Raw genomic sequence first — 288,358 nt, forward strand, 5'->3', positions numbered from 1 at the left:
TTGATTTACTTCCATTTGGAAACTAACGCTTCCCAGAAGGAGACGCTTTATCTTCAGATCAAAAACAAAAGACTGACGAAATTGCAGACGAAGCACTTCGGAAGCGTTCGGGTCACGCCTTTTCTGGTATGGTGCGCGAAGTGTTTCAGGCTGTTCGTCACTACGGATTAGGCAGTCGAGAAGAACAGACATGTTGTCAGTCGTAGGATGTGTTTCCAATTTTTATTTAAGTTGTGTTCGTCACTCTGGATTAGGCAGTCGAGATGTACAGTCATGTTGTCTGTGGCAGGATGTGTTTTCCAGTATTCAGTATTAAAAGATTCACTCCGGTAGTCATGAGGCACCGACACGGGCCACAAATAGCGTGAAGATACATTCTCGTAAACATTGTGTTTGATCATCATAACAGAACCTTCGTATTCCACAAACTGCAGTCGAAACAACTAGGCGCCTCACGTGTGCTGCATGCACAGAACAAATGTGCTCAGTGACGCTGAGCAGTAATACAGTAATGCAGAGGGCGTAAAGGAAGATGGTCGTTATTAACACCAACAATCAATCCATTCTGCCTTTCTTGCCGTACGGTGACTGCCGGTGCTGCTAAAAGGAAAACTGAAGACAGAATAATGAACGTAAATTGCATCGGGAACGGAAAGCTGATGCTTGAGCCCGCAGTGCGCTGCAACTTGTAACCTTATGTGATTGTCTTATCATTTTAAATCATTCACTAATCGAGCAATCGCTCGGCAACAGCTACAGTTAGCAAATAATGTTGCGAGAATGTAAAAGGTGAACGACCTGTGACGTAACTTGTTTATTGTCGAAGCGCCGTCAGAGATGCAGTGAGTTCTTGAATTTGAAAACCACGGCGCGAAAAACGGACAGAAGAAGAACACTTTTACACTTTTTTTTTTTTTTTTTTTTTGAGGTACGAGTGTAACTTGTGTCGGACGCGCATGTCTTGCCGCCGTATTATTATTGTTAAAATTAATATTGTTCTAGTGTAAAGTAAACGTGTAATACTAAAAGTGCCTAGCAGTAGATTTATTGTGCGACGTGTATGTGAAAACGTCAAAGGAATTGTTTTCATTAAGAGGAGTGCCAGTCAAAACGCCATCCATGTTAAATCCTTCATTGCAGTGTAAGTTCGTCTATTAATTGCCATAAATTCAGAGTTAAATGGAACTGGTGTATGGACTATTCATTTACTATAGAATCTATGTCTCACTTCTTCATGAAATTATTTAATTTTCTATATGTTTTTGCCAAATAGAGAGTTCACAGTCACGAATTCTTTCGTCGAGTTCGGACGGAAGTTGCATGCGGCGAAATATTTTCTCCGCGCCATATTCTACTGGTAAATGCATGATAAACTACGGTCCCTTAGGAAATTCATGTTGAGCTATCCAAAATAATTATATTTTGAATAGGCATTTACTCTCCTCTGCAATGCAACTTCCGACTGATCAGACGATCCAACAAGAAACAGCCGCACACAGTCGGCGTTCGCAAATATGTTTCCACCGCTGATTATAGCTATATGTTACAGCACAAAAGTAACATATTGTTATAATTAGCGACTACGAACGGGGACATTTATAACTGTATGTTTATGTATACACATTACGTAAACATATCGTTATAAACTACACGCCAAACAGTTCACGGAAATCAGCTGTAGTGCTACAGTAGACCTCTAATAATGCCCCGCATAAAGCTGAGGTGGCTCATGCTCTGACAATAAACCCGACCTGCCGGCAACCTCCGCACTCCTGTCCGGTAATAACGCAGCTCGGTCGGCTGTTTATAGAGGGAGGACCGGACGCGGTCCTGTGACGGGTTACGCAAGTGCAATCAAAGACGCGCGGCCCCCGTGCGCCGCGCGGCCGCGTATTACGTTTCGCGGGCAGCGGCCGATCGGCTGGCCGGCCCCGGGCGAAACCTCCCCACCGCCGCATCCAGCGCGCTGGAGCGGCGGCGGCGGCGGCGGCGGCGGCAGCGGCCAACGCCCACCGCGCTACCTGGAGAGAGCCGCCACCTCCGGCCACCGTTCGCCAGACTCCGCCGGCCGCAGTATCGCCGCACGCTCCACGCCGACCAGCAGCCGCGCCATGCCTCCGGACTCCAAGGTGAGTCACCACGTGTTTGCCAACTCCCTGAGCTTCCGCGGACCCTCCAGTGCCGGCCGCTGCGGAGTGCGCGGCAGAGGGCACTTGCCGTTGGACCACATACTATTGTTATTTGCCATTCCATTCACTTATGCAGTGCCGAAAGAATAACTGTTTAAATGTCTCTGTCATGCCGTAATTAGCCTACACATCTCTTTCTTGTCCGTACGGAAGGCATACTTGAGAGGAGCTAGTATATTCATTCACTTCATACTGGCCCTTGAAGCTATGAAAGTAGGCTCAAACCGTCTACCAGTTCATCATTTACATAACGCTCTGCCGTGGCTCAAAAAAAAAAAAAAAATTGCTGATTCGTGCCGTTCTTCTTTGTATTTCTTCAAAACACTTTGTCGAACTTACTTAACACGGCCACGAAGACGGGATGTCGTCCAACTTACTTGTCTTCGCATAGGCCACAGCCATCTGAAACATGGCTTCTTGCTCCGGCGACAGGACCCTCCAATGTATGGTGCTTGCACAGCACAGGTAGCTCTGCGCAGCTTTTTACTAGACTGCGTTTTATTTTCGCACCAGAGTGCAGCAGCAGGTTTGTCAAAATGGTTCAAATGGCTCTGAGCACTATGGAACTTAACATCTCAGGTCATCAGTCCCCTAGAACTTAGAACTACTTAAACCTAACTAACCTACGGACATCACACACACACCCATGCCCGAGGCAGGATTCGACCCTGCGACCGTAGCAGTCGTGCGGTTCCGGACTGAAGCGCCTAGAACCGCTTGGCCAACGCGGTCGGCGCAGGTTTGTCGGCGGATCTGCACTGTATTTTAAATTTTATGATTTTGTTATCGGTACAACTTGTTTCCAAATATTTTAGGCAGACGTTCTTAAATTAGTAACAAAGTGACTGGCTCATCAATGTTTCTCCTTTTTTTGAAAGTGGTCAGCCAGTCACATATCCTTACGACTTTGTTTCAGTTCCTCTGCATTCATCCCTGCTGTAGCATGTTTCACTATTTCCCCTTTGTTTTACGTGATTGTGTGGCTCATCGCGAATGAGGTGAGGGTGAGGTTTGTTGGTTGACTCGGGAGAGGGGACCAAACAGCGAAGTCATCGGTCCCATCGGATTAGGAAAGGATGGGGAAGGAAGTCGGCTGTGTCCTTTCAAGGAAATAAGCCGAGCATGTGCCCGAAGCGATCACGGGAAACCCAAATCAGGATGGTCGGACGCGGATTTGAAACGTCGGCCTTCCGAATGTGAGTCCAGTGTGTTAACCACTACGCCAGGCAGTCCATACAAAGGTGATAAACACTTGTGAAAGTAGGCTTTCTCGGTAAATTTCACTCACGAATTCTTCTCCAGATATCAGCTGAGTAAGCTGGTCAATGTGCAGTAACGCTTCACTATGTTTCTTACTAGCTATCTTCTGGCGAACATAGGAAGACTCTGCAAGATAATGTGAAGTAAGAAACATGCCTAAAGGTCACTGCACATCGACGATTATACTCGACTGATATCTCGAGAAGAATTCATCGGTAATAAAGAGATTGCCGTCAAATATAAATTGCAATCGTTCTAAGAACTGTGCACTTCTTTTCAGTAAAATAATTTTGGGTATACTTCAAGCGACAGTACTTCATCTTATCATCTTCAACTCAAGTTCAGCATAATAAACTCAAAACTAAATGAACAGAGGTTATAGAATGAAAGCAACTATGGAGCCTTCACGCAGCGAATAATACATTGCCGAGTATATCAGCGGATGATTGTATAAATACAGTCGCTGTCATTTGTGCAGAAACTTATATTAACGAGGGAAGATACCCAAGTCTTGGATTTACGTACTTCGAACAATTCGTAAATCATGTGACTAGTTCCCAATGAAGCAATCAACAGCTACAGCTGTTGATTACTCATTAACGGTAAGAAACTGTTGTACAGTAGCTCCCAGATTCTTCAGGCACCACAGTAGAGACACGGAAAATCTAATAAGTGTTGGCGGTCGCCCCGGTCGGTGCCGTTGCTCCGAATGATTTTCGTCTTGTTTTGACTGCTACGCGATTCTTCCATACGGCCGACAGTAAACGGTATCTGGAAAATAATAGTAAATTACTGTTCAGAATGTTGATACCAGAAGGCTAACTGTTATCTTTAACAAACAAAACTTTTCATTCCACTAATATAGATAAGACTCAGACCAGCAAAGTTAACCACTATCGGGCTTGGCTATCATTTGGATGGGTGACCATCCGCGTCTGCCCAACGCTGTTAGCAAGTGGGGTGTACTCAGCCCATGTGATGAGGTACTTGATTAAGAAGTACCGCCTCCGGTCAAGAAAAACTGACAACTGTCGGGCGAGCGGTGTGCTGATCACGTGAGCCTCCATATCCGCATACATTGATGCGTATCGGCGGAAGATGACACGGTGGTCGGTCGGTACCGACAGGCCTTCCAAGGCCTGTTCAGAAGGAGTTCAGATTTTTAGTTTAATATCGATCAGAAATACTGCGGAACCAACCAGTCTGAGCTTCGCACGTTTTGTCCGCAAGCAACTGACCAATTCCGACATGCGAAAGAGTCGAGGTTGTAATAATGTCTGATTCTAGTGATTTAAATTTTCTAAAGATCCCAGATGGATGCTGGAATGACTTTCTCAATTGCATCACGATTATTTCAACAGTGATCACCTTCCTCTGAAAGAGTCTTGCGTGCACCTGCAGATGTAAGAAAACTGAGCTGTGAAAGTAATTATCCTACCATTCTGTCAACACGTACAACCGTTACGAATTTCCTCACATGGAATTCCATATCACAACCGTGACGTGGAAGAGTACAGGAATGAACGTGGAGCCGATGCAGTGTATAATTCTACCTTGCTATTAACCAAGTAAAGGGTTTAAAATAAGAGATGAAGAGTGTCCTAACAAAATCCCTTTTCTCTGTTACGTCTGCAAAGAAGCTTCCGTTTAACCGGTTAATTAATTTACCATTGAATTAATCCTTCCAGCATTACCTGAAAGCCAACAGAGGTATTTCGTTTCTACTTCACCGTTTTTAGGTTTTGAACTATTACTTCAATTTTATAGGTCGATAGAAACAATACTCCGAAAGCACTTTAGTCGGAACGGTACAGTATTCTGAATTACCTAAACTTAGCAAAACAAAGGAGCTATACTGCATTAGCGAGGTCACACCATCGCTAAATCATACTTTGTAGCTTTTCTGTTCATGTTTAATAATTATAAATGAGGACACTACGGTCTCCCTGCTTCGGAATGATAAAGACATCGAAATCGAAGAATATCGGAAATGGAGGTACTCTGCACCTAACATTTATTCAGTGTACGTCTCTGGCGCTAAACGGTTGTTACGACTACTGATATTTGAAACACTGATATGGAATTTTTATTGTTCGCATTTCCAGACAACTGAACAGCGTTCAGACTGCTAAATGTCAGGGGAGAATTACTGACACTAAAAAGAGCATCTACTTAAACAGTGTGCTGTTTATGGTTACATAGCCGCGCGGGATTAGCCGAGCGGTCTGAGGTGTTGCAGTCATGGACTGTGCGGCTGGTCCCGGCGGAGGTTCGAGTCCTCCCTCGGGCATGGGTGTGTGTGTTTGTCCTTAGGATAATTTAAGTTAAGTAGTGTGTACACTTAGGGACTGATGACCTTAGCAGTTAAGTCCCATAAGATTTCACACACATTTGAACATTTTTTTCATGGCTACATAATTTATTTACTCATTTGGTGTACCATCTTTGTAACAGATGCTAACTGTATATGTACATAGAATCCTCATTAAAATGAAAGAAAGGCTATCGGAGAAACTGTACCTGTTGAGGCGCTAGCATTACCTAAGTTTTAGAAATGTTATTCGTTGCTGTTGCAAATTACTATCATTTTTTTTATTCGTACTTTTGATCGATTTTAACGGGTATCATAAAGAATATTTTCAATACAATAATACCTGTCTGCGTAGTAGTTGCAGAGAAGACTTATTAAACCGACTGTGGTTACTACTGACTCTTAAGACCCGTGGCTCCATAATGAGACATTTCTATTAATCCAGCGAGAGGCACTAAAATCAGATCAAAAGAAAGTAAGTACATGCAGTTACGCCAAGAATTACAACTTAAATTTCACTCTTTTGTCGTATATCTTTCGGCTATTGTGAATCCAGAAATATTCCTATACTGTTCTCGTACTTTTATCTCTTGGTATTTACAACAACGGTGCTACTCAGTAACCTGGTTCAGATGTTCTGGTATCACACTATTCTTTTTTTTTCTTCTTCTTCTTCTTCCCTTTTCCCGTAGCGCTCCTTTTCAGCGGCAGTCCAATATGATACGGTCATTTTTGAAAAGGCATACTTCCAAAACCTAAATTTTTCAGGAACGAAGGGAAACCGTCTGCGGGTGAGTATATGGAATACAAGATGGACTTTCAGATAATTAAAGAACAGAACGAAATGGATATTTTGCCATTACTGCAGTTGCTAAATTTCGCAGTGCCTTTGAAAAAAAAGTCCAAATTATCGGAAGAAGATCCTTTTCTTGCAGAAATAATCATATGTATGGTCAAGCTGGTTTCTCATTGGTGTTTTAAGTATTTTTTTTTAAACAAACGTTCAGGTCATACAAAGTGTTTTCATTGATGATGATGGTAACCATTGAATGTCTTGCATTTTGATCCTCTTAATAGGCACTGGTCCAGTTGAAGCCTTTTCTAAATTAAAGATAACAGACATTTCCGGAAATAAAAGATAGAATGTATGCTTCTGTATCCCTCCCTTGTATTCAGAGGCCACAAGACATGTCTGCAACTTCTTTAAAAATGCTTGAAGAAACAAAACTAAAAACTTGACTTTCTAGCTTTTTGGAACGTGTCTATCTTGTGAATCGCTCGACAGATCCCCCTTTCCTGTAGTAAGTTAGCCATCACTAAGAGAAGTTGTAGATAGCTTCAGTTTTATTAGCTTAATGGAGGATTTAAGATTTTTGAAAACAGTGGCAACCATTTCATAATAATCTTCAACCGTATAAACTCCATAAGCTCATCTGGATACCCGTTTCACCTTGAAAAATTTTCTGTTACGTACATTATGCGAATGGCCACGAACGGAAAAAACAGTTCCACTTAATCAAAACATTTGTTACCCACCGAAGATACGCACATTCGAATCAAACAATGATTCTTAGTTTCCCCAACGCAACAGTCGGAAAACGTAGCTCTTTGGCATTATCTGGCACATACACTTTTTTTATAATCAAATACGAAGAAGCACACTTCATTTGCTCCTTTCTTAAGAATTGCGTCATGGTATTCATGTATTACAGACTTTTTATTTGTCAAATTATGGATACAAAATACATTTACCCATAGCTGCCGAAGTTAAATACATCCCGCGTAGACAGTTTTGCTAGCGGTAAGTTTTGCATGAAGTCCAAACAAATACCAACAGGTGACTCGCCTTGTTTGCATTCTTCCTCAGTAATTTTCATGCTCTTGGTGGACTTACTGCTCGACATATGAGTACAACAAACTCCGCAGCATCTACTCCTCTAGAAGTATCGTTCAACAAAGGGTTTTTCAGCTTTAATTCGACTTTTTCGCATTTCATGCGAGTGTGAGCTAGTGGTGGGTGGAATGACAAACTGAAATGTACCCTGAAATATTTTGTACAGTATTTGTTTGGAGCGCCAGAACTGGAATGTTTTGTTTGAAACAAGTCGTACAATACATGAGTTGTGAGCCTGGTATCCAAATATCTAAATATACATGAGGAGTGAATTTTACAGGAAATTAGATGATTATCTGTGAGTTTCCTACTTGCAGGTGCCAGAGCACGGTTCTCATTAAAAATCCCCCTCATATCTTGTTGATTCGCTTTCTGAATCATTAATGACTGAAGTCTACTCTTTTCACTGCTACACCAAAGCTAGAAACGGAAACTGTACGGCACACTTTACGTCGTTCAGTGTTTCATCACACAAAAAGCTCACAGGAATACATCTGTGAGTATTTCCTAGTAGACTCATCCCTCGTGGCTGTTCCTCTTCCACAATATTGGTTTTGCAACAAGAAAATAAAAAATGCGTCTTTTCATTCTTTCAGTTAAATTCTTGGAGCTTTTCAAAGCAGTTGTTACAGGGACTGGAAGGAAACAAAACTTATAAAACATTACTCTGTCACCATATTTTCAGGTACAATATGCATCAAAAAAATTAGTAATATATATTGATACAGCTATGAATGTATTATAATGACCTGCATCGCTCACAACTCATTTTCAGAAACAACAACAGTTGAACTACGAAAAGCATAGGTGCATTAAGTATTCGATAAATGGCGTGTGAAAGTGATCACCGTTGGAATGACTAAAGCCCTTTCAAAAATAACGGAGTTCGAACAAAGTCGCAAAACAATATTTACTATTTGTGAAATAAAGCCCTTTTCAGCAGAAAGAAATATGTGCATGTATAGAAGCTGGTACCGTTCTTAACTCATTTTGAAAATTTGGTGCAATGATAATAACAATAATAATTAATAATAATAATAATAACGGCCATGTGTACCAACTTAACCCTGTATATAGACTATTATCCATTCTCGGAATCGAGGATCTCGACTATTTCTGTGTGTTATCGACATTGACACTGGATGGATGTAGATCCTAGGGATTCCAAAACTATCGAAATGTTGTAACTTCGAGTTTGAAGGTCGGCCGGTGTGACCGAGCGGTTCTAGGCGCTTCAGTCTGGAACCGCGCAACTGCTACGATTGCAGGTTCTAATCCTGCCTCGGGCATGGATGTGTGTGATGTCCTTAGGTTTGTTAGGTTTAAGTAGTTCTAAGTTCTAGGAGACTGATGACCTCAGATTTTAAGTCCAATAGTGCTCAGAGCCATTTTAATCATTCGAGTTTTAAGTCGGGCAACAAACAAAAAAATGGCTCTGAGCATCTATGGTCATCAGTCCCCTAGAATTTAGAACTACTTAAACCAAACTAACCTAAGGACGTCACACAACACCCAGTCATCACGAGGCAGAGAAAATCCCTGACCCCGCCGGTAGGGCAACAAACATTTTTTTTTCGTATGATATAATAACAAATCAATAATTTCCTGACTCTTTTCATCTCCTTGCACTGTGAAATCTTTCTACCTGCCAAATTTCATGATTCTACGTCAAGGGGAAGTACCACATATGTTTTGACGAGTGAGTTTACGAGTATCAAAATATGTTACATAAATTGCGGTATCTCCAGACTGCACTGACTTCAAAGCTTCACATTTTTACATCGTCAAGGGACCGTAGACCTTAATACGTGACATAAAAAGGGTTTTTGACAGTCAGACAGACAGACGGATCGACAACAAAACGGACGTTTAGGGATCCGTTTACACCCAATTAGGGACGGAATGCTAAGGAGTGCGGAATATACCACTAATCCGTCCACTCTTCTGATAAGGCAATCAAATATACTTTCTTCTACTACGTATTATCAAGTACTTAATTGCGCCACTTCTTTTAAACACCCTGTGCTTAATGAGTCGTCTGTATTTCATAGTGCGATGTGGCGCAGTGGCAAGACATTTCATTCGTATTCGGCGGCTGGGCGGTCCGTCCATGCGAATTTAGCTTGATCGAAATTTCCCTAAATCGAATTACATTGCTCTCAAAGGGCACAGTCCAGTCCTTTTCCTGCCTACCCTAATCCGAGCTAGGCGGCAGAGTGGCCGTGCGGTTCTAGGCGCTACAGTCTGGAGTCGAACGACCGCTACGGTCGCAGGTTCGAATCCTGCCTCGGGCATGGATGTGTGTGATGTCCTTAGGTTAGTTGGGTTTAATTAGTTCTAAGTTCTAGGCGACTGATGACCTCAGAAGTTAAGTCGCATAGTGCTCAGAGCCAAATCCGAGCTTGTGATCCATTTCTAATGATGTAGTATTCAACGGGACGTTAAACGACAACCTTCCTTCAGCTCTTAATTTACCGCGGTAATCGCTCCACTTCCGTACAAAGGAAGACGTAAGCTTCCAGGAACTTTTATTTTATTTATTTTTTTTTTGTCATCAGTCTACTGACTGGTTTGATGCGGCCCGCAACGAATTCCTTTCCTGTGCTAACCTCTTCATCTCAGAGTAGCACTTGCAACCTACGTCCTCAATTATTTGCTTGACGTATTCCACTCTGTCTTCCTCTACAGTTTTCGCCCTCTACAGCTCCCTCTAGTACCATGGAAGTCATTCCCTCATGTCTTAGCAGATGTCCTATTACCCTGTCCCTTCAGCTTATCAGTGTTTTCCACATATTCCTTTCCTCTCCGATTCTGCGTAGAACCTCCTCATTCCTTACTTTATCAGTCCACCCAATTTTCAACATTCGTCTATACCACCACATCTCAAATGCTTCGATTCTCTTCTGTTCCGGTTTTCCCACAGTCCATGTTTCACTACCATACAATGCTGTACTCCAGACGTACATCCTCAGAAATTTCTTCCTCAAATTTTAATATGAAGTAAATATTTGACGGTAGATCCCTGTTCTTCGAGGAAACTTTTTTTTCCTCGTTTCCCCACGCCATTCCACTTATGATATAGGCAATCACTGGAGGATTTATTACCGAATTTAATTAGGACAGCGAACTGAGTAGAGGGAGGCTGCAGGCGACTAGAAAGTGAGATTCCCAGGACGGCCTAAGTGGATTCCCGGTTCGTAGGACCGAGGCGCGTCCACGGCCGTGGTGAGCGCGCGGCCAAGGACAAGTCGGCTGCTGGAGCGCGCTACTGCCGCTGCCGCCGCCACTGCCAATGCCAGCCGGCGGGTCCGCGCGCAGAGCAGTGCAGTAGGTCAGGTGCGCTCGCCAAATACAGCCGTGCGGTCGCTGCGCCGATCGCCGGCGCACACCACGACGACGTCTGGCGCAGCTTAAAACCGTCTCTTCTAGTTGTAACAGTGGTAAATGGCACAGTAAGGCCAGAATCTAGTTACTCAATAACTTGGCTCACCAGTTTAGAAATTAGTATTCAGTGTTGCTCTGTCAGCCGCACCACGCGGAATATACACACGTCAAAACAAGTTTTGCATCATCCTGGTTCCCAGAACTCCTGAAGGCAGACGTTGACTGTGGTTATTGTATCACAGATAAAGTCCCATTCACTGTTCAGGGATGTCACTAAACCCGCCCAAGGATGTTAACAACCACGCATGAGCAGCGTCTATTAGACGAAGGGGTCCGACAGCCGATCAGTTCCAGTCATTCCACAAGGAAGGAGGTACACGGCTCGTGTTGTCGGTAGTTCAACCATGCCTAGACGGTCAATACCGCGGTTCGATCGCGTCCGCGTTGTTGCTTTGTGCCAGGAAGGGTTTTCAACAAGGGAAGTGTTTAGCAGTGAACCAAAGCGATGTTGTTCATACATGTAGGAGATACAGAGAGACATGAAGTGTCGATGACACGCCTCGCTCTGGCCGTCCAAGGGCTTCTGCTGCAACGGATGACGGCTACCTATGGATTATGGCTCGGAGGAGCACTGACAGCAACGCCACCACGTTGAATAATGCTTTTCGTGCAGCCACAGGACGTCGTGTTACGACTCAAACTGTACGCAATAGGCTGCATGATAAGCAACTTCACTCCCAACGAGCATGGTCAGGTACATCTTTGCAACCAGGTCACCATGCAGCACAGTACAAATAGGCCCGACAACATGCCGAATGCACCGCTCAGGACTGGTGTCACGTTCTCTTCACCTATGAGTGTCGCATATGCCTTCAACCAGACAATCGTCGGAGACGTGTTTCGTGGCAACCCGGTCAGTCTGAGCGCCTTATACACACTGTACAGTGAGTGCAGAAAGGTTCAGGTTCCCTGCGGTTTTGAGATGGCATTTTGTGGGGCCGACGTACGCCGCTGGTGGTCGTGGAAGGCGCCGTAACGGCCGTACGATACGTGAATGCCATCCTCCCACCGGTAGTGCAACTATATCAGCAGCGTATTGGCGAGGCATTCGTCTTCATGGACGACAATTCGCGTGCCCATCGTGCCACATTTTGTACATGACTTCCTTCAGAGTAACGACATCGCTCGACTAGAGTTGCCAGCATGTTCTCCAGACATAAACCCTATCGAACATCCTGAGACAAATTGAAAATGGCTGTTTATGGACGACGTGACCCACCAACCACTCTGAGGGATCCACGCTGAATCGCCGTTGAGGAATGGGACAATCTGGACCAACAGTGCCTTGATGAACTTGTGGATAGTATGCCACGATGAATACAGGCATGCATTAATGCAAAAGGACGTGCTACTGGGTATTAGAGGTACCAGTGTGTACAGCAGTCTGGACCACCACCTCTGAAGGTCTCGCTGTATGCTGGTACAACATTCAATGTGTGGCTTTCATGAGCAAATACAAGGGCAGAAATGATGTTTATGTTGATCTCTATTCCAATGTTCTGTAAAGGTTCCGGAACTCTCGGAACCGAGGTTATGTAAAACTGTTTTCGATGTGTGTAAAATGGAGCGAGCATATGAGAACTGTGATAGATAAGGCGAATGGTTGACTTCGATTTATTGGGAAAATTTTAGGAAAGAATTAATCACCTGGGAGGGAGACCCTAGTGCGACCTATTCTTGAGTACTGCTCCAGTGTTTGGGATCCGCACCAGATAAGACTGAAGGGAGATAGCGAAGCATTTCAGAGGCAGGCTGCTAGATTTGTTACCGGTAGGTTCGAACAGGACATAAGTGTTACGGAGATGCTTCGGGAACTCAAATGGGAATCCCTGGAGAGAAGGTGAGGTTCTTTTCGGCAAACACAATTCAGAAAATTTAAAGAATCGGCATTTGAAGCTGATTGTCGAACGTTTCTACTGCCATCAACATACATTGTGCGTGAGGACCACGAACATAGGATGCAAGAAATTGGTGCACATACGGAGGCATATAGACAGTCGTTTTTCCCTCGCTCTATTTGCGAGTGGAACAGAGAAGGAAGTGACAAGTAGCGGTACAGGGTAACCTCCGCCACGCACCGGACGGTGGCTGCGGAGTACCTAGGTAGAAGAATATGTAGATGCCGAAGACGTGCCTTGTTGCTGCACTACGATTTTCTCCATTTTGGATGTGTCGCGTATCTCCCGTAGCTATGGCAAAGACAAAATTAGACTAACTGCTCCACGCACATTTAAGCAGTCATTATTTCCCTTTCCGGTACGAAATTGGAGCGGGAAGTAACTCCAATACGAGCTGTGTTTTTTAAGTAAGAACGGTTTTGAAATAAAAACTGAACATGTAGACTATTGTTAGCAATTTTATTTTTACGATAAATACTGAATTTTAATCTACTTTTCTACATAATAACCACCAATATTAAGGCACTTATCGTATGGTACAACCATCCTTGAATGCTATTCCCAAGAAATCTGACGCCTGAGCGTAACTTTCGATAATTTAAACGTTATGTAGCTATTTCATAAAGAATACTTCTTGACACTTGCAGAAACTCGTCACATAACGTCTAAATCGTAAAGTGTCCTCTCTCACTTTTTCAACAACTTGCTGCACCATATCATCACCACTCAGTGAAGGTCACCCATTTAGTTCCACATCAAGCATTTAGAAACTCTCACCCTTTTCCGTATCATCCGATCGTACACAAGTGTTAAAAAGAGTGATTTATGCAATTGTTACAGAACGTTTAACTTGTCGAAATTATTATCAGGCGGCAGATTTCTACGAGGGTGGTGTTTATAGCTGGTTGTACGATACGGTAAGTGCCTTAATACTGGTGGCAACTGTGTTGATAAGCAGATTAAAGTATAGGCTTGCATCCAAAAATAAACTTGCTAAGAAAAGTCTATTGTTTCATTTTTATTCTAAAAAAGATTTATTATAAAAGAAAGTTTCGTATTTGGTGTCATGCTAAGTATCCTCTGGCATGCAGTTCACACTGGTTTGCAGAGTAAGTAGGTACATCTAGTGTAGTTGACACATTTCATCAGTATCAGCTCAAAATCAGTCTCATTGCTTACAGAACCTTCCTTTCCGGTGGTCTCTGCTCTGCCTGTAGCTGGGTCCATTATTCGTGGGCAGTCAGACAGCTACAATTGTAATTTAATTCTTAGTCGTTTCTATCTTCCTTCTCCAAGAAAGAAACGTCGTGTGCTCTATCTGTCTTTGAATGACTTTCTTCTCTCTCTCTCTCTCTCTCTCTCTCTCTCTGTGTGTGTGTGTGTGTGTGTGTGTGTGTGTGTGTGTGTAAGTCCGTTCTTATTATAGTGAATTATTTACTGGATTTCTGAATGAAAAGGGAAAACAGTCGGGTATTGGTTAAGAAGGAAGCGAAAAAGAACGTAAAATAACTGTCAGTTTGGCTAGTGCGGCACAAAGGCAACTGTCTTTCAACGCGTGTATTCGAAGCGAGTTTCACATTCAAATCTTAAAAGTTCTTGCTCTATTGAAAAGCTGCAAAAACAGATGTACTATTTCTATAAACGTTAACAGCGTCAGGAACGAAACGACGAGAACTTCATTACTATCGCGGTTAATTTATCGTCGTATTTGGATTGCCCCTTCAATTATTGAAACCTGCACTTTTTTCGTCGTTCAGTACTTTTATTTTCCACTCTGCTACACGTGAAATCAGTATGCCTCAGAAACAGGAATTTAGCTGCCACCAACTCGCCACGACAGAAGATTTAAAATGTTAAAGAAATAGATCGTACAAAGAAACGGCAAGGAACTTAAATGGACTACTCAGTAATTTATATTGAGTATTGTTGATATCGAAGACACGTCCTACGTCGGGTGGAGGGATGTTTTTCTCAGTCACTGTTTCTACACAGTTTCAACTTGTATAGTACATGAGTTAGCTGCCACAATTTGGGTGCACCATCTTCATAGCTTCAGTTTTTATTGCTCGTACCACGAAGTCAGATGTTCGATTAGAAGCGTGAAACCACAACGTGCGGATACGCCAAACGAGATGCGAGCCACGGTGTAAGCAGTGCTATATAAACTCACTCGTACTCGCTGGTGCTACTGGTGATGTCAGGGGAGACAAAAATCTTAAGCAGTCGTATTATTTTAGTTCGTAGTCTTCTCGGAAAATTCTCACTCATACCACCTCGTTAGTGAGAAATTCTTCAGTTACAGTTTCATGATGTCAACCACCGACAGTTCAGGGCTTATATTATTATAACTAACGAGTAACAAAACTTATCGAAATTTTAAGTAAAGATGTTTCTGAGCAAAGCCATACCTATTCATATTGCACTGCAGCATACGACTTCAGTATTCAGTTGTATTTACGACTCTTTGGTTCGCACTATGGAAACAACATTTCGAGATGTATCACTTCAAAGGGTTGTAACAAGAAAACCAGCCCTCTCCCGTACCCTCTTAAACAATGATTGATGGTCGCAATGAATGAACCACAGTAAATACAGCGCTTAAAACCACTTTATGCAGTTTTCCTAAATAGACTGAGAAGGAAGACAGTCCATGATGGTACCAAATTCCCCGCGCTACACACCGTGAACTGGGTTTCATAGTGAACTGGGTTTCATAGTCTAAATATGGATGCTAATGCACATGCGCGCGCTATGCTAACTGTACGAAATTAAGACAACGGTACCAGATTTACATACCTGTACATCATTTATTGCAGAAAACCAACCAGAAGAGCAATGCAGCAACTGAGAAAGAAGTGTTGTTCCCTAAATTTCATATGTTGCTACTGTTCTTTTGTCACAGAAGAATAAATATTTCGTTCTAGCGAGGTAGGTTAGGTCTGTTACAGCAATTTAAGTCCGGAAATCTAGGAAAGTTCGTCAGTTGGCAAACATTTCAAGAGGGGTTGCATGCTAAATAATTCTGAAAGTGATCTCGTCTACTCTAGGTGCAAAACACCTAAAAATGTTGCTACGTATGGTTAACGTCCGCTTCGCAATTTATTACTTTAGGTAGTCATGCCTTTTCATTTTTTTCTTGAGCCGTTTATCGTCTTATTTCAAGTTTGGTCTAAAAAGCAAGCGAACTAAGGAAATCTCTTTAGCTACAGTTGATGTACTCTTTAAAAAAAAATCAGCAAGACCGCGACATTCCTCCACATGTAAAAGTCTTTATCACCACGGTTAAATTAATCTCTTCTGCAGCTAAAATTTGAATTTCTATGAAGCACGCCACATTTACGAGAATTTCTTCAGTGGAAGGCGGAAATATTCACCTGTCGTCGACGCTAAGGTCATTAGAGATGTAGCATAATCTTTGACTGGAGAAGGATGAGGAAGTGCAGCTGTTCCAAAGAAACCGTGTGAACTGTCGCTTTAATGCCAGTAGGGAAGCATTAATGCCAGTAGGGAAGCATTAGATTGCTAAAACGGGTGTGGCTTGTGGTGGAGTGCACACGTAGTTATAGCCCCTCCCCTACCCTCTGCGCCATTTCCCCCAACTCATACGAACACAAGTATATGCACAAAAAATAGTCCTACTTCAACAGCAATAAATATCATCATATGAAGATAAGAAAATATAGACGTAATTTCCCGTACCTCAAATGGAGAAATATCAAATTTGGCGAAAACAATAAAAATGAAATATTCCACACGATCTATTTTATAACCTGACATTTCTTTGTTAAAAAAGAAAGATTAGAGTTCAGCTTCTCGTCGACAACGAGGACTTAGTGATAGAACACAAGATCGGATTAGGGAAGGATGGAGAAGGATATCGGCAGTGCCCTTTCAAAGAAAACATTACTGCATTTGCCTGGAGCGGTTTAGGGAAATAGCAGAAAAGACGAAATTTCCGGACGAGGATTTGAACCATCGTTGCTGAAGCAAAAATATAAATGTTATCGATAACCGGTTAACAGTTACCTGGATGTAGGACTGGAACAACAATTATGCCTATTAATTGAAATTTAGCCAGCACAGAAAATAGGATATAAATAACTCACTTTCAAAAGTGTCGAAAATACATCCTGCTTCTAGCCTCGAAAAAATAAGAAAACATGGTACAAAGACTACTAAACACATTAGACCAGGATAGAGTAAAACTAGCTAAATAACAAAAAAGTAGCATGAAATTTGCTTTACATCTTTAGTTAACGGTGATCCGTAATTGGTTTCAGATCTGTATCATCCATGTAAAGACGGACTTACGCACTTGCTGGTTTAAGGGGAGTTGAAACGCCCTATCCCGACAATGTTAAATTTAGCTACTTGACTTCCTTGTATTTCAGGAACCACTGTAGCCATTGACATGAAACTTTTACAGGACATTAAACTGTATGTTATGAATCTACTGAATTACACTAATTGTATTTCAACCATTGCTTTCGGAAATACAGTTCTTTAATTGCACTGTTAAAATTTGTGTACTTTTCATTGTACGTTATCCCAAATAATTTTAATTACACATAACATTAGGTTCTTTTTTTAGTTCAGTAGACTCAGGATATGTATGTTACTACTCCCTGAAAATTTGAATACTCTACTAGAAGTGGTTCAAAATCAAATGGCTCTCAGCACTACAGGACTTAACATCTGAGGTCATCAACCCCTAGAGCTTAGAACTACTTAACTACTTAACTAACCTAAGGACATCACACACATCTATGTCCTAGGCAGGATTCGAACCTGCGACCGTAGCAGTCGCGCGGTTCCGGACTAAAGCCCCTAGAACCGCTTGGCCACCGCGGCCGGCACTAGAAGTGGTTTCTGTGGTTTAGGGAAAATGCAACAGAAAATGTAAATTTTGAGGAACGGCTTCTTAAGTTTCAAAAGACTGTAATTCACTTAATGTATGCTTAATTTTTTATTTTTAGTCACTCAGAAGCACCCTGCACCATACTCTATATCATCCTCTTGATCCTTTTCCAAGTTTTTTCTTCTTTTCCTCTTTCTGGATCCCTTAGTTAGGAACTGTGCTGCATACTCTGCTTTATCAATGTGAACTTTGTCCATCAGTTCAAGTTCTCTGAGGCAGTTTGCTCCAGGATTAATTCCCATGTGCTGTAGCACTTTCACCCTACCAATGTCGCCATCATTAAAAGCAATAACAGCATCACTGCCCCCCCCCCCCACTTTAGTGTCTTCAGTCCAACAAAACCATTTTTTGTAAGCGAGTCCATAACAGGATTATTGAACGACTCACTGAGATTTTGAGTCTGACCATGCAGACACTTCTTCAGTAATTCAGGATTTGCCAGGTCTCTGTAAATAGCTTTTATTATATCCACGACTGCTGCTGGGATGGAATCTTTATGGCTGTATGAACTGTTTGAGCACTGGGCATTGCGGTAATTGCACCATGAATAAGGTCCAGGAGGGCAAAGGTGGCGTACTGGTTTCATCAGTCTGTGGAAGAAGGTAGCCCACACTGCCTGCTTCATTTTCAACAAATCCTCAGTATTATTTGTAATGGCCATCCCATAATACTGATGTAGTTCATAAATGATTTTATCTATCAGTCTGCCTCTTATGGTTTTACCATCAGAAAGTTTCTTGTGTCTCAAACTTTGTTTCACCTTCCTCAACCTGATGCCCATCCTCTTCTGGACATGACCAACACATTCCAGTTTTGTGATAATCTTCTCCCCATAAGGCTGAGCGGATACTACACTGTTATACGCTTCTGAGTCTCCATCAACTATGAACTTAGTGTAACACACTCCGCTTTCGTTCACAGATCGACTAAAAGTTTCAGTAGCTGCAGAAGCCTACATACCACCACTTGGTCCTTCATAATTTCTGTCGCAGATACGCCCTTCTTCATTCCCTGATTTACACTTATAACAATGTTTCGTTAAAATCTGGAAAACCTTTCCAGTATCTACACTGGTCACTATACCGGTAGCAACAGAATTCTTAGCCGCGCTTCTGCCAAGTGCCATCAAAAGCTACTGGTATGTCAGTTATACCATCATTTATTTCAACAGCTTCGCTTGCAGCACCCACATGCAACTGATTCCACAGCAGCTCCAATAAATCCTGCGTACTTGTGCTGCAGTGTGTCCTTTGGCAATAGCTCTCAATCCATAAAACCACCTAACATTTACTTCAAAATAATTATCTTTACACTCATCAGAATTCGAAAATAAATGAATATATTTACAACTGGCACAATTAATGATAAGTTTCTTGGCTAGTTCATTGCATACGTCAATGTCTTCATGTAAACTAACTGGCCCCCATATATTTTATAACACACACATTCATCTTAATTCACTTGCTAGGATGTCTAAATCTATCAGAACATAACTGTGTATCACGTTTTATTTTAATCTTCGAAGCACTAAAGAGTGTTTCTCTAGACACTGACGAGTTTGCCTGTATTTCATAGTCGGTTACTTCACACGCCACATGTTGAACACAATGTTTCCCTTTATTCGAAAATCTATTATCATGAAACCCACGTTTCTTAAAAGCACTTCGTTTTTGACGTCACACATCACTTTTGGAGAGATTTACGTTAGCACTTCGACATACATCTCGTGTTTATACTATCAAACGATACGATACTGTTTTTAGCAGTGCTACCAATACAAACACGTATTTTAACCTTTATAACACAGCAATTCACAGCGTTATATACAAAAAATTACCGATTTTATTAGATCTTGAAGTAATGCATGTGAAAATTTTAACATTTTCAACCGGTGTAGATCACATTTTTTTTAAATATAATAAAATACTTCCCATGTGATTCGGAAAATTGTAAATTTTATAACGAGATAAAAATCCGAAAATGTGCAAAAAACTTTTCTCCATTGTAATTCCCCTTAAGCATAGTTTTACTTACTGTCAGTGACATGTTGGCCTAACGAAGACAAACATAAATTGTAATGGTGAAAAAACATATCAAAAAGATAGTTTATGTCTACTTATGCATGAATTTCGTGGTACATGTTTCTGAACGTTGAAACCGTTGTGTGTGTCTCGTGATATCACTGGCGTATAACCCACTCCTTAAAAAAACTTAATCAGCAGTATTATCACTTGCCTGTTTCCGCACATTATAAAAACTCGCAACACGTCCTTCAATTCCAGACACGGCAAATACAGCACTTTCAAAAATACCGCTGCGCAGAAACATTGGAATGTAAGTATTGTGCAAATAACACGAGTAGGTTTCCATGACTTTTTACGTAGGTGATAAACACGTAACGCTGGAAGCATGGAAAGATATACATTCAATACAGATAAACTAAACACAATTAATGCTGTTAAATGATTTAATGAAGACGTGCACAGTGGCATTAGTGTGTACAATTTGTTATAGGAGACAGTACTGGTCAAAACTAGAAAAAAGTGCCATAAACATTCTTCCAGACACAAATACTTGTTGAAATATGTGCATTTTACTTTTGTACAGAACGTTCAGTTTTCAGCGGTGTAGCTTGTCTACCTCTTCACGTTCATTATTCATTTATTATTGTTTGAGTAATGAACGTCAAGAGGAAAACAATCCACCGACCGAGCACTGACTCTTCAAAATTAAAATGTCTCATATGTCAATACGTGTCTGGACAGTCGTTTATGGCATTGTTTTTCTAGTTTTGGTCAGCGCTGTTTCCCTTAAGAGCATGGGACTTCTTTTAACACTCCGTAAAAAATTGAGCATTAAGTCAGTAATGTCAATATAAAAGGAAAGGCCATCGAAATTTCAAGATGTTCGCCTTCACTGGTTTGACATCAATGACCACGGTGTTCGCAATAAACGCCGAACGCGTCTAGAGTACAAATGTGTCGGTACTTGAAGTTTCACGCTACACAGAGTCGGATAAAAGAAGAGAGAGAAAATAGAGCAGTCGCTTGTGCAGACGAAAGCATTAGACGTTTTACTGAGGGTCGCCGACGTGTAACTGCCGGCGCTGCGCGGAATCTGTTTGCAGCTGTTGCCGCGCTATTAGGTCGCAACGCCGTTCCCCTCCGCCAGTGTTTACGTCAGCCAGCTTATCCGGCGCAGTAAAGCGAGTCGTTTACAGCGCAGTTTGGAAGCAAACGCCGACCCCGGGCAGTCGCGAGCGGCAATCCCGCAGCCGACAGCCCTTCGCACTCGAGAGCGAGCTCTCTTTGCGTGGCCGACTCTGGGCGTAATGTGTATCCGCCGCGGGAGAAAGGGCGCAGAAGTGTGTCAGGGATAGGGTCGCTCCGGAACTTTCACACCCCGCCTTTCGGACGCCCAGCGATTGCCGTCACGGCTTTAGCTGTGGAGTATGGGTGAATCTGGTTTTCGGTGCCGCGATAATCTCAACAGTCTCTGACATCCAGCAACGGTCTGTTTCCTTCCCTAAATTTCTTTAGAGTACTATCGAGTGTTATGGGTCTCCATTTTAAAGGAACTTCAGTGCCTGAAAAAAAAAAAGAAGGACCCAAAAGACACGGTCGTATGCCAGCGTGACTTCGTATGCATACGCACCATCGGCTTGTATGGAAATTACTCTGATTGCAGTTCTCTGTGGCAAGTAGAATGGTCACGAGCGTGCTTCAGTGTTGTTTGTGTTTGGTATTGTTATCAAACCCCTTAAGGGGCTCCGGAACGCCCTATACTTGCAATGTTAAAATAACGCTTATAAATTACATCTTTCCTCACAAAGTGTTTGAGGTAGGAAGTTGAACATTTTACAGATTATTTATTGGAATATGGGCTACAACTTAACACAGGGATTTTACAAAATTTTAGTTCAGTTATTAAAGATGATTTTTTTTCAATTGTAATGAAAATTCACAACATTTTCTTCGCAATTTTTTATTTATATATTCAAAAATATACAGTTCTTTGGGAAAAGGCTGTGTTAAATTATGCAGAAGGTACTGTGTAACATTTACTGAAAGTTTGAAACAAATATGTTTGGAAGATCCTTAGAAAACATGTAATTAGTATGAGAAAATAAAAGTTATGGGAACCGAGCGACAAAGATTGGATTAACTTTTTAGTGCATTCCAGGTCCATAGGATGGATTACCTTCATCCTCTGCAAACTCCTCCTCCAGCTTCCTCTTGTTCCTCCTCCTGTTTACTCTTGCTTGTATTTCTAGACTCTTCACAGCCCTGGCTGCAGCCCGAAGGCGTTCCTTGTCTAAAGCAAGCATCGCTCGTACCATGTTAGAATGTTATTATTTACAGTAATAACACATACCTTTGGCTTTCCAACATTTCTCCTTTTCTTAAAAGCCTTCAGAGGATTTCTAATAACTTTACTTTTACTCATTATTATACTTCAACAAAACAGAGACTCAAGAAACAGAATTAATTACCAATGTTTTCGAGATAATGACAGAGTAAATAAACATGAAACAATCGACAATCAGACCAGCGATATATATTGAACCATCACAGGTTAGCCACAACATATACTTTATCTCACATCACTAAAATGTACCTGATGAACACGGACGTTAATAATAACACCATTTGACAGCAGTTCAACAGCGCCACAGTGGGTCACGCCCATGTAGAACACATTTCAAAAAAAAAAAAAAAAAAAAATTGTTGTAGTCTTCGGAATTGAATAAATTATATATCTATTAAAAGGTAATAGTCTGCAGATTCAGAAAACGCAAAAAAGTAAAAATTGAACTTTTCATGATTTTGAGCCTTTCCGGAGCCCCTTAACTGAGTCGCCAGCGCGTGTGACTGCCATGCAGCAGGCCCGGGTTCGATTCCCGGGCGCGTCAGAGATTTTCTCCGCTGGGGGCTAGGAGTTGTGTTGCCCTCATCAACACCGACACGCAAGTCGCCCTGTGTGACGCCAACTGGACTCGCAACTCGGCGGCCGAACTTCCCCTGGTGCAGACTCCCGGTCATCAATGCCATACGACCATTTCATTTCAGGGTATACTTGGGGCGTGAACAGCGCTGTTGACTGGTCACTGTGAAGGAGGCGGATATTCCGCGTAATCGTATGAGACAGCTTTATTAGCACCTGGCAGAGTTAGTTCTCACTGCGGGTATCTAATTGGCCGGCTCGTCGAATCAAGAAATATCCAGATTTGGGGGGGGGGGGGGCATTCGGATGTGACAATGGTCCGATGATATATTGCATGGCAACGTTAGGTCACGCGTGAAGTGTGTTTACTGAGTACGGCTGAAGATGGACTGACCGAATAAGGAATTAGGACGTCTTGCAAAATCCAACGAGAAAAATAGCTAAAGTAGAACAGGCAGATTGACTGGGTATATATTTAGATGTGTGTGTACCTGAAAAATATTTTTTAATGAATGGTAGAAGGAGTGATTCGCAGGGACAGGCCTATATATGAAAATGTAAGAGAGATCGTCAATCAATAGGGACGCAGTTGTTATGTTTAAAAGAAGAGGATAGCTGTGGGAGAAAATTAAGAACTGCATCAAATCATACAAAGGCTGATGACCCGCACTACTTAAAAGATACGGTAATTTTTTTTACCGTCGAATATCAGTTTAGCGATTGGTCTAAAAGATAAATTGATAAGATTATCTGATAGTTCATGCACTGTCTGTTTTTGGATAGTCCGGAACCACGCGACAGGTTCGAATCCTGCCTCGGGCATGGATGTCTGTGATGTCCTTAGGTTAGTTAGGTTTAAGTAGTTCTAAGTTCTAGGGGACTGATGACCACAGATGTTAAGTCCCATAGTGCTCAGAGCCATTTTAACCATTTTTTGTTTTTCGATATATGAAAAATAAATCTATGGCAACAGTATGGCAATGATGGTTCACTGTTCACTGTTAACACTGAATTCTGTACAATACAGCATCCTTATTCTTTGTGTTGTTGGATGCAAGAACAATGCCAACGCATTGAATAACTACAGCTGCTCGAGAAACATATTTTTACATGCTCATCTTAACTCGTAGCACCCACCAGAAGCAAAGAAATAACTTAAACAACAAATCGGGAATCTGACTATTCTTCTAGTGCTGCAAGAACTCCAACACGAAGAACACAAGTAAAGGAGCAAAAGTTCCTAGCTTTCTGATGAAGTTCCTAATTGAGAAGTGCTACAAGAAAATGTATTTTACACTAACTGCAAAAGAATCTCGCACATACATTTTCAGATGCATATTGACGCGAACTCTTAAACACGGTGTATGATATCCTATTCGTCATAATCACATTCTATGTTTTAATATTTGCAGATACAGTTAATTTATCAGATTTCATGTTCTAGAATTTCAAAAACTTTCTGAGATAGATCTGTATAGACGCCAATAAAACAAATACACACATCAAAAAAAGTTTTGCATCTCCTCGGTTAGGCGAGTTCCGGAACCTGTACAGATAATTGGAATAGAGATCAACATAAACATCATTTTCATGCTTTTTATTGCTCATGAAAACCACACATTGCATGGTGTACCAACCAGACTGCTGACACGTGGGTACCATTAATACCCAGTAGCACGTCCTCTTGCATTGATGTATGCCTGTGTTCGTCGTGGCATACTACCACAACTCCATCAAGCTGAGCTGGCCGCGGTGGCCGAGCGGTTCTAGGCGCTTCAGTCCGGAACCGCGCAACTGCTACGGTCGCAAGTTCGAATCCTGCCTCGGGCATGGATGTGTGTGATGTCCTTAGGTTAGTTAGGTTTAAGTAGTTCTAAGTTCTAGGGGACTGATGACCTCAGATGTTATGTCCCATAGTGCTCAGAGCCATTTGAACTAACCATCAAGCTCTTTTCAGTCGATCCCAGGCACATTCGATAGTGTTCATGTCTGGAGAACATAGTGGCCACTCTAGTCGAGAGAAGTCGTTACCCTGAAAGATGTGCACGATGGGGGCGCGAATGTCGTCCATCAAGACGAATTCCTCGCGAATATGCTGCCGATATGGTTGCACTATCGGCCGGAGGATGGCACTCACGTATCATACAGCCGTTACGGAGCCTTCCATGACCACCAGCGGCATACGTCGGCCCCACATAATGCCCCCCCCCCCTCTCCCAAGACAGCAGGGAACCTCCACCTTGCTGCACTCGCTGGACAGTGTCTAAGGCGCTCAGCCCGACCGGCTTGCCTCCAAACACGTCTTTGACTATTGTCTGGTTGTAGGCTTGTGCGACACTCATCGATGAAGAGAACGTGATGCCAATCCTGAGCGGTGCATTCGGCATGTTGTTGGGCCCATTTGTACCGCGCTGTATGGTGTCGTGCTTGCAAAGATGGACCTCGCCATGGACGTTTGGAATGAAGTTGCGCATCATGTAGCCTATTGCGCACAGTTTGTGTCGTAACACGACGTCCTGTGGCTGTACGTAAAGCATTATTCAACATGGTGGCGTTGCTGTCACAGTTCCTTTGAACCATAATTGGTAGGTAGTGGTCATCCACTGCAGTAGTATCCCTTGGGCGGGCTGAGCGAAGCATGCCATCGACAGTTCCTGTCTCTCTGTATCTTCTCCATGTCCGAACAACATCGCTTTGGTTCACTCCGAGACGCCAGGACACTTCCCTTGTTGAAATCCCTACGCGGCACAAAGTAACAATGCGGATGCGAACAAACTGCGGTACTGACCGTCCAGGCATGGTTGAACTACAGACAACAAGAGCTGTGTATCTCCTTCCTGGTGGAATGACGAACTGATAGGCTGTCGGACCCCTCCGGCTAATAGGCGCTGCTCATGCATGGTTGTTGCATCTTTGAGTGGGTTGGTGACATCATCGAACAGTCAAAGGGACTGTGTCTGTGATACAATATCCATAGTCATCCTCTATCTTCAAGAGTTCTGGGATCCGGGGTGATGCAAAGTTTTTTTGATGTGTGTATGTTCGTATTTCATATATTGCAAGGTTTGCGCGTACAGACAGACAGAAAGACAGAAAGCGGGAGCGGTAGTCTGGGCGGTTAGTCTTTCATGAAGGCAGACGTAGCTTTAATTTTGCAGCAAAAAACTACTGTACTTGCTGTGTGACAGTTGCTTAGATGGTAGCGTTAGTTGCAATTTCACGTTTTTTTTATTAGTGACAAGGTCGCCTCTGTATAAGCTATATCATATAAACTCTATAAGATCAAGAGATGTCTCTCTCTACACTGCTCAACATTATACCATATGGGATACATTCGTTGAACTAAACATCCTATTAAAAACACTTTGGCGACCACCTGTACATCGCAAAGCAAATATTCTCCTTAGCGAAACGTCGTTTCATGCTGAGCGTAAGAGCTTAATGACAGCGTTACCAGCGACGTGTACTGTCGATTTACTTGACATTGCATTTGATGTGGTAGCCACCCAAATCATATGACATAGTTTTTGCCTAAAAAAACTTTATTCTTTATTTAAGCATGTGTTCACACCTTTGACCATGGACTGAAAGGCACATTTACAGTCGCTGTTTGAAATAACGATGAACAGAAGTAACTACAGTGGACAATATGGTACATCTTTGAGTGCTCCCCAAGAAAGAAATCAAGAGGAGTCAAATCTGGGACCTGGCGAGCCATATGACAACAGAGTTTCGTCCTCTCATTCACTATTTGCGCTGCAACACGGGAGGAGTGAGCTGGACAACCGTCGTGTTGCAGCCACATACACTGTCGAATATCCAGTGGTACCTCTTCTAGAAAAACCGGCAGTGTGTTCGTCAGAAAGTGTGCGTACGAACGTCCATTTACAACACCTGCGATAAAGTAATGCCCCACATAGTAATTTCCTATGATGCCGCACTATACGTTTACGCTACACGTACGACTTTCGAAATTACGGTCGTTGAGTGCCTTGTGTAGCAAGAGAGGATAGGGATGGAAATGCCGATTCCGGCCACCTTGCTCTCAAATTCTAGGACATTTCTTTGAATTTTTACGACAGGTTTCAAAGTCAGCATTAACAAACGTTATATCACTGTAATTGTCTTCTCAAGAGCTATCAAATGCTGTTAAAAACCGTATAAGGTTCCATTTAATAAAAAATGTACTTATTTAAATATCTCTGTTGATACGAGTGCTAAAACCATAAGCCAAATAAAGACATACGTGACTCTCGACGCTCTAATATTTGCCGATAACCGCGTTTCGATATTAATGTGTAACCGTTCACGAAATAAAAGGGGTTTTACGTCTTACGTGACACACCTATGAAAACTGATTGGGTTTTGTTCATTATCTTGTGATTATTTATCGTGTTAATCTTCATAACTCGTCCTCATAGATACAGATATGACACTTCCATGGCAAGAAGTTTCGTTCCTATTGCAATGAATCGCTTCTTAAACACGATTTAAAGATTTTTATTTGACAGTAAATTCATGTGAATAAATTAGCAAAAATAACGACTTCTTACTAGTAATATTAACTTCTGATTTGAATGTTGCAACTAACACAGTACAAATGAAAAATATCCTTTTTATGAGCTCTAATAAAGGCCGCTGTATCTTGCATATAGTTTGCTCATGCTAATACCACGTCGTGTTGTGCCGACCCCACTGTAGCTTGAATGGATTTTTAGTTTGTTTTATATGTCCGACTTCTAATTTTACCACACAAATGCCCAGGATTGAGCAGTTATTGCCCTATGACGACACGCAATACAGTTTGTTAAAGCGGAGTTCGCCGTTATTAATTATGTTTTTAGATTTAATTTTATTACTCGTACAGAGACTCAATGTTCCTTTGTTTAACAGCGCGTCGTCAAAATAAGTATGAAATGTTAATGTCTTTGCAATACATAGTGTCGACTATTGAGTTAAAAGTTCGTACCTATTTTGCCATTTTAGAGAAGAGAGACCTTAAGCGCTTCTGCTTCTATAGTCTCAGTATCAAATGTTCACTAATTTTAATTTACTTCCTATCTGCCTGCCGGGGTGGCCGAGCGGTTCTAGGCGCTACAGTCTGGAACCGCGCGACCGCTACGGTCGCAGGTTCCAATCCTGCCTCGAGCATGGCTGTGTGTGATGTCCTTAGGTTAGTTAGGTTTCAGTAGTTCTAAGTTCTAGGGAACTGATGACCTCAGAAGTCAAGTCCCATAATGCTCAGAGCCATTTGAATCATTTGAACCACTTCCTATCTCTGTTCAGTATTTAACACAAATTATACATCAATGTCATTTCAGAGATAGTACGTCGGTTCCACACCAACGGAATAACACGTAATTGTCATTCAACATCACTTTTATTAATAATCCTTTTTCTTATGACGTAAATGTTAATGAATGATCACTATCTAGGAGGACAAGGAATTGATCCTAATCATGAGATAATAGCTTTTAATGAGCCCGCAATCGTTAATTAAATTAAAAAGTCACGTTCAAGGATGATATGCGAACAAATTTCGTTACGTCCGTTTTCACGTATCTGTCCAAACTAATCCTGTCGCCCACAGTTCATTAACACTGACGTTAACCCCTTTTGTCGGAACAACTATTGTGTGAAAGTTTATTATAGTCCCCGAATTAATTCCTTTCAGATACGTGCACGAGCGAACAGCAGAACGGAACACAAACGACTTGCTTTAACAACAGAACAACGCAATGACGTTACATTACGACAATGTCCGCCCAATGAACATCTCTTTGCTTTATCTTTTCTACTCTGCTTAATTAAATTATTCCTAATTACAATTTACTCAGGTATTTAACAAATACATCTAACAAAAAATAAAATAAATCTATCCCAACGTAAAAGATCCGTTATAAGCCTCGTACTTCAGTCATTTCTTGTATTTGTCTTACTGTACACGTGCTATTAATATCATTTAAAATACATATTTATGTAACTTAGAAATCAATCACAATTATGTGTAAAGCAGAGTGCTAGGGAATAGCAGAATCATGATTAAACAGAGTTTTATGCCGCGCTAGTAAATCAGTTGATTTTGTAATCCAAATAGATCTAGAAATTATATTCCTTCCCAACACTCCTAAAAGATTAATATACTCAGGCCTACCTCCAAGCGTTATGTATTTAATACTGCACAGTTTTCAATGCTTGCAGAAATTTTCGAATAAACTACAGATTCATCTTGTGACCACTTCTTCGCCGTTGAATGATACAAATCCAGTCCACCTGTTCTACAATGAAATGTTGCACAGATGGCTTTCTCGTCCAAAATTTATGAATTTCTTCATTGCGTTGAAGCTGTACTCAACGCAGCTCTTTTTTTTTTTTTTTGAAAGCTATTGTCGTCTCCTTATTTATACTTTTCCTTCATTCATCACTATTTACCCAAAACACTGTTCTTTTCTCTAGGACAAACCGCGCTCACAAATAATATACTAGTAGGAGGTAATCTGATTGCAGTATTGTAATACGAAAAAATTTTCAAATGCCGCTACGAGACACAAAATTTGTTGACTATTAAGTTATTTATTTAGCGACATGTTTCGATGTGATATATCATCATGGGGCTATAATGGCATTACAAAAACATCTGACATAAGAGTATACAGATATTAACGCTTTACATGACTGCTGTGATCGTCCTGTGCAGAGACAGGGTAACGTGGTAAGAGGAGATGTCACTTTGTATATCCTTCTCTCTCTCTCTCTCTCTCACACACACATACACACACACACACGCTCTCCACAGTATGATTATAGCATTCATATAAAGAAACTTTAATATCTGTATACACATATGTTAAATGTTTTTGCAGTGGCACTATAGACTCATAATGAGACATCACCTCGAAATATGCCGCTAAATGAACAATTTTGTAGTCAACAAATTTTGTGACTGATAATTATGTTTGAAAACTTTTCCACCTTTCTGAAACAGTCACGTTCTGTTAATGATCAATAGGGTTGCAAACTATCTGATATGATATCCCAAAGACGCAGAGTAGCAAGAATTGCAATCTCTAACAAAATCATTATCATGAGACGTACATTTTGTCATTCTTTCCACCACCCAGGATTCTTAACTATATTTTACACTTTCCTTGAGGAGTAAGTATAATATAGTTATGGACATGATACTGTACCAATTGCCTACAAAGTGTCAAGCGAAGTCTCTTTAATCACCACATTGTGCACGAGGTCATCCCATCTGAAAATGAAGGAAGAAAATGCTCCTTCCATGGGTCAACGAAGATAAAAATAAAACGCTATAGAAGTTTGACAATGCCTACACGCCACTGCGGCCGTGCCTCTCACAAACAGGCTGGGCAAATGCCTGACAGATTTGGGAGACAGCGCCGCGTCCAACTCCGAAATCACCTGTCAGCCGTCAGCCAAAAGCGCCCGGAAATGGGCCCAGTTTCAAAGGGGAGTGGCGGCCATTAGCGGTGAATCCTTCTCTTTTAAAGCTCCGGAACGCAGGTAGAGGTCCAAAATATTGACAGGCAAGGGTTCGGCCGACGAACAGCGTCGCCACAAAGAGACTCAAGCCTATCGGCGATCTCCTTTGTCCGACGCTTTGACGGCCGCCTGTTATGTATTATCAGTCTAGAGAGAGAAAAGAAGGCGTTCATTGTGTTTATTGTGTCACGGCTTAGTGCAGCTTCTGCATGTAACTCACGTCATCACTGCGCAAGTTACTATGAAATCCGAGTTCGGCGTGACGCGGATGCCGCCCAGTGAAAGCTACATAACTGTAAAAGCTCCCCAATGTCCTTTAGATTCTTGACGGTCTTGGCCCATATTCGTCACAAGTTAGTTCTTCAAAGTTACGTGGAATGTAACAAAGTAATCCGCTGTCCTCACACAAGTTATTATTAACACGAAGCATTACGCAAGATCCTGTTTACATGGTACAGTTACAACTATCTATACCAGATCAGGTAGCATATGACTGTTATCCGTTGTCTGAAGATATATCAGATGTTTCTCAGGGTAACACAGCTCTACAGAAGGACTTCACTGAGTTGGGACAATCGTATTCGCATTGAGTGGGGTCCCAATTTCTGTCCTATTATAAAGATTTACTAATGTAGGTTTCCCGTGGCATTCCTACGACACATAAGGCTAGAGCCGAGGTGGTTCCTTCCACAATTATTACTAACCCAGCCTGTGTTATTTCTCTGACTCTGATAAACTCGATGTCGCCGGGAAAATACATCCAGGGTTTCCAGACTTTCCTTTCGTTTCTTTACAACTCAAACGATTTTTTGTGTGGTAACACGGTTAACATAGTTTTCATATGCGGAAATTCTTTGTGCAGAAAGAAGCAATGTTGCATAAGGATTAGGAGTACTCTGAAAACTAGAGATCCTCAGAATATTACTGATTGAGTGATCCTGCATAATGGCTGGAAAAGACACACGTCACCATCCAAACCAGCATGCCTAGTAAATTAATCTTTTGTTAAACGACTTCTTCATTCCAAGGTTACCAACCAGATGTTATTATTTCCACACTCTCAATGACCACAATGATTCAAATAAAAGGATCACTTTCAGCACAAATGTTGAAGAACTACAGAACTTATTCCAGAATGTATCTTTCCCTCTCTAGCGGATTGTGCGCTAATTTGGAACTTCCTGGTAGATTAAACATGTTTGCTGGATCAGGACTTAAACACGGAATCTTGCCTATTGCGGTAAACGTTCTTACCTTCTGAGCTATGCAGGCAAGATACAAATCTTCCATCTAGCTGTATCTCTCCCCTTATTCCAAGGTTCGGGTATCGAGTCCCGGTCCGGCAAACAGTTCAGTCTTCCGGGAAGACACACACAGTTTTTTAAAATCTGTAGAGGTAAGCTAAAACGACTGTGTACACATTTAAAAGTAGTGCGAGCGTTGTAAATAGATAAATGCACTGTGCGGCAAAAATAATAGTGAAGAAATTGAAAACGGATAGTTCTATGGAATTGCATTTTCTGTTTACATTTGCGCGTCTAACAGCTGCTAGTCTGATGAGTATTGGAAACACCTTGGTGAGGGAACAGCCCGAGAAGGAGACGAAAATAAATAAAAAAATAAATAATGGTCGACAAACTGAGCAATTTTATCAGATTTGTGAATGTCTGAGTTATATTCACTTGAGTAAACGAGAAGGCAGAAGATTCTCTGATAACGCAACAAATATTCTAAGCAGAGTAGTAATGAGACTCTCTTAACATCCTGTAGCTGTACAGCAAAAAATCACTTTCCGTGAAACATTTCAGCTAATTCTAAAATAACGAAAAAAATCACCATTAATGTGAAGTATACAACTATTAGATACGTTCGGCTATTAATATCTGACGGGGATGAAGAATGCGGCTGTGTTGCCTCGTTTGGGCCGATTACGGTTCAGAATTTCCCTTTAGGCACGGGTTTTTGTTTTACATACGTCTTTCCTGTGGTGCAGTGTGTGTTCAAATAGAGAGAACTGCTAATAAAGATAGGGGGTGGCTAAATACCTGAACAACGACAAAACAAAAACAAAAGAAAATTAAAATTGATGCATTCTTTTTATAACGTGGCCTTTTTTTTTTTTTTTTTTTTTTTAGAGGAAGCCTAGTTTTATGACAAAATTCGTATCGACAGCACAAAACGGCTGAAACTGACGACAATATTCACGACGATGCGCATTAAGAAAACACAACTGTATTCAAATGTCGTAACACTCCGTAAGCATACATTTCTCAAACAATTTAATAGTTTCGAAGAAGAGCAATGACGAAGCACACATTTTTTGAACATTCCTTCTGATCGACTTACAGAGTCAAAAATGATGTAAAAGCTAACGTTTTTCTAACACACCACTGTGATGAAAGCTACTTGGAACAGTGGTTGAATTGTTGTACCAAGCTCTTTAATGATGAGACCATAATTACGGATGGACATGAATGAATATACGAAAATGATTATAAATTCGTCTTAACATGACCACACTACGTGACACCGTAAAACAGCAATGACAACCTGCATGTCAAGTTAAGAGTTTATGATTACGCTTTTCAGTGTGCTAAACTCAATATGAAGCATCATCTCATTAGACCATATAGTCTATTGTTAACCCACTGGTTATTATGGTGGTGGTTTGGTCATTACACCAGCGAAAGCACGAAACAGTAAAATGGAAGCGTTGTTTGTGTGAGCTAAAATCTTTAGTACTGAAATACAACGTGCTAAATTCTTACGATAAGCTGAGACTGAATTCTGTTTATTGCACTTTTTGTAGTATTAGTCTGCGACTTCATGAACTGTAATGATCTATTAAACTTTTCAAAGAATGCTCACAGAATTCAGTTTGTTTCTGGTTCGTTTGCGATGGAAACCCGCTGTATGAATAAATACTTTAGTATGTTATGTATCGTTACTTTATTCAGACCTTCGTGACGCTAAGCTTGGAATTTCTACCTTTCCTTTCCTCCAAATTTCGAAGCAATCGGATTTTTTGAAGGGAGACAGCTTACAAAAAGATCACGTCGGAAAAATGGCAAAACTATATGCATGTGTCTACAATGTGCCTGCAGCTAACTGTTACACAAAATTTCTAACCTCTGATGACAAGGATACACGGTACAAAAAAAAAGTCTATACAATGCAATCTCTTCATGTTTCTGCAGAATAAATTGAAAGCGGTGTATTTGTCTAACAGCAAAAACACAGTCTTCTGCAGTTCACATGTCTATCATGGTTACAAACTACATCTACATTTCCATCTACGTACATACTCCGCAGTCCATCGAATGGTGTATGGTGGAACATACTATGTATCACTGCTGGTCGTTACCTTTCCTATTCCACTTGCAAATGGAGCGAGGGAGAAACGACTGCCTAAATGCTTCCAGGATTCCCCATTAAGTTCACGAAGCATCTCCGTAACACTCGCGTGTTGACCGAACTCACAGGTAACAAATCAAGCAGCCTCTGAATTGCTTCGATGTCTCCCGTTAATGCGACCTAGTGTGGATCCCAAACAATCGAACAGTACTCAAGAATAGGTAGCACAAGAGTTCTACACGCGGTCTCCTTTGCAGATCAGCTACAGTTTCCCAAAATTCTCCCAATAAACCGAACTCGAATCGTCGCCCCTGCCACCATTCTTACGTGATCGTTACGTTTCATATCGCTTTGCAACGTTACGCCTAGCTATTTAATCGATGTGACTGTCTCAAGCAACACACCTCTACTACGGTATTCGAATATTAAAGGATTGTTTTTCCAACTCACCTGCGTTATGTTACACGTTTCTACAGTTAGAGGAAGCTGCCATTCATCTCATGAAATTTCTGTCTGTCATCTTCTGTCCTTCTACAGTCACTCAGCCGGCCGCGGTGGCCGTGCGGTTCTAGGCGCTCCAGTCCGGAGCCGCGCTGATGCTACGGTCGCAGGTTCGAATCCTGCTTCGGGCTTGGGTGTGTGTGATGTCCTTAGGTTAGTTAGGTTTAAGTAGTTCTAAGTTCTAGGGGACTGATGACCACAGCAGTTGAGTCCCATAGTGCTAAGAGCCATTTGAACCATTTTGAACAGTCACTCAACGACGATTCCTTCCTTCCTGTATATTAAAGCGTCATCAGCAAACAGTAGCAAATTGTAACTCACCCTGTCCGTCACATCAGTTAAGCATACAGGGTGAATCACTTAAAACATGCGCCGCAAATATTGCGGAAATGGAAAGTACTATTTATTGTTGTTTACACAGAATGAATTGGTGGTCTGGGTCCGCAGCTCGTGGTCGTGCGGTAGCGTTCTCGCTTCCCGCGCCCGGGTTCCCGGGTTCGATTCCCGGCTGGGTCAGAGATTTTCTCTGCCTCGTGATGACTGGGTGTTGTGTGATGTCCTTAGGTTAGTTAGGTTGAAGTAGTTCTAAGTTCTAGGGGACTGATGACCATTGCTGTTACGTCCGATAGTGCTCAGAGCCATTTTTTGAATTGGTGGTCTGGGACTCGTATTGTTAGCCAATCAACAGATTGCAATAATACGTAGAAAGTGTATTTTTTGTGCAAACATACATTTTTAATGGAACAATTGCTACTGGCATTAGCAAACTAAAATTAGGGAAAATTAGACTGTCAGTGGCATTTGTTGCAGGATTCTAGAGAGAGCCTTTTGCGAGTAATCGTATTTTGAAAATTTCCCACATAGACACCATACACTAGATATGTGGATTCTGACCAGTGACGAGACAACTGACCGTCCCAAGCTGAGTTCAAAATGAGCACCGGCAGCGGCAATACACGCTTGCAGTCTGGTTGGCAACGATTGCTGCACACGTTCTTACATTTTTAATGGTGTATTTGGCATATCCTTGTAGACAGCGACTTTCAGCTTTTCTCACAGGAGAAAGTCCAGAGTCGTCAAATACAGTGAACGGGCCGGCCAAGGTACAGGTCTTCTGCATCTGATCCAGCAACTTGGAAACAATTCGCGAAGACATGCTGCAGTACTTCGTTCACTGTGGACTGGAAAGCCATCATCTTGGTATCACATGTTCCTTCTAGTTTCCAGAGGAAAGTCTTCTGGCATCCGTGGAAGACGGTCTGCTAAGATTCCGCGATACCTGCGCCCGTTCAGTGTTCCGTCTGTATATAAAACGGGCCTATGAGGTGATGCTTTATTATACCGCACCACAGGTTTACAGCCCAAGGACGCTGATGTCTATATGACGAAGAGGACTGTCAACAGACGTGCATCGCATGTTTTGGCGTTTTACCTGGCCATGATTGGTAAATGTGGCTTCATCACTAAACAAGATACATTATATATCTGGGATATCTTCTGTTAATGTCCTTGTATAGGTGTTATCACGATTCTCATAATCATATCCATGCAGCTCTTGGGGGAGAGGGATGTGATAGAGATGGAACCTATGTCGATGGAGACGCCTGACTCGTGCTACTTCATCTTGCGACTGTGCGGACGCCAATATACGGAGGTACTCCAACAGCAGCAAGGACCATGATTTCCGCCTTTTCTGCCGTCACTTGTTTCCTTCTGTTACGCTGTGTAGGTGTTACAGAATCACTCTTACGAAACTGCTCGAGGATGTTGTTAAAAAATAATTCGCGAGATTGAGATATCTTGCCGCATCTTGTTCAGGCAGTAATGAAGTGCATTCTTCCTACACCCTCCATACACTATGAACGTGTCCGGCTTTTCTGCACTGGTAAATCCAATCGTCCACTCACGACCTACTGCTTGGACTGTCACGCTCTAACTGACTACCAAGTCGCAATGCACACAAGGAACACACAAGTACATTGTAAGCATACATAATAACATCGTACCTAACAATTACGCAGTTGATTGGCACAAACAAGTGCCGGTATGGAAACTTTTCAAGATACGATATCTCGCAAATTACTCGCACTGGAATCCTGCCGCAAACCCCACTGGAATTCTAATTTAGCACACTTTTAGTCTCTCAATGTGAATAGGCATTGTTCCATTTAAAAAAGTGTATTTTTGCAACAAAAACACTTCCTAAATATTATTACAACCCGTTTTTTGGTTAAAAATACGAGCCCTTGGCCGGCCGCGGTGGTCTCGCTGTTCTAGGCGCGCAGTCCGGAACCGCGCGCCTGCTACGGCCGCAGGTTCGAATCCTGCCTCGGGCATGGATGTGTGTGATGTTCTTAGGTTAGTTAGGTTTAAGTAGTTCTAAGTTCTAGGGGACTGATGACCACAGCTGTTAAGTCCCATAGTGCTCAGAGCCATTTGAACGAGCCCTTGATTACCAATCTATTCTGCGAAAACCGCACGTCAAAAGCGCTTTCCTTTTCCGCAATATATACGGTGAAAGTGTTGTGTGATTCGCCCAGTATGCAGAGAACAAGAGTGGTCAAATCAAGCGTCTCTAGGCATTGTGTCCGATCAACAATTGCCTTCAAGGACAACGCACTTGGTTCTATTATTTAAGAACCTTCTGAGCCACTCACATATTTGGGAACCTATTCCGTACACAGCGGACCAACGTGTGAAACGTTTGCCGAAAATCTACGGATACAGAACGTGCCTTTTGTCCTTAATCCCCGGCTCGCAGGATACCGTGCGCGGGAAAAGGGCAAGCTGAGATTCGCACGGACGATGCTTTCTAAATCCGAGGTGATTTGTGGGCAGAAGCTTTCCTGTCACAAGGAAATTTATTATATTCGAACTTAGAATACATTCAAGAATCCTGCAGCATACCGATGTTAAAGATATGCGTCTGTAATTTTGCAGGTCCGTTCTTTTGCCCTCCTAATACGCGGGTGTCAGTTGCGCTTTCTTCCATTTGCGCAGGACTTTTCGCTGGGAGAGAGATTCGCGATAAATGCAAGCTACGTAAGAGGTCAATACCGTAGAGTACTCTATTACAGAGTAGAGTAATCTGTTACAGAGATTCGAACTGGGATTCCATTCGGACCTGGCCACATATTTCTTTTCAGCTCTTTCAGTTACTTCTCTACGCCTGGGATGCTTGTTACTGTGTCCTTCATACGGGTCTCAGTACGACAGTGTGTTTGTACGATCTGCCGGCCGCGGTGGTCTAGGCGCGCAGTCCGGAACCGCAGGTTCGAATCCTGCCTCGGGCATGGATGTGTGTGGTGTCCTTCGGTTAGTTAGGTTTCAGTAGTTCTAAGTTCTAGGGGACTGATGACCACAGAAGTTAAGTCCCATAGTGCTCAGAGCCATTTTGAACCATTGTTTGTACGGTCATTCTGCGTGAATAATTTCTTAAACGCGAGATTTAAAACTTCGGCTTTCCTTTTGCTATCTTCTACTGCCGCACAGGGCTAGCCAGCGACTGACTGAAAAGAAGCCTTTGACTCGCTTATCGGTTTAACGCCGGAGCGGCCGTGCGGTTCTAGACGCTGCAGTCTGGAAACGAGTGACCGCTACGGTCGCAGGTTCGAATCCTGCCTCGGGCATGGATGTGTGTGATGTCCTTAGGTTAGTTAGGTTTAATTAGTTCTAAGTTCTAGGCGACTGATGACCTCAGAAGTTAAGTCGCATAGTGGTCAGAGCCATCGGTTTAACGTAGTATCGGAATTTTTTTAGGTTGGCGGCAAGATCTTTAGCTAAGCTATCACGGCGGTAGTCGTAGGCTTCGCGCATTCATTTTTTATACACTGATTATTGTCTACTAAAACTTTTATCTGTGACATTTAAATTTCTTTTTTTTTTTCTTAGAGTGCAGAAATTATTCGAACAGTGTTATTAGATATTTTCAGCTCTTAATCCACTTACTTGACACATACTTCTCTAGAGCGCGATTTATAGTCAGTTTAAACTTTGCCCATAATTCTTCTATGTCCATCGGACTGGAAATAAATGATGTCCATTCATTGCCTAAATAAAATGCTAACAACTGTTTATTTGCTCTTTCGAGCACAAATACTATTCTAGTCTTGTAGATACGTTTATTAACTTCGGTAATCATCGTCGTTACGAAGAGTTCATGATCACCAATCTCTGTCTCTATACTGTTACTGTCGACTATGTCAATCCCGTTAGAAGCTGCAAGACCTACTATGCAGTTGTTTTACCTTTGTTTAGGTTTTCGTCTCTTGATATTATCGCCCTACCGGTTTGGTTCGTCACAGAAAATCGTGTTTCAGTGCCTCTCTAAAGATTTTTTAATAAATCGTAGTACAAATTCTTATCTTTGGTGTTCTATCGTATTACGTCCATGCAGTTCCCACATCAGTCCACACATCAGCTACGTTAACAACACAGAAGAACAGATCTGCGTGAGCAAACACTTTTGTTTCCCGCAGATTAAACACGCCGGTCTGTCACAGGGTGACTGGACTGTAATCAAAATAAATATTCTAGAACCACACAAAATTTTTGTCTCGTTTGTGGTTAATGGAACGATTCGTGAAGCGGCGACAGAATATTTTAATATCGTATTCGAATTAAAATAATTAAAAGCGGGTAATTTATAAAAACAGAGAAATTAATTCCGCACGTATCAGAAGCACAAATGAAATTCTGTTTCAGAGCCGTTGGCGGAACACTGCATTAAGCGATGTTTTTAGACTGGCCTTTTTTTTTTTTGCCCAAACGAGTTCCATTTACATGAACCTTCCGTTGCTTTTTTAGTAATCCACTCAGCAGAAGCTTGTACTTACTGTGTGCTACAGTGGTTGTCAAAACCACATCAGTTTCGCCATTTACTGTTTGTGTTATACATTGATTCCACTGTAGATTTTATAGAGGTGCAAAACGTAATCGACGCACTTAACACTCTTCATTCTCCGAAAGTGAATTTGCTACGTACTCCACACGTACCACTGCCAAGCAGCATTTACCATCCTGTTTCACCCTCATGATGGAAGCGAGGAGCATGATTAAAATTAAAGATTGGAGAGGACTGTATAACTCCATCTAAGTAAGAGTCGGCTACAGATTAAATTCAACAGATACGGAGTATCGCACACCACAACTGCCTAAAGTGTAGGAATGCCGTCCTTATCCATGACCACTCAACCGCCGTCAACAATTCTCGGGGGTGTCCCAGACGTGTTCGACTGGATAGAAGAAGCGCCACACGAGAAACTTCAAATCCCAGGTGTACTAAAACAATACTGGAGATAATGAGCGGCACTAGGTCTTCCTGGAAATTTACGCCACCTTAGGACTGAACAAACGCACGCACTTGATCGGACTGTATCGCTTGTCGTTGAGGAATATATTGTGCAAACGTGCCGTTTATCCACTGCCTTGTCTTAAAACGAGCACCTCTACTATCCTAATTCACTTACCTGACCGTTGCTAAATAATCAGGTTTTGTGCTTACTGCCTCACTTTTAATCACAGCGACGATCAACCAAGCATGATTAAGATCGAGGACAGGAGGAGGCAGTGTAACTCTAGTCACATAATAGTCGATTACAGGCTCAAAAACATCTGTATAAAAACATCTGTCAGAAACTTAAGTTATCCATTCTCGACATCAAAACATTAGAAAAAGTTCATATCAACATGGGTCCAAAAATCCTTTGTTTGGAAGTTATGAAAGGATCTAGTATTCATGGCTCACAAATAAAATTTTCACTTAACACATTAACACGTGCATGAGAGATTTACATTTACAAAAACTGCTCGAAGTGACCGCCCCCTGCTTCCATGCATTTCTTGAACCTGCGTTCCAATTTTTGCCGTACGTTGTGGAAAACTCCTGGTGTGTTCCATAATTGGTCCAGTTCACGTTGGATACGCTCCCACAAAACAACGTCATTGGGTACAGGAGTTAAATACCAAGGACTTTAAATGCACCCAAAAAATCCATTGGATTCAAATCTGGCAATCAAGCAGACAATGCAGTGAATAAGCCACATTCGTTGTATGACGTCTCGATGTTCAGTACTAAAGTGAAACAAGCGACTCGTGCCTGAGAAACTGTAGATACGTTTGTCACATACAACCCCTCGCTCGACGAAAGATGCGTAGCCAAAGATTGGTAAGTTGCACAAGTCACACCAATATGCAAGAAAAGCAATAGGGGGAATCCACTAAATTACAGGCCCGTATAATTAACGTCGATATGCAGCAGGGTTTTGGATTGGAACATACAGTGTGTTCGAACATTACGAATTACTTCGAAGAGAACGGTCTGTTGACACACAGTCAACAAGGATTTAGAAAACATCATTCTCGTGGAATTCAACTAGCTCTTTATTCACCCGATGTGTTGAGTGCTGTTGGCAAGAGATTTCAAATTGATTGCGAATTTCTACATTTCCAGAAGGCTTCTGACACCGTAGCTTATAAGCAGCTTGTAATCAGATTGTGTTCTAATGGAATATCGTCTCAGTTACGTGACTGGGTTCGTGATTTCCTATCAGGGAGATCACAGTTAGTAGAAACTGAGGAAAAGTCTTGTAATAAAACAGAAGAGATTTCTGGTTTTCCCCAGCGTAGTATTGCAAGCCGTTACTGTTCTCGTATCAACGATTTAGGAGATAATCTGAGTAGCTGTCTTGGACTGTTTGCAGATGATGCTCTCTTTTATCGTCTAGTAAAGTCATCAGAAGACCAAAACAAATTGCAAACAGATTTAAAAAAGATATTGTATGGTCAGCAAAATTGACAGTCGACCCGAAATAATTAAAAATGTGAGGTCATCCATGTGAGTGCTAAAAGGAATCCGTTGGACTTCGATTACACGACAAATCAAACAAATTTAGGGGCTGTAAATTCAACTAAATACGTAGGAATTACATTTACAAACGACTTAAATTGGGAAGGACACGTAGAAAATGTTGTGGGAAAGGCGAACCAAAGACTGCGTTTTATTGGCAGAACGCTTAGAAGATGCAACAGATCTACTAGAGAGACCGTCTACACTACGCTTGTCCGTCCTCTTCTGGAGTACTGCAGCACAGTACAGGATCCTCGCCAGATAGGTTTAACGTAGTACTTCGAGAAAGTTCAAAGAAGAGCAGAACATTTTGTATTATCGAGAAGTAGGGGAGAGAGTGTCACTGACATGATACAGGATTTGGAGTGGACATCATTAAAACACAAGCGTTTTACATTGCGGCGGAAACTTATGACGAAATTTCAGTCACTAACTTTCGCCTCTGAGTGCGAAAATATTTTGTTTACGCAGACTTACACAGAGAGAAACGATCGTTATAATAAAATAAGGAAAATCAGAGCTCGCATGGAAAGATATATGTGGTCGTTTCTTCCGCGCGCTGTTCGAGACTGGGTATTAGAATTACAGTGAAGGTTGTTCGATGAATCCTCTGCCAGGCACTTAAGTGTGATTTGCAGAGTATCCATGTAGTAGTAGAAGTAGATGTAGAAGAGGTTGCGAAGCAATTGGGACTCAGTGAGATGATCATTTATCATCCGGCCCACACTTTGAAGCTGAACCCCCGTTGATGTCTGTCTTGTCACACTTAATGAGGGATTTCACAAGCCCAGACATGACTGTTAAGATAGCTCAAGGTCCCACCAAGGATGAAACCAGCCTCATCAGTAAATAAGGTACATGCTAAAACTGCAGAATTAGAACACACTGCTCTAAGAAGCGATGACCAAAAATTATTCTTGGCTGAAAGTCTGCCTCATTTAACCCTTGCACCAGTTGAAGCTGATACAGCTACAGGAGCTTTACATCCGGAACGTTCCATACCGTTTTGTGATTAATGCTTTCCCATTTTGAAATTTTCCTTGTACTAGTTGATGGAGTTTCATCCACGGCACGATGAACTCAAACTCAGGCCTTCCTACATCATATGGCCTCCCACCACCTTCAAATATCTTCTCAAATGAGCCCCTCTCTCGCAAACGTTCGTACAGTCGTACAAAGGCACAACGTACAAAGGCATAAGTTTACTACCTGACAGGGTGACTCCCTGTACAAAGCTGACGTGCTGAGTCCGCATTCCTATATGGTAGGCCGCACATGTAACGCATACTCGTCATTTCAGACAGTGAATACATCTTTTGTTCTTTGGGGTCCGCAGTGCATGTAATATCGCTGACCAGCTGTCATCCAAGCTGTCAGAAAAGTAGCATATACAGGGTGTTTCAAATATTTGAAACGGTAATAAAAACTAAACGAGCAGCGATAGAAATACACCGTTTGTTGCAATATGCTTGGGACAACAGTACATTTTCAGGCAGACAAACTTTCGAAATTACAGTAGTTACAATTTTCAACAACGGTCTGGGAAACTCTATAGTACGATATTTTCCACATATCCACCATGCGTAGCAATAATATGGCGTAGTCTCTGAATGAAATTACCCGAAACCTTTGACAACGGGGGCTGGCGGAATGGCTTCACATGCAGATGAGATGTACTGCTTCAGCTGTTCAATTGTTTCTGGATTCTGGCGGTACACCTGGTCTTTCAAGTGTCCCCACAGAAGGAAGTCACAGGGGTTCATGTCTGGCGAATAGGGAGGCCAATCCACGCCGCCTCCTGTATGTTTCGGATAGCCCAAAGCAATCACACGATCATCGAAATATTCATTCAGGAAATTAAAGACGTCGGCCGTGCGATGTGGCCGGGCACCATCTTGCATAAACCACGAGGTGTTCGCAGTGTCGTCTAAGGCAGTTTGTACCGCCACAAATTCACGAAGAATGTCCAGATAGCGTGATGCAGTAATCGTTTCGGATCTGAAAAATGGGCCAATGATTCCTTCGGAAGAAATGGCGGCCCAGACCAGTACTTTTTGAGGATGCAGGGACGATGGGACTGCAACATGGGGCTTTTCGGTTCCCCATATGCGCCAGTTCTGTTTACTGACGAAGCCGTCCAGGTAAAAATAAGCTGCATCAGTAAACCAAATGCTGCCCACATGCATATCGCCGTCATCAATCCTGTGCACTATATCGTTAGCGAATGTCTCTCGTGCAGCAATGGTAGCGGCGCTGAGGGGTTGCCGCATTTGAATTTTGTGTGGATAGAGGTGTAAACTCTGGCGCATGAGACGATACGTGGACGTTGGCGTCATTTGGACCGCAGCTGCAACACGGCGAACGGAAACCCGAGGCCGCTGTCGGATACCTGCTGCACTAGCTGCGCGTTGCCCTCTGTGGTTGCCGTACGCGGTCGCCCTACCTTTCCAGCACGTTCATCCGTCATGTTCCCAGTCCGTTGAAAGTTTTCAAACAGATTCTTTATTGTATCGCTTTTCGGTCCTTTGGTTACATTAAACCTCCGTTGAAAACTTCGTCTTGTTGCAACAACACTGTGTTCTAGGCGGTGGAATTCCAACACCAGAAAAATCCTCTGTTCTAAGGAATAAACCATGTTGTCTACAGCACACTTGCACGTTGTGAACAGCATACGCTTACAGCAGAAACTCGACGTACAGAATGGCGCACCCACAGACTGCGTTGTCTTCTATATCTTTCACATCACTTGCAGCGCCATCTGTTGTTGAAAATTGTAACTACTGTAATTTCGAAAGTTTGTCCGCCTGAAAATGTACTGTTGTCCCAAGCATATTGCAACAAACGGTGTATTTCTATCGCTGCTCGTTTAGTTTTTATTGCCGTTTCAAATATACGGGTCATTTTTGAAACACCCTGTATGTAAAACAAGTAATATCCGACATACATATACCTGCGAGAAAGTAATAATTCTAAAACTGACAGGACATGACAGCAATGATGTTACATGTAACAGACCCTGACGATGGCAATTTGCCGAAATGAGCTCACTGTGAATGACATAAAATATAAACAATTTACCTATCAGTGTAGCTGGCTATTATTCATCATAAACTGAATACATCGTTGTGATGTTTTGTGATGGAGTTACTGAAAAACAGAACAAACGAGTCAGACTAAAGAAAACACCTGTAAACAAGAAAGTCCGTAAAAATGGACACTAGCAGGAAATTACACGACCAGGAGTCACTTTAGGGGAATTCCTTCCGCATCTTCCTAACGAAAGATTTCCAAACCCACGTGTGTATGAAATTTTGTAATGTTACGATGTCAAGAATTAACCCCTAAAGTTCCCCTCATATATTTCACACTCTTATACACACTTATACACTTACATACAGTTACAAGAAGGTCCACACGTTTAACAAATTAAAAATCACTTAACACGCTGGCAGAAGTTATGTTACTGTAGAAAACCACTGGTTAAAATACCAGCAGACAGCGCTCAGCCAATGAGGAAACACCACGTGCAAGAAATCATGGATCATAGAAATCAGACGTAAAAACCTGTAGGCGCTCGCGAGAGATTCTGCCTATTTATTTATTTATCAATGCATATAAATAAAAACGTAAACGTTCATTTGTTCAAAACCCTAAATCTCCGCCGGCCGCGGTGGTCTATCGGTTCTAGGCGCGCAGTCCGGAACCGCGCGACTGCTACGGTCGAATCCTGCCTCGGGCATGGATGTGTGTGATGTCCTTAAGTTAGTTAGGTTTAAGTAGTTCTAAGTTCTAGGGGTCTGATGACCACAGATGTTAAGTCCCATAGTGCTCAAAGCCATTTGAACATTCCTAAATCTCCGAAAGTTCTTCACTGATTGCTTCGAAATTTTGACACATAAATAAGCACGTGTTTTTATACACTTATTTTTTACAATATTCATAATATATAAATAGATAGGTAATTTATAAAGGGGAAACGTCACTACCAAAAACCTTCGAAAAGTTCTTGATCGATTTGCTTTATTATTTTATCCATTTTGGCTGGAGAAAACCACAATTGTTTTCGTAAATTTCACTGTAGATAGTAGTGCAACCAGCCACAAGTTTTCTTGAAATGATTTTACTATACCATTACTAGTTCGGAATGAGTCTATCGTCATATGTTAGCGTTGATTTCTTGCAAGTTTTACATTTGGGTCTTCCTGAAAAGCCCTCCTTTACACAAGTTTGATTTCCTTTTACAAGCGACAGTGATCAATACAGAGTTCAGTTTATTGATCAGTATAGATCATTAGTAGTGATTCATTACACAAAAATACATAGGTAACAAGTATAGAACTATAGCTACACACACACAAATGAGAACACGTCGGAACATGCTGGACGATGAGAAGCAGATCTAAGTGGCAAAATGGTGGAACGATGACTTCGATGAATTGTACCGCATGCCTGCTCTGCCGTTGTATCGCGAAATTCTCGTGATCGCCAAGCGAACAAAACGGCAAACGAGAATGAGAGACATTGCTAAGCTCGGTTCTAGGTAATGACCATTCAGCTGAACGATAGAAGGGCCGGTGAAAGCCTATAGCCAATACTCCGTCGCGAATGACGCGGCAGCTGCTGCTCGTTACACAAAGGTCTCACAGAATGGGGAACTGCGGCGGCTGCCAGGCCTTTTGAAAGCTGACCGACGCCACACTCTGGTATAGCTACGACTTCAACAAATAGTGCCGTTTTCAACCGGCTGTGCGTGCGAGCCACTAGAGTTTGCCTGCTGGGGACAGAAACTGGCCACGTCGTTCTTGCCGCAGAGGTTCTCCACTCTCACACTGCCACAGTCTCATCTGTCGAAACGGCAGGTTTTACCGTATTCCTAGGTGCCTCACGAACGAGAAATTGCTCCTTCCGAACTTGAGCGTTTTAAACGGTCAACGCGAATTTGAGCAAATTTATCAACTACTCTCAAAATACCGGCAGCCGAAATCTGTTTCCGAATTTCTGTTCCTCCGCCCGCCAGGAATTATTACTAGGGGGTGCTCAAAAAGTGTTTGTCAGTCGCGCGTGCCGTATGCCGCAGTAAATATACTGAAATGAAGCTCAGTGAAATACAACTTATTAATTTATTGAATATTCATTTTTTTCTTACAAATTTTTACATTAAATGTTGAAAGTGTCCCCTCAGTTGTTGAATACACAATTCAATTCGTCTAATCATGTTTCCAAACATAAGCTGTAAAATTTCTTCTGTTACAGAAGCAGTGAAAATGGATATTACAGTTTTAAATTCAACGATGCATTTTGGACGGTTTTTATAGACAGTTGGTTTCGCTACACCCCAGAAGAAAAAGTCAAGTTGTGTTAGGTCAGGCGATCGTCGAGGCCAAAGTCCCTGTGAAATTATGCTATCACCAAAAACATCAGCAAGCAGTGACATTGAAACGCGAGCTATATGCGCGGTTGCACCATCTTGTTGAAAATAACTGTTCAGTATTTCACTTAAAACAAGTTCCCCTTTGAATGGATGCAGAATATCACTGCGGTATCGTTGGGCGTTTGTTATTTCGTTGAAAAATATGGGACCCAAAATACGACGTCTAGAAATTGCAATCCAAACTCCTGTTTTCACAGAATGAAGTGGTTCCTCATGAATACACAATGGATTTGCAGTACTCCACATACGAGAATTTTGCGAGTTAATGTACCCGGATAAATGAAACCACGCCTCATCAGTGAAAAACGTTTCATTAAGAATTTCCCTTCCATTTTGTTGAAGGAAATTTTTGAACCATTGACAATAATGCAGTCTCTAGCCATGATCAGTATTTTTTAGTGCTCGCACGACTGTCAGTTTGTATAGGAAAAGTTCTAATTTTTTTCCTTACAGCTGTGTTGGCCGTTCCGAAACTAACATCGATTTCCTGGGCGAGTTTTCTTACTGACATTTTATGGGACAAAACGCTAGGACGACCACTTCTCGGTGCATCTGTCACTGAACCGGTGTAGTCTTAGAAAGATCAGCCAATAAAATATTTGTGGACATTAATCACTGGTTCCTAGCCAATTCTTTGTCACTAAACTTTGAAAAAACACACTACATGCAGTTCAGAACTTGTAAGGGGTGTCCCAAGAGTATATGTCTAACATACAATGACAAGAAGATAGAAGAAGTGGACAGTGTTAAATTCTTGGGATTACAGCTTGATAATAAATTCAACTGGGAGGAGCACACCACAGAACTGCTGAAGCGTCTTAACAAATCTCTGTTTGCAATGCGAATTTTGTCAGACATAGGGGATATAAAAATGAAAAAGCTGGCATACTATGCTTACTTTCATTCCATAATGTCATATGGGATTATTTTTTGGGGTAATTCATCAAGCCAAGCTAAAGTTTTCCGGGCACAAAAACGTGCAGTAAGAATTATATGTGGTGTGAACTCAAGAACATGCTGCAGAAGCCTGTTTAGGGAACTAGGGATACTAACTACAGCTTCCCATTATATTTATTCCTTAATGAAATTTGTCATTAAAAATATATCACTTTTTCAAACCAACAGCTCAATTCATGGAATCAATACTAGAAATAAGAATAATCTTCACAAGGATTTAAAGTCACTTAGTCTTGTGCAAAAAGGTGTGCATTATTCAGGAACACACATTTTCAATAACTTGCCAGCAGCCATAAAAAGCTTAACAACCAATGAAATTCAGTTTAAGAGAAGCCTAAAGGATTTATTGGTGGCCAACTCCTTCTACTCCATTGATGAATTTATTAGTAAAACCAACTGATTTGTATATAAGTACAACATAACTTCTGCACAATTTCAGTGCAGTAATGTGTTCCCTGAAAATTTGTGTGTGTGTGTGTGTGTGTGTGTGTGTGTGTGTGCGTGTGTCTGTGTGTGTGTGTGTGTGTGTGTGTGTGTGTGTGTAAGAATAATCTAACTTCTGCACCATTTCAGTGCAGTAATGTGTTCATTGTAAATAAGTATTACAGTAGTTGTATTACAGGTTTATTACCTTATAAATAAATAAAAAACTTTTTTATTTTAAATTCAGTGCATTAGTATTCGTAAAATGACACTTAGTGTTCATTAAAAAATGACGATCATTCCACTTGGGACCTGTGGAATGGTACATTAGCTTATTTGTTTTAGTTGTAAATATTTGTCATGTATTGTTGTTTTTCTGACATGTTCCACATCCTGGAGGACCTCCTCACTACGGATCAATTGGAATGAAAGTAAATCTAATCTAATCTAATTCGAAGTTTGTTAATCAAATCTCGCACTGTATCACAATGTGGGAGTGTTGTCTCCGGAAAAACTGAATTAAATGTTTGACAAACTGAAACTGTGTATTTACCGCCAGATTTGAATACTTGTTCGACTAAAATCACACGTTCTTCAATGGTTAGCATTTTAACAGTGACAAAAACGAAACAAACGAACAAAGGAACTAAACATAAACGTCCACGTCAACACGTAACGACACACACCAACGATACTATTGACGCTGGTTGAGATAAACCAAACAGTGAAGTGTTGGTACAGTCTACTTGAAGGGAAGGTAACCTAGGCAGGCGAACAGTCATACGGTACGCACGGCTAAGAATCATACGGCACTGCGCAGAGACTTTTTGAACACCCCTTATAAACCTTCTTTCTTCACTGAAATTTCTTACGTCTAGATTCGCGATAAGTACTTCGAAATGAAACAGGTGTGTAAGTTATGAATACACCAGCTGGTTTTTCATAATGAAATGGTCCTGAATCTGTCAGCTGATCTACTACCTATTGATTTCTATCCGAGTGATCGTTTGTTTTCGGCCTTTTACAGCCGCCCACGAGCGGGTCACAGCACGTGGCGTTCTTGGGATGGTTCGCAAGATGTCGTGATGCAGCTCGACTAGCGCACCGAAGATAAGATACCAGTCCTGCGGCACGCCAAACTGCACTATTTATCAATAAGGCCATTCTCTCCCCAACGCAGCAGACCGCTTTTATTCAAAGAAAGATACCATCTTCGCATGGCCATTTGCTTATAAAAAGTACTTTATATTCAGCACTACTGCTTAGCTACTGCTACATAAAGTACACTCCTGGCCATTTAAAATGGTCCGGAAACAAGGATAACAAACAATGAAGTTTTACTTTTGTGTGTATTTAGCACTGTAGTAACAATTGATGATTAAATTAGCGGGTGATGTGGGACGTACAAGGGTGCAAATCAGCTCTCAGAAGTGTCATCTCTCGCCGTAACAATGAGTCCAACCAGGATGGGCATCGAGTAGAACTGGACATACACAACAGAAAAGGATGTGACATTCCCTGCTGCTTCAGTTCTATGATCGAGTTAATCAACCGTAATGGCTGGTTAGTGGCGATGTGACAGTATTTTGGCAATCCAAGAGCAGTTATTTTGCAATTATGGTGGATCTGAAGAATGTGTTGACCACGCCTGAGTCCGTATGAGGATGCCGAATGCAGTCTCGTGACGTTCGTTCTTCTCGGGGCCTACGCTGACGGACACGTCCAGCCTTGAAGCTGTACGCAGAACTAGGACTCAACTGAAAATGCAAAGTCGCACCAGACCAGTGTCCAGGACTGTCGCTGAGTGCGCCATTGTTGGTGCGACTCTCTGCCTGCTGGCACATCAAGGAAAACAGCAAAAGCGGTCGTTGTACCGGCGTTTCGTTGTGGTGTCCGTGTGAATACCTGTCTCCCTGAAGAAAAGCTCACGTCGTGACTTTAAGATACATGGCGTAGCTGTACGATCCTCCACAGATTTGTAAACTACACTCAGTTCATGAAAAGCGCACCACCTTGAACGACTAGATATAGGACGCCCATAATCACAACACATATACACTCCTGGAAATGGAAAAAAGAACACATTGACACCGGTGTGTCAGACCCACCATACTTGCTCCGGACACTGCGAGAGGACTGTACAAGCAATGATCACACGCACGGCACAGCGGACACACCAGGAACCGCGGTGTTGGCCGTCGAATGGCGCTAGCTGCGCAGCATTTGTGCACCGCCGCCGTCAGTGTCAGCCAGTTTGCCGTGGCATACGGAGCTCCATCGCAGTCTTTAACACTGGTAGCATGCCGCGACAGCGTGGACGTGAACCGTATGTGCAGTTGACGGACGTTGAGCGAGGGCGTACAGTGGGCATGCGGGAGGCCGGGTGGACGTACCGCCGAATTGCTCAACACGTGGGGCGTGAGGTCTCCACAGTACATCAATGTTGTCGCCAGTGGTCGGCGGAAGGTGCACGTGCCCGTCGACCTGGGACCGGACCGCAGCGACGCACGGATGCACGCCAAGACCGTAGGATCCTACGCAGTGCCGTAGGGGACCGCACCGCCACTTCCCAGCAAATTAGGGACACTGTTGCTCCTGGGGTATCGGCGAGGACCATTCGCAACCGTCTCCATGAAGCTGGGCTACGGTCCCGCACACCGTTAGGCCGTCTTCCGCTCACGCCCCAACATCGTGCAGCCCGCCTCCAGTGGTGTCGCGACAGGCGTGAATGGAGGGACGAATGGAGACGTGTCGTCTTCAGCGATGAGTGTCGCTTCTGCCTTGGTGCCAATGATGGTCGTATGCGTGTTTGGCGCCGTGCAGGTGAGCGCCACGATCAGGACTGCATACGACCGAGGCACACAGGGCCAACACCCGGCATCATGGTGTGGGGAGCGATCTCCTACACTGGCCGTACACCACTGGTGATCGTCGAGGGGACACTGAATAGTGCACGGGACATCCAAACCGTCATCGAATCCATCGTTCTACCATTCCTAGACCGGCAAGGGAACTTTCTGTTCCAACAGGACAATGCACGTCCGCATGTATCCCGTGCCACCCAACGTGCTCTAGAAGGTGTAAGTCAACTACCCTGGCCAGCAAGATCTCCGGATCTGTCCCCCATTGAGCATGTTTGGACTGGATGAAGCGTCGTCTCACGCGGTCTGCACGTCCAGCACGAACGCTGGTCCAACTGAGGCGCCAGGTGGAAATGGCATGGCAAGCCGTTCCACAGGACTACATCCAGCATCTCTACGATCGTCTCCATGGGAGAATAGCAGCCTGCATTGCTGCGAAAGGTGGATATACACTGTACTAGTGCCGACATTGTGCATGCTCTGTTGCCTGTGTCTATGTGCCTGTGGTTCTGTCAGTGTGATCATGTGATGTATCTGACCCCAGGAATGTGTCAATAAAGTTTCCCCTTCCTGGGACAATGAATTCACGGTGTTCTTATTTCAATTTCCAGGAGTGTACATTACTGTCTTCTGCAGAAATTAGCATTCTAATCATGTCGGCCCGTGGATTCAAGGTCGACATCGATATCGTGACACAACACCAGCCGCCGGGATAAACCGAAGGTAACGATGAATCATTGTGACTTGAGCAAGCGTGCAGAATGCCTCGCAGACATGTGCGCGAACCGTACCGTGGAATCAGTGAGACTGAAAGAAGGGGCATTATTGGCAAGAGAGAATGTTATGCATCCATCCAGGAAATTGCTGATAGTGTGGGACGAAGTGTTTCGGTAGGTGTACGCACCTCTGGTTCCCACGTACATTTGTTGGGGATGCATAGATCCGAGGGACTATTATCTCCCCATCGTTTCCACTATCGCACAAATAAGTAGACGTAACAAGGTTGGATATTAAAAACACTTTATTGCGTCTCGGTAAACAGCACAATATCTCGCCAACTGCGAGTACTATGCTAAACAATCATCAATGAGGTGCCTACGAGCGGTAGCCCTCTGAGCCGTCCGACCAATGAGATGCCTAGCAGTGGCAGCCCTCTGAGCCGTCCGACCAATGAGATGCCTAGCAGTGCTAGCCCTCTGAGCCGTCCGACCAATGAGATACCTAGCAGAGGTAGCCCTCTGAGCCGTCCGACCAATGAGATGCCTAGCAGTTTTAGCCCTCTGAGCCGTCCGACCAATGAGATGCCTAGCAGTGGTAGCCCTCTGAGACGTCCGACATGTGACATCAGGCAGCGGCAGAATCTCGAACCAGTCTCAATAGCTTCCAGCACTGCGGCTGGGGCAATAGTGGAACAAAAAATAATGTTTACCTGCCGGCGGAAACTTGGCCAGCACAATGGTGGCCAGGCTACCCTTAGATTTCCAACATTTCACACAGGGGGCAGACCAGACCGGACAGCATCACTGTCCTGCTACAGACTGCCGCCAGATGGTCAATGTGAGCCCAAACAGTAGGGAAACGGGTGCGTGCAGAATAGTTCACGGAATGCCGTAGAACACGAAAAGATGGGTCAGGTAGCACCACCCAGACCACCCCCCGAGATATTAACGAAAGTGCAGAAACATGCTAGACGGTAATGGTGTATGGAACGAAGTCAGTGGGGACAGGAATAGAACCATATAGTGTTTTCGGACAAATCTAGGTCCTGTTTGTTTGAAAATGAATGTCGCATTTGGTTCGTCGCAGACAGGAGGAGCGGCATCACAGTGATTGCATTCAGAAGACATACAGCGCGAACTCGAGGCCATGTCGTGTGCGGTGCTATTGGGCACAACCGCATTTCACAGTTGGTGCCTGTCCAGGACACTATGACCAGTGCGATCTACCTGAATGACATCCTGCGACTCATAGCCACACTCTTTCTGCACAACACCCAGAAGCTATTTTTCAGCAAGATAATGAACGACCACATGTTGCTACACGAACACGTGTCTTCTTGGTGTCACAGGATGTCAGCGTTTTGCCCTGGCCCGCCAGATCACCAGACTTACCGCCAATGAAAAATATGTGCGATATGGTGAAACGACAGATGCAGAGATGTAACGCAATACCAACGAACACAGTTGAACATTGGAACCAGGTGAATGCAACATGGATGGCTATACCATAGGACGCCATTCGCGCCTTATACGCGTCGATGCTATCACGCATGGAACAAGTTATCAGGGCCCATGGCGGACACTGTGCCTACTAGGCAACAGCACACATGCTGAACCGAAGTGATTGAAATACTAATAATTTCTCCAGAACATTCTGATGTACATGTCATGTAAATATGAACGTCCTATCTCTAGTCTTTCTAGGAGTTCTGCTGTTTCTGAACATGAGTGTATATGCCTGTCATAGACCACCATCCTGCCACTGTCGAACTGCAACGTGGGGTAGCAGATATTTCTCGTCTTTATGAGAGACATAACATGATCGTCTCAACAACAACTAGCAATCAAATGCTAGTTCTGAGCAACAGACCTGCTGTGTACTCTTTCCTTATAAACAAAATATAGATGGCGTTACATCTATCAACTTCGTGCGATTGCGCTGAAATACTAATCATTTGAATACCAAAGCGTATTGCACTCTTAATGTCAGTTGATGTTTGTTGCATGCTGCTTTCACGACGTTACAGTTCTAGGAGTCAGGAGTGTACTTATTTTTACCAAACAGTTTGGTAGAATCTTTTTAATGTTACCGAGGCTGTGGTTCTAGATGCACGGTCCTTGAGTTACTTTCGCCATTTGTGCAAGAGTCTGTAGGATGTCAGTACATGTTAAATTGTTGCTAACATCATATCTTGTTGAGTGAGAGGATTTACACGGGGAGGGAAAATCACTGATTACCTCGTCAAAGAAGTGACTCTACCGGGTCACCTAGTCTTTAGGATTATGAATACAGGGCTGTTGTTGAGTGAGAGGATTTACACGTGGAGGGAATGTCACTGATTACCTCGTCAAAGAAGTGACTCTACCGGATCACCTAGTCATTAGGATTATGAATACAGGGCTGTTGTTGAGTGAAAGGATTTACACGGGGAGGGAAAATCACTGATTACCTCATCAAAGGAGTGACTCTACCGGATCACCTAGTCATTAGGATTATGAATACAGGGTTGTTGTTGAGTGAGAGGATTTACACGTGGAGGGAATGTCACTGATTACCTCGTCAAAGAAGTGACTCTACCGGATCACCGAGTCATTAGGATTATGAATACAGGGCTGTTGTTGAGTGACAGGATTTACACGCGGAGGGAATGTCACTGATTACCTCGTCAAAGAAGTGACTCTACCGGATCACCTAGTCATTAGGATTATGAATACAGGGCTGTTGTTGAGTGAAAGGATTTACACGGGGAGGGAAAATCACTGATTACCTCGTCAAAGAAGTGACTCTACCGGATCACCTAGTCTTTAGGATTATGAATATAGGGTTGTTGTTGAGTGAGAGGATTTACACGTGGAGGGAATGTCACTGATTACCTCGTCAAAGAAGTGACTCTACCGGATCACCTAGTCTTTAGGATTATGAATACAGGGCTGACGTCTCGTTTCTGTCTTTAGTACTAGTGGCTTCTGTTCTTGAGAGTTAGCAAACCTTCAGTATCTGAGTGATATGTTGAAAAAAATTTACCGTAAAATAGAGAATAACACACACAACGTGGAAATTCAAAAAAGCAAGTAACAAAGCAAGGTTTTTCGAGAAGTGATACTTAGTGCTTGGGCAAAAGTTAAGATGGATATGTAGAAGTTATCTAGTGATATTTAAATAGAAATAACTTATTTCAATAGAGTATGGATGTCTGTTACTGTTTTCAACGGAATTTTTCAAAACTGTATTGTGTCAAACACGTAAACTAGATACACCCGCAGGTGAGAGGTGAACCGCTTTTATTTTACAACAGTTCCTGTCTTGCAACCTATATTCAGGTACAAAAATCACCAGAGTATACACAGGCTTACAGTCTGATTTACAAACTTGATTATAAAATAAGTGGGAACTTTTGAGACAGACTCGCTTGATAAACATGTCTGTAGTCAAAATGTGAGCATGTGCACATTGTAATGATTTTTATGTGCCTTAAGATGGTCGCAAAGACCGATACTGGTGATAGAAAAAGGCATACACCTATCAACTGTTGATGTGTCTATCAAAAATGGTTCAAATGGCTCTGAGCACTATGGGACTTAACATCTGTGGTCGTCAGTCCCCTAGAACTTAGAAATACTTAAACCTAACTAACCTAAGGACATCACACACATCCATGCCAGAGGCAGGATTCGAACCTACGACCGTAGCGGTCACGCGGGTCCAGACTGAGGTGCCTAGAACTGCACGGCCACACCGGCCAGCGATGTGTCCATCGTAATGAGTTCCGTGCATTACTTATCACCTATGGATCACCACTCAGCAAAATACCCATAGAGGTGAACATTATTGTAACTGTATGTGGCGATCCTTCCTGTAGTTCCACTGCCACATGACCATCGTACAGAAAAACTCAGATCATGTGAAACTCGGCAAAACATAAGGACGAGCTAGATAAAGTAACATACACTGAAGCGCCAAAGAAACTGGTATACGCATGCGTATTCAAATACAGAGATATACAAACAGGCAGAATATGGCGCTGATGTCGGTAACGCTTATATAAGACAACAGTTGTTATATTGGTTAATGCTGCTAGAATGGCAGGTTTTCAAGATTTAAGTGAGTCTGAACGTGGTGTTAAAGTCGGCGCACAAGCGATGGGACACAGCATCTCTGAAATAGCGATGAAGCGGGGATTTTCCCGTACGACCATTTCACGGGTATACAGTGAATATCAGGAATCTGGTAAAACATCGCATCTGCGACATCGCTGCGGCAGGAAAAAGCACCTGCAGGAACGGGACCAACGACGACCGAAGAGAGTCGTTCAACGTGACAGAAGCGCAACCCTTCCGCAAACTGCTGCAGATACCAATGCTGGGCCATCAACAAGTGTAAGGGTGCGAACCATTCAACGAAACAACATCGATACGGGCTTTCGAAGCCGAAGACCCACTCGTGTACTCTTGATGACTACACGGCACAAAGTTTTACATTGGACTGATGATGGCTGAAAACACGTTGCCTGGTTGGATGAGTCTCGTTTCAAATTGTATCGAGCGGATGGACGTGTACGAGTATGCAAATAACATCGTGAGTCCATGGTCTCTGCATGTCAGCAGGGGACTGCTCAAGCTGGTAGAGGCTCTGTATTGCTGCTGGGTGCGTGCAGTTGGAGTGATATGGGACCCGTGATACCTCTAGATACGACTCTGACAGGTGACACGTACGTAAGCATCCTGTCTGACCATACGTATACATTCGTGTTCATTGTGTATTCCACCGGACTTGGGCAATTCCAGCAGGACAATGCGACACCCCACAACTCCAGAATTGCTACAGAGTGGGTCTAGGAACACTCTTCTGATTTTAAAGACTTCCGTTGGCCACCAAACTATCCAAACATGAACTTTATTGATCATATCTGGGACGCCTTGTAATATGCTGTTCAAAAGAGAACTCAACCCCCTACTCCACTTACGAATTTATGGACAGCCCTGCAGGATTCATGCTGTCAGTTCCCTCCAGCATTACTTCAGACATTAGTCGAGTCCATGCCACGTCCTGTTGCGGCACTTTTGCCCGCTCGCTAGTGCCCTACGCGATATTAGGCAGGTGTGCCAGCTTCTTTGTCTCTTCAGTGTATCATTTAATCCGTAGAAATGAACAAAAGTGCGAGAACATGTCGCCAGAGGTTTCTCAGTTAAAGTTGGACGTCACTGACTTGAGATCAACGTGACTGTAGGGTCAAATGGGCCTGGCCCCGCAACATTGGGAAAGTAAAGGCACGGGAAAACACTGCACATGTTAGCGAGCAGTTACCGTCACTGTAGCGGTGTTCCTCATTACATAGCCTGGAGACAACATTTAGGGATGAGTCATCAGGAAACTGGAAGAAGGACGAAGCGTGGCGAGGCTAACGAATGAGTTTAGTATTGCCTACAGCATTGTTTCACACGCAACGATAGCGTACCGAAGCAGAAGCGCTGCTGCCAGAAGGAGAGAAGGTGGTCGAACACGTTCAGTTACTGCAGCAGATCACCGCTACATTGTGTAATAGGCAAGGAGAAACCTACATCATACAGCGGTTGCAGTTGCAATCGCTTTTAACAGGACTGCAAGGCAGGCAAGCTCCTCAGTGCCACTATGAGTGCAGGGGTGTGGTCTCTCTGGCCGGCGACCATAGTGTTGTGGCGTATCAAGACAGCCACGCCACTCGGAAGTAGCCGAAATGCACGCGTTACATACGCCGGCTGGCGTGAGGTCTGAAACAGGATACGTAATGAATGCTACAAAGAAAAGTACGTAGCTGCTGGAATACTTAACTTTAATCCATCATTTGTATACAGCATTCTTGATGATACAAGGAGACTCTCTCTAGATATGGTTTATGGCGCCTTGCTAGGTCGTAGCCATGGACTTAGCTGAAGGCTATTCTAACTGTCTCTCGGCAAATGAGAGAAAGGCTTCGTCAGTGTAGTCGCTAGAAAAGTCGTCGTACAACTGGGCGAGTGCTAGTCAGTCTCTCCAGACCTGCCGTGTGGTGGCACTCGGTCTGCAATTACTGACAGTGGCGACACGCGTGTCCGACATGTACTAATGGACCGGGGCCGATTTAAAGCTACCACCTAGCAAGTGTGGTGTCTGGCGGTGACACCACACATAGCGTTGTATTGTGGTCACACCCGCGCATCGGCGGCTCTGTTTGTGATGGTGCCAAGAAGATAGGGACTGGTGCAACGAGAAATGGGATCGCGTGCTTTCTCGGATGAGAGAAGATTCAATCTGAGTAGTAATCCTGCACGTACGGCATGGGGTGGGAACACGTTATGTGCGCAGGAACAATATCGGACATTATCGTTTTAGCGGTCCATGTATAATAGTGGGGGAGGGACAACGTTGCATGGGCGTACTGACCTCCTAATCGTTTGAACGCTTTGTTGACGTTACTGAGACACTCTGTTCCTTAAGCATGTGTGTCTTTACAGTGTCGCATTCGGCAGTGATATCATTTTTATGGGCGACAATGCTCAACGTCACCGAGCTCTTAGAACGAAAAGATATTCCACGAATGGACTGGGCTACCCGCAATGCCTACTTAAATACCATCTTTCACGTTTGTGACGCGTTGGACATGCGTACTGCAGCGCGTACAGATTCGCCACCGACCGTCCAACAATTTTCAACTGCGCTCGTGGAGCCCACAACAAGATCTCTTTACCAACGCAGTATCCAGCACGGATGTACGTTGCAGAGCGCACACTGCTGCCCGTGGTGATCGGACACCCTGCCAAGAGCTATGCCCCGCACTGTTTAATGTCCAGCGAACTTTCATACATCTCGGTGACTTCACTACAATTATAGTCTTTGAATAAAAATGTGGCCTCACTGCGAATTTCCTTCAGTTAATTTCTGTGCTGCTGTGCTGTACTATAGCAGTTCTTTCTATGTATGGGCCAAGTTTCATCGAGCTATGTTAGATGGCAGTGACACATCACTGCGAATGCTACTTTCGTCCTTACGTTCTGCAACGCCCGTGTAGCTGTGGCGTCAGCCATGCTATCGATAGCTTCTTGAATGGAAAGAAATTTCTTCAGTAGCCAAGATCGCTAAATATTGATTATTTCACAATGCCTGGTTTCTACAGAAACTTTCTGTCACCATCAGTTCTTCGGAAATTTAAAGTACATACATATCAACCACAAAGCGGGAACGCAATCGACTCATAGTAGAGCGTAAGCACACTGGTGAGTGGATTGTGTTATCGCTATGTGATTGATACGTATGCCGCTCAGATTTCCGAATTTCAGATGATGACACCAAGACACCAAGCTTCCATCGAAGCCAGTCGCCGTGAAATAAATTTAGCGATCTCGGCTTCTGAAGAAATTTCTTTCCATTAAATCGACAGACCGGCACCATCACATAAACATGTGTAATAGATAGTTCTTTTTTTTTCAATTTTCTCTGTAATATTAGCTCTGCATTTGCATTCTGAAGAGCACCAAAATACAGTAAAAAGAACGTTTCATTGAAAAAATATTTCTTCAGGATCCAGAAACATAAATAAAGAGTTACGAGCGCTAACCATTCAAGAGAACACTCGCCCTTATATCAACTACCATACGCTGAAATCGTCATTTCGGCATCTGGAAGTACATAAGAACTATGCAGAATACGCACTTTTCTGGGAAAGGGAACATTATTATCGATGTGTCAAAAACAATTCAGCAATTCTCTCCGTCGAAAAGAACATCAACGTTTGTTCCTGAGACTAAAATGTCTCTTCGAAAAATGTTAGCGACTTGCATGAAGAAACGCCCGAGACATATTCTACTCATTATCCACCAGCAACCAAGAGAGTTTGGTCCACGGCTGACATGTTGGCTGTTTTACAAAGCACCATGGAAACCGGCAATTTATTATGTACACTGTGTGATCAAAAGTATATGGACACCGCAAAAACATATGTTTTTCATATTAAGCGCATTGTGCTGCGACCCACTGCCAGGTACTCCATATCAGCGACCTCAGTGCTCGTTAGACATCTTGAGAGAGCAGAATGGGGCGATCCGTGGAACGGGACTTTGAACGTGGTCACGTGGCTGGATGCCACTTGTGTCATACCTCTGCACGCGTGATTTCGACACCATAAACATCCCTGTGTCCACTGTTTCCAATGGAAACGTGAAGGGACACGTGCAGTACAAAATGTACAGATCAACCTCGTCTGCCAGAGACCGCCGACAGTTGAAGAGGGTCGTAATGTGTAATAGGCAGACATCTGTCCAGACTATCACACAGGAATTCCAAACTGCATCACGATCCACTGCAAGTACTGTGACAGTTACGCGGGAGGACAGAAAACTTGGATTTCGTGGTCGAGCAGCTGCTCATAAGCCACACATCATGTCAGTAAATGCCAAAGGACGACTCGCTTGGTTTAAGAAGCGTAAACGTTGGACAATTGAACGTGGCGATCCGATGGCAGCGTGTGGGTATGGCGAATGCCCGGTGAACGTCATCTGCCAGCGTGTGTAGTGCCAACAGTACGATTCGGAAGCGATGGTGTTATGGTGTGGTCGTGTTTTTCATGGAGGGGCCTTGCACCTCTTGTTGTTTTGCGTGGCACTATCACAGAACAGGCCGACATTGATGTTTTAAGCACCTTCTTGTTTCCCACTGCTGAAGTGCAATTCGGGAATGGCGATTGCATCTTTTAACACGATCGAGCACCTGTTCGTAACGCAGGAGCTGTAGCGGTTACACGACATTGACATGCCTGTAATGGAGTGGTATGCGCAGTGTCCTGACCAGAATCCTACAGAACTTCTTTGGGATGTTTAAGAACGCCGACTTTGTGCCAGGCCTCACCGACCGACATAGATACCTCTCCTCAGGAACCTTCCAGCACCTGATTGAACGTGTGCCTGCAAGAGTGGAAGCTATCATCAAGGCTATGGGTAGGCCAACACCATAGTGAATTCCAGCATTACCGATGGAGAGCGCCACGAACTTGTAAGTCATTTTCAGCCAGGTGTCCGGATACTTTTGATCTGACAGGGTATTAATGTGATAGATGACTGCCTTCTTTCAGGTAGTATCAAGGTAGTCCTACGGGTTAAAGGAACTATCGCGCGCCTAACTATTGTCGTCATTCACCGATGACGACAGTGATGCGAAACGATTTCGCCGTAACCGGGCGCCCCGGCCGCCTGGAGAGAAAGTTGTCCAGTAGGTGTCCGTTCCTCATCCCAGGATCACCTGCCGGAAGCCGGAGTCGCCAACACCTGCACCCAGCATCACTACACACCCACTATGCACCACTGCCTACACTTCACAGCCACGGCAGTAATGAAAGAGGTGCAAATCCCTTGAATGAAATGTGCAAGTGTTTTACGGAGAGAGTAGCAATACACACACCTGTTGCTACAGTTAGACTCATACTGTGCTGGCTGTCGAGACCGAACCGTGACAAATTTGCACATTGTATCAATGCCGTTGTTCTGGTACAATGAGCAATCTATGCACATACCAAACTCGTTACCAAAGACGTCTCAGGTACATACACAAATCAGCCATAAAATTATCACCATTGCTAGCTGCTGGTGGAGGAGGAGGAGGAGTAAAATAGTATTTAACGTCCCGTCGACAACGAGGTCACTAGCGACGGAGCACAAGCTCGGATTTCAAGGGAACCATCCCGGCATTTGCCTGAAACGATTTCGAAAATCATTAGAGGCATCATTTAGAACCATATAACTCCGCGCATGGATTTTATAGCCACCCGGATTCGGTTAGGAAGTAAGACCAGGTGAGTGCAGATACGTCGCATCCGGGTTAAGGCAGACGCTGAGGATTTGAACGCGCCATTCCACCAAATAGCGGAGACGCTGATTTTGGCGTTTTACTCGCTGTATATTTTCCAAGCAGTAAAGGAAACAAAAGAAAAATTCGGAGTAGGAATTACAATCTATGGAGAAGAAATAAAAACTCTAAGGTTTGCCGATCACACTGTAATTCTGTCAGAGGCAGCGAAGGACTTGGAAGAGCAGTTGAACTGAATGGACAGTGTCTTGAAAGGAGGATATAAGATGAACATCAACAAAAGCAAAACCAGGATAATGGAATACAGTCGAATTAAATCAAGTGACACTGAGGGAATTAGATTAGGAAACGAGACAAAGTACTACATGAGATTTTCTGTTTGGGGAGCAAAATAACTGATGATGATCGAAGTACAGAGGATATAAAATGTAGACTGGCAATAGCAAGGAAAGCGTTTCTGAAGAAGAGATTTAAGTGACAGGAAGTCCTTTCTGAAAGTACTAGTATGGAGTGTAGCCATGTATGGGAGTGAAACATTGACGATAAATAGTTCAGACTAGAAGAGAACAGAAGCTTTCGAAATGTGGCGCTACAGAAAAATGTTGAAAATTAGGTGGGTAGATCAAGTAACTAATGAGGCTCTGAGCACTATGGGACTCAACATCTTAGGTCATAAGTCCCCTAGAACTTAGAACTAATTAAACCTAACTAACCTAAGGACATCACACACACCCATGCCCGAGGCAGGATTCGAACCTGCAACCGTAGCAGTCCCGCGGTTCCGGACTGCAGCGCCAGAACCGCACGGCCACCGCGGCCGGCACGTAACTAATGAGGAGGTACTGAAAAGAACTGGGGAGAATAGGAATTCGTGGCACGACTTGACTATAATAAGGGATCGGTTGGTGGGACGCTTTCTGGGTTATCAAGGGATAACCAAATTAGTACTGGAGAGCAGCGTGGAGGGTAAAAATCGTAGAGGGAGACCAAGAGATGAATACACTAAACACATTCAGAACGATGCAGGTTGCAGTAGGTACTGTGAGATGAAGAAGCTTACACAGGATAGAGTAGCATGGAGAGCTGCATCAAACCAGTCTCCGGACTGAAGACCACAACAACAACCCGCTGTTCCACCACGCCTCAGAGATTATCTATAGCTTCTCAAGTCAGGTGAGTTTGCCGGCAAGTCGTCGTGTAACGCGGTGGGGGCGTGTTCAGTAAACCGGTACTATATTCTTCCAACCCGATGGACTTTGCTGTAGTCGTCTTGAAATGTAGCAGTATTCAAGGCCTTTTGCAAGATGAGCGACTCCAAATGTTCACAGCATGAAGTTTCCGTCGCAATGTTCTCTGACTCACAGGTTGCGATGTACCTTCTTTCACTGCCTACAAAATTGCTGTCGGGTTTGGAAACGATCTTCATCCATAATTTTTGCGCAATCATTTGGTGCCACGTACCTCCGCAAACTCATCAAGGACATCATGAATCTATGTCACGCAGAACCGTCGCTGGATTGTGTTCCAAACGTGGACCAACAGGCTCTTAAGGAGATGGTCATGTTCTGTTCATCAATATAAATACAAGGGACACATTCAGGGCACAGTTTACACATTTCACACCGATGACGCATACTAATACTCATGCTGAAGTTAACAAGCTCTTTTTCCATTTGCAGAACATATCATGACGAAAATGACATGGTAAAAGAGTAGCGGAGGCCGAGGTAGGTTGACAAGCGAGGTAAAACCACCAGTTAGTTAAGCAATGTTCATACTTCTAGAAAGCACCATCGCTCCTCACGATGAGAAACTAAAAACCCCAAGTCGAAACTTCTGCCGCCAGTACAGTTTGTTATTGGGAACAATTGACAGGAATGGGGAAAAGAAATACAGTTGAAGAAGAATGCATAGCTTTGAGAGATAAGGTAGTGAAGGCAGCAGAGGACCTAGTAGGTAAAAAGACGAGGGCTAGTAGAAATCCTTGGGTAACAGAAGAAATACTGAATTTAATTGATGAAAGGAAAAAATATAAAAATGCAGTAAATGAAGCCGGCAAAAAGGAATACAAACGTCTCAAAAACGAGATCGACAGGAAGTGCAAAATGGCTAAGCAGGGATGGCTAGAGGACAAATGTAAGGATGCAGAGGGTTATCTCACTAGGGGTAAGATAGATACTGCCTACAGGAAAATTAAACAGACCTTTGGTGAAAAAGAGAACCACTTATACGAATATCAAGAGCTCAGATGGAATCCCAGTTTTAAGCAAAGAAGGGAATGCAGAAAGGTGGAAGGAGTATATAGAGGGCCTATACAAGGGCAATGTACTTGAGGACAATATTATGGAAGTGGAAGAGGTTGTAGATGAAGATGAAATGGGAGATACGATATTGCGTGAAGAGTTTGATAGAGCACTGAAAGACCTGAGTCGAAACAAGGCCCCGGGAGTAGACAACATTCCAGTAGAACTACTGACGGCCTTGGGAGAGCCAGTCCTGACTAAACTCTACCATCTGGTGAGCAAGATGTATGAGACAGGCGAAATACTCTCAGACTTCAAGAAGAATATAATAATTCCAATCCCAAAGAAAACAGGTGTTGACAGATGTGAAAATTACCGAACTATCAGTTTAATAAGTCACAGCTGCAAAATACTAACGCGAATTCTGTACAGACGAATGGAAAAACTAGTAGAAGCCGACCTCGGGGAAGATCAGTTTGGATTCCGCAGAAATGATGGAACACGCGAGGCAATACTGACTCTACGACTTATCTTAGAAAATAGATTAAGGAAAGGCAAACCTACATTTCTAGCATTTGTAGACTTAGAGAAAGCTTTTGTCAATGTTGACCGGAGTAGTCTCTTTCAAATTCTAAAGGTGGCAGGGGTAAAATAGATGGAGCGAAAGGCTATTTACAATTTGTACAGAAACCAGATGGCAGTTATAAGAGTTGAGGAGCATGTAAGGGAATCAGTGGTTGGGAAGGGAGTAAGACAGGGTTGTAGCCTATCCCAGATGTTATTCAATCTGTATATTGAGCAAGCAGTGAAGAAACCAAAAGAAAAATTCGGAGTAGGTATTAAAATCCATGGAGAAGAAATAAAAACTTTGGGGTACACCGATGACTTTGTAATTCTCTCAGAGACAGCAAAGGACTTGAAAGAGCAGTTGAACGGAATAGACAGTGTCATGAAAGGAGGGTATAAGATGAACATCAACAAAAGCAAAACGAGGATAATGGAATGTAGTCGAATTAAGTCGGGTGATGCTGAGGGAATTAGATTAGGAAATGAGACACTTAAAGTAGTAAAGGAGTTTTGCTATTTGGGGAGCAAAGTAACTGATGATGGTCGAAGTAGAGAGGATATAAAATGTAGACTGGCAATAGCAAGGAAAGCGTTTCTGAAGAAGAGAAATTTGTTAACATCGAGTATTGATTTAAGTGACAGGAAGTCGTTTCTGAAAGTATTTGTATGGAGCGTAGCCATGTATGGAAGTGAAACATGTACGATAACTAGTTTGGACAAGAAGAGAATAGAAGCTTTCGAAATGTGGTGCTACAGACGAATGCTGAAGATTATATGGGTAGATCATATAACTAATGAGGAGGTATTGAATAGGATTGGGGAGAACAGAAGTTTGTGGCACAACTTAACTAGAAGAAGGGATCGGTTGGTAGCACATGTTCTGAGGCATCAAGGGATCACCAATTTAGTATTGGAGGGCAGCGTGGATGGTAAAAATCGTAGAGGGAGACCAAGAGATGAATACGCTAAACAGATTCAGAAGGATGTAGGTTGCAGTAGGTACTGGGAGATGAAGAAGCTTGCACAGGGTAGAGCAGCATGGAGAGCTGCATCAAACCAGTCTCAGGACTGAAGACCACAACAAACAAACAACAGTTATCATATATTCGAACATTATGAATCACCTTGAAGAAAATGACTTGTTGATACATAACCATCAGGGATTCAGAAAATATCGTTCTTGTGCATGAAGTAATGAGTGCTGTCGACAAGGGATCTCACATCGATTCCATATTCCTAGATTAACAGAAGGCTTTTGATACTGTTCCTCACAAGCGACTATTAATCAAATTGATTCCATATGGAGTATCGTCTCAGTTGTGTGACTGGATTCGTGATTTCCTCTCAGAAAGGTCACAGTTCATAGTGATAGACGGTAAATCATCGAGTAGAAGAGAAGTGGTAGTGTCATAGGCCCTTGCTATTTCTGATTTAAATAAATGAACTAGGTGATAATCTGAGCAGCTCCCTTAGATTGTTTGCAGATGATGCTGTAATTTACCTTCTAGTAAAATGATCAGACAATCATTTCCAATTACAAAATAATCTAGAGAGAATTTCTGTATGGTGCGGAGAGTGGCAATTGGCACTAAACAAAGAAAAGTGCGAAGTCATCCACATGGGTACTAAAAGAAATCCAACCGAGCGAGGTGGCGCAGTGGTTAAACACTGGACTCGCATTCGGGAGGACGACGGCTCAATCGCGCGTCCGGCCATCCTGATTTAGGTTTTCCGTGTTTTCCCTAAATCGCTCCAGGCAAATGCCGGGATGGTTCCTTTGAAAGGGCACGGCCGACTTCCTTCCCCGTCCTTCCCTAATCCGATGAGACCGATGACCTCGCTGTCTGGTCTCCTTCCCCAAAACAACCCAACCCACTAAAAAAAATCCGATAAATTTTGGGTATACGATAAATCGCACAAAACTAAGTGCTGTCAAATTGTACTAAATACGTAGAAATTACAATTACGAGCAACTTAAACTGGAAAGACCACATAGATAACACTGTGGGGAGGGCGCAAGAAACACTTCACTTTCTTGGCAGAACACTTAGAAGACGCGACGAACCCACTAAAGAGACAGCGTACATTACACTTGTCCGTCCTCTGCTGGAATATTTCTGCGCGGTGTGCGGTCCTTACCAGGTACGATTGACGGAGAACATCGAAAAAGTACAAAGAATGGCAGCCCGTTTCGTGTTATCGAGCAATAGGGGTGAGAGTGTTACTGATATGATGCGCGAGTTGGGGTGGCAGTCACTGAAACACAAGCGGTTTTCTTTGCGGCGAGACCTATTTACGAAATTTCATTCACAAACTTTCTCTTCCGAATGCGAAAATATTTTGTTGACACCTAGGGAGAAATGATCATCATTATAAAATAAGAGAAATCAGATGGTTCAAATGGCTCTGAGCACTATGCGACTTAACTTCTGAGGTCATCAGTCGCCTAGAACTTAGAACTAATTAAACCTAACTAACCTAAGGACATCACACACATTCATGCCCGAGGCAGGATTCGAAACTGCGACCGTAGTGGTCGCTCGGCTCCAGACTGTAGCGCCTAGAACCGCATGGCCACTCCGGCTGGCGAGAAATCAGAGCTCGAGCGGAAAGATTTAGGTGTTCCTTTTTCCCACGTGCCATTAGAGAGTGGAATGGTTCGATGAACCCTCTGCCAGGTACTTAAGTGTGAATTTCAGAGTAACCATGTAGATGTAGGTGTAGATGTAGATGTAGTTAACGCGTTATAATCTTCAAGACATTCTTCATAAGACCTTGTGCAATAACGGATGAGATATTTGGTTATTCTTGATCGATGCTTAAGTTGACCTTGTCTTTAGTGAACATCACTTTTCAACGGCAAAAACGACATATCGTTTTCTTGTTACTGGTAGTGCTTGCCGAAACTGAAAATGCTTCCGCTCAGGCTGCAGCGGCTAAAATACAACCAACATAAACTCTTGAAGAATCTTCCGATGTACTTCAGCCAGAGTAAAATGAAGGAGCAGGACCTAAGAAATGTTGCTTCTATTAAGTGAAAACGTTGCCGAAAATTTCGATTTTAAACCATAGCGTAAAGAAACGCAGTGAAAGATTTTTTTAATAATCTCACGTCTATAATCTGTGTTGGAGATTTAGGTTAGATTAGATTCAGTTTTCGTTCCATAGACTCAAAAACTGAGATGATTCTCGCGGGTGTTGAACAACTCAGGAAATATAACATAAAAAACATAAAACATTTGAATATATTACTCAATTCTCTGATCATTTGTCAGAAGATTGTCAAAGTGTGTGAATACGTTACAGTAAACTGGAGCTGCAAATATTTACAGAATTAATACACTGTCAGAATGAAACATAGTTATGCACTTTTAATAACTCCATCATACACGATATACCTGATCAAGTGTTGGCAAAACTGAAATGTAACAGACATTTTTATTTAAGCTCGCCTAGTAGTCCCTGTTAAGATTCATCTACAGAGTAGGCTCTCGGTGAATATCGTCTATCGCATACCGAATCCATTTTTGTGCGGACAGCAGATCGCAGATGATGATATCCGACGCATCCTTTACATCCTGTTTCTTCCTTCATTTCTAACCATGCGTTATATGCTTTCACTTTAGGTTTAAGGATATGATCAAATGCCCGAAGTCGGGCATGGGCAGATGTCCAAGCTTTGCGACGAGGTCCACGAAGCCGTTTGTTGGATGCGTTAGTGCGATGGAATCCAGTGAAACTTCACCATAGCTACATAACGTAGCGGCTAAACCAGTTTCTGCATTATACTCACAAGATGAACGTTGCTGTCCCTCTGCATTACTAGAGCGTTGCGATTACTTGCATAAATAATTTATGGCCTCTTAATGACGCCCAGTTCAGTTAAAACGTGAAAATGATTCTCTCTATAAAAATTAAAATGCTTTTGATGTGCCGTAACGGAGAATAAGCCGACTTAACAGTGGCGCTATTGAAATACGATGAAGTTCAAAATACATTCAAACACATGGCATAAATAAAATCTTAGCAAAAATGGCATAAAAATAATTACTTTAGTTTAAGAGCATTTATTTGGTAAGCAGTTTGTAACTCTACCTGCCTTTTCACTAAACCTCCAGAAGTGAAGTGTTTCACTTTAGTTAGTGAGTCCGTAGACGGGCGTAGAGGATGGCATAAGAGGCGTGCAGTGCGACAGGTCGTGCTTTTCCATCCGGGACTTACAGAGATGAAGACAAACCAACCTTAGGTTACTTTAGTGAGTCGTCACGTACCACGTACCATTTTCCAGCTACCTGCTCTCCCACAACGCTCTTGTAGTTGATGTCCCTCGTAAAAGCAGTTCCAGAACCATCGGAGTCTCTGCAAAGTGCAATTCTGTATGTTTTATTTTCCGAATGATGAAATCGGGAATAATGTTCCTTGATGACCTTATGATGTGTTTATTTTCGAAAACACCGTTATCTTACAATGTAACAATCCATCACTTTTTAACTCAAAAAAGAGAGCATGGTGTTACGACAAAACTAGATCGAAAACCATGCTACCGGCGACTGGCGACTGTAGTGTGCGGTCTAGATCTTGTACTTACAATCGTGAAAAATCGTATTTGTTCGTACAACTTCGTTTGCTTAAACATTGTTCATTTTTTTATTGAAAAGACTGCTTTCTTGCGTCGTAATACTGTTATAAGAAAGTGTTTATTACCAGTAGGCTTCTTCTAATATCTGTAGTGGATAAGTGACTTTTGTTAGTAAATATCTACTGCACAAAATTACTTGCTTCGAACAAGAGTGGCTGCGGTATCGTGCGCTGGTGTATCTGTCTCACAGCTAGCCTCCTTCAGCACCACACCCTACCTCCTTTCGGCGACGCCAGAAGGTCCAGCCGTTACTTCAGCTAGCGTGGGAACCGTATCTCACTCCCTGTTAGTCCTTCTGCATAATGCTGCTGATATCTGCATATTCGATATGGAATATAAATCTGGAAAATTATGGAATAATTTTGAAAATAATGTGGTACAAGTTGTCTAGCTTTTTGCAGATAATTTCAGCTAAAGTATGCTTAAAGCTTTGAATATATATATATATATATATATATATATATATATATATATATATATATATATATATATATATATACTCCTGGAAATGGAAAAAAGAACACATTGACACCGGTGTGTCAGACCCACCATACTTGCTCCGGAAACTGCGAGAGGGCTGTACAAGCAATGATCACACGCACGGCACAGCGGACACACCAGGAACCGCGGTGTTGGCCGTCGAATGGCGCTAGCTGCGCAGCATTTGTGCACCGCCGCCGTCAGTGTCAGCCAGTTTGCCGTGGCATACGGAGCTCCATCGCAGTCTTTAACACTGGTAGCATGCCGCGACAGCGTGGACGTGAACCGTATGTGCAGTTGACGAACTTTGAGCGAGGGCGTATAGTGGGCATGCGGGAGGCCGGGTGGACGTACCGCCGAATTGCTCAACACGTGGGGCGTGAGGTCTCCACAGTACATCGATGTTGTCGCCAGTGGTCGGCGGAAGGTGCACGTGCCCGTCGACCTGGGACCGGACCGCAGCGACGCACGGATGCACGCCAAGACCGTAGGATCCTACGCAGTGCCGTAGGGGACCGCACCGCCACTTCCCAGCAAATTAGGGACACTGTTGCTCCTGGGGTATCGGCGAGGACCATTCGCAACCGTCTCCATGATGCTGGGCTACGGTCCCGCACACCGTTAGGCCGTCTTCCACTCACGCCCCAACATCGTGCAGCCCGCCTCCAGTGGTGTCGCGACAGGCGTGAATGGAGGGACGAATGGAGACGTGTCGTCTTCAGCGATGAGAGTCGCTTCTGCCTTGGTGCCAATGATGGTCGTATGCGTGTTTGGCGCCGTGCAGGTGAGCGCCACAATCAGGACTGCATACGACCGAGGCACACAGGGCCAACACCCGGCATCATGGTGTGGGGAGCGATCTCCTACACTGGCCGTACACCACTGGTGATCGTCGAGGGGACACTGAATAGTGCACGGTACATCCAAACCGTCATCGAACCCATCGTTCTACCATTCCTAGACCGGCAAGGGAACTTGCTGTTCCAACAGGACAATGCACGTCCGCATGTATCCCGAGCCACCCAACGTGCTCTAGAAGGTGTAAGTCAACTACCCTTGGCAGCAAGATCTCCGGATCTGTCCCCCATTGAGCATGTTTGGGACTGGATGAAGCGTCGTCTCACGCGGTCTGCACGTCCAGCACGAACGCTGGTCCAACTGAGGCGCCAGGTGGAAATGGCATGGCAAGCCGTTCCACAGGACTACATCCAGCATCTCTACGATCGTCTCCATGGGAGAATAGCAGCCTGCATTGCTGCGAAAGGTGGATATGCACTGTACTAGTGCCGACATTGTGCATGCTCTGTTGCCTGTGTCTATGTGCCTGTGGTTCTGTCAGTGTGATCATGTGATGTATCTGACCCCAGGAATGTGTCAATAAAGTTTCCCCTTCCTGGGACAATGAATTCACGGTGTTCTTATTTCAATTTCCAGGAGTGTATATATAGTTTAGTGTACAGATCAACAAAAGGGAATCAAAGCTTCTTTCATGTGACTCATGTATCAATGAAGGCAGTTATTACTGTTGTCAACATGTGATTTAACTTTAGCAGCACCTTCATGTACTGACTTACTGCAGCACTGTATTCCATAAGATTATTCTCTTGTAAAGCTTACCTAGATGCTTCTGCAGTTCAACTCTCAGACAGTGGACAGGTCACGTAAATGAACACATTAACGCAAATATTTTTCGAAGCGGTTCCCTTCCTGCTCATTTAAAACGCTTGTGAAAATTCGTGAAAGCACAGGCTCACATAAATCGTAAGATCCTGAGGCTCCTCTGCTACTAGTAAACAACGTCTAGAAAGTCTAAATCCAAACGCCGATAACAGACGAGGTTGATGCTCTTGACGACTGTTCGTAGGCCTACGGTCACTCCATCGAAGTTCCTCAACAGCTCGCCCTGTTCTCACGAGTATGGAAGGTAGAATGAAAGCAAAAATTCTCTCTCTTCCCTCTCTCTCTCTCTCTCTCTCTCTCTCTCTCTCTCACACACACACACACACACACACACACACACACACACACATACATAAAAACACACAAACTTTTTATTAAAATTTAAAACTCGGAAAGTTTCCTATGGTGGTAAGGCAAATGCTAGTACTTTTAAACTGCGAACCTCTGCCCCAGTAAGAGTTCGTCTGGTAACTGGATGAAAAGAACCACTACTACATAATAGGTCAGGGACTTACCGCAGGCAATACCTTGGAACAGGAGTTGAACACCATATGGCCTTTGTCAGTTGTGTTCTTACGTAACGTGTCAGTAATACGCGTAATACTTTTAATCCTATTAAAGTACATAAATTTACGATGTAAACAATTAAATTTCGAATGTAAGAGAAACATTTTTATTGTAAAAACGATATCAAAGCTAAAAGTAGCAACCGGTGTATTGCAGCAACAAAACAAGTTACGCAAGTGGACACATAGCACAGTGAGACAAAAGGCAAAACCGTGATCTTTTATGCTACAATCACTGTCCCTGTCTTTCTGATATTTTGGCGCCATTTTTACCGTAGAATCACGCGATCCTTTCTCCTTCGTCCTGCTGTCAGCCTCGTGACGTTTAATCCATCTGCATTCCTACAAACTAAATAACCGGAAACAAATGGAACTTCGCAAAGGTCATGCGATGTCAGAATTTCTCCAGTTCTCTGCTAAAACACATTACCTGCATTCGCCTGATATATTCAGCTGCTTTCCGCTCTTTGTCCTGGTTCGTTTCCGTGTGAAAGCAGTAGGTAAAACAAATTTCTTTGCTTGCTTCCGTGCACGATGAATCTGTCTCTCTTTAGCGCCATGTTATATTGTTATTTTAAAAATATATATACAATTAATGGTTATTGCTTTCGTAATATTTCTGGTATCCACTAATCTCACTTTTACTACGTATTCTGAGAATGACGCGTGTTTGCAATTATTTTTCGGCAAATGTAGCATACATTTCAGAATTAAATCCAGTCGTCAGTTACAACTGACGACTGAATTCTATTCTCAAATTTCAATTTCAGAGCACATGTAGGACACAGAACAATCTGTGACTTTTGAATGGGCAACAATATTGTAGAATGTTAATACACCAATCAGAATGTAAGCATAAGAAACACGAGGAAAAAAGACAACAAAATAAGTTTATGTACGATGTAGAGGAAGAAAGACGTAAGTGTACTAGATATAACTTCTACAAAAATGAGTAGTTAGGAAACGAATGAGGAGGAAACAGTGACAATTGTTTCTGTGTGATGGGTGTAGTGAAAATTATTACTACCAATACCGCTGTGCTTTGGAATAATTATAGTAAATTGTGGGAAATGTTGAGGTTGGATGGCCGTAGAATAAGCTTACCTAGAATGGACCTGTGTACGTATTTATTGTATGCCAATTAACCTGCTGGCAACACTTAGGGGAGATGGTCCAAATACGGGCTACCACTGTCTTTAAACGGTATACTGCCAATGATGAACATTTCAAATAGAGTATACCTTAAAGGAATTCTAAGACACGTAAGCTTTCCAACAGTGAGGTTAAGGGAAGCAGAGTCGAAGTAAAGGTTGTTGGAAATAGCTTAATTAGTAAGGACTGCAATTTTGTCGTTTACCTTCGTAGGATATAAATATGGGCTACTTCGAAATTGCTATGAAACAGCTGTAAAAAGAACGTAAATGTGTCCGGAACCAACGTTACTTTTAAGACGGCGTTACTAGCAGTGGTAAAGCTAAACATACACACATAAGATAACATGAATTCAGAACAATATAAGTATTTATGGTTCAAAATACAGAAAATCACAAAACAATATTTAATGAAACAAAATAGTCTATTTGCCATATGACTGTATACCCACATATTATACTCAAAACACTTGACCCAAAGTTCTGCTCTTGAGTCCTCAGAAAAGAGACCTTCGCAAAAAATGTAACTTGCATACTCATCATCTGGGTATTCTCCTAGATGTATTTCCAGTTCACTGTCGTCAGACACAACTCGTTGTACGGCTGCACCATCGTCCTCAGAATCTGAGGACTTTTGTCGCACTTTTGAAGGTCTTCCGTTGTGTTTGCCAATGGAGTGTTGATTTTCTCTTCACAATCCCCACTGCTTCCTCTTACCCTTCCTGACAACAGACAGTTCCGAAGAAACAAACAATTCTTGACGCTGTGGTGTTCCAGTAACGGCACACAAAAGTGAGGGCTTACGACCACGATTTGTTGCCAATTTCCTGATCTCGAAAGGGCTCACTTGATCTGACGTTCCTGGAAGAGCCTAAGGAGTGTCGTGAGTGGAAGTCGAACGTTATGCTGAAGCAATTACGTTAGGCCCGATCTCGGGGGTTGTTGTAGAACTGCATGTCTTCTCTGATTCGGTTACGGAAACTAGAAAATCAGTATCAGAAAAAATGCCTTTGTTCAGAAGGAATATTCCAGTTGTTTTGAATTCGTTCACTGCAGTCTTCTAGTCTGGACTTAGAGATATGCATTTTCAAACAGCTCCATTGTGTCGTAAAGTGCGAAAGGACAATGGGAGGATCGAATCTCTGTCTAACTTGCTCTCTACAATAAACTTCCAGTGGGACAGTGTATATCTTATCCAGAGGCTGAACATTATGAGCGGAATGAGGAGGAAGAGAGATGATCGTCGCATGGTTTGTTCTAGAAATATAATAATACCAATGCTCCGTATGTGGGTATAATATCCATCTAAAATCAGTAGAACTGGTGACATTTCTTTCGTGCCGACTTCTGCAATGATATGAGCACGCTGACTCTAACCTGATTATGAAGGATCTAACCTGATTACTTTTCACGAACGATGGGTGAGACCTGCCTATCGAAACTGGGGGAGACCCTTTCATTAAGACGCTGGTCCCGTTCGTGCGTGGTAAAATGACCGTAGGAGGAGAAAACTGCCCAGCTGTACTCATGCAGGCAATAACTGTCACTGTAGAACCTCTCTCCGCGAAAGTCAAAGCAGCTCTTTGATTATTACCCTTTCTCCCGTTGACATATGGGTTTCTGCTCCGGAAAACTGAAAACCCTGTTCCGTCCATGTTGAATATTCTTTCTGCAGTGAAGCTGTGCTTTTGGCACGCTTCTTACAAATGATTAAGGAAGACTTGGCCATTTTCTTTCACGTGAGTCTAGTGCTGTTTGCAAACCATGTTCCACAAGGTTTGTGAAATGATAAACAATCTTTGTGTCGATTCAAAAAAAAAAAAAAAAAAAAAAAAAAAAAAAAAAAAAAAAAAAACTAGGCAGGCTCTGCCAGCGTCATTTGAAATGGAATGAGTTTGCAGACCATTTCTAATCGAAAGTAAAAATGCCACTCGTCTCAAATCTGCTCCAGTATGCCAGCGGAATTTTTGTTCCATGATAATTAGCCACTTAGCTAGATGTGCTTCTAATAATGCATTTCTCCTTAGTTTAGTACGAGACACTGCAGCTGGAGTTATTTCATGTTTTTTACTTAAGGTGTAGAGCATCGAGCAAGGTACATTATACGTCATTGCTGCTTTCAGGGTCCCCATTCTCTTACCTTTCTCCATATCCTCTTCATTCTAGAACGTTCTTTTATTCTTTCCAACATACTTTGGCTTTTCTCTAGGTTTCCTGAAACAACAGATGTCATAAATCCACCGTCTTGCAACCGGTGTACCACAATAAGATAAAAATATGATCTGGTCCATATTTAGACCATGTTTAGCCCATGTTTAGACTACCTGCGTAAGAACTCTTAGAGTGGTAGTAGGTCACTGCCAAATTGCCGCGCGGGGTAGCCGCGCGACCTAAGGCGCATTGTCACGGTTCGCACGGCTGTCATCGTCGGAGGTTCGAGTCCTCCCTCGAGCATGGCTGTGTGTGTTGTCCTTAGCGTAAGTTAGTTTAAGTTACATAAGTAGTGTGTAAGCTTAGGGACCGATGACCTCAATAATTTGTTCCCATAGAACTTGCCACAAATTTCCAATTACTGCCAAATTACGTTGTGCAATAAATAACAGATGCCAAACGAACTACGGAATATACATAACAAGATGCTCTTAGCAAAAAATGATTTGCTGTAACAGTCAATGGTAAATAAAATAAAATTAAATGAACATATTTATAAAATGTTTCAAGGCACTGGAAATAGCAATATAACGCATTCTGTATTCCTGCATCCAAATCCCTCGCTTGCAAGCGATCAGATGCTCATTTCGCTCGGTGCATACCTCTCTAACACTTTAACATTGCCGCCACTAGGCTGCAGAACCTGTATGCCCTTAGACAACAACTAGCCCATATTTAGTCCCTACTCACTATTTGGACCATTTCCTCCATATCCGTTCGATCTCTGTGACAATCAGCAGATTATATTTTTTGGAGAGCCAGAAAACTTTAAAGTTCATTTTACTGTCGCGTTAAAGTCCAAAATAATCTCAAGAGCAGATATGAATGAAGCCCTTTCCAACTTGACACTTTTATCTAAATAGAAATGAAATGGAATTAACTGAAAATTTTAGTCTGTTGACTCTGAATTATAATACAAACAAAAGGAACACATTTCGTAGAACCTGCACTATCATTGTGCGTTGGTTGGAAGCAAGTCAACAGGCTCATTTCAGTATGAAACATAACCGTAGCTGCACGATCGTGTGGTTTAGGGTGGAAAGGTACGTTACACCCGCCCAGTACCCTGGACCTTAATGCAACAGCGTGTCTTACGTGTCTCAGTGATATGGACACCCGAAACGTTGATGGGGGTCACGTCTGTGGACAATTCAGACTAACGGACGCTTCCTAAAGAGGGATAGGAACCTCTTCGGTGGTTGCAGGGACAACAGCCTGAGTGATTGACTGATCTTGCCTTGCAACATCAGCCAACACTGACTTTGTATGTTAGTGCAGCGGCTGAAATCAAAGGTAAACTACACCTGTCACATTTACCGAATAGATGCATCTTTACGGTGTGGTTTGATGACGATGGCATTTACCGGAGTGTGTAACAGTCCCCTACTGGGGGGAGGATAGAGCACTGAAAGATCTGAGTCGAAATAAGACGCCTGGAGTAAATGACATTCAACTAGAATTATTAAGATCATCACAGTACAGTTGCTAGGGTTTTTAGGATATATGAGACAAGCCAAGTACTGCCATATTTCAAGATGTGCGTAATAACTCGATTACCAAAGAAGACAGGACCCGGCATGTGTGAATCTTACGAAACATTCCCTTAAATAACTTGTATTAGTAAAATATTGAAAGAGATTATGTACTGAATGAAGAAACGACTCATATATCCACGCTTGAGAAAGATTAGTTTTAGTTCTGGAGAAATGCAGGAGTATACATCAACTTATCATATTAGATACGTTGAACCAACAGTTATAGCATTCTGTGTTCAGGAAAAAACTCACTGGAATATGCTCTCTGGAATTCTTCAGTTGTCAGGGATGAAATACAGCAACCAAAAGGTTATCTCAACTTGTATGTCGTGAAAAGGAGGCCACAATTCAGAAGAGAGTGTGTCTATGCCCTAATCTACCCCCATATTATTCAATCTATTTATGTAGCAAGCAATAAAGAAAAGTAAAGCGAAATTTGGAAATGGAGGTAGTGCTCTGGGAGAAGAAATAATAACTGTTTGCATAATTATGTCAGAGAAGGCAAACAACTTCGAAGATTAATTGAATGGAGTGAATAGTATCTTGAAAGGGATGATAAGATGAACATCAACAAAGTAAAACAAGGTAATACTGTGTAATCGAATTAGTTCAGTTTATACAGAGGATACCAGATTAGCAAAAGAGATGCAGGTAGACGAGTTCTACTAAGTGGGCAACAAAGTAACTGACAATGGCAGAAGCAAATAGGATATAAAATATAGACTGCCAATAGTAAGTAAAGCATTCATGAAGAAACAGAAATGTGTTAACACAGAATGCGCACTTGGATGAAGAAGACTTTTCTGAAAGTATTTGGTTAAACTGAAGTGAGACGTTGTCCATAATCTCTACAAGTAATAAGAGAACAGAATCTCCTGAAAAGATGTTTTACACAAGAAAACTGAGGATAAGACAACTACTGAAGAAGTACTGAAATGAATTCGTATATAATGAGCTGTATATGACAACTTGTTTAAAAGAAGAAAAAGAAGTATAGATTGATCGGACAGATCCTGCGGCCTCGAGGAATAATTAATTTGGTAATAAGGCATGTTCCAGGGTGCGATGTTAAAATTATAGAGGGGAACGCTGGCTTGAGTACAATAAGAAATTTGAAATTCATATCGTATGCAATAATTATTCAGAGATGAAGATGCTTGCACAGGATAAATTAGTGTGGAGAGCTGCATCAAACCAGTCTTCGGACTAAAGACCACAATTTCAACAAAGCAGATAGTTATCAAAGAATAGGGTGTATTACACTAGAATGAATAGGAATGGAGAACTGCTGATGACGTAACAACTAAAGAAATCAAGAAGTCTTCCAGAGAGTATCGTATCAGTTGAACACCAATCACTCAAGTGCTAAGGTTTTTATAAGTCATGAAGTATGTTAACATTTTCTTCCAGCTTGGATCGACAATAATGATCCTTTTAAAGAACTAATATTTTCTTCATAGGCTGTTGACTGCTAGGAACAACGAGACAACTTCGACCAGTTTGTCATTGCCATGTGTATCCACACGTACCAGCACACAAGCATACCACAATGACTGATTACACGTCGTGTCAGGGATGTGGATGCAGACACGTAAATAGTCACATTAGTATGGTAAATTATATACAATATTTACGGACTGTTCCTGCAACAAATGGGATTGCTGAGTGTGAGCCTTAATACAAGAGAAAAACTGAGAAATCCAAATGTAACCATCGGAATACGAATTTCAGTCAGTTTTCGTATTTTTGAACTGCATCAATTCATCGACTTCCAGTTTTTTTCCACTGACTACAAATTCGCTTTTTTTTTTCAAAGAAAAAAAGCAATTCTATAAAATCATTGGTGAAATAAACTGAAATTTTCTATAATACTTCTTATGTCCTTAACTGCAGTAATTTTTGGGCCACGGAAAGGCTTTTTTTCGTTTTAGCTTATCTTGGAATCCTTCATTATCTCTGTGAACATCATAATTCGCTACTTGGGTGCCACTGCCAATATTTCCCTTGCGCCCCTTGATTTCCCTTGTCTTCATGTCTCCAATATAACTCTGAATGTCAGTTCGTGAATATGCTTCTAGCTCTGCATCTGCGCTACAAGAGTGGTCTGAAAGATCCCTGTCATTGAGTTGTACAGAATCGCTCTATTTGCTTGTCACAAAATTTCACGATATCCAAGTGTGCAAAAAATTAATTTTTTTAATGAAATGAGCCATCTGAGATGTAAAAAATTTCAGTTGTTTGTTAAATACATTAGGAATAACTGACTTTCAAAGTCTAAATGTGATCAGGAAACAATATTAAATGTATTTTAACTGAAAATCGAAACTTACCTACACAGTACAACAAAACTCCTATCTCATTTTCGTCTACAGTTACGGCGGTGTCAAATGAGGATACACAGATTTGAAAAAATATATATGGATCGAAATGTAAGGAAAAGACGTCCTCCCTATTACCTTGGCTCACTATCTTCATCTTTCAAAATTCAGTTTAAGCTTCTAACTTGCGAATGTCATTAACAAGCGGAAATTGCAAGAGAAATTATATAGCAGCACGCCGACATTTTGCTACACACTGCACAGCGCGATACACATTACACTAATGCGCTGCTGCGTCATACTAGACAAAGCGCCCCACGTAGCTGACGGCAGCTAGGTTGCTGACGCCTACCACAAACGAGACGAAATGAAATCACTGTGTTTCTACCCCATAATCGATGAAACATGATGGTGTCTGCTACCGAAAGCCACACTGAGGTGTTGATTAATAAGTCACAGTTGGCGGGAAGTAGCTAACATTATTGTAAGTCAAACTTACGTTCCGTCGAGAAAGGCGAGTGAGCTGCACCAATTCCACACCCAGACAGCTTTCCTGTACCTCTTATCGCCCAAAGACCTGTCCACTCATTTGATTGCTGATTTACCCGGAAAATCAAGTTGCTCACTGCACTCTTTCTCAAATGTAAATTGAAATTTGGGCCATAAAGTGTACATGAAGCTACACACACTGAACGACACCCCTACAATGAATCTAATCATCACCTAAGAGAGAAAAGAGGTGTCATCAGAATCTTTGTAGACAAGGATAATAAAATTTGCGAGACCACTTATTTACAAGATGTGCTGAATAACATACGGTCAGCTTCCAAAAAAATGTTCACTCCAGTAAGGAGGTCCATCGACCATTCCATCCAAGATGGGAGACAGCCAGGGTTAATAACGAACAACGGCCGCCATCTGACAAAATTTTCCTGCCGTTTATTAACCAGATTACGGATCACACTGAGACAGTTTTGGTCAAGTACTGAAACCAAAAAAATACACCAAAAAAATAAAATATTGCTTAAGAATGGCAAAAGATGAACGACATCCAGTAGCGATACCTGAGGTATTCCAAATTCCCTTTAGTTATGGAGTACAAAGTAACTGTTAACACTCATGCAGACGAATACAAAAGGAACTCACGTCTGCAACATACTGACAAATCGGCCATAGCTGAACATGTCTCCAAGATGGAAAAGATGAAATCAACCTCAGTGAGCTGAGCGTTTTAGCAAAAATAACACATTATCATGTGGCACTTATAGACGCCGTAGTAACTTAAAGACTGAAATGATTTCAGTAGAAAACAAGAAGATATTAAGTTAGATAAAGTAAGGATAACGACCTTATGCCAAGAGACGGAATATGGCACCAGTCGCAGATAATCACACCAGACGAAAGGTGGTGCCCTCTATACAGTTACATAAATTCTTGGGCTCCACGACCCCACGATGCAGTTCAGTTGTCGTTTTGCGCTAGAAGATATCTCCTACATTCGGAGACGAAGTATCGGGGAATAATTTTCAATTTTAGCACAGTCTCTCAGCCTGTAACCTTCACCTGCAGTAAACACCGCCCGTAAAAGCCTCCTGTGAATGATTCCGAACTGATACGTCTGTCTGTTTGGTGAGGAAGAAAGACAGTTTACAGAGCTTTGTCTTTCTGCGAAAAGCAACAACTCGTTTCTGCCCCTGCTGGGGCATCACGATTCTTATTTTTGGATGTTTACAGCTTTTGTTTACAGAAAGCTCTTTTGTCATGCAGAATGTTTGTTACCACGTCTTCCTTGAATCTTTCTTCTTCACCTATTATTAACAGCAGTGCCGAAATCCCAACACGATCTATATGATTAATTTGCATGAAAAAGTGATCATATGTATTTAACCGAGTGGATTTGTTTCGATATGTTCCTTTCATTAATTTCCCTTAAAATGTGCACAGAATTGTAAGCAAATTTTCCAACTGAGTATGATGGTTTTAAAAAGTGTTAGGGACATTTATATGTTTTTATGTTCCTTTCGGACCTTTTGACATTTTATTTCATGTCCTATCACATACTTATTCGATGAAACCTGTGGTGCGCACCAAACATAAAGGTACCCCAGACCGTAGATGACACCCCCAGGAGCGGGTTTGGTGGGCGCGGACCGCAGAGGGAACACCTAGAACCGCAGCGGACGGAAAACGGAGTAGCAACGCTCCAGCAGGTCGCAGGGAATGGGCGCGGACCACAGAGGAAGCGCCTGCAGCCGTTGGTGGAGGGGGAAGGCCATAGGCATAAATACTGGACCAGGTCCACTCGAGGAGCAGTCTCAGGTCGCACCTGATGAAGATCACGAGCTACGTGACCGAAATATCGTGCAAGTACGACGCTGGTATCCGGCAGAACACCCAACAACCCAAGATGTCATAAAGGAAAGAGCTATATTTTCATAAACTTTGCATATGGCTCAGTTGGCGCAGGTTGTGGCTTCAGAACCACCTCACCCTGTGCTTTGTTCCTAAACGTCCTCTTATTCTTTTAACCTCTTTTTTTTCAGAAGATAGTTTCTATGATTGGTTGCGACAGTGCTGTATCTTCGGGAGCCTTCCTGTTCTAAGGCCACCAATGTCTATTGTATTGTTAGCCGTTGGCAGAAATGCGGTATTTATGTAGGCAGTCTTTCACTGGTTGCATTTCCGCATGTGGTTCAATCATTCACTTTGTCATATTTTCTTCAGAGTTATAGGTGATTGTCCATGCATGTATGCTAACCCTTCCTGTCACACTTAAAATTAAACTGGAAATTATTGCTTCCCAGTTTCGCTGTTTTCGTTTCTTCCTTACCAGTAATTACCTATTGATCATTTTCACATCGGTAGCTGCTTAAGTATTTGGTTTACTAAAACGTCCATCGAAAACTTCTATCGTTTAGCTTCAGCCTTGGTTCTTCTGAATGGCCCGACTGGGCAGCAGGCAGTTCCTATAGTGTAATAAACATGTACTACATGGTTTAACAACATCCACTATCTCAGAAAATGGATACACCGGTTAACTTGTACTGGAATACCATAAAGGACAATACTTTGTTTCGGGTACAGGTATTATGAGGTAATATAACTGGCATAGTATTCGTTGTGAAATTACTTTATATGTGGATCTTTTGCAGACATAGCAGTGTAAATAAAATAATTCGCAACAGTTCCATAATTGGAAAATATGAGTGATGAATTATAAATTGATAATACTGTTTCCTTCTTCATTGCTGATGATAATAATGTATTTTCTGTCTGTATTTTTGGTCTATATTTCAGGTACGTTTAACACGCAAGTATAGCTTCTCTCCTCCTTTATGTACTCTCTAAACCTCCGCTACCGTACTGTATGATTCGACTTATATCCAATACTCGTATTTCATATAGGTATTCCCTTAACTTCCATCTTTACACCATAAGCCGCATAGCTTAGTTCATGTATAATAGTTCATTCACAACAAACGTGACATCATTTGTGTTTCCCGTTCACATTGAACACTGGGCACTAGGAGCACGACAGATGGGGTGCTACTACCGAAACATTCCTTTAGCAACGAGTCGTGAACACCAGCTGCAGTTCTCGGTAGCAGCGGAATTCAATACTTGTGTTGAGTTCCGTTTATTTCATTAATTATATCTGCGTCCGTTCCAGCTCCCCATTTAATTACTGTTCCACTAACTTCACAAGAACTTTGCTAATGACCCAGAAGACGATATCGATGCAACTGAAGTTGCCGTTCTCGCCGACACACACCGGGCACGCAGGCGTAAATTCATTTGGAATAAAGGACTGCGCATTAGCGGAGTAGGTTGTCCTCTTTACACAATTTCCTTCCTTTCCGAGGCAAAATGAATCGCTCAGTAAATTATGCCACAGCTCTTCTTTTTAACAAATCTAATATCAGTTAATTCACTTTAGAGATGAAACGTTTCTAGGAAATTTGTCTGTGCCTTCGCAGTGATAGTGACATGGAGATACCATACACTCTCTGTTGTTCTAGAAACAACATGTAAGATACCTGAGACACATGCCTGACGAGGTGTATGTTGCAGCTACAGTATTATAGTTAGCGAGATAAGATAGGCATGTACCTTATGACGGCAGTTACACTGGCAAGACTTGTAGATGCGTTCTCCCAGGAAAGCGCCTAAAATAGCAGTTCAGAGTCAAGTTCTTTATTATTCGCGATCTTTCTTCTTTAAAAACCATTTTTCACTGTTCACTTCATTTTTAAATTAAATTATGTCATGAAAACTGAAGATGATCAGCGAGATTTTAATGCAAAAAGGTACACGAACTAAAGAACAGCTGTACACTGAGAAACTTTGGAAATATTATCACAAATGAAATATGACATACGTTAGTAAAATTTTCTGAAAGCATTTTTTCTCTTAATTTGTCGTTCTCGAAGAAAACAAATAATAAATCGACTTAACTACGCCCAAATGAGACTAAATATGAGGTTGACTACATTTATCAAACAACAAAGAATTTATGCAGGACGTGAAGGTTGTGAACCAGTTTCGAATTGCCAGTGATCATATTCTCGTATCGTGAATAGTAAAAGTACAATAGACAGAAAGCTTAGGTGAAAAAAATTCATCAGACAGGAGTTCAGACGCGCAACTTACGAGAATTAATACATAAAACAAAGAGCCTAAGAATGTAGTTATGTAACTAGCAGAAGACGTATGATAACAGAACGAAAACCTCAAGTCAAAAGAGGCAGTTATTAAATTAAAGAGAAAGATCTCAATTAAAAGTGATAGAACATGAGAGGATCAGATAGGACAGTAACTAACAAAAGAGAGGAAATTCTACAAACGTTTGCAAGATTTCTTGCAATGTTCGTATACGTAAGAAAACGAACGCACACAGATAATAATAAAAATAACTACAGGGTATCAATGATTCAATGCGACCATGACTGATATTATGAACATCATTGTTTCGCTCAGCGCTTAGTTCGTACTGGATCGTTCAGTTTTCATTCGGGATCGTACGACTTACTGCCTCTGGGTTCATTATCTTCCCTTAGAGTAGAGTGGCAAATTTGTCTACGTATCGTATAGTTGATTGTCATGAAGGCATTTCCAATTACCTTTTTAAGGTTTTCGTTATTATCGATGGTTGTGAAAATTAAGAGACGTCCAGACAGATCATTCTGCTGCGTCCATATTTGCGCGAGGTGGTACAGAACACAATAAATATTAATAAACGAATAAAATACTTTTATTTGCACTGTGTAAAGGATAAACAGTTAAATACATATCTTTTGATCACTTGATTCTCTGCTCCACACTGTCTCCAATACAAGCAGCTACTGGTCGTTAAATATACAAGCAGTTGCTAGGTGTTAAAATTTTAGTAGCGTCGTGCTATGTCCTTTATATTATCAGTGCGTTTTTTCCGAGATCTGGGGTGATGCTTCGTGTGTAGTGTCTTAAAAAGACGTGCGGACGGTTACATTTTCATGTTGTGAGTCGAATAGAAGACGCTGGCGTCCGTAGCGCCACACATAAGATCTAGAACAGGCTATAAAAATATCGGCTGAACATTGTAAATGTGTCGCCGGTCTTAGAGCCGTATATTTAAATACTGATCTGTTATTAGATATTCTGTACATCAAAAAGCTAGCAGCCCGTTTATCCCCCCTCAAATGAAAACAATGCACGTACACGCTTGGCGATAACCACTTAGCTGACAATGGTAACTGCATGTAAGTGGCACACGACTGCGTTTTATACCGTGATGCAAGGGCAGAAGCACAAGTTGATGGGGATCTGCCCTGTGTTTTAGCTAACGATGAGACGTGTGTGTCTAGGGTTTTTAAGTTTTGTGATGTGTCAGGACTCTGGCCTAAACTTTTAGGCTGGCGGTTTTAGTGTATTGCAGAGTGGCTGACTCCTCCCTTTTTTCCTTGCGGTCAGCCAGCCACTTACATCTGCTCCATTGTTTTAGTTCCCTCTACCTTTTTCTTCCTGTGTTGTCCATGTTTTACTGCTGACGCCCTGCTTCATCCCACGCTTCGGTGTGGGTGAGCACATATTTTTCCATGATTGTTCCCCGTGTTTTATGTTCCGTTTGATGTAAATGTTCTGAGTTTCTTTCTTGACCCCCGTCTCACTATGATACTGAACGGGCGCTGAAGACCTTGCTGTCGTGCGCCCACAAAACCCTTCTACTACTACTACTACTGTAAGTGGCACAATAAGAGATTCTGATGGGTCCGTCGTTGGTTTTCGTCACATATCGGATTTGTCCGGAACACTTCATGTCGACTTCGCGTTTTTTCATTTCTGCAAACGCCAGCTGTAGTGTCAAAATTTTGTGATGAAGTTCAACTCTGCAGTTTCTTTTGATAGCGCCGAGCGCCGATTATGTCCGCATATCCCCTCACATATCTCCGCCCACCACAAAGACCAATCTTGTCAGTTAGTACACACTCTTTTATTCAAATCTTGTCAGTTGGATTTTTGTTCATCATTTTCAGCAACTGTTTTCGTTTGCGGGGTGGCAGAATGACGAGAGATTTCCCAGGAAAATCGATGTCTTGTTTCAGGTGCAAATTCCTCGGAATTAAAATAGTAATACACTGAAGCGCAAAAAAACTGGTTTATGCATGCGTAAACAAATACAGAGATATGTAAACAGGCAGAATACTGCGCTACGGGCGGCAGTGCCTATATAAGACAACAAGTGTCTGGCGCATATATTAGATCGGTTACTGCTGCTGCAATGGCAGGTTATCAAGACTGAAGTGAGTTTGAATCTGGCGTTATGGTCGGTGCACGGGCGATGGGACATAGCGTTTCCAAAGTAGCGATGATTTTCCCCGTGCGACCATTTCACGAGTGCGGACGGAAAAAAATGTTGCAAGAACGGGACCAACGACGACTGAAGAGAATCGTTCAATGTGACACAAGTGCAACTTTTCCGCAGATTGCTGCAGATTTCAATGCTAGGCCATCAACAAGTGTCAGCGTGTGAACCATTGAACGAAACATCATCGATATTGGCTTTCGGAGCCTAAGGTTCGCTCGTGTATCCTTGATGACTGCACGACACAAAACTTTACGCCTCGCCTGCGGCCGACAACACCGACATTGGACTGTTTATGACTGGGAACATGTTGCCTGGTCGGACGAGTCTCGTTTCAAATTGGATCTAGCGGATGGATGAGTACGGGTATGGAGATAACCTCATGAATCCATGGACGCTGCATTTAAGCAGGGGACTGTTCAAGCTGGTGGAAACTCTTTAATAGTGTGGGGCGTGTGCAGTTGAAACGATATGAGACCTTGATACGTCTGGATACGTCGCTGACAGGTGACACATATGTAAGTATCCTGTCTGATCACAGGATCCATTCATGTCCATTGTCCATTCTGACTGATTGGACAACTCCAGCAGGACAATGCGACACCCCACACGTACAGAATTGCTACAGAGTGGCTCAAGGAACACTCTTTTGGGTTTAAACGCTTCCACAGGCCACCAAAATCCCCAGACATGAACATTATTGAACATATCTGTGATGCCTTGTAACGTGCTGTTCAAAAGAGATCTCCACCCCCGTCGTACTCTTACGAACTTACGGACAGTTCTGCAGGATCATAGTGTCAATGCACTCCAGCACTACTTCAGACATTAGTTCAGTCTATGCCACGTCGTGTTGCGGCACTTCTGCGTGCTCGCGGGGCCCCTGCACGATATTAGGCAGGCGTACCTGTTTCTTAGGCTCCTCAGGGTATAACCTTCGACAGACAAGCCTGGGAAAGTCGTTGAAGTATGGAATTTTCAAGCCTGTAACTGCCAACGATGTGTCTTTAAATGAAGATTTAAAATCATATTTAAGATTGTTGCATGTTTACTTGTCTGCTAGAATAACCTCAACATACATCTTTCAAGTACAGGGTGTTTCAAAAATGACCGGTATATTTGAAACGGCAATACAAACTAAACGAGCAGCGATAGAAATACACCGTTTGTTGCAATATGCTTGGGACAACAGTACATTTTCAGGCAGACAAACTTTCGAAATTACAGTAGTTACAATTTTCAACAACAGATGGCGCTGCAAGTGATGTGAAGGATATAGAAGACAACACAGTCTGTGGGTGCGCGATTCTGTACGTCGTCTTTCTGCTGTAAGCATGTGCTGTTCACAACGTGCAAGTGTGCTGTGGACAACATGGTTTATTCCTTAGAACAGAGGATTTTTCTGGTGTTGGAATTCCACCGCCTAGAACACAGTGTTGTTGCAAGAAGACGAAGTTTTCAACGGAGGTTTAATGTAACCAAAGGACCGAAAAGCGATACAATAAAGGATCTGTTTGAAAAATTTCAACGGACTGGGAACGTGACGGATGAACGTGCTGGAAACGTAGGGCGACCGCGTACGGCAACCACAGAGGGCAACGCGCAGCTCTAGTGCAGCAGGTGATCCAACAGCGGCCTCGGGTTCCCGTTCGCCGTGTTGCAGCTCGGTCCAAATGACGCCAACGTCCACGTATCGTCTCATGCGCCAGAGTTTACACCTCTATTCATACAAAATTCAAACGCAGTAACCCCTCAGCGCTGCTACCATTGCTGCACGAGAGACATTCGCTAACGATATAGTGCACAGGATTGATGACGGCGATATGCATGTGGGCAGCATTTGGTTTACTGACGAAGCTTATTTTTACCTGGACGGCTTCGTCAATAAACAGAACTGGCGCATATGGGGAACCGAATAGCCCCATGTTGCAGTCCCATCGTCCCTGCATCCTCAAAAAGTACTGGTCTGGGCCGCCATTTCTTCCAAAGGAATCATTGGCCCATTTTTCAGATCCGAAACGATTACTGCATCTCGCTATCTGGACATTCTTCGTGAATTTGTGGCGGTACAAACTGCCTTAGACGACACTGCGAACACCTCGTGGTTTATGCAAGATGGTGCCCGGCCACATCGAACGGCCGACGTCTTTAATTTCCTGAATGAATATTAAGATGATCGTGTGATTGCTTTGGGCTATCCGAAACATACAGGAGGCGGCGTGGATTGGCCTCCCTATTCGCCAGACATGAACCCCTGTGACTTCTTTCTGTGGGGACACGTGAAAGACCAGGTGTACCGCCAGAATCCAGAAACAATTGAACAGCTGAAGCAGTACATCTCATCTGCATGTGAAGCAATTCCGCCAGACACGTTGTCAAAGGTTTCGGGTAATTTCATTCAGAGACTACGCCATATTATTGCTACACATGGTGGATATGTGGAAAATATCGTACTATAGAGTTTCCCAGACCGCAGTGCCATCTGTTGTTGACAATTGTAACTACTGTAATTTCGAAAGTTTGTCTGCCTGAAAATGTACTGTTGTCCCAAGCATATTGCAACAAACGGTGTATTTCTATCGCTGCTCGTTTAGTTTGTATTGCCGTTTCAAATATACCGGTCATTTTCGAAACACCCTGTAGATAAAACTAAAACGAAACATTGCTGATGCTAGACTGAAACACTCTGTGCTATCGTTCGCTAATCGCGGCGTCACACGAAAGTCAGCAGTGCACATCGATACCACAGACCTTCGTGTGGTCTCGCTGAAATCCGCAACGATGAATAACAGAGGCTGATGAAGACACGCTTCTCTCTCGGCACTGCAGCGCACTCACACGGAGGTCAGTATAGAGCCGAACATCAAAGCACTTTGGCCCCAGTTCGTGACCTCTTCTGAAGCAGTCAGTGTCATCGAGTAGGACTGAAGAGTTATTCAAGTCTCTGATGAAAATGCACTTTGTTGCTTTAATAGTCAATTAAAGTTGTAAATTATCAGAACTCCTGTCGCAAAGGATTTTATCAAGTTTTTTATCGTTCATATAATGAAGTGAACTAATATTTCATAGTTGAAATAAGCCATCTCCTAGAGCAGTCAAACAACCCACAGTTATGGCCCGTGATTGAAGCTTCGTCTGGTCATGAAACACTGCATAAGAACCTGTCGAATACAGGTTGGAGTGGAACAATGGGGACACACTGCCGTGCTGTGTCGCAGATAACCTAGTCTGCCGCGCAGCGGAGGACAGCTTGCTTTCAGGAAGTGAGCTATGGCGCCTGGAGTGTACTAGGGGAACGCACGACACGGTAAGGGTTGACATAGCGGGCGCGCAGAACAATGGCCGCGCTCACGCATCACACGCGGCAGCCCGTTTGACGATGGGCGGTCTCGTGGCGTGCTGACAAATTAACTCGTCGTGACACGCCAGCCAGCTGGTGCACGGCGTCAATCACTCGTCACTGCCGCCGACAGCGCAGCGCTGACGCCAGAACTTCCTTTAATGCATCCGCCAGGCTATGTGGCGCAAGGAGATCACGTATCAGAAGCACTAAATGAAAATTAAATGTGGACACTTCTCAATGCGTGACGTAGAAACACTGTAACTGAATTGCAGCGCTCAAAGATTGAAAATATGTCTACTACCTAACTTCCAACAGTTAAGAGATGGGCAGCACAATTTAAACGTGGCCGTCATTTGGATGCAAAAGGTCAATGCAAAGGATGTACCAAAACTTCAAGCGCCCAAAAAAATTCGAAAAATGTTCTCTACTCTAGGAGATGATCGTGTGAAACCCAACTCGCTTTATTTGTTCATGAGACCCAGAAAATATTAGAGACAGGCTCCCAGGTAGATGCTATTTTTCTTGACTTCCGGAAGGCGTTCGATACAGTTCCGCACTGTCGCCTGATAAACAAAGTAAGAGCCTACGGAATATCAGACCAGCTGTGTGGCTGGATTGAAGAGTTTTTAGCAAACAGAACACAGCATGTTGTTATCAACGGAGAGACGTCTACAGACATTAAAGTAACCTCTGGCGTGCCACAGGGGAGTGTTATGGGACCATTGCTTTTCACAATATATATAAATGACCTAGTAGATAGTGTCGGAAGTTCCATGCGGCTTTTCGCGGATGATGCTGTAGTATACAGAGAAGTTGCAGCATTAGAAAATTGTAGCGAAATGCAGGAAGATCTGCAGCGGATAGGCACTTGGTGCAGGGAGTGGCAACTGACCCTTAACATAGACAAATGTAATGTATTGCGAATACATAGAAAGAAGGATCCTTTATTGTATGATTATATGACAGCGGAACAAACACTGGTAGCAGTTACTTCTGTAAAATATCTGGGAGTATGCGTGCGGAACGATTTGAAGTGGAATGATCATATAAAATTAATTGTTGGTAAGGCGGGTACCAGGTTGAGATACATTGGGAGAGTCCTTAGAAAATGTAGTCCATCAACAAAGGAGGTGGCTTACAAAACACTCGTTCGACCTATACTTGAGTATTGCTCATCAGTGTGGGATCCGTACCAGATCGGGTTGACGGAGGAGATAGAGAAGATCCAAAGAAGAGCGGCGCGTTTCGTCACTGGGTTATTTGCTAACCGTGATAGCGTTACGGAGATGTTTAACAAACTCGAGTGGCAGACTCTGCAAGAGAGGCGCTCTGCATCGCGGTGTAGCTTGCTCGCCAGGTTTCGAGAGGGTGCGTTTCTGGATGAGGTATCGAATATATTGCTTCCCCCTACTTATACCTCCCGAGGAGATCACGAATGTAAAATTAGAGAGATTAGAGCGCGCAAGGAGGCTTTCAGACAGTCGTTCTTCCCGCGAACCATACGCGACTGGAACAGGAAAGGGAGATAATGACAGTGGCACGTAAAGTGCCCTCCGCCACACACCGTTGGGTGGCTTGTGGAGTATAAATGTAGATGTAGAACTGTTTATGTATTTTGTAGATAACCTCATACAATATAAGTAAAAAAATACGGTACATTTTAGATGAACAATTTTGCCTTTGTGAATGACGGACGTCATATTTGTTTAGTGTTGACCAACGTAGTTCCCACTTGGGAGGCCATCATCAGTCTATAATAGTCCCCTGATGACCTTGTAAGCCGGCCGCAGTGGCAGAGCGGTTCTAGGCGCTACGGTCTGGCACCGCGCGACCGCTACGGTCGCAGGTTCGAATCCTGCCTCGGGCATGGATGTATGTGCAGTCCTTAGGTTAGTTAGGCTTAAGTAGTTCTAAGTTCTAGGGGACTGATGATCTCAGAAGTTAAGTGCCATAGTGTTTAGAGCCATTTGAACCATTTTTGACCTTGTAAAATTGACATTTCGTGTATAAATATGTTGTTTTACCAAGCAGCTAAATAGAAATCGTTTAATCAATTGGATTTCTTCATCCAAGCCATGGCCAGTGTTTTCTGAGATAGAAAAGGAATTTTCCTTCTCAGTTTCCTTGCAAAGTATAGAACTGAAAAATACCTCTGGTGCATCAACTAGATTGAAAAATAACAGAAAGAGGACTGGATTGGAAAAGAAACTTCTTTCTATCTTCAAAAGTAAACCCCGCCCGAACAGGCCACGACCCCCAACGGTAACGACCGGCCGCCGTGTCATCCTCAGCCCACAGGCGTCACTGGGTGTGGATATGGAGGGGCATGTAGTCAGCGCACCGCTACCCCGGCCGTATGTCAGTTTACGAGACGGGAGCCGCTACTTCTCAATCAAGTAGCTCCTCAGTTTGCCTCACAAGGGCTGAGTGCACCCCGCTTGCCAGCAGCGCTCGGCAGACCGGATGGTCACCCATCCAAGTGCTAGCCCAGTCCGACAGCGCTTAACTTCGGTGATCCGACGGAAATCGTGTTTTGCTGAAGAGCCAACACCGTGTTACTAGAGGAGACCGAAATGCACGCGTTTTAGCTCACGCAGGCTGGCGTGAGGAGGGAACTATACTGACGTGAGGTCTGGAACATGACAAGGAATGAGAGTTCAGAAAGCGGACGTAATTAGTTTGATACTTAACAATAATCCATTAATGAGGAACGTCGCTCTTGACGGTGCATGATTCACAATATTATCTGTTCAGTATAGTAACTGGATATGGCGCCTTGCTAGGTCGTAGCAAATGACGTAGCTGAAGGCTATGCTGAACTGTCGTCTCGGCAAATGAGAGCGTATGTAGACAGTGAACCATGGCTAGCAAAGCCGGCTGTACAGCTCGGCGAGTGCTAGGGAGTCTCTAGACTAGACCTGCCGTGTGGCGGCGCTCGGTCTGCAGTTCACTGATAGCGGCGACACGCGGGTCCGACGTATACTAACGGACCGCGGCCGATTTAAAGGCTACCACCTAGCAAGTGTGGTGTCTGGCTGTGACACCACAAATCGATGTTACCACTGCGGTAAGGACGTTGGCTATATCTCTCTTTAAGACAGTGCAACTACCCACCTGCTTCGGTAATCGGAAAACTTATGGATCTGAAGGGCCAAGGGATAGATCCACTTGCTCACCAGATTTGCAAGATTATCATCTTCCGTTTATTCTACTCTAGTTCCTTCCGCCGCGGAAGTCGAACACGCGGCAGAACAAATGGACGTGGTCAGCCCATAGAGGGCTCCGCCTCCGCGGCGGCTATTCCGCGCAGCGGCTCTCTCGCAGCGAGGGCGCCACCACTAAGCCACGTGAAGACAGCGGCCAATAGCCGCTCCCTCCGGTTTCGTATATAGGGACCCGCTTTGCCCTAGTCCAGAGTTGCCGCGCCTTTACCGTTGTGTCCCTCCCTCTCTCCATCTCCACACCCTCCATCTCCTTTCCCAACACAACTTCCACCATCTACCCCTCCAGGATCATGAGCTTCGCCCTGATATCTACCCTTCCTACCAACTCTAACCCCCTCTTCCTGCCTCCTCCTCAGGGCTCCCTCTCCTCCCCCTCCCTCCTTCTGAGCGGCTTTCCCCTCCTACTCCCCCTCCATCTCTTGTACCTCCTTTCAGTGTCTCTGCGCTCCCTCCTGCCCTGTCTTCCCTTTTCCTCTCCCGCCCCACGTATCTCCTGCCTCTTCGTGAACCCACGGTTGCCCCTCCTTTCTTCATCCCGCCGCTTCCTCAGCTGCCCCATGCTCTCCCCTCCTTTTCCATCCTCTCTGACCTTTCCCTCGGCAGGTCCCACCTGGTAGTCTTATTCTTCGTCGTGTGTGCTCCAAGTGGGTTTTAAGTGTGTTGTTTCGGAGTGTTTTTAATAGTGTGGCCAACTTTTAACCTGTGCGTGCGCATTCAGTGTCTTCTCTGTGTTTCAAGAATCGCCAACTGTGTTTTTTAACTTTCTGATGACTTTTTTAACTGTCACCCATGGACGTCTACATGTCCATGTCTTTTTACCTCCATTTTCTCCCCTTACTCTGTTTCCTGTTCCCCTTTTTTATCTCCTTATGTATGTATCATTTTATTCTTGTTTTAGTTGTCGTGTCTCTCGGGTGAAGAGCGGCGGATTGTGCCGCTAACAGCCCTCCCCTGCCCATATGGGGCAGGGGAATGAAATCACAATAAAGAAAAAAAATACCCTAGTCCAGTTAGTCTGGTACTGGCTTTCGTTTCTATCTCGGCGGTACTGCGTTCTGGTCGTTGCTCGTTGTTGACATTTGCCTGGCTCTGGTTCCGAGTGGATTTACGTTTGGTGTTTGGTGTTATGGTTCCCACAAGCCTCCGTTGTTTATCTCTTCCTTGTTGTGTCGCTCATAGTCGGTCGTGGTCGGTTGTTGTCAGTTGTCGTTGGTCTGTCGTCCGACTCGTCCTGTGTTTACCCGGTGGTGCGTGCTCCACCTCCGGCGGCTTCCCCGCCTGGCGGCTCCGGTCCGCAGCCCAAGGCGTTCCCGCTGTTGGTTGTGGTTACTACATCTACCGTTTTAGAAAATACTAAACCTTAAAATAGTAACGAGCCTATTGCATCCGTAGACGCGTATTTAGCGCGTCTTCCAGATTAGAGCTTCGGATATCGGATTTACGCAGTGTAAAACGTCGGAAGATGTGACGGACCTAGAGACTCTCCTGACAGTTTCTGACACGCTATTAGTCACACGTAAAACATATCCGGAATCTGCACAAGAGCAGAAACGTACATGAGCACTCTAGCTGAACGTAAGGAACTTTTCATTGGATTGTGTAATCGAGGGTCACTGTGTGGGTATTAGTTGTTGGTTGTTATAGATATGATTTAAAGAAACACCGTAACTCAACAAAATATTGCTGGGCTCCTTGCTGCATCGTTACGGAGTGCGTGCTCTCCACCCAGAACTTCGCCAAAACGCAGCGGAAGCACTGCGGACTAATTCGGGAGGAGCCCAACAATATTTATTGCTCTGGCATGTCGCGCGGATCATCAGCAAACACCACAAACTGTTGCAAGCTAACATGGCCAACATGTTGCCAACATAAAAAAACCTATGCAAATTATGTAAATGAGCTCAGAATACCAGCCCTGATATTTAAAGTTTTAAATGATGTCAACGGTAGAATGCCTGAACCTGAAAGACAATATCTTCGAAAAAGAAGAGTATTATTGACCTAACAACAGAGTCTCACTTCCAGGCACAGTTTGTCCGGACATGTTTCTATGAGTTTCTAAAGAGTTAATTGTTCGATCGTGAGCATGCACAGCGTTTTCGAACCATCAGTGTAATGAGACGTGACCGTAAAACACCGCCATGAAATATCTATAAAACAGTGGAACTGCTGTCGTAAGACAATGTGGGGCAAGCTCAGTTCGAGTTCCACATAATGATCGTACGAAGTTTCATGAAACGTAAGTCCTCATTTAAAGATTACTTAGATTTATAAAAAGTGTTTAACGATATTGGCCGTAATACACTCTTTGGAACTCCTAAGCAGACAGGGATGAAGCACAGGAAATGACAGATTACGTACAACTTGTACATTAATCAGGTTCCAGTTCTAATCGCCGGGGAGGTGGTAGTTGAGACGGACGTGTCTGTAGCGTGACCCTCATGGTATTAAACCTATACACTGACTTAGGTGAAATTGGGCAAAAGGATTACATCTCAGGGAAAACAGATAAAACCTTTTAGTTATGTCGATGGCGTTGCAATTCTCTCAGAGACAGTAAATGAGTTGGAAAGTGAGCTGGACGGAATTAAGTTTGAAAAGAGTTTATAAGATCAATACAAACAAAATTAGGGAAACGATTAAAGTCAAGTTATGCTGAGGGAATCAGATAAGGAAAGTAGTAGATAACTTTTACGATTTGGCCAGTGAGATCATTGGCGATGGAAAAAGTACAGGGAATATAAGTTATCGATTCGCAGTATCAAGAAAAGTTTTCCTGAAAAAGAGATGTTGTTAATCAATAAACACACGTTCAATGTTGCTGATGTTGTAACTCATGAACGTGATGTGTCGCTACGTCAAATCTGAGCAGGCGTAGATCCCGGGTGTGGTTCTGTGGCAAGTCAGATTTTCCTGCTACCTCTCCCCGCCCCTCCCCCAGGCATACGATCTTAAAATAATAAAATATATGAAAGTTTTCCTATAATAATAACAATAATAATATTTTTAGATGAATGCTTAGTACGTTACTTTAACATAACTGCCAAGAAACTGCAGTTCAGAGAATTACATAATTTGCATACCATTCGATCGAAAAACTGAAACCCACATATGCCATGCATTTGTTTTAAGAACTATGGTGTCACAAACGTTTAGAAATATGACAACTTCTTAACTTACAACACATAAAACCAGAGTGTGTATTTACCTTTACTAGTATTTCACGAAGTTCTACCATAGTGCACACAGGTGTACAGTCTACGACTAAGCAAATGTGCGAATTGGAGAAATACTGTTACTTGCAGTCGTTTCTATGTTGTCGTAGTGTAGGGTCTTTCCCTTTCTGTCATGCACAGTAATCTCTATACTATCAGCATGTTGAAATTCAGTTGTCTGGTTGTATCAGACATAAATGCTCATATTTCGGTTCTTGTCAAACTACAACATGGCTGTTAAGAAGTGCACTAGAAAACGAAAATTTTATTTTCGATCCTGCTCCCACGTCAGCCTATTACATTACATGTTGACATAAAGTTGAAATCAAGAAATCAGTCAGCAATTATTTGTCACGTACAGGCAGTGGAAATTTCTTTGTCAAACTACAACATGGCGGACGATGCAAAGCACATGAATCTTCAGACACGATCCAGTCCTATGCTCCAAGACTTCTACATCTAGGTTGTATAGAGATCACTGATCACACATTTCTGAATTCCTGTGTTTCACTGGCTCGTGGAGTGTATATATTTGTTGATGGCAGCAGGGAGTTCGCAACGGTTGTGCGGAGAGACACCTGTGCGGAGATGAAATGTGTTGACTTCAGGTAGTCTTCTGCTTTCACATTCGTTAGTTTCTCTAACCCAAATGTCACCCCAACTGTCACACGCCAACCTCACCTAAACCTCATACTAAGCTGCAGATCAGTCTGTCACTACAATCAGGTCTTTTGCTTTCATATTCGTTGAATTTTCTTGGATTCGCCAGCTTAGAAGCAGACCTCCTGCGAAAAGCCGGTTATCACAGCAAGAGCCCGAGGCTCCGCAAAACTCTCTGTAGAAGAGTCACACTGCACAGGTGTTCCAACCCCGGCAGCGGGTGCAGTCAGCCGCTGAAGGTGCATCTTCATCTGCTGCTGGAATATTTTCTGCGGCCAGTCATACTGCAGCCTGTGTTAATAAACATAGGTAATAATTTTCTAGTATCCATTACATTTTCAGGACAGGAATCAGCGGCACGTCGCAGCCACACACTCGTAATTATCTAGCAAATGGGTTGTTTGCGGAGTCCTTACTAGAACGTCGCGCAGTGGGAACCATTGGGAAAATCACAAACGTTTTGTTTGCAAACATTTAGCTACACCTTCCATGTACGTCTCTACATAGTCGGCACTATGACGTAGCGTGGAACCGGTTTACAAAACCATTGTCACTCCGGGCAGCAGCCTGTGATTTCTGCCCAATCCTTACACTGGTCTGAAGCTCGTTGTCTTTTTCAAAATCCTATCCTCATAGCCAGGAGTTCACGTGAGTCGGGAGTTGAAAATCAGGGGCTGATCAAACGGTTGCCATCGATAAGACTGCATTGCCCCTACAGTATCTGACCAAAAATTGTCGTGAAGAAGGACTCAAATGGCTCTAAGCACTGTGGGACTTAACAGCTGAGGTCATCAGTCCACTAAGAACTACTTAAACCTAATTAACCTAAGGACATCACACACATCCATGCTCGAGGCAGGATTCGAACCTGCTACCGTAGCGGTTGATAGAGGCCAACGCCTGAAGTGATGGAGCTTTTCTTTTGGGGCTGCTTCTTCAAAATTTAGGGTAAAAGTGGCGGTGGCTTTAGCTTCCCTTTTTGTAGTTTTAGGTAATTTCAGGAATGCGAGAAAAAAAGGACAGAGAAAAAATAGCAAAACAAAACAAGTGGTCACAGTGTTGGACAGTAATTGCCGTTCATTTTTATACTTTTTTTCACATTATGAACTGTCCGTACTGTCATTGAAATGTTTGTTCTTTTTCTGTAGTCTTCGCAGTTGTTATACTGTACACTGGTTATAGAATATGAGTTATGTGGTAGGAATACATTACCATCGCAAGTAAACAAGACGAATAGTGCGAGCAGGCGAGGTGCCACAAAGACGTCTCGTAGAAATAAAAACAACAAATAAACGCCTGTGAACTATGTTACAAAACAGTAATTCATGAATCAAGACTTCCAAAGCTGAACGCAACTTCAAAAACGTTAAAAGCGTATGTTTTGATAGGGAACAGGGAAACTGTGTTATTGTGAAACTGTTGCGCTCATTTGTTGCAGCTTAGAGACAAACTATTATGTTTTCTTCATTTCCTTGGGAGTGATCACATTTACGTTCATACGAACAACTAAATCTGGCAAGGAGGCATATCTCACTCATTTACCAGGCCAAAAAAGTAGGTTCAAAAAAATGGCTCTGAGCACTATGGGACTCAACTGCTGAGGTCATTAGTCCCCTAGAACTTAGAACTAGTTAAACCTAACTAACCTAAGGACATCACAAACATCCATGCCCGAGGCAGGATTCGAACCTGCGACCGTAGCGGCCCTGCGGTTCCAGACTGCAGCGCCTTTAACCGCACGGCCACTTCGGCCGACAAAAAAAAAAGTAGGTGCGTCGATAATAGAGTCTTATCATGTGACACACGTACTGTCACTAATGCCGTGTATGACACACCAGACGTGTTTTCCGGCGAAGGATTCGGTTGACTTGTTGCCTTGTCATCAAGCGTTTGCGGTTCCGATTCGAAAGCCGCTTCCTTTCGGCTTCTAATAGAGTAGTTGCGCAAAGTTAATCGTCATTATAGGCCCCTACGGTCTCTCCTACATTACCTACCTTACACCTCTCTGTTGCAAACGGACGTTACACCACGACGCATACACAAATTTAAATACAGCGAATAGCGGAAAAAATAAATTGACGCGACGGTAGTTTGAACACGGCTTACCCGTATTGTAGTCAAATACCTTACTTCCTTAGGCAAGACACCGTTTTATTTCGCTCTGCTCTATATTGCACAACTTGTCCTTAGACTGTTCATTGTTTCTGTTCTGCTTTTTTTCTTCACAGTTCAGTACACTTCTTCCTGTTTTCATGCCTGATCGGTGTTCAGTTTTTGACGGTCTGACCACTGGGCTCTCTTACTACTAAATTTGAGGAGGTTGCGATGGGGAGTTTCCCTTGTGAGCAACACACCTGCACAAAGCTTCACCAGATTTTCACTGCAGTTTTAATTTCGTGACAGATCCGATGTTGAAAAAACAATGGTTCTCGTATCGTCGCATACTTTCACTTGTGTGAGTTTTCGTTATTAATTATGATACTCTCTGTGTATGAAAAGACTTGCGCGGTGTAGAAGAGTATGGAAAGCTGCGTCAGACCTGTCTTGCGACCGTTGAGTTGAACAACGCAGGCGGACAGCTGCCGATGGAAGAGCCACGCAGCGGCTTTCTACCGGCGAGCGTCCACTCTGCGCCGGACCGAGTTGCAGTGCAGTGCGGCTGCGGGGTGGCGGCCTCTGGCGGTCCGCTATCCCAGCGCCCGCCGCCTGCTCGCTGCTCCGGTTTCACTCTCGGCGCCGGCAGCTGTGAGAGCGGTCGGTCAGATGGGGCCGGCAGCTGGCAGCTGGCTGGTCCACTCGGCGGTCCGACTGGGCACCCGGCGTCCCCAGGCCTTTGTGTTACGTCGCAGTGGCGAACCGCTTTCCTCGCCCGCGGCCGCCAAAGAAACTGCGAGTCGTCACAGGTCCGGTGCCATTCCTCAGTAATGGGAAAGTGATCCAGATGGACCACCTATACTTTACGGCGACGTGTGCGTAACGGAGACGTGTAATATCTCATTACGAGCGGCGTCGCTTTCACGGAGCTCTCATTTCTCTCTCACTCTGAAACTGCGTACGTAGCTGTGTGACAGAGGAGTAAAGCAGCGGAAGAGAGAAAGGTGACAGTTTCATGGCTCGTCGATACCGAGGTCATTAGACACGTACCACTTCCTCAGCAGTATAGGCTATTTAGCAAGGCGAAAAGAGAAGCAAGAGTCGTACCTGTCACAGTTGCCTGGAGGATCGACAGTGCAAGGAAAGTGTTTTGTTACACTGCGCACAATGAGCTCTTTCTTCGTGGTGCGTGAGAGTTCTGTCTTTAGCGTGCCTGGTGAGTGTGGACCACTGTAATGGATATGCAGTGTCATTCATAAGTACCCCTGGGGTTCCAGAAGGCGACTGCACGAAAACTACAACACATACAGAAAATAGACACGTATCAGTGGATGGACCATCGTTTTTAACGCACATTATTGATGGTCAACACGGAATCAGTTTGTTATGAGCCAAACGTCAATATGTTGCTGAAGTCGCCGACACGAATTTCTCTGGTACCTACTTGGAAATCTGTCCACTGTGTTGCCTATTTGCAGCTAATTCGATGCCACAGTATGGAGCAGATTATTTGACTACATGTGCCACCCTCGCTCCCAGTCTAATCACAATCACACCATAGCGTGTATTAGAATCGAAACATGGAGGGGCGATCTATCCACTGATATACGTGGTTTTTCTGAATGTCTTGTATTCGAGCAGACGTCGTCTGGAACCCTGGAGAATGTCCCACGAGAAACGTTCAATATTCAGGGTTAAGACACGACCATTCGAAGCAAAAATGTCTAGTTAGACATGGGCTGTCAAATCAACACCTTAAGAGCTATGAGCACTTTGTTCAGAAGAAGAAACTTCTCAGATCTCTTAAGGTATTCACTTCAGAGTCCAGGTTAACTGGACTTTTTTCTTCTTTTAGTCCGTACTTCTACCTCTCAAAATATGGAAAGCATAGAAGTTGCAAAAGAAGAGATTTGTATCACATTATTGAAGATGCACAAGCGCTGATAGCTCTTAAGGTATGCATTTTAGAGGCCATGTCACATAATCTACTACCTGATGGTTTCTGCACGGTCGTAAATGCACCACGAAATGCACTACCCTGTCAGTATAGACTAACCATTTTGCGTGCACACTAGAGATGGGCAAACTCGTTCATCCTTGGGAACTACTTCACTGGTGATCGCTCATTTTTGGAAACCGTTCATTTTTACTCTTCCACCGTTCATTTGTGCTTGGTATACGGTTCTTATGAAAAACTGAAAATTAAAGGCACAGGTGACTGAAGATGGAAGGGTCCAAGAGGGGGCACTTGCTCCGCCCTGGAGTACAGAGTTTTTATTCATAACAGAATTCTCACACAATTGTAATTTTCGTGATTGTGCAAAACCTCTCGTTTAGCCAACTATAGAGTTGTGTGGCTGATCGCAGTGAAATAATAGAAGGTGCAGCGCGAAAACCTGGCCCCGAGTACAGACTGCTCGCCAATTACGCACAATTTGTTGACCGCTACGAACAGAATGGATAAACATGTAATAATTAGGTAGTGAAGAAACAACAAATAAGCTAATGCAAACAACAACCTCGAAACAATAGATCACGATTGGTAGGCGACAATGAGCAGTCTAGTACTCGGGGCCGATTTTTCGTGCGCCAGCATGTACCACTGAAATAATATTGTAGAATATATTATTTACAAAATGTGACACCATGCAATCTTTTATTGAACGCGGACTTCATTCGGTTGTAAGTCGGTCTGCCTTCCATAACAATGAACATGCTCTTTTACCTCGGATCAAAAAAAGATGGAAAATTGCCACTCGTGTGTGCCGTGCCGACTTCCTTTGCATGCGTAATAAAAAAAATCTTGCCTTTTTTTACAAGTATTTCTTCTGCTGTTTATCGAAATAATGAAGTAAGCTGATATGCTGTTTTGGAACCTGAAAAGATGTTTGTATTAAATACAATGTAATTTTTATGTAATTTATATACTTATTAAATACATGTTTTACCGGTCGTAGACGCTGAATAGAATACGAAACGAACCTCTGAATTCAATTCCAGAGTTCAAGAAACGTCTGAAACAGATCTGGAATGGGCGCGGGCACGAACGAAACGAACAACTCGATACCGAACTAACTGGAAGCAGTGGGCAGTGGAACTGCGACGAGTGGCCACGCGTAGAAGGACGAGTCCGGCCGAGCGAGACCGAGACCGAGACAGGCGGGAACGGGACCGGTCGACGTGCCGTTCGGGAACCAGACCGACTGTTTCCCGTTCCCGGGAACTATAAGTAGAAAACCGCGACCGAGACCGACGCGAACGGGACCGAGGCTAGGACGAGAACGACCGTTTCTCGTTCCCGGGAACTATAAGTAGAAAACCACGACCGAAGTGAACTATGAAAGACTGTTCCTTAAAATTCGTTCATCGCTCGTTCCGTTCATCTTGATGAACCGTTCCTTTGGATCTGTTAGTTCGCGAACGACACATCTCTAGTGTACACATCCACAGCTCGACATCTGACTTGCTGCCCAGGAGAAAATAAGCACTGCCATATTTACTTGTAGGTACTACCCAACCTAAAAACATGCTAATCGTCATGGATATAATTATTAGTCTGCATATCAGGCAAATACTGAAACTGTGTTGTTAAGTACATCGTTCTCAGTCACGAACAGAAATACCGGCGTTTATAGCAAAATGGCTCTGAGCACTATGGGACTTAACTTCTGAGGTCATCAGTCCCCTAGAACGTAGAGCTACTTAAACCTAACTAACCTAAGGACATCACACACATCCATGCCCGAGGCAGGATTCGAACCTGCGACCATAGCAGTCGCGCGGTTCCAGGCTGTAGCGCCTAGAACCGCTCGGCCACTCTGGCCGGCCGTTTATAGCAGTTATACCCTTTAGGCCGGTATTACACTATCAAATTTCTTTGTCCAACATCTTTGTCCAATATCTTTGTCAAAGATATTTGATAGTGTAATAGGGACTTTGTCAAATGTCGTCCAATATTTGATCAAATCTAGGGCCTCGCTGTATATTTGATCAAAGAAACCGCTTGTCTTCTGTTCACTGCAATGTGACATGTTACCACATGGAGTGCTAGCATCGCTGCAGCGTACTGTCGTCTGTAGTGTTTTTATAACCATTGCCGGTAAATACAATTGGTGTGTGCCGACAACTACAAAATTAATAGAGATGTCTGAAGCTGATGAGGCGCTTTACAACGTGAGGCACCCTGAATACAAAAATAGATTAAGAAGATTGGAGACCTAACCTGATCTAACCTAACCTAACCTAACATAACCCTCTCCTGTAGCAAGGAATGTGAGTGTTATAGTGAGCCTGTCTTCTGAAGATGTAGCAGTTCTTAAGTGAATATTGAGCTTTGTGATATGAGGATACACTTCATTGAGCACATACAGAAATGTATGCTCATCCATTCTTAAGTAATTGATGTACGACTTTACGTCTTCCACTGTAAGCTCACGTAACAAGTTTTGTTGAATGCTTTTATCGTGTCGTCGTAAAACCCACGGCTTCACCCAGATTAGATTAGTTTTTCGTTCCATAGATCCGTGCTGAGGAGAGCCTCGTGGATGTGGAACATGTCGATTTTCTTAAGGTGAAATAACAATACTAATAGTATGAATAAATACAATACATCATTTGTTTCTATTAAAAATTTCGCCAATGGAGTAGAAGGAGTTGGCCAGTAGTAAGTCTTTCAGGCTCCTTTTAAACTGATCTTTATTTCTAACTAAATTTTTTATGTTTCCTGGCAAATTATTGAAGATGAGTGTTCCTGAGTAGTGGACCCCTTTTTGAACTAAAGTAAGTTGGTTGGTTTGTGGGATTAAAGGGACCAGACTGCGATGGTCATCGGTCCCTTTTCCCAAATACTAAAAACACCCACAGAGAATAAAAACGAGTAACAGAATAGATCACAGACGCTTTTAAGTCCTTGTGCAGATCATTTTTGTTCCTGGTATTGTATGTATGAACTGAGTTGTTCGTTGGAAAAAGAGATATATTATTTACGACAAATTTCATTAAGACGTAAATATACTGAGAGGCAGTAGTTAGTATACCCAGTTCTTTGAAGAGGTTTCTGCAGGAGGTCCGTGAATTTACTCCACAAATAATACGTATTACACGCTTTTGGACCTTGAAAACTTGTTGGACTTCAAGATTTACCCCAAAATATTATCCCATATGACATTATGGAATGAAAGTATGCAAGCTTTTTCATTTTTATGTTTCCTATGTCTGCTAACACTCGAATTGCAAATACAGATTTGTTAAGGCCTTTCTGCAGTTCTGTGGTGTGCTCCTCCCAACTAAATTTATTATCAAGTTGTAATCCCAGGACTTTTAAGACTGTCAACCTCGTATGTATGGTTCCATTTTTTCCCCCACTTCTTTTTCGCATGTACACACAATGCAATTGGAGTACGTAGAACTGCTGCGGTTAGTAACAAGTTGTTGTCAGCCATCTTGAACTTTGACGAAAAATTTGATGACAGTGTAATACCCCCTCTAGCGCTACGTCAAAGATCTTTGTCAAATATATTGGACGGAATATTGGACCACATTTTTGATCAAATCTTTGACAAAGAAATTTGATAGTGTAATACTGGCCTTACGTAAGGGGCGATGAAAAAGTTTCCTTTTGAGGGCGATGTTGCAGCGTGTATGCAACGCAGGTTCAGAAGTTACGCCAACTCTAGTGGTGGATCACCCGCCCTTTACTCCTGATCTCTGCCCATGCATATAATTCCTACAATGGGAGTGAAGCAAAGATGTGTTTAATGTGTGACTAGGACAACTTTGCCTCTCCGTAATCTCCGGTCAACTAGCTACGTTTACATATTCAAACAGTTTTCTCGCTATCTCTGAACCTTACACGCGTTTCTACATTTCGTTCTTCTTTTCTCTCATTCATCATATTACTATGACAATGTCGTAGCAGGCTGTACCAGCTCTAAAATTTTTAGTGTTATAGGAGGACAGTCCGCCCCCATAGCTGAGTGGTCAGCAGAGATTCACGGTACTGCCGAGGACTTTTATTTGGTGGGAGAACTGGTACGGGGTGAACTGAGCCTCGTGATACTGGCTGAGGGGCGGCTTCACTGAGGACCAGCGGTTCCGCGGTCTGATACGTTGACAAAACGGCCGGAAGAGTGGTGTGCTGACCACACGCCCATTCATACCGCATCCGCATGACGGCACGAAGCAGTGGATGACACGGCTGCTGGTAGACATCCGTTGGGCCTTCACGGCCTTTATGAGAGCTGGCTTGTAAGAGAACAATGCCACTTATTTTTATACGCAATTTTAACGAATTCTGGTGTACAATATCTAAAAGTTTAAGTACACTGATACGAGTTACCGTTTTTATGTTTCCACTATTTTGTTAAGAAGGCAACGGCCTTGCCGCAGTGGATACACCGGTTCCTGTGCGATCACCGATGTTAAGCGCTGTCGGGCGTGGCCGGCACTTGGATGGGTGACCATCCAGCCGCCATGTGCTGTTGCCATTTTTTGGGGTGCACTCAGCCTCGTGATGCCAATTGAGGAGCTACTCGACCGAATAGTAGCGGCTCCGGTCAAAGAAAACCATCATAACGACCGGGAGAGCGGTGTGCTGACCACACGCCCCTCCTATCCGCATCCTCAACTGAGGATGACACGGCGGTCGGATGGTCCCGATGGGCCACTTGTGGCCTGAAGACGGAGTGCTTATGTTGTTAAGAAGATTATATATCCACTACCGTGTAGACGTACTTGTTTGGACAACGAGTAGTGCTGTCTCCCAACGATCACAAACTGTTTTCGAATTCGTTTTTAAAAAAAAATGTATCATTTGATCCTGGTATATAACATCATTCTCAAATATCACTGCTCTAATCTCTTCGATTCACATGTAACATGAACGAAACGCGATGTAGTGGAACATCGGACAGAGAGCTTCTATAATACACTGAAGCGCCGAAGAAACTGGTATGGGCATGCGCGTTCAAATACAGAGATACGTAAACAGGCAGAATACGGCGCTGTGGTCGGCAACGCCTTTATAAGACAACTGTCTGGCGCGGAAGTTGGATCCGTTACTGCTGCTGCAATAGCAGGTTATCAAGATTTAACGTGGCGTTATAGTCGGCGCACGAGCGATGGGACACAGCATCTCCGAGGTAGCGATGAAACGGGGATTTTCCCGTAAGACCATTTCATGAGTGTACCGTGAATATCAGGAATCCGGTAATCAAATCTTCGACATGAAACTTCCTGGCAGATTAAAACTGTGTGCCCGACCGAGACTCGAACTCGGGACCTTTGCCTTTCGCGGGCAAGTGCTCTACGATCTGAGCTACCGAAGCACGACTCACGCCCGGTACTCACAGCTTTACTTCTGCCAGTACCTCGCCTCCTACCTTCCACAGCAGGACGCTGTGGCTAAGCCATGTCTCCGCAATATCCTTTCTTTCAGGAGTGCTAGTTCTGCAAGGTTCGCAGGAGAGCTTCTGTAAAGTTTGGAAGGTAGGAGACGAGGTACTGGCAGAAGTAAAGCTGTGAGTACCGGGCGTGAGTCGTGCTTCGGTAGCTCAGATGGTAGAGCACTTGCCCGCGAAAGGCAAAGGTCCCGAGTTCGAGTCTCGGTCGGGCACACAGTTTTAATCTGCCAGGAAGTTTCATATCAGCGCACACTCCGCTGCAGAGTGAAAATCTCATTCTGGAAATCTCCGACATTGCTGCATCCGGAAAAAGACCTCGCAAGAACTGGAGCAACGACTATCGAAGAGAATCGTTCAATGTGGCAGAAGAGCAACGCTCCGCAAATCGCTGCAGATTTCAGTGCTGGGCCATCAGCAAGTGACAGCGTGCGAATCATTCAACGACACCTCATCAACATTGCATTGTGCACTCCTGTACCCTTGATGACAGCACGACACAAAGCTTTACGCGTCGTCTGGGCCCGTCAACGTCGACATTGGACTGGAAACATGTTTCCTGGCCGGAAGAGCTTCGTTCCAAATTGTATCGAGCGGATGGACGTATACGGGTATGGAGACAACCTCATTAATCCATGGACATTGCATGTTGGCAGGGGACTGTTCAAGTTGGTGGAGGCTCTATAATGATGTGGGGCATGTGCAGTTGGAGTGATATGGGACCCCTGATAGTCTACATACGACTCTGACACGTAAGTAAGCATCATGTCTGATCACCTGCATCCATTCATGTCCATTGTGCATTCACACGGACTTAGGAATTCCAGCAGGATAATGCGACACCCCACACGTTCAGAATAGCTACAGAGTAGCTCCACGACGCTCTTCTCAGTTTAAACACTTCTGCTGGGCACCAAACTCCCCGTACATGAACATTATTGGGCATATCTGGGATTCCTTGCAACGTGCTGTTCAGAAGAGATCTCCACCCCCTCGTAGTCTTTTGGATTTATGGAAAGTCCTTCAGGATTTATGGTATCAGTTCCTTCCAGCACTACTTCAGACATTATTCGAGTCCATGCCACGTCGTGTTGTGGTACTACTGCATGCTCTCCGGGACCTACACGATATTAGGCTGGTGTACCAGTTTCTTTGGCTCTTTGGTATATATAACCACGGCTCACCGCGAAAATAAATGCCTCTTGGTTGGTTTTCAGTCACCTGACACGATAAGAAAAGTATATAGGCAGAGAAATAATGAATGGGAATTCATTATAGTGACTGCGGTCCAAAATTAGTAAATCCGTTAACGCATATGGCTTTGATGGATAGTAATGGCCCCGCGCATAGGAACGAACATCTCGAAAAAGGCGAAGCTGGTCGGCTGCCCGCGAGCTTCTGTCAAGGACATCTATGGAAAGTGGATGACGGACGGAGAGACGGCGAGCAGGCTACGAGCTGCTGGACGTCCACGCCTTATCGCGGGACGTGGAGGTGGGAGGCTTGCCCGCTGTGTAAAGCAGGATAGGAGGCCACTTGCGGCAGATCTGTCGAAAGCCGAAGATGCTAACATGGGGTTCAGCAGGAGACGACACCCATTGTTGTCCAGTTGGACTCAACCACATCGCCAGTTACGATTGCACTGGGCAAAGGATCATTTAGATTCGATCGTGTATCAATGAAAACGTGTCGCCATATGAGATGAATCGCGTTTCTTGTTACACCAGGTGGGTGGCCGTCATCTAGGCAAACGGCCAGGTGTGTGGAATATTATGGTATGGGGGACATTCACCTGGGTTCCCATAGGACCTGTGGTAGTAATCAACACCACCATGACAGCTGTGGACTACGCCTGCAGCTCTTCACGCCTGATGTCGCCCCGACGGCGATGGCATCTTCCAGCGCGCTATAGCGCTGTAGTGGTTTGATAGTGAACTCACGTTGATGTCTTGGCCACCAAATTCGCCTAATCTGAACCATATGGAATTCATCTGAGACTCTTTCGAGCACTTGCACCCCGCCATCAAACCGGTTGGTAAATTGCCGGTATTACGAGGTCTGTGAGGAGACATCTGGTGCTACGTAGTTCCAGAAACGTACCAAGGGTCGTCGAATCCGTGGCACAGATAACTGCTCTTGTACTAAATTCCAGAGGTAGATTAACACTGTATCAGGTAGTTGACAATACTGTTTTGGCTCCCCAAGAGACCGATATCTTGCTCTCCAGCTACTACTCCGTATTCTGTAGATGCGTGTGGGCACATCCACATTACAAAGCTTGTTGCAGAAACAACGCAAGAGACCGAGGTAAGGAACCAATGGGTGAAACTATGCATGCAGCATTTGTAATCCTCGGACAAGTGCCCCCAAATTACTGTAGGCTTTATACGTGAAAAACAATATCTGTATTCTGCGCCATGAAGGCTTCAACTGATTGTTTACTTATCGGGAGATGATAAAGTACAGAACTCAGAATAAATAAATCAGGTAAGGGAGACTCCGAATCATGTAAATAGGAAAGCAGTTAAGTACGGATTTACACGACATTTCTTGAAAGACGAGAGAAAAAGACTCCCGATAGAACTACACTCCTGGAAATGGAAAAAAGAACACATTGACACCGGTGTGTCAGATCCACCATACTTGCTCCGGACACTGCGAGAGGGCTGTACAAGCAATGATCACACGCACGGCACAGCGGACACACCAGGAACCGCGGTGTTGGCCGTCGAATGGCGCTAGCTGCGCAGCATTTGTGCACCGCCCCCGTCAGTGTCAGCCAGTTTGCCGTGGCATACGGAGCTCCATCGCAGTCTTTAACACTGGTAGCATGCCGCGACAGTGTGGACGTGAACCGTATGTGCAGTTGACGGACTTTGAGCGAGGGCGTATAGTGGGCATGCGGGAGGCCGGGTGGACGTACCGCCGAATTGCTCAACACGTGGGGCGTGAGATCTCCACAGTACATCGATGTTGTCGCCAGTGGTCGGCGGAAGGTGCACGTGCCCGTCGACCTGGGACCGGACCGCAGCGACGCACGGATGCACGCCAAGACCGTAGGATCCTACGCAGTGCCGTAGGGGACCGCACCGCCACTTCCCAGCAAATTAGGGACAATGTTGCTCCTGGGGTATCGGCGAGGACCATTCGCAACCGTCTCCATGAAGCTGGGCTACGGTCCCGCACACCGTTAGGCCGTCTTCCGCTCACGCCCCAACATCGTGCAGCCCGCCTCGAGTGGTGTCGCGACAGGCGTGAATGGTGGGACGAATGGAGACGTGTCGTCTTCAGCGATGAGAGTCGCTTCTGCCTTGGTGCCAATGATGGTCGTATGCGTGTTTGGCGCCGTGCAGGTGAGCGCCACAATCAGGACTGCATACGACCGAGGCACACAGGGCCAACACCCGGCATCATGGTGTGGGGAGCGATCTCCTACACTGGCCGTACACCACTGGTGACCGTCGAGGGGACACTGAATAGTGCACGGTACATCCAAACCGTCATCGAACCCATCGTTCTACCATTCCTAGACCGGCAAGGGAACTTGCTGTTCCAACAGGACAATGCACGTCCGCATGTATCCCGTGCCACCCAACGTGCTCTAGAAGGTGTAAGTCAACTACCCTGGCCAGTAAGATCTCCGGATCTGTCCCCCATTGAGCATGTTTGGGACTGGATGAAGCGTCGTCTCACGCGGTCTGCACGTCCAGCACGAACGCTGGTCCAACTGAGGCGCCAGGTGGAAATGGCATGGCAAGCCGTTCCACAGGACTACATCCAGCATCTCTACGATCGTCTCCATGGGAGAATAGCAGCGTGCATTGCTGCGAAAGGTGGATATACACTGTACTAGTGCCGACATTGTGCATGCTCCGTTGCCTGTGTCTATGTGCCTGTGGTTCTGTCAGTGTGATCATGTGATGTATCTGACCCCAGGAATGTGTCAATAAAGTTTCCCCTTCCTGGGACAATGAATTCACGGTGTTCTTATTTCAATTTCCAGGAGTGTATATAGCATTCAGAAAAGTTGATGGAAAAATGGATCTGAAGAAATATCCTGACTTACTTGGAAATTAAAGAGACTCAAATAGTAAGGAGAATTAGGTATCAGCCCGTAATATGTCATGGGCAGAACCGTTTTGGATGAATCAGATGTTTTCGACGTAAAATAGGACGTTTCCTTCGGTAATCACTGCACTAATGGAAAAGAACACACACACACACACGACTGTAAGAAGCAGAAAAAACCCATGCAACATGCGTAAAATACGAATTCGTTTCTTCAGGCTATGGAGATTTGCCATGAGATCCATAGCCTAAATCAGTTACATTTATAACACCCCTGATCGTTTGGAATTTTTACATAAATTCTTCACTACTCGCTTTCTTCTTTGAATAATCCCTTCGGCAACACCACTTTCTTAACAGTTTTAAATCATTTCGTTATTACCACAACCGCTTACACACAGTACAAGTGTAGTACATCATGTTCTTCCGCATTTTATCAGTAAAGGAGGACCACCTCTTCGCTGTCAGTGGCCGACACATAATAGGACGGCCTCTCTCTCTCTCTCTATCTCTCTCTTTCTCTTTCTCCCCCTCTCCCCCTCCCCCCCCCCCCCCCCCGGAGAAAGTTCCGTGTGACTTGAGCTCTAAGACAACGCCCCGAGCTACCTCCCTCTGCTCTCCAGACTTAATCTCGGCCCGCTCACTCCTATACAACAAGGTGGACCCTCGGGGTCACCCGCAGGAAATTAGGCCTCTGAAAGTATCGGTTTTCCACGAATGAAGCCCGTAAAAAATATTCCGGTTACTGTAAGAACCTACAGGGTTTCTCGGCCACAGATGCTCCAGTTGGTGGTATGACGACTGCCGTGTACTTCCACTGAACCTTTCTATATCATAAACCTATGCATGGGTTCATTTGCTGTTACAAAGACAGAAAAGTTATTATTGTTGAGATACGTATCTGAGGAACAGTACCTGCCAGTCTGATATGACACAACCGCAACATAACGTCAGCTTATTACAATTTTCGCTTATTACTTTTATATTTTATGAAAACAATCAAAAGAAAGAGAGTTACGTTAAAACTGAAATGTGGAAAGGAGCTCGTAATATGTTAATTTGAGAATGTCATGTTTGCAATGAGGAAGAAGAGTGGGCTCAGATATCTGTCCCTGCTGCCAGCTATTTGCAATCAGTCATATGATAGGCTTGGAAGAAGTGGAGAGGTTAACATGTGAGACACGCTTTTATTCTTGACCAAAAATGCATGGGAATTCTTGCGTTACTAAGGAGCTGCACTCTAAGAAAAAAAAGACGCACCACGAAGGAACTGTCCGAATGGAACGGAAATCGTTGTATGTTACGTACATGTGTAAACAATTTCAGAAAAATTGTATGATTTCTTCAAGAGCATGAGCTTCACAAATTGAGCATTTCAATAATGCGTTGGTCCACCTCTGGCCCTTATGCAAGCAGTTATTTGGCTTGGCGTTAATTGACACAGTTATTGGATGCCCTCTCGAGGGATGTCGTACCAGATTCTGTCCAATTGGTGCGTTAGATGGTCAAAATCCAGCGATGGTTGGAGGGCCTTGCCCATAATGCTCCGAACGTTCTGAGCTGGTGAGAGATTCAGTGATTTATTGGCCAAGGCAGAGTTTGGCAAGGATGAAGTCAATCAACAGAAAATCTTACCGTGTGAGGGCGGGCATTATCTTCCTGAAATTAAACCCACGGTAGCTTGCCATGAAGGGCAACAAATTGAGGCGTAGAACATCGTCGACGGACGGATATGTAGTAAGGATACTGCGAATTATAACCAAGGGGGGTCCTGCTGTGAAATAAAATGCCAGCCCAGACCATCACACCTGGCTGTCAGGCCGTGTCGCGGGCGACAGGTTGAAACGTCCCCTTTGAACAAATTATACAAGACTGTGCTTAAACTGACACACAATATTTTTAGCGCAACGCTATCTGACTTTCAAAAATCGCTACACACTAATGGCCCTGACTAACATTAACCTATACGTTTCACAAATCACTTGTATTTACCTTAATAACCATAATATACACTCCTGGAAATTGAAATAAGAACACCGTGAATTCATTGTCCCAGGAAGGGGAAACTTTATTGACACATTCCTGGGGTCAGATACATCACATGATCACACTGACAGAACCACAGGCACATAGACACAGGCAACAGAGCATGCACAATGTCGGCACTAGTACAGTGTATATCCACCTTTCGCAGCAATGCAGGCTGCTATCCTCCCATGGAGACGATCGTAGAGATGCTGGATGTAGTCCTGTGGAACGGCTTGCCATGCCATTTCCACCTGGCGCCTCAGTTGGACCAGCGTTCGTGCTGGACGTGCAGACCGCGTGAGACGACGCTTCATCCAGTCCCAAACATGCTCAATGGGGGACAGATCCGGAGATCTTGCTGGCCAGGGTAGTTGACTTACACCTTCTAGAGCACGTTGGGTGGCACGGGATACATGCGGACGTGCATTGTCCTGTTGGAACAGCAAGTTCCCTTGCCGGTCTAGGAATGGTAGAACGATGGGTTCGATGACGGTTTGAATGTACCGTGCACTATTCAGTGTCCCCTCGACGATCACCAGTGGTGTACGGCCAGTGTAGGAGATCGCTCCCCACACCATGATGCCGGGTGTTGGCCCTGTGTGCCTCGGTCGTATGCAGTCCTGATTGTGGCGCTCACCTGCACGGCGCCAAACACGCATACGACCATCATTGGCACCAAGGCAGAAGCGACTCTCATCGCTGAAGACGACACGTCTCCATTCGTCCCTCCATTCACGCCTGTCGCGACACCACTGGAGGCGGGCTGCACGATGTTGGGGCGTGAGCGGAAGACGGCCTAACGGTGTGCGGGACCGTAGCCCAGCTTCATGGAGACGGTTGCGAATGGTCCTCGCCGATACCCCAGGAGCAACAGTGTCCCTAATTTGCTGGGAAGTGGCGGTGCGGTCCCCTACGGCACTGCGTAGGATCCTACGGTCTTGGCGTGCACCCGTGCGTCGCTGCGGTCCGGTCCCAGGTCGACGGGCACGTGCACCTTCTGCCGACCACTGGCGACAACATCGATGTACTGTGGAGACCTCACGCCCCACGTGTTGAGCAATTCGGCGGTACGTCCACCCGGTCTCCCGCATGCCCACTATACGCCCTCGCTCAAAGTCCGTCAACTGCACATACGGTTCACGTCCACGCTGTCGCGGCATGCTACCAGTGTTAAAGACTGCGATGGAGCTCCGTATGCCACGGCAAACTGGCTGACACTGACGGGGGCGGTGCACAAATGCTGCGCAGCTAGCGCCATTCGACGGCCAACACCGCGGTTCCTGGTGTGTCCGCTGTGCCGTGCGTGTGATCATTGCTTGTACAGCCCTCTCGCAGTGTCCGGAGCAAGTATGGTGGGTCTGACACACCGGTGTCAATGTGTTCTTTTTTCCATTTCCAGGAGTGTATATGCCATCCAGTCTTACAAATTTCAAATCTCCGCCATTTCTCTCCCCACATCCACCACTGCTGGCGACTCACCTCCAACTGCGCAACGCTACGCGCTGTTCACATCCAGCTGCCGCTGCCCAACACTACAATGGCAGGCAACAATGCAAACTAGCCACAGACTGCACACAGCACAGCCAGTGATTTTCGTACAGAGCGCTACGTAACGTTATCAATAAGAAAATATAAACAGCCTACTTACAAGGTTGGTATCCCACTGCTGTCTTTCCAGACACGTCTTCGATGGTCATCGGGGCTCATTTCGAGGCGGGTCTTATCACTGAAGACAATTCTATGCTAGTCAATGAGACTCCAAGTCGAATGTGCCCAACACGACTGGAAACGGGCTTGTTGCTGTACAGAGGTCAAAGGTAGTCGGCACAAGGGGCGCCGTGAGCTCAGCTCCAGTTCAGTGAGCCACCTATTAGTGGTCCTGAAGCAACAGTTGCACGTCGGATCGACGACAGTGTTGAATCCGGGGCCCTGGGGGCCTCTCTGACGATTGCTCTGTCCTCTCGTTCTGCTCTCACTCTCGGTCGACCACTTCCTTCTTGACTCTGTGTTCGGCCGTGGTTAACCCATTCCTACCAAGATGGTCGAGTAGTGGCACCGCTCTTATTCATATGTCGAGCGATTCTCCGGTTACTCCAACCGGCTTCTTTGAGGGCAACTACGTGCTCTCTCTCAAATACTGACATCGGCATATATCGTTCACGCGCCTGTCTGCGGGGCACAGTTACTCTCCAACTGAATACAAGGAATGGAATTCGCAATGACTTTGTGTCCTGGTATCGACACGTCCCCTGTTTACTACACTTTCCAGCTGTTCGGTGAAATTGCGCTGCAGCGTGACACATTCGTCAAAGTTCACAGTTTCGCATTTTCCGTAGATAGCCGTTGAATATCAGTTTGCGAACAATTTGCATAACTCCTTCATGGCGCTCCTTTTTCTTCTTCTTCTTCTTTTTAGAGTGATTTCTCCTGGGGTATTACTTTCACACTGTCGCCTAATGAACAAAACACTAGCTTACGGAATATCACCATGTTTGTAACTGGTTCGAAGATTTCATACCAAACAAACGCAGCATGCCATTCTTAACAGAGAGGAGTATACAGACGTCAAAGTAACTTACGCAGTACCAACCATCATTTTTCACAATCTGTATAAGTGACTTAGTAGTTGACGTAGGAAGCTCCACAAGAATGTTCGTGGATGATGCTCACGTATAAAGAGAAATCGCAACGCTGGAAAACTGAAGTGAAATGCAAGGAAAAAATGTAGAGCATCGAGATTTGGTCCAGAGATTGGCGTTTGACCCCAAAAATAAATAAATGTCACGTATCGCTCCCAAACACTCGGAAACATCCATTAATATACGATTACATGATTTGCCACACAACCACTGGTAGCAGTCACATCCATTAATGATTTGAGAGTATGTTTATGGAGCGGTTTAGAGCGGAACGACCATGTAAAAGATGCCAGAGATTGACGGGAAGAGCCCTCAGCAAGCATACTCCATCTACGGAGCAGGTAGCTTATAGAACCCTTGTTCGACCGATACTTTAATATTCCACGCCAGTTCGGGACCCGTACCACATAGGATTGGTATAAGAGATAGAAAAGAACTAAAGAAGTGCAGCTCGTTTCATAGCAGCTTCATTCACTGAACGCGAATGGATCGCGGACACGTTCAGCCAGACTTTACACGAGAGGCGCTTCGCATCACGGTATCATTTACTGTTAAAATCTCCAAGAATTTACATTCCTAGAAAAGTCAACGTGCGAATATTTCGCGAAAAGGCTGTGAAAGTAAAATGAGAGAGACTGAAGCTCACGCGGTGACTTACCAACTATCTTTCTTCTCATGCACAATTCGCGACTTAACGGGTAAGGGTGAAAGCGACAGTGGTATACAAAATACCCTCCTGGTGGAGGGGGAGACGTAGATAGTCTCTATTTCCACTTTAAACATGTCCTTACTCTGGCGGTTGTTTCGGCAGTTGCGATCAACTCAGCGGCAGTGAAAGAGGAGTTTACTGCAAAGGCGTTCTGCTGCGCTCCTGGAAACTGTTTGAAGTCAGACAATAGAGAAGTGATACTGTTGCTGCAGAAGTGTGATCCTACCAAACAGGTTAAGGTAGTAGTGGTCATCTTTAAAGTATGACCCATCTGAGTTGGTATGTCTATGTTACTTTGTTCCTCCCACACCCCAAAAGGTTGCCGCTCGGATTTTCTGCGTGAGCTGCACATGAAGTCCGCTGTTTTTACTGCTTTTTGATTGGCGAGCAAAAACATGTCCGTAGTTACATGGTAATCTGCTACCAGTAAATGTATCCACTTCGATGAAACATGTGACACCGTAAGGCTATATTTCAAGGTCGAAAATGAGTTGAGCACTCATTAGCTACCACAAATAGGTTTTTAACAACGTGAGAATATCGTTTTTTGAGGCATTCCTTGTCTATCACAACATGCAAATAACAATAGATAATTTCGAGATGAATCTGAGATTCACTGATAAATCATTCTTCCCACTCCCTATTCGCAAATGGAGAACGTAAGATGGGCGTTGGCGGGAGGAGGGGAGGGGGGAAGTAGGGGAGGTGCAAAGGAAAGAAAGAAATTACTGTGACTGATGCACGTAATGTGTCTTCCGAAGTACAAATGCAGGAAAAGAATTTAGATGTAAGGCAACACCTACTTTTTAAATGCACATTGAAGGAAGGGGCATTTTTGCTTTTATAGGAGGCAAAGTATGCAATGTTACTGGCTGTCCCATTCTAAATGTCTGTAGAAGTGAAGGTTTGAAAACAATTATTTTCCCGGATTTACAAGGAAGGCTTGAAGCTTCCATAATCAAAAGTAAACTCTCTATGACGACAGGATACAGTGCGAATCCGAACTTCATCAATAAAATTTTGAAAGTTGTCAGAGGTGTTGTTTGAGTCGAAAGAAGACGATCGTTGTTGTTCAGTACAGATTGAAACTGTTTGGAGCCAAGTTTGCTTTAACATAATTTGTTTCAAGTTAGTAACATAGACAACATCCCTTGTCACAAGTAAATTCAAATGTTTGTAGACGATTATTCATTCAGCCTTCAAACTGTCCTGGTTTCAGCAGTTAACGACGTACGTCCTAATATTTTACCCTAAAATCATTTAATAATGCATCACGATATATGACATTTCACCCAGCTCGTATAGCAGAACATTTATATAATGTAAATCACTGTCACTCTGTAATGATTAATGTACGTCCCGGTTTCTCGCTTGTCACATTAACTGAAAATATTCATATCGTGGAGAATATTTATGTAAAATACAAACAACAAAACTGTTTTTCTCATTGTTTTCGTTTCCTGACATTGCCCTAAAACAGGGGCACCATTTTATCAATTTACAATGTTTGCGTCTTGACTGCGAAAGTCTAATTTTTCTGATAATGTTTCTGTGGAAATTTGACACATGTATGTCAGTCAATGCACAAATGACAAAATTACAACAAGAGATATATCAGATATTGTTTCACGAAATTAGTTCAAATGAACGAATGTAGACTGAAATTAATATTCTTCTATATTGACCAAAAACGCAAATCTTTTAAATATTCTCATTAATGGCAGGAAAACGGAGACACCAGGGCGATACGATAAGTATCACATAAAAATTAAAGTATAAGCTTCATTAACGAGCAGCCAGATTCCATGAACTGACCAGCACGGTTCCCACACTTGTTCACAGACTCTGCTGTTCTTCGCGGTCTGTTTGGTGACAGCAGTGGCCAAACCTCCACCTGGATACGTGAAGAAGCCGGACCAAGATGAGGTAAGTGATTCTCATCTGAGCCGCGAACGTTTTCAGAACGACTATAGATGATAAGATCCTAGCAGTGAGGAAAATGTTCCTAAATTTATTTTAGTAGTTCATTTCATATCCTGGAGAAGTGTGTTGATCACATGTGACATTGCGATTTTAGATGTACTCCCCTCAACATGGATCAGAACAGTACCTTACTAATTAAATGATCCTGTAACAAATCAGTTATCTGCTGATTGTAATGTCATTTACTTCTGGACGTTACTCATTCTGATAATTGACTTTATTTGAAGGCGGGCAAGTTTATGGTTCAAACCCATGAGCAAGTGGTGGTTGGTTAGTTGAATTCTGGCGTAATATAGCCTTGAAGTGTCCCAGCTTCTACAACATTTGTCGAAAGCCAGATTCCTAACTATGATTACGAAGTCAATGTTTCAAAATTTGGGCTAGATGCGATTCTTATCGCGTTCTGATCTACATCTACATCTACATCCATACTCCGCAAGCCACCTGACGGTGTGTGGCGGAGGGTACCTTGAGTACCTCTATCGGTTCTCCCTTCTATTCCCGTCTCGTATTGTTCGTGGAAAGATGGATTGTCGGTATGCTTCTGTGTGGGCTCTAATCTCACTGATTTTATCCTCACGGTCTCTTCGCGGGATATACGTAGGAGGGAGCAATATACTGCTTGACTCTTCGGTGAAGGTATGTTCTCGAAACCTTAACAAAAGCCCCTACCGAGCTACTGAGCGTCTCTCCTGCAGAGTCTTCCACTGGAGTTTATCTATCATCTCCGTAACGCTTTCGCGATTACTAAATGATCCTGTAACGAAGCGCGCTGCTCTCCGTTGGATCTTCTCTATCTATCTGATCTTTGATAATTGGTCCATCCCAAATTGTCCTTTGATTCACTGCGACCTCTTTTTCCTCACGGTGCTATAATGGTTTACGTGTTATTGTTCAGAGTGAAACTGAGTCATTTTTTGCAGTTTGTTTTTGACGTTAAAGTTTTCCAAGGCACAAGGAGAATTTGTTATGAGCAACAGATCTTTCAGGTCATGGCACCTCAATCTTTCTCGTCCGCGATCCATTTTGCACAGCCACAATTTTCGCGACTGTTGTAAATTAATTAACGTTAAAATGGCTCTGAGCACTATGGGACTTAACATCTATGGTCATCAGTCCCCTAGAACTTAGAACTACTTAAACCTAACTAACCTAAGGACAGCACACAACACCCAGTCATCACGAGGCAGAGAAAATCCCTGACCCCGCCGGGAATCTAACCCGGGCGTGGGAAGCGAGAACGCTACCGCACGACCACGAGCTGCGGACAATTAACGTTAAGAGTGTATACAAACATTCAGTGTTCTGGTTTCTAAGAGCTGTTTCCAACACGAACAGCACCCTAATGATTCTCTTTGCTGAAACCCTGTCCCAGTGTATCTTTTCGTGCGAACAATGTTTGAGAAGAAACGTTTAACCTAGGTAAATATGTCGTCAAACAACAAAGTTAAAACAGTAGTTTAAAACGCCAACAGGGATGCGAACAAAAAGAAGAAGGTAAATTGAAAAAGTATACAATTCATTAAATTATCAATTACAATTTGAATACTACAAAGGATATTTTACTGAATGGCGGAAAACTTGAAATTATTTTTAATGCGATGGATGTGACTGTTTATTGAAACACAATGGCAAAAGTGCTGTCACTGTAAATCCAACAGCACTCAAATTCTGCTTAACACAAAGTCGAAAACTGCTCAAGTTTTCGGTTGAGAATTTAAGATTGTGATTCGAATGACACGAGATTTTCGCAAATTTTTGCCAAGTTCTTAGGAGTAGATGTTCACATGTACCGTTCCAATGGCAAAATGATTCCAGTTTAGTGTTGGTTGGTTGGTTTGGGGAAGGAGACCAGACAGCGTGGTCATCGATCTCATCGGATCACGGAAGGATTGGGAAGGAAGTCGGCCGTGCCCTTTCAGAGGAACCATCTCGGCATTTGCCTGGAGTGATTTAGGGAAATCACGGAAAACTTAAATCAGAATGGTCGGACGCGGGATTGAACCGTCGTCCTCCCGAATGCGAGTCCAGTGTCTAACCACTGCGCCACCCCGCTCGGTCAGTTTAATGTAACTGATTATTCTTTAGAGTGGTAGAAATTATTTATGAAAAATATGGTGCTAACAGATCAAATGATCAATTATGTCGTATTTAACTAGACCAAAATTTAAGTTATTATCAGCAATAAAGAAAGTCGCCTGCGCCTGAAACTATTTCAAAAGTGCTGTTTGGCGTCTTTTGCTTCAAAATGTTTAAATTTCCAAGTATTATCAGAGTAAAGTAACTCGTATTCTGCAGTGGAGAGCTTCAGGGCTCACACAAAAACATAGACACAGCAAAAATCTAATACGTTACCATTACTAATACGGTGTAGGAAACCCGTTGGCATTCAAAACAGGTTCCAGTCCTCTCTGTAGGGTTTACAAGGAAACCTTATACCTTTCTTCCTGCAAAATAATGACAAATTATGGTAACGACTATGGAGATGGATAACGATCACGCACCCGTCTTTCAAAGGAAGACCACCGAAGGTGAACAACGTTGAGATCTGGGGAGATGCGGCAATTTAAACTCGTGCTCACAAAAACACTCCTAGACGATGCGAGCTGGGTGAAGAGGGCCCCTGTCGGCTTGGAAAACAGCATCACCAATGGGGAACAACCTCTGTACCATGGGATGGACCTGATCAGCCAAAGTGGTCACATAATCCCTGGCAGTAATGGCATCTTGCAGAGTACCCAAGGCGCCCACAAACAATATTCATCCGATCAAATGACAATCTTTCATTCCCAAATGTTCCACGTTTTATGGTTTCACCACATTTCCTTGCTATGGGCATTTGCATCACTGAAGAGTGATTTTGGAATTCCAGATTGCTGTGCTTATGGAGCTCCCTTAGTATTATTTAGGCGCTGACAGGATTCGCGATATTCTGCTCTGCCGTGGCTTTTGCAGCTGTCTTCGTCACAGTCCTCTTCAGTGACCGTCTGTCACGACCATTTAACACAGACATCCGTCCACTTTGTGACTTACGTTTCTCCGGTTTCCCTGTATGCGATATAAACCTTTGATATGATGCCTCTTGAAACACCAAACATTTCGGGTACCTTGATTACGGAAGTACCTACGATACGAGCACCAACAATTTTCCCTCTTCCGAATTCACTTAGCTACGACGTTCCGAACACGGCTGATACTTGCTAAATGTTGACGACCTTTCACAAGTTCAATTCGTGGTCAAATACAACATCGCAGCCTTCAGAGTAGGCATTTACGTTCAAGCATGCATGTCTCGCGGTGTCTTCGTAGTTTTGTCCAGCTCCTGTATGTATAGCTCTTGTTGTTGTGGTCTTCAGTCCTGAGACTGGTTTGATGCAGCTCTCCATGCTACTCTATCCTGTGCAAGCTTCTTCATCTCCCAGTACCTACTGCAACCTACATCCTTCTGAATCTGCTTAGTGAATTCATCCCTTGGTCTCCCTCTACGATTTTTACCCTCCACGCTGCCCTGCAGTACTAAATTGGTGATCCCTTGATGCCTCAGAACATGTCCTACCAACCGATCCCTTCTTTTGGTCAAGTTGTGCCATAAACTTCTCTTCTCCCCAATCCTATTCAATACTTCCTCATTAGTTATGTGATCTACCCATCTAATCTTCAGCATTCTTCTGTAGCACCACATTTCGAAAGCTTCTATTCTCTTCTTGTCTAAACTATTTATCGTCCACGTTTCACTTCCATACAAGGCTACACTCCATACAAATACTCTCAGAAACGACTTCCTGACACTTAAATCTATATTCGATGTTAACAAGTTTCTCTTCTTCAGAAACGCTTTCCTTGCCATTGCCCCTACATTTTATATCCTCTCTACTTCGACCATCATCAGTAGTTTTGCTCCCCAGATAACAAAACTCATTTACTACTTTAAGCGTCTCATTTCCTAATCTAATTCCCGCAGCATCACCCGACTTAATTCGACTACATTCCATTATCCTGGTTATGCTTTTGTTGATGTTAATCTTATATCTTCCTTTCAGGACACTGTCCATTACGTTCAGCTGCTCTTCCAGGTCCTTTGCTGTCTCTGACAGAATTACAATGTCATCGGCGAACCTCAAAGTTTTTATTTCTTCTCCCTGGATTTTAATTCCAACTCCGAATTTTTCTTTTGTTTCCTTCACTTCTTGCTCAATATACAGATTGAATAACATCGGGGAGAGGCTACAACCCTGTCTCACTCCCTTCCCAACCACTGGTTCCCTTACATGCCCCTGGACTCCTATAACTGCCATCTGGTTTCTGTACAAATTGTAAATAGCCTTTCGCTCCCTGTATTTTACCCCTGCCACCTTCAGAATTTGAAAGAGAGTATTCCAGTCAACATTGTCAAAAGCCTTCTCTAAGTCTACAAATGCTAGAAACGTAGGTTTGCCTTTCCTTAATCTTTCTTCTAAGATAAGTCGTAAGGTCAGTATTGCCTCACGTGTTCCTGTATTGCTACGGAATCCAAACTGGTCTTCGCCGAGGTCGGCTTCTACTAGCTTTTCCATTCGTCTGTAAAGAATTCGTGTTAGTATTTTGCAGCAGTGACTTATTAAACTGATAGTTCGGTAATTTTCACATCTGTCGACACCTGCTTTCTTTGGGATTGGAATTATTATATTCTTCTTGAAGTCTGAGGGTATTTCGCCTGTTTCATACATCTTGCTCACCAGATGGTAGAGTTTTGTCAGGACTGGCTCGCCCACGGCCTTCAGTAGTTCCAATGGAATGTTGTCTACACCGGGGGCCTTGTTTCGACTTAGGTCTTTCAGTGCTCTGTCAAACTCTTCACGCAGTATCGTATCTCCCATTTCATCTTCATCTACATCCTCTTCCATTTCGATAATATTGTCCTCAAGTACATCGCCCTTGTATAGACCCTCTATATACTCCTTCCACCTTTCTGCTTTCCCTTCTTTGCTTAGAACTGGGTTGCCATCTGAGCTCTTGATGTTCATACAAGTGGTTCTCTTATCTCCAAAGGTCTCTTTAATTTTCCTGTAGGCAGTACAGGCCCCCGCGAGCACGCAGAAGCTCCGCAACACGACGTGGCGTGGACTCGACTAATGTCTGAAGTAGTGCTGGAGGGAACTGACGGCATGAATCCTCCAGGGCTGTCCATAAATCAGTAAGAGTACGAGTGGGTGGAGATCGTTTCTGAAAATCACTCAGAAGAGTGTTCCTAGAGCCACTCTGCGGCAATTCTGGACCTGTGAGGTGTCGCATTGTCCTGCTGGAGTTTCCCAAGTCCGTCGGAAAGCTCCATGGACATGAATGGTTGCAGGTGATCAGACAGGATGCTTACGTACGTGTCACCTTCCAGAGTCATATCCAGACGTACCAGGTCTTAAATATCACTCCAACTGCACATACCGCACACCATTACAGAGCCTCCACCAGCCTGAACAGTCCCCTGCTGACATGCAAGGTCCATGGATTCGTAACGCTTTAGTCTTCGTTGGTCCTGTTCCTGCAAGATCTTTTTCCGGCCGCAGAGCTGTCCTAGATTTGATGATTTACCGGTTTCGGTCCACAGCTCGTGGTCGTGCGGTAGCGTTCTCCCTTCCCACGCCCGGGTTCCCGGGTTCGATTCCCGGCGGGGTCGGGGATTTTCTCTGCCTCGTGATGACTGGGTGTTGTGTGATGTCCTTAGTTAGGTTTAAGTAGTTCTAAGTTCTAGAGGACTGATGACCATAGATGTTAAGTCCCATAGTGCTCAGAGCCATTTACCGCATTCGTGATATTCAAGGTACACTCGTGAATCGGTCGTACGGGGAAATCCGCACTTTATCGCTACCTCTTAAATCTTGATAACATGTCATTGTAGCAGCAGTAACCGATCTAGGTACTACGCCGGACACTTGCTGTCTTATATAGGCGTTGCCGACCACGACGCCGTATTCTGCATGTTAACATACCTCTGTATTTGAATACGCATACCAGTTGCTTTGGCGCTTCCGTGTACTCGCATATCTTACAGATTGCGTATTTAATCAGAATTTTCGCTGTTGAAGAAATGGATACACTTATGATTATTATGAACGAAAAGTAGTATTATTCCATTTCATACCTGTAACGCCCGTTTCAGAGCTCGCCCGCTTTCCAGCCAATGAACTTGCTCCAATGTCATTACGTAAGTTTGTAAGGAGACGAGTTTCGGAAAGCAAATTTTAATTACATTGATAACTTCAATTGCATTTTTAATACAGCACTTACATTTGCAGAAATTTTCTTAAGTATTAAATGTCCTTAAAGAATCATGCAATGAGTGAAATTACTCATAGTAGGACCAGTGACTGAAGATTTAAGTTCAACCTGTGACCCAGCTTTTGTTTCCGGAATTGCTGCTGCATCATCGGCACATACGCCAACACATTTATTCCAACCCCATTTCACTGAATAATCCTTTCGTTTTTAAGAAAGACCCCATCGACCAAATCGTGCCCGATGGGCAAAAAACAGTAAATTTTCGAGTACAGTTACAGCATAACAATACCTGACACAGGACTGCGCTCTAGTCCGAGAAAACATGTCGCGCTTTACTTCGTATAGTACCCTTCCTCTAAGACTGCGGGCACTTCTGCAGCTTCTGTACTGGTGCTCGTGCTTTCTTGTATAGCGGTATCTGCGCATGCACTCACACCTATCGCTGTTGCGTCACCGGAAAGAGCAGCTGGGCAGTTAGCGTGCAGCAGGGATCAGGGATCGGGTGTCTCAGAGATTGCCTCTGGTCACGGCGTGGGAGGGCGATGGGTGGAGAAGGGGAGGGGGGGGGCGGTGTGGTTTACAGACACAACGGGGGACGGGGGTGCCGGTCCGCAGTTGAGGCGATACCCGATCGCAGCTACCGACACCCGACACGGCGAAACCTGCCACCGCCACCGAGTTGGCCGCCTGTAAACAATCCATCAGCACTGACAACAAGCACGCCCAATTTTCCTCTTGTCCGTCAATTTTTTTTTAACTCTCCCGGCTCCCTTTCCGACCGCTTGTTTCTCCTGTATATTTCGTCAGTGTTCACTGCTATGAATACTAATCACTCAAAGTCCAGTCGGATAGTTCAAATTTTCTGACCACCAGATCTCGAAAATATTTCATTTGGTAATAGATACTATTTTCAACATAGACACTTTTTTCTGCTCGGACATCTAGGGAAATAAGAAGGCTTTGATCAAAAGAATGCGATGAGCGGAGAAAGAATGATACAGCCTATGTATCTCGAGGGAAGTTTACTTGTCTCTCCGCCAGTACAGGTAAGCCGCGGATGCTCTCGCCTCGTAACGACCCACAGTCTTATATCGTAAGCAACACATGTAAGTGAAAAGGACTCACAAAAGCGAATCACAGAGACGTTCATGTTTAAACACACTATATACATTGCTTATTTCTCAACTGACTCACATAACACAACCACATTTCTCTATGCTTCGAAAGAGCAAGTACTAATAGATCGCGTTAAGTTGGTCGCAATAGAAAGCAGAGGAATTGAACAAAAAATATTCCGATTTGTTTAGTATACTTTCCGTTATCGTATTACTTACAACTATCTTCATTAAGGAATCAATAGACTGAGGAGCAGTAGTCAGAATATCCCATTTTTTGAATCGGCATCGGCGTGCTGTTCTTGAATTTACAGCAAAAATGAGTCTTACTACATTCTTTTGCACTGCAGAAACTTTTTCTGGGTCTGTGGAGTTACGCGAAAGAACGATACCGTATGACACAATAGAGTAAAAGAAAGCAATGTCAGCCAGTTCTTCTTTATATTCATATCTCCACCGTCACTCATTCAATATATATATATATATATATATATATATATATATAGTTGTGCAGTTGAAATTTATTGCGACTAAACCTCGCTTAAAACTCCAGTAAAATCATGGTTAGATGTTGGTCATTTCCCTTAAAACCATGATCAAATGTTGATCACCATAGCAAAAGTAGGCCTAATAATTAATAGGAAATGCAGCGTAGTGAAAGCAAACCAATGTCAATACCCCCCCCCCCCTTACGGTAGTACAAGTTTATATATCGATTGGCTCAGCAGGTAATGAGGAGACTGAAAGAATGTGTGATGAGATAAAAAAATTATTCCGATCGCTACAGGAGACGAGAATTTAATAGTAATGGGGAGCTAGTGTTCGCTAATACGAAAAGGATTAGAAGGAATAAAGGTAGGAAAACATTGACTGGGGGAGGGGGATGAAGGGGAAGGCGCCTGGTATAATTCAGCACACAGCACAATTTAATCATTCCTAATAGTTACAAATCATGAAAGAAGGTTGTGTCCGTGAAAAAGGCCGGGTGATACTGGATAGTTTTAAGATTCATTAAATAACATTATGACAGATATTTAGAAACCAGATTTCAAATTGCGAACCATTTCGAGCGGCAGATGTAGACTCTGGCCGTACTTCATTGGTTATGAATTGCAGATTAGAACTGGAGAAACCCTGCAGGAAGGTAGGAATTTAATGAGATCTGGATAAATTGAAACAATCAGTAGTTGCGAAAAGTTTTAAAAGGGAGCCAGTTCGACAAAAGGAGAAAATACAAAAATGCAGCAAATAAATCAAGCAAAACGGAATTAAAAAATCAGACTGAGAGTGTAAGTGCAAAGCGGCAGTAGAGGAGAAATGTAAACATATAAGAGCCTTACATGGCTAGTAGATGGAATGAAGAGGGGGAACAAAGCTTCAGCACAGTATGGAGGTGCAGATGGATGTAGAGTGCAGTAGCTGCGCAAAGATGAAGAAGCTAGCACGGGACAGGTTAGCATGGAGAGCTGCATCAAACCAGTCTTTGTACTGAACACACAACAACAGCAACATAACACTCACAATATTCAGAGCATTCGTAACAAGTGTCCCATAATCGTAGAGGAGACAGCCAGCACTGGTCAAAATAGAAAAAAAATTCCAGTAAATACCGGATGGATATAATTAAAGGTTCCCTATTTAACACGTTATAACACGGAAACTCATTATCACACAACTTGGTAGCATTAATGTCAAGGACACAGGGAAGAGAAATAATTCAGAATCAATTCAGTTGAAACACTTTTAATGTGCTGCTACGGTACATCATACCATTACATACCGGTACCATTACTGCTCCAAAAGGGGCTCAGTGTGGCGCCCATCTGTGTCCTGAAGAGTCTGAAAGCGCAGGATTGCGTTCTACACAGCAGAACGAAGCACGCCTGCAGGTACGCTGGCTACCTCCTTTGATATGCTGTGCTTCCAGATCAGCGCATGTGTGAATGTTCCCTTGGTAAACACTGTCCTTCAGGTAGATCCACAACCAGAAATCACAGGAAGCGAGACCATCTGATCGTCCCAGCGAAGCATTTGGAAACAATCGGCTGATAATTCGATTGTTTCCAAATGTGTTTCTGAGAAGAAGGTGAACTTCACGAGTGATGTGCTCTGTGGCCCCAATGCGTCTGTCTTCTCCAGGACAGGTATGTCATACTGGCGAAGCATATCGCAATAAGGCTGGCCAGTCACACTGCACTTCTTTGGTCCTTGAGCACCAACTTGTTAAAAAAACGGGCAAATGATAAACGTAGCCGTGAAGCCACACCGTACGGTGACACGTTCACCATACACAGGAACTTCATGTACAGTGACTAGAGTTCAAGATCCTAACACTCGGCATTTCTGTGTGTTCACCTCAACAGTCATAGAAAACTGAGCTTCGTCTGTGTTGTGGGTTGGCAGGAGAGCCAACCCGGTATACTAGAGGAAGCCGAAAGGCACGCGTTTTAGCTCACGCAGGCTGGCGTGAGGTCTGGAACAGGACAAGGAAATTAGACTGTAGAAAAAACTGACGTAGCTGGTGGAATACTTAACTTTAATCCATAAATGGTGAACATCGCTCTTGTAGGTACATTATTCATAATCTCAATAGTAACTGGGAATGGCGCCTTGCTAGGTCGTAGCAAATGACGTAGCTGAAGGCTATGCTAACTATCGTCTCGGCAAATGAGAGCGTATTTTGTCAGTGAACCATCGCTAGCAAAGTCGGTTGTCCAACTGGGGCGAGTGCTAGGAAGTCTCTCTAGACCTGCCGTGTGGCGGCGCTCGGTCTGCAATCACTGATAGTGGCGACACGCGGGTCCGACGTATACTAACGGACCGCGGCCGATTTAAAGGCTACCACCTAGTAAGTGTGGTGTCTGGCGGTGACACCACAGTCTGTCCATAGAATGATCCAGGACCAGCCCTCGTCAACTTAAACCCTTGCGAGAAAGTGGAGAGCGAAGTCAACGCGTCGTTGTTCGTCCTGTGGTGCAAGCTGCTGTGCGATATGGATCTTGTACGGAAACCATTTGAGAATGGTTCGAAGCACCTTCCGTACAGTGGACCACGAGATGTTCAACTGTCGTGACAGCACGCACACTGCCTGACAATCGGGAACTGCGCGCAGCGTCGTCCGCCATAGCAACATCGATTTCATGAACCACCTGTGGTAGAACCGCTCTTCAGCCTCTTCCTGGAGCGACGACCAGTTCTCCAGGTGATTCGAAATTCTTCATCATTCTCCGCACAGGAGGTGGAGAAAGAGGACTCTCCCGTAATCCTTTCAGCCGGCAGTATTCTCGAAGAGCAGCTGCAGCATTACTGTTGTTTTGATAATAGACCTTCTGCTCCTTTTGTCCAAGCTCATGTTGACGGGTCAACAAGTGGACTACGACTGTTCAGGTGAGAGTATGAATCACGATGACCGATCACGCCACCTGGTGGCCGCGGTTGTTACTGGACGGTGGCGCTGTGTCTCATGGAAATCATGCACCCCTTACTAAATGCTACCAAGATTGAAACTCGTACGGTAATTAGTTTCCGTGTTATAACGTATTAAATAGGGAAAGTTTAATTAAAACCACCCAGTACATGTTCGAAAATGAAAACGTGTTAAGATATGGGCCATTTTACTTGTGTGTGTGTGTGTGTGTGTGTGTGTGTGTGTGTGTGTGTGTGTGGTTTGAGGTTTTCGGGCGCTAAACAGCGTGGTCATCAGCGCCCAAACGCATAGAAACAGGAACACATGCAGTGAAGGGACGAAGACGGACACCGAACAAGGAGAACGGCTAAAAGACACAGACCTGACGCAGTTCCAAATCCTCACATACAGAGGCAAAACAAGAGGAGAAGAAACGCACTAAAAGAGGAAAGGAAACACAAGGAAAAGAGAACAGAAATCGAAGTGAAACAAATAGGTAATCGTGACTGGCGGACCACTTACCTAAAGCCTGAGCCAGTCACCCAGCAGCACATTAAAATCCTCTCCCTAAAACCCGAGGCAACAAATTGGACAGGACACAAAACCGTAAGACCTTAACCACAGTCGTTGCGTCGTCTTGCAAAATAGAGGGCAAATCCGGTGGCAAGGAAACCACCGCCCTCTGGTCAGAGAATAAAGGACAGTCAAGTAAAATGTGGCGGACCGTAATCTGGACGCCACAAGCACTGCAGATTGGGGGGGGGGGGGGGGTCCTCCAGCCGGAGTAAAAAATCGTGCGTTAAGGGACTGTGCCCGATGCGGAGGCGAGTGAGGAGAACCTCATCCCGCCTGCATGACTGGTAGGACGTACGCCATGGCCGCGTGGTGGCCTTGGCCAGGGTTTTACTTGTCTTGAGAACAGTCAGTACTGAGTGCTGTAGGCTGTCATGCTGTTTGTGTTCATTGTTCATTTCTTATTGGTTGTGTTTCTCTCTGTAATTAGTCCTCTGACCGTGACCCTGTTGATAGAGACAGCTTTTACAACTATATCCTACTTTAGCTTTTCCCGACATATCGTTTGCAGTCGGAACAACGTTAGTGATTTCGTGGCATATGAACACTGAAATGATGTTCTTTAGATTTCTAGTATGGTATTCTGCTACGGTTTAAGGGGCTGCGTAAATCGATATGCATCTCTCATACACTCTGAAAGATAGGAGGCTGCTCCAGCCGTACTACTTGTCTGTAATTTATATCTATTTAAAAATCCTCAACATTTCGTGGCCCTGTCAGCAACTGTATAAATATTAATTTTAATAATCAACAGCCTCAGTTGCACCGAATACCTAGAATTTACCTAGGTTTCAGTCGGGATAAGTCAATCCTCTTCAGAATAACAGTAACTACCGTTTGTCCATAGTGGACATAGTTTTAGCTTGACGATGTCCACTATGGACAAACGGTAGTTACTGTTATTCAGAAGAAGTTTGGGTTATTCCGACTGAAACCTAGGTAAATTCTAGGTAAACGGTGCAACTCAGGCTGTTGATTATTAATATTAGAATTAAGGTTATATGTATTCTGCAGCTAAGCTAATATGAACAATTAACAGGAAAATTAAACCCTTTTGTTGATGCTGTGACTATTCCGAAAGATCTGTCACAGAAAACACGACTTTTAATCGTCGTCGTGTAAATTCGGATTTTCGAAAGCAAAGTTATGAGAAGAAATCCGAAACACAAAACAGTCAAATTACAGATGAGTACGAGTTCATACAGTTTAAGCGGAGGAGTGCAACAAGCAATGGCTTGTAAAATTACGATCGTCAATCCAAGATAGACATGAGCTATTTTGAAAACTATAATTACTGTATAAATGCAGACTTTGAATAAACTACAAATTTTTCAGTTGTAAACCTCTTTTTTTACACTGTTTAAGTTTTTGTCTTCGGTGTAGCAATGAAAAGAAACTATCATCGACGCGTAATAATTGGCACTGTCTGAATCTGAGGACTGATTTTGGAATAACTACTTTAATCATTCAAGCGCAATTTAAAAATAATTTAAGTGAACAGAGCTTGTATCTAATACTCAGTAATATAACACTTAATCTCAATGAAGGATTCGGAACAGGACCCGTTTTCAGACGTATTCACCAGATAATTCACTGCCAACAAAACATGTAAGATTATTGTATCAATGATATGGATTTAAGGACTAGCCCATGCATTACAATACTAATCCACTACCTTGTCTAGAGGCGGTTAATTGAAGAGGTGGTCCGTCGTTGTCATCGGCTGAACCATGTACGTACTTCCAGTACTTAAATAGCTGACACATAGCTTTTCCGAGTATCTGCAATACGTCATGTAGCCCATCGGCTGAACCATGTGCGTACTTCCATTACTCAAATAGCTGACACATAGCTTTTCCGAGTATCTGCAATACGTCATGTAGCTCATCCATTATCCGAGGCCTTTTCCACAATTTGAAGCACCTATTATGCTTCACTTTCCCGATAAGCTGTTAGGCTCGACGGTTCCTGTATCACTTCGCGGATGTACCAGACTCGACTACCGGGGACCCTTCTCATGCGCTCTCTACCTTTTCCTCTCAGATTCTTCTGCCTCCGTACCGCAGAGGGACTCCTCTTCATCTTCTCCTTCTCTATACAAAGGTTTCTGCTTATAAATGAACTAGTAATACACTGATGAGCAAAACATTATAACCACTCCCGCCGCGAGGTTTTATGCTCCTTGGTGTCGCTGAGAGCACGTGACGCAGTAAGAGAAGTATATGGGCGGAGAGGAGGGGAATGGAAAATCATTTTAGCGACGGTAGGTGGAGCAAGTGCCGAAATCCGCCGACTTAAGCGACTCTGACAAAGCCAGATTGTTATGGCCCAGTGCCAGAGAGCGAGCATCTCAGAACAGGCGAAGCCGAACGGCTGTTCGCGTGCTACTGTCGTATGCATCAATGGAAAGTGGTTGAAGAATGTTGAAACCACGAGCAGGCGACAAGACGTTGGACGTCCATACCTCATCACGGAACATAGGGATCGGAGACTTGCCCACTCTCTAAAGTAGAATAGGCGGGGATGTGATGACAGCGTACAGTGCTGGCGAAGGCATGAGTGTTTTGAAGCACTCCGTTCATCTCACGGTGTTGAACATGGTGTTATGCAGCAGACGATCCCCACGTGTTCCGCTGTTGACCCAGCATCACTGTCAATTATGATTACTGTGGGTACGAGTTCATCGAGATTGGACCGCGGATCAATGGAATCGTGCCCTCTGGTCATATGAATCCCGTTTATTTTTAAACCAGTGCGATGGTCGTGTTCCAGGTGGACGGCTGCTCGAAACATGCAACGCTCCACGGACGCAGGCTGGTGGGAGCAGAATTATCTTATGGAGGACATTCACCTGGGCTTCCATGGGATATGCTATAGTAATCGAAGGTACCATGACAGCCGTCGACTACGTGAACGTTAGTAGGGACCAGCTGTAAACCCTTATGCTTCATATATTCCCCAACAGCGATGGCATCTTCCAGCAGGATAACTGTCCGTGTCAGAGCGCCAGAATCTTGTTGAAATAGTTTCAGGAGCGTGATATCGAACTCGCATTGATGTCTTGGCGATCAAAGTTGGCTTATCTCAATCCGATGAAACCCAACAGGGACGCTGTCGGGCACCAGCTCCGCGCCCACGAACGAATCGCCCGCAAACTAGGGGAAGTGTGTGACCTTGCGTAAGCATCTGGAATCCTATCAAGTACTTGTCGAATCCACGGCGTGCAGAATCATTGCTGAATTGCGTTCCATAGGTCGACCAACACGCTTTTAAGTACACTACTGGCCATTAAAATTGCTACACCACGAAGATGACGTGCTACACACGCGAAATTTAACCGACAGGAAGAGGATGCTGTGATATGCAAATGATTAGCTTTTCAGAGCATTCACACAAGGTTGGCGCCGGTGGCGACACCTGCAACGTGCTGACGTGACGAAAGTTTCAACCGATTTCTCATACACAATCAGCAGTTGACCGGCGTTGCCTGGTGAAACGTTGTTGTGATCCCTCGTGTAAGGAGGAGAAATGCGTACCATCACGTTTCCGACTTTAATAAAGGTCAGATTGTAGCCTGTCGCGGTTGCGGTTTATCGTATCGCGACATTGCTGCTCCCGCTGGTCGAGATCTAATGACTGTTAGCAGAATATGGAATCGGTGGGTTCAGGAGGATAATACGAACGGCCTCGTATCACTAGCAGTCGAGATGACAGGCATCTTATCCGCATGGCTGTAACAGATCGTGCTGTTTTATCACCGTGAGTCAGCGTTTCCAGACTGTTTTCGTAATTCCCCCATAGCAGGCAAAAAAAAAAATCCTCAAAATGCCATCATTTCGGTAACTTTTCTCCAGACTCAACAGATGGGGACGTTTGCAAGACAGCAACCATCTGCACGAACAGTTCGACGACGTTTGCGGTAGCATGGACTATCGGGTCGGAGACCATGGCTGCGGTTACCCTTCACGGTGGATCACAGACAGGAGCACCTGTGATGGAGTACTCTACGGTGAACCTGGGTGCACGAACAGTAAAACGTAATTTTTTCGGATGAATCCAGGTTCTGTTTACAGCATCATGATGGTTGCATCCATGATTGGCGATATCGCGGTGAACGCACATTGGAAGCGTGAATTCTTCATCGCCATACTAACGTATAACCCGGCGCGATGGTATGGGGTGCCATTGGTTACACGTCTCGGTCACCTCTTGTACGCATTGACGGCACTTTGGACAGTGGACGTTACATTTCAGATATGTTACGACCCGTGGCTCTACCCTTCATTCGATCCCTGCAAAACCCTACATTTCAGCAGGATAATGCACGACCGGATGTTGCAGGTCCTTAACGGGCCTTTCTGGATACAGAAAATGTTCGACTGCAGCCCTGGCCAGCATATTCTCCAGATATCTCACCAATTGAAAACGTCTCGTCAATGGTGGCCGGGCAACAGGCTCGTCACAATACGCCAGTCACTACTCTTGATGAACTGTGGTATCGTGTTAAAGCTGCATGGCCAGCTGTACCTGTACACGCCATACAAACTATGTTTGATTCAATGCCCAGGCGTATCAAGGCCGTTATTACGGCCAGAGGTGGTTGTTCTGGGTACTAATCTCTCCAAATTGCATCCAAATTGCGTGAAAATGTAATCTCATGTCAGTTCTAGTATAATATATTTATCCAATGAATACCCGTTTATCATCTGCATTTCTTCTTGGTGTAGCAATTTTAATGGCCAGTAATGTAGATGCTCATAACGTTTTGGCTCAATAGTGTATTCCTATTTACAACACATTTCACAACACCCATAAATAAATTCAAGAAGCTACTGAATAGAAAAATTCTCTGTCAAAATAGCACTAATCCGTGATCTGTAAAGAGTAACTAAGTTAACAGATAGAAGAATTTGTTGTTAACGACGTTTGAAGACAGCAGTTATTCATATTGTTCGGCTTGCCACTGCGCAGCTGTGAGTCGGTGGAATGCGTCATAAGGAGGAATGGCTCTTCGACCAGCTGAAACGACTCGATGCGTGTCTATGACGGCCAAGCCCGCCTCCACTACGTCGGAGAGTCTTCGTGTTTCTTTGGAGAGACGCCGTTCTCCAGAGAGCCCTGCAAAACCGCCACCGCGCAAGCGTTATCGGCCGTCGCTTTACTTTTACGAGACAAAGCTCTCAGACACCGCAAAGAGAAGCCTCTCGGCCCGATCCGCGAGCAGCCCGCCAGTATCGCTCTTTTGCAAAAGTTACTAGGAACGTTTTGCGGCGTGGGACTACAGGCGGAAGAGGCACAGCTTGCAGAGGCAGTTAAACCCGAAAGTGACAGTAGTTTACCCAAAGAAATCGTCTCTTCTCTTTACAACTTTTGTCGAACGTTTTCGTGTTAGAAATGAAATGTCACAATGTCAGAGAGGAAACCGGTTGTCGATTCACTGGGTCAGCGGAAAAAAGTACCGCGCCACAACAGCGTCCTTTGAGTTATTGCGTGTTATACATTTGGTTAAAATCAAAGACAATAATATATTTACTATAGGCCAGAGCAATTTATAGAGTGAATACCGCTCTGTAGTGGTACGCACGGAGCTATTTATTACCGGCACATGTTGAACTCGCAAAACACGACAGATTACATGTCCAGAATGTTCCTTCCTATACTGAGGGTTAGCACTTTCTTCCGCCGCCCCCTTCAACTTTGTCGTTACGAATTTGGTCCAGCGCTGACAGTAAACCACTGTTCTGAAAGGGAAGTAACTAGAGAAGATTGTTCTTTTTTCGTATTTGGATGATTGGGAGAAATGCTGTGACGTAGATATAGCATCAAGGATACGGGCCGCTCACGGTAACATACACGAACGTACGTTAATGGAAAAAGTAATTGACAAACTGTACCAATCAAAAATTTTTGTTGACAGAATTTAAGTTGGGATGGCTATAAAAAAAATGTTGCTAGAAAAAAACTGCTTGTCATTGTATTGCATATTAAGCTTTCTTCTAGTTCCATTCTCATTGCACTGCCTGAAGGATTAGAGTTTAAATGCCTCTTTGCCCACCGTATTTAACGTAACAACTCTTCTGGAGAAATTTTTAGTGGATTGTAGTCCATTTCTAGATTCTTCACTTAATACCGTTTCTTGAAAGATTATACGTTGGCTTTCGAGAGATAGTTGGCATCCATCGTCAGAGTTTGCCAGATCATGTTTTTCAGAAGCTCAGTGAAGCAGTCCCGTGAATGAGTCGACCCTGTGGCCATTCATGCTGCTCTTGTTCCCATATGTTCAGTCTTTCCCGTTACTCGCATTTGGTATGTGTCTCTCACACTTTAGCCGTATTCTGCGGCGTGTTATATGAGCGTTATGTATCCGATCTCCTTTGTAGACAGACTGCATTTTCTCACTACCTTAGCAATGAACCGAACTCTACCACTTACATCACCTACAACTGAGCCTGTGACCATTCCATTTTTATAGCCCTACAAACTGTTACTCCTGATGTCTGTACGATTTCACTGGTACCAGTTGTCAATCATTCCTACCGTAATGGCCCGACCTATTCCGGGCCGCTGCGCATCAGGTTGGGCGAGAGAAATGGTGAGGGGAGTGCAGCTAAACAGTGGTAGTACTGACAGGTGTTTATTCCAGCAGCTCTATACAGCACTCTTGACCCAGGAACATTACGTTCTCTGTAAGTCAAATGCCACTCATTCTCTCCGGTTCAAAACGCAGAGAGAATGGAGGCAGGAGTGAATGCTTTGAGCCCCTAAGCTCGATTACTTATACCCTCATAGCTACGCTTCTGATGTAGTTTACTGGGGGTGGCGAGGGGGTAGGGTGGACGCGTAGGTTTGGTATATACTTGTTCTGTCAACTTTTCCTAGGTCACTCTGCACGAGTTGTTAGGTCCAGTTAGATTTCCAATATGAGAGTTTCTCGATAGCATGGAAATGCTCCGAGTTGCAAAATGTTACTTCACTTTAGGTCACACAGGGTTGCAGAGTTACGGTTCTATGTGCATTGGCCATGACCTGTCTTGCAAATCCTGTCTCTCCGGAGTGTTTTGCCGCAATATCAATAATACTGCCCTGTGGTTTACTTCATCAGCACATCGGCCACGTTGGGCTCTACTGTCTGGCCGGAGATGGAAAAACAAACTTTTAAAAAAATTATAATTTACGCAACAAACTTTTTGTGGCACAGCGCGTTGTTGTCATAGGGTACAAATTTTCTGCGTTACGTAAACTGCGAAAATTGACATTTATGAATAATTAAAGCCAACTGCCAATCTTTGCACCACTTCGAAATTTCGCAGCACGCGCAAAGTCTTGTTGAGCGTCTAGGAAATCATGTTTTACAGCAAACAAGCTTACAGCAATCATCTTTCATCAGCGCACACAGAGCTAGAAACTTTCCATCTAAAAATTACAGTAAAAACAGACTTAAATTTAGTGTCTAACAGCTAATACCTCTGTTCAGCACTCACTTCTAAAGGCCTCACACACTATTAGAAAATGCAAGCCCTTCATCAGACACTATGAATCCGCATAACACGTATGTGGTACTGATGGACAATGAAAACATGTTATGGCGACGTTTCATTGTTCGAATGTCATCGAGACGTCTTATTTACATAACGTGTTAACTGAACAGTGGAAAGAAAGGTTACGGTCGACGACTAGGTTGTTAGAGACGGAGCAAAAGATTGAATTGTGGAACAATAGAGAAGAAAGTAGGCCGTGTCCTTTGAACTGTTCCAGTTTTTACTTCTAGATTCAGGGAAACCACGGAGAACCTAAATCTGGATGGCTGGATAGCACTCCAGTCCACTGCAGGCCCTTATGCGAGTTAGTGTTCTTCTGTTCAAACACCTCGCTTGGTGTGGTAACTGAAGGACGGCAGGTCCTAATAAAGTGTTTACATTAAAATGTGTTTACATTAAAATCTCATAGATCAATGTAGCTAATCTACTCCTTCCCGAAATTATGGCACATAATTCATCATCGATTCTATGCAATCGTCAAAATCAACACGAACGTTCTACCTGAGCTGAGGGTGTTGCACGCCACTTCTATTTACAGTTGACCGATAATTCTTGAACCATTAGCAGAGAACAGTAAATCTACGTAGGTGAACTTTGTGGAATCATCCGGTTTAAGCTCTATACACGGTCCAAACCAGATCATCGCAAACGATTCTGTGCACGACGCTGAAAATGGCGTGTGGGAGATGAACGGTGCGTGCAACACAAGCTGTGTTCATCACTTTGTCCAGCTGTCTAAAGGAACCGAGGATGGTCTCTGGACAGGGGAGGCAGGCGCCATTCGTGGCATTATGAACAGATGCACATCGAGGCGGCCAGGCATCGTGTCTGCTGATCAGCAAATGCTAATGACGTCACATTAAAGGCAGCTTACTCGCGCTTGAACCGACAGATGTCCCTCCAGTAAGGGTATCGTCATCCTACACGGCAGTAGATATTTTAGCAAACAAAGTAAAGGAGTAGATCCTTATATTTGCAAATGGCATTTTCATTTCAATTTTAAAAGCTATTGCTGGCTATTCTTATTTTGTAGATGATAACCTGCCAACTTCATTGTTCTCCCCCCTGCCCAATATGTATGTTAAACTAACGTTGCACAAAGGGTTTGGCAGATCAGTCTGTAGGAATTTGACTGCTATTGTGAAGGTCTGGGGTTCCCCATTTCTGTACTACAATTTTTATTCTTTCATTTATCGCTTCTTTCACCGCTGGCAGCGATTTATTAACGTGAACATGCCAATCTGATCGTGGGTACGCAGTCCATGTATAGCTGGATACGCCAAGTTTGCACTGGTATCCCCTGTTAGTATTGTCAGATATGAATCACATATGCATGGGTAGTTTTCAAAGATAAGAAGGTTTTTTTGTAAGCAGGCTCTTTTGAAACGCCCTTTTTAATTGTTCTTGGCAGATGTCGTTTTAGAAAGCTGGGATATTTTTCTTCTCAATTGGAGTGTTCCATGTTTTCTGAGGTTGCACGCAAGATCACAAAATCTTTGTCTCCTTGGTTACTGACACTCTGTTCAAAAAATGGTTCAAATGCCTCTAAGCACTATGGGACTTAACTCTGAGGTCATCAGTCCACTAGACTTCGAACTGCTTAAACCTGACTAACCTAAGGACATGACACACATCCATGCCTGAGGCAGGATTCGAACCTGCGACCGTAGAAGCAGCGCGGTTCCGGACTGAGACACTTTGTTATGGAGTGTTTTTCGAATATAACTTGCGCCTGAAAACTGCGCGCATCAGTTACCCCACAGGTGTCCTCTTTATCAAGCGCCGAAAAATCAAGCGACTTCAAATCAAATGCATCACGGAATATTGTACAACTGATGATCCTGTCGTGGCAACGAGAAGTTCCGTGGATGCATTTAATATGCGGCGCACGTATCTGAAAGCTTGCGAAACTTTTTCACCGAAACGAAGGGACACAGTATCGCGAGCAAATTGCGAAGATCCAGGAACATCTCGTGGTTCGTACTGATCGACGAGCTGTTTCTCTTATTACACGAAGAACGCTAACTACTCATCAGACCCTTTGTGTCTGGTGATGCCGAAAGGCGGGCATGACGAACGTAAGCAGCCGGTAGCATCCAGCGTGTTTAGTACCTGCCAGCGGACTGCGCTCCACATCTTCGGACAAGACTGCAGGTAAACACTCTGAGTACACACTTGCCGTCATTTTCGACCTGTCAGACACTTGCCTGAAGGTCTCCATTACCCACCTAATGTTGGATTACCCACTGAATGACATGCTCAAAGTGGTGGTCTGAACGTTGAAGGAAAATCAATTCATTTTCTACATGCTAGGCAGCCCGCGTTGGCTCCTTTGTTCTTTCAACAAGAGGCACCAACGCGTCATGTTACCCACTGAAGGGAACACCTATGAGGCCAGTAACCAAGTTTTGCCTTCCACCACCGTCCGCCGTTCCGCTGTCGAACGAGGACGAATTGGACAGCACACGCACATTTGAAGTACAGAGACAGTGGAGTTTCCGTAGGTATCACAAGATGATTGTGGCCAGTGCAGCTTTTAACAGTTTCCGAACAAGAAGCGCACCACAGTCAGTGTCCGCTCCCCACAACGCAGAGTAACAAAAAAGAATGTGCCTAGACAGACAATCGGCAATGTCAAATACGAGAAGACCTCTAAAACATGAGAACAAGTTACTGGACTGTAGTTTGGAGACGGCGCATAGCTACACAAGTAAAATTACAAACCGACAAGAACGAAAGTAGGAGAATAAAAGCGGTTCCTGTCATTGTACGCTGAGCGACACTAGTAGACTCTTGTAAAAATACCAAGACGCTAACTGCTTGGTACGTAGAGTCATTTCGTACATCCACACGACATTTGCTTTCCATTTACCTAAAAAAGTTTTCGGCTTATCTTTCTGTTGATGATGACTTAGAGCACAAGAATGAGGCTTCGCCTTGTGTTCTCCAAGGTACGATCCTAGTACACATCTTAATCGATTCAGGCAAACCACAGAAAACTTAAATTTGGAATGGTGAACGTGGATTTGAACCTCGTCCCTCTCGAGTGTGAACTGGATGTCTCAACCAAAGCACCGGGGATAACTATAACGCTAAAATCTGTACCTCAATGTTAATGACCTGATCCAACTAAAACGGTTTTCTAAAGAAACAGAATAAGTAGACAATTTCAAGAACATCGATCTTATTCATTAAAATAAGAATGAATTTATCAGAATATCCAAGTATCAGAACCGTAGCTAGGTGGTCCTGCGCCCCTGGGAGAATTAATAAAGTTCTCCCTCCCCCCTTTCCCCGCTTTAAATTACTTTTCCGCAGTTTTTTCTACACAGACTTAGCACACTTTCTACTCTTCTTATGTACTTTAATAAAACTGACCATTATGGAAAATTTTAATAAAATGGCCTATATTTCTACATCTACATCTACATGGTTACTCTGCAATTCACACTTAAGTGCCTGGCAGAGAGTTCATCGAACCATTTTCATACTACTTCTCTACCATTCCACTATCGAATGGCGTGTGGGAAAAAGGAACACCTAAATCTTTCCGTTCGAGCTCTGATTTCTCTTATTTTATTATGATGATCATTTCTCCCTACGTCGTTTGTGTCAACAAAATATTTTCGCATTCGGAAGAGAAAGTTGGTGATTGAAATTTCGTAAATAGATCTCGCTGCAAAGAAAACCGCCTTTGTTTTAGTGACTGCCACCCCAACACCCCACCTATGGAAACCCCAACTCATATCAGTCATACTCTCACATCCATTGTGCGACAACACGAAACGAGCTGCCCTTCTTTGCACATTCTCGATGTCCTCCGTCAATCCTACCTGGTAAGGATCCCACACCGCGCAGCAATATTCCAGCAGAAGACGGACAAGTGTAATGTAGGCTGTCTCTTTAGTGGGTTTGTCGCATCTTCTAACTGTTCTGCCAAGAAAGCGCAGTCTTTGTTTCGCCTTCCCCACAATATTATCTATGTGGTCTTTCCAGTTTAAGATGCTCGTAATTTCTAATTCCTAGATATTTAGTCGAATTGACAGCCCTTAGATTTGTGCGATTTATCGTTCACTCAAAATTTATCGGATCTGTTTTAGTACCCATGTGGATGACCTCTCACTTTTCTTTGTTAGTGCTAATTGCCATACAGAAATTTTCTCTAGATCATTCTGTAATTGGAATTGATCGTCTACTGTTTTTACTAGAGGGTAAATTACAGCGTCATCTGCAAACAATCTAAGGGGGCCACTCAGATTATCACCTAGATCATTTATATAAATCAAAAACAGCAGAGGGCCTATGACTACCTTGCGGAACGCCAGATATCACTTTTGTTCTACTCGATGATTTACCGTCTATCACTACGAAGTGTGACCTCTCTGAGAGTAAATCACGAATCCAGTCACACAGCTGAGACGATACTCCATATGCACGCAATTCGATTAATAGTCGCTTAAGAGGAACGGTATCAAAAGCCTTCTGGAAATCCAGGAATATGGAATCGATCTGAGATCCCTTGTCGACAGCACTCATTACTTCATGGGGATAAAGAGCTTGGTGTGTTGCACAAGAATGATATTTTCTGAATCCGTTTGGTTATGTATCAATAAATCATTTTCTTCAAGATGATTCAGAATGTTTGAGAACAGTATATACTCCAAAATCCTACTCCGGTCAGTGATATGGGTCTGTAATTCAAAGGGTTATTCCTATTTCCTTTCTTGAATGTTGGTGTGACCTGTGCTACTTTCCAGTCTTTAGGAAGAGACCTTTCGTAAAATGAGCGGCTGTATATGATTGCTAAGAAAGGCGCCATTGTATCTGCATACTCTGAAAGGAAAGTGATTGGTGCTGGCCGGAGTGGCCGAGCGGTTCTAGGCGCTGCAGTCTGGAACCGCGCGACCGCTACGGTCGCAGGTTCGAATCCTGTCTCGGGCATGGATGTGTGTGATGTCCTTAGGTTAGGTAGGTTTAAGTAGTTCTAAGTTCTAGGGGACTGATGACCTCAGAAGTTAAGTCCCACAGTGCTCAGATGCATTTGAACTATTTTGAACCTGACTGGTATGCCATCTGGACCGGAAGACTTGATTTGTGTTGTTTCGCAACACCTAAGATATCTATTCATGCTAACAGCTGTTCTGGTTCCGAATTCTGGAATATTTACTTCATCTTCTTTCGTGAAGGAAACACGGAAAACTGTATTTAGTAACTCCGCTTTAGTGGCACCAAGCCGGCAGGGGTGACCGAGCAGTTCTAGGCGCTACAGTCTGGAACCGCGCGACCGCTTCGGTCGCAGGTTCGAATTCTGCCTCGGGCATGAATGTGTGTGATGTCCTTAGGTTAGTTACGTTTAAGTAGTTCTCAGTTCTAGGGGACTGATGACCTCAGAAGTTAAACCACATAGTGCTCAGAGCCATTTGAACCATGTTGCACCATCATTGGTAACATTTCCATCGCTGTCGCGCAGTGACGGTATTGACATAAAAATAAATGTATAATTGTATTCAATGCATGAACCAGACACATTAACCGTGACCATCACCTCGTGCAATAACCACTCACAGACTGCAGGTGGCACAGCGGAAGCAATGGAGAGTATGCAAAGCGTGTTGGTGGGACGTGGAAAGGAGAGCAGTCGTTGTCGTAATGCGGAAACGAAGCGGTTTGTCTAACGTCCAAAAGGGCATAATCATAGGCTTTCGGGGCAAGCGTGGAAGCATTTCCGAAACGGCCAAGTTTGTAAACTGTTGCGTGCCGCCGTGATTAAAGTATAAGGTGCATGCCAAAGTGGTGCTATCCAAAACCGACACCGAGGCAGCTGTGTTCCACCGAGGGTCGTAGGTGACGCGCAGTTGTTGTGCAACTGACTACCCAGATGAACCAAGGGACTAGCAACTGTTTCTCATCAGCGACGTTCAGAGAACTTTGCTGTGCACTGACCACCGAAGCCGGCGCCTTGTTCATGCACCCATGCTGACTGCCGTTCATCGGCGATGAAGGCTGGAATTTGCACGCCAGCGACGCAAATGGGCGTCCACTGAGTGGCGAAAGGTAACCTTTTCAGATCCATCGGAGAGATGGCCATTGGCATGTTCAGCGTGAAACGTCTGAAAGCAAACGACCTAGAACGATTATGACCTGGGGAATGTTTTCGTGGAATTTCCTGGGTGATCTCGTCATTATGTAACGCACAGTGGGTCAACATAAGTATGCGTCTATCTTGACGACCATGTCCAGCCCTACACGCAGTCTATTTTTCCTCCGCTCGATGGCATCTACCCGCAGGACATTGCAACCTGTCACAGCTTGCAGCCTAATTTTGTTGTTTGAAGAGCACCAGGATGAATTTATCGTACTCCCTTGGCCACCAAATCCCCCGGATTTAAACCCAATCCAAAAATCTCTCGAACTACCTCAATCAGGCTGTACACACCACGGACCCCCAACCGAGAAACCTAGCGCAGATGGTCACAGCACTGTAGTCAGCATGGCTTCATATCCTTGTCGGTATCTTGCATAACCTGAGCGGCTCCCTTCCTGCCGTCTAGCGGCGATTCGTGCTGCAAAAGGTGGTTATTCAGGATTTTGGTCAGTCGGTTGATTTTAGGGGAGGGGACCAAATGGTGAGGTCATCGGCCATATCGGATTGGGGCAAGATGGGGAAGGATGTCAGCCGTGCCAGTACTTGCCTGAAGCGATTTAGGGAAATCACAGGAGAACCTAATTCAGGATAGTCGGACGCGTGTTTGAACTGTCGTCCTCGCGAATGCCAGTCCAGTGTGCTGACCAATGCGTCACCTTGCTCAGACAGCCTTCTGAGAAGTCACGTTAATGTGACAGGTCAGTGTAAAATACAACTTGTGTGAATTTTCTAAAAAAAGTTAAGGAAAACAGTCTGTATCTTATTGTGTATGACAGCTACAATACGTTGCTTTTGGTTTAATCTATAATAAATGTGTGGTGTGCGTACTGTTAAGACCTTCGGTACACACACCATCAGATGATTTGACTTGCCGCTCTAATGAAGTAGGCGAGTGTCAGCAATATGTCTCATGGTCTTATCGTGGCGCCCGCATCTCGTGGTCGTGCGGTAGCGTTCTCACTTCCCACGCCCGGGTTCCCGGGTTCGATTCCCGGCGGGGTCAGGGATTTTCTCTGCCTCGTGATGGCTGGGTGTTGTGTGACGTCCTTAGGTTAGTTAGGTTTAAGTAGTTCTAAGTTCTAGGGGACTGATGACCATAGATGTTAAGTCCCATAGTGCTCAGAGCCATTTGAACCATTTTGAACCATCTTATCGTGGCGTATTTATCTTCTGCCGTTAGGTCAGACGATAGAAATGCCACTTGCACGCTTAGAGTAGCAGATTGACGGTGACCAACTTTAAAGAGAACTTGATTATTTTTCACACACATTTATTAAAATAATAAAAAGCATAGAAGTTACCTAACTTGATTCTGGATGCTGTTTACAATTGACAATCTGAATTTCCTTTGGTCTAGGTACATTACCTTATTCTCACAGATCTCTGATACTTGACAAAGTGTCTATTCATTTATCTTCATGGCTATGTACAGGAATATGGTAATCTTATTAGGCGCAGACTGAAACTCGACTATAGACTGGTACAGACAAATGCAGACTAATGCAGACTAACGCAGTCTGACTAATCGGAGGTCTGTTCACTCGTTATAATACCTCGTGCGTTGAGGTATCACTGCGCGAGTGTGATCTGTGAGGAGAAAAGGTTCTACGTTAGCAGCAATCTCATTGGCTGCGTTACATATTAATACGCGGATCGGCAGAAGCAGAATTTGGTCCGTCTCTATGGCAGCGCCATCTCGTAGTGCGGAGACGGACGAGCGCTGCGCCAGTGCTGCTGTGCTTAGCGGGGCGCGCTCTATTGGGAAAGTTGTGTACGCGCTGACTACGCGGAACTATTTACACAACAAAATGAACAGAATTCCACTCGCCTATCATTAATAAGAGTTCTCAACTGGCAAAATTCGGAAGCCTCCGATCAAATAGCATTATATGCTTCGCACCCTCTCGCGAACCGTTGAGATAGGGGGAGTGAGAAGTCCATTGGTTCAAAATGGTTCAAATGGTTGGTTGGTTGGTTTGGGGAAGGAGACCAGACAGCGTGGTCATCGGTCTCATCGGATTAAGGAAGGATGGGGAAGGAAGTCGGCCGTGCCCTTCCAGAGGAACCATCCCGGCATTTACTTGGAGTGATTTAGGGAAATCACGGAAAACCTAAATCAGGATGGCTGGACGCGGGATTGAACCGTCGTCCTTCCGAATGCGAGTGGTTCAAATGACTCTGAGCACTATGGGACTTAACTGCTGAGGTCATCAGTCCTCTAGAACTTAGAACTACTTAAACCTAACTAACCTAAGGACACCACACACACCCATGCCCGAGGCAGGATTCGAACCTGCGACCGTAGCGGTCTCGCGGTTCCAAACTGTAGCGCCTACAACCGCTCGGCCACTCTGGCCGGCGAAGTCCATTGGTGAAAACGATCGATCTGTGTAGGTGGCAGCTGTGTGAAGCAAGTGCATTGCGGACACATAAATAATGTTAACGATATACGTCTGTTCAGTGTAAGTCGTTTCTTTATGATGCTGCTTGGGAGGAATGAAACTGTGACTGCAGCGTACAGCTCCAGCCACGAGTCGAGGGAAAGGCTCCTTCTCGTGGGTGGAAGACAGAAACAATGGCGGATAGAAGAACTCATGTACGTCTCCTGGCTAATTCTTAAACAGTCTTTGTTCCTATATCTTGTTTTTGCTCATTTTTGCACCCTCTCTGTGCCTGCGCCCTTGGAGCGGCCTGTCTCGCCAGCCCTCTGTAAGGCCCTGTCAAGTACACTGTTTCCGAGTAAAATAACCACGTTAAATGGATTTAGAGACTGCTTTGCTTTTACTCTGCTGTACTGGCGAAACATTAAAATATGCTGCATCGCAGCGGTACTCCAGCGGAGCACTTACGGCTATCCTGATCCGCTCGTTTGAAAATTTAAAACGCAGGAAGGAAGTGTGGCAACATTTTCATCGCTCGCACAGTCCTCGCGCCGGTGTTATTCGCCGCGGCAGACAATCCCCGCGATGATTACGCTTCGAAACCTGTTGTCGAGTGACTATAGCCACCACTCTGAAAATGCGCCTGGGGATTATTAATACCGCGATAGCGAATACATTACGGTTTTTTTTGTTATTTTTGCTGTTTTACGTAGTATTTTTCGCTCTGTGTTGTTCCCAGCGCAGCTACAGCACTACCCGTACGCGCGAGACTGCGCTCGCTTGACGCAAATCCGCCGCGACTGGAGTGCCCATAACGCAAATGTTGGCGTTACGGCAGGCCAGCGGCGCGCGAGGGCTCGTAAATGTTTGCGCGGGGCGGCACAGATTCCGGACAGCGGGTTTAATCGAATTACTCGCGATACGTGGAAGCGGCGCGCGGAGACCCATTACGCATCGCTGGAGCGCATTCCAGCAGTCAGCCAATAAGAGCGCTCAATTTGTGAACAATACTGCGCGCACGGGCCCGGCAGCCGCCCTCGGGGCGGGCCGCGCTCTTTCGACACCTCGCGCCCACCTGCACCTCTGTCCCGATTTTTATAACCTGCGATAAGCACGAACTGCAAAGGCCAAGGTCGAAACGAACTTTTTAAACGAAGATGGTGTATTGTGTGTAATGCAACGACAAACATGTATCAGGTATCATGCACCCTCACACTGAACAATTAATAGAAAAATGCCTTTAAGTGATTCTAAATACACTCCTGGAAATTGAAATAAGAACACCGTGAATTCATTGTCCCAGGAAGGGGAAACTTTATTGACACATTCCTGGGGTCAGATACATCACATGATCACACTGACAGAACCACAGGCACATAGACACAGGCAACAGAGCATGCACAATGTCGGCACTAGTACAGTGTATATCCACCTTTCGCAGCAATGCAGGCTGCTATTCTCCCATGGAGACGAACGTAGAGATGCTGGAAGTAGTCCTGTGGAACGGCTTGCCATGCCATTTCCACCTGGCGCCTCAGTTGGACCAGCGTTCGTGCTGGACGTGCAGACCGCGTGAGACGACGCTTCATCCAGTCCCAAACATGCTCAATGGGGGACAGATCCGGAGATCTTGCTGGCCATGGTAGTTGACTTACACCTTCTAGAGCACGTTGGGTGGCACGGGATACATGCGGACGTGCATTGTCCTGTTGGAACAGCAAGTTCCCTTGCCGGTATAGGAATGGTAGAACGATGGGTTTGATGACGGTTTGGATGTACCGTGCACTATTCAGTGTCCCCTCGACGATCACCAGTGGTGTACGGCCAGTGTAGGAGATCGCTCCCCACACCATGATGCCGGGTGTTGGCCCTGTGTGCCTCGGTCGTATGCAGTCCTGATTGTGGCGCTCACCTGCACGGCGCCAAACACGCATACGACCATCATTGGCACCAAGGCAGAAGCGACTCTCATCGCTGAAGACGACACATCTCCATTCGTTCCTCCATTCACGCCTGTCGCGACACCACTGGAGGCGGGCTGCACGATGTTGGGGCGTGAGCGGAAGACGGCCTAACGGTGTGCGGGACCGTAGCCCAGCTTCATGGAGACGGTTGCGAATGGTCCTCGCCGATACCCCAGGAGCAACAGTGTCCCTAATTTGCTGGGAAGTGGCGGTGCGGTCCCCTACGGCACTGCGTAGGATCCTACGGTCTTGGCGTGCATCCGTGCGTCGCTGCGGTCCGGTCCCAGGTCGACGGGCACGTGCACCTTCCGCCGACCACTGGCGACAACATCGATGTACTGTGAAGATCTCACGCCCCACGTGTTGAGCAATTCGGCGGTACGTCCACCCGGCCTCCCGCATGCCCACTATACGCCCTCGCTCAAAGTCCGTCAATTGCACATACAGTTCACGTCCACGCTGTCGCGGCATGCTACCAGTGTTAGACTGCGATGGAGCTCCGTATGCCACGGCAAACTGGCTGACACTGACGGCGGCGGTGCACAAATGCTGCGCAGCTAGCGCCATTCGACGGCCAACACCGCGGTTCCTGGTGTGTCCGCTGTGCCGTGCGTGTGATCATTGCTTGTACAGCCCTGTCGCAGTGTCCGGAGCAAGTATGGTGGGTCTGACACACCGGTGTCAATGTGTTCTTTTTTCCATTTCCAGGAGTGTATATACAGGTCAGACCGCAACTGCAACGAAAAACTCTGAGAAGTGGTAGTATGGATCAAAATAAGGTACGACAGCTAATGGGCTCTAAAATGCATATCTTAATAGCTATGACCACTTGTTCATCGCTGATACTTTGAGACACCTCTCTTCCATTGTTCTGCTGCAAGTTCTTTGCTTACCATATTCTGAGGGAGTGTAGTATGGCAAAAAAGAAAAAAAAAGATAAAAAAGATATTTAGTAAACAAGTTAGTCTTTGTTACGAGTCACCAGATACGCTTTCGAAAATCATCTTGATTATTCCTATGAAATTCTGGATTATCTCAGAGAAAACGTAAATGCTTGCCCAAACACATGAGAGTGATGGAGAAACAAGATCTCAGAGCCGCTGGAATAGCAGTTTGTTGGGAGACTAATCTCTATTCGATGCTTTGAAAAGAAACGGAAAGGGTAGTATATGCCAAGGATAGCCGGCCGCGGTGGCCGAGCGGTTCTAGGCGCTTCAGTCCGGAAACGCGCGACTGCTACGGTCGCAGGTTCAAATCCTGCCTCGGGCATGGATGTGTGTGATGTCTCTAGGTTAGTTAAATTTAAGTAATTCTAGGGGACCGATGACCTCAGATGTCCCATAGTGCTCAGAGCCATCTGAACCATTTTTATGCCAATGATACACAAGTTATTACTATCTAATAAACAAGAGTTTTCATTAATGTATTGTTTCTGGGTAATGCATTCAGTTGTTTTATTAATGATACTTAATTCATATGATTCTGATATTATACAGTATGTCCTTCAGACGTCCTTGCGGCAGTGTTGCTCCAACGATTCATTGAAATAGCGCAGAAACAGTGATCCATAACGCCACCACACTGATATTCAGTTGTGTTGTAGGAAACACACTGGCAGTAGATTAGTATTCCCTAATAGATACTTGATACAGATATTATGAAAAATAATGCCATAGACCACTAATGTCTCTGTTATGTTTACATTCTGCAATAAGCACAAGATAGTCCGTTGGTTGAGTTTATAACGGAAGATTAGAATTTGCAGTTCCATGTAATGCCTCGACAGTGGATAACTTACAGCGTAAGACAAAAAAACATACAGAAAAACGAAAACAGAAACAACGACCGAAGTAGAAGCAACACTTGACAGCCATTTGGGAGAATACCAGTGTGGATTTAGAAAGGGCAGATCTTGCTCAGAACAGATTTTCAAACTGAAGTCCATAATAGCTCACAGACTTACAAACTCCAAAGATATAGTTATAACATACATACATTTTGAAAAGGCATTTGACTCAGTTGATAGGGAAACACTAGATAAAGTGATCAGAGAATTTGGCATCAAATCTAAACTAGCAAACCTTATTCATGAAACGCTTACAGACACCAAATCAAAAGTAAAGTTTCGGGTGAAATATCGAAGGCACTCGACATAAAAACAGGTCTAAGGCTAGGTGATGGCCTGTTTTAACTCCTCTACAACTGCATACTAGAGAAAATAGTAGGAGAATGGTAACAAAAACTAAAGGAACAGAAGCTATCACCTATCAGACTGGGAACTAAAAAGAAAGGTATTGAAATTCACTGTTTAGCATATGCGGATGATTTTCCATTCTTCCTGAAAACCTAAGAAATGCTGGAATACAAATCAATCTCTTAGAAGAAATAGCCAACAAAGCAAGTTTAAGAATACCTGTAGAAAAAAAAAGAATTATGACAAAAGTAAAAATGCTCCGCAATCCCTAGCAACAGATATTGGCCAGAGAAAGAGGGTAAATAAATTTAAATATTTGGGAGAAATTATCCAAGAAAATGGGGTAGAAAAATTCGCTGTAGAAGAAAGAGTACATAAAATGAGAGAGCTTATGGAATAACTAGGAATGTCTACAACAAAAGGTGTCGTCGAAAAATTTGAAGATAGAGCACTACAACACAGTAATAAAACCAGAATCTCTTTATGCAAGTGAATGTTTAGTAATGAACAACAAATTACAAGCCAGCCGAAGTGGCCGTGCGGTTACAGACGCTGCAGTCTGGAACCGCAAGACTGCTACGGTCGCAGGTTCGAATCCTGCCTCGGGCATGGATGTTTGTGATGTCCTTAGGTTAGTTAGGTTTAACTAGTTCTAAGTTCAAGGGGACTAATGACCTCAGCAGTTGAGTCCCATAGTGCTCAGAGCCATTTGAACTATTTTTGAACAAATTACACGAACTTGAAGTCCTAGAAAGAAAAATCATTCGAGAAATTCTTGGGCCACAAAAAAATACAGAGGTATGGAAATTAAGAAGCAATGAAGAAGTTTATCGCAACATAGAAAACATAAATGAAACACTACGAAAGAGGCGACTGCTATTTTTTGGACACGTATACAGAATGAACAGCAACAGTTTAACCAAACAGATTTTTAAATATCTTTGTGACAACAAGTCAACAATAGCCTGAATTCAAAAAGTTAGGAAAGATTTTGAAAGAAACAACACAAATGAAAAAGATGCAACAGAAAGCGAGATTTTCAAGAGGAAAGTGTTAAAAATGGAAGGATTCCAAGCTAGGGGGGAGAAGAAGACGGGGTCAAAAGGGTCCAAGGAGAGAAAAAGGTTACATAGTGAAAAGATGAAAGAATACTGGAGGAAAAAGAAAGAACAACAAAGAAGGAAGCACTGAAACTGGTTCGTGGTCCTTAGATGAACCAAACGAAGAAAGGAAGGAGAAGAAAGAAGAAGGAATTATCAGAATGGGGCGGGAGTCGTTAGGTGTGGTGTACATGTACAGATAAACAAATTATTACAATTGCAGGAACACAGTACGATTTAGTCAGGAGGAAGAGCTTCATAAATCGAGCAAGTTGGTAACGCGTTGGTCCACGTGTGGCCGTCATTCAAGCAGTTATTCGGTTTGTCATTGATTGATATAGTTGTTGGATGCCCTCCTGAGGGATATTGTGCCAAATTCTGTCCAGTTGTTGCGTTAGATCGTCAAACTCCCGAGCTGGTTGGAGGGCCCTGCCCATAATACTCCAAGCTTTCTCCGTTGGGGAGAGATTCGGGGACCTTGCAGCAATGGAAACTCTTTCCTTGTGTTAGAAGGCATTATCTTCCTGATATATAAGCCCAGGTTGGCTTGCCATGAAGTACAACAAAATGGTGCTTAGGATATCGACTTACCTCTGTGATGTAAGTATTCCGCGGATGACGACCAAAGGGGTCCTATTATGAAGAGAAATGGCACCCTAGACCATCACTTTTGGTTGTCTGGGCGTATGGAGGGCGACAGTTAGGTTGGTATCCCACCATTGTCCGGGGCGTCCCCAGACACTTCTCCGGCCTGGAAACTCATTGACTGGAGTAGAATTGTCTTTAGTGATGAGTCCAGCTTCGAAATGAGCCCCAATCACCAGCGAAGGCGTGTCTGGAGACGGCCCAAACAACAGTGGGATACCGTCCATTCGCGGTACCCTTAGGCCACAGCGGTACGTCGACGATATTCTACGCCCCGTTTTGTTGCCCTTCATGCCAAGCCATCCTGGGCTTACATTTCAGTAAGATAATACCCGCCCGCACACGGCGTGAGTTTTACAGCTTGTCGTCGTGCTTGACCAACCCTACCTTGGCCAGCAAGGTCACAGGATCTCTCCTCGATTGAGAACATCTAGAGCATTAGCCCGGGGTTATGACGATCTAACTTGCCAATTGGATAGAATTTGGCATGATATGCTTCAGAAGGACATCCAACAACTATATCAACCAGTGCCAAGCCGAGTAAGTGCTTGCATAAGGACCAGAGGTGGATCAACGCGTTATTGACTTGCCCAGTTTGTGAAGCTCTTTCTTTCTTTTGAAAAAACTGTCCAATTTTTCTGAAATTGTAATCATTTGTCCCTACATGTACAGTACATCTACCAGCTGCCGTCTCATTCGAATAATTCCTGCGTGATGTGTCGCTTCTTTTTTCTCTCTCTTTCTTTTTCGTAGAGTGAATTTATCTAAAATTATTCAAGGATAAGTCAGGTTTCTAAATTTCGCTAAATCAAATCGGAGGAAAAAATTAGGAAGGAAGATTAAGTTTTATCGTTCGGTCTACGAGAAAGTCATTGGGATGACGAAGAAAATCTGCTGTGTACTTTCCGAAAGAACCTCAGCCAATTAAAGCAACCATGGAAAAGTTAAAACGGGAAGTAGAAACACCGTCCTCCGGAATACAATCCAGTCCACATCTTACCAATGCGCTATGTCGTTCGGTAAAGCAACAGAAATCCGAGATTGTGAAAGTGGATGTAGGTAACCATTCTTCTCTCGAAGAGTCCGCAGTGGAATATGCACTGGGCAAAACGATTTTGGTGCACAGTACCTCCTCAAATGTTCAAATGTGTGTGAATTCCCCTGCAAGAAGATAACCAACCTCATTGATGATATGTTGTCAAATAGAACCTTCCAAGTAATAATGGGGAATGAGAGAAGTAAACAGATGAAACTCAATAATGGACTCCCACAAGGCTCTGTCCTTGCACCCCTTCTTTTCAGCCTTTACATCGCTGACATGCCTGCAACCAGATCGCGCAAATTTGGTTATGCTGATGACTGGGCTCTAGCAACAGCCCACAGAAATATAGAAACTGCCGAAGATATCCTTACGAGTGACCTAGGGATTCTCAGCGAGTACTTTAAAAAATGGAGGCTACAACCTAGTGCTACAAAGACGGAAGTATCTGCCTTCCATTTGAACAACAAAATGGCCAACAGAGAACTACAAGTCTATCTAGACGGGAAATTACTAAATCACAACAAACACCCAAAGTACCTTGGGGTTACCCTAGATAGGACACTAACATTCAAAGAACACCTGACGAAAACTGCAGCGAAACTTAAAACACGCAACAACATATTGCAGAAGCTCTGTGGCACCACTTGGGGCTCCACAGCATCTACCTTAAGAACATCCGCACTTGGCTTGGTGTATCCAGTGGCAGAATACTGTGCCCCAGTGTGGCTCAACAGCAAACACACACACATGGTAGATAGCCAACTTAATGCAACAATGCGTATTATATCAGGCACAATCAGGCCAACTCCTACAGTGTGGCTGCCCGTTCTCAGTAACATAGCCCCTCCTAACCTGCGCCGTGAACACGCTCTGGTTAGAGAATTTCAAAAAATCATGACCAACCCTCAATTACAAATCCATGAAGATACTCACGACATCCAAGGAAACCGACTCCGGTCTAGGCATCCTCCACTAAAGACCGCACAGGCTCTGCACCAAACCAACTTCAAAATAAATGACCGATGGAAAGAGGAATGGGAGAGCAGAACAGTAGTAAACTGCCACAGTATGCCATGCATCTTTAGTAAACCAAAAGGATTTGATTGCCCTCGCAAAGTTTGGTCAACTCTTAATCGCATCAGAACCAACTGTGGGAGATGTGCCGACTCCTTACACAGATGGGGTAAACTTCCTTCGGCCGCTTGCGACTGTGGCGCTGAGAGACAGACGGTCAAACACATCGTGCAGGAATGCCCACTAAGGGCATACGAGGGTGACCCACAAGATTTCCTAATGGCGACCCAAGAGGCAATCGACTATTTACTATCTAAGCTGGACGTCTGCTTGTGACTGGTCTTCTGTGAGTGTAACGTTACAATTGGCGGTGTCCTTATATACAAACTGTTATTTATTGCTCTGTTTATACATATGTGATTTTTTTTTTAATCGTGTTGTTTCTGTAATTTTTACTGTGATGTTATGAGCCATACGCTAAATAAATAAATAAATAATGCTGAGTTCATCGGTCCCTAGATTTACACACTACTGAAACTAACTTATGCTAAGAACGACACACACACACACCCATACCCGAGGGAGGACTCGAACCTCCGGCGGGAGCGGCCGCGCAGTCCGTGACATGGCGCACCCGAACCGCACGGCCACTCCGCGTGGCACAGTACCTCCTCCGCAATAGACCGCGCAGTCTCTTGCGTATTACAAATACACATGTTTCGACAGCCGCTCAAAACAAAAATAAATAAATACAAAAACAACTCAAATCCTAATAGCTCTGGGTACTACGAACTGTTATTTCCTTTGCTCTTCCCCGAAGCCGCCGAGATACGACCCATGGGAACTTCATGGCGTCTTCCGTCGGACACGACCGCGTCCGTGCAGAACTGCGCAGGAAGCGCCAGCAGCAGCCTGGCAGTAGCGGGCCGCTGGCGGCTGGGGCTCGATTTCTCGGCCGCTGCTCCGCCAAGCTGAGCCGAATGTGGGGCGGCCGTCCGCTGCAAGGTCACTCGCTGCCCCTCTCTCCAGCTCTGCCGCATCCGGCATTCTTCCGCCCGCCACGCCCCGCCCCTCTCACTGCCGCTCCCAGCGACTGTGTTGCCCCGGCGAACCCTTCTGCACGCTAGGCTGGCCCTACACTTCGCAAACTAACTGCGACCACCCACTACTGGCTCTGAGCACTATGGGACTCAACATCTTAGGTCATAAGTCCCCTAGAACTTGGAACTACTTAAACCTAACTAACCTAAGGACATCACACACACCCATGCCCGAGGCAGGATTCGAACCTGCGACCGTAGCAGTCCCGCGGTTCCGGACTGCAGCGCCAGAACCGCTAGACCACCGCGGCCGGCCCACCCACTACTATTTTGACCACCTGCTACAGCCAGCATATCGTTTGCAGCTTGTTGTGACCACTAATTAGTGTGAATTGGGCACACTAACCCCTTCAAAAATATTTTTTTGCAATGCGTGTATGTCTACGAACGGCCGTTCGCCATGATTAAACGGGAGCAAGAACACATGTATGTCCAAGAACAAGTGTTGGCCGGGATCAAACGGAGCAAGAAATGAAAGAAATAAACTTTAGAAACAAAACCAAAATACTTCTCTTGTGAAACAGAAAATAAACCCATTACAACAATTAAGACAATCTGTTATAAAATGCATATATTTGGAAGTTCGTGAAATCCGAAACATGCTTCAACTTTTGTGGTCTTGCCTTCCTCAGTTGCGTGTAATATAACGGTCAATTGATAATTTTTACTTTTGGTCGTCTAACTACAACTGACCTTGGTCTATAAGGTGCTGCTAGTCCAAGCAGCACGTCGATGCAACTACTCAGTAGTGAATTGTGCTGTAATAAGTTAACACGTGTTTGTGTCTCCCGTCATGGAAATGGAAACTCATAATATTGCGCAATGGTATACCATTTCTTTTTCCGTTAAACTGGGTGAAAACGCGACGACAACTTACGGTAATCTTCAGAAGGCTTTTGGGGAGGAGGTTATGTCAAGATCTCAAGTTTTTCAAAAATGGCTCTGAGCATTATGCGACTTAACTTCTGAGGTCATCAGTCGCCTAGAACTTAGAACTAATTAAACCTAACTAACCTAAGGACATCACACACATCCGTGCCCGAGGCAGGATTCGAACCTGCGACCGTAGCGGTCACGCGGTTCCAGACTGAAGCGCCTTTAACCGCACGGCCACACCTGCCGGCTCAAGTTTTTCATTGTCATAAAATGTTTAGTGGGTGCAGAAAGAATGTTGAAGATGAAGACCACAACCATCAACCACACGGACTGATGTCAACTTGGCCAGGGTGCGTGAACTCGTACGAACTGATCGAAGATTATCCGTGAAAATGATTGCAGAAGAACTGAACATCAATCGAGAAACGGTTCGTCTAATAATAAATGAAGATCTTGGCATGAGAAAAATTGGTTCAAAAATGGTCCCCAAAAATCTCACTCCACAACAGCGAGAAACACGAAAATATGGCAGCCGATCTGTTAGAGCAAACGGAAATCAATCCAGAATTGTTGAGCCGTGATATGACTGGTGATGAAAGTTGGTCTTCTTCAGTACGATCCAGAGACAAAACGCCAAAGTTCGCAATCGTACTCAAAGGGATCACCCACACCAAATAAAAAGCTTGCATGTCAAAGTCAAAACTGAAATGCATGCTGTTGTGGGTTGGCAGGAGAGTCAACACCGGTATGAGAGGAAGCCGAAAGGCACGCGTTTTAGCTCACGCAGGCTGGCGTGAGGTCTGGAACAGGACAAGGAAATTAGACTGTAGAAAAAACTGACGTAGCTGGTGCAATACTTAACTTTAATCCATTAATGATGAACGTCGCTCTTCACGGTACATGTTTTACAGCATCAATAGTAACTGGTAATGGCGCCTTGCTAGGTCGTAGCAAATGACGTAGCTGAAGGCTATGCTAACTATCGTCTCGGCAAATGAGAGCGTATTTTGTCAGTGAACCATCGCTAGTAAAGTCGTTTGTACCACTGGGGCGAGTGCTAGGAAGACTCTCTAGACCTGCCGTGTGGCGGCGCTCGGTCTGCAATCACTGATAGTGGCGACACGCGGGTCCGACGTATATTAACGGACCGCGGCCGATTTAAAGGCTACCACCTAGCAAGTGTGGTGTCTGGCGGTGACACCACACATGCTTGTGTGCTTCTTTGATTCCAAGGGAATTGTTCATAAAGAGTGGGTGCCTCCTGGACAAACAGTTAACCAATATTACTGCAAAGAAATTTTAGAAAGACTTCGTGAAAGAGTTCTTAGTGTCCGTGCCAACATTGCTGATAATTCGATTCTGCATCACGATAATGCACCATCCCATACTGCTCTGTCAGTACAACAATTTTTAACCTGAAAACTAATTTCAGTACTACTGCAGCCACCTTATTAACCAAATATCGCTCCGTGCGACTTTTTTCTATTTCCAAGAGTGAAAAAGGCGGTCAAGGGACACCATTTTCAAACAACACAAGATGTCCAAAAAGCTGTGGCGAGTGTCTTGGAGGATATTACAGAAGATGAGTTCCAGAAATGTTACCATCAATGGCAGAAGCGCTGGAAAAAGTGTGTGCAATCAGAAGGGAACTTGAAACTTCCTGGCAGATTAAAACTGTGTGCCCGACCGAGACTCGAACTCGGGACCTTTGCCTTTCGCGGGCAAGTGCTCTACCATCTGAGCTACCGAAGCACGACTCACGCCCGGTCTCACAGCTTCACTTCTGCCAGTATCTCGTCTCCTACCTTCCAAACTTTACAGAAGCTCTCCTGCGAAACTTGCAGAACTAGCACTCCTGAAAGAAAGGATATTGCGGAGACATGGCTTAGCCACAGCCTGGGGGATGTTTCCAGAATGAGATTTTCACTCTGCAGCGGAGTGTGCGCTGATATGAAACTTCCTGGCAGATTAAAACTGTGTGCCCGACCGAGACTCGAACTCGGGACCTTTGCCTTTCGCGGGCAAGTGCTCTACCATCTGAGCTACCGAAGCACGACTCACGCCCGGTCTCACAGCTTCACTTCTGCCAGTATCTCGTCTCCTACCTTCCAAACTTTACAGAAGCTCTCCTGCGAAACTTGCAGAACTAGCACTCCTGAAAGAAAGGATATTGCGGAGACATGGCTTAGCCACAGCCTGGGGGATGTTTCCAGAATGAGATTTTCACTCTGCAGCGGAGTGTGCGCTGATATGAAACTTCCTGGCAGATTAAAACTGTGTGCCCGACCGAGACTCGAACTCGGGACCTTTGCCTTTCGCGGGCAAGTGCTCTACCATCTGAGCTACCGAAGCACGACTCACGCCCGGTCTCACAGCTTCACTTCTGCCAGTATCTCGTCTCCTACCTTCCAAACTTTACAGAAGCTCTCCTGCGAAACTTGCAGAACTAGCACTCCTTCTTTGAAGGAGACAACACTAAACTTGACTAAACCGGTAAGCAAATTTTTTTCCCACATCAGAATCATTAGTTTATTGTCGCACCTCGTATGTTTTTCGTATTTAGTTTAGATTTTGGGGCACCGTACCTATAGGCTATAAACAGTTCTAGAGGTTGGTTTTTCAATGACGTAGTAATATTTTAAATTCTACATACAGGTAGCGTGGACGATTTTCTACGTGTTATGTTTCTGTTTCTTTTGTGGTGCTGTCCCTCTTCTTATAATTGCCACTTGGGGTTTTTGTTTTCAAAATTTCGCAGCACACACCACACACATGCATAGACAAACAGGTCACAGATATCTCAAAAACTACAGTCGAAAGTTGGCAACAACATTCCAGCTTTGGCAACAACATCCGACAGTCGGCAACTCAAACCAAAACACTGCATCAAAACATGTTCAGTTCCTAGTGCTGTTAAATGTGGAAAACAACAAACCCAAGTAGCAATTATAAGAAGAGGAACAGCACCAAAAATGGAACAGAAGAATAATACGTAGGAAATCGTTCACAAAACCTGTAAGTAGCATTTAAAATACTACTACGTCATAAAAAAACAGCCAACAGAACTGTTTATGACCTGTAGGTATATTGCCCCAAAATGTAAAGTAAATGGTAGAAGTATGTACATACTCCAGGCGACTGAAGACTTTCAGAGAATAAACCTGAAATGCGTTGTTGTTGTGGTCTTCAGTCCTGAGACTGGTTTGATGCAGCTCTCCATGCTACTCTATCCTGTGCAAGCCTCTTCATCTCCCAGTACCTACCGCAACCTACATCCTTCTGAATCTGCTTAGTGTATTGATCTCTTGGTCTCCCTCTACGATTTTTACCCTCCACGCTGCCCTCCAATGCTAAATTTGTGATCCCTTGATGCCTCAAAACATGTCCTACCAACCAATCCCTTCTTCTAGTCAAGTTGTGCCACAAACTTCTCTTCTCCCCAATCCTATTCAATACCTCCTCATTAGTTACGTGATCTACCCACCTTATCTTCAGCATTCTTCTGTAGCACCACATTTCGAAAGCTTCTATTCTCTTCTTGTCCAAACTGGTTATCGTCCATGTTTCACTTCCATACATGGCTACACTCCATACAAATACTTTCAGAAACGATTTCCTGACACTTAAATCTATACTCGATGTTAACAAATTTCTCTTCTTCAGAAACGCTTTCCTTGCCATTGCCAGTCTACATTTTATATCCTCTCTACTTCGACCATCATCAGTTATTTTACTCCCTAAATAGCAAAACTTCTTTACTACTTTAAGTGTCTCATTTCCTAATCTAATCCCCTCAGCATCACCCGATTTAATTTGACTACATTCCATTATCCTCGTTTTGCTTTTGTTGATGTTCATCTTATATCCTCCTTTCAAGACACTGTCCATTCCGTTCAACTGCTCTTCCAAGTCCTTTGCTGTCTCTGACAGAATTACAATGTCATCGGCGAACCTCAAAGTTTTTACTTCTTCTCCATGAATTTTAATACCTACTCCGAATTTTTCTTTTGTTTCCTTTACTGCTTGCTCAATATACAGATTGAATAACATCGGGGAGAGGCTACAACCCTGTCTCACTCCTTTCCCAACCACTGCGTATGGCACGAAAATTACGTTCCATTCAGTTGTAGTTAGACAGTCCAAAAGTAAACATTATCAATATACCGTAATCGAAACATGCTGCTGGGCAAAATTTATTACATGCAATAATGCACAGCTCAATGTCGCACTCTCAAACCGTGTCAGCACCAAAACAATACTAAGGCAGCTCCATAAGCAGGAAATTGCAGGACGAGCTGGAACTGCAAACCCACACATCAGTATTGGAAATGTCCGTAACAGGGAAACGTGGTGTTGAAGCCATAGAACCCTGACTATGAAGCAACGGAATAAAGTCATATGGTCTGATGATTCTTGTTGCAAACTGTTTCCAACTTATGGCCGAGTTTATGTCTCAAGAGTGGATTATTGCGAGGATTGTGTGATGATTTGGGCAGCCATGTCGTGAATTTCCATGGGCCCTATGCTTAGTCTCCAAGGTTGCGTTGCTGCCAAGGATTAGGTGACCATGTTGGCTGATCAGGTCCATTTCATGGTACCCTGTTCCTTCCTAAATGGTAATGCTGTGTCAGAAGAAAACGTTACTCAAAATTCTGTCAGTAGTAGCCCAAATGGCAAAATACCGCCTAATGTACACTCCTGGAAATTGAAATAAGAACACCGTGAATTCATTGTCCCAGGAAGGGGAAACTTTATTGACACATTCCTGGGGTCAGATACATCACATGATCACACTGACAGAACCACAGGCACATAGACACAGGCAACAGAGCATGCACAATGTCGGCACTAGTACAGTGTATATCCACCTTTCGCAGCAATGCAGGCTGCTATTCTCCCATGGAGACGATCGTAGAGATGCTGGATGTAGTCCTGTGGAACGGCTTGCCATGCCATTTCCACCTGGAGCCTCAGTTGGACCAGCGTTCGTGCTGGACGTGCAGACCGCGTGAGACGACGCTTCATCCAGTCCCAAACATGCTCAATGGGGGACAGATCCGGAGATCTTGCTTGCCAGGGTAGTTGACTTACACCTTCTAGAGCACGTTGGGTGGCACGGGATACATGCGGACGTGCATTGTTCTGTTGGAACAGCAAGTTCCCTTGCCGGTCTAGGAATGGTGGAACGATGGGTTCAATGACGGTTTGGATGTACCGTGCACTATTCAGTGTCCCCTCGACGATCACCATTGGTGTACGGCCAGTGTAGGAGATCGCTCCCCACACCATGATGCCGGGTGTTGGCCCTGTGTGCCTCGGTCATATGCAGTCCTGATTGTGGCACTCACCTGCACGGCGCCAAACACGCATACGACCATCATTGGCGCCAAGGGAGAAGCGACTCTCATCGCTGAAGACGACACGTCTCCATTCGTCCCTCCATTCACGCCTGTCGCGACACCACTGGAGGCGGGCTGCACGATGTTGGGGCGTGAGCGGAAGACGGCCTAACGGTGTGCGGGACCGTAGCCCAGCTTCATGGAGACGGTTGCGAATGGTCCTCGCCGATACCCCAGGAGCAAAAGTGTCCCTAATTTGCTGGGAAGTGGCGGTGCGGTCCCCTACGGCACTGCGTAGGATCCTACGGTCTTGGCGTGCATCCGTGCGTCGCTGCGGTCCGGTCCCAGGTCGACGGGCACGTGCACCTTCCGCCGACCACTGGCGACAACATCGATGTACTGTGGAGACCTCACGCCCCACGTGTTGAGCAATTCGGCGGTACGTCCACCCGGCCTCCCGCATGCCCACTATACGCCCTCGCTCAAAGTCCGTCAACTGCACATACGGTTCACGTCCACGCTGTCGCGGCATGCTACCAGTGTTAAAGACTGCGATGGAGCTCCGTATGCCACGGCAAACTGGCTGACACTGACGGCGGCGGTGCACAAATGCTGCGCAGCTAGCGCCATTCGACGGCCAACACCGCAGTTCCTGGTGTGTCCGCTGTGCCGTGCGTGTGATCATTGCTTGTACAGCCCTCTCGCAGTGTCCGGAGCAAGTATGGTGGGTCTGACACACCGGTGTCAATGTGTTCCTTTTTCCATTTCCAGGAGTGTAGTACCATAGGTGATAATTATGAAAAGCGGTTGCGCCACAGGATGATAGGTAGGGTTTCGTGGAGTACGAAAGGGGTATGTGATGACTTTCTATAGGTCATTCGTTTCTAAAAGATTTTTTCAGCGGGCTACTTGAGTTCTTCCGAGCCGACTACGCCCTGTATACTCTTTCTGCCCTTTCGTTCAAAATCCAAGCACGACCTTGTCATGCTATAATAACTGAGCCTGGAATTCAATGCCCAATTAAATCTTAAAATATTCTTCCACTCATGTACAGTCAAATGACCAAACATTCACAAATAAAAGAAGTGTGTGTGTGTGTGTGTGTTGGGGCTTATGGGCGCTCAACATCGAGGTCATCAGCGCCCTGACACACGTTAAAAGGAACGAATCTGGACAGACCTAATAAAACTGAAAAACACACTCAAAGAAAGCAGGAAAAGAAGGAAAATACTACATAAGAAAGTAAAACCGAAGGAAAGGGAAGACGTAGCAACAAGAATGCCACACAAAATTGTCATTGGCTGTCCACTTACATAAAATTTGGGCGAGCTTGTCACACAGTGAGCAAATTAAAATCCTCTCCCTAAAATCTTTGTAAAAACATTTGACATGGCACAGAACTTTAAAACTTTAACCGCATTCGTCCGCGTGTTGCCTAAAAGAGATGGCAGGTCTGCTGGCAAGTCAGCCGCGGCCCGCTGGTCAGAAAATAAAACACAATCCAATAAAACGTGGCGCACAGTGACCTGAACGTCACAAGCACCACAAATTGGAGGGTCCTCCCGCCGAAGCAGGAAGCCATGCGTCATAAGGCTGTGGCTTACTCGAAGCCGAGTGAGGAGGACCTCGTCCCGTCGATGGGGCTGAAAGGAAGTACATCACACATGCGTTGTGGGCTTGACTATACGGAGCTTATTGTCAGTCACTTACAGCCACTCATCCTCCCACCGACGCATGACTTGTGAGCTCAACATCGAGGTGAGTGCGTGCAGGTGGATAGCACACTGAGATACTTGTGGGGCGAGACACGCCTCCTTGGCTGCGAGATCTGCCCTTTCATTCCCAGCAATGCCGACATGCCCCGGAACCCAGCAGAAAGCTACAACATTTCCCAGTCGCTGTAGCCGGAGGAGGGCATCCTGGATGGTCTGGACTATTTTATCTGCCGGATACAAACGGTGCAATGAGTGAAGGGCACTGAGTGAATCAGAGCAGACAAGAAATTTAGGACAGGAAGAATGTCTCATCTGCTCCAGTGCCCGCAAGATCGCAGACAATTCTGCATCACAGACAGTAAAAGTCTGAGGCAGTCGGACCTTGGGGACACGATCCGGAAAAACAACTGAGCAACCAACGGAATCCCTTTGTTTCGACCCATTCGTAAAAACAGCTACATAGTTGTGGTGCTCAGATAAAATGACAGAAAATGCTGTATTAAAAACGGTGGCAGGAGTGCAATCTCTCTTGTACTGCAATAAATCTAAAATCACTCCGGGCCTCTTCAGTAACCAGGGTGGCAGGCGGTTAAAACCCTGGATTTGGGGTTGTACAGACTCCACACCAAGCGATTCTAGCACACGTTGCACACGGATCCCAAACGGTAACGTAGCCCGGGGGCGGCGGGAAAAAAGGCGGTCCAGAGGTGGATGGGCAACAAGGCGGTGAGCAGGCGAGCTGGGAGCTGCAAGAAACTTACAAGCCTGGCGCACCAGCAGGAGCTGCCGCCGTGTGGTAAGTGGTGGTTCGCCAGCCTCAGCACAGAGGCTGGGTACGGGACTGGTCCGATAAGCACCCGTGGCCAGTCGAATCCCAGCATGGTTAACAGCGTCAAGGATCTGCAAATAAGATAGCCTCGCTGACCCATATACTGTGCACCCATAGTCCAGCCGTGAACGCATAAAAGCTCGATAAAACTGAAGGAGACGCGCCCTGTTCGCTCCCCAAGACCTGTGGCTGAGGCACTTGAGGATGTTCAGTGCCTTCAGCGTTCTGGCTTTCAAGTCACGTAGGTGTGGCAGCCATGACAACCTGCAGTCAAAAATTAGGCCCAGAAACCGCACTGTGTCTCTAGAATGTAGGACAGTATCCCCCATATGCAAGGCAGGCAAAGTAAAAAGACGACGAGAACGATTAAAATGAACACAAACACACTTATCGGCAGAAAACCGAAACCCCGTCTTTCCAACCCACTCCTCTAACCGCCGCACTGTTAGCTGCAATCGACGGCTCGCGGTTGCAACACTGGAGGAGGAACAGAAAACAGCAAAGTCGTCCACAAACAAGGGGCACTGTACTGGACTCCTCACTGTAGACGTTATACTGTTGATGGCTATGGCAAAGAGGGTAACGCTTAAAACACTGCCCTGGGGGACACCGTTCTCTTGCTCAAAGCGATCAGACAGTGTGTTACCAACGTGGGTCTGAAAAACTCGCTGAGACAGGAAAGACTGAATGAAAATGGGAAGGCTGCCAAGTGTCTCCAAGTAGTATCATATGCCTTACTCATATCAAAGAAGTTACTGATACAGTGATGCTGACGGAGGAAAGCCTGCTGAATAGCCGCCTCGAGGAGGGTCAGGTTGTCGACTGTGGACCGAAATTTTCGGAATCCACACTGAAAGCGGCTAAGGAGCTGTCTGGTCTCTATCAGCCAGACCAGACGACGGTTAACCATCCGTTCCAGGGTCTTCCGACACAGCTTGTCAAGGCGACACTACGATAACTACTGGGACATGTGCGGTCCTTTCCTGGTTTGAGGAGAGGGATGAGGATTGCCTCCCTCCACGAGGTGGGGAACACTCCTGTCTGCCATATGAGATTAAAACATTCGAGGAGGATTTCCTTTGACGCCGCTGGCCGACGTCGAAGCATGGAGTACCGGATGCGGTCGTAACCTGGTGCAGTGTCAGAAGTCTCAGTAAGAGCCGATTCAAGTTCTCACATGGAGAAAGGGGAGTTGTAGGCCTCAGAACTGTTCGACCCAAAGTCCAAGTTCGCTCTTTCGACAGTCGCACGGTAGTGACGAAACGCTGGATCCTGGGTTGCAGTGGAAGTACTTTGTGCAAAATGCTCTGCCAGCATCTGAGCAATGGCTCTGGGTGTCGTTTGGCGGCATCCCTGGTTCAGGACTGCAGCTATTGGTAAACGGCTGCGTTTACCGGAAATCCTCCGGATGGCTTCCCATACTTTTATGGAACAAGTGGAACGGTTGATCGAGTCCAGGAACTCCTGCCATGACCTTTTCTTGCTCTCTTTAATGACACGGCGTGCCCTGGCTCTCGCGATTCGAAAGGCGGTAAGATTGACCGCTGTTGGGCGGCATTTAAATCGGCGAAGAGCCGCACGCCTGTCCCGGATGGCTGAACGGCACTCTTCTGTCCACCAAGGCACAAGGCGCCGCTTAAGAGTGCCAGAAGACTGTGGTATGGACAGGTCAGCAGCATGATGGATCACAAGCGTGATGTAATCCACCCATTCCTGTACGCTATTGTGGCGGTCAAAGACAGCCAACCGAGTCAACAGTGGCCAGTTAGCCCTGCCAATCATCCACGATGGTGGCCGCTGCTCCAGCAATACACCATCCAGGAGATGAATGCGGATAGGGAAGTGATCGCTGGAATGAAGGTCGTCAATGACCTCCCAGTGAACAGAGTCGGTGAGGGTTGGAGAGCAGAAAAATAGGTCAATGGCTGAGATTGATCCTATAGCAGTAGAGAAATGAGTTGGAGTACCTGTGTTGACGATGCACAACACTTGAGATGTTAGGAGGCTCTCCAAAATTCGACCTCGAGCGCAAAGAGGAGCCCCACAGGACATGATGGGCATTGAAGTCTCCCAGGAGGAGAAATGGGCGGGGGAGTTGGTCGATAAGATCTGTGAGAGCGTCTAAGGTCATTGCATCCAGAGGGGGTAAATAAAGGGAGCAAACAGTAAGCCTCCGAGGTGAATGAATTTTAACTGCAACTGCTTGCAGTTCAGTATCCAGGGGGAGAGCAGAGGAGTGGTGGTCATTATTGACAAACACAGTGACTCCGCCTTTGGCCCTTTCTCCAGTCAGGTCATCTTTACGATATGACGTATAGCCCCTTAGTACAGGAGCATCAGATGGTTTTAAATGCGTTTCCTGTAAACACAAGCACAGGGGGTGTTGCCATGCTAGGAGGTTCAGTTCCTCCACAAGTGCCCGGAACCCATTCATGTTCCACTGTATAATGGGAGCCATCTATCAGGGTGGGAGTACCTTCATTCTCACTTTCTGTCGGGGAGGAGAGCCCACAACAGGTGGAGGCTCAGTTTTGGGGCGAGATGATTGCCCCAGTCTCACATCAACCTCCATCGCCTCAGAAGAGGAGTCGAGAGAGACGTCAGAGAGAATGACATCCACATCAGCAGACTGTATAACTTCAGTCTCCTTTAGTGGGCGAGTCTTCACCTTTGTCTTTGGCTTCGATGTTCTGGCCTGAGGTGGCATTGGAGCCAAAACCTTAGAAGCAGAAACGGGGGGGGGGTGGGGGTAGCAGCGCTGGGCAGTGCATAAGACTGGACCCGGGAAGGGGCAGGAAGTTCCATGATGTCAGCTACCACGGCCTGGTCAGAAGGCCGGGGGAGGCGGGGGGGGGGGGGGGACAGCAGGCTTCACAGGAACGGCAGCAGCACACGTACATTGACAAACGCAGGTGCTAGTGCTGACAGTAGCAACGTCCGTTTGTGTAGCGGCATCGGTTTTCAAGACTGGCTGTTTGAGAACGGAAGAAAGGGAAGCAGCGAACGTGGGCGGCTGCATGGACTTGTAAATTTTCTTCATCTCACCATAAGGGATGCGTTTTGTAGTTTTAAGTTTCTGGGTCTTCCGTTCCTCAAGGAAACCTCTGCATTCCCTACTCCACACAGGGTGATCCCCAGAGCAGTTGACACACTTGGGAGGAGAGGAGCAACCAACTCCCTCATGGGCGGCTTTACCACAATTCCCAGAAGTGGCTTCCCCTCTACAGCCGAGAGTAGTGTGTCCGAACTGTTGGCATTTAAAACACCGCATGGGGTTGGGGTAATAAGGCCGTACACTGAGACGTAGGAAACCTGCCTTCACATGCTCTGGCAATTTGCTGCTGTTAAATGTAAGGCTAAATGAGTCAGTCTCTATGAGAGTACCATCCAACCGTTTCATAACGTGTTGCACGTCGACAATTCCTTCCCGGGACCATTCAGCCTTCAGTTCGTCTTGGGGAATGTCAACGAGATCTCTGCAAGTCACAACACCCTTGCTGTAGTTCAAGGTGTTGTGAAATTCAGTCTCTATCGCAAACTCCCCAAGAAATTGTGCCTTCTGAAGGTTCTGGACTTGCTGGAAACTAGATGTTTCAACCAACAAGGTGCAATTTCGCAAGCGCTTTACAGACTTCCCCAGAGGTTGCCCGCTAACAACTGTTCCACCTCAACAGCCATGCATCTCATCGGCGCGCAGCACACCTTGAGATTGAGGTTTTTTTTATAGAGGTTTATTCCATCCTCGCGATCCGGGCGGTGAAGCCAAGATCCCCACTCACTGAGACACACAACATTCCACCGCCGCGCCGCACGGTGGTCGTTGAAGTATGCCCAGAGCTTACGGTGACAGAGAACTAGCGGCGCTTTCCAGTCCCCAGCTCAGGAACCCCGGGGTCGCCAAGCCCGTACCCATCAAATGAATGTTGAGCCCCTGGGGGGCATATCAGGTTTCCATCTTTTGCTGTGATGCATTTTATTTTATTTCAAAACTGTGTACCACAAGCATTTGGGGTAGCTCTGCGTGTTGAGCTGCTGAGTTACGGCAAATCCATAGATTCGAAAGGCGAGGGCGGTTGGAATCCATCCACCGATAAGCTTGATAATGGTTTTCTGTGGTTTCTTTTCCCAGTTTCGATCTGGGCAAATGCTCTCTTCGTTGGCAGAATTCAGTTCCTTTAAAGAAGCAGCCTCTCTGCTTAAATGAAAGGAGCTGCACCAAAGGCAGGCCAAACACCTCTTTGGAGACTCCCTACACTAAAAGCCGCAGGCTAAGTAAATAATAATCTAAATTGTCGTTATTTTGGCTCACGCGTTTATCTGACGGGACATTCTTTAATGCAAAAAATGATCTTTCTACATTGCAAGAAATGACAGATGCACCCTAAAATGACGAAATTTGGGGAAGTATAAGGCGGAATAATTCAAGACTCTTTGCATTTTCGCCACCAGAAATAGTTCTAGATTCTCTGTCGAATAAAACAGTGTCAGAACTCTTAATCCAATAACACTTGTTCTTCTTCTTAGTTCCTGTCGTTCCCGCTGGAACATAGAGCCGTGACGAAATTACTCCACCTGGTACGATTCCTAGCAAGCCTCTTCACTTCATTCCAGGTTTTCCCATCCTCTGAAGCTTCTCTCTCAATCGTCCTTTTCCACGTCTGTTTGGGACGAGCACCTTTTCTAACTCCTTGAGGGTTGCAATCCTTTCAACAGATTTCCCTTGTTTCAGCTTGCTACTATCACTCAAGGTTCGTATAGTCCAAAAGCAGATTTTCCTTTTCCTTTTCATGCCAACGGTCGTTACCAGTTTATCCATCCGGTTTTGTATTCTCGTCTCGGTTTCAGTAATCAGGTTATTTAAGAAGGGCGGGTGACTTCCGATTGCCTTGGTGGGGCTGCCACCTTATCGCCCAGGCTCTGACGGTTTGTCAGATGTTCGGCATATGGGATTGGCATTTCCTCAGCACCCCTAAACATGGTTTAACCGCCAGCATCGGTTATGAGGGGGAAATGGGAAGGAAAAGAAAAATGATGGGCTAGGGATGGGAAAAGGATAGGAGGGTTTCGATAGCTCGTTGAGGGACACACTTGGTCTGGCTCCTCACCTTCGGCCCGACCATAAATGTAAGTTAATGGTCCGCAGCTCGTGGTCGTGCGGTAGCGTTCTCGCTTCCCACGCCCGGGTTCCCGGGTTCGATTCCCGGCGGGGTCAGGGATTTTCTCTGCCTCGTGATGGTTGGGTGTTGTGTGCTGTCCTTAGGTTAGTTAGGTTTAAGTAGTTCTAAGTTCTAGGGGACTGATGACCATAGATGTTAAGTCCCATAGTGCTCAGGGCCATTTGAACCATTTGGAAGTTAATGAAATGCTTATACGGCCGACTACCGAACAGGCACCATCAAACATATCTGAAATAAACATTCTAGGAAATTTAATAGTAAATGTTCTTAGTTGTACTTTCTTCTTAGTAGGAAACTTTACCTCTTCTTTCTGCTGCGATGGTCATCTTGAATGCAGCCGCTGCAGAAACTGCTAATTATTGACCGTAGAACTTACTGTTGACCGTGTCGCCCAATGAAAGGAACTCTTATTTCGATGGGGTGAGATAAACTATTTGTCGAATAAAGAGTCAGGCACTCTATTTTACTTGACGTTATTTATGTTAACCTAAAATCCAACTTATTAACAAAACTGTTACAATAGAAGGAGGGATATAATGTTTACGTCCTCTTTTCATCTGGACACACCACAGATTCCTCTTTCTGTCGACTTAAAAAAAGTAACAGTCACATGTCTCTCATCTAACAGAATCTCTGCTGCAGCGCAACGCTTCCTTTTTTATCTTACGTATACCTCTTTGGAAGCATCTAGGAAGTGCCGTTATTCTGTGGATCGTTATGAAAAGTACAAGAGCTTTGTCCAGCATAATGGGGAAATGCACTGCCGACGAGGTAGAACAGATCGGAAGTCGTGAAACGTGCCGAGTTTTATCTAAATTAACTATCATTATTGACTGCGTCAAACTTCGATAATTATATTCACTGTGATAACAAGATCAAACTGTGTTGTTACCTCTAATGGTACTCACTGTGCACATCAGTTATAGAACTGATATGACTGTTAGAAATCAAGGACAATGATACAAGTGCTGTGTTAATTGTTCGTTTGCCACGCGTGAACTTACGTATCACTTCATTGTTACATTACTGCACTCGAACAATCTCACCATTTATCTGCACGTAAATTATAATGAGACTCGATCTCACCACAAACCTTAGCTTATTCAACATCGAAGTGCAAATAAAGTATCTGAACTGGTGTAGACGTCATCACTGACAATAGCTTGCTTTTGAAAGCCACTTTTAAGCCAGACTCGACGGTTGTGCAGCTACCGACGGCAGACGTGTGCAGGTAAATAAGGTTATGTTACATGCTCTGTTCTCAGTGTGCGATGTACGCCAAATGATAGATTAAAGTCATACGTTATTGCGTCCACAAGCCTTCTGAGAGAAATGTTTCCCTTCGTTTTACTCCACTACCACCACAAGTAACAACATTTGTATTCCGCCTATTGGAGATTTTCGGCTTCGCTCATTCGTGAACGTCGCTGAACGCCAGAGCAATTGGTTTCCCGCAACGGGGCGGCAGCGCTGGTGGCCGCCTTTATTTCCTACGACGGAACGGCAGTCTTACAAAACTGCCCCGTGAGAGAAAAATTGAGAAAGAAGAAAGAAAGAGCGTCTGGGCAAGTGTGCAGCGCAAATAGTGAGATAATGGACTTCCCGGAATTTCCTCAGTTAAGTTCCCTGCGAACCAATAAGTTTCAACCCCGTACCTCGTTAAATATGCAGAACAAAAGACGAAAAATTCTTAATGAGTTCTGTATCCGATTTATAAACGAAATGCGGCAAAATTTGAGACTTTTACAACTGCAAAGTGCTGAACTGGAGCGTAATGGGACAAATTTAAAAATAATTCTACATTACAGAGAGACGCCCGGTATTCGTTTCGTCACAACGGGAATCGGGCCAACGAAAATGAGGAAACTCCGAGTGGTGCTTTGACAGTAGTATTTCCAGTAATTCAATATCTCAAGTAGTTCTGGAGTTTTTATAGGCAGTAAAACGATTACTGCAATTTAAATAACAATCATTCTTTCTCGTCTTTCTTTCACCTTTGTGCATTGCTGAATATCGTAGAAAACAAAAATTTTTGTTTCATTTAGTATTTTTCTTGCCGTATTTAGCGAAATAATTAATGCCGTGTTAATGCGTTCGATAAAGAGTGGAAGTTGTCATATTCATGACGCTGGGGCGGAAGGGGAAGGCTGCTGGGGAGGCGGGGGGTGGGGGGTTAGTGGGAGGAAGGAGACTTTGCTAGAGAAATTTACTGGTGTTTTTACGGTTTTCCAACAATGGATTATCTATTGCTATCGAAACAATATGCCAAGACCTCCATGAGAACTTGTTATGATTTGAAGAATGTGGTACATCTAAATTAAGAATGCCGATGTAAATGTGAGCTTTCTTCTACAAAATATTGATATATTTTTCGTAGGTAGACTACAATCACACCGCATGTCATTGGCGTAGAAGTCTACATAACATGTGTGTTCCTGAGTATTGAAGTCACTTGTGTTAATTATCTGAAATTTTATGCTAGTATATTGTTGTTGTTGTTGTGGTCTTCAGTCCTGAGACTGGTTTGATGCAGCTCTCCATGCTACTCTATCCTGTGCAAGCTTCTTCATCTCCCAGTATCTACTGCAACCTACATCCTTCTGAATCTGCTTAGTGTATTCATCTCTTGGTCTCCCTCTACGATTTTTACCCTCCACACTGCCCTCCAATGCTAAATTTCTGATCCCTTGATGCCTCAAAACATGTCCTACCAACCGATCCCTTCTTCTAGTCAAGTTGTGCCACAAACTTCTCTTCTCCCCAATTCTGTTTAATACCTCCTCATTAGTTACGTGATCTACCCACCTTATCTTCAGCATTCTTCTGTAGCACCACATTTCGAAAGCTTCTATTCTCTTCTTGTCCAAACTAGTTATCGTCCATGTTTCACTTCCATACATGGCTACACTCCATACAAATACTTTCAGAAACGACTTCCTGACACTTAAATCTATACTCGATGTTAACAAATTCCACTTCTTGAGAAACGCTTTCCTTGCCATTGCCAGTCTACATTTTATATCCTCTCTACTTCGACCATCATCGGTTACTTTACTCCCTAAATAGCAAAACTGCTTTACTACTTTAAGTGTCTCATTTCCTAATCTAATTGCCTCAGCATCACCCGACTTAATTTGACTAAATTCCATTATCCTCCTTTTGCTTTTGTTGATGTTCATCTTATATCCTTCTTTCAAGACACTGTCCATTCCGTTCAACTGCTCTTCCAAGTCCTTTGCTGTCTCTGACAGAATTACAATGTCATCGGCGAACCTCAAAGTTTTTACTTCTTCTCCCTGGATTTTAATACCTACTCCCAATTTTTCTTTTGTTTCCTTTACTGCTTGCTCAATATACAGATTGAATAACATCGGGGAGAGGCTACAACCCTGTCTTACTCCTTTCCCAACCACTGCTTCCCTTTCATGCCCCTCGACTCTTATAACTGCCATCTGGTTTCTGTACAAACTGCAAATAGACTTTCGCTCCCTGTATTTTACCCCTGTCACCTTCAGAATTTGAAAGAGAGTATTCCAGTTAACATTGTCAAAAGCTTTCTCTAAGTCTACAAATGCTAGAAACGTAGGTTTGCCTTTTCTTAATCTTTCTTCTAAGATAAGTCGTAAGGTCAGTATTGCCTCACGTGTTCCAACATTTCTACGGAATCCAAACTGATCTTCCCCGAGGTCGGCTTCTACCAGTTTTTCCATTCGTCTGTAAAGAATTCGCGTTAGTATTTTGCAGCTGTGACTTATTAAACTGATAGTTCGGTAATTTTCACATCTGTCAACTCCTGCTTTCTTTGGGATTGGAATTATTATATTCTTCTTGAAGTCTGAGGGTATTTCGCCTGTCTCATACATCGTGCTCACCAGATGGTAGAGTTTTGTCATGACTGGCTCTCCCGAGGCCATCAGTAGTTCAAATGGAATGTTGTCTACTCCCGGGGCCTTGTTTCGACTCAGGTCTTTCAGTGCTCTGTCAAACTCTTCACGCAGTATCTTATCTCCCATTTCGTCTTCATCTACATCCTCTTCCATTTCCATAATATTGTCCTCAAGTACATCGCCCTTGTATAAACCATCTATATACTCCTTCCACCTTTCTGCCTTCCCTTCTTTTCTTAGAACTGGGTTGCCATCTGAGCTCTTGATATTCATACAAATGGTTCTCTTCTCTCCAAAGGTCTCTTTAATTTTGCTGTAGGCAGTATCTATCTTACCCCTAGTGAGACAAGCCTCTACATCCTTACATTTGTCCTCTAGCCATAGTATAATGAAATAATATTCAAAATGACCACGTTAGGAAATGAAGCTAATAAAAATTTACAGTGTATATTTTTATTCATAAACTATTCGGAGGCACGCCAAGGGGGTGGAGAGATAGGCCACCTCCAAGGGTAGCTTGCACATTCTAGACGAAAGAAAAATGACGGTTTAACAATTGCTTGGGAAGGGTGCGTGGGTCCATCTATCATTTACGTTCCTATTTTGTGCCTGCGACAGTAAACGCACGCTGTTGACACAGTGTCACTTCTTAGAAGTAGTACCATACAGAAACGACTATTATAACCGAATACTAAATAGACGTGTATCACTAACATGGTTTATGTGGCAACAGTTCACTAATATTCTACACTGGAGTTTGTGTTTTTGCTTCGCGATGGTATTGTAGCATCTTAAATAACGGGCACCCATAGCAGAAGTTAATGTGCTATTTGGAATAAAACCTCAATTTTTTTCTGATTTCTGCTGTCTGACAGGATGGAGACGCGCCGGTGCAGAAAACAAGCAAAACGGCAAGACCTGAAATAGCTTTACTCGGTCGAATGCTTTTCATATTCAATAATAGCTATGTATGTTGAAAAAGTTTTCCTCGGTGGTTTTTGTGTTAGCGGTGCCATAGTGAATAAATTGTCTGTCCACCAACTTGTATTTCTGGAGTCCATTTTTAGCGTAATTAATGAATGATTCTGCAAAGACGCTTGCTCATCTTTGAATTATCTCAGCGCACAGCAACAACAGCTATACAGTTAACTTTAGTATACCTGTATCAACTAATTATATTGCTATTCCTATGTCCTATTTTTTTTTCTATAGCCCAAACACACAATGTCACAACCAAACGCGCAGAGTGTGTGAGACAAAGTAGAATGCGCTGATCAGTTGATACTGAATGTGACTGAAGAAATTAGAGCAAATCTGACTGAAGAATTTAGAGCACATCAATCTACAGCACACATAATTGTCAAAGACTACTTAAAGTCCTTGGCATTTTAAATTAGTACCCAGTTAAAGCACTTTCAGTGAAAGACATTACCTAATATTCTAATTTGGGAATAAGCACTTGAAAATTTGGAAATTTGTGGTAATGTCTTATGTGACCAAACTGCTGAGGTCATCAGTCCTCTAGAACTTAGAACTACTTAAATCTAACTAACCTAAGGACACCACACACACCCATGCCCGAGGCAGGATTCGAACCTGCGACCATAGCGGTCTTGCGGTTCCAGACTGCAGCGCCTTTAACCGCACGGCCACTTCGGCCGGCGTGCTGCTATTGCCTCAGCGATTTTCCAGTGGTCAAAACAGACTCCTAAAGAAGCCTTCGCCGCTGCCATGGAATCATGGCGTCAGCGTTGTGAAAAATGTGTACGTCTGCAGGGCGATTACGTCGAGAAGTAACGCCAGTTTCATCTATTTCGGGTGAGTAGTTAATTAGAAAAAAAATCGGAGGCCTTAGAACTTGAATGCACCTCGTATTTATTTAGAAACCTTAGCAGATGTAGCGTATGAGGAGGTGTCGGAAAAATCAGTGGAGATGTTAGCGTTTTCTTCATTAATAAGGAGTCCCTCATATTTCTTATAGAACGCGCGGGGCGCGTAGCACTGACGAACTGCGTAGACACTATTTAACAAAATGGAAAGATAGTACTATCCTTGCTTTAATATGTGAAGGTAAGATTTATTTTTTTATTTATTGAAGCCTAAAAATTCTATGCACCTTGTTTTGGAATTGTTATCTAAGAAACATAATTAGCACTATCCAAGACATTAAAACAATCAATCGTCATCGAATCTCATGATCTCTACTCACATAGCAAGTAAACATTTTCAGTAAATGGGAAGAGCAGGGAGCGCTTCTTGATTTTTACCATAGCTCGAATTACCGGTACGCAGAACTAAAATTTGCCAGTAGGCGCCCGCAACGCACTGCATAATTCTGTGACAAAACAGTGAAAGATCGCGGCACGCCGTTTCGTGCGGGGACATAAAAGAAATGAGTTTTTGGCGAATCTTTTTGCGGATGTAAATCAAATAGCATCTTCGACCATATTGATGGCGGAAATTCGTAGGGGAGCACAGGAGACCATAGTGGAACACAACATGTGAATGGAATTCTTCTGACAATATGCGTTACATAAAATGTGTTTTAATAAAAGTGTTACGTCAAATGTATTCTTCAAATGATGCAAAATCTTTACTCAATGGCCTATTTTTTCCAATGCTTTGAAAATACTACATAATCATCCGCAAATAATCCTAGACATTGCAATTACTTTGAATAGAAAACTGCTAAAGGTTAATTTTCTCCAAAAGGTAGGCAGCGAAGTGCGGGGGTAGTGTAGCCAGAACCAGTTTGTCAAAAAATTTCGTAGCGAAGCGCACAGACCGTATTGGAAGAAAACATGTAAACGTAACAACTTCCTTTCACGTGAAACCACAGATGCTGTTGCAGCCGCGCGGTGTGGCCGCTCGGTCTGAGGCGCCATGCACGACACGGATTGCGCGGCCCCTCCCGCCGGAGGCTCGACTCCTCTCTCGGGCATAGTTGTGTGTGTTGTTCTTAGCAAAAGTTAGTGTAATTAGTGTGTAAGTCTATGGACCTATGATCTCAGCAGTTTGGTCCCTTAGGAATTCGCACATATTTTGAACATGCTATTGCAAGACAGAGACATCTAGTGATACACTGGGGTACTTCTACGAGTGTCGTGCTTGTAGAGGTCGCTACAGCTCCGAGATGAACAGTGCTACGTGACTGTAGGAGACTGTGACATGTGGTTTTCTTTTATAGGGAACTTATTGAGGTGGTCATTGATAGTGCAAATAATCATATCTAAAGTTATTCTAACGTAAATTGGAGTTTTATTCAGGTCTATAATTTGTTTTAGGCATTATGAGTTCATGGTAGGTTCGATATGTGGGAATTTGTCTCGAAAATGCGAAATTGTACTAAAATACGCTGATGGAAAAAAATCGCAACACGAAGAAGGAGTTGTGCGGCATAAACGAAAGTTGGTAGGTGTGTTTCTACATATGATAGATGATGTCTATGCAGATTTCGCGTTAGTTGCATAAGAGTGGTGCTAGTAGTGCCACAATGAATATGCATGCTGTAACGGTCGTGACCGTTAGTTACCTTTGAGACTGGACTTGGTGGTTTGATGTTACTCTGAAAGGAACATAATTGGTATACAGTCTGGGCCACAAGACTTGCTTTTACTAAGTAATTCAAGTTGCTTCGTTACTCCGAGGATGTCTACTTCTACGCTACTCATGTTGGCAGCTATTCTCGATTCGAATTCTGGAATATTTGCTTCGTCTTCTTTTGTGAAGGAATTTCGGAAGGCTGTGTTTAGAATCTCTGCTTTGGTAACACTGTCTTCGATAGAATCTCCACTGCTACTGCGCAGAGAAGGCATTGATTGTGTCTTGCCGCTAGCATACTTAACATACGACCAGTATCTCTTTGGATTTTTTCCAGGTTTCGAGACAAAGTTTTGTTGTGGAAGCTATTGTAAACATCTCGCATTGAAGTCCGAGCTAAATTTCCAGCTTCTGTAAAAGATCACCAATCTTGAAGATTTTGCGTCTGTTTACATTTGGCATGTTTTTCGTTGTTTCTTCAACAGTGTTCTCACCCATTCTGTGCACCAAGGAGGATCAGCCCCGTCGTTCGTTAATTTATTTGGTATAATTCTCTCAACTGCTGCCAATAATATTTCTTTGAATTCAAATCACATCACCTCTACACTTAACATCATTAATTTGGAAGGAGTGGAGATTGTCTCTCAGGGAGGCGTTAAGTGAATTTTAATCTGCTTTTATGAATAGGTATATTTTTCGTTTATTTTTGGAGGATTTTAGGGTTACAGATTCAATCTCCCTACGACAACCCTTTGTTCCCTAATCCCTGTATCCGTTTTGATGCCCGTTGTTAACTCAGAATTATTTGTTGCTATGAGGTCAAGTGTGCTTTCACAACTGTTTAATATTCGCATTGGCTCATGAAGTAACTGTCGGAAATAATTTTCAGAGAATTTCGGATGATGTCTTATGCGTACCCCCGGGTTTAAACGTGTATTTTCGCCAACATATGGAGGGCAAATTAGAATCACCACCAACTATAATGGTATGAGTCGGGTACGCGTTTGAAATCAAACTCAAGTTTTCTTTGAACTTTTCAGCAACTGTATCATCTGAACTGGGAGGACGGTAAAAGAATCCATTTAGACTTTATTCCGGTTGTTAAAATTGCCCTCTGCCCATACTCACAGGAATTATCTACTTCAATTTCGTGGCAATATATTCTACTTCTAACAGGCTACGAGATACTGAGATATTGCTGAAATACTTGGCAGGAATGTAGCCATTGTACATAATTGTTGCCAGGTGTGGTCACAAGAACCGGCCGGGGTGGCCGAGCGGTTCTAGGCGCTACAGTCTGGAACCGCGCGACCGCTACGGTCGCAGGTTCGAATCCTGCCTCGGGCGTGGATGTGTGTGATGTCCTTAAGTTAGTTAGGTTTAAGTAGTTCTAAGTTCTAGAGGACTTGTTGTTGTTGTGGTCTTCAGTCCTGAGACTGGTTTGATGCAGCTCTCCATGCAACTCTATCCTGTGCAAGCTTCTTCATCTCCCAGTACCTACTGCAGCCTACATCCTTCTGAATCTGCTTAGTGTATTCATCTCTTGGTCTCCCCCTACGATTTTTACCCTCCACGCTGCCCTCCAATACTAAATTGGTGATCCCTTGATGCCTCAGAACATGTCCTACCAAACGATCCCTTCTTCTGGTCAAAATGTGCCACAAACTTCTCTTCTCCCCAATCCTATTCAATACTTCCTCATTAGTTATGTGATCTACCCATCTAATCTTCAGCATTCTTCTGTAGCAGCACATTTCGAAAGCTTCTATTCTCTTCTTGTCCAAACTATTTATCGTCCATGTTTCACTTCCATACATGGCTACACTCCATACAAATACTTTCAGAAATGACTTCCTGACACTTAAATCTGTACTCGATGTAAACAAATTTCTCTTGTTCAGAAACGCTTTCCTTGCCATTGCCAGTTCACATTTTATATCCTCTCTACTTCGACCATCATCAGTTATTTTGCTCCCCAAATAGCAAAACTCCTTTACTACTTTAAGTGTCTCATTTCCTAATCTAATTCCCTCAGCATCACCCGACTCAGTTCGACTACATTCCATTATCCTCGTTTTGCTTTTGTTGATGTTCATCTTATATCCTCCCTTCAAGACACTGTCCATTCCGTTCAACTGCTCTTCCAAGTCGTTTGCTGTCTCTGACAGAATTACAATGTCATCGGCGAACCTCAAAGTTTTTATTTCTTCTCCATGGATTTTAATACCTACTCCGAATTTTTCTTTTGTTTCCTTTACTGCTTGCTCAATATACAGATTCAATAATATCGGGGAGAGGCTACAACCCTGTCTTACTCCCTTCCCCACCGCTGCTTCCCTTTCATGTTCCTCGACTCTTATAACTGCCATCTGGTTTCTATACAAATTGTAAATAGCCTTTCGCTCCCTGTATTTTACCCGTGCCACCTTTAGAATTTGAAAGAGAGTATTCCAGTCAACATTGTCAAAAGCTTTCTCTAAGTCTACAAATGCTAGAAACGTAGGTTTGCCTTTCCTTAATCTTTCTTATAAGATAAGTCGTAAGGTCAGTATTGCCTCACGTGTTCCAGTATTTCTACGGAATCCAAACTGATCTTCCCCGAGGTTGGCTTCTACTAGTTTTTCCATTCGTCTGTAAAGAATTCGTGTTAGTATTTTGCAGCTGTGGCTTATTAAACTGATTGTTCGGTAATTTTCACATCTGTCAACACCTGCTTTCTTTGGGATTGGAATTATTATATTCTTCTTGAAGGTAGAGGACTTATGACCTCAGAAGTTAAGTCGCGTAGTGCTCAGAGCCATTTGAACCATTTTTTTTGGTCACAAGAACATACGGCCGGAAGATTACATGGATCCGGACGGCCACGTGGCACTACCAAGAGGGAAGACCATAGTGCTCGGCGTATGGCGCGATGCATTGTGCTGCATATGCGGCAGCAATTTGAACAGCAGTTGGCACCACAGTGACGCAGCGAATTGCTGCAAATCGGTTACTTGAAGGACAGCTCCGAGCCAGACGCCATTCAGCGTGCTTTCTACTAACCCTAAACCACCGCCATTTGCGACTTCAGTGGTGTCAAGCGAGAGCTCATTGGAGGAGAGGGTGGAGGTCTGTTGTATTTCCTGATGAAACCTGGCTCTGTCTCGGTGCCAGTACTGGCCGTATGTTGGGTATTATAGAAGGACTCCAACTGAGGGCCTAGAACCAAACGGTCCGCGTGCTAGACACACTGGACATATACCGTGAGCTACGGTCTGGGGTGTGATTCTGTGTGACAGCAGGAGCACTGTCGTGGTTATCCCTCGCAACCCAACTGCTAAAGTGTACGTCACTCTGAAGATTCGACCTTTTGTGCTGCCATTCGTGAACTGCATTCCAGGGGGTGTTTTCCAACAGGCTGACGCCCGCCCACATACTACTGTTGTAACCCAACATGCTCTACACAGTGTCGACATGTTGCCTCGGCCTGCTCGGTTACCAGATGTGTCCCCATTCGAGCACATATGGGACAGCATCAGGTAAGAAATCCAACGTAATCCACAACCATTGTTAACTGTTCCTGGATTGACCGACCATGTGCAACAGGTATGAAACTCCATCCCACGAACTGACATCAGACACCTGCTGAACAACACGGTGCATGCAGGTTTGCGTGCTTGAGCTCAACATTCTGGCGGTTATGTCAGTTACTAATGTACCAGCATTTTACTGGTCAGGAGGAGGCCCGTTTAGGACCTGCTCCCAACTTATCTGCATGCTAGACACAAAGGGGAAGGGAGTAAGACAGGGTTGTAGCCTCTCCCCGATGTTATTCAATCTGTATATTGAGCAAGCAGTAAAGGAAACAAAAGAAAAATTCGGAGTAGGTATTAAAATCCATGGAGAAGAAATAAAAACTTTGAGGTTCGCCGATGACATTGTAATTCTGTCAGAGACAGCAAACGACTTGGAAGAGCAGTTGAACGGAATGGACAGTGTCTTGAAGGGAGGATATAAGATGAACATCAACAAAAGCAAACCGAGGATAATGGAATGTAGTCGAATTAAGTCGGGTGATGTTGAGGGTATTAGATTAGGAAATGAGACACTTAAAGTAGTAAAGGAGTTTTGCTATTTTGGGAGCAAAATAACTGATGATGGTCGAAGTAGAGAGGATATAAAATGTAGACTGGCAATGGCAAGGAAAGCGTTTCTGAAGAAGAGAAATTTGTTAACATCGAGTATAGATTTAAGTGTCAGGAAGTCATTTCTGAAAGTATTTGTATGGAGTGTAGCCATGTATGGAAGTGAAACATGGACAATAAATAGTTTGGACAAGAAGAGAATAGAAGCTTTCGAAATGTGGTGCTACAGAAGAATGCTGAAGATTAGATGGGTAGATCACGTAACTAATGAGGAGGTACTGAATAGGATTAGGGAGAAGAGGAGTTTGTGGCACAACTTGACCAGAAGAAGAGATCGTTTGGTAGGACATGTTCTGAGGCATCAAGGGATCACCAATTTAGTATTGGAGGGCAGCGTGGAGGGTAAAAATCGTAGGGGGAGACCAAGAGATGAATACACTAAGCAGATTCAGAAGGATGTAGGTTGCAGTAGGTACTGGGAGATGAAGAAGCTTGCACAGGATAGAGTAGCATGGAGAGCTGCATCAAACCAGTCTCAGGACTGAAGACCACAACAACAACAACAACAGACACAAATAACCTGTACCTTGAGTTCTGGTCTAGGGTGCTATTTCGTACGACAGCAGGATCACTCTCGTGGTTATGCCACGCACTCTGACTGCAAAATTGTATGTCAGTCTGGTGATTCGACATGTTGTGCTGCCGTTCGTGAACAGCGTTGCGGGAGTGTTTTCCAACAGGATAACGCTCGCCCACACACGCTGTTGTCACCCAACAAGCTCTACAGAGTATCGACATGTTGCCTTGGCCTGCTCGATCATCAGGTCTGTCTCCGGTCAAGCACATATGGGACACTGTCGGACGACAACGCCAGCGTCACCGGCGGACAGCGTTAACAATTTCTAGAATGAAATTTTCACTCTACAGCGGAGTGTGCGCTGATATGAAACTTCCTGGCAGATTAAAACTGTGTGCCGGACCGAGACTCGAACTCGGGACCTTTGCCTTTCGCGGGCAAGTGCTCTACCGACTGAGCTACCCAAGCACGACTCACGCCCCGTCCTCATAGCTTTAATTCCGCCAGGTTCGCAGGAGAGCTTCTGTGAAGTTTGGAAGGTAGGAGGCGAGGTACTGGCGGAATTAAAGCTGTGGGGACGGGGCGTGAGTCGTGCTTGGGTAGCTAAGCCGGTAGAGCACTTGCCCGCGAAAGGCAAAGGTCCCGAGTTCGAGTCTCGGTCCAGCACACAGTTTTAATCTGCCAGGAAGTTTCAGTGTTAACAATTTTTTTATTGACCGACCATGTGCTGTAGGCATGGAGCTCTATCCCACAAACTGACATCCGGGACGTGTACACGTTTTTATTGTTGCTTTCAACATTTTGGCGATTACAGTGGTTATTAATGAACTACCGTTTCATATTTGCAATGGCGTATCTCCCCCTCATATTGGCCTGTGACTTACAGTGTTGGTCACTTAAATATGTTACTTAGACAAATGCATTCGTGAAATTTCATTGCTGCACATTAATTATCTCTTGGTGTTGCGTTTTTTGTGTTAGTGTATACATTATGTAATGATGGGTGGCTGCAAACTTTATGCCACATCGGTTCCAAACTGAAGCCAGAACTGTAAAACCATTGATTGTTTGCTTTTTGCAAATTTCTTTTTTAATTTGTTGTTTATTGCGACGATAAAGGTCAATTTCGCGAAAAATTTTAAAAATAAAATTCTGTTAATGTTGTTGGCGCTCAAACGGTTAAGAACGTCTGCGAAACTTCAAAATGTAAGCATCCAATATTAATGCTTGTTGCAAGATGTTGAAAAATCGGGGCCAGTTAAAGGGCAGTGGCAGTAAATAACACAAGAATAGAAACACATACCTCAGTGATTTAGAAACCTACAGTTCCAGCATGTGGTAAGGCGTCCCTCTACTTCATCAGCTGTAGGCGACTTCCTGGCGCACCGTTTTTTAACTTCTTCGATACCACAATTAATGCGTTCGAAAGTCAAAAGGCATTTTGGTAATTTTATGTACTCTACCATTTTTTGCCCAAACTCGGAATACTTGGCGTCCCGTGTTAAGGCGCATTACGCAGTTGTTAGACAGCCGTTGTCAATATTGCAGCGTGAACAACGATGTTGTTTAAGAGTTAACGCAGAACGGTCATGACACACCTAAAAATAAGGACATCTCATGAAAATCGCGATATCTGGCGATACTGGTGGATCCCGTTTAGTGCGGGGCTGCACGGATAAACCGCCTCTGGTGTCTCAGCGTCTCTGCGAAAAATGTTTCGTACTGACAATTTTTTCATATTTAGGTCCTTCACTTCTACTGTCACTTCTGGGTCACCTAACACCTGGCCGGCCTGTGTGGCCGTGCGGTTATAGGCGCTACAGTCTGGAACCGCGTGGCCGCTACGGTCGCAGGTTCGAATCCTGCCTCGGGCATGGATGTGTGTGATGTCCTTAGGTTAGTTAGGTTTAAGTAGTTCTAAGTTCTAGGGTACTGATGACCACAGTAGTCCCATAGTGCTCAGAGCCATTTGAACCATTTTCACCTAACAACCGCAGCGCAGAGTAGAATTACTAGAGCGGCTAGACACGGATGTTCCTTTTTGCTCGATGTCCATCGCGGCAGCTGCAATGCAATAGAGCGAGCGGAGAAGAAACACCGGGAAAGAAGAAAAGGAGCACACAGGAGGCTGACAGCCGAGTGCACTTAAGGCCGTCCGGTACACACCGAGTCGGCCGGCAAAAGAAACCTCTGCATAAAGTGTACCAGGAAGGACGGCCGGGGGAAGGAAGTGCGCTGCCAGCTGAGATGGCTGCCAGACAACAATGGGAGCGAGCGGCGATTGTTGAGGAGAGTAGCGGCCGGCTTATCTCGGGCGGCTTTCCTCTGAAAAGGGGAGCGGCAACGTGGGACCGGCAGCCGCGGCCCGGCCAACCAACCGCCGGAGGTCGCTTATTGCGGCGGCGAAGGAGGGGAGGGGCCAGCTTAGGTTGGCCTCTGCTCGCTCCAGTTAATAACCGGCCATCGCGCTCTCGTTACACCGGCCAGCTAACATCAGCGGAAGTCAACAACCGTGAGAAAAGAAAATAATAATTGCCTTCACTAGCACTGAACCTGAAGTCTTCCGATAAGTACGGTGCCTTTCACTGTAACGAAACTAACTGCTGGAGAACAATAACTTTCCAGAATATGGGCCTTAGTAAAGCTCTTCCGGGACGCTGTTATTTGCGCTATCTGATCAAAAGTATCCGATCACTCAGTAGTAGACATTATTACAGAGTATGTGTAGAGTACATCTTTATGATGGTTTGAACTCTGCCGGAGGCACTTTCAGTGAGGTGTTTGAATGTGTGTGAAGGAACAGCAGTCCATACATCCTCAAGAGTCGAAACCAGAGACGAGAGTGATGATAGAAAGGAGATAGGAAAAATAGTGTGAACACCTGTACTTACTTCGGAATGGTTGGACCCCCACTTGCCCCTAATACACCTGCGATTCTTCTTGGAATACTGGCCTATAATGATTGTATGTCTCAAAAATGAGATCGACAGGACGTGCAAAATGGCTAAGCAGGGATGACTAGAGGACTAATGTAAGGATGCAGAGGCGCATATCACTAGAGGTAAGATAGATACTGCCTACAGGAAAATTAAAGAGTCCTTTGGAGAAAAGAGAACCATTTGCATGAATATCAAGAGCTCAGATGGAAACCCAGTTCTAAGCAAAGAAGGGAAAGCAGAAAGGTGGGAGGAGTATATAGAGGTTCTATACAAGGGGGATGTTCTTGAGGACAATATTAGAGAAATGGAAGAGGATGTAGATGAAGATGAAATAGGAGATATGATACTGCGTGAAGAGATTGACAGAGCACTGAAAGACCTAAGTCGAAACAAGGCCCCGAGAGTAGACAACATCCCATTAGAACTACTGACAGCCTTGGGAGAGCCAGACCTAACAAAACTCTAACATCTGGTGAGCAAGATGTATGAGACAGGCGAAATACCCTCACACTTCAATAAGAATATAATAATACCAATCCCAAAGAAAGCAGGTGTTGACTGCAAAATACTAATACGAATTCTTTACAGACGAATGGAAAAACTGGTAGAAGCCGACCTCGGGGAAGATCAGTTTGGATTCCGTAGAAGTGTTGGAACACGTGAGGCAATACTGACCCTACGACTTATCTCAGAAAATAGATTAAAGAAAGGCAAACTTACGTTTCTCGTATTTGTAGACTTAGAGAAAGCTTTTGACAATGTTGACTGGAATACTCTCTTTCAAATTCTAAAGTTGGTAGGGGTAAAATACAGGGAGCGAAAGGCTATTTACAATTTGTATAGAAACCAGATGGCAGTTATAAGAGTCGAGGGGCATGAAAGGGAAGCAGTGGTTGGGAAGGGAGTGAGACAGGGTTGTAGCCTATCCCCGATGTTATTGAATCTGTGTATTGAGCAAGCAGTAAAGGAAACAAAAGAAAAATTCGGAGTAGGTATTCAAATCCATGGAGAAGAAATAAAAGCGTTGAGGTTCGCCGATGACATCGCAATTCTGTCAGAGACAGCAAACGACTTGGAAGAGCAGTTGAACGGAATGGACAGTGTCTTGAAAGGAGGATATAAGATGAACATCAACAAAAGCAGAACCAGGATAATGGAATGTAGTCGAATTAAGTCGGGTGATGCTGAGGGAATTAGACTAGGAAATGAGACACTTAAAGTACTGAAGGAGTTTTGCTATTTGGGGAGCAAAATAACTGATGATGGTCGAAGTAGAGAGGATATAAAATGTAGACTGGCAATGGCAAAGAAAGCGTTTCTGAACAAGAGAAATTTGTTAACATCGGGTATAGATTTAAGTGTCAGGAAGTCGTTTCTGAAAGTATTTGTATGGAGTGTAGCCATGTATGGAAGTGAAACGTGGACGATCAGTAGTTTAGACAAGAAGAGAATAGAAGCTTTCGAAATGTGGTGCTGCAGAAGAATGCTAAAGATTAGATGGGTAGATCATATAACTAATGAGGAGGTACTGAATAGGATTGGGGAGAAGAGGAGTTTGTGGCACAACTTGACAAGAAGAAGGGACCGGTTGGTAGGACATGCTCTGAGGGATCAAGAGATCACAAATTTAGCATTGGAGGGCAGCGTGGAGTGTAAAAATCGTAGAGGGAGACCAAGAGATAAATACACTAAACAGATTCAGAAGGATGAAGGTTGCAGTAGGTACTGGGAGATGAAGAAGCTTGCACAGGATAGAGTAGCATATAGAGCTGCATCAAACCAGTCTCAGGACTGAAGACAACAACAACATAGTCTTCAGTGGGACGTTATGCCGCTCTTCGAACAGAACCTCTTCTAGCTCCTGTAATGACGAAGGAGGCGGAAATCTGCTCCGGATTCTGCGCTCCAATACCTCCCACAAGGGTTCAATAATGTTCGAGTTCGGGGACTGTGCTCGCCAGGGAAAACGCTGCAGTTCAGTTGCATGCTTCTCATACCACGATTGTACTGTCCTGGCTGTGTGAGTAGGTGCATTATCGTCCTGAAATATGGCATTATTTTTGGGGAACAAGATTTGAATAATGGGGTGCATCTGATCACCTAAAATGTTTACATAATCGTTGGCTGTAATACGGCCTTTGAGAATAATGATGGGACCAGCAGAATACCATGATATATATCCACACCATCACACTTCCACCTCCATGCTTAACTGTTGGAATCAAGCAATCAGTACTGTAGGTTTCTTTTGGCGTTCTCCAGACATAAACCAGGTCCGACGTTGGAAATAAAGAAAACGTTGACTCGACGGGCCATCTGACGAGTTTCCACTGATCAGCTTTCCAGGATTTATGCTCCTGACACCATGTTTTACGCTTTTTTTGCGTTAGTTGTCTTCACTAATGATCTCGGTTATGGAGTTCTCGGCGGACAGTGTCGATATATTGAGTTCTGCACTCACTTTAGCCGCCGTAGTTTTGTGTTGTTTTGACACAATTCGTATTAGCGTGCTACGATCTCTGCCATTTAATTTTGGTTTGCGCCCACTATTACGTTTACACTATCATGTATTTCCATATTTTGTGTAGGCTGTCATGACCGTTGGAACAGTTGCTCTTGAAACATTCAATAAGTTGGCTTTCTTAGTTATGCTCCAGCTAATCGGGCCCTGACATTCTGCACTCTTTCGAACTCTGTTAGGTCTTTCATTGCACGTCGGCCTCGGCCTATGAATGCAAATACGAATTGTGCACTACTCGTAAACATCTGCACTGATGCCTAGTCCGTACTGAAAACGCACACGTGCCTTACCTGCGTTGGTGACCGCCAAACACAACCATCCCATTACTGACACTGTTCACATTATTTTGCCTATCTCCTGGAGCAAAGTCGACATTCTAACACATCCCAGAGGTGTTCCATTGGATTCAAGTCGGGATTCCGGGCAGGCCAGTCTATTTTTGGAATGCTGTTGTCTACCCTGTTTCACAGACACCGCCCAACCGTTATGACCGAGCGGTTCTAGGCGCTTCAGTCTGGAACCGCGCCGCTGCTAGGGTCGCAGGTTCGGGCATGGCTGTGTCTGATGTCCTTAGGTTTAAGTACTAAGTCTAGGGGACTGAAGACCTCACCTGTTAACTCTCATAGTGCCATTTGAATAGACACCGCTTTACGACAGGACACACTGTCGTTCTGATACAAACAATCATCGTCTCCGAACTGCACCTCCACTTTACTTAGTGTACAGTGTTATAAAACATGTTCATACACTTCCGCATGTGCGTTTTCTTAAGCACAGTAAGGGGGACCAGGCCCTAATCGCGAGGAACATTTCCATATTGTAACACCACCTGTGCCCTACTTCGCTTTCGGCGCAACACATTATGGGCCGTAGCGTTCTTCAGACATACACCAAATCAAAACATTTCCTTCAGATTACCTTGAGGTGGAACGTATTCATCATTTCAAATCACTCGTTTCCAGTCATTCACTGTCCAGTGTGTCGCTGTGTACATCACCTCAAGCGCTGTTTTGGACTCACTACAGAAACGTGTGGCTTATGAGGAGCCGATCCACCGTTGCACCTCATTCTTTTTAACTCACGACGCACAGACATTGTGCTTGTTGGGCTGCTGATAGCATTTCGGAAATCACGAGTGATTTCCTTGGCCGATTTTATGTGATTTATTGCAACCACCCTCTGCAATGCTCGACAGTCCCTGTCCGTAAGTGCGGGAGATCTGCCTGGTTTCTGTCCAGCTGTGGTTCTTCTTTTGCGTTTCCGCTTCACAGTCGCAGCACTAACATCCGACTTGGACAATCTTAGAAGAGTTGAAATGTCCGCTGATAGATTTGTTACTCAGGTGATATCCAACGACCACTCCACGTTGAAAGCCACTGAGCTCTCCTGAGATATCCATACTGTTGTTACTGCCTCTCTACTGAAACGTGATACTCTCCGCCTCTCTTATACTGTCAGATCCACTTCTCGTAACATTCATCGGTAAATTACATAAGGGTGTCCTGATACTAAAGGATCAGATAATGTACTAACTGGATACAATAACAACAGTAGACTGTGTAAGAAATTTGCTTGGCGAAGTTAGTCGTGATATCATTTCCAGGGTCCAATTTCCTTTCAATCGCAACAACATCATTTCGTTCCAGTGAACCGTGTGCGTTGCCAACTTCCCAGTAATGAATTACCGAGCAGCCGGTACAGTCTATATGCTATACAGCCATACTGTGCGAACACTGTGATGTTCATGACAGAGTAACCGGAAGTCACCTGTTGGGATTTTTTGTGATCTCTCAAAGGGTTTTGATGGTGTAAATCATGGAATACTTCTAGCTCAAGTACTGTGGTATCAATGGGACAGTGTTCAAATGGTTCATACCTAACTGGAAGAGTGCAGAAAGTAAGAAAACTGGTGATTTCTCAAACTGGGGAACAATCAAGAATGGGATGCCGCAAGGTTCGGTCTTGGGTCCTCTGCTGTTCTTAATATATATTAATGACTTGCCATTCTATATTCACGAAGATGCAAAGCTGGTACTATTTGCCGATGATACAAGTATAGCTATCACAGCCAACAGACAAGAATTAACTGATGAAATTGTAAACGTCGTTTTTCAGAAAATCATCAAGTGGTTCTCTGTAAATGGGCTCTCATTAAACTTTGACAAAACACGGTATATACAGTTCCACACAGTAAATGGAATGTCACAATTAATAAATATAGACTGCGATCAGTTATCGGTAGCTAAGGCAGAATATTCAAAATTTCTAGGTGTATGCATTGATGAGGGGTTGAACTGGAAAAAAACACACTGAAGATCTGCTGAAACGTTTGAGTTCAGCTACTTATGCCATTAGGGTCATTGCAAATTTTGGCGATATGCATCTCAGTAAATTGGCTTACCACGTCTATTTTCATTCTCTGCTTTCGTATGGCATCATATCATTGAGTAAAAGAGTGTTCATTGCACAAAAGCGAAAGTAATAGCACTGTACGTGGCTACATCACTAGGAGAAAGGATGATCTTCACTACTCAAGGTTAAATCTAACTTCGGCTTGGAAGGGGGTAAATTATGCTGCCACAAATGTGTTTAGTCACTTACCTAATAGCATCAAAAGTCTGACAGATAGCCATATAGCATTTACAAGGAAATTAAAAGAATTTCTGAATGGCAACTCCTTCTAATCATTAGATGAATTTTTGGATATAGTACGTGGGTAATTCCCCCCCCCCCCCCCCCAAAAAAAAAGGAAAAAAATTAAGTGTCAATTATTATTTTGTGTAATGTAATATCTTGTATAGACACCTTTTATTAACCTGACACGTCCCACATCATTACGAAGTGTCGTATTCATGATCTGTGGAACATCTAATCTAAAGTAATCAAATCTAATCTATGGGTACTTCCCAATGCACCAATTAATGTGGCCACCGCTTGTGTTCGACGTCAATGTGCAATAATCACTCACAGACAAAGGTGACACCGCTAACAGTGGAGGGAGTACAATGCTTGTCGGGGGACACGGAAAACAAAGCAGTCGTTTTCGTAATGCGGAAACGGAGCGATTTGTCTGACAGCTAAGAGGGCATGATCACTGGTTCTCAGGACAAAGAGTGGAAGCGTTTCCGAAACAGCTCAGTTTACAAGCTGTTCCCGTGTCGCCGTGGTTAAAGAATACGGTGCGAGGCAAAATGGCCCTATCCAAAATCGGCGCCGAGACTGTGCTGGTCCACCATGGACCATACGTGAGTGGGGTGAACGATGACAGCGTAGATGTGTACGGGCGAACAGACGTCCAAGTGTTGAGCAACTGACCGCCCAGATAAACCAAGGGGCTGCCAACAATGTCTCCTCAACGGCCGTTCAGGTAACGTTTATGCGTGTGGCCTTCCGTAGCAGGCTCCTTTTCAGATTAATCACGTTTTATGCTCCATCGAACGTATGGCACTTGGCGAGTACGGCGAGTAACGTCTGAATCCAAACACACTGTAACAATCGTCGGAAGGGTCCAGGCCGATGGATGGAGCGTTATGGTCTGGGGAATGTTTTCGTGCCGTTACCCTGCGTGATCTTCTCATTCTGGAAGTCACAATGGATCAGCATCTTTGGGAAACATCTCGACCACTACATGAAGTTTTTTTTGTCTCGAAATGATGGCATCTGTCAGCAGAACTATGCGACGTGTAACACAGCTTCTGAGAGCACCAGGATGTGCTTACTGCTCTAATTTGTAGCCAATTGAGAATCTGTGGCAGTACTCTGAACGGGCTACTCGCGCCATGGATTCTCAGTCGAGTTATCTATTGCTGCTGGCAGCGGCTCCGGTGTCGGCATGGCTCCACACCCATGGTGGTACCTTCCTGACTCCCATGACTCTCTTGCTGTACATCTAGCAACGGTTCTCGCTACAAAAGGCGGCTATTCAGGCTTTTGGCAGGTGGTAACATTAATATGACTGTGCAGTGTGTATCAGTTTCTTCTTGTTTCGTTTGCAGATGGAGTGATTCATGAATGCCTCACTGTTCAGCCTGATTTTGTCTTCGTGATGCCTACTGCAGTAGTAAGTAGGACTCGTAGTATTGCGTTTTCCCAGCATCCTATCAAAGAACCGATGTCTGCCACCTGATTTATCTACAACTGACCCCGCGTCATCACTCGATTTACGAAATATAGTGAATAGTAACTAAATGGAAATGGAACAGTTTCATTTTCGTTTTTTTTTTTTTTTTTTTTTTTTTTTTGTGAAATGTGTTTCATGCACGTAACACTATATTTCTAGCACGGCCGACAATACTGTTCGGAATCCACACACACACACACACACACACACACACACACACACACACACACACACACACACTTTTTCAAATGATGCAAGGCATCGAGTTCACCAGCCTGGAGTATACAAACTATGTTTGAAGTAGTGCCGGACCGAGCGAGGTGGCGCAGTGGTTAGCACACAGGACTCGCATTCGGGAGGACGACGGTTCAATCCCGTCTCCAGCCATCCTGATTTAGGTTTTCCGTGATTTCCCTAAATCGTTTCAGGCAAATGCCGGGATGGTTCCTTTCAAAGGGCACGGCCGATTTCCTTTCCCATCCTTCCCTAACCCGAGCTAGCGCTCCGTCTCTAATGACCTCGTTGTCGACGGGACGTTAAACAACACTAACCTAACCTGAAGTAGTGCCGGAGGAAACTGGCACCATAAATCCTGCAGAGCTGTCCAATAAGTCCATAAGAGTACGAGGGGGTGGAGATCTCTTCCGAACAGCAAGGTGCAAAGCATCCCACGTATGCTCAATAATGTTCATTGTCTGAGGGGTTTGGTGGCCAGAGGAAGTGTTTAAACTCGGGAGAGTGCTCCTACAGCCACTCTGTAGCAGGTCTGGACGTGTGGGGTGTCGCAATGTCCTGCTGGAATTGCCCAAGTTCGTCGGAATGTACAATGGACACGATTGGATGCAGGTGATCATACAGGATGCTTACGTACGTGTCACCTGTCAGAGTCGTATCTAAACGTACCAGGGTTTCCATATCACCCCAACAGCACACGCTCCACACCTTTACAGAGCCTCCACCAGCTTGGGTGTCTCCATACCCGTACAGGTCCATCCGCTCGATACAATCTGAAACGAGATTCGCCCGACCGGGCAACATGTTTCCAGTCACCAACCGCCCAATATCGGTGTTGACGGGCAAAGGCGAGGCGTAAAGCTTTGAGTCGTGCAGTCATCAAGAGTACACGAGTAGGCATTCGCCTCAGAAAGCCCATATTGATGATGTTTCTTTGACTGGTTCGCACGCTGGCACTTGTTGATGGCCTTGCATTGAAATCTGCAGCAGTTTGCGGAAGGATTGCCCTTCTGTCACGTTGAAGGATTCTCTTCAGTCGTCGTTGGTCCCTGTGTTGCAGGATTTTTTTTCCGGCCGCAGTGATGTCGGAGATTTGGTATTTTACCGCATTCCTGATATTCACAGTATACTCGTGAAATGGTCGTACGGGAAAATCCTCACATCCTCACATCCTCGCTACCTCAGAAACGTTGCGTCCCATCACTCGTGTGCCGACTATAACACCACGTTCAAACTCACTTAAATCTTGATAACCTGCCAGTGCAGCAGCAGTAACCGATCTAACAACTGCGCCAGATACTTGTCTTATATAGGTGTTACCGACCGCAGCGTCGTATTCTGCCTGTGTACATGTCTCTGTATTTGAATACATATGCATATACCAGTTTCTTTGGCGCTTCAGTGTAGTTCAGACCGGAGATGGTGCTGAAATGCTTTGACGGTGTTTTTTGTACCAAGCTTGAGGCCACTTGTTTAGGTTCCCGTGAACATTAAACAGGATATTATATCAACAGTCAGTAAAATTTTGCTCTTTCTTCTACGTCTTCATGAATAGTGCGCTGTGGAAACTTTTACCTCCCAACAAGACAGCAGGGGCCTACGCATACGTTCCTGGTTAGACGAACAGTTAGGCTCCGTATCGCACTTCGACAGACCACCAAATCAACCAGAATATGTCCGGAACTATTTGTAACGGCGTGCGAAACAAAGCAGTCAACGTAAGTGCAAATTGGTAGCTCTACGGGATGTAATAATCAATGAGTGGTTTTGTCTGAGTACGAAATACCTGAAGAACCTCGTATACTCTCTTCCTTGCTGAACTGAGGCTGTGTTTGTCATATTAACGTGACTCGTCCTCGGATAGTAATTTTTGCCGGGTTTGATGACTGTATAGAGTTTATGTTGAGGAGCTATTTGGAACACTTCCCTAAAAAACTACAGGAATCCACTTAAAATTTGTCGTGCTGTACCTAAATCACCGTCAAAGCAAGGAATTGTAGTTATACATATTCCTCTCTCTTTTCTACACCATCCATCGGCTTTTGGTAATTCCCATATTCAACATGCTATTATTATCTACTTTGGCGCTCCCTGCTTTTTTCGCAGAAAATATATCGTCAGAATTTACTATGTTCTACTTAGTATACTGCTTCCTACCTAATTACTACGTGCTTAGCTTATCCTGGTTTTTTACCTTCACTAAAGGCCTCTCTAATGAGGCAAGATTTTCGCAAGACGTCTTGATTTTTACGAAAGCAATGACTCATCATGCGTAAACTATGAGACGTCAAATGTCCCGACATCAGAGCGCTGTTATCAATTCTATATCAACTGATAGACACAATCGCAACACCAAACAATAGTTAATGTTGTGTAATGAAATTTCGGGAATGCGTTTTTCTAGGTAACATGTTCAAGTGACTGACATCCCAAGATAAGCAACTGAAAATGAGAAATGCTGGTTCATTAATAATCGATTTAACCTCCAAAATGTTGAATGCAAGCGAGCAGACGAGTACAGGTGCCGTATGTCAGTTTGTGGGATAGAGTTCCACGCCTGTTCCACTTGGTCGATCAATACAGAGACGGTTAATGCTTTTTGTAGATGAGAATGGTGTTGTTGTCCGATAATGTCCCATATTTGCTCGAATGGAGACCTGGTGATCGAGCAGTCGAAGGCAATATGTCGACACTCTGTCGAGCATGTAGGGTACAACAACGGTATGTGAGCGAGCGTTAGCGCGTTGGAAACACCACCTGGAATGCTGTTCACGAATGACAGCCCAACATATCGAATCACCTGACTAATCTACAATCATGAAGTCAAGATGAGTGGGGTAACCACAAGAGCGCTCTTGCTGTCATACGAAATAGCATCTGAGACCGGAACTCGAGGTTGTAATGGTCGCCTGGTCGTAGATATTGCTAATTGCTATAATCGCACTATTTCACTCCCATTTACGGAGCTTGTTAGCACTTGATGTTAGTCTGGCGCCATTAAAATGCATTGTGTTGTGGTAATCGCTGCTACTTGCTGGATCGCTGCCGTGTCTCGATGCTGATGCTGGCTCTAAATCTGGTTGTCTAGGGTTAAAAACATGAGGTCCCGTGTTTTTTATATGATTTTGATGATAAAGAACGAGCGAAACCAACAAATATGTAAACTTCAAATATTTATTACTCTGGTGGCCATCTTAATTCCACTGTCCACCAAAGACCATGACACAACACAAAGTAGTATTTCCGTTACATGTTCTTTGCATTGTTTATCCACCTCAAACAATAACACACAAACACACTTTACCAAAGTGACATTCCGACTGCCCCCCGACTGTTCTTGCTGCTTGTATTTATAACATTGTCAAAGAACTACAAAAAAGAGATATAGTTTACAAGTCACATGTACATCTGTTATCATAATTTGTGCAGAAAAGTTATTAATTTGCATCGAGTGACATAATTTAACATGTTATTAAAATGACAAACAGATTTGTTGACTTGACAGAATAATTCTTTGTTACAAAAAGGCCGTTTTTTAGAAGTTTGTCAATTGACTTCTCTAATTTGCATAAATAAGTAAATAACATGAATTATTAAGAATTACATTGGTTTTCGTCTAAAATAGGATTGATTTCGTGAATACTGAGTGAAAACGCTCCTAGTGAACAAATAGGTTTCACTGGGTGAATTTTATTTAAGGAGATCCAAAATACCTAAGTTGGCCACTATTTTTCGTACTTCATATTAATTATTTAAGATGAACTCAGTGTTTTTACATGATGACATTTGCTGTATCAGTGATCAACTGATATAAACTTTTGTGTGGGTCAGTTATTCAGTATAATTTAATGGGTTGACTGTTTACGCAGACATGTTATGCAATCATTGCTAACATACACAATAACTTTTCTATAATCATAAATACTCGTTAAACTGGTTGAATTTGGAGGGTATCGCATACTTCGGTAAAGTAAAGCCTTTAATATGTTCCGTTACAAGGTGTAGGTTCGATGTGTCTAGCTCGAAGACAGGTTGGGAGCAGGTCCTCAGCTGGCTTCCTTCTAACCAGCAGACGGCCTTCATTGGCACCGAGGAAGAATCAGTTTCCATCATAAAACACAACAGACCTCCACCCTGCTCTCCGGTGAGCTCTCGCTTGACACCACTGAAGTTGCAAATGGCGGTCGCTTGGGGATGATGGAGAGCACGCTACAGGGCGTCTGGCTCTTAACTGTTCTTAAGTGACCGACCTGTAGCAGTTCGTTGTGTCACTGTGATGCTGACTGTTTCTCAAATCGCTGCTGCAGGTGCAGCACGACTCGAGAGAGGCACACGCCAAATACGATTTTCTTCCCTTTCGGTAGTGCCACGTGTCCATCCGGAGCCCGGCGTTCATGCGATCGTACATTCTTGTGACCACCGATGCCGTCAGCCATGTGGAGTAGCCTGCCAAGTCTTTCTGCAATATCGCAGAAGGAACATCCAGCTTCTCGTAGCCTTACTGCACGACCTCTTCAGACCCAGTGAGGTGTTGATAATGGCATCCTTGTCAGCTTATATGCATTCTTGATTAACATGAACTCACAACGTCCTGTGTCAGAGGTAACTAACGCTCACTACTGTTACAGCGTGTATTTAAACCAAAAATGATCTTCATCTTCATGTGACCACCGATGCCATCAGCCATGTAGAGTAGCTACAGGCCTGCCAAGTCTTTCTGCAATATCGCAGAAGGAACATCCAGCTTTTCGTAGCCTTACTGCACGACGTCTTCAGACTCAGTGAGGTGATGATAATGGCATCCTTGTCAGCTTATATGCATTCTTGGTTAACATGAACTCACAACGTCCTGTGTCAGAGGTAACTAACGCTCACTACTGTTACAACGTGTATTTAAACCAAAAATGATCTTCATCTTCATGTGACCACCGATGCCATTAGCCATGTAGAGTAGCTACAGGCCTGCCAAGTCTTTCTGCAATATCGCAGAAGGAACATCCAGCTTTTCGTAGCCTTACTGCACGACGTCTTCAGACTCAGTGAGGTGATGATAATGGCATCCTTGTCAGCTTATATGCATTCTTGGTTAACATGAACTCACAACGTCCTGTGTCAGAGGTAACTAACGCTCACTACTGTTACAACGTGTATTTAAACCAAAAATGATCTTCATCTTCATGTGACCACCGATGCCATCAGCCATGTAGAGTAGCTACAGACCTGCCAAGTCTTTCTGCAATATCGCAGAAGGAACATCCAGCTTCTCGTAGCCTTACTGCACGACCTCTTCAGACTCAGTGAGGTGTTGATAATGGCATCCTTGTCAGCTTATATGCATTCTTGATTAACATGAACTCACGACGTCCTGTGTCAGAGGTAACTACCGCTCACTACTGTTACAGCGTGTATTTAAACCAAAAATGATCTTCATCTTCATAGTGGCGAAACTATCACTTACGCGACTGGCGTGCAGTATGAATAGACATCATCTTTAAGATGTAGAAACACGCCTAGCAACTTTCGTTTACGTCAAACAAGTTCTTCTGGGTGTTGCGAATTTTTCCGTCAGTGTATATGCGTATTTATTTTGAAAGTCATCGAGTATATTAGTTCCTGAACGCTGCGACGGCGGTAACCAAGAAAGACAGGACACGGTGTGCGTGGAAGCCGCGATAAACCGATGAACTAGCGGGCGTAGCGCCCCCTGAAATGTGCGCTTCTAGACACTCAGCCGCGTATTCCTCTCTAGTGTCCGAGCGGTTGTAGGCGCTTCAGTCCGGAACCGCGCTGCTGCTACGGCCGCAGGTTCGAATCCTGCCTCGGGCATGGATGTGTGTGATGTTCTTAGGGTAGATAGGTTTAAGTAGTTGTAAATCTAGGGGACTGATGACCTCAGACGTTAAGTCCCATAGTGCTCAGAGCCATTTGTTCCATTTGAGCAACTGAAGAGGGTGAAAATCCGAAACGAGTTCTGGAGTAAATAAAGCTACATAAAAAGTGTCTGGTTGTTGTCTTTCGTAAAGTAATTAAATCTAAATCAACTGGAATAAACCACCATTACCAAAGACAAAGTAACGAGAACTTTCTGTTCCAATGAGATACGACTGTACGATTTATCTTCTCTGATGCTGTGAACGGAGACAGGATGGGCAGGTGTTAGGTAGCGAGGAGAGCGAGTTTCCACGGGAGGCTGACGTCAGTAACGGACGCGCCGCGGACAGATACGAGGGTGTACAGAAGAAAAGCCCAGTGGGCGCACCAGAAGGCGGCAGCCACTTCCGCAGCAGGGCCCCGCAAAGCCGGTCTTATTTATCTGGATCGTGAAGCGAGGAGCGTGCCGGCTAGGAGACCACTCTGGCGGAAGGAAGCCCGGGGCTTACGGGCGCCCACAGGATTACGCGGGTAAGAATCAGATCTGGGCCGGCGGAATGTTTGCCCGGGACTAAGTGGATACCACGGCCGGCGGGGAGCGGCTACCGTGCTGCCGTGTCGGCCAGCGGCGTTTACTGGGCCTTCTTCTAACAGCGGGCTCTGCTCGATAGCGTACCAGAGACAACCGTACTTGCCGCCCTATTTAGCGAACGTGACGAGCGCCATAGTACGAGATTGTGACAGCTGTGCGAAGCGACGCTTGTGTGGAGACGGGATGTGTTGTCATTACTGTGTAGCCCGCGACACGTCAGGCAGTTTTCTGCTTTGGCATTAGTTGCTTACGGCAACATGAAACTGAAGTGTAACATTCCAATCTAATCTAGACCTGGGGACATCGGTCAGTCGTATGCCATTTGCTGTTAGAATCAGGAATCATCGTAAAATAAATGAGTCGGGATCCGTTGCTGTATGGTTTAAAGAAGGAGTTTGTAAAAAAAATTAAATTTTCTGCTGAAATGTGCGATAATCACTAATATCTCATCATTATCATCATCATCATTTAAGACTGATTATGCCTTTCAGCGTTCAGTCTGGAGCATAGCCCCCCTTATACAGTTCCTCCATGATCCCCTATTCACTGCTAACATTGGTGCCTCTTCTGATGTTAAACCTATTACTTCAAAATCATTCTTAACCCAATCCAGGTACCTTCTCCTTGGTCTGCCCGGACTCCTCCTACCCTCTACTGCTGAATCCATGAGTCTCTTGGGTAACCTTGCTTCTCCCATGCGTGTAACATGACCCCACCATCTAAGCCTGTTCGCCCTGACTGCTACATCTATAGAGTTCATTCCCAGTTTTTCTTTGATTTCCTCATTGTGGACACCCTCCTGCCATTGTTCCCATCTGTTAGTACCTGCAATCATCCTAGCTACTTTCATATCCGTAACCTCAACCTTGTTGATAAGTTAACCTGAATCCACCCAGCTTTCGCTCCCATACAACAAAGTTGGTCGAAAGATTGAACGGTGCACAGATAACTCTTGCAGAAGAGAGTAGATCGTAGCTGAGCGCTCACTGCATTATCTTTGCTACACCTCGCTTCCAATTCTTTCACTATGTTGCCATCCTGTGAGAATATGCATCCTAAGTACTTGAAACCGTCCACCTGTTCTAACTTTGTTCCTCATATTTGGCACTTAATCCGTTTATATTTCTTTCCCACTGACATTACTTTCGTTTTGGAGATGCTAATCTTCATACCATAGTCCTTACATTTCTGATCTAGCTCTGAAACACTACTTTGCAAACTTTCAATCGAATCTGCCATCACAACTAAGTCATCCGCATATGCAAGATTAAAACTCCCCAGACCTGCAACACTACCACGGTAGCGCACAACTGCAGCTATGACTCAACCATTACCATGTTGAGGTGTATCCTTCAGCGTGAGTGCCTCTGCGTGAGGCACCTCTGGGCAGCTCTGTGCGCTGTGTCGCGTGATCTGCGCATGCGCAGTACTGCACTGATGTCACTTGTTTTACTTGCGCGATTTTATTCTGCATCTGGTTCTCGAGGGAGCTGATAAGGCTAGAGGCCGGCGCGAGGCTATATAAGTATTGATTCTGGAAAGACGGCGTCAGTCACTAACATCATCTACCCAGGGGAAAACCGACCCCTAGCCAATACCGCATAACCCCCGAATCGCACCTCCAAGGATCATTTCGTAAGACAGAGCGTTTTTCAAGGACGCTGGCTCTTCACATGCACCATGGGTGTAGACCCAGCCATTTCATGTCGACGGCGTAAGTCGTCGTGGAGCAGCGCATGCAACAGCATTGGATGGCGAGCGGAGAGGCCACGCCTGTCGGTCCATAAATCCATTGGCGATATAGAAGTTATTACCGGTAGCAAAGTCGGAGCGTAAGTGATTCAGCATGGCCCGTCGGTGCTTTGTGTGGTGTTATTTACCTCAACATGATTATGGCTGGCTCACTGCTGCAACTGTGTGGCATTGTGGCGGTACTCTGAAAGCCGTTACAGTTCTGGAGAGTTTTAATAGTTTGCTTAGTAGTTTAATAGTTTGCTTGTCAACATTTCAAGTGAACGAGATATTCAACCGGGACGTCCGTCAGTCGTATTTCACGACTACGACTCTATTTGTTGTTAGAACCTGCAATCATCGTAAAATAAATGAGCCTAAGGCCGTTGCTGTATGGTTTACAGAAGATGGTGTTTCTAAAACAACAAAAGTTAATACTGATGTTACCACAACCTCGTTTTTGGTTTCACATTTGTTCGTTTCGCCAGCTTATAAACTACTAACTTCCAATCTATCCTAAGCTAAGCTACGGATAGGTCTCTCACCACAACCAGCTTTTTTGTTTTCACGTTGGACGCTTCTCCAAATTACATTCAAGCTGCCACATTCCAGCCTAACCTACAACTCGAGTTAATATACAGATCAATCTGTCACCAAAACCAGGCTTTTTTACTTTCACTTTTACTTCGCCAGCTCACAACCAAACTATCACGTTTCAACCTATCCTAGACCTCGAGAAAACCCACAGATCAGCCTGGCACTAAAACAAAATTTTTTGTTCTCACATTCTATAGCTTCGCCAACACACAGTCAAGCTGTCAGCTCCGAACCTAACCTAGACCTCTGGCTACGCTACAGATCACTGTGTCATCACAATGCATTTCTTTGCTTTCACGTTCATTGGCTTCGGCAATTCACAAAGAAACTACACTCATGCTCATAAATTAAGGATAATTGCAGAATGTGGTGCACACAACGTTGCACTACACAAAACAGGCGCTATTAACATAGGCACATAGGGAACGCACATGGCACAGATCTGTAAGTCAGCGGTATTCGTGATAAGTTGATAAAACCGTCCCGAAACACATGTGCTACAAAACGCCACTGTTTCCTGCGCAAGTACCCCGACATCAATATGGGATATGATCACCATGCACACGTACGCAGGCCGCACAACGGGTTGGCATACTCTACATGAGGTGGTCCAGCAGCTGCTGGCGTATAGCCTCCCATTGTTGCACCAGTGCCTATCGGAGCTCCTGAAGTGTCGTAGGGATTTCAAGACGTGCAGCGATACGTCGACCGCGAGCAAAAAATGGTTCAAATGGCTCTGAGCACTATGGGACTTACCATCTGAGGTCATCAGTGCCCTACAACTTAGAACTACTTAAACCAAACTAACCTAAGGACGTCACACACGTCCATGCCCAAGGCAGAATTCGAACCTGTGGCCGTAGCGGTGGTGCGGTCCCAGACTGAAGCGCCTAGAACTGCTCGACCACACCGGTCGGCCGACCGAGAGCATCGCAGACGTGCTCGATGGGGTTTAGGTCTGGAGAACAGGCAGGCCACTCCTTTCGCCTGATATGTTTCAAGGTACTCCTCCAAATGGCAGCTCGGTGGGGCCGTGCGTTATCATCCATCAGGAGGAAGGTGGGACCCACTGCATCCCTGAAAAGGTGGACATACTGGTGCAAAATGACGTCTCGAAACACCAGACCTGTTACAGTTTCTCTGTCAAAGACATGCAGGTGTGTACGTGCACCAGTCATAATCCCACCCCACACCATCGAACCACGATCTCCATACAGGTCCCTTTCAAGGACATTAAGGGGTTGGTATCTGGTTCATGGTTCACGCCAGATGAAAACCCGGTGGGAATCACTATTCAGACTATACCTGGACTCGTTCGTGAACATAACCTGGGACCACTGTTCCAATGGCTATGTACTGTGTTCTTGACACCAGGCTTTACGGGCTCTCCTGTGACCAGGGTCAGTGGAATGCACCTTGAGGTCTCAGGGTGAATAAACCATGTCTGTTCAGTCGTCTGTAGACTGTGTCTGGAGACAACTGTTCCAGTGGCTGCGGTAAGGTTCCGAGCAAGGCTACCTGCAGTACTTCGTGGCCGTCTGTGGGCACTGATGGTGAGATATCGGTCTTCTTGTGGTGTTGTACACTGTGGACGTTCCGTACTGTTGTGCCTGGACACGGTTCCTCTCTAATGGAATCATTGCCATAATCTTGAGATCACACTTTGTGGCACACAGAGGACTCATGCTACGACCTGCTGTGTTTGACCAGCCTTCAGTCGCCCTAGTATTCTACCACTCATAACGTCATCAATATGTGTTCTTGGAGCCATTTTCAACACACAGTCACCATTAGCATGTCTGAAAACGTATGCACACTTACTCGCTGCACCGTACTCTGACATTCACCAACACGCCTCTGCATATGTGGACTGCTGCCAGAGCCACTGTGCGATGACCGCAGGCCAAATGCACCGTATGGTCATACCCCGAGGTGTTTTAAACCCACAAACTGCCCACCAGAGCGTTGTTTCACCATGTATGAGCATTATCCTTAATTTATGATCATGAGTGTACTTGTGGTAAGCTGCCTATCCTGGCAAGAGCCCCACGGTTCACAGCAATATGTCTCCATAGAAGTGTCACCCTGCACAAGTATTACAACCTACTACAGTACAGTGCACGTAAGGCGTGTTGTGGAGCGACGCGCAGTCTCAAGGTACTGTGCACCACATGGCGTTCCAGCCAGCAGTGTCATTTTGCAGGGTCTGTCCGCATCGTTCGCTTTGGGATTCGCGTAGATCTCTTATCTTCGATTTCTAGCGATAGTCCTCAAAAAGTCTAAACTGTTGTAGGTCGAGTCGGAAATACAAACAGTGGTCCAATGTGCCGTTTTCCCGAGCTTTGGCAGTTACCAGGGTAGGTTGGAGAGTGTGACGTGGGTCAGAAATAGGGTGCAAACTGGCGCGCTGCAACGTATTCAGTCTCTTTATCGTCGCGCAGACCATATCACCCATCCACCTTCTTACTTACATGGCATTTCTGGGAAAGCCATCTAGCATTAGTTTGTCAGTCACCCAACCACTAGCTCTTAAATCACTCTTCATTCATCACGAATCCTAGATCCTCTCCTTTTCTTAGAGCTTTGTCTGACCAAATCTTTCTCCAGTAAAACCCAACCACACCGACAAATACCTGATCCACTTGTTATCCACGTGTGAATCCTGCTGCACACCCTATCCCTCTTACTCTTACTCTTAGCTGTTGCGTCCAACCTTCCTTTTTTAAAATAATCAAACCAGGGAGGCACTTACACTATACTTGCTCTTATAAGTCAAACGAAAAGAGACACATAGAAAAAAGTAAGTAAATTGTTTATTATTTCAAAAGAAATCGTCGTAACTGTTAATACATTTGTCTCAGTGCGGGACATACTTGTGGTTGCCTGCGTAACCTTGATTGTACTCAGGAGCGCACCTCTTCATCCGAAGCAAATCGACAGCCACGAATGTCTTTTTTCACGATAACAAAAATTAGGATTTCACATAGGGAGAGATCGTCACAATTAACGCAAAGCGGCATGAGGACACTTAGCAAAAACCGAAGCGCGCCATCTAGTCAAAACGCCCACGAATGTTGACGGACAGCATCGTTATATTGCAAGATAATGCTGGTCCACATGCCGCCAAGGTTGTTTCGAGTACGCTGTAGAAGTTTCCTTGGAAACGCTCATGATTCCATAGGCAACCGTAAACATTTCCCCATGCAGGCATCGGCTGACTTGCCTCACAGTGGGATAAATGTATTAACTGTAACGGCGATTACTTTTGAAATAATAAAGAGTTTACTTTTTTCCACAGATGTCGATTTCATTTGATTGCCCCTTATGTGTAAAGTATTTTATGGGATGCTATTAGAGGCCCAACGTCCTTAATGCCCTGCATTATTTTCTTGCCTAATGCAAATGGTGAAGGTGCTAGGTGGGATGAGGGTGAAAAGACGTAGGCGATTCATAGGTGGTTCATACGATAACCATATAAAGTGTATGCAAATTAGACTTGCAAGTATTCAAGAATTAATTCATTGTATGATCTCCCTGTACAACATGAGACCCACGTGGTGATAACTAGAAACACACCAAGTAAAGGAAAAGTGCGTGCAGCACAGATGTATATCAGGGAATTTAACAATCACCAATAAAAATTATAGATATTAGGAAACACTTGCAGACCTCAATCCAGACCACTTGCTCTGTTAGCCTGAAGAATTAAGTACCAACCGGAAAATTGCGAACTCTCCCAAAGTGGCCAGAGGCGTCCGCGTTGCTTCAACAGCGGTCATCAGACGTGAACGGATTAGTCTTGAAGCTCACGACTTGTCGATGCACGCGGATTCGTCCCTCCCTTCAACAATGCGGACCTCATAATTCCCAAGTGAATGTACATACTCCTTTGGCGAAAAGTATTGAGCACCCAGGTAACTTTGAGTGTTGTGAAAAATAAGAAAATTAAGTAAACAGAAACAGTTTCTTCGAGCGTATAATGTTTATTACTAATGCAGAACCAGTATTTTGTAGGCCCACCTTTTGCTCTTATTACAGCGGATATTCTTTTTGGTAGAGAATACACTAGCTCTTTAAATAGTTCGATACTTACGGCGTTCCACTCAAGGCGTAGGCGGTCCTTTAATTCTTCTTTCGACTTAATTCTGTACCGCAATTCATTAGACCCTTAAATGCTGTAAGAGGTTTAGGCCCGATGACTGAGCAGGCCACTCTAGAAGCTCGATGTTATTTTCCCGACCCCAATCCAATTGTGCGGGCAGATTTTTGGTAGTTTGCGTTATGGTGCTAGAAATAAAGCAATCGCCAAAAAGATTTGTAAAAGAGGGCAGTAAAGCAGATTCTAGGTCGTCTATGTACTTCGTAGAATCCATGCGGCCTTCAAATATGACCATTTGTCCCACGCCTGTAGCATTCATACAGCCCGAGATCATGACGCTCCCTATGCCGTGTTTTACGGTAGGTACCACTCACTCTTGGTTATATTCCTCGTCCGTCCGGTGACGGACCTAGGTCACACTCGGTATAACAAACATCTGAAATGTGAATAGATATTGTAGAGAATTCTTTCATGAGTTTTTAAATTAATATATTTTGTTTTCTACCCAAATTGGTATGTAAATTTAGGGAATCAAGTTGAGAAACTTACCTGCATGTTTACTTCATCAGACCACACGATATTTGACCAGTTTCGTTCGGTAAACGTTTGATGTTTTAGAGCCCAGTTATACCGTAACTTTCTATTCTTGTCAGAGAGCCATAGATTCCTCCTACCTTTACAGCCGTTTAGATCAGTTTCTTGAAGTCGTCTACGAGTGGTGCAAGCAGTTCTTTAGACGAAGAACATTTGTAGAACTGACATTAACTCCTCATAAAATCTTCGTAAATTGTCCTGGAAACGAGCAAGCGATGAAACGTGCGTTAAGGAGCAATGAAGTTGGCCGTTCCATCTGCTAACGGGGTTATCACTGCCGCAACCAAAATCTTCGTTTCAATTTATTTCATCTTTCACTGGCCACGTATTTAATTTTACTTGCACTTTATTTCTACGTTATCTCTTTCTATTTTTCTGTCTCTTTTCACGTTTCTCAGGACAACTTTCAATAGGTCAGTAACAGTGTGACGAATGCAGAATGAATAGCAATTGCAGGTTAATTTATGGCGTCTTTATTTTAGCTGCAGCGGGTGGGGGTGGGAGGGGGGGGGGGGACCTGTCGTTATAATATGTAACTCACAATTCTGGTTTTCAAAAGTTGTTTCCACTTTCTACCAGAAGATTCTTATTTTGAGAAGTCCTTGTGTTGCTGAGGAACCATGCTTGTTGGTGACATTACTGTCGATATAAAATACTTTTGCTGTAATTACTTTCTCAGTTACAGCATTTGGTGGTCACCATATGTTACGTATAGTATAACAAACGTCACCAAATTCTTATACCTGGGAAAATTTTTAAGTAGACACGAAAATAACCTAAGTAGAAGAAAATGACACATGAAGTTCTGAAAAGTTCAGCGTCTGTCAGAGGAAGCGTTCAGTAGCACTTGATAGTAATGTGCCCAAGTTTAGACTTCCGCACACGAATAGGCCACGGTAGCACAGATATCTGGAGGAAATGTTCCTAGTCTGCATCATCTGTAGTCGAGCGCTACTATCAGATTCGAAGTCCCTCGGCAGAACGTCTGGACGAGACGGCGAATTCTGCGGAGTCTAGCTGAACAGAGCGACGTCGTAAACAGAGACTTGGAGCAGCTGCGGCGAGAAGACGGTAGCGCGCCGTAGCTGGCTGGTGATGACCCGCTTGACGTGGCTTCCCGACTGGTTGCCGCCTGCCCTGCGGGCCGTTATATCATTATCCGTGTAGTTTCCCAGGTTGCCAACCTCCATGGTCATGGTCGAGCCGCTTGTGGCGCAGTCAATAAACCTGCGATGTAGATGGTCTCTGCTACCTATGCATCTTCATGGCAAGGATTTAAGGGGCTCCGGAAAGGCTCAAAATCATGAAAAGTTCAATTTTTACTTTTTTGCGTTTTCTGAATCTTCAGACTATTACCTTTTAATAGATATATAATTTATTCACTTCCGAAGACTACAACTATTTTTAAATTTTTTTTGAAATGTGTTCTACATGGGCGTGACCCACTGTGGCGCTGTTAAACTGCTGTCAAATGGTGTTATTATTAACGTCCGTGTTCATCAGGTACATTTTAGTGATGTGGGATAAAGTATGTGTTGTGGCTAACCTATTTTCAGAGACTTAGCAGCACCTGAACTGTTGAAAAAGTGTATTCACGGAAAAACTCAAAACCCCAATGAAAGTGTAAATAGTGTTACATGGTCGAGAATCCCCAAGACTGTATTTGTTGGAATAGAAACACTTCACTTTGGTGTGTATGATGCTGTTGCGACTTTCAATGATGGCAACATTGTAAGGTGCAAGGTATTTAGAAATATGGGAATGAAGATAGGTTCTAACATGGTACGAGCGATGCTTGCTTTAGACAAGGAACGCCTTCGGGCTGCAGACAGGGCTGTAAAGAGTCTAGAAATACAAGCAAGAGTAAACAGGAGGAGGAACAAGAGGAAGCTGGAGGAGGAGTTTGCAGAGGATGAAGATAATCCATCCTATGGACCTGGAATGCACTAAAAAGTTAATCCAATCTTTGTCGCTCGATTCCCAAAACTTTTATTTGCTCATACTAATTACATGTTTTCTAAGGATCTTCCGAACATATTTGTTTCAAACTTTCAGTAAATGTTACACAGTACCTTCTGCATAATTTAACACAGCCTTTTTCCAAAAAACTGTATATTTTTGAATATATAAGTAAAAAATTGCAAAAAAATGTTGTGAATTTTCATTACAATTGAAAAAAAATCATCTTTAATAACTGAACTAAAATTTTGTAAAATCCCTGTGTTAAGTTGTAGCCCATATTCCAATAAATCATCTGTAAAAAGTTCAACTTCCTACCTCAAATACTTTGTGAGGAAAGATGTAATTTATAAGCGTTATTTTAACATTGCAAGTATAGGGCGTTCCGGAGCCCCTTAAGAACTTCGTCATATTAAAAATAAATAAATAAATAAAATAAAAGTGTCGCGTTCGCCAGTAGTCCAAAATCGTAATGCAGGTAAATTCGCGAGGAAGTGCAGACATCAGATCTTGTCGGACTACTAACGGTCTTGTGAGGCTCCCCATCTTGTCGATGTGGAAACAACCGTAGGGAGAATACGGGATGTGACGTTGATGTTCCGTGGCGTTCCGTTCCGTCCACGGCCGGTGTGAATGTCGCCAATTGAAACACATGGTATCCTTTTGATGTGACGTTCCATCACGGTAGCTTATGTCCCGGTTGATTCGGTCCTGAGTCGATCCTAGTGGTAACAAAAATCACCGGCGTCAAACGGAACGAGGTGGGACGGTAATAAGATATTAGACTCGTAACCGGGAGGATGGCGGTTTAAATCCCCGACCTGTCTTCAAGATTTAGTTTTCCCTGATTTCCTCAAAATCGCACAACGCAAGAAATGGCCCCGTTCTTCCCAATAAAAGCTTTTGTTCTGTCACTAATGACCTCATCGTCGACGGGACGGTAAAGTTTAATATTTCTTCTGTTTTTTGTGTAGCCTCGTTGTAAAAACAGTTATGGGTATGGTAATATCAGTGTATATTTTATCTTTGTGTTTAAAATCTGTACTGACAGTTAGGCAAAAATAAAATAAAATAAAGTAAAATAAAAAATAAAAAAAGTTGAGAGTGGAGCCTGACATTGTCAGATTGGACACAGGGGTCGTAGCGTCATTTATTGACTAAAAATTGTAATATAAAACACGTTTACTGCCTATATCGCAGTTCGCATTATACAGTTAATATACGATGACTAGATTCGCTTTGCGAACAACTGTTTTCAGATGGTTCAAATCGTAAAACTGAGTTAATATGCACTGAAAGACATCATCACTACCAAGAGTCATGCAATCACATGCATGCAAGTATATGGTACCATAGCATATACTTTTATCACTATAATATCTGCTATACTATTGCAAGTAATGGGCATTTGATGCAATTTTTACTTTTGCAACTTATCATCTTCCTTCTCTATTACCTGCATCTTGCGAAATTAAGGTTCACAACCTGGCTCGCTCTCGATGATGCTGTCAACAGCATACTGTTCTAGTCTTGTTGGCTCACAATGCGAATGCATGACTCTTGGTAATGACTGTGTTTTGCAATGCATATTCAACTCGTTTTTTACGATTTGAACGATCTGAAGATAGTTTCTGTACGCTATTGATCTAGTCATGTGGGGTTGTTTGGGGGAGGAGACCAAACAGCGAGGTCCTGTCTTATTAAAAACTTACGTTCGAGAGTTTTGGTTCATATTCAACAATGTTATGACCTTTTCGTATTCAGCTGAAGAGTGCAAATGAAAAACGTTTTAAGTATGAAAGCTCACATTTGTCGGGAGAATCAAAAAACGATATATGCCTTTTTTACATAACTTGTTTCCAAAACTTTGAGTAGAATTATACTGTTCACCTCAACACTGCAAAAAATAATGAGACAAACTATAAAATAAATTATTTATTAAGAACGTTACAAGCGCCATACCAGAGAACTGGCAGGTTGTAAGTGCCACTAAGAAAGTTTTTGTTTCAGGTGTCGATGACACAGAGACACTACTTTTTATTTAAGATATACGGCAGCATTGCAGCAATACGGCAGCATTGCTTTCACTACTAGCACTATAGACAACAAAAGTAATTTCTCATATACTTTAAATTTTTGCAAGAGAATAACAAAACAAATTAAATTGTAGAAATAACTCTCAGAGTTCTGTTTCTCAGATGGCTCTATTCTTAAGATCAGATGTTGCAAAGTTTAACGTAGAACTCACTGTGATTTTGAGGAAGAAATGGCAACGACGTCAACAAGTGTCTCTGTTTTGCAACTGATAAACATGGTTGGTTTTACAGATGAAGTTAGACATAAAATACGCCAGCCTCATCTTTCGTATACAGTGACATTTTTTTCCATTCTTCTGTTCCAATCCAAGAATTTTTAAAAGCTGTTTTAGATGCGTTGACTTTAAGACATAAGTGATCATACTGCATCTGGATATCTTACTTGCCGGCCGTTGTGACCGAGCGCTTCTAGGCGCTTCAGTCTGGAACCGTGCTACCGCTAGGGTCACAGGTCGAATCCCGCCTCAGGCATGGATGTGTGTGATGTCCTTAGGTTAGTTAGGTGTAAGTAGTTCTAAGGTCTAGGGGACTGATGACCTCAGATGTTAAGTCCCATAGTGCTCAGAGCCATTTGATATCTTACTCGCCTGCATTGACAATGATGCTTCATCAGCATCATGAAAAAGACGTGCATTGTAATTTCAAGGAACGGGTTTCGTAGCTATAGCAGATTCAACAAACTTGTGTAAATCTTCCTCAGTAAAGCGCTTGGTTCCCTTTTTTAGTTTCTGTATGATTGTAAAACCTTTTGCATCTCAAAAATCTGTGCCTACAGACCAAACGCTTGCGTGTCATCTCATCAATCGAAACAAGGCTTAATGGAAGCGGCCTCGAGGCGCGGCACTGGGAACTCCAGAGGGGAGAGCTATTTGGGACAAACAACATGTGTCATCTAATAATGAATGTTTAACGCAATTTCCCCATGATCTGACACTTGTAACAAGCCAAGGGACATGCAACAAAGTAGCGAGAACAGAACAGCTTTGAAAAACCTTCTTGTGCATAACTTTTGGTTAGAACAATTGATGTTTCCGCTCTTCAGCTGTCAGTTTTATACACTACCAACAAAAAAAAAAAAAAAAAAGGAAAAAGAAGACGAACCACGAATGAGTTTTCCGAGTTGGACAGAAATCGGTAGATGTGGTGTACACGTTCAGGCAAACAGATGAGTGCAATTCCAAGACAAAAAATGGCTGATTTACTTAAGAGAGAAGACTTCACAAATTGAGCAAATCCATAACGCGCTGGTCCGCGTCTGATCCTTATGAAAGCAGTTATTCGGCTTGGTAATGATAGACATAGTTGTTGGATGTTCTTCTGAGGGACTTCTTTCCAAGTGGCGTCGTCAGAATCCCGAGATGGTTGGAGAGCCCTGCCCATAATACTCCGAACGTTCTCTTCTTAATTGGGGAGTGATCCGGCGACCTTGCCGGCCAAGGCAATGTTTGGCAAGGACGAAGACAAGCAGTAGAAACTCTCTTCATGTGCGGGTGGACATTATCTTGCTGAAATGGAAGCTCAGGACGGCGTGCAACGAACAGCAACAAAACGGGGCGTAGAATACCATCGACATACCGCTTTGCTGAAAGGGTGTCACCAATGGCTACCAAAGAGGTCCTGCTATGAAAAGAATTGGCACTCCAGAATATCATTCGTGACTGACGAGCCGTATGGCGGGCGAGAGTCAGGTTGGTATCCCATTGCCGCCTGGGCCGTCACCAGACACATCTTCGGCCTGGAATGTCGTTGACTGGAGTAGAGGTGTCTTCGAACTGAGCACTGATGACCAGCGTAGACGTGTCTGGAGACGTCCCTGTGGGATACCAACCTGACTGTCGCCTGCCTAGGGCCAGAAACCAGTAGTCATGCTGGTAGTGCTGCGCTGTCCAGGGTCTTCAGAGAGTTCCTCGGCCTGGAATCTCATTGAATGAAGTAGTCTTCAGTGATGAGTCTCGCTTCGAACTGAGTCCCGATGACCAACGAAGACTTGTCTGGATATCAACGCGACTGTCGCCCACTATAAGAACCGAAAGGCAGGAGTGATGGTCCGGGGTGCCATTACATTTCATAGTAGGATCTCTTTGGTTGACACCCCGGGAACTCTTACAGCACAGCGGTATGGCAACGATATTATACACCCTGTTTTGTTGCCGTTCATGGCAAGCCATCCTGGGCCTAAATTTCAGCGGGATGATGTCTGTCCGCACACGACGAAATTTCTACTGCTTGGCTTCGTGCTTGCCAAAGCCTGCCTTGGTCAGCAACGTCGCCGGATCTCTCCCCAATTGAGAACATTCTGGGCATTATGGGCGGAACGCTCCAACCATCTCTGGATTGTGGAGGTCTAACGCATCAGTTGGACAGAATTTGCACGATATCCGCGAGGACGACACCCAATAACTCTAGCAATGAATGTAAGTCGATTAACTGCTTGCTTAAATGACCGAAGTGGACCAAAGCGTTATTGAGTAGCTCAATCTGTGAAGTTACTTTTCTTGAATAAATCTTCCAGTTTTTCTGAAATTGTAATCAACTGTTCGTCTGTACATGTATCTCTACCGATTTCTGTCCAGTTCGGATAATTCCTTCGTGAGATACTTTTTCTTTCCTTTTCTTGTGTCTTAGAGTGTATATTTGTGTTACATGTTGAATACACGTAGCATTTATTCCATTTCCTTTTCTCAATGCAGTAGTTACAGATGTCTTACGGTACACAACTTCGTTTAAGAAGTTATTTTACCGTACCGTTCCTTTGAAACGGCGTATCGATTTCCTTTGCCGTCCTTTCCACAGTCAGAACTCGTGCTCCATCCCTAATGACCTCGCCATCGACGGGACGTTAAATCTAACCTTCGTTCCTTCAGGGGGCAGGAAGTGGAGCTTAGCACCACACAGAGACTGCTTTTCCTCCGCCTAATGACGGAGCAGCCTCCGGACGTCGGATCGTTATACGCCTCCGGCGGCGGCAAGAGGACGGGGACGCGTCACCTGGCGGCGCTCCACCGGCGCAGGCCCTCCGCCTCCACCTCCCACCCTTCCCCCACCCCCACCCTTCCTCATACCATCTCGTCCTTCCTCCGGTCCCGGCCTGGGCGGCTGCCAGCGCCGCCGGCATTGTCGATACTGTGACCGTCTGCTGGTGGAAGAGTTACCGCGGCCAGCCGGAAGCGCCAGCGAGAAGGACAGGAAGGCGCGCCGACACCCTGCCGGCCAGACCGAGCGACTGCCGGAGCTATGAGGGTCCGCACGCTCACAGCATACACAGCGCGCATAGGGGACGCGTCTGTCGGGACGTCAGCGGTCGTATATGCTTACGTGCAGAAGACGCGCCATGGTCTGAATTAACACTTAACAATTGACACTTTGCAACCGAACCTGCGGAATCCACGTGTAAGAGATTCGTCTAAAATTTTAAGTGCCCCTGTCGCGTGTAATCGAGCTTCTTCTTGTTTTCGTAGCACGGAAAGTATTTCCATTTTTACGGAAGTAGCAATCACTAGCTAATATAATTGCTATGTCTGATTTACAAAATACACACACACACAAAAGTTTTGTACCACCTCGTTTAGGAGAGATCCGGAATCTGTACAGAAAATTGGAATAGAGATCAACACAAACATCATTATTGGTCATGAACACCACTCCCTCAGAGGTGGTGGTCCAGACAGCTGTACACACTGGCACCTCTAATACCCAGTAGCATGTACTCTTACAGTGATGCATGCCTGTATTCGTCGTGGCATACTATCCACTTTTCAGCAAGGCACCGATGGTCCACATTGTCCCACTCCTCAACGGCGATTCCACGTACATCCCTCAGAGTGGTTGGTGGGTCATGTCGTCCATAAACAGCCGTTTTCAATCCATCCCAGGCATATTCGATAAGGTTCATGTCTGGAGAACATGCTGGCCACTCTAGTCGAGCGAAGTGGTTTCCTGAAGCAAGTCATTCGCCAGATGTGCACGGTGGGGGCGCGAATTGCCGTCCATGAAGAGGAATGCCCCGCCAATATGCTGCCGATATCGTTGCACTGTCGATCGGAGGGTGGCATTCAGGTATCGTACAGCCGTTACGGCGCCTTCCACGATCACCAGCGGCATACTTCGGCCCCACATAATCCCATCCCAAAGCAGCAGGAAACCTCCACCTTGCTGCACTCGCTGGACAGTGTGTCTAAGGCGTTCAGCCTGACCAGGTTGCCTCCAAATCTCTGAAGATTGTCTGGTTGAAGGCATATCCGACGCTCATCGGTGAAGAGAACGTGATGCCAATTCAGAGCGGTCCATTCGGCATGTTGTTGGGGCCATCTGTACCGCGCTACATGGTGACGTGGTTGCAAAGATGGACCTCGCAATGGACGTCGGTAGTGAAACTGCGCATCATGCAGCCTATTGCGCACAGTTTGAGTCGTAACACGACGTCCCGCGGCTGCACGAAAAGCAATATTGATCATGCTGTCAGGGTTCCTCCGAGCAATAATACGTAGGTAGCGGTCATCCACTGCAGTAGTAGCCCTTGGGCGGCGCGAGTGAGGCATGTCATCAACAGTTCCTGTCTCTCCGTATCTCCTCCATGTCCGAATAACATCGCTTTAGTTCACTCTGAGATCCCTGAACACTTCCTTTGTTCAGGACCCTTCCTGGCACACAGTAACGATGTGGTCGCAATCGAACCGCGGTGTGCTTGTCTAGGCTTGGTTGAACTACAGACAACACGAGCCGCGTACCTCCTTCCTGGTGGAATGACTGGAACTGATTGGCTGTTGGATCCCTCCGTCTAATAGGCGCTGCTCATTTTCATGGTTGTTTACACATTTGGCCGGGTTTAGTGACATCTATGAACAGCATGGCTGTGATATAATATCCACAGTCAACACCTATCTTCAGGAGTTCTGGGAACCGGTTTGATGTAAAACTTTTTTTTAAAGTGTGTATTTAATATGGATCAGAATAATACACTCCAGAAAAGACAGAGCACCTTAGACGACTAGACACAGGACGCTTCTGTCACAGGACATGTATATTAGAATGTTCTGCAGAAATGATTAGCGTTTGAACCATGTCGGCACGCGGGGACAAGGTTAACACCGATATCGCGGCGCAACACCACCTCCTGGTAAAATGTGCCCGCGGTTCTCGTTGTCGCCATAAACCGAAGGTAATGGGCCCATGTGACTTGAACAGACGTGATGGATGCCTCGCAAACATATCCACGAACAGTACCGTCAAATCAGTGAGTTGAAAAGAGGGCGCATTATTGGCGTAAGAGAATATGATGCATCCATCCGGGAAATTGCTGCTCGTATGTTTCGGCAGTCCAACGGGTGTGTTCCGAATGGTTCACGGAAGGCCTTAGAACACGACGAGATGGGTCACGGCGCATCACCGAGACCGGTCTCCAAGAAGATCGGCCGGCCTGAGTGGCCGAGCGGTTCTAGGCGCTGCAGTCTGGAACCGCGCAACCGCAAGTTCGAATCCTGCCTCGGGCATGGATGTGTGTGATGTCCTTAGGTTAGTTAGGTTTAAGTAGTTCTACGTTCTATGGGACTGATGACCTCAGATGCTAAGAAACATACTACTCAGAGCCATTTGAATCAAGAAGATCCGCACATCATCCGAAAGGCATTGAGGCACAGATCTGCCTCCTTCTCGGCTCTGGAGGAACAGTGGGACAATGTAACACATCGTATACTATAAGGGGTGACAGTCCGTCGTCGTATATTATGGCATGGGTTACGTGAGTGTCACCCACTCGTCTTCCTAACTTTGACGAATGCCCAAAAACATATGAGACGGCATTGGCGTACGGAACAACGTCACTGAGGACGGGAATGATATCAGTGTTTTCGGACGGATCGAGGTTCTCTGAATGACAACCTGCGCCACTTAGCCATATCCTTTTGCACACACCCCAGACGCTATTTTTCAGCAAGACAATGCACGACCATATGTTGCTGCACGAACAAGTGCGTTCTTGATGTCATAGAATATCAGCCTTTTGCCCTGGCCCGTCAGATCACCATATTATCATCAGTTGAAAATACGTGCGGTATGGTGAAACGACAGATGACCCAATGCCAACCACCACAGATGAAGTTTGGAACCAGATGAATGCAGCATGGACGGCTACACCACGGGACACCATTCGCACATTCTACGAGACGACGCCATCACGCATGGAACATGTTACCAGAGCCCATGGAGGACCCTGAGTCTACTAAGCAACGTGCCACATGGATGAACCGATGTAACTGAAATGCTAATCATTTTTGTAGTACATACTAAAGTACGTGTCCTGTGAATATAAACATCCTATCTCTAGTCATTCATGGTGTTCTGTCTTTTTGTGAACGTGAGTGTATATAAAATTGCGGGAAAGCCGCGTTTCGAAGACTACGGTGCTACGTGTAAGACTTCTCTGTTGAGTCCCTTCTAAGGTTCAGAGCGCACTGAGTGGAACTGTATGTACTACAAAACAACGGCGCAGCACGACGTCGCCCTCTTTAGTATACCGAATTTGAGTTGTTGCGGCGCGACAACACGTACACATTTTATATGTAAGTCGTACAGCAACCTCGTAGCAAAATGGCCGAAAGTGACACGAAAAGAATAGCGATGCGATGATCATTTCATGGTCAGATTTCGCAAGCTGGAAACAAATACCTCGAATTCACCCTGGAGTGTATATTTTCAAAACACTAGAAACTTTAATTTTTAAATATTGGCAGTTAATTGTAGGAAATGGTGAGTGATACTGATTTTTTTGTCACCTGGGAATTTAGCATACTGTTGTGTACGTAGTTCCACGTAGTCAGCGCGTACACAACTTTCCCACTAGAGCGCGCCCCGCTAAGCACAACAGCGCAGGCGCAAGGCTCGTCTGTCTCCGCACTACCAGATGGCGCTGCCATAGAGACGGACCAAATTCTGCTTCCGCCCATCCGCGTATTAATATGCAACGCAGCCAATAAGATTGCTGCTAACGTAGAACGTTTTCTCCTCGCAGATCACACTCGCGCAGTGAGACATGATCGCGCGCGGTAATATAACGAGTGTACAGACCTCCGATTAGTCAGTCTGCATTTGTCTGCACCAGTCTGTACCAGTCTGCATTAGTCTGTACGAGTTCTACATTTGTCTGTACCATAGTCAAGTTTCAGTCTGCGCCTAATAAGATTACCATATTCCTGTACATAGCCAAGAAGATAAATGTGTAGACACTTTCGTCAAGTATCAGAGATATGTGAGAATAAGATTAACGTACCAATACCAAGGGAACTCCCGATTGTCAATTGTAAATAGCATCCAGAAACAAGTTAAGTAATTTTTATGCTTGTTATTATTTTAATAAATGTGTGTGAAAATTATTCAAGTTCTGTTTAAAGTTGGTCACCGTCAATCTGCTACTCTAAGCGTGCAAGTGGCATTTCTATCGTCTGACCTAATGGCAGAAGATAAACACGCCACGATAAGACCACGAGACACATTACTGACACTCGCCTACATCGCTAGAGCGACAAGTCAAATAATCTGATGGTATGTGCACTGAAGGTCTTACAGTACGCACACCACACATACTAAACACCACAGAAATAAGCCATTTTCCTGTTAAAAATTTGCTGGAATGTGGAACAGTTTATTTAAAAATGTGGTACTATAAAACTACTAGCTGCTTTTGAAGTTGGAAATTTGAAACTCTTCTTGTCTTCCGTCCTAGAATCCGCACTCACACAGATCAAACGGACGTAGAACGGCGTCCTGCCACACTGACTGTCTCGGAACCCTTTATTGGCGGTCCCGAATTAATTCTCCGCTCTTCTACGTATACTTCGGCCTATTCACGACCCATTTAGGAGGATTAGGGACAACCGGTTCATCCTCTCCAAAGAGGACAGAAACTTCCTTCTACCGCATATCCGAAACAGAGCTTGGGATTCACAATAGCTACACGACAGACACACACGATCGGGAATAAACTTGCAGGATACATAACTAAGCTCAGACATTAATCAAGCTATTATATGAGTTCTTGAAAATATTCGAATGCAAAGTGGCATTATAATACTTTGATGATCTTACCTTAGGACAAGTTAGTTGGTAAGGTCTTCATTTTCTTTAACGATTAGGACGAGTAGAAATGTCTTAGTGTAAAAAGAAATGTTAGGTCGACTTTTATTTCTACAACTTATCAGTAACAGATGTGTTTCCGTCTCCAGACGGGGGTCGTCTTCCCTTAGCAGGTGGATACAGCTTTTGAGGATCTGAATCTTGACTAATGGCTTATAGCGACTGGTTCGTCCCCATTTGACTACGTAGAATATAAAACCAAGATAAATCAAATTATAAAAGTCTACCTTAGTTTACTCGTTATTTCGACACTGATGTGTCCTAAGTTGTCCTCAGAAGGGGGAGAGATTAAGGGGAACAAAGCTTAACGAATGAAGGAAAAAATAGACAGAAAGGAAGTGCGTGAGCTTGAAACGCAAATAAAATACAGCAAGTGGCCAGTAGAAGATGAAAGGGGTATGACAAGGAGAAGGCGATTTCCTGGTTGTGGGAGACTGTTTGTTTGCTACAGAACTAACCTCGTTAGCAGATGGAATTGCCAACTTGGTTGCTACGTTGCGAGGCGCTTCTCATCAAGTTAAAAGCTATGCGTAACGTCAACAGCTTCCCCAGTTTCCTCCAGCCAGTAACGGCCTAAATCGCTGGCACAGTTTCTTGCCCCAACGCTGAAACATTACGCGTACAGTCTTTACAGTCTGCGTCTGAAACTGGAATTCACGCTTCATTACTGCGTTGTGAAATTAGAAAGTGCAGACGTAACTGAAACATTGCTTACAACGGAGACTTATCTCTGCAAGGACCTCCGTGACAACTCTGTCAGACAGAAGTGGCGCTGAAACAAGAAACTGACATCATATGAATGAACAGAAAGGTTCTGGTCTCGGTCTGAACAGTCTGAGGAGATTATTTTGTGACTTTTATTGAACTACTTCAGGAAACTGGAGGGTCTGTTCCTCGCAAAACGGCACGTCTGATTCTATACGCATCTTAATGCAATTGAACCAGTAAATAAAAAAATTAAACAATTAATTCATCTCAAACAAACCAGCTTCAATCACCACACCCTCGGTGCATTTCTGTTTCCTGACACCGTACTGCATGGAGCTCATACCCACTAACTCTCTGTGACACCTCAGACGGCGGCGCAGAAGCTTTTCCTGTAATCTGGCTAGAGCATTTATCAAAGAAATCGGCGTGTAAGGTTTCGGTTCTCTTGGATTTTTGTCTTCCTCTTTTATAAATATAATGATATTGGATATTTTCCGGGTTCTGAACACCCTAACCTGCAAAACACATTCGTTTAATTACACTGACACAGAGTGGTCCACTAGCTGATGCAACCCTCCTGCTAGGATTCTGTCATGTCCTCGTGCTTTCTGATTCTTTAACTTGATTATTGCCAGTCTCACAGCCTCCTGCACAAATGGAATCACAACACTGTTTTATTCACATGCTGCTCTAGTAATTCAGAGCGTTGTATCATCAGGCAACAAAGTTCTGAGTAGGTACTCCACTGATGTCTACCTGTCTGACGGCATCTTGCTTTTGGATCGTCTCAGGGTTCATAATACCGTCCGTGGTCGAGCCTTGTTTGTTATAAGTTTGTATGAAAAACCCCAAACATCTGCTACCATTTGTTTCTTAATGTACTCCTCTCATTTTGCTACTCTTGTCTGGTCTAATAGTTCTTCGTAATGTTGTCTGAGTGTTCGAGGGAAACTCAACCTTCGTTGTTGTTCTGTTTCCCCCAAGGATCTCTGGTAGTATCTTATCGCCTGTCTCTCTCTGCGTCTTCAGGACTCTAGGGCGGGACTCCTTTTGACTTCTTAACAAATACTGGGATCGCCTAATTTTGTACCCTCTGCAACGCTCGCATCAATTCGTCCGCCCTAGAGATAACATCAAATTCGCTTCCTTGCAGTGGCTGTGCCTTGAATTCTGACTTTAAAAGTTGAAACGTCCCCTTAGAAAAATTTATGAATGACTGTGCTGATAAACCCCTTACGTCATTTGATTTTCAAACAGCTGAGCAAAACCGAACGTACTCAGGCATTTCTCTCTTTACTTATTCTGATCATCACTAAACTGATAAACAATATTTTTAGCGCAACGCAATCTGACTTTTAATAATCCCTACAAAAGAATGGCCCTGACTAACAATAACCTATACCTTTCATGAATCACTTACCTCACAAAAATCTTCATTACTCGAACTACAGCAATATAGCGAGTGCCAATACTGCCAGCTAAATAAAAGATTCTAACTATTGAAGTCACTAACTACAGATAGGCATAGTTAGCAGATGAAAGATTTTGATAAAGAACAAACAATGTATTTACCTTAATAGTGTTCAAAAGTCATTATATATACACTCCTGGAAATTGAAATAAGAACACCGTGAATTCATTGTCCCAGGAAGGGGAAACTTTATTGACACATTCCAGGGGTCAGATACATCACATGATCACACTGACAGAACCACAGGTACATAGACACAGGCAACAGAGCATGCACAATGTCGGCACTAGTACAGTGTATATCCACCTTTCACAGCAATGCAGGCTGCTATTCTCCCATGGAGACGATCGTAGAGATGCTGGATGTAGTCCTGTGGAACGGCTTGCCATGCCATTTCCACCTGGCGCCTCAGTTGGACCAGCGTTCGTGCTGGACGTGCAGACCGCGTGAGACGTCGCTTCATCCAGTCCCAAACATGCTCAATGGGGGACAGATCCGGAGATCTTGCTGGCCAGGGTAGTTGACTTACACCTTCTAGAGCACGTTGGGTGGCACGGGATACATGCGGACGTGCATTGTCCTGTTGGAACAGCAAGTTCCCTTGCCGGTCTAGGAATGGTAGAACGATGGGTTCGATGACGGTTTGGATGTACCGTGCACTATTCAGTGTCCCCTCGACGATCACCAGTGGTGTACGGCCAGTGTAGGAGATCGCTCCCCACACCATGATGCCGGGTGTTGGCCCTGTGTGCCTCGGTCGTATGCAGTCCTGATTGTGGCGCTCACCTGCACGGCGCCAAACACGCATACGACCATCATTGGCACCAAGGCAGAAGCGACTCTCATCGCTGAAGACGACACGTCTCCATTCGTCCCTCCATTCACGCCTGTCGCGACACCACTGGAGGCGGGCTGCACGATGTTGGGGCGTGAGCGGAAGACGGCCTAACGGTGTGCGGGACCGTAGCCCAGCTTCATGGAGACGGTTGCGAATGGTCCTCGCCGATACCCCAGGAGCAACAGTGTCCCTAATTTGCTGGGAAGTGGCGGTGCGGTCCCCTACGGCACTGCGTAGGATCCTACGGTCTTGGCGTGCATTCGTGCGTCGCTGCGGTCCGGTCCCAGGTCGACAGGCACGTGCACCTTCCGCCGACCACTGGCGACAACATCGATGTACTGTGGAGACCTCACGCCCCACGTGTTGAGCAATTCGGCGGTACGTCCACCCGGCCTCCCGCATGCCCACTATACGCCCTCGCTCAAAGTCCGTCAACTGCACATACGGTTCACGTCCACGTAGTCGCGGCATGCTACCAGTGTTAAAGACTGCGATGGAGCTCCGTATGCCACGGCAGACTGCCTGACACTGACGGCGGCGGTGCACAAATGCTGCGCAGCTAGCGCCATTCGACGGGCAACACCGCGGTTCCTGGTGTGTCCGCTGTGCCGTGCGTGTGATCATTGCTTGTACAGCCCTCTCGCAGTGTCCGGAGCAAGTATGGTGGGTCTGACACACCGGTGTCAATGTGTTCTTTTTTCCATTTCCAGGAGTATATATATATATATATATATATATATATATATATATATATATATATATATGTATGTGTGTGTGTGTGTGTGTATATATATATATATATATATATATATATATATATATATATATATATATATATATATCAGTTCATGACATCCAGTCTTACAAATTTACTGTCTCTGATGGACGCACGTCCAGATCATCCGCTCTCAAAACTCCGCCATGTCTTTCCCCACATACACCACTGCTGGCGGCTCACCTCCAACTGCCCAACGCTACGCGCTGTTAACAGCCAACTGCCCAACACTACAATTGCAAATTCCAACAATGCAAACCAGCCACAGACTACACACAGCACAGCCAGTGATTTTCATATATACCGCTACATGGCGTTACCAACATAAAAACCTGTACAGCCTACTTACAAAGTTCCCAGTTCTCTTCGCGTGGATTGTATAGTCGCTCGGGCTGGATGTTAGCGTCTATGTTATTATCTGCGATTGTAAGTGAGACTATGAGCACTTGTTAGTCCATCACAGACATTTCAGTTGGTCACTGGCTTCCGAATTTGTGAGGGTGATGTCTATAAAAGTTTTGCCGCATTTGCGCGATTTTGAAAAGTAGGTGGGTTGAGAGACCTGTTCATAACATGTAGGTCAAGTTCATGTATAGCATCCTGAAGGCAGGGTCCTTTTTCATCCGTTGCTCTGCTGTATCACAACGGTGAGTTCGCTTTTTGCATCCATTACCAGAATGTGTCTGTCATGTCGACCCAGTATTTCTGCTGTTTTTAAGTGTATACGTGGCTGTATCTGCTGACTGTATAGAAAATATTGATTAGTTATGTACAGTTTTCTAAGGCAGTCATTATTGCCACTGCGTGTTCATGACAGAGTTGATGCAGCATTGTCACTGTTATGTCTTTGTCTGGCACCACACTCTCTGCCATTGGATGATGACCTGTTGTCATGATCTGTGCTGTAACTGGCATGTGGAGTACTGCCCCGTTCCTGGAATATGGTTACTTTATACATAGTACGTGTAGGTCCAACTCCTCTAACACTTTTCCCGAGTTCATCCTGTATGTACCGCATTTATCTGTCCGATTTTTATCATTTGTCTCTGTTCCATTGCCGTTGAAGTGCCACTTGATTGTAAGTGAATGCTGTGGGAACCTAGTGAGCACGTAACTATGGGGCCAGTCCAACATATATATAATTCGGTCGTGTGTCATCACTAATTTCCTGCACAGATGCTCAATATCAAGTGTCTTCTGACTCTTCTTAAAAACTAGATCAAATAGAGACTTCCTTTGTGTTTGTAGCCAAGTTGTTGACACTGACCTGAATATGGACAACTTCCTCCATGACAGGACAGTATATGTTACAGCCTTTCGGATGAATGCGCCTAAGCAGGTATTTATTGCTATAGTTAACACACGCATATCCTCCAATTTAGATAGTTTCATTGGATGTTCATATCGTAAACAGGTCGCGGGTCTGTCCATAAAATTCTTCCATGTCATATCCATCACTGTATCATTTTCGTTACTTCCGCTGTCGTCTCTGGTTTCTATGATCCGTATATTTTCATAACTTTTCTCCATTAGCTCTTGCGTGCTATCGCACTCCGCTACTAAACGTGTTGCGTGCCGGCACACCCTTATTGCGTGCCGCCACACCTTTATTTGTTGCGTTTTCAACATTTTCTGAATTTGAGAGTACCGTACTTCTTCTTTAAGTCTTCCTTGTCTAGAGATAGATATGTTGTCCGTTCTTTGTTTGTCTTTCTTCTTAGCCACTTTCAGAAACTCCGCTCCTTCTCTCCATTATTCTTATTATTATGCTTTTTATTGACCATCTCGTAATCGTCCTTGTCTATATGGTCAGTCACGTTTTCTGTTTGTGTCGCTATGTCTCTTCTGATTCTGCCCTTCATATTGGACCAGAACTGTTTGGCTCTTTCTGCATCTCGCTTTCTTTTCGATAAAGGTTTCCATTTCTTACAAGGATAGCAGGTAATTTTATAATCCGTTTGGTCAGTGGGCTCTGGTTTAATAGTTTTCTTCCTAAACATTGTTTCATCTTCTTGGATCGTCTACCTGATATTTGCTAGGTTTGTATTTACTCTGTGGTTTATTGTGATGCTCGCCAGCGAATTAGACAATGGTTCAGAATCCGTATTAGGTTCTTTGAATTTTCCGCTCCAAGAACATCTGCTATGTCGCATAGTCTTCACCTCGTTGGCTGAATGATTTCTTCCTTTTTGCACATGGAATGCACACTGGAGCTTGCTTGGTATTTTTACAGCTCTCTTTTTGACGGCCACACTCTCCACAGTGGGAGCATGTCGGTTGGTTTTCCTTACAGTACATTGCAATGTGCCCATAGTCGTGGCAGTCAGCATTTGGCGACTGCAACGTAATCCTTCACAGAGGTTGATCTAAATTCAATTTAAGTTTCAGACGATATTACAGTCTGAAATGACTGAATTTTTTTCTATAATAACAGTAACCTTACCAGACCTACTAGTATAGCATAACGCCCACTGTGCTGGATTGCAAGACAGTGAGGAGTAACACAGGTCACCCTGACTTTGGGTTTTAGGCGTTTTCCACGTTCGTTTGTACAAATGCTGAGCTGTTCCTCAATCGCCACCCAGAAAATACGATGCAGAAACATTTTAAAAAATCTGACAACACACAGATCAATGTTCCCGTGGGGTCAGCTGAAAAGCATTCAGCGACTTCCAACAAACTTTACACATAAACTCAAACCTTTTTTAAACTCCTTCTCGTTTACATAATTAACGTCAAATATATAGCACATTAACTCATTTGTAAAGTAATCAGAAGTCTGAAAATATTTTGTTCGATTCATTAAAGAATCGGCTTACAGATAATAAATTTGCCACGTCATGAAAACAGTTGTGTCTTTACGACAGGATAAATTCTAGGAAAGGCAGAATGTTGTAGAAATATTATCACATAAAATGATCTCCTTTCCTCGTAATTTTCTGCTGTCATTGTAGGCCAAAATATCAACACAAGTATTTCACACGAAAATTATTAGGTCCCATAAGGAAACATCAGAAATTTGACCCTATATTCAAGAAGAGAAAAGCACACTTGCAAGATACCAGCCCAGCAATAAACCCGGTGAGAAAAATTTGGGCCGTAATTCTGATAGTACGTAACAATGCCGTTCTCAATGTACAGGTTTTAAACATTCACATCCACCGGTTATATACCACTGGCTTCGGCCCACTGCAATCGGTTAATGGCCGAGCGCGAACTACTGTACAGCGAAGTGAGTAAAAGATTTGTGAATTACTGTTTTGACATTAAAAACATGTTTTATTCATAGTGTCAAGTTGAGTAATTTCTAACCTATGGTTGGTACCAGATATCTCTTTGCTTTGAGTAGTGTTCACAAATGCAGTGAAAATGAATGAAATGAATTAGTGTGTCATTCAAAAAGCAGCATAGCGCTATTTAATTATTAACATTGTTATCCGTTATTTTCTTTGTTCTTTTTTAAATTTCTGGTACTGTTGGAGTGAAGTACAGTTGCATGAGATAGTGTATTCATCAATGTGATTGGCAACATTGAAATGCAAGTCGAAAATCGTTAACTACATTTCACAATAATTCAGTATTTGTTTACATATATTCATGTTGATTTTAGTCCAATATACAGGTACAGAATACCAATACGAGAAAATTGTTAAAATAATATTGGCCGGCCGTGATGGCCGAGCGGTTCTAGGCGATATAGTCTGGAACCGCGCGACCGCTACGGTCGCAGATTCGAATCCTGCCTCGGGCATGGATGTGTTTGATGCCCTTAGATTAGTTAGGTTTAAGTAGTTCTAAGTTCTAGGGGACTGATGACCTTAAAAGTTAAGTCCCATGGTTCAATTCAATTGCCGGCCGAGGTGGCCGAGCGGTTCTAGGCGCTACAGTCTGGAGCCGCGCGACCGCTACGGTCGCAGGTTCGAATCCTGCCTCGGGTATGGATGTGTGTGATGTCCTTAGGTTAGTTAGGTTTAAGTAGTTCTAAGTTCTAGGGGACTGATGACCTCAGAAGTTAAGTCCCATAGTGCTCAGAGCCATTTGAACCATTTGAATCAATTCAATTCGCTATGAGCAGTATGGGACTTAACTTCTGAGGTCATCAGTCTCTTAGAACTTAGAACTACTTAAACCTAACTAACCTAAGGACATCACACACATCCATGCCCGAGGCAGGATTCGAACCTGCGACCGTAGCGGTTGCGCGATTCCAGACTGTAGCGCCTAGAACCGCTCGGCCACTCCGGCCGGCTAAGTCCCATAGTGCTCAGATCAATTTGAATATAATATTGCACGTATATGTGCGTGATGTTGCCTCTGGTAGTAGGAAACTCCGCAGTAGGAAACTTCGCAGTCACGGCTGCATTGGAGCGTAGCTATTGACAAACAAGTGGTGCGGTCGAAAGTTCAAAACAACTACTCTGAGAAGGTCATACATAGCTGTGTACTATCAGAGTAGTGGCTCAAATTGTAGAGGCGGGATCGATTGTTGGTGCTAATATCTTGCAAGTGTACTTCTTTCTCCTTAAAATACACTCCTGGAAATGGAAAAAAGAACACATTGACACCGGTGTGTCAGACCCACCATACTTGCTCCGGACACTGCGAGAGGGCTGTACAAGCAATGATCACACGCACGGCACAGCGGACACACCAGGAACCGCGGTGTTGGCCGTCGAATGGCGCTAGCTGCGCAGCATTTGTGCACCGCCGCCGTCAATGTCAGCCAGTTTGCCGTGGCATACGGAGCTCCATCGCAGTCTTTAACACTGGTAGCATGCCGCGACAACATGGACGTGAACCGTATGTGCAGTTGACGGACTTTGAGCGAGGGCGTATAGTGGGCATGCGGGAGGCCGGGTGGACGTACCGCCCAATTGCTCAACACGTGGGGCGTGTACATCGATGTTGTCGCCAGTGGTCGGCGGAAGGTGCACGTGCCCGTCGACCTGGGACCGGACCGCAGCGACGCACGGATGCACGCCAAGACCGTAGGATCCTACGCAGTGCCGTAGGGGACCGCACCGCCACTTCCCAGCAAATTAGGGACACTGTTGCTCCTGGGGGACCATTCGCAACCGTCTCCATGAAGCTGGGCTACGGTCCAACACACCGTTAGGCCGTCTTCCGCTCACGCCCCAACATCGTGCAGCCCACCTCCAGTGGTGTCGCGACAGGCGTGAATGGAGGGACGAGTGGAGACGTGTCGTCTTCAGCGATGTGAGTCGCTTCTGCCTTGGTGCCAATGATGGTCGTATGCGTGATTGGCGCCGTGCAGATGAGCGCCACAATCAGGACTGCATACGACGGAGGCACACAGGGCCAACACCCGGCATCATGGTGTGGGGAGCGATCTCCTACACTGGCCGTACACCACTGGTGATCGTCGAGGGGACACTGAATAGTGCACGGTACATCCAAACCGTCATCGAACCCATCGTTCTACCATTCCTAGACCGGCAAGGGAACTTGCTGTTCCAACAGGACAATGCACGTCCGCATGTATCCCGTGCCACCCAACGTGCTCTAGAAGGTGTAAGTCAACTACCCTGGCCAGCAAGATTTCCGGATCTGTCCCCCATTGAGCATGTTTGGGACTGGATGAAGCGTCGTCTCACGCGGTCTGCACGTCCAGCACGAACGCTGGTCCAACTGAGGCGCCAGGTGGAAATGGCATGGCAAGCCGTTCCACAGGACTACATCCAGCATCTCTACGATCGTCTCCATGTGAGAATAGCAGCCTGCATTGCTGCGAAAGGTGGATATACACTGTACTAGTGCCGACATTGTGCATGCTCTGTTGCCTGTGTCTATGTGCCTGTGGTTCTGTCAGTGTGATCATGCGATGTATCTGACCCCAGGAATGTGTCAATAAAGTTTCCCCTTCCTGGGACAATGAATTCACAGTGTTCTTAATTCAATTTCCAGGAGTGTATGTCCGCCAGATTAGTTCAGTGATGACTTGCTTGCCTCCCATACAGCGCGCCTGGTTTCGTTTCCCGGCCGGGTTGGAGATATTCTCCGCTCGTGGACTGGTGTTGTGTTGTTCTCATCATCATTTCATCTTCATCACCGTTGCTCAAGTCGCCCAATGTGGCGTCGATTGAAATAAGACCCGCATTCGGCGACCGAACTTCCCCGGATGGTGCCTCCCGGCCAGCAATGCCACACGATCATTTCATTTCATTTCCTTAAAATACGAGATCAGCTTGGTGATGTTTCCTTGTCAGCGTAATTTTAGTACGGTTTTATTATTTTGCTCTACATCTGATGTAAGTAAAACAGTACCGTCTTTCATTCTTTTTTCCTCTTGACGTACCGGACAATTTTTAATTTTAGCGTATTCCATTGCTTGTGAATCATGTTACGTAGAGGATTTATTACAGTTCGAGTACTAAGGAACGAGTACTGGGGAGTACTTAATAGGTACGACTAGACATTATTTCTTACAACACAGACAAAGATATCGTCCAGTTGTTATTCTTATCTGCAAGATCAGCAGCATACTACACCAAATGAGTTAGATTACCTGCAAATGCTAAAAATAACGAATTCAGAGCACTCATATCAATCCGTGAAGACGAAAGACGTGAAACGTACACATTACTTACTATTAACACAAAATTCATTGAGGGAATTAACCTTTACCCTGGTAAATAATGATATGGTAACATTATAGTTTTCGTCTTAATCTTACGTCGAAGAAACTCAGAATAGCTCTTCAGAATGTAGTTAATTCTTTACAGGGCGATTCTCTTGTGGCAGTACGTATGTTTCCAATCAACAAAGCGACCACAGTGTGAATATGACACTCGACAGAGTCAATATTTCCAATCTATGATATCATACGATTCAGCTTTCCTTGCGTTATCATTGGGCGTGACTATAGTTCAATTCTTTTATCTTGGCGCATGCCCGCCCAGACGCGGGAGATTGCTGCGTTGCCAGTTGTACCCGCCAAGAAAATGGCTCTGAGCACTATGGGACTCAACATCTTAGGTCATAAGTCCCCTAGAACTTAGAACTACTTAAACCTAACTAACCTAAGGACATCACACACACCCATGCCCGAGGCAGGATTCGAACCTGCGACCGTAGCAGTCCCGCGGTTCCGGACTGCAGCGCCAGAACCGCTAGACCACCGCGGCCATACCCGCCAAGAGAAGCAGCACCATAGTATAGTTCGCAAACTTATGTTTAGGGGGGAGCGCACAGTTTATGAAGTAAAGCCACCACGGCCGCATTAACCCTTTCGCTGTTACATAGACGTGCTCCCCGCATTCCGCGATGTGCGCGATTTTTTCATCATTGCACTGCTCGCCTGTGCAGACACATGGTGTTTCGACTGCTTGACACATTTTATCATTCGATTTCATAAAAACTATTTGGCCCAAAATTTTGATTTTTACACATCTTCTTGACTGATACCTTCCCCCCCATAAATGCCTTAATTTTGTTTCGATGTTCAACGCAGTTATTGTGCAGCATTAGATGTAGTAAAACATTGCACGAAATTTTGAAGAGTTTGCAGTGGTAAAAGTCCATAGCGTATACTTTCCATATGGTCGATTTTAGATGTCACCAGAAATTTCAAAAAATTACATTCAAACGAATAAAATTCATGAAGTAAGACACTTCGATATTGATTTTAAATAAAGAAACTATTAAGCACCGAACAAGGTTTGAACTCAGAACCTTTCACATAGCAGCCATACACTTCAGCCATTGCGCTAACGCAACTCGTCATCCAATGCATCTCCCGGAGGACTTTAAAACATCACGCAAAATACCGACAAACACTGTTGGTATGACTATGGATTACTCACGTTTCGTCGAATTACAATAGGAAATAACAATTACTGCTGTTCTTTATTGCAAAAAAGCGGTTAGTGAGAATGATACAAACACCTTACCTTGCTATCGCCTGAATTAGGAGGCTTATTACTTGTTTGCTTTAATTAATTAATAGAATATGAAGCCATTGGTACAAAGAATGCTTTTTCCAAACTTTCTATAAAAGGAAGTCTGCTATCAAGACATTGCTTTTGTTCAATTACTTTATTTATGACCGAACGTTTCTAAAACTGAAGACACTCGTCTGTGCTCTGCACTGGAGTCGAGCTCTGGCAACGTCGTTCTCTGTTCATTGGCTGACTGTGTTTTGTGACGTCAAATGCGCAAAACGAACCTAAACTCGGTCGCCGTCATAAATGACGCGCACTTTAGACGTATCGCAGGTCATCGACAGTCGACGCTCGCAGAAAGAGACTGCTCCTCAGACGATGGTGTCGTTTCGATCATTTGTTGATAACCTGCGGCCAGTGCAGGGAGCCAGCAAGGTGACCTAGCTCGTTACAGGCCTTGGCATTCGCTGACTCCACACCAGGTGGCTGGGTTTTTTCACTCTTGGCGGACGGTAAAGGCACAGTGCCACGAGAAAGCGAGACGCCCCACCCCCCCTTTCCCCACCGGTAAATCCCCTGCATTGGCACCTGACCTGATGAGCCCGAATCTGCTTTACTCCGATTTCGACGATAAGCAGCACGGGTGGTTCAACCTGTCTCGCCTACATTGAGAACTTTTATGGTATACCTGTAACTCCACAAACGGTATTGGGCTCCGTAATTGTGGTCGCTGACGCACGCTTGTCCAGCAACATCACTAATGTATGTACATCTAAACCTAGATGGCATGCACAAAAATTTAGAAACACGAGAAACGCAACACACGGCCATGCTTAGTACCGTGTAGGAAAACCGTTGTTATTCAAAATACACTACTGGCCATTAAAATTGCTTCACCGCGAAGATGACGTGCTGCAGACGCGAAATTTAAGCGACAGGAGGAAGATGCTCTGATATGCAAATGATTAGCTTCTCAGAGCATTCACACAAGGTTGGCGCCGGTGGCGACACCTACAACGTACTGACACGAGGAAAGTTTCCAACCGATTTCTCATACACAAACACAGTTGACCGGCGTTGCCTGGTGAAACGTTGTTGTGATGCCTCGTGTAAGGAGGAGAAATGCCTACCATCGCGTTTCAGACTGTGGTAAAGGTCGGATTGTAGTCTATCGCGATTGCGGTTTACCGTATCGCGACATTGCTGCTCGCATTGGTCGAGATCCAATGACTGTTAGCAGAATATGGAATCGGTGGGTTCAGGAGGGTAATACGGAACGCCGTGCTGCATCCCAACGGCCTCGTATCACTAGCAGTCGAGATGACTGGCATCTTATCTACGTGGCTGTAACGGATCGTGCAGCCACGTCTCGATCCCTGAGTCAACAGATGGGGACGTTTCCAAGACAACAATCATCTGCACGAACAGTTCGACGACGTTTCCAGCAGCATGCACTATCAGCTCGGAGACCATGGCTGCGGTTACCCTTGACGCTCCATTACAGACAGGAGCGCCTGCGATGGTGTACTCAACGACGAACCTGGGTGCACGAATCGCTAAACGTCTTTTTTTTCGGATGAATCCGATTCTGTTTACAGCATCATGATGGTCGCATCCGTGTTTGGCGACATCGCGGTGGACGCACATTGGAAGCGTGTATTCGTCATCGCCACACTGGCGTATCACCCGGCGTGATGGTATGGGGTGCCATTGGTTACACGCGTCGGTCACATCTTGTTCGCATTGACGGCACTTTGAACAGTGGACGTTACATTTCAGATGTGTTACGACCCGCGTCTCTACCCTTCATTCGATCCCTGCGAAACCCTACATTTCAACAGTATAATGCACGACCGCATGTTGCAGGTCCTGTACAGGCTTTCTGGATACAGAAAATGTTCGTCTGCTGCCCTGGCCAGCACATTCTCCAGATCTCTCACCAATTGAAAACGTCTGGTCAGTGGTGGCCGAGCAACTGGCTCTTCAAAATACGCCAGTCACTACTCTTGATGAACTGTGGTATCGTGTTGAAGCTGCATGGGCAGCTATACCTGTACAAGCCATCCAAGCTCTGTTTGACTCAATGCCCAGGCGTATCAAGCCGTTATTACGGTCAGAGGTGGTTGTTCTGGGTGCTGATTTCTCAGAATCTATGCACCCAAATTGTGTGAAAATGGAATCACATGTCAGTTCTAGTGTAATATACACTCCTGGTAATTGAAATAAGAACACCGTGAATTCATTGTCCCAGGAAGGGGAAACTTTATTGACACAGTCCTGGGGTCAGATACATCACATGATCACACTGACAGAATGCTTGGCAGAGGGTTCATCGAACCACGATCATACTATCTCTCTACCATTCCACTCCCGAACAGAGCGCGGGAAAAACGAACACCTAAACCTTTCTGTTCGAGCTCTGATTTCTCTTATTTTATTTTGATGATCATTCCATCGGGCTCAACAAAATATTTTTGCATTCTGAAGAGAAAGTTGGTGACAGAAATTTCGTAAATAGATCTCGCCGCGACGAAAAACGTCTTTGCTTTAATGACTTCCATCCCAACTCGCGTATCATATCTGCCACACTCTCTCCCCTATTACGTGATAATACAAAACGAGCTGCCCTTTTTAAGCTCGCGGGCTCTCAGTACAAGGTTTCACCGTCTCCCTTTTCCCATAATCATACAAAGCAAACATGAGAGCACACTATACTCACAGGCATTTCAGCCACCCACAGCAGCACAACTCATTCTTGATGTTGCAGTTTTTTCCCGTCAGTGTTCCTCAACGTAGTCACCTTGGCGACGATCACATTTCTGCCAACGATAGAGCAGTTTTTTGAAACTGTCATAGTAAAATGTTTGACGGAGCCACAGCCTCACTTCTGCTTGCAATTCTTCATGAGTATCAGAAAGAAGTTCTCGAAGATGCTCGTTAAGTTTTGGAAACTGATGAAAATAGGATCGGGCTAAGTCGGGACTGTATGGAGGATGATCGATGACAGTGAACTAAAAGTGTCAGATTTCTGCACATACAGGAGCGCTCGTGTGTCGTCTGGCATTGTCATGCTGAAGCAGACAGTGCTCCATGTGTGGACGAACTCTCCGAATTCGAAACTCGATTACAGCACGCAGTTTCTCACGCAACGGCGTAGTTACACACCGTCGTGTCTCAAACTGTGGGAGAGGGTTGCAAATATGTTGACATGAAGAATCAAGATGTAGAATGTTAATAACGTTATGTTTAATTTGAAAAGCTTTAAGAGTTTTCACGTACATACTTTGGAAACATTACTTTTCAGCACATTTGAACAGCAGCATTTGAATATTCTAGAATATGAGATGTCACTTTATCTGCGCGTTTAATTGCAAAGTCACAGTAGGTAAGCACATCGTGAAACAGGTGCGACAAATTTTCTGTGAAAATCGCGGCTCGCAGCGTGTGCGGGGGAATAAAATCACGCGGACGGAGGTACTGGACTAACTCAGGCGGCAAACCGACCGTGCACACTTTCAGTGCCGCGGCCGGGCTTTCAGCTACATCAATCGCCGCGTGCGCTCGCTCCCGGCTGCCGAATTCGATACAGCTCATTACGGCGAGCTGCACTCCCAGGCCGCCTGGTTTACGCTGACGTGCCGAGTTTACGAGCCGGTGGGCTGTCGCTTCCGACACGACACGAACGCTCCGCAGATCGAATACTTACCGGGCGTGGTGAGCGTAATAATGAAACTGTCCATACGAAACCGTCGCCATAAACAGCGTTCAGAGCATGAGATGTTTCTGGACTAGGACTCTTCGTTAGGAAAGCTACACTCACGAGAGGAAAGCCTCAGATACGCCCAACCGAGTCGGCTCGTATTTGGCAGGTCGCTTGTGTACAATCTAAAATGAAAGAGTCTATGATATTTTGGAGCTGTATCCCTCCATCTTTCAGGAAAACCACTGTGGTGTCACCGCCAGACACCACACTTGCTAGGTGGTAGCTTTTAAATCGGCCGCGGTCCGCTAGTATACGTCGGACCCGCGTGTCGCCACTGTCAGTGATGGCAGACCGAGCGCCGCCACACGGCAGGTCTAGAGACACTGACTAGCACTCGTCCCAGTTGTACAGCCGACGTTGCTAGCCATGGTTCACTGAGAATTACGCTCTCATTTGCCGAGACGATAGTTAGCATAGCCTTCAGCAACATTTGCTACGACCTAGCAAGGCGCCGTATTCAATTGATTTTGAGATTCTATTAATGTATCATCAAGAGCGATGTTCTACAAATGTGGATTAAAGTTAAGTATTCCAGAAGCTACGTACTTTTCTTTACAGCATTCATTACGTATCCTGTTTCAGACCTCACGCCAGCCTGCGTGAGTTTAAGCGCGTGCCTTTCGGCTTCCTCTCATTGTGTCTAGGCTGTCTTGCCTAGACACAACAACCACCTCTACATTTTATGACGCGCCGTCGATTCACAATTGACTGGATCAATAGACAATGGAAAATTGAGCATTTTTCATCATACACTCAGGTGACGAACATCATGGGACAGTCATATGCAAATGTACAGGTGGCGGTAGTGTCTCGTGCACAATGTGTAAAAGGGCAGTGCACTAGCGGTGCTGTTTTTGCGACGTGATTCTGGTCGCACGACGGGAATTAACAGACTTTGAATACGAAATGGTAGTTGGAGCTATACGCTTGGGACTTCCCTTTTCGGAAGTGGTTAGGGAATTCAATTTTCCGAGATGCAAAGTGACAAAAGTGTCCCGAGAATATCAGATTTCAAGCATTACCTGTCACCACGAACAACTCAGTGGCCCACGGCGTTCACTTAACGACCGAGAGCAGTGACATTGCCGGCCGGAGTGGCCGTGCGGTTCTAGGCGCTACAGTCTGGAGCCGAGCGACCGCTGCCTCGGGCATGGATGTTTGTGATGTCCTTAGGATAGTTAGGTTTAATTAGTTCTAAGTTCTAGGCGACTGACGACCTCAGAAGTCAAGTCGTATAGTGCTCAGAGCCATTTGAACCATTTGAACAATGACATTCGCGTAGAGTTGTCATTGCTATCAGAAAAGCAATGCGGCATGAATTAACCGCAGAAATCAATGTGGGACGTACGACGAACGTATCCGTTTGGACGGTGCGGCGAAATCTGACGTTAATGGGCTATGGCAGGAGACCGCATCGCCTGCAGTGCGACCATATAAGTTGGAGCTTAAGCGACTGGAGAATCGTGGCGTAGTTAGATGAGTCGCGATTTCAGTTGGTAAGACCTGATGGTAGGGTTCGAGTATGGCGCAGACCCCACGAAACGATGGACCGAAGTTGTCAACAAGGGACTGTACAAGCTGGTGGTGGTTCTCCATAATGGTGTGGGGCTGTGTTTACATGGAATGGACTGGGTCCTCTGGTCCAAAAGAACCGATTGTTGACTCCAGGTTCGGCAACCTGGAGTCCATCTGCAGCGATTCATGGACTTCATGTTTCCAAACAACAATATCATATCAACGGACGACAGCTGCTGTCGATTGGTTTGAAGAAGGTTCTGGACAGTTTGAGAGATTAATTTGGCGATCCAGATCGCCCAATATGAATCCCACGGAACATTTATGGAACATAATCAAGATACCAGTTCGTGCACGAAATCCTGTACTAGCAACACTTCTGCAATTATGAACGGCTATAGAGGCGGTGTGTCCCAATATTTCTGCAAGGGACTTCGAACGACGAGCTGACTCCATGCACGTGGAGATGCTGCACTACGCTGCGCAAAAGGAAGTCCGACACGTTATTAACAGGTATCCCATGACTTTTGTCACCTCAGTTTATGTAGACACAACGTAAATGCTCATCAACGAAAGCGAATATGGCTGGGGACCGGAGAACGTGTGTTCGATTCCCAAAGGAATGTCTTTCTTTCGTATCGAATTTAGTAGGGATGGGAGTAAACTAGTAAACAATTAAAATTTTAATCGTGGTCGCCTTACAAAGCCTCTTTCACTCACTCTGTTACAGTTCATCACAATCCTTCAAATAACTACATGGATGGTACTTGTCGTATAAACACTCGGAGCTAATACACACGCGGCCGAAGGAGCATCTAATGCAGGCCTTCACAGTAGACGGTGAGAGCAGGGCTGACCCTCCTGTATTTCGCAGTTGGTGCTACTCCGGTACTGTCACGGCCACCTGGTGTGCCCACACTTCCCTCACTCCTCACAACGCGGCAGATTCGACTGTTCACACACAAAATCAGCAAGTTGTTCAGTCCTACTCTAATCAATACAGTCTTCGCGCAACTACATTCTTCCTTCTGAATACTCGGCGGAAAACTGACTCAGTTTAAATTTAAAATATTTTGTATTTTGGAATTAATTTTGGTGCGTACCACGCATACGATAGCATCCCCTAAAAAGTAGGTACGGTCAGTGGATCATGGTTTTCACCCTGAATCGTTACTGTATCGCGCGGTTGGGCGATTCCCACGAGGTTTCCAGAAGCACATTGCAATTTTGAAGCCTGGAAATAAAATACAGCACAGCAACTGGTTGTAAACAAACGTCGTGCGGTCGGCTGTCTGGTCGCTCGTGACGAATTCACGGTAGTCTTTCTCGAATTCCATACATATAATAAAAGTTCCGCATCTCTTTCTAAACGAGCCTATCAATTTCAACCGAACTTGGTACTCGTGTCGCTTACTGTGTGGAAAAAACCACTGTGGAAATAAGAACCAGCAACCTCTGAAGGTTGTGGAGGTGGGGATGGAAAGAAGCGTGTCTCACGACGCGCAAACAGGCAGACTATATTCATCTTGCGTTTGAAAATGAGAGACTCAGTGACTTGCAACAAACTTTACTCACAATTTCAAGCCTTTACGAGCCTTTCTCGCTGACTGCTTCCATGAAACGATGAAAGGCAAAAAAGCTTATCGCTCATTACATTTTCGCTGCTCACACAGTGAAACTGCCTCACGACGGAAGACCTTTCAATGTATTACTTCTTTATTACTAACTCTATTTGCTACACATTTTACAGACAATATCCACATACAACACTGGATATACATGCAAAATTATGTAATTGCATCACACATAATTCAGGAGATATGACATCACAAACATCGAGATGCGACAAAACGTACCTGCAAAGCGAAATTCGCTGAAGATGCAGGTGAAATGTGTGTACCAATATGTGTGATCTGTGTTACATATACAGGGTGTTACAAAAAGGTACGACCAAACTTTCAGGAAACATTCCTCAGACACAAAGAAAGAAAATATGTTATGGGTACATGTGTCCGGAAACGCTTACTTTCCATGTTAGAGCTCATTTTATTACTTCTTTTCAAATCACATTAATCATGGAATGGAAACACACAGCAACAGAACGTACCAGCAACAGAACGTACTTGAAACACTTTGTTACAGGAAATGTTCAAAATGTCCTCCTTTAGCGAGGATACATGCATCCACCCTCCGTCGCATGGAATCCCTGATTCGCTGATGCAACCCTGGAGAATGGCGTATTGTATCACAGCCGTCCACAATACGAGCACGAAGAGTCTCTACATTTGGTGCCGGGTTTGCGTAGACAAGAGCTTTCAAATGCCCCCATAAATGAAAGTCAAGAGGGTTGAGGTCAGGAGAGCGTGGAGGCCATGGAATTGGTCCGCCTCTACCAATCCATCGGTCACCGAATCTGTTGTTGAGAAGCGTACGAACACTTCGACTGAAATGTGCAGGAACTCCATCGTGCATGAACCACATGTTGTGTCGTACTTGTAAAGGCACATGTTCTGGCAGCACAGGTAGAGTATCCCGTATGCAATCATGATAACGTGCTCCATTGAGCGTAGGTGGAAGAACATGGGGCCCAATCAAGACATCACCAACAATGCCTGCCCAAACGTTCACAGAAAATCTGTGTTGATGATGTGATTGCACAGTTGCGTGCGGATTCTCGTCAGCCCACACGTGTTGATTGTGAAAATTTACAATTTGATCACGTTGGAGTACATACTGACGAAACTAAAATGAGCTCTAACATGGAAATTAAGCGTTTCCGGACACATGTCCACATAACATCTTTTCTTTATTTGTGTGTGAGGAATGTTTCCTGAAAGTTTGGCCGTACGTTTTTGTAACACACTGTATATGTAAAATTCTTGTAACATGTGAGCGCGTGGGCAAAGATATGGAACACATTACCTACCATCTGGAAAGAAATACTGTGGGGGCAAGAACCAGCAACCCCTTATTGGGATTTGTGTGATAATGTGGAGAGAGAAGAGGGGGTAAGAGGAGGTGAACAGATAGATAGGGGAAATGAAGAGATGGACAGAGAGATGGGATAGAGCAGACGGTCTGAGAGAGGGGCGACGAGGAGGCTGTACTGGGTTGTGGGGGGGGGGGAAGGGGTGGTTTGGAAAGGAGCAGATGGACAGAAAAAAAGAAAGGAGATGGGCAAAGAGAGTGGAGGGGAGGAGACGGACTTAAAGGGAATGAGAAGGAGATAGAGTGGAGAAGATGGACAGGGATGGGGGGGAAGGAGCTTATGGATAGAGGGGGAAGGACAATATGCACAGAGAGAGCGGAGAGGAGTAGATGGACAGAGAGGTGGGGAGTAATGGGCAGAGACTGCAGGCGGAGGAGATGCACAGAGGAAGGTGGCAGGACGAGATGGACAGAGAGGGGGCGAGGACAAAGAGAGTGGGGAGGAGGAGATAGACTACTAGAAGACCGATATAGGTATCCACCTGGGCAACGCCAGGTGCTGAGCAAACTGTTTTCGTGCAAAGAAGTTTAAAATCATAATTCCTTATTAATCGTTTGATGAATTTATTTGCCTACCTTGTTGCTTTTCTTACCTTATTAATTCTGTTATTCCTACACTTTATGATATGGAAAAAAGACAAATAAAAAACTGCAGAAATCGTTCGGTAATTGGACACAATTCCTCTGCTCTCCACGTATGACGAAGAAAAATGCTCGCTTTGCAATTATCTAACGGTTCCATAAATTTTAAGTACATAGCGCGTCACGAAATTTAGGGATGGTTTAATTAAAACGGGCTGATGCTGAGCTAAAGTATCTTAGAATCTTTCGTTTTAGGTTGTGCACAAGTGACCTGCCAAAAATGAAACGAATCAGTTGACCGTGTCTGAGGCCTTCCCGTTGTCACTAACAGACAACACAAAAAAATCGGATTCTTTCAAGTGGAACAGTGTGCCTATTTTCATGATGAGGTACTCTGTTACCGACCCTTAGCGCTACTAATATAAAATGTGACAAACCACAGACTGGAGTGGTTGTAGGACCACCACGATCTGGTTTCCTGGACGACATTGCACTTTAGGAAAGTCTTCAATGCAAACGATATATTTGTGTAATTCATCACCGATGTCCATCTTGGAGCCATTGGAGAAAGATACTTGCAGCAGTCCTCACCAATATAATTAACTCGTATGATGACGTATACTTCGTATCTTAGCCAATAAATTCTGGGGGCGGCAAAATCCAGACTGTTTTGTAAACAAGCTGTTACTAGTACTCTCTGCCTGATCACTGACTGTAAACACACAAAATTATATTCGATGCTATAGGAGAACGATTAGAGATTTTCCGCATCGTTCGGTTTTTGTTCCCTCTACTATTCAGTAAACAGTGTTGCCCATTAAAATTGCAGGAGCGTGAAAGTGGCTTGCAACAAGTGTCAAATTGGCATGAAGTGTACTACATACATGGAAAAGCAACTGATTAGCGTTATTGTGCATCCACATAGTATAGGTATGAGTGCCGCCATTTACATTCCGTATGCAGGACTGCAGTGGAGACTTAGCAGACGCAGTTTTGAGAAGAAAGTGTACCGTGTGGATACAAAATAAATTTGAAGTTCGGACCACTTTAGATTGTACCGCTTCATGATACGGTATGTAATGATACAATAACGGCCGCTAGAAACTGATACTTCCGCAATAGAACAGTCGACTGTGCTCCTCCACGGAAGCGCAACAGGGTTTGTAATGGTGCCCTCGAATGCGCGTGTAGCAGATGCACCGCGTGAAACAAACAGCAACTTCGCCACATGTAGCAGTTTCTGTACAGTAGAGGTGAGAGCTCATTGTCTCCACTGTGTGCATATCGTGAAGCGGGACATTTGAAAGTGATCCGGTCTTCTAACTAATTTTACATTCAAAGGGTTCATTTCCGGGCATATGCTGAACAACATCCCAGTTTCATGTCGGTTTCATATGGTTGTATAAACGTTCTCTGGGCTGTACTCAGGTGGGGTAGGCTGTGTAGAATATCTGCAGCATTATAAGCACCATGTTAACGTTTTTCCATTTTTTATTAATCCAGTCGCGAAACTTAATTTGGCATCCTCAGTACCTTAAGGTACTAGTTCTGCTAATTCTTAACAACTGTATGTACAGGGTGTTTAGAAGCCGTTGTATCAAATGTCTGGGGTGATAGATGACGTCATGGGTAAGAACTTTAGAGAAAAATAAGGTTTTCCGACAGGCCCCAACGACGTTAAGCTTCCCTCGGTATTCATCGACACTGGGACGACTAAGTTTCGCCGAACTAGCAGGGTCTACTAGTCAAGTGTCCAATAAATTCGTAAAGTGATTTTCAACAAGGAGTGCTTAAGAATGAGTGTCTGTAAGTGGAGAAACATATTTTACAGGCAAACCAGGGAGTTTCATTTTGTTGGTGTTACGCTCTTTTATACGGAGCAGATGACTGGATGATAGGCAACGCGCAACGCACACACACGTTGCATGAGGTCTAAGCTGTCACTTGTCAGGGGAATAACCAATACAAGAGGATACCCAGTGTCACCAGGAAACATCAGTGAACATTTTGCGTCAAACAAAAGTTGCTCCCAATGATTTGATCTATCACCCTCAGATGTTCGTTGCATACACTTTGAAACACCTTGTACATATAATATATAAATTTTTTATACTGTTTACTTTAAAACAACTACATGTTTATACAGGGTGGTCCATTGATAGTGACCGGGCCAAATATCTCACAAAATAAGCGTCAAACTAAAAAGAACGAAACTCGTCTAGCTTGATGGGGGAAACCAGATAGCGCTATGGTTGGTCCGCTAGATGGAGCTGCCATAGGTCAAACGGATATCAACTGCGTTTTTTTAAAAATAGGACCCCCCTTTTTTATTACGTATTCGTGTAGTACGTAAAGAAATATGAATGTTTTAGTTGGGCCACTTTTTTCGCTTTGTGACGGATGGCGCTGTAATAGTCACAAACATATGTCTCACAATTTTAGACGAACAGTAGGTAACAGGTAGGTTTTTTAAATTAAAATACAGAACATAGGTCCGTTTGAACATTTTATTTCAGTTCTTGCACTGTGAAACATGTAACTTTGTGAACTTAACATTTCTGAGAACGCCTCAGCAATACTATGTCGGCGATTGCTGCTCAAACAAGTTCTCCACGTACGCGTACACCACCATTACTCTACCACGCAAACATAGGGGTTACACTAGTCTGGTGTCAGACGTTCCCTGGGGGGTCCACCGGGTGCCGAACAGCACAATAACCCTGGGTTTGGTGTGGAGCGGCGGAGGGGTGAAGTGGACTGCGATAGTCGTCGTGGGGTTGTGGACCACTGCGGCTGCGGCGGGGACGGTGCCTCTCCAACGTTTCTAGGCCCCCGGTTAACATAACATGACATAACATCGGTAGAACATTACGTAGGATATCAGCATTCATTGCACTATTTAGACTGCCATCGATAAAATGGGGCCAATTACCTTTCCTCCCATAATGCCGCACGATATATTAACTCGCCAAGGTCGCTGATATTCCACTTGTCGCAGCCATCGTGGATTTTCCGTTACCCAATAGTGCATGTTATGCCGCCTTGCTGTTGGTAAATGACGCTTCGTCGCTAAATAGAACGCGTGCAAAAAATCTGTCATCGTAATTTCTCTTGTGCCCAGTGGCAGAGCTGCACACGACGTTCAAAGTCGTCGCCATGCAATTCCAGGTGCAAAGAAATATGGTACGGTTGCAATCGATGTTGATGTAGCATTTTCAACACCTACGTTTTTGAGATTTCCGATTCCTGTGCAGTTTGTCTGCTACTGATGTGCGGATTAGCCGCGACAGCAGCTAAATTCTGTACTGATGTGTGTTTCCAGTCGCAATCGGGCGCACATTTTCATTCGTCGCCGCTGATTCATCATGAAGTCCCGATGCAGCTGATATCATTAGTTCTCCCTCTTTATCCCCTGCTCCACCTTTAATTTACATAAAATTATATGCTTGACACCAAGAGACCTTCCCTAAGCTTACAGTGTTGATTCGTGTGTATTGGTTACGTAGAGTGTGTTGCCATAAGTATTTCGCTATCCAATGTTTCTTATACATGTTTATGCATATGTAGATGACCTGAAGGCGGTCGCTAAACCAAAAGTACGAGTGCTGTACATTTTTTTCCAACCAGCTATCGGTCGCGAATTGGAAACCATAGTGTAAATCAATAATGATCTGTTGCAGTATTCTGCCGCACTTCCAGATAGATATCTACCTAGTCGCCATTCCGACTTCGGTGTTTGTCATTATGTCATAGAAGGGAGCTGCTTGTAATTTTCGAAAATTCCTTGCACTGGACTGCAGGTAGTTGTCTGTTGTCATCATAGGCAGCGATTCATGTAAGGAAAGAGACGAAAACCAGAGGAAGCCATGTCCTGGCTGCATGATGGGTGATCAAACATTTTCCATCGAAAACGCTGCAAATGGGTGTTCATTGCAGCAACAGGGTGCGTCTGAGAGTTGTCATGAAGAAGGAAACACCGTGACAATTACGTTATGTGGGGTTGCATAAAATGGGGCGAAACTGCTCAGCAGGCACTACACATTTATGGGAGACTCTATTTTTGTAGGGGTCTTTACTTCTGACACCACTTGTAATAGAATGACCAGAATGGGTGATGTGGTCAGGGTTGTAGGGCATGGCTGGGTAGAAGAAGGTGGCTGTTTTTAGCAATCTTCCTCTTTATTGTTGGTTCTTCCAATACATTTTCTGGTAGCTCAGCCCCACCACTCGTGTCGTGGTGGAGACGTGCCGATGCGCGCAGCACGGGGAACGTGACGCCGTGCTCGGTCAGCAGCTGTGTAGGCAGTAGGAGGCTAGCAGCACGAGGCCCGGCCTAGCTCGCCTCCGCAGACATTGCGGCTAGTGACGACGCCGGGAGTTGCCGGTGCAGCAGCGGGCAATGCCCTCCCCGAGCCGGTCCTCGGCGACAGCGTCAGTGCTGACGACGACGTAACAGCGACCGAACGCCCAATCGGTCGAACTGATGCCGACTCCCACCTCTGATGCCCTTAAATAGTGCAGATTGCTGTTGAATCCGCCGGTTACGCGGCGCTGTATTTATTAGAATGTTCTCGGTGAGTTGGCTAACGCAACCGCGCCACACGCGGCCCGTACCTGCGTAATTCTGCTAATGCTGCGTTCTGGCTGTTGATGGCTGCCAAACACGTACACACATATCGACCCTCATTGCAAAACTGTGTCACCTGCATAATGCGCCGGGCAGCCTTCGTCCGCCGTCTGCCGTGAGGCTGGCGCATCGCGCACTGGAACGCACTAACTCACAATTTCGCACCATATTTCCTGAAAATAACCCCTTGTCCTCTACATCCCTGTCTCTGAGAACAGACAAGTGCGACGTGATGCGATAAGCGGGCATACTAGAGACGCAGTACAACACATCTGCGCCAATTTTTACTGGGTTTTCATTGTGGTTGTGATTTCGCGACCTATTGGAGGTCGAAAAACTATATCTCGTTATCTGGAAATAAATACGCGTTACAACAGGCAATCATCGTAGGTCGTACCACTCGCTCCTTCCGGCTCCTGGATTTCTCCCTTACTGTCTGCGCACGTCCTGTCCGCCTCACCCCCACCCTCACCTACCTTGGCCTCACCATTGACCGTCACCTCACCTGGATCCCTGATCTCCGCTCCATCCACTCCAAAGCCCACAACCACCTCCGACTCCTCAAACTCCTCTCTGGCCGGATGTGGGGGTTGCACCCCTCTACCATCCTCCACACCTACAAATCCTTAATCCGTCCCATCCTCTGTTATGCCAGTCCTGCCTGGATATCTGCCCCCCCCCCCAAATTCTATAAGACCCTCCAAATCCTTGAGCGTCATGCACTCCGCCTCGCCTTCCGTATACGCCTCCCGTCCCCCACGCGGATCCTCTATGATCTCATTCCTTTCCCCCATCTGCTCCTATTCCTCGAACATATCCGCATCCTCTACACCTCCCGCCGTCTTGACCCCCCTCATCCCCTGGTTGCTCCTCTCTTCTCCCATCCCCGCCCCCTGCCACGTCTTCACCGTTGTATCCCCCCTACCCTCCATCTCTACACCCTACATCTCCTTTCCCAAGGTGGCTTCCATCAACTCCCCCCTCCTGGATGATGCCCTCTCTCCCTCCATTTATCCCTCCTATCAACTCTGATCCTCACTCCCCCTCCTTTCCTCTGTCCTTTTCCCGGGCTCCCTCTCCCCCCTTCCATCCTCTTTCTTCCCCACCTCCCCTCTCTTTGCCCCCTTCTCTCACCCGCGTCCTTTTACATTTCCCTCCTCTGCCTCCTCTCATTCCCTCTCGCGTCTGCCCTTCTCCCCCTTTATTAGTCCTCTCCCTCCTTGGTTTCCCCCCCCTTTTCTTTTTTTCCTCTCCTCCCTCCTTGTTTTTCCCCCTACTCCAGGTCCCCCCCCCCCATCAGCCTTGGGTCGGGAGTGCCATCTTTGTGTCGCCTTTTTCGTGCAGTGTTTTACAGTGTGTTTTTCCAGTGCGTGCTCCATGTTGTGTCTTTTGGGAAGTGTAGCGAACAGCCATCATACTGTCGCTGGGTGTGCTTTTTATTACCTGCGAACAGAAACCAGACTGTTGCCATGTTTTTTAATTGTGTGTCTACTGTGTTACTTGTCTGATTCCTGTGTCTTTTATCTACATTGCCAACCCCCTTTGCTTTCTGTTTTAACTTTCCGCAATTTTACGCCATTTTTCACTTTAAATCGCCATTTTATCGCCTGTTTTTCCTTGTTTCTTTCTTCTTCCTTTATTTACAAAAAGTCTGTAGGCTGTAGAGCAGCGTAGTAAGCTGCTGCCGGCCCGCCCCCTTCGGGGAGAATTGAAAATCAATAAAGAAAAAAAAACGCGTTACAACAGCTTTCGATATTACGACGACGTCGTTATTAGATTGTAATCTAGTAGTTATTCATACTGTACAGTTCCTGATGACTGAACATACTGGTAATTACCTCTGACGCAGTAGCCTACCCAGTTGCTAGACTGAGTACACTTTGAAAAGCACGTGTGGTGTGGCGTGCTGTTGCAGCACCCGCCGCGCTACGAGTTCGGCTACGAGGTGCGCGACGAGCAGGGCGCGCGCCAGGGCCACGAGGAGGCGCGCGACGGCGAGCACGCGGCCGGCCGCTACTTCGTCGCGCTGCCCGACGGCAGCACGCAGACCGTCAGCTACACCGCCGACGACTGGGGCTTCCACCCGCTCGTCTCCTACTCGCGCTCCTCACAGACCTCCGCCAGCAGCGCCCGCATCGCGCTCGGCGAGGAGGCCGTCGCCGCGCTGCACGGCAAGGTGGGTACATCCGTCCAGCACCTAGTCTATAAACTCATTATGTGGACTATGGAATCACTACGTGGACCGAAACTCACACTCCGTAAGGGCACTATTCCTCGATTTTCACTAATTTGATCCCTTACGCGGCACAATATACCTTGCATCCTCACATAACAGAACTGGACTGATGTTCCTCAGGGTTCAGTTCTAGAGCCAATTCTAGACGTTCAAAGCATACTTTAATATCAACAGTCCTTACATTTCTTTTCATAAGTGCATGTATTTGATTTTTTCTTACCTAATTTTTGTTTATGTATTGTTATTTCATTTTATTTTTCCTAGATGTAGAGTCTGTTTCATTTAGTATCATAGGCAGCAGGCTCCTTATAAACTAGCATTTTCGACTTAGAAATAACTAGCTGAAGATGTTTCCTGACATGCTCTGGTTTTTAAATAGGTTGCTAAAAATGAAAAAATGAGATGCAACGTTTAACTTTTTCTTGTTTGTGAATTTACAATCCGTTGGTGGGGAGGCTTGCATGCCTCAACGATACAGATAGCCCTACCGTAGGTGCAACCACAACGGAGGGGTATCTGTTGAGAGTCCAGACAAACCTGTGGTTCCTGAAGAGGGGCAGCAGCCTTTTCAGTAGTTGCAGGGGCAACAGTCTGGATGTTTGACTGATCTGGCCTTGTAACATTAACCAAAACGGCCTTGCTGTCTAGGTACTGCGAATGGCTGAAAGCAAGGGGAGACTACAGCCGTAATTTTTCCCGAGGGCATGCAGCTTTACTGTATGGTTAAATGATGATGGCGTTCTCTTGGGTAAAATATTCTGGAGGTAAAATAGTCCCCCATTCGGATCTCCGGGTGGGGACTACTCAAGAGAACGTCGTTATCAGGAGAAAGAAAACTGGCATTCTACGGATCGGAGCGTGGGATGTCAGATCCCTTAATCGGGCAGGTAGGTTAGAAAATTTAAAAAGGGAAATGGGTAGGCTAAAGTTAGATATAGTGGGAATTAGTGAAGTTCGGTGGCAGGAGGAACAAGACTTTTGGTCAGGTGAATACAGGTTTATAAATACAAAATCAAATAGGGGTAATGCAGGAGTAGGTTTAATAATGAATAAAAAAATAGGAGTGCGGGCAAGCTACTACAAACAGCATAGTGAACGTATTATAGTGGCCAAGATAGACACGAAGCCCATGCCTACTACAGTAGTACAAGTTTATATGCCAACTAGCTCTGCAGATGACGAAGAAATTGAAGAAAGAAGGATGTAGGTTGCAGTAGGTACTGGGAGATGAAGGAGCTTGCACAGGATAGATTAGCATGGAGAGCTGCATCAAACCAGTCTTAGGACTGAAGACCACAACAACAAACATGAGTTTCGTCATAAAATTAATCTAACAGGTTTTGATGTTTTATATCGTCTCTTGTAAAATCACGTTCTTTTTTTTTCTATTCATGTAGTTAGTGGCATAAGCTACTGACAAATATCTACGTCTACATATTACTCCGAAAGCCACCTAACGGTGGGTGGCGGAGGGTACTGCTGGTACCATTAACCCATCGTTTCCGGTCATACACTGTCGCTCAACTTCACAAGTGTCGCTTACCATAGACTACAGGTATGTGTGGCTCATGAGGTGCTACTCGACCACTGCACCCTTTCCTTTTAACTTTCCACGCACAGCCATGTTGCTAGCCGATCTGTTGGTGGCACTCGGAACTCACTAATGATTCCTTCCGCTGATTTCATGCTTTTTCTTGCAACCACCCCCGCAATGCTCGATGGTTTATGTCCGTCACTACACGGGGTATGCCTCTTCATTATTAAGTTTTGGTTTTTTCCTCACATTCACACTCCACAGTCACATCACCAATAGCTTGAATGGATCTGTTACACAAATGATATCCAATGACTAGTCCACGTTCGAGGACTCTGAACTTTCCCGACCGACCCACTATGCTGTGACTGTTTCTCTACTGACAGTACAATACTCCCCATCTCCTTTTATACTGGCAGGTCCGCCTCGCGTGAGATCTAGTCGGAAATTCCTCATTACATAAGGCTGCCCGGATAGTTGTCATTAGGTAGTGTAAGACGCCATGCGTTATACTCAAGTGAGAGAAAGAAACTAGCTTTCGCTTTTCAGTATCAGAGACGTTGGACAGTAATCTTACCGTAAATAAGGCAGTATTTACATTTGCACAAAATACGTTCATCTGTCTTCAGCACTGACGATTTAGTGGCTGGCTGATTTGAGAGAGGGGACCAAACAGCGAGGTCAACAGTCCCATCGGATTAGGGAAGAATGGGGAAAGAAGTTGGCCGTGCCCTTTCAGAGGAACCATCCCGGCATCTGCCTGAAGCGATTTAGGGAAATCACGGAATACCTAAATCAGGATGGCCGGACTAGGACTGAACCGTCGTCCTCCGACCACGAGATCACTGTGCTAACCACTGCGACACATCACTCGGTACCAATTTAATGATTAAACTTCCTTGCTTATTTGATGTCATTGTAGCAGAAATATTCCGCTATTTGCAGAATTCTTTGACAGAAAATGAATCCACCGCGTTTTTGCGCGTCTGAATGTTTTCTGTAAACCATAAGACAATGTCATCTACTACCCTCTTTGCTAAATCGTTTATACCAAATTCCACCCCTTTAATAGCGTTATTTGCGGTACTGTTACCTCGTTACTATTTGACCTAATGCCACACATGTATGTCCTTGAAGTCGTCTTCTAAGCCTCTTTCCAACGCCGCAGAAAATGTATAGAGTCCTATTAAAACTTAGCATTTCTAATTGTTAAAAATCACTTGATTATGTCAAAAAAATGTACAGTATTGTCCGCGACAACGTATCGAAAACCACTACTCGATACAATTGCATATTGTGAATATGTAAAGAACTCTGAGGCAACCCAGCTCGTACCATCATTTTTCAGCGCGCCATCGTGTTCAAAATGTGTTCCCTGTTTCTTGACACTTCTCAACAATCTGTTCCATAGACCCTGGAATGAAATCCATCATTGGCCTAATTCAGATTTTTCCATAATTGCATAATGTGTCAATTTATGCAAAAATGCACTATTTGAAGTAATAACACTACCTACCGTCCTCAGCTTATCATTTAGACCTGCAAGTCCCTCATGCAAGAAAGAATAACTTAAGTGTTCTATCGATGTTTCTTTCCTGGAACCAAACTGCAAGCCTGGCAACAATTATGTGTACTGAAATGTGTTAGCACTCTCTTACACCCTGAACACTTACAAATATTCAAAAACACTACTAGGAAGTTTTCTGACCTGTAATTATCTACATTATCTCCTTTTCCTTCTGTGTAAAAACATTTTACTATCAATTATTTCAGTTTCTCTGGAAACTGACCCCGCATGAAAAACATGTTTCACGGGGGATTTATCACAGAAATAATGAAATCTTCATAAATATACTTAATATTTCTTACCTAGATAACATATCACTTTATTGGCTGGAGCGATTTTGTTATCTTACTATACAGCCACAGTCATACACAACTTATTACCTCTTGAAAATAATTTTTTTGTATGCGAATTGCATTTTTTCGTACAATATAATTGGAATTTACAAATGAAAGAACTTTTTTTTTAAAATTCATGGTCTCTTTCTCTGTGTCATACATTCTACATGGTGTTTCCGTGATGATGCCACAAACTTTCAGGGATACTGGAGAAAAGTAAATGTATCAATTTGAAGTAAGTGACCCTCGCCAAGGAACGATCGAGGTGAAAGTTATAAGCAGAAATAGTTCTGCTACGTCTGACAATGGAATATATATGTAAGGGTACTATTGTTGTTAAGATAGTAGGGTAGGAAACTTTCAGACATGGTAGTATTGGAGCAAAGCAAGAAAAATATCTAGTAAATATAAGATCCAAAATCCATTCCTTAAGAATTATGAGCACTTGCTTATCTTCGCTACTGTGAAACACATCTCAAGTACTGACCAAGTGCCCGCAGCTCTTAAGATATACGTTTTAGAGGTCATATTTGTTGGACACATTTTTCTTGTTTTGTTTCATACTACCTCCTCCAAAATTATGGAAATCAAAGAGCTTGCAGTAGAAGAGATGTGTTCCACAGTATCGAAGGTAAACTACTGCTCATACATACGTATGATTTACAGAGCCCATTTTTGCTTGACATTATTGTCTTGCTTTTATCCATACTACGGCCTCTGAAAGTTGCCTACCCTACAATCTTAGCGCCAACTGTATTGGTACTTGTATTTCACTGTCAGAGGTATCAGAAAGATTTTCGCTGGTAACTTTTGACTCGGATGTTTTCGGACCATGGTCACAGAACCCAAATTTATATATATACTCTTCTCCATCGTTCCCGAAAATTTGTGACAGAATCACAGAATCACCTCCGTACATTTAGTTAGTCGAATTAATTAACCCATAATTTTTCTCCTATAGACGACATGGTAAATTATGGCAACGTCCACTAACGATAATTATCATCTCTTCTGCCCGCAGCAAATAGGGAAGAAACTGAAACTTCCGAGTTCCAAAGTAGCTGTCCAGCCGCAGGCGACAGTGGGAGCCACTGTGGTGCAACCAGTCGTTCCAGTTTCTCCAGCAGTGACCGTAGTTACTCCCGCTCCCGTGACGGTGGCGACGCCGATAGCAGCCGTGGTTTTGCCCGCCAACCAGCAGCAAGAGCAAGTGGTGGCGGTCACTGCCGGAGGGTCCACAGCGTCGGCCTACCAGCAGCAGAACGCCGTCTACCAGCAGCAGGGGGCTGCCTACCAACAGGCAGGGGCTGGAGTCTCCTCGGCCTTCCAGAGACAGGGCGCCGCCATCACTGTACCCGTAGCGGCCCAGATCAACGCGCTGGCCCAGGAAGGGTCGTCTGCGGCTGAATCCGTTCAAGTAGCAGGCCTCCAGCAGCAGCAGTACTTAGTCGCACCAGCTGCCCAGCAAGTACTTGTTTCCACAGCAGACCAAGCGTCGCAGGCGGTCGTCTCAGAAAGCATCACAGGAAGACGGCCCAGTTACGTACCAGGAATACAGCGAATCAGAACGCAGCCGACGTCATATCAGTCTGTAGCCTCTGGTGCCGGAGGTCTCCAGCAGCAAGCCTACACTGGGATATCGAATGCAGGACTGAACTCATATTCTTACCAAGATGCGGCCGTGCATGGCGTCAGTGTGAAATCCAGTGGTGCATCCGGCTACCAGTCTGCTGCTGCAGGAGGAACGACAGTACTGACCACAACACCGTCACCTCTGTTGATACAGACCACGCCTGGTCCATATGCGCAAACAGAAAATTCACTAGTTACCACCACTGGAGTACCAATTTTATCTGCTCAGCAAGAGCAACAGGGATCAGGTGTTGACACTGTGTCGACACTCATTGTCCCTTCACAGGCTCCGCAGTTCGCTCAAGTTGTCGCTGCGCAAGCGCAGGAAGTAACTGGAGCACAAAGTGTAGGCTATCAAGCAGTGAACAATTACCAGGCTACAGCTGGTGGGGTTGAATATAATTCAGTGAACAGTCTCCCTACGCCTCAGGCTTTAATTTCACCTTACGATAATAGAGGTGGCGCTCAGATTTCGTCTTACGTTGCTGACGCAAATGCGGCGTTGTTATACGGCTCAAGGAAAGCGGTACGATTGCCAAACGTGGGAAGCACCCTATCGACTGCTCAGGCCTCAGTTTCTTATAATGAGGGCAGCAACCAAGTGGTCGAATACAACGCTGTAACACCCGCAAGCGTCAGAACGTCCTTGAGACCCATTGTCGTGGCTGATTTCCAAGAGAGTCAGCAGAATATCGCCACAGTCACACCGTCTCCATTAGGTGTTTCGTATTCGAGCACACCATCTACCCCAATAGTGGTGCCCGATTTCAGCTCTTCCGCAGCAGGTTCAGCGTCTTCTGGCTCGTACTCTGGTTATGCAGAGCAAGAAACTCATGTCAGTACCCAACGTCCCATAATTGTCGAGTCCAGCACCACTTCGGGATTGTATACCGCCAGCCCAACTGCAAGTTCTTTGGACGTCGTGACCATCACACCGAGGCCCGAAGTGCTGCCACTTCCTTCTGCCCTGGGATCGTCGAGCCAGAAGCTCAGTAAATATGCAGTACAGGGACGCTTATCTTCTTCCCAGTCAAGATTTGGAGCTAAACTTAGAAGACCTTACTACTCAACAACGCCAGCTCCCCCACAGGTGACGGAGAAAGTTGAAGAGGAATCCTCGAATGTGGTAATATCTCAGAATTCAATACCAGCAGAGTACAATTATGACCAAAATCAAGGATTTCGCCTTCAAACATCTCTGCCTACCATTTCTTCCACGCCTGCTCCAGTAATTTACAGTGAACAGTCCAGCGAGGAGGAATCTAACGTCCAAATAAACGTTAACCAAGTTGACAACGGAGTGCAAGTTCAACAAGATCAGCAACAGCTCCTCTTGGAAGCGGTCAATGGACTGCAGTACGATATTGGCAAGTTACAGGAGCAAGCCGTTATTAAGACGAGGGAAGAGGAGGAACTCCTTCGGCAAGAGAAGCTGAGAGCGCAACATCAGGTACAGCTGATTAAGCAAGCTCTGGCCGAAACCGACGCCAAGTTGAAGGAACAGTCGTTGAAAGAGGCGCAGTTGCGAGCGCAGATACAGGCCGAGAAACAGGCCATCCAGAGTCAGCAGTCGTTGTCTTACAGCGTGGGATCAGTCGCTCAGGGGCAGTACCAACCAGTGGTCAACCGGATACCGAGGCCGGAGTTGGTCGCTGAGACTGTAGTACAGTCTTCCTACAACACGCAAGCCGGTGGTGCCACAGTAGAGAATTTCCCTCCTGTCAAGTACGTTATACAGAGCAATGCAGAAGAACAACTGCAGCCGATCGACGCCTACCAGACTGGGAAAGTCCTCCGGCCGGGCCTGAGAGTGGCGCCACTCCAGCCGGCGCTAGTGAACCCCATCGGGCCGGGCGGGCTGTACCTGGTGTACGGAGGGAGGGTGCAACCGGTGGGCAGGCTGCCCGTGTTGTACAGCCAGCAGAGCTACGTGGACGCGAACCTGCTGAAGGCGCAGCAGCAGCAGCAGCAGCAGACCTCTCTCAACTTCTTGGCCGACCTGCAGAAACAGGTGCAGGCCCAGTACCGGCAGGGGCTGGTGGTCGACGCCGGCGCCGGTGCGGCGCTGCCCGCGGTGAAGCAGCAGCTGACCTCGGGGCTGGTGGAGGCCCGGGTCCGCCAGCACGAGGCCGGCTCCAGCCCCATCCGGCAGCTGCTGGAAGGTGAGAAGGAGAGCGCGGACAAGCACTCGGCCGAGGACGACCGGCCGCGCATCACCATCGAGCAGACCAAGTACGTCGAGGTGCAGAGGCCGCTGCCGCTGCCGCAGCCGACCGCACTCCCTGTGCCTTACCCTTTGCCGCATCCATTACAGGTTAGTATTGCACAAATAACCCCTTCCCGAGACCACAGTCCGTACAGAATAGTCAGGCGATATGAATAAGTCATTAATGACAGGGAATATCCTCCTACATAACAAGTAAGATACTTAACATTAATTTAGCCATCATCTGTAGAGCTATTTGATACACATTGGCTGTTGGGCGTACACCAAGTGTATAGTGTGATGTTAAGAAGAATTCCTCTCACAGTTGGTGAAACTCTAGTTTTAAGGATACACCAACTGTTCAGCGGCCGACCTTCATGGTAAAGAGTAACACACAATGTCGCAAATTTGTGGATTATTAAAATGAATAAAGGTAGTCTAAAAAATATACTCACAGTGTTAAAAGGTCACAGATGTATCCATCGCTCCTAATAAACATATACACTACTGGCCATTAAAATTGCTACACCAAGAAGAAATGCAGATGATAAACGGGTATTCATTGGACAAATATATTATACTAGAACTGACATCTGATTACATTTTCACGCAGTTTGGGTGCATAGATCCTGGGAAATCAGTACCCAGAACAACCACCTCTGGCCGTAATAACGGACTTGATACGTCTGGGCATTGAGTCCAACGGAGCTTGGATGACGTTACAGGTACAGCTGCCCATGCAGCTTCAACACGGTACCACAATTCATCAAGAGTAGTGACCGCCGTATTGTAACGAGCCAGTTGCTCGGGCACCATTGACCAGACGTTTTCAGTTGGTGAGAGATCTGGAGAATGTGCTGGCCAGGGCAGCAGTCGAACATTTCCTGTATCCAGAAAGACCCGTACAGGACCTGCAACATGCGGTCGTGCATTATCTTGCTGAAATGTAGGGTTTCACAGCGATCGTATGAAGGGTAGAGCCACGGGTCGTAACACATCTGAAATGTAACGTCCACTGTTCAAAGTGCCGTCAATGAGAACAAGAAGTGACCGAGACGTGTAACCAATGGCACCCCATACCATCGCGCTGGTTGATACGCTAGTGTGGCGATGACGAATACACGCTTCCAATGTGCGTTCACCGCCATGTCGCCAAACACGGATGCGACCATCACGATGCTGTAAACAGAACCTGGATTCATCCGAAAAAATGACGTTTTGCCATTCGTGCACCAAGGTTCGTCGTTGAGTTTACAATCGCAGGCGCTCCTGTCTGTGATGCAGCGTCTAAGAGCTGATAGTCCATGCTGTTGCAAACGTCGTCGAACTGTTCGTGCAGATGGTTGTTGTCTTGCAAACGTCTCCATCTGTTGACTCAGGGATCGAGACGTGGCTGCACGATCCGTTACAGCCATGCGGAGAAGATGCCTGTCATCTCGACTGCTAATAATACGAGGCCGTTGGGATCCAGCACTGCGTTCCGTATTACCCTCCTGAACCCACGGATTACATATTCTGCTAACAGTCATTGGATCTCGACCAACGCGAGCAGCAGTGTCGCGATACGATAAACTGCAATCGCGTTAGGTTACAATCCAACCCTTATCAAAGTCGGAAACGTGATGGTACGCATTTCTCCTCCTTACACGAGGCATCACAACAACATTTCACCAGGCAACGCCGGTCAACTGCTGTTTGTGTATGAGAAATCGGTTGGAAACTCTCCTCATGTTAGCACGTTGTAGGTATCGCCTCCGGCGCCAAATTTGTGTGAAAGCTCTGAAAAGCTAATCATTTGCATATCATAGCATCTTCTTCCTGTCGGTTAAATTTCGCGTCTGTAGCACTGTCATCTTCGTGGTGTAGCAGTTTTAATGGCCAGTAGTGTAGCAGGTTACTGGAACAAATAGCTTTTTGAGTAACTCTTTGTCTAAATATATATGTTATTCTGATTGATTCAACATTTACATTACATTCGCGAAAGAATGGTGACGAAGACGTGATCTATTAATTGCGTTAAAATTGCTGGTAGGTGGATCATGCAGCTATAGACCCTTCTTTTAAGATTTACCTGCATCTAAAAGAGGCGTTCTCCCAATATATTTTTTTTTCTTCTTTTCGATTTTTGTATTGTGAGCACGGCTTTTTCAGATGTTGGTAAATCTTAAAACACGGTTCTGCAACTACATGATCCACCCCTAACCAATGATAACGAAATTCATGGATCACATATTTCTCACATTTCGTTTGCTAACGAAATGTACATAATATCACTGAACCATATATGTTTACTAGGAGCGATGGGTACACTTATGACCGTTTAGCATTTTGAGTAATTTGATACACTACATTTATTGATTTTAATAATCCACAAATTTGCGATAGTGAATAATACTGTTTAACATATAGGATGCACCTGCTGATGTAGTTATAGGCTACCAAACTGGTTGCGCGTCTTTAAAACAAAAATTTTACTAGCTGTCCGCCGACTGCTTCTTGACATCATGTCCTTCAACAGTTGCGGATGACCGGAATAAAAAATACTTAATATCCGTAGAGATTACCCTTCAGCCCTTCAATCACTTTCATGGAGCTAAATCCAAACTCCCCTGGAACTAACTGGATTACATTTTAGGGAAGAGAAAGATGTTACAGTTGCCTAGAATAACCCGTAACCTTCGCAGTTCCTTCAGTATATACTATAATCAACATGATTACATGTGGTTAATTTGTGGGAAAGGCATCGACTATGAAGGAAATCGACCAAACGATATGGAAAAATGTACGACTAATCATCAATACGGCAAGTGAAAACTTTTTCCTAATAAATACTGAGAGCAAATTCACATAATTATTGTATTACTTAGTCGATGATATTCCGTCAGAACTGATGATAGCCTTGGGAGAGCCAGCCATGACAAAACTTTTCCATCTGGTGAGCAAAATGTATTAGACAGGCGAAATACCCTCAGACTTCAAGAAGAATATTAAAATTCCAATCCCAAAGAAAGCAGGTGTTGACAGTTGTGAAAATTAACGAACTATCAGTCTAATAAGTCACAGCTGCAAAATACTAACGCGAATTCTATACAGTCGTATTGAAAAACTGTTGGAAGCCGACCTCGGGGAAGATCAGTTTGAATTCCGTCGAAACGTTGGAACACACGGGGCAATAATGACCCTACGACTTATCTTAGAAGAAATGTTAAGAAAAGACAAATCTACGCTTCTAGCATTTGTAGACTTAGAAAAAGCTTTTGACAATGTTGACTAGAACACTCTCTTTCAAATTCTGGAGGTGGCAGGGGTAAAATACAGGGAGCGAAAGGCTATTTAAAATTTGTACATAAACCAAATGGCAGTTATGAGAGTCGATGGGCACGAAGGGAAATCAGTGATTGAGAAGGTAGTGAGACAGGGTTGTAGCCTATCCCCGATGTTATTCAGCCTGTATACTGAGCAAGCAGTAAAGGAAATAAAAGAAAAATTTGGAGTAGGAATCAAAATCCATGAAGAATAAATAAAAACTTTGAGGTTTTTTGACGGCATTGTAATTCTGTCAATCAAAGGACTTGGGAGAGCAGTTGAAGCGAATGGACAGTGTCTTGAAAGGAGGATATAAGACGAAAATCAACAAAAGTAAAACGAGGGTAATGGAATATAGTCGAATTAAATCAGGTGAGACTGGGGGAATTAGATTAGGAAATGAGGCACTTAACATAGTAGATGAGTTTTGCTGTCTGGGAAGCAAATGATGATCGAAGTAGAAAGGATATAAAATATAGACTGGCTACGGCGAGGAAAACGTTTCCGAAGGAGAGAAGCTTTTTAACATCGAGTATAAATTTAAGTGTCAGGAAGTCCCTTCTGAAATTATTTGTATGGAGTATAGCTATAAGTAATAGTGGAATGCATGACCAAGAGATGAATACACTAAGCAGATTCAGAAGGATGTAGGCTGCAGTAGTTACTAGGAGATGAAGAAGCTTGCACAGGATTGAATAGCATGGAGATTTGCATCAAACCAGTCTCTGGACTGAAGACCACAACAACAGCCGAATCCATCGTTAATTAAAATTTCTATTAATGTAATTCCGATCATGGAATTAATTAATCCAGTCGGCAGTTCTAAAGCGAACAGTTTATTACTACTGGTCTTAAGCAGACTTTAGTTCACGTAACGATTAGTGACACATGAAATGATAATTTCGGTCATTACTTGCCATGAATAATTTTTCATATTCAAGAAGGCACAAAATATTTATTTACGCCAAAGTTCATACTCAAACCTTTAGAATTCCTTATGTGGACTGGAAATCGGCGAAGAGAGTAACGTATGGAATAAAAACTGACAAAAACAAGAGGCAGGATGGTACGAAATCAGGAAATAAGTTCCGTTTTTCAGGAGCGACCTGTAGAGGATAAAAACTGTAGGTGAAGACAGAGATTGCAGTACATTTAACGAATAACTAAGCACACAGGGTGTCAGCAAGTGCTACTCTGAGATCAAGAGGTTGGGAAAAGAGGGAAATTCGTGGCGAGCCCCATCGAACGAGTCAGAATACTGATGATTAAGAAAAAAGAAGCTGAAAGGAACACAGTAGTACATTCTACAATAATGATCTTCTGCAATATTTGATCGACAAACTTTTCCAACTACTTAATATTCACTCTTAATCTTGCTTCACTTAAACATCATTGATTGCAAAGCAACATTGGAACACAACGGCCAAGTCAACACATAAAATTATCAGCAGCACATAAAAGTAATTAGTACAGTTAAATAAAAAGTAAAATTTCCTACGATGTGCCATTTCACTGGTTTCTGGTCTCTTGAATATAGATTTTAGAAGTTAGTCGTAATTGTTGTAGCTAAAATGTATTTAATGACTTTAATTAATTAGCAACTGTATGAATTTCAACTCGAGGAAAATTTAATTTTACTTGACGGCAAGGTTATTATTTTACATTAATAAAATTTTTCATTCATAACGTTACAGTAGGAACACAGGAGAATAGGACATGGGTCCTGTTCCAGGTAAGAATGTCGAATATGGCATTGAAATTAAAATTCCCAGAAAGGTGATCTTCTCCAAAACACTCAAAACTGTTTTAAAAACCTAAGAGTCTGACGTGTTTGATCTAACATTTATTGATGCTGCAGGTTCGAAGTAGAAGCACGGCGACAACAATTATAACGTCTCGTCTCTAGATGCAGTACCCTTCCTTATTTATTCTGAAACCTCATTACAAGTCTTCAGTGTACTGTAGCCGTTGGGGCCTGCAGTGTCTCTTGCAGCCGCAGGAAATTGCTGCACAAATTTTCGCTACGCCAGAGCCACTCACATTAGTATCCTTCCTTATTCGCAACTGCAAATCCTCCTACGGCCAGCTGTTATCAGAGATCGTTAGCACTCCAAAGCACTCATACGTTTTCAGTGAGTCGATATTATATACATTGTCTAACATTGCCAGTGTGTCCTCTATACAAATGTTACAAAATTGTAAGTGTTCTAGACAATATTCAGATATAACGAATTCATTTCTCTTGTTTCGTTTATAAAGATTACATAGCACTGAAACTGACCATAAAATAAAAAAGAATCACTCTAGTGAAAGGGCATTAGATTAAATATATCAATTATAACGTAGTGTTATAGTGTTACACACTATGCTGCAATGTCACAAATCGAGAAGTTTTTTTCGTTAGATTGTCGTGTTGCGATGAGTCTATCAGACATGGAAAGAGGTCAAAGACGTACATTTCTCTTCATTTACGTACAGTACACACTACAAAACACACACACACACACACACACACACACACACACACACACACACACACAGACAGACAGACACACACACACACACACACACACACACACACACACACTCATACGAAACAAGAACAAGATCAACAAACAACGAAAAACTGAACTGCATACGGACACCACAATAAATGCAAATAGGGACACAAAAACGCACAGCAGCAGTTGGAAACACAACTGATCGTAAACACACAGCGTAAATGTGCGTTTTTAAAAATGCGGTAATGAAAATACGAGATACATGTGTGAAATATTACACGAATGCTAAGACCATGATATCATGCAGAGTATAGAGAAACCAAACACAATTTTATGGTGGCACGAATGTGAAAAATGATCGAGCGAAACTGTATATCGAAAGAGAAAGTCTTAAAATTTTCTCGTTAAGTTTTGATCCTGAAAATAACCATAAAACTGTAATGTACAAATACATTCAGAACTATTTCATCAGATATCTAATTATATGAATGCAATAAGAGACAAGATATCTATAATACGTCACAGAGAATGTTTCGAAAATAAAGGAAGTGAATAGCTGCTCGACGCTAAGAGTGTTGCATTTCTAATTTAACTTCTCATCTAGAAGTATTCACTAAGTTTAGTTTATAGTTTACAATGTCCAATGACGATGTGCTGAAAGCCACTGACAATATGACTTGACTGGAAGTAGACTGCGAGTGCCGACATTGTGAAATTTCATTTCTTGTTTCAGGTGCCGCTTCAGCAACTGTTGCCGCTTCCACCGTTGACACACTTGCCGTACAGGGAGTACCAGACGCTGTTTCCGACCAGGGCAGGCGCTCCTAAGGCCATCAACTTCGGCCTTGCGGAGTTGTACCACGGACACGCAGACTTTAGGGGAGAGAGGTGAGAAAGCGAGATGAAGGGCTAAAGTAGTCGTCTGAGCCTAGTTCTTTGAAATTTTGCATTACGTGGAGGATAATTTTACTGTGACTGAATACTTTCAGAAAATTAATGTATTGTCCTCCGAAACCACAAAATACACTGCTGGAAAAAACTTAGTATACACTTTCACTCAAGATTTATTGTTGCAACACTGCATATGGAGTAGATGAAATGACTACATTTAAAGATCAGTAGCACAAGCTTCTAACATTCTGCGTGGTGTCTGTTTGTTCTAAGTCGTGTCTCCCTACCACTTTCGCGCAACGACGCTCTGAGTGTGTTTTTTAGGGAATTGACTAGTTTGAACCTGGGACCTGTTGCTGGTAAGGAGACCTCAGACCACACATGACATGTAGAGTTCAGAAAAGTTCAGTGAGACTAGTGATGATATAATTAAATACTTAATGATTTCAGCGTCAGATCCACTGCACTCCCTGCAAAAGAATCTTAATACTAACTAAATTTAGTGGAAGCGGTTCAAGGTTTTCCTATTTTTAGTTAGCTGGTAAAATAACGTCGAAAAAGCAGTTAATTTTACCATTGGAATTTTTATTCTACTCACAAAACATTGTTTAGAAATTGCACTATTGATAAAAGGAAATATTTTAATACAGGATGATAAAAACCAACTACGTTCAACAAAAATGTGAACGAATATTCCCTGAATGGGTTTCAAAGTTCTATAATGGATCGAAGGATGACCTATGCTGTATCAAATCTATAGTCTAGGTTTAAATTAAGATTCATAAAAGAAAAAAAACTATCAAAAATGGTCTACAGTGACCCTCAATTATCTTTAATTACTTATTTAACTTGTCGTAAATTACAGTGGCTGATGTGGCTTCTCAATAATTATATAACAGAAAAATCATCGCGTTTCAGATTTTAACTTCTAGTAGCAAATGTGAATACCACGAAGTTTAATTGACGATCGACACTAGTATTACGTAAAAAGGGGATGTAACAGATGAGACTTCTGCAGTTCTGAGTGAAGCCTTATGCACTCTTATGCGACATCGCGTGCGTTCATTACCTTGTCGGTGGTTAGGCAGCGTCAGCGGGCGGCGTAGCTCCACACACCACACCGTCTCGGAAGCAACTCTCTCTAACTTCTCTTTACTACAATTTACTGAAGTGGGTTTACGGAAAAGATATCTAGCTGTGTTTGCAACTGACCGATCAGCGTCTCAGTGTTAACTTTAAGCTCCAGCTACAAAAATTCTGTCTATTCAATGAGAAACGTTATACTTTTCGTGGTGGGGCAATGTTTTTAATGTTTGCAACGTAACAGAGACGGGTATAGTCTCACGCTAAAACTTGCAGCTGGTGTGGCCCTTTTAGTGTTATCGTAAGATCTATACTGTTCTTCTGGAGGGCTCTATCTTTTAAAATGGGCTGGGTCGTGGTCTTGGTGGTCGGCGGGTGATGTGGATGTCCCTTATCGTAGAGCCTTCTAGCCTACACGACTCTGCCCTCGGCATCTGTTCTCGTTTCTCCCCTCGGAACTGCGTCTGTTTCACGGTGGGAAGGTATGACATGCATTTAGGCGTCTTGTGTTAGTCTGTGGTATTCCATTTGCTCACTTGTTGATTGTATTATTTTGGTTAATTTAATGTCAGGATTTATTCGGAGCTATGTGACATACTGGCGGATTTGCCATCATGTCAGGGTTTTCGTGGAAGGTGTTGGATTTGCCTGACACCTTACAAGTTGTTCTGTGGTACCAGGTATCGACCAATGCTGAAACAACCATATTAGTATGTGGTGTAGCCTCCACTGGAGGCTTATAAAGGCGTTGACTCTGGCATCCAGTTTGTGGTACAGATGGCGAATACTGTCCTAGGACACGTTATGCCACGCCTACTCGACCTGCACACGTAGATCTGTAAGAGTTTTTGGTTGACGAGTCGCACGAATCACTTCCCGTCCCGTTATCTCCCAAACGTGCTCAGTTGTTGACATTGAGTTTCATGGGGAATGTGTAGGCGAGTATTATCCTGATGGAACAACACATCTCCTACCTGTTGCAAGAACGTTGAAAGAACGGATCTAACAAGCATTTTGCAGGTACCTCGACCTCATCATCCTCTCCAGAGACATAGGTAGACGAAAGGCGTAGCTTATCGCATCCCACACCATAAGGCCTAGGTTGGGGCCAGTGTGTCTTGGACGAATGCACTCCAAGAGACAGCACTCACCAAGCCTACACCTTGCACGCAAATTACCATTACTTTCGTGCCGAAGAATCTGTTTTCATCGCTGAAGACCGCAGCTCGCCAATCCATTTTCCAAGTAATACTCTGACGCAGTCGAGCCACGAACATCGATGCTGTAGCGTGACGGGCTAGAGGGGTGCGTGCCCAAGTGCCACTCCCAATAGCCGGTTCGCAACCGTTGACATGTCTGGGCTCACAGCCCCTCTCGTCTGTGCTGTTGTAGCTGTACGATCTACCACTACTGCGCTTACAATACGACGATCCTGGCAAGCGTCTGTGATGCGTGGACGTCCAGAACCTCATTTACAGATGTGAGAATGTTCACATGATTACTGATCGTTGCACAACTTACGCAGCACGTCCACCTTGTTTGGCAGTTCTCCGAAAGGACCATCCCACCAGTACGGTCACAATTTGACCCCTTTGAAGCTTACTCAGGTGGCTGTTGGAAGTACGAATTCATTTACGTGGCATGGTTACCTGCTTACTTCACACTCTGCACCACACTGAGTCTTCCACCTTTGATATTCCATATTAAAGGGTAGACGTAGATGACTCCCTGGTAGCTACGCTAATACGTCATCTCCTGACGGACGAGGTTGAAACCGTTATCAGTACGTCTACTATTCCCCAGGTACCATACACCGTCATCGTATAAAAATCGACGTAGCCTTTCCAGATGTACCATTTTTCCGGCAGTGTAATTACAAAAACGTAACCTATCCGTCATGGAAGTGGTTGAAATATGAGATGCATTGTATTCATATTGCAACGCAGCAATAAATGGTTACTAAAAAAACTTCCACTCTTCTTCTTAGAAGTATTATAAAGCGACTGGTTGCAGTATCAATACGAAGTATCCATTACGTTGCAAGAGTAAAGGCCGGCTCTGCTGTTTCAGTTGCGCAAACCTATAGGAACTCGTTACTGTATACTATGTGATCAAAAGTGAGTGCACTGTACTGCCACCTACTGCCTGGTACTCCATATCACTGGCCTCACTTCTCATTAGAAATCGGGGGAGAGCAGAATGGGGCGCCCCGCGGAAGTCATGGACTTGGGACATGGTCAGGTGATAGGGTGTCACTTGTGTCATACTTCTGTACGCGAGATTTCCACACTCCTAAACATTCCTAGGTCCACTGTTTCCGATGTGATAGTGAAGTGGAAACGTGAAGGGACACGTACACCACAAAAGATTACAGTCCGAGATCGTCTCTTGACTGACAGAGACCGCCGATATTTGAAGAGGGTCGTAATGTGTAATAGGCAGACATCTATCCAGACCATCACACAGGAATTCCAAACTACACCAGGATCCACTGCAAGCACTATGACAGTTAGGCGGGAGGTGAGAAAACGTGGATTTCATGCTCGGACGGCTGCTCATAAGCCACACATGACGCCAGTAAATGCCAAATGACGCCTGGCTTGGTGTAGGGAGCGTAAAGTTGGACGATTGAACAGTGTACAAACGTTATGTGAAGTGATGAATCACGGTACACAATGTGCTGATGTGATGGCAGGGTGTGGGTATGGCGAATGCCCGGTGAACGTCATCTGTCACCGTGTGTAGTGCCAATGGTAAAATTCGGAGGCGGTGGTGTTATGGTGTGGCCGTGTTTTTCATGGAGGGGGCTTGCACCCCTATCACAGCACAGGCCTACAGTGATGTTTTAAGCACCCTCTTGCTTCCCACTGTTGAAGAGCAATTCGGGGATGGCGTTTGCATCTTTCAACACGATCGAGCACCTGTTCATAATCCACGGCCCGTGGCGGAGTGATTACACGACAATAACATCACTGTAATGAACTGGCCTGCACAGAGTCCTGATCTGAATCCTTTGGGATGTTTTGGAACGCTGACTTCGTCCCAGGCCTCACCGACCGACTTTGATATCTCTCCTCAGTACAGCACTCCGTGAAGAATGGGCTGCCGTTCACCAAGAAAGCTTCCAGCATCTGACTGAACATATGCCTGAGAGAATGGAAGCTGTCATCAAGGCGAAAAGTGGGCCAACACCATACTGAATTCCAGCATTACCGATGTAAGGCGTCACGAACTTGTAAGTCATTTTCAGCCAGGTGTCCGGATACTTTTGATATCATAGTGTATGCAGTAAACACGGATAAGTGCATTCATACTGCACTGTCTGGCGTCGAAACCATACGTTGCAGCGCTTAATATATGCGTAGTTTTACACATATAGGATGGATGTAACTAGCGTCGGGACTAAAAGCAAACCTGGTATTTAAGTCATCAGCGTAATTTCGATATTCCATACCGAGTAGCAGCTCTACTTCCGGTATGCATCACTAACCCACGCTCTGACACCTAGGGATCTGCTGAGAGGCACACAACTTGATGTAGCAAGAATTCCAACCGAAGACACTAGCAGAATACAACATGCCAATAATGCCAGAGCTGACCAATTCTTTCCATTGCGTCGCGTCTGAAGAAACATAAAATTATGACATTTCGGAATGGATGAAGCAATCACTGCCTTGCCTACAGTTTACACCATCTTCAGTTCCCTGCAGCACCATGAAGCAATCTCCTGATATCTCAACACTGAAACGTCCCCTTTGAACAATTGTATACGAGACTGTGCTTAAACTGACACACAATAATTTTAGCGCAACGCAATCTGACTATCAAAGATCCCTGCAAAAGAATGGCCCTGAGTAACATTAAACTATACCTTTCAGAAATCACTTACCTCACAAAAATCTTCATTACTCGAACTACTGCAATACAGCGAGCGCCACTACTGCCAGCTAAATAAAAGATTCAAACTACGGAAGGCACTAACTACTGATAGGGATAGTTAGCAGATGAAAGATATTAATAGAGAACAAACAATGTATTTACCTTAATAGTCATAATATATATAGCAGTTCATGACAAATTACAAAACTCCGCCATCTCTCTCCCCACATCCACCACTGCTGGCGGCTCACCTCCAACTGCGCAACGCTACGCGCTGTTCACATCCAGCTGCCGCTGCCCAACACTACAATGGCAGACAACAATGCAAACTGGTCACAGACTACACACAGCACAGCCAGTGATTTTCATACAGAGCGCTATGTGGTGTTACCAATAAAAAAACCTGAACAGCCTACTTACGTAAAGAAAACATAAACAGCCTACTTACAACACATGTTCTGTCATATTGTCCCTCCTTATAGCCAGTGTTTTCCATATATTCCTCTCCTCGGTGATTCTGGAGAGAACTCATTCCCTTACCAAATTACTTAATTTTGGTTGTCTATATCCGCAACTTCGACTGTCATGTATTTCTAACAGCTGTAGTTGCTGCAGTGCCTATTCCTTTGGACATGCATGCATGTCTGATGGAAAATTGCGTAATAATTCGGAAGAACACAGGCACTGCAGTGTCATGCAAAACTTTCTAACGAAGCTACTGCCAGATCCAGGCTCGATTGTCACTGCATTTGTTCCGGCAGCGACCTGATAAGTTTACGTACAACGGCTTTTCGAAAAGTAAAGTTACAATGGCTCGCAGTCCTTAAATAGAACATTTATTTAGAAAACGTCAGTTACATCTTATTAACTGGATTATTTGTTATTTTTCGACATAATCGCCCCCGTTATCCAAACATTTATTAAATCGGTGCACGAGCTTTTGTATCCCACAGTCATAGAAAGTTGCTCCTGTTGTCGGAACTACATTTCAACTTCATCTTTGATCTCTTCATCCTCGTGGAATGATTTTCCACCAAGATGTGACTTCAGGTAACGGAAGACATAGAGGTCGGTGGGCGCAAGGTCCGGGCTGTATGGCGGATGGTTCAATACGTCCCATTTGAATTGTTGGAGTAGTGCTTTGGTTACGAGCGCTGTGTGAGGCCGAGCGTTGTCATGAAGCAAGCGGACTCCACTTGTCAGCATTCCCCTGCGTTTGTTATGAATTGCCCTTCGAAGACGTTTCAAAGTCTGGCAATATGCAGCAGCATTATTTGTCGTTCCAGGAGGCATAAATTCCAACAGAAGAATGCCTTGTCTGTCCCAAAAAATAGAGGCCTTGATTTTATTTGCTGAAATCGACGTTGTGCATTTCTTGGCTTTTGGAGAATTCGAATGGCGCCATTGCATTGATTGTTGCTTGGATTCAGTTGTATGGTGATAAACCCACGTCTCGTCACCTGCCACAATGCGATCAAGGAACTCATCACCTGCTTCAGCATAGCGTGTGAGGAAGTCGAGTGCAAGGCCCATCGTTTTCTTTTTGTGTTCTTCCGTTTACAGTTTTGGAACCCAGCGTGCACATAATTTCCTGTACCCTAACTTGACAGTCGCAACGTCATAAAGAGTTGTCATTGACACGTCCGGTATGATCTGAAGCAATTCTTTCAATGTGAGACGTCTATTGGCACGAATTGCTTCCTCCGTTCTCCGAAGAAGGGCATCAGAGATCACAGATGGCCCACCTGTTTTTTGTTCATCATGAACATCGGTCCTACCTTCAGAGAAATGACGACACCATTTCGTTACATTTTGTCGATTCATAATGTTCCAATAAACAGAAACAATTTCTTTATGGATATTCGCTGGTCGCTGACCTTTTGCATGAAGAAAACGTATGACGGATCGCACTTCGCCTTTGGCTAGATTCTGAATCGGCGCAGCCATTTTAAACACGACCTACTCCAACGAGAAGCAACGTTCAACTGCCGAACGACCGCGAGGAGAAAGCTAACGGTTCAAGGTTAACACCAGTATTGCCAACCTGCTCGCCAAAACTCTTCTGTTCCTCTAGCGTACGGTGTATCTGTACTTTCCGAAATCCCCTCATATATGTACTTGAATTTCAAAAACAATAAATTTTTGAACAGTTTATTAAGGGGCTCCGGAAAGGCTCAAAATCATGAAAAGTTCAATTTTTACTTTTTTGCTTTTTCTGAATCTGCAGACTATTACCTTTTAATAGATATATAATTTATTCAATTCCGAAGACTACAACTATTTTTAAATTTTTTTTGAAATGTGTTCTACATGGGCGTGATCCACTGTGGCGCTGTTAAACTGCTGTCAAATGGTGTTATTATTAACGTCCGTGTTCATCAGGTACATTTTAGTGATGTGAGATAAAGTATGTGTTGCGGCTAACCTATTTTCAGAGACTTAGCAGCACCTGAACTGTTGAAAAAGTGTATTCACGGAAAAACTCAAAACCCCAATGAAAGTGTAAATAGTGTTATATGGTCGAGAATCCCCAAGACTGTATTTGTTGGAATAGAAACACTTCACTTTGGTGTGTATGATGCTATTGCGACTTTCAATGATGGCAACATTGTAAGGTGCAAGGTATTTAGAAATGTGGGAATGAAGATAGGTTCTAACACGGTACGAGCGATGCTTGCTTTAGACAAGGAACACCTTCGGGCTGCAGACAGGGCTGTAAAGAGTCTAGAAATACAAACAAGAGTAAACAGGAGGAGGAACAAGAGGAAGCTGCAGGAGGAGTTTGCAGAGGATGAAGATAATCCATCCTATGGACCTGGAATGCACTAAAAAGTTAATCCAATCTTTGTCGCTCGATTCCCAAAACTTTTATTTTCTCATACTAATTACATGTTTTCTAAGGATCTTCCAAACATATTTGTTTCAAACTTTCAGTAAATGTTACACAGTACCTTCTGCATAATTTAACACAGCCTTTTTCCAAAAAACTGTATATTTTTGAATATATAAGTAAAAAATTGCAAAAAAATGTTGTGAATTTTCATTGCAATTGAAAAAAAAATCATCTTTAATAACTGAACTAAAATTTTGTAAAATCCCTGTGTTAAGTTGTAGCCCATATTCCAATAAATAATCTGTGAAAAGTTCAACTTCCTACCTCAAATACTTTGTGAGGAAAGATGTAATTTATAAGCGTTATTTTAACATTGCAAGTATAGGGCGTTCCGGAGCCCCTTAACAGAAGAGGCAGTTAAATGACCTGTCCTGTCACGGTCGCCAGATTAACTGTTTAACTGTAAGATATGTCTGAACTGCCGTGAAAAAAGGAAAACAAGGCACGTAGAGCGCTGCTGTTTGCTTTGTACAGGTACGGCGTGCCGCGGCAGCGCCTGCGGCCCGCCCCCAACTACTACTCGGCGCGCGGTCCCGCCCCCGGCCAGAAGTCCGGCCGCCGGAGGCCACCGGCCTACCAGCGCGGCCAGCTGCGCAAGCTGTGCATCGAGTACGGCGGCTTCAAGCCTCCCATCGTGCCCTCGCAGCAGATCGACGACGACGACGCGCTCGACGTGGCCGCGTCGTCCGCTGCCGCCGCCGCAGCCGCCTCCGGCGCCAAGGAGTGACCTGGAGGGCTCTGCAGCTGAGGGGCGGCGCGGGCCGCCGCGACAGACCGACTGACCAATCGCGGAAACCGTCACCGCCGTGGCTGCGAGTCGTGCAGTGTTTCGGTTGCAGCGTGAGAGACACTCTACATACCGCTGGTTCACACTAGCCAGTTCATTAAATCCAGTCGCCTGTGACTCAGTGGCTAAATGTTCCCGAACACACTTATTAATCACAGTAGCTCCGCAATATTATTTGTTTACCTTTCGATTCAGAAATTATAATGCGTTTGCTCCTCTCCGTTAAACAGGGTGGGCAAAATATAGCTGATCTTGAAAATATTTTGTGTACCATACGATAGGCAGCCCCAAGTTACTTATATCATCCACTTACCGAGTGGATGATACAACTTGGGTTGCCTACCTTAAGGTGCATAAAATGTTTTCTGGTCCAGTTTTTCTTCCCCCCCCCCCCCCCCCCCCCCACACACACACACCTGTATTGAAGTGCCATCCTGTCGGGTGATACGTACTTGTCAAATGTCAGAGTGTAAGATAACCTTTATGATATCTTTGATTATTAGGTTATAGCGTCCGACTGACAGTTACCTATAACTGTAAATCATCGTTATCACTGAAATTCATTTCTTTTCGTTGGGATGGCTAAACAGGAAAATGGTTATTTTTGCTCCAAACAGCTTACTCTATACTCATCACACGCGATGAATATATAGATAGTAAATATACATAAATCACGTGCCAGGTGAGGATGTAGTCTCTTCACGCAGTGCACAAGTGGAGACTCGAATATGAAGGGCTTATTTCAATAGTAGTACAAGTCCATTACCTCCACTTTTCTGTCTATAATGCTTCTGACATTAATGGTCCAAACAAACAGAAAGAAAGGTTCATCTCTAGCAAGAAGCCATATGCTTGAATATTTCTGGTATCTCAACTGCAGATTTTTCAGTGCTCATTTAACTTTAGGACTCTGTATCTCAGTATGAACAAAAATGGACTTGTGCCACTACTGAAAAAAACCCTTCATATGTACCCTTACACCAACTCACCGAATGACCAGACTTGGTCAGGTAGGAGCACATTCTAAGTTTTCTAAAACCACCAGTAACTCCTCTTCATTCAGCTCTTCCCTAACAGTTATCTCTCTCGCATTTATGGATCGGCAATCACGGATTGTTGTAATGGAGACATGCCATTTGAGTTTGTCACTATTTACGTGCAACACGATTCTTGTGGTATGTGTGTTTCTCAGCGTAAATATCCCACTACATTCTCAATTTCTTAGTAGCAAAATCGATGAGAACATTAAAATATCGTGGGAAGGAGATTGGAATGAATTACTGGTCACTGGATTAAATTACTAGATTACTGTGAACCAGCCTATTGTACCAGCTCCCCTTTAGTTTCTCATAGGAAATCGGGTTGTTGGAGCAATAATTTGCAACCAACAGGCGGTATGACGAATTTTTTTACCACAGCGGTATTTAATTATCAGCAAGGCATAATCAGAACATTTTCTAACCTCTTTAGATACATCGTTCTCAACTAAATTACAGCATTTCAGACCAGGTAAAAGTTCCTTTTAGTTACCCATATTTATCGACATTTCTGGGTGCTGTGACATATTCCAAGTCTTTTTCATAACACATTAACTTCATTTAATATTACAAAGACGTTTTTTCTATAGCACCATACTACATAGAGTGGTCTTGAGAATTAAATGTCATTCAGTCAGTTACACCATTTCTAAAATATGTAACTTGACTGTGGTCTGTGTATGAGCAAATTAATGCGAAGTAGACTGTAGCAAACACTTATTTAGAAAATTATGTCGCTTTTAATTTCATTCTCATTCGGAGATCATCTTTATGCTGGCACGAATTTAACATCTTCTGAATATTTAGTGTTTCTATTCCTTATCTATTATATTATCTGGGAAGTAATAGTCATCACCCTCAGAGCAATGATTTCACTAAAATTAAGCATTCCTAATTGGAACAATTTCGTCTTCAGTAAGTAATTTTCATTCATCAGCGGCTATGAAAGCCTTGCCTGCAACAGCATCAGATGGCAAGACAGTGCTCTGCAAAGTTCTTCAAAACCCACAAATGCATGTCTGAAGCTGACTAATGAAATTCTAAACCAAACACAACCATTAAATGTACTTTTTCTGCGATGTGAAGAATGGTTGTGATAAATATCTAGATTCTCCTTTTACTTAAATGAATTATCGTTTATCTATCATGGTTTAAAGTACTGATACCTGCCATTAATAGACGGGAATAAAATGAACATCAATGAAACACTTTCATTGAAAGTATGGTGTTCTGTGCATTCTGTAGTAATATCTGCTTGATGTGTCTTTTTCTCTTTTTTCCCTGCGATGTCTGTAACTTACTATTCCAAATTCTGAAAAATGAGTCAGCCATTGTTTTCACAACTCCTAGTCTTCTTGTTTGTATAGTAGTAAGATTCAATTTGCAATCGGGGAACCCTTCATCACATGTTACATAATCTTTTCATTTATCATGATTTTAAACATTTTTCATCATGTGTAGCGTAAGGATAGGCAGCGTATGTTAAGTTTGGACGATGCACATAACGTAGGAGGACATTCAAATGTGTAGGTGGGGACAGTATATTTAAGGTTGAGAGGTGATACTTGTACCTGTAACTACCTGTAAATAAGTTATTTTTACTCTGTCATAGTATTAATACTTCACTGGAATTTGTACAACAATATAAACTAATCATTTTTACTTTTTTTTACTCACATAATCGTTTTTTAATTCTGTTAACAAAACAGAACTCATGTGTATAGAGAAGTTGTACTATTTTTATAATAAAGATCTGACGTTTTTCGTACGTATGTTGTGCTGTATTTTCACAAGATATCTATATACATTCCTCACTTATGAAGTTTGAAAACACATCTTTGTGAACAACATACTACACATTTATGAAAAGTCAACATCGCAGCAGTTCTGAAGAAAAAAATATATATCATCACACAGGGAATTGACTGAGTATTAGCCCGCGAGACAGCAGGTACGTTATGTACATTTATTTATGACTCTCTTTTCGCGAGAAAAGTTAGGAAAAACAGCGGGAGCCTGCTCTTGAATCCACTTTATTCGAGTTAAACTTCTCTTAAGTGTTTATCCAATTACGAAACTTTTTTTACGTGCTGGGCGCGACAACAGTATCACACAAAGTCGACAACACTAAAAAAAGTATATTCACAATGGGGTTGGTGCGAGTAAACACATTAATTTGCCAACTCAGTGTCGAGATTTATTTGCCGCTGCTGCAACAGACCATTAAGTTGATAAACGCTCCCTGTTAAGGAGGAAGAGCAGTGTGTCTCCATAATACATTGACTGTTATGCATAACCTACTCTATGCACTGCCTGTCTTATTCACTGAAGTGTTTTATCGTCGACACTCTTTATTACAGAACTTTTTAAACGACTACAGCGATCTTATCTTTCTTTCCGTAGACAGAAATTGAGTATTGGCAGTTGTAACGCAGCAGGATTTGGAATCTGTTTTTAATTAAGATCTATGCTGTTTCTACGCACTACAGACGTCATAATAACAACGTCCATAATAGAATTTACTTAAATTGTTTTCTTGCTATCTGAAAAAAATGTTGTTTTGATTTTTCAAGGAATTTACGATACGACTAATGTATGTGACTCTTTTTCTGTTTGTATTGCAAATGACGATAGCATAATTGCATACTTTTATTTTCGTCTAAGCTCACTTGTTTGCGGTCTTCAAATGGTGTGTCGTATTAAGCCTAGCGAAAATATTAGCTTTCCATAGGAGACAACATACCAATTAAACATCAAGAAGGAAAGAGTGAGACGGCGTCAAAATTGGACAGAGAAGTGTGGTTGCAATGCAAAATGTTTGTGCCCGGCACGCAAACGTCCTCTCTCTCACGAACAAATCTGCTAAAATTGTTGCTATGAAATATACAACTAAAAACTAATGTATACAACTAAAAACAAAAAAAGAATTTCAGTTAATGAAATAATTTATAAAATAATGATTTCTTTTATAGAGCACTCAGCTCTAGAACAATGTCTGACTATACTATGGTTAAATAAACGTATCTTAAATTCGGTGCAAACGACGAGTAACTGTTACATTTATATGCAAGGTACATCTTTAACAACATCATCAGATACTCCACTGGAATTCACTTCATTTTTAGAGTTCTCCACTCTGCTTAAAATCCTTTTATACTCTGAAACAGAAAGCAAATGATTACTAAGAAGGCATTTTTATAGAAAGTTGAAACAGCTTTGAAACAAACTGCCTCTTTAGCACACACTTTAAAGAACTGGAAGAATGTGTTAATGATTCATTAGTAACGAAACATTTTTTTCTGAATGTGTTGTTCCCTTAGAGATTGCCTCCGAGAAGCCTCTCTGCCTTTCGTAGATGTTAGTACACTAACTCCAATTGTCATGATGAAAGGAACTTCATCGCTGATTTGTACAAGTCTATAGAAAAGCGAACAAAGTTACTAATGAAGACCTATGCTATTACGAGTAAATTCAGACAGAGAGTATAGATAGCGTGACAAAGTGTGGGATATTATTATTATCATTATTATTTACTACCTGTGCCTGGCATGTGTTGAAATGCCTCTTTTTCTTTCTTAGTATGTGTAGTCATACAAAGGAGACACATTTACATATACAAAATAAATAAAAGACAATGATTTTTATGCGTTAAATTAAATTTGAAAAGTTTATTCGAGGGCTTTAGGCTGCACCATATTTTTTGTCTTTCTATACACTGTAAAGCCAAATAAATTTTCGGTTGTGCTACTCTTGATGCAAATAAGAGAGAGACTGCGCTCCATACTGTTACTCCAAATCAAAAAATTACAGGTACGCAGTACCAACGTATCGTCTTCGGATGTTTCTACATGTCGCCCCTTCTCGTCCACCTGCAGCAGTGGTAGGTATAAGTTACTCCGACAGTACTTTTACGCGAATGTGTCCACACCAAATTTTTTTGAAATTTCTCTAGGTGTTTCTGAACTATGATTTTTGGAACCTCTTCTTCAGCCGTAGTGATTATCTTACTGTCACAGTAAATGTTGCCAGATACCAAGAAACACGTGTGCGAATTTTGGTAGAAGTTCATGCAGGCGTTACTGAAGTACACTCATATATCTTTGCACCTCCACCCCCTACCCACAAGTGTAGGGTGAAATGTCATGGTAACTGTCACCAATAAGTCTAGCGATCAAGAAAACTGTTAATTTAATATTAATGTGGGTTGTTGTGTAATATTTTTACATGACACATCTTTGAGCCCTAGTCCCACCTTCCCACCTGTAGGAGTGGCAAGGTATATTAACCCACAACATTTTTATCCAAAAATTGACTGAAATCGCTCGAGACGATACTGAGTTAAGCTTTCATGTCAGCCACTTTGCATCCCTATCCTTACGTCTGGTAGGTAGTCCTTTTCACCACAGAAAGTTTCGCAGTCGCATACCCAAGTCGCAAATGATTCATTGTTATAGGATGAATGTTGCAGGAACGCAAGGCAAATAAACAAATAAATATTCACTTTTATATGTAAAATATATAACAGTAAACACTGCAAATGTGATTATTTGCTCCATTTCGTATTTTATCACCAGTGGGACGCTTCTGTTATTCTTGAAAATAAATCCCAAACACTTGTATGATCCTTTGATAGTACTACCGGTTTCACAACGTTAGAGCTACGCCTTCACGTACATATAAATAAAAAAGAACATTACATGAAGGATTTAGAAATTATAAACATTTTTAGAAATGGCAAGAATCTAGGGAGAAGAAAATATAAAGTGATACATAATATGTAGCTCACAAAAGCAATTGCAAATTTAGTGGACAACTTAATTATTTTCAGATCATTTACACGGAAAAGCTGAGCGTATTGGATATCCCATCATTCACAGTAAGGTTATAATAAATTCTTCGAAATAGTGATGAGAGCCAAAATTTGAAACAAGTGGAATGAAGAAGAGGAGCATAAAATCAGGTCAACTCGAAAAATAATAATAAAATTGTAAAATCAGCAAAGGGACCTTTAGGTGAACAGCGATACTAAACAAAAGTCGCGATCAAACCGCAAGATGTAGTGGAAAGAACTTGTTCCTTCAGAAAGTTGAGGTGAGAATACGAAGATATGGCATAATAGCTGTTATTATACTTTATTAATATCATGTGTAGCGGTTCGTGTCAGGCGAGAGTAAAAGACACGAGGCTGAAGAAGATGTTATTTGAAGCGTACTCGCACGCTACTCACTGCGAACTAAGAGAGCTTTTGTTCTGTGTCAACTGTTGTGAAAATATGGAGTCTAGCTTCTGATCTTAATGAGTATGAAAGAATGTATTACGGCTTAAGAGAGAAGGCATTTTTTCGAGACGGCCATCTTTAATTGAAAGGCATTTATGATTTTGTGCGAGAATAATAAGCCAATAAACCAGTTTATAAACAGCATAAACAAGGTGTGTATTGTCTAAATTATTGCCCATCTTATAGTTTCACATTTTCAAATACTTGTGCATGCCTAGGAGACATTTCTTTGGGTTGTGGAAGCTCGAACCTCGAATAGTGCAGCCGCGCGCTGTGGTCGCTCGGTTAGAGGCGGCCCCTCCCGCCGGAGGTTCGAGTCCTCCATCGGGCATGGGTGTGAGTGATGTCCTTAGCGTTAAGTTAAGTCTAGGCACCGATAACCTCAGCGATTTGGTCCCTAAGTAATTCACACATTTAGAATAGTACAGCTTACAGTCAACATGCAGCAGCAGATCTCTAGTCTACCATGCACAATCCCCTGAACATAAACGTCATCTGTTTGATTATTTATTCATTTCAAAGACCTTAAGTTTTTTCTTAAAGAGACTGAATACTGAAGATCTAATTCCTTGTATCAGTAATAATAATAATAATAACAATAAACCCCGTGGAGGCCCGGGAAAAGAATAGGCCTCCGGTATGTTCTGCCAGTCGTAAAAGGCGACGAAAAGAACAAAACACTAACAGGGCTAACCCCCCTTTTAGTGTGATTACTTGCTTCAGGACAGAACTAAAGAAGCCTCGGACAAGCGCCGTCATAGTCGGGGACGACGCTTGAACCCTATGCCCGCCCACAATGGTAACGACACTGCTAGACAACTAGAAAATGATTTAAATCCAAATAGAGGTGTTTTGCAGGATATGCTTCCTGCAACCAACCTAGAAGGAAAACAAAGTCAGAGGATGAGATGGTCAGATGAAGTTAATCGACACCTCATGTTCTGTCATTACCAAGTAACAAACCTAGGAACCAACACAACTGGATACAGATCACAAGTATACACAACATTTATTACCAGATACCCGGAATTAAAATTTTTAACAGAACAACGACTAGCTGATCAGATCCATGTAATAATAAAAAATAACAGGATACCCCAGTCAGAATTAGAAAACATCAAACAACAAGTACAACAAATACTGGAACAAAATAATGTGCAATTAGAAGAAGAAGAAAATACAGTAGTGGACTCAAACATCCCAGAGAAAACAAACAAAGAACAAAACGCGTCAATTAAACAATCAGAGGAAAACGAAATCTTAAGACAGCCACCAGAACAAGCACAAATAGAACATGAAGTGACACACATGTTAGATATAGAAGAAAAATTTCAGATGACATATATAGAATACAAAGACACAAATACAGACATTAGACTATTCTTGCATAGACCACCAAATAACCCACAAGTCGAAACAACAATAACAACTATCAACACAATCATACACAACAAAATAAATGAAAATACAACTATGGAAGAGTTACAACTACTGGTTTATGTAGGAGCACTCACTACACTAAATATACACACTAGGCAGAGGTCAGAACCAACCAACACACAGAAGATACCCACAAAACCAGCATGGCAACACAGGCTACAGATCAGAATAGAAAAACTGAGAAAAGACATCGGACAGCTAACACAATTTATAAGAAATGAAATATCAGACAAAAAACGAAAAAGGTTAGGTAAAATCTCACAACAAGAAGCAATAGAGCAATTAGATGAAAAGAAGCAGAAATGACAAGCATTGGCCAAACGACTTAGAAGATACAAAAAAAGTGAAAATAGAAGGAAACAAAACCAAACATTCAACACAAACCAAAAGAAATTTTACCAAACAATAGATAACACACACATTAAAATAGACAATCCACCAAACATAACAGACATGGAACACTTCTGGAGCAACATACAGTCAAACCCGGTACAACATAACAGGCATGCACGGTGGATACAAGCAGAAACAGACTCATACAAGATGATACCACAAATGCCTGAAGTGATAATTTTGAAACATGAAGTCACCTGAGCAATTAATTCTACACACAATTGGAAAGCCCCTGGAAATGATAAAATAGCAAATTTCTGGCTAAAGAAGTTCGCCTCAACACATTCACATCTAACTAAATTATTTAACAGTTACAATGCAGACCCATACACATTCCCTGATACACTTACACATGGAATAACTTATCTGAAACCTAAAGATCAAGCAGACACAGCAAATCCAGCTAAATATCGCCTCATAGCGTGCCTACCAACAATCTACAAAATATTAACTTCAGTCATTACACAGAAATTAATGACACATACAACACAGAACAAAATTGTAAATGAAGAACAAAAAGGCTGTTGCAAAGGAGCACGAGGATGTAAAGAGCAACTGATAATAGATACAGAGGTGACATATCAAGCTAAAACTAAACAAAGGTCGCTACACTACGCATACATTGATTACCAAAAAGCTTTTGATAGTGCACCCCACTCATGGTTACTACAGATATTGGAAATATACAAAGTAGGTCCTAAATTGATACAGTTCCTAAACATAGTAATGAAAAACTGGAAAACCACACTTAATATCCAAACAGATTCAGATAATATCACATCACAGCCAATACAGATTAAGGGTGGAATATACCAAGGAGACTCATTAAGACCTTTCTGGTTCTGTCTTGCTCTGAACCCACACTCCAAAATGCTAAATAATACAAATTATGGATATAATATTACTGGAACATACCCACACAAAATCACACATTTGCTATACATGGATGATCTAAAACTACTGGCAGCAACCAATCAGCAATTCAACCAATTACTAAAGATAACAGAAGTATTTAGCAATGATATAAATATGGCTTTTGGAACAGACAAATGTAAGAAAAAAAGCATAGTCAAGGGAAAACGCACTAAACAAGAAGATTACATATTGAATAACCACAGTGACTCCATAGAAGCGATGGAAAAAACAGATGCCTATAAATATCTAGGATACAGACAAAAAATAGGAATAGATAATACAAATATTAAAGAAGAACTAAAAGAAAAATAAAGTCAAAGACTAACAAAAATACAGAAAACAGAATTGACAGCAAGAAACAAGACAAAAGCTATAAATACTTATGCTATACCAATATCGACCTACTCATTTGGAGTAGTGAAATGGAGTAACACAGGCCTAGAAGCGCTCAATACACTTACACGTTCACAATGCCACAAATATAGAATACATCACATACATTCAGCAACAGAAAGATTCACATTAAGCAGAAAGGAAGGAGGAAGGGGATTCATCGACATAAAAACCTACATTATGGACAGGTAGACAATTTAAGAAAATTCTTTCTAGAACGAGTAGAAACTAGCAAAATACACAAAGCAATCACTCATATAAATACATCAGCTACACCACTGCAATTTCATAACCACTTCTACAACCCTTTAGATCACATAACATCAACAGATACGAGGAAAATAAATTGGAAAAAGAAAACACTACATGGCATGCACCCGTATCATCTAACACAGCCACACATCGATCAAGAAGCATCCAACACATGGCTAAGAAAAGGCAAAATATACAGTGAGACGGAAGGATTCATGATTGCAACACAGGATCAAACAATAAACACCAGATATTACAGCAACCATATTATTAAAGATCCCAATACCACAACAGATAAATGCAGGCTTTGCAAACAACAAATAGAAACAGCAGATCACATCACAAGTGGATGTACAATACTAGCAAATACAGAATACCCCAGAAGACATGACAATGTAGCAAAAATAATACATCAACAACTTGCCATAAAACATAAACTAATAAAACAACACGTTCCCACATACAAGTATGCACCACAAAATGTACTGGAGAATGATGAATACAAATTATACTGGAACAGAACCATTATAACAGATAAAACAACACCACATAACAAACCTGACATCATACTCACCAATAAAAAGAAGAAACAACTAATCGAAATATCCATACCCAATACAACAAATATACAGAAGAAAACAGGAGAAAAAATTGAAAAATACATCCAATTGGCTGAGGAAGTCAAGGACATGTGGCATCAGGATAAAGTTGACATTATACCGATTATACTATCAACTACAGGAGTCATACCACACAATATCCACCAGTACATCAACGCAATATAGCTACATCCAAACGTATATATACAACTACAGAAATCCGTAATTATTTATACGTGTTCAATAACCCGAAAGTTCCTAAATACAATGTAACATATACCGTACAGTTAAAAGGAAGTCACGCTTGATGAAGGTCTGCGTCAATTTCCATTTTTAACCAGCTCTAAGGTCTGAGAAAAATAGAAATAATAATAATAATTAAATCAAAGCAGTAATTAAATGTTTAATAATAATAATAATGTAAGCAGTTCATAGAGGTTACTTTTTGTCACTGAAAGGAAATTTTCAGCACAGATCTCCATACAATAACTGGGTTCAGGGTAAAATAATGACTCCTCTCATGAATCATTCCATCTTAGTAAAGTTTTAACAATTTACCTATCACGTGAGAGGGAATTACACATGATATGCTAACTGTCAGCCAAGGTGCGAGAAATGCAAAACTCTGGTATGCCCATACATCACCCAACAATAGAAACAGACCAGCTGCCCCATGGAAAAACTTGTGTGGCCCTGAAACAGACCAGATGCCCCGTGGAAAATCTTGTGTAATCCTGGTGTAGACAAAGTAAAGGCTGTAGCTGATTCAACTGTCCCAGCTGATGAACTGGACCAGTACTTCACATTACATATAACCATAACTGAACCACAAACGAAACAGAGACTCAGTGATTACTTCAGGGGGTAAACAACTGTAGCCACGAATAATTCTATGTTCAGCATGTTATTTGCAACATCATCAAAAACCCCATCATGTGTATCAGTTCACCAACTACTGGACGCGATGGCATCACAGTCAAAATGTTAAAGCTTATTGTTGATCCACTATTGCCAACTATAACAGATATTTTCAATCATACCATAACCCTTACCCCTGGAAACAGGACATATAAACCGTAACCTGAAATGGACGCTGCCACAGCACCCTCTAACGAACTACCTAACAACAAACAATGTACTAGATGAATAGCAATCAGGCTTACGTAAACACTGCAGAACAACATCTGTCTTAATAAAGATAACAGATGACCTGTAGCTTGGCATGGAAGCACAAGAGGCGACTATCATGTGGTTCTTATATTTTAGCAAAGGCTTTGACAATGTCGATTTCGACACTTTACTTCCCAGACTTAGAAGCCTAAATTCCTCGCCAAGTGCAATGTGATGGTTTGTCTCATACCTGACGTCTCGCCAGCAATGCATCATTTCCGGCACCATTAAATCACAATGGAGGCAGATAGCATCAGGTGGCTTGCAGGGTTCGGTATAAGGTCCTATACTCTTTTCATTGTATGTCCATCATGTGTCATCAGTTTTGTCTTACTGCTTATACCACATGCAAGTTGGTGACCTTCAGTTGTATCTGAATCAAAAACCAATAAAACTGAAGACAGGTATCGAGGATCTCAATACCGACTTGTGAGCACTGTTAAAATGGCCGCTGGATATTGGGTTGAAGCTCAGCCCAACGTTACCAATTGGTCACTCTAGATTCATCAGCCCGAAATATCGGAAAACCCTCCCATCTTTAACCTGAATGGGACAAATATCAACTTCCTTCCTTGAGCAAAGAATCTAGGAGGAATAACAGTAAAAATTTGCATTGGAATGAACACATAATTGCAATGTGCAAGAAGGCAGCAGCATCTCATTATGCCCTACAAAAAATAAAAAGCTCTTCCCTCTTGACCTTTAAAACAAATTAGTACAAACACTTATAGCACCAGTTATTGATTACAGCGATGTTATTATGCGAGACCTTTCTCAGGAAAGCTCACGGCTAGTTATGAACGCCTATGCGTGTCACATTTCTAATGTTCGATTCTTTGATCGGTTTTCGGCATCGTATGCACATGAACCATGGACCTTGCCGTTGGTGGGGAGGCTTGCGTGCCTCATCGATACAGATAGCCGTACCGTAGGTACAACCACAACGGAGGGGTATCTGTTGAGAGGCCAGACAAACGTGTGGTTCCTGAACAGGGGCAGCAGCCTTTTCAGTAGTTGCAAGGGCAGCAGTCTGGTTGATTGACTGATCTGGCCTCGTAACAATAACCAAAACGGCCTTGCTGTGCTGGTACTGCGAACGGCTGAAAGCAAGGGGAAACTACGGCCGTAATTTTTCCCGAGGGCATGCAGCTTTACTGTATGATTAAATGATGATGGCGTCCTCTTGGGTAAAATATTCCGGAGGTAAAATAGTTCCCCATTCGGATCTCCGGGCGGGGACTACTCAAGAGGATGTCGTCATCAGGAGAAAGAAAACTGGCGTTCTACGGATCGGAGCGTGGAATGTGAGATCCCTTAATCGTGCAGGTAGGTTAGAAAATTTAAAAAGGGAAATGGGTAGGTTAAAGTTAGATATAGTGGGAATTCGTGAAGTTCGGTGGCAGGAGGAACAAGACTTCTGGTCAGGTGACGACAGGGTTATAAACACAAAGTCAAATAGGGGTAATGCAGGAGTAGGTTTAATAATGAATAGGAAAATAGGAATGCGGGTAAGCTACTACAAACAGCATAGTGAACGCATTATTGTGGCCAAGATAGATACGAAGCCCACACCTACTACAGTGGTACAAGTTTATATGCCAACTAGCTCTGCAGATGACGAAGAAATTGAAGAAATGTATGATGAAATAAAAGAAATTATTCAGATAGTGAAGGGAAACGAAAATTTAATAGTCATGGAGGAATGGAATTCGAGTGTAGGAAAAGAGAGAGAAGGAAACGTAGTAGGTGAATATGGATTGGGGCTAAGAAATGAAAGAGGAAGCCGCCTGGTAGAATTTTGCACAGAGCACAACTTAATCATAGCTAACACTTGGTTTAAGAATCATGATAGAAGGTTGTATACATGGAAGAATCCTGGAGATACTAAAAGGTATCAGATAGATTATATAATGGTGAGACAGAGATTTAGGAACCAGGTTTTAAATTGTAAGACATTTCCAGGGGCAGATGTGGACTCTGACCACAATCTATTGGTTATGACCTGTAGATTAAAACTGAAGAAACTGCAAAAAGATGGGAATTTAAGGAGATGGGACCTGGATAAACTGAAAGAACCAGAAGTTGTACAGAGTTTCAGGGAGAGCATAAGGGAACAATTGACAGGAATGGGGGAAAGAAATACAGTAGAAGAAGAATGGGTAGCTTTGAGGGATGAAGTAGTGAAGGCAGCAGAGGATCAAGTAGGTAAAAAGACGAGGGCTAGTAGAAATCCTTGGGTAACAGAAGAAATATTGAATTTAATTGATGAAAGGAGAAAATATAAAAATGCTGTAAACGAAGCAGGCAAAAAGGAATACAAACGTCTCAAAAATGAGATCGACAGGAAGTGCAAAATGGCTAAGCAGGGATGGCTAGAGAACAAATGTAAGGATGTAGAGGCGTATCTCACGAGGGGTAAGATAGATACTGCCTACAGGAAAATTAAAGAGACCTTTGGAGAGAAGAGAACCACTTGTATGAACATCAAGAGCTCAGATGGAAACCCAGTTCTAAGCAAAGAAGAGAAAGCAGAAAGGTGGAAGGAGTATATAGAGGGCCTATACAAGGGCGATGCACTTGAGGACAATATTATGGAAATGGAAGAGGATGTAGATGAAATGGGAGATACGATACTGCGTGAAGAGTTTGACAGAGCACTGATAGACCTGAGTCGAAACAAGGCCCCCAGAGTAGACAACATTCCATTGGAACTACTGACTGCCTTGGGAGAGCCAGTCCTGACAAAACTCTACCATCTGGTGAGCAAGATGTATGAAACAGGCGAAATACCCTCACACTTCAAGCAGAATATAATAATACCAATCCCAAAGAAAGCAGGTGTTGACAGATGTGAAAATTACCGAACAATCAGTTTAATAAGCCACAGCTGCAAAATACTAACACGAATTCTTTACAGACGAATGGCAAAACTAGTAGAAGCCAATCTCGGGGAAGATCAGTTTGGATTCCGTAGAAATACTGGAACACGTGAGGCAATACTGACCTTACGACTGATCTTAGAAGAAAGATTAAGGAAAGGTAAACCTACGTTTCTAGCATTTGTAGACTTAGAGAAAGCTTTTGACTATGTTGACTGGAATACTCTCTTTCAAATTCTAAAGGTGGCAGGGGTAAAATACAGGGAGCGAAAGGCTATTTACAATTTGTACAGAAACCAGATGGCAGTTATAAGAGTCGAGGGACATGAAAGGGAAGCAGTGGTTGGGAAGGGAGTAAGACAGGGTTGTAGCCTCTCCCCGATGTTGCCGGCCAGAGTGGCCGAGCGGTTAAAGGCGCTACAGTCTGGAACCTCACGACCACTACGGTCGCAGGTTCGAATCCTGCCTCGGGCATGGATGAGTGTGATGTCCTTAGGTTAGTTACGTTTAAGTAGTTCTAAGTTCTAGGGGACTTATGACCACAGCAGTTGAGTCCCATAGTGCGCAGAGCCATTCCATTCCCCGATGTTATTCAATCTGTATATTGAGCAAGCAGTAAAGGAAACAAAAGAAAAATTCGGAGTAGGTATTAAAATCCATGGAGAAGAAATAAAGACTTTGAGGTTCGCCGATGACATTGTAATTCTGTCAGAGACAGCAATGGACTTGGAAGAGCAGTTGAACGGAATGGATGGTGTCTTGAAGGGAGGATATAAGATGAACATCAACAAAAACAAAACGAGGATAATGGAATGTAGTCGAATTAAGTCGGGTGATGTTGACGGTATTAGATTAGGAAATGAGACACTTAAAGTAGTAAAGGAGTTTTGCTATTTGGGGAGCAAAATAACTGATGATGTTCGAAGTAGAGAGGATATAAAATGTAGACTGGCAATGGCAAGGAAAGCGTTTCTGAAGAAGAGAAAATTGTTAACATCGAGTATAGATTTAAGTGTCAGGAAGTCATTTCTGAAAGTATTTGTATGGAGTGTAGCCATGTATGGAAGTGAAACATGGACGGTAAATAGTTTGGACAAGAAGAGAATAGAAGCTTTCGAAATGTGGTGCTACAGAAGAATGCTGAAGATTAGATGGGTAGATCACATAACTAATGTGGAAGTATTGAATAGGATTGGGGAGAAGAGAAGTTTGTGGCACAACTTGACCAGAAGAAGGGATCGGTTGGTAGGACATGTTCTGAGGCATCAAGGGATCACCAATTTAGTATTGGAAGGCATCGTGGAGGGTAAAAATCGTAGGGGGAGACCAAGAGATGAATACACTAAGCAGATTCAGAAGGATGTAGGTTGCAGTAGGTACTGGGAGATGAAGAAGCTTGCACAGGATAGAGTAGCATGGAGAGCTGCATCAAACCAGTCTCAGGACTGATGACAACAACAACAACATGCACAGTTATCCTGACTGCGTGGTGAACAGGGATTTCCATACCCACTGTCTTCTCTACTGTCTTATCAATGAACACTGTCCCTCTCTTCGACCTCAATGCTCTTGTTCGAACAATGTGGGAGGAACACCCACTGCCATTATAGCAAAATCCTTTCTGTCTGCTCTGTCAATCAACTACTTTTTCAATGGCCTTCTCAGTAGCTGGAACCCGGCTCTTGAATAATGTTTCGGATTACTTAGAGTACTGAATAACATTTCCTGCTTAATTCTTTCCAACCTGATCTTCCTCGTTTTCTAGTATTTTTAGTCAGAGCAGCCACTTTATATTTTCTTTCCCCAGAACTTACAATATGAGAAAACATCTATTTTGTATACCTATAACTTTTTCTTATATCAGCCATCATCATTATTATTATTATTTTTGTCATTACTATTATTATTGTTGTCATTATTAGTGACAGCAGCTGCATTGTGCAAGTGCTGTCAGTATTAACTTCATTACTTCATAGGCAGTATAATTTACTTACACTGCCACTTCAGATATCATTCTAACTCTAGTTGGCATATTAAAATCGGTATTTCTTAGGTAACTACCATGCAAAAAAAGGTACTGTATGAGTGAAATCCAGGTCGGATGTAAGTGACCGCCTGAGGGCCTATTGGGACCAGGATAAATAAATAAATAAAAATAAAATAAATGAAGTACTACAGCAAAAATTGCTAAGTTACGGTAGAGATGGATAGTAATGAAAAAAAAATCTCTCTTTCTGTCCACTACTATTGTCAGATTCAGTAACATCCAAGTTCGGTCCATCTTAATATTCACAGGCAATAAGTGGGTTGGAAAAGTTTTAGCTTCCATCCCTCAAGAAAAGGTCTTGAGGTTGTGACTTATTAATCTTGATTACATCGTTGTAAAGCTGACTGTAAGTCAATTCATGTAGAATTTTCACTCTCTTTCGAAATGCAACCATATGCCAAGGTGCTGTGTAGCTGTCTCGCACTAATGTGTAAATTTGGATGCGTCAGATTCACACATGCTTAATTCAGTTCTCTGTTTTCTTCACAGGTGGTTTCACAAAGTGATCAATAGCTCTTTTCATATCAATGACTTGCTTCCCTTGTAGATGCTTAAAATGCTCCCACTCTTCTTGATTCTGTTTCTGACGTGAAATGAAGGGTAAATCCTGATCGTTATGCAAAAAAGGATGAGGGGACAAGGCTATACTTACGTAGGGCTGAATTTTTTTTATTCTGAATATCTCTTCCATCTGAAACGAAAACAAAGTCTCCTCTAAATGGTTCAAATGGCTCTGAGCACTATGGGACTTAACTTCTATGGTCATCAGTCCCCTAGAACTTAGAACTACTTAAACCTAACTAACCTAAGGACATCACACACATCCATGCCCGAGGCAGGATTCGAACCTGCGACCGTAGCAGTCCCGCGGTTCCGGACTGCGCGCCTAGAACCACTAGACCACCGCAGCCGGCAAAATCTCCTCTCAAATCTTGCCTATTTTCGAAATGCGTTTCATCACTGGCAAGGTCGTAAATGCTAAAAGTGTAACATCAGAGTTATCTCGCATAAAATATTGCCTTATTTGTTAGTTGAGGTATGTAGTCGAACGATACTATTGTCTCTAAGTCATGTCACACATTGTGAACCAAGCGTCGTTTTACATCATAAAAAGCTTCCACTTTTTATTAAGTGAACTTCTTTCTCCACACTGTTGCGTACAGCACTGCTCATCCCCATTCCACAATTACATTATTTCCTTACCCATAATTTCTCTATTGCTCTCATTGTATGATAACATTAGGCAGCAGTAAAGAGAATACGGATTTACAACAAAACTGATGAGCTGATAGAGTGTCTTTCACACACTAAACTATGAATAAATTCATGAGCTAAGTTTATGATTATAATTCACAAAAATTGGGTATATTTTTCGTCAGGCGAAGAAGGGGCGAGGAATTTACGAGGGTTGTCCAGAAAGTAAGTTCCGATTGGTTGCAAAATGGGCACAACAGTGAAAACCCCATGAAGCTCTGCACAGATGTGTTGGGTAGAGTCTCTAGTATGACCGTCGATCGCATCAAGACGCTCTTTTCAGTTGTGAGCACACTGTGAGCGAGTAAAGGTGCCTAGAGCAACGATGTCTCCCGCCGAGTAGGAGAGCCCGCTGAGAGGCTTCGCCTTAGTGAATGCAGCCCTCCTAACACAACTGCCACGCACTCCCTTCTTCGTGGCAATTCTCAGCTGTACTCTGCAGGGGCAGTGAAGACGCTCCTGCAACAGTTTCGATGGGAAGTGTTCGATCACCCACAACACAGTTCTAATTGGCTCGTCCTGGGTATCATCTCTGTTCACATGAAACGCTGGATAAGAAGACAGCACTTGGGCGCAGGCTACGCACTGTACACCAGCGTAAAGAATTATCGGAAAGCACAGGTGGCTGCCTTCTATGACGATGGTGTTGGAAATTTGGTATAACGCTCCGTTAAATGTCTGAGTCGAGCGGCGACTATGCAGAGAAATATCTAGAAAGTGTAGCTAACTCTTGCGAATAAAATGTTTCTGATATTCACTGTAGTTTTCATATAGTGACCGATCGTAACTTACTTTCTGAACAACCCTCGTATCACCACAGAGCGTAAGTAACTTCAGTAAGCATCACGCTTCACGGCTTGGTCAGTTTTACTACAACCACTTCTGATCATTATGAAATGGGTGCATGTGGTTAGCGATAACAATGATAAACTGTGTCAGATGACGGTGAGCCACATGAATGTCTCACAAAGCATATAATTGTCAAAAGCGGGCTGCATAGGACATTAGTGCAAGTTTCGAGCTGATGTTCTTCTGGAACACAACGTGCCTCCATGACAGTCGACTGACACTTAAACTACAATTGACCGTTGTTGACACTACTCCAGACGTAACTAATTATTTAGTTGACCGAACAAAGTTGTATGAGGGTGGCCTGCCAAGTGTGGTAAACTTTCTAAACCGATATAACTGCTAGTAGACATGCATATTGTAACGATTTTGTTCGAATAGAAGCAACGAGCAATCTTCTGTTTTGGTAGTGCGATGGAATTCGGTCGATCAAATATGGACTGCGACCACTCGAAGTTTTCCTAATCGCTTATTTCAGAAGGTGGGATCCTTTGTGCATCATTACCAAAATTTTCGTGTGGTAAAAGTTCTGATGTAACATAAAAGGCACTTTTGGATTCCCCATAAAATTGCTTGAAGTTAACTGCCGTTTACACATCGACTTTTTTATCTCTATGTATTTTATCAACTTTATTCGCGCGATTCTGGTTTTCGTACTTGGTTTCTCTTTTATAAACTATCCGCAGCATTAAGAACATATACTTACAGCAAGTCAAAACCGTAATTTATTGGTAATGCTGTAATATATTTTTTGTCTGGCTGGGGGGAGGGGGGCGGGTGAGGTTTTCCATCAACTAATCTTGAGAATCCTAATAGGAGAACACTCCCCACTCTACATTTTGGCATTTCCCTTCAAAATCACTCTGAAATAACTGCAGTCGATCTACCAGGCCGAAATATGTCGCTACTGGTTAATGTTTTATCCAAATGACATATCTGCTTAATATTAATTAGATTAAACTTTGATACATATACACCTATACCATAAATAGACCCTTTGCTCTGAACAAATCCCAGTCCAGACTGCTTAATTATTCCAATCTCTGCGTTTCCTTAAAGTTTTTTCACTCCAGAGTTCCTTCTTGGACTCAGTGTCACAACACATGTCCTATCATCCTCTCCCTTCTTCTCGTCAGTGTTTTCCATATGTTCCTTTCTTCGCAGATTCTGCAGAGAACCTCCTCATTCCTTATCTTATTAGCTCAACTGATTTCCAATAGTCAAGTGTAACACCACCTCTCAAATGTGTCGATTTTTTTCGCTTCCTGTTTTCTCACATTCCATGATGCACTACCATACAATGCCGTGTTCCAAACAGGACATTCTCATAAATTTCCACCTCAGATTAAGACCTTTCACTGAGAGCAATAGATGTCTCTTGGACAGGAATGCCATCTTTTCTTATCCTACTCTGCTTTTTATGCCTTCCTTGCTTGGTCCGTCTTGGATTTTTTGCTTCGAAGGTAGCAGAATTCTTTAACTTTGTCTACTTCATGACCACCAATTTTGATTTTAAGTTTCACGCTATTCTCATTTCTTAGCTTTCTCTTTTTCCGGCTTACTCACAGGTCATATTATGTACTCATTAGATTGTTCATTCCATTCAATAGACCCTGTAATTCTTCTTCATATTCAATGTCGATAGCTATGTCATCTGCAATTATCATCATTGATATTATTTCACCCTGAATTTTAATACCACTCTTGAACATTTCCCTTTATTTTCGTCTTTGCTTCTTCGACGTATAGATCGAATAGAAGGGGCAAAAGACTGTTGCACTGACTTATCTTCGTTTTAATCCCAGCATCTCGTTCTCGGTTTTCCAGTCTTATTTTACCTCTCTTGGAGCTTGTACATATTGTGTATCACCTATCTTTTTCTGTAGCTTACTCCAGTTTTTCTCAGAATTTCAATCATCTTGCATCATTTCACACTGTCAAACGCTTTTTCCTCGTCGACAGATCCTAAGAGTGTCTTGATTTTTCTTCAGTCGTTCTTCTTTTATCAGGAGCAAGTCACAACTACCTCTTTGATGCCTTCACCTTTCCTAAAGCCAAACGTATCGTCTTCTAACAGATCCTCATTTTTTTTATTTGTCATGTGTATATTATTCGTGTCTGCAACTTGGATGCATGAGATGTTAAGCTGATTCAGTGATAGTTTTGCACCACCTGCCCTTGCTATCTTCGGAATTGTATGGCTGATATTTTTACGAAAGTCTGATGGTACTTCGCCAGTCCCATAGATTCTAGACACCGCTTAAATCATCGTTCGCTTCTTTTTTCCCCCAGTGATTTTAGAAATTCAGATGGAATGGTATCTGTCCCTTCTGCTTTAATTTATCTCGAGTTTCCCCAACGTATTTTAAATTATGGCTCTAATATTGGATCTCCTGTGTCAGTGTTTATAAAATCGAATAAAATTTGCAAAGAACCTTGCAGTATGAGACGACTTTTCGGTATAACATTGCTCTCTCTCTCTGCCTTGATGCATACACTGATTCGGTTGACTTGGGTGTCACATCCTGAGCCAAGCTGTCCCTGTCGCAACTGTTTTGACATTCTGGACGCTGGCACTGGGACGGAGTTGACGTCACAGGTGGTCCCAAATGAGATCTATCGGGGACAGATGTGGGAATACTGCTGTCCACGGGAGTACCTGAACGTCACATCTACATCTACATTTATACTCCGCAAGCTACCCAACGGTGTGTGGCGGAGGGCACGCGGTTATTTCATAGAGACGAGCCTTGCCCTGTTTAAAAATGACAGCAAGATAGTGGAGCATGAAAGTTAACACAGAAAGTATTAAGTGCGTGCCGTACCGTTGGGCAGACAGCCGTGACCTACAATCATATTAGACGGTTTCTGACAACATGGCGCCGGAATTAACATGCTATGCATCCCCAAGACAATGGAAATGTGCGAGGCCTGTCCAGGTAGCTCCCTTATTCGCCAATGATAGTCATCAGGGGTAGTGCAGAATCGCGATTCATCGCTGAACACAATGCAACATTATCTTCAGCATTCCATGCTCCCACTCCAAATGTAGTCGTTTGTGTTGTCGTTTTAACGGCGGCCTATGCATGGGATGTTAGTCGCTAGTCCAGCTGCTTCTGATTTCCGACCACTGGTGCGGGAAGACAGAGAATGCTGCAGGGATTCCACTGACTGTTCTCGGAGGCAGGCGCAGATGTGAAGTGGTTAGACTGTTCAGGCTGTGCTTGGCGTACAGTAAGCCGACTCTCCCTCGTAGCGGTCAGACGTGATCGAGCGGAGCCTGATAGCGGTTACGTCCATACGGTACTACATCAGGCCACTGTCAGATACGAATGCCGCGTAAATCGACAAGCTGGCCAAATGGAGACACATAATGAGGCCCATTTCAAACACCTGTCAGGTGCAGACACAGCTGGCTCACCGTGCGGACAACGCTGGCTCACACGATTACGCAAACATCCGTGTCTTTCAAAATTATCGGTCAAGACCTGACCCTGTTCACACCCGAGGTATACCCTACCCAGCCTGGTAACAAAACTAAAGGTGACCATCACTAACACTCTCTGGTAGCCTTTCTACAGGTTACGTAAAATAGCAACTAGAATCATTTACATACCTTCCACTGCTGCGTACGCGTACGTCTGCTGCATGCTTCCACATTCCGTTTAGTTTTCATTTAGAGATTATTTATAGTGATTTTGTTTTTGTACGTTTTTAGCCCCTCTATCCCTACGTCAGACGAGTTCAATCAATATATTAATTACAAGATTTGCATTCAAACAGAACCGACAAACTCTGAAGATTTATAAACTGTGTGATTCACTTATTCATACTGAAAACTGGCTTTCAGTGTTACTGGAAACTGCAGAAATATTAATTTGGTTCATAAGATACCTTGCCATTACGAGGCAGAGCGTCTTTAACGCCATAGGAATGACGTCACAAATCACCATAATGAACGAAACGGTCTCAGCTAAAAATAGGCACGACACGAAAGCATCATAACCACTGTAAGATTATATGTGTGTCTGTCAAACGAAAGTATAATTATTTGTCAGAACCAATACCCGAAGATAAACTAGAAGATATAAAGAAATAATGCCAAAACACAGAAGCCCAGGAGTAGAAGGTATCCCCTACGAATTTTATAAAACTTTCTGGTCAGTCATCAAGGAAGAGTTAACGGAAGTAGTGAGAGAGTAACAAGAGTGCAGGCACTTATATTCTGACAAAGCACCTGGAATAATTGTACTGATTCCCAAGAAAAAGAAACCACAAAGAATAACGGATTTCAGTCCGATACCATTCTTATAGGCAGACTCAAAAATCATTCCTCGTGTTATAGCGGCAAGATTAAAACAAACATCTCAAGACATCCCTGTGGCGTAACAGATTGTAGCGTATCTGGGAAAGCATAACAGATGGAATTTGTTTCTTAAGGAACGCGACCTTATACTCAATGCAGCTAAGGGATAAATAAACAATCATCAGAGAAATTTTTTTTGTTTGACACCAATTTAAAACCACCTCTAACATTATATCAAGCAGTGGAGGAACCAGCAATTATAATTTATTCTTCTTAGGTATTCAAACATCAGGTTGGTTAGCACCAGTTCGCAGCCACAAGATAAATATAAACAGATCAGATGGAGTTATGAATTTCGTAACTTGCTAAGGACTTGATTTTTATAAACAAAACGACAAGGTATAGGAAGGTGTCAGCAGCAATCTCACTTACTAGTGGCCGGCCGCTGTGGACGAGCGTTTCTAGGCTACGGTCGCAGGTTCGAATCCTGCCTCGGACATGGATGTGTGTGATGTCCTTAGATTAGTTAGATTTAAGTAGTTCTAAGTCTATGGGACTGATGACCTCAGATATTAAGTCCCATAGTGCTCAGAGCCATTTGAACCACTCACTAGTGCTCCATGTTACAGGCTGCTTAGATACGGGAAACGACGAGG

The 288,358-nt window shown here is 44.0% G+C and overlaps 1 long non-coding RNA gene across 1 annotated transcript; it reads left to right on the forward strand.

Annotated features, from left to right (window-relative positions):
- Window positions 1-2,048: 2,048 nt before the first annotated feature.
- Window positions 2,049-241,979, forward strand: LOC126191426 (uncharacterized). The gene is made up of 3 exons (XR_007538347.1): window positions 2,049-2,129; window positions 116,719-116,802; window positions 241,956-241,979. It is a non-coding gene; the product is annotated as an uncharacterized LOC126191426 (long non-coding RNA).
- Window positions 241,980-288,358: the final 46,379 nt, after the last annotated feature.

Source organism: Schistocerca cancellata, chromosome 6 (assembly GCF_023864275.1).
Source record: "Schistocerca cancellata isolate TAMUIC-IGC-003103 chromosome 6, iqSchCanc2.1, whole genome shotgun sequence".
Classification (NCBI taxonomy): Eukaryota; Metazoa; Arthropoda; class Insecta; order Orthoptera; family Acrididae; genus Schistocerca; species Schistocerca cancellata.